Raw genomic sequence first — 249,399 nt, 5'->3', positions numbered from 1 at the left:
CTCCTTTATCATTGTACAGTACATCACAAAGATTTACTGTGCTCTGCCACCGGTATCCTGCTACTTTATTCTGTGTGTTTTGAAAAGTCTGAGTATAAGTCTGTATGCTGTCGGTGTGAGAACAACATATCAGGTGAACATGAGATTGTGTACATTTTGCCTTTTGTTCAAAGTTATCGATATAGATACTGCCTGTCAGAATCAGTTTAGATTATGTTTTTTTTTTTCAGATTTAAATGTTTTTCTCTTTCTCTCGCCGCTTTCTTTAAAAATCACTGTGTTTGACATTCTCTCATATTGTTAAGGATTGTTACCAGTGGAATATTTTAATTAGCCATACGTATAACCCCAACTAACAGCAGTTATCTAAGTTGTTCATCATTATTCTTTAAAAAATGGTGAGTTCCATTCCTTTAATCTGCTGTAAATCTTTTAGCAGTTCAGTGTTCAGTGCAATGCCTGCAGGAAAACCATAAAGATTTACGGTGTATATCTTTAGCCCTTTCAAATGTGAAAAAATAATCTGCATTTCTCCTGTCTATTTAGCAGTGATGGATGTGCAATGGACACTTTAACAGGTACAGTACTTGTGTAGTTTCCACAAGATAAAAGTTTGTTACACTATGGTTTATGTATGGTTCTGAGTGAGTGTTGCATTTTGCAGTGCTTTTAAATCATGACCTTTGTCCAAAAAAGTAACTTAGTCAACATATTAAGAACATGTTGCCTTTCTCCAAAATATATACTATATGAGTCGTGGGTTGGTTGAAGTCGGTGAATGAAATGTAAAACAGTGGCTAATGTGGTGAAATAGTCTAAATGAATTTTCTCACATTCCTCGTTTGCTTGTTATGGTGTTAATTGCATCAGCTCATTCTCATCATTATTTACTGTAAACACACCTGTCACAAAAGTTGTTCTCTGACAAATTGGTATTTGTGTTCAGGTTTGTCATGTTCTGTTCTATTAGCAATTTGAAGGCGGTTCCACTTGCGGCATTCCTTACCACATTCGTTCTGAAGTTTGCCTTCCTTTGAACCTGGTAGAATAATAATACAGTATGTGTCTACAGCTGTGTGTGGGATGTTGGACAGTGACAATTGTTAAGGGGAAGCGGCACTAGAATACACAGCTTGTTTCTAATGCTTGCTGAAACAAAATCTTGCAGTATTTCTCCTTACACCCCTTAAGACGAGCATCCTGTTATTTGTGATGCCCTCTCATTTTGGTTGTTTCCATAAATCCTGTTTCTGTCTGTCTTCGGTGTATATGCTGTCAGATGTTGGTTCTTCTTTATGACTTTTGTCCTGTGACATGTCTGATAAAGATTTAAAGTCTGCTGCAGAATCAGAATCATTCTTTCCTTAACTGAATTAACTGCATTTCTCTCTCATAAGATGTGTTCTGTCACTCTAAATTATATGCACCTTACAACTGATATTTATAGTTATTACCATAGATATTATAAAGCTTTATAATATCTGGTTATTACAAATGTGACATAAGGTCTTAAAGTGGTGAAATTGGTTCATTCTGTATGATGCTCATAATCCTGCTTTGCTAAATTAGCATTTTCAATCCTGTATGCTAATGGAGAGCTTAACAGCATGAATATTCTTTCATGTATGAAAAAATGAAACAGCAGAGATTCCAAGGAGGATTAACTGTAGGCCTACACAAAAACTCAATTTCCAAAGTACAGTACAAGTGTGATATCACTGTACAGTCAATGCAAGGATTTTTTTTTAAATTAAAATCCCCTTTTCCTGATCATCATCTAGTGTGCGCCACTCATGAAACAGGATGTTCTGTTGTATCAGATGCTTGGTATCGGTTTATAATTGAGCTCAGGGGAAAATTGTCTACATGTAATGAGGACTTGCCTTCTCACAAGAGCTTGCAGAGGGGAAAAGACGATGAGGGAAAAATTATTTCCAAAGACAACTGACCCATTTACACCACAACAAAGCAAGCTACACGCATCTACTTTAGAGTCTACGCTTACGAGTCCTCCCAGAGAAGAGATGCTTTAATTATGATTGAGGTATTTTGAGCCATATAATTGGAGTGTGTCCATACAGCAATGCATTTGTCACCATGTCCATTACAAAGCCATCAGAGAGGAGACACCATCTCTTCACTCACTGGCAGAGAAAAACAACAGAAGGACAGCTGTAGGCAAAAGAACAGAGTTAGAAACAAAATGCAAACCCACCCACTGCTAGTGAAATGGTTGTTCAGTGTCTTTACCTCATCTTTTCTTTTTACTGCTACATTGTTTTAGCCCAGAGAAAATCGTTGGGGTGTGCAGTTTTCTGCTTCTAAGGTGCCGATGAGTACTTTTAAGCAGATGGGTCTGTCCTTCTAGCCGGATGCTGTCACACGTTTGAATGTAACCCCCAAATACCCACGCAGCTAATCGAGCCATATGGTGGGGTAAATTGGTGCGGGGATCAAACCAAGGACAGTCCATCCTCATTTAGGCCTACTTGTTTAAATTCTATGACCCTTACATAACTTACCCAATTTCCTCTGAGTTGCGCTGAGACCATAATGAGACAACAGATGTTCTGTTTACAGCAGTTTGTGTGGGGATGAAAGGTGTTGACAATAAAGTTCTTCTTCCTGACCATGCCTCCTACACTACAAGGAACATCACACATGAACACAAGCAGCCTTCTAAGGCAACATAGCCACTGAAACACTGAAGACAGCATGTTCATGTCCCTTCCCTTAAAATATTTAGCTTTTGTAATATCCCTTTTGTTAGTGGGCGCAAATAAATAATTAATGCGCTCGTTTAAAGCAACCGAAGATTGATAAGACAGATCTTTGGATTTTCAATAGGAAAGAAGGCAATGTGGGCCTTGTATACGTGCTTTGCATACTGAGCCTCTGTCGCTGGAGTGATGGATCAACATAATCATTACAAACAATATTTACGAGTGATTACTCCAAATTGCTGTCAATAAAAGATGCCCCGGCATATTGAGATGTTAAACGTAATCAGAAGGGAATGACCCCATCAAAGCTTTTTAAATTACAAACACTCTAATTAAAATGCTGATGATGGAAATGCACAAGGACACATTGTGAAACAGAGGGCACCATTATGTTCTCACTGCCGAGACGGAACTTTGAAAAGCCCAAAATAACCAACCTGTTTGGTTAATTGAAGTGTTTAGCCTCCTTCTGTTCATTACTATAATGCTGACATTATGTGGAATCAAATGTGAACTTTCATGCACTTCTGTAAACAGATGTGTATTTAATGACTCTTTACAGATAGGCATTTAGCCAACTTCTATATAGTGTCTTGGAAAGGACCAATTATTATACCTTCTTGTCCTAATGTTGTATGGTATGCAAATAAGTTGATTAGATGTGTGATGGTATGCATTTTTAAATATTATGTATAGCATAGATAATCATAAAGTGCATTAATGCACTCATTAAGTGAAGGCACAGGATTATGAAAAGATAATTATACATCACATTAGGAATAGATAATAACAAATATGATTACAATACTGATATATTCAACATCCATCTCATTTTCAAATGCCAAGGCTGTTTTACATAAAGCCATCAACTTCTTAAATTTGGAGAAGTATCGTGCATATAACTACTCACTCACGTGCTTAGGATCTGGTGAGCAACTACAAATGAGTTGTTACAGTTACCTTAAATGTCTCCAGAGGGTGCTGTTTTAACATATTTCTTATTGTTTGGGCATCAACAAAAAAACTGACAAAATTGTGTTTTAAAACATCTTAATATTTATTGATTAAATAGTAATTGCGATTTGTCATTGTTTTTTTTTTTCAAATATTTCCAAATATCTTCTCTAATCTCATATGTCAGTACATGTGTATGTTTATAATAAATACCTGAATAGACACATCTGAGTTCACGCTGAAGTGCTACAAATCTACAGTGATCAGCCTCAGTATAGCGAATTGAAGGAATGGCTACATGATATGATTTGTCATCACATCATTTCTCATTCTTCTTTCTTTTTCTTTTTTTTTGGAGGAGGTTCATTTTTAGCTACCGCACCATTTGTCATGAAGTGGTCTGGTCAATCTGAACATCATTAGCAGGCTAATCCATAAGCTTACTCACATTCCAATTGCATAAGACTGTGTCTATCAGAGCCTTTGTGGGCAGCAGGGGTTCCTGTTTTCCATTGAGGGGAGAAAGGGGTCATTGTGCAAAGCTTCTGAGCTTTAACTGATGGCGGGCTATTTGATCACATCCCAGATTTCAAAGGTAAGAGAGGTCACCTGATCCCTCACAGTAAGAGGGCTGGTGTGTGTGTGTGTGTTTCTGTGTGTGTGTGTGTCTCTCTCTCTCTCTCTCTCTCTCGCTGTGTGTATGTGTGTGTATGTGTGTGTGTGTGTGTCATTGTCTGGGGTGGTCAGAGAGTCAAGGGGTCATCTTCTCTTCTGTTAGGCCTCCTAATGTCTATGTCGATAGTGGGGGGTATGCTATGAACTCAAAGCTTGGCTTAACCCGTTAGACCCTATAACAAGCCTCAATAACCCCTCGTCGACCCAACTGCCCTTATCCCACCCCCATAATCTACCATGTTAGCTTTACTTTCAAGGGAATAATTTCTCTTGATGGTAAGTGAGTAGATTTCTTTAAGTGGGGGTGGTGGCCAGTCTGGTAGTAGCACGTCTTAAGCCTCCCTTTTTTCTTTTTCTTCTTCTTGTTTTTCTCTTTCTTTCTCCCTTTCTTCAATCACAGAGGGTCCCTCCCGATATCTAGCAGTTTTATGACTTTATCACCAAAGAATGACAGATCGTTTTTGGAGTTGATGAGACATGCTGTAGTGTTCTGGGTGTGAAGCACAAGATGTGCATTTGCTGATAACATATTGGTCCTGTCGAGCCTATCTAGGAGATGGCCCATCTTGATAGCGGTAAGGGGCCATGTGTTTCAACTGGCCATAGGCATGGAGTGATTGTGTGTTTGACATGAGACACATGGCATTCTGTTATAGAACTGTTCTGTTACACAAGAATGCAAGGCTGTTAGATTGTATCTGATGGGAAATGTATGTTTCCACTGATGGAGTAAAATTTCAAATCCACTCTTTAAAAGAGCCTTTAAAGTATTTTGTTTCATAGAAAAGGTACCTCTGTGTCCATCTGGATGTTGTACATGGAAGTATTTAATAACTAAATATTTGCCTTGTTCGTACTTGATTTATAAACCAGACATTTTGATGAAGTTTTGATGAAGATTGTCCAAGTTGCATCGTTGGTGCTTTTGTTTGGTCTAATCAAAACTCCCATGTCTGAGTTCTTTGCCAACACAACATTATTAAAGGAGAATTCCGGTGTGATTTTGACCTAAAGTGTTTTGAAACATGATACCGAGTGTGAACGTATGTCTCATAGCCCATCTCGGCTTGTCCCCTGCACTCCGAAATCTGGCGCTAGTTAGCCGATGCTACCAACAAGGCGGTCAATGGTTGTGCCTCGGCATCGGCATAGCCATGCAAATAAATCACTGTTTTACACCATTTACGAGGCTCAATGTATCTCCACACTTCATTGGTAGACTTCCAAGGGCCCTGAGATTTAAAACGAGACATTGAGAACTTTGAAAAAGCACTGGTAGTTTACTTACAAGACGATTTATACAGACAGTATCTTCTCGAAGTTTAGCGTTTGCAGCCATCTTGAATTTAGTCACGATAAGTCGAGCGACGAGTAAGAATGAACAGGTATGATAAGGGATCAGATTCCAAAAATAATTCTGTGGAAATGCATGGATTACAGTTTCTTCCAGTAGCAGCAACTGGAATCCATGCATTTCCACGGAATTATTTTTGGAATCTGATCCCTTATCATACCTGTTCATTCTTACTCGTCGCTCGACTTATCGTGACTAAATTCAAGATGGCTGCAAACGCTAAACTTCGAGAAGATACTGTCTGTATATATCGTCTTGTAAGTAAACTACCAGTGCTTTTTCAAAGTTCTCAATGTCTCGTTTTAAATGTCAGGGCCCTTGGAAGTCTGCCAATGAAGTGTGGAGATACATTGAGCCTCGTAAATGGTGTAAAACAGTGATTTATTTGCATGGCTATGCCGATGCCGAGGCACAACCATTGACCGCCTTGTTGGTAGCATCGGCTAACTAGCGCCAGATTTCGGAGTGCAGGGGACAAGCCGAGATGGGCTATGAGACATACGTTCACACTCGGTATCATGTTTCAAAACACTTTAGGTCAAAATCACACCGGAATTCTCCTTTAACACAGATTACATTTCAAACAACAGTAGTTACAGACAATGATCCAAGTAATTGGCAGTGGAAACCCACCAAAGCCCTGTTTTGATATCTTTCATCACCATATCTTCGAAGAGACCTGGGGGGTATTCCAAGTACATGGTTTAGTGGCAAACCTGAGTAAGTTAACTCAGAGTAAAAGATAAACCTCCTAATAGAAGAGCTGTATGGCTTAATTCTCCTGACTAAACAACGCCATAGGGCTCTTGTTGTAGGAGGTTTACCACTTACTCTGAGTTAACTTACCCAGGTTTTCCACTAAACCATGTACTTGGAATATCCCCCAGATCACTGGTGGATTTGTTTTGGATTTCACCATTTCCTCATTTCACGTTTTTGTGGGAGTTTATTGGAAAAATCCTCATTCAAATCTTGGTTTGGGTGGTTTCATGTGTTGCCAGTGGGCAAGTGGGGATGATGAAGTCACCCTTTGCCTGTTCAAGCCTAATATCCTGAGAGTAATTGTGGCTGTACTCTATTTGCATAAGGGGATATTTAGTGCCAAACCATTGCTACTGGTAGACTATTAGACCTTGGTTGACTGGGTTTTGGTCATTATGGATTTGCTCTTTGTTTTGAACCTACTTGGTTCATTTCTGTCTAATGGAGCCAACCCTGTATTGTATGATCTGTGGGGTGGGGACAGCCTTGCTCTTTATGTGCGCTAGTGGGTATTACTGTGTTTTTTCTCTATTCTATCACTATCACTCACTACTACTGTCTAACACAATTTGCAAATAAATGTTTAAAAAATAACCTTGTATCAGCATGCACAGAAGACATTATCAGACATGACCAATTGTGAACTATTATCCTAAATGTAAGCCTAGGAGCAAGTCAGTTTTTCTGAATAATGTAATAATTTTGGGGAACTATTGGTGGATTATCCAGTCTCACTGAGGCGTGGAAGGAAGGCGGGTCACAGGTATAATTATAATATATAAAGATCTTTTATTCTCTTTTACACTTCCATCTCCCCTTTCTCCAGCTCCTGTTCCCCTTGATTAACTTCCCAATCTCATAACACAGTATGAGTAACATAGTAATATTTTTACCACAAATAACATATATATGTATATGCAATCCAACCGAGTATCGCAAGAATTTGTTGTACTGTCACGTTTGGTTAATCTTTGTTGGGTTAATATTTGTGCTGGGGTTAATCCATCAAAAAAGTGAGCACAAGGCCAGATTGATAACAAATAATCAAAACCTGGATTGCTGTTGAAAAGGTGCAGTCTAGAGACATGGAGAGGCTTGGTAGGTATTATAAGAACATTTTGAGAGCTGTGAATGCAAATAAAGATGTTTCCATTGATTATTTAAAGTATTTAAAAGGGGTATGAATAATTTTGGACATGGTATTTTTCATAAAATGTTAAAAAGGATGAAAACGCTTCTTTTTTTGATTCCATGTTTCTCCCACATTTTCTTACAAGCTTTTGGCATGTCATTTTCAGTCAGAACAAACATATTGAACAAGAGGAAATCAACATTAAATCAATATTTGCCAGGGGTTTGAATAATTTTGTTCTTAACTGTTCATAATTGGTAAGACTACGCCATTACATGACTTTGAGTTACGAAATGCTGTGCACCACCTCTGCATGCTGTCTGTAGTGTGGAATGGAAGCCTGTGTATCAAATACTGTGTCATGACAGTTCTAGCCACCACAAACACAATCCCTTTTCACCATCCAAAAGCGATTAGATAAGAACGCCTCTATCACCTGTTGTTCATCAGGTGGTGCTGACAGCCCTGTATGATGTGCATTAAAAACAGATGAAATGGAACAAGCTTTCATGCTTAATGTGCCAGCAAAAGTCTCTGACGTGAGAGAACAGATGCCCCGACTGGGCCACCCTCGGAGGGAAGCCCGGAAACATAGCACACTCATCTGGACTAGTCAGCTGTCTACTACTCACTCCTACCCAGCCATCTATCCATTCACCTATCTATCTATCCATCTATCAATCTAGTCAGCCATTTTTTATCTATCTAAAACTCACCTATTCATCAATCCATCCGTCCAATCGTCCATTTTTGTGCTTGTCTGGTAATCATAACGTTCAGAATGATATCCAAAAATAAGAATTGAATTAACAATTTGTCCATTAGCTGTCCAGAAGTGAAAATAGCCCCAATCAGCGTGCACGCTCCACAAATACAGTACAACACATCAAAGGTATTATTTTTTGGCTTTGTTATTACCACAAAGAAAAAATGAATGGCTACTTACTTGAATGTAAGCACAAACTGTTTACTTGTTCAAAGTGTCCATTGACTAGAAAAACCAACAATGAATGTTTCATTTTCAAATAAAAATAATTTACCAAAAAGCTCATCTTGTTGGCTTGCAATCAATCTGGAACCCCCTCTGTCAACTTCAATGTCATTGTGCAGAGTACAAGTACAGGGACAATGAAATGCAGTTCCACCTCTTGTATAAAGGTTTAGTCCATATCCAAATAAACATATTTGTATTGGTTTTACAACACTGTGTGTTCACTTGTTATTCAAACACTGTATCTGTCTTCCACAAAAGATACATTGAGACCCACGTAGTGACCAGAAAGCACTATGTAAAGAGACTAAGCAAAGTCTCTGACAGTGCTGCCAATGAGACAAAACGGATAACAAACCACGCAATTCACATGGCAAGAGGGGAGAGAGGGGAAGCCTTGGCCAAACCATACTCTCCACTCTCGAGACTTAATCACAATGACTAGTGAAATGCTGCATTTGATAATTGAAAGATTGTAAACATGTCAATGTTTCTTTGGAGACAAATAGCTTTCCAGAATGGTTGTAAAGCCAGAGGACATGGATTTAGCATTTTGTAGTGTGAATATATGAATGAAAATTGAATGAAAATAAAATAAATAAAGCTGTAAACACTCCCAGGTTGTGTGTGTTAATTGAAACCGTTTTATGTCATCCTGGCCTATAGTGGTCAAATATGTTTTGGCCACTATAGGCCTGGGTGAACTACATTATTAAAATTATAGATAGATAACTATATTATTACAGTAAGATGTACAAGAGTGAAAAGACCATCATACACCACACCACACCATATACAAGTACTTGCAACTTTTCAATAAAAACACAAGGTAGGTGACCAGTCCTCTTTATGTAACTGCAGATTAATGGAATAGTAAAATAATAGTATAATCATAGACACATATGGCATAGTAAAAGTATTGCAGATACAAACTAATAGTAATGGTGTTTCTATAAATACTAAGCGTGTACTGTAGCTGTTAGAGATGTTTGTAAAAGTCCCTCCCAGCATTAATCAGAGCACAGCACTCACTCTTCCACATTGCATCCTGCTGCTGTCATACGCCGGAGAGCAAAGTGAATGATTCTATTTAGTTTGCTGGCTTTGCGCCTAAATGCAAATTCATCCCTTGTTTATTTCTCGCAGGCATTCCCCCACAGATGAAGACTAATGTCAAATGGTTTCCGTCTTGCAGACGTAAACATTAAGCACGAGGGAACGTCTTTTGCACTGAGCGAGAAAGAGAAGAGAAAGTGAGTTTGTGTTTTAGTTGGTCAAGCACCATCGTTGTTTTAAATATGACATATTCAGTGCATTCAGTATCCAAATCAATTTCTGACAGTGCACTCTCATTGGTATTTCTTTCTAATTCACAATTATTATCAACTGCTTTTTGCAACTGCTGTAAAACAAAAGGGCAAAACGTTAATATTACCAAGGAGGCTGCCTACTGTACATATCCTTAGAGAAGTTACATTTTTGACATTCTCTCTGGCAGTTGTTTTTGGACTGTGAGGCGGTGGAAAAAAAGAGAGAAACACAATCCAGTGTGAAAAATGGGCCTTTTTGTCAGACACAACACAGACATTGTCCCCCGGGCTGGTTTTGTGAAAGGCTATCTCGCCTGTAGCTACAGACTGCTTAAGGTGAAGAGGTTCATGGCGGTTTTGAACCCAAAGGCTTTTCAGAACTTTTCCCTGTCTGTCTCCTTGGCTCGCGGCCAACTCATCTACTTGCAATCAGCCACAGTATTTTGTCACTTTCAAAACATGCACAGTTGGAGGAATTTTAAAGCTTTTCAGAGTCAATAATTATTCACTATCAGATTCTAGAGTGCATCGATATTTGGAATTGCAGTTATGCAATATAAAACACACAAAATAAATGAGTGGAGAAATCTCATCTCAGCTATTCTAATGAAAATGATACAAATCTGTGATATAATTTGGCCATATTGCCTATAATTCCCTGAACATCCTTGGACATGTAACATGTGTTCACACACATGTTGGACCTCTCTCTCCATCCCTGTTCCTCCCCGCGGTGCTGCTGGGTCTGTTTACATAAGATCAGGGACCTGGGGTTACGATCACTATGGTGCGCGTCAGCCACGCATTCTATCAACAGCCCAAGGCCCAAGAGCTGCTGTCAAACAGCTCAAGAGCCGCAGCTCCTCCCTAGCAGAGAGATGAAGGGTTTAAAGCACTATCCTCTGCTAGGCAGCTTTTCTGTTCAATGTCCTTGGGTAATTGAAGCCTAAGGTTTTTAGAGAGAAAAATGTGGAGTGCTATTCTTCTTTTGCATTCCAACTCATCTGCACTGCAAAGTTGTGTCAGTCGGAAGAGTTGCAGGCCAGAGTTCAATGGTCTGTGTCAGGTTGCATTGTCTTTACACTTGTCTTTATCACAACATGATTTCACAAACATTCTCAAACTATTTTATTCATCATCCATTGCAATCACCTCTATATAATCCATCAGAAAACGGGTATGCTATGCTAGGTTATGTTTAAGCCTCACATTAATAATCATGACAAATGCACATAACATGCAATAAAAAAAATAAAAAAACGAAGGCTGTCTAAGATTTGCCTTTGATTGGACTCCCTATGTTGGCTACAGTAATATCACTGGTCCAGATCTAGAATGTTTTCAATCTACGTTACGAACTAAATTTGAGTTACATTTTTTGTTGAAAGGTCAGCATCTGCTTGATGCGGATTCATTTCACCTCCTTGATAGCAGTTGGGTCTCAGGTAGTGGGGCAGATCTGGGCCAGATCTCCAGTCACATCTGAAGCAGATTTATTGGCGGAATCCTGAGTCCTCGCCCTGAGCCTGTGACTCCCTTACACGCACCTCTGCCTACTGTACACTTCTGTCCTCACTGTGTGATTGATCACCTCCACCACTTTCTGCTCTCTCTGCTACTGTAAGGCCTTTGAGGTCCCAAATGTACTGTATACCACTCTCCGTTGGCCACTTCTCGCTCTCGTTAAGTGCAAACAGGCTTGAGAAACAGTACAGATGACATGTCTACTCTGAAGTAAAACAACTGGAAAGAAGACATTTGAAAAATCTTTCAATGCCTATAGATAAAAGTTTGTCAGCATCTGCTGATAACAAGGTATCACATATCCGTGGAAAATTTGAGACCTTGGGAAAGTTTCCTTAGAAATGGACGTATATTTCCTAGATGAGAGCTAGCAGACCGTTTTCATTCTTGCAGTCTGGTTTCACTTACTCCAGCTAGTCTAATCAGGCTAGTCATCGGGAAAATAGCACACCGGCACTGGCTCAACAGTGCAAATCTGACATTCAACATTCACTCTCGAGCTTTTACTCCCTCTTATGAAACATAAACACAGCAGGGCTAAAACATCCCCGAAATTACCTTTAGCCTAGTGAGCCAGAACACCTAAGGGACTCTTTTTTCAGTGAGATAGAGGAGGCAACGGCCACGAACGATGTCGACAGACAGTGATGAAGAACCTTGTTGCCCTTAAAATGCTTTGGTGTGAGTTATTTTCCCTCTCTGGTTACTCTTGTCCCCAAATGCGCCAAAAGACTCCTGCGCGCCACATTACACAGATGGTCATGTGATTTAGCATGCGCTGAGCCAGTGGAGGCTGGACCGGCCGATGAGCCACTTGTGATTTACAGGCGCTCAGCGGGAAGTTTGCACTCAGATCTCCCCGGCCGCGCACGTGTTGAAATGGAACGAGTCGTCTCTCCTGGCGACCTGTCTGGAACGATGTGTCATACCGGTTGTCAGGGATCAGGGGGTTCTGGGGAGGCGACGTTGCGAACACCGATGAGATGCTCCTCTGATCTCCTGGAATGGGGTTTTTAAAACAGCGAGCCGACTTTGCTTTGATCAGTGGTGTTATCCAAACTCCCCTATAATCTTCAGGAGTTTCTCAACTCAAAGTATCATGAGGAAAGATGTCATTCGAGTATTTTGTTTGGAAAGTTTTACTAGAAACATAACTCCTGTAGTATGGAAGCCCTGTGGCCCAGCTTTGTGTGATTCATTTTACTTAGTTTTCTTTGAGATTTTGACATATTTATGTCATAATCTTGATAACGATACATTGTTCATCATACAAAAAAAACATTCTCATGCAGTGTCTTGTCCTGTAACATGGGCAGTTCAATTTAGTGTAGCAATGACTGAACATCACATTTTTCAGCACTGCTGAAATAGTTTGCCTTGCTGGAGAGAATATCCACATGAAAAATGTTGCATGAAATCTCATCATATGATCAATCTATCACAACTAATTTCTTCACAAGGCATTCATAGACTCCTGCAAGGAAGACCAAGTTGTAGTTGTGAAATTCCTTTGCAATTCCTGTCCTTGTATCTTGAATTCTAGCTCTTGAAACTCGCCCTGTTAATAAAATCTCTCAGTTAATATTGCGGAATGTGCAACATAAAATGGAATGTGCTAAACGTTTTTTGGATGCCTTTTAAAATGAACCCTTTTGAATATAAATGGCCGTAAATAATTCACCCAAATGATTTCATAAATGGCACCAAAAAAAAGATTGGGAGCTACATGTTAAAATGAATGCTGCATAAATGAAAAATGGCAATGTCGTTCATATAATAATTTCTCGGCAAAGTGCTCTTTGCTCCAAACCACATCTTCTGTTTTTTATTCCTCATGAAAGCACCCGCTGTGACTGCTGTTGTTGTTTGTTGTTGTTTACCACTGTTCTTTGTTATTGTGGTCTTACTGAAATATTCAGTGAATTATTTCCACACACAAACACACAGTGGTTACCCTGTACATCACAGACTTCCATCTGGCACAGAATGAAAGAAAGTAAAATCCAGTGAAAACCCCAAAGCCAGATTTAACCTAGAACAGAGGAAAAGCCACTGGATTTGATGGTCCACCATCACAGTAACATGTTGTATTAATTGAGAGAGGATACATGGTATGCTAATAGCGCGACAACTCCAAACATAAACACTTGAAAGCCAATGACTAAGTCACACAAAATGTACACCATATATATATATATATATATATATATATATATATACAAAATGTACACCATATATATATATATATACAAAATGTACACCATATATATATATATACATGATATACAATACATACAATACACACACACACAAACACGATCAGCCATAACATCATGACCACCTGCCCAATATTGTGTAGGTCCCCCTTTTTCCGCCAAAACAGCCGTGATCAGTCGGGGCATGGTCTCTACTAGACCTTTGAAGGTGTGCTGTGGTATCTGGCACCAAGATGTTGTCAGCAGATCCTTTAAAGGAGAATTCTGGTGTGAAATTGACCTTAGCTGCACTGAAAGATGTTGCCGAGTACTTACATGTGTCCAATAGGCACCTTTGGTCACCCCCTAGTATTCCGAATTGCGCCGATTTTCGCCGAACTTGCATAAGGTTTTCAGCTAGCTGTGGGGGCATAGCGTAACCTATGCAGCTAAATCGCTATTTTTACACCATTAAACATGTTGCAAGTAACTCCACACTGCATTGGTAGACTTCTGAGGGTCCTGACATTTAAAACGAGATACTGAGAACTTTGGAAGTGCACAGGAAGTTTATTTAAAAAGACTGTTTATACAAGCAGTACCTTCAGAGAATCTCTCCGCTGGCCGCCATCTTGTAATGAAGTCGCGATCAGTCGACTGCCAAGCACGAACGAACAGGAAGGACAGGGGAACAGATTGCAAAAGTAATTACAAAATTACTAATTACAAAAGTAAATAGGAAATATATAGTTACTGTCTACATGAGCATGATGAGTACAAAGTATCAACAATGCTCAAAAGGTTTTACATCAGTGATGGGAATCTTGCAATGTTGTTGACGGAAGACGTGCTGCACACGTGAAAGAAACAGCTGATCAGTTACGTGATAATTTACATTACTTGTGGACTGGACTTGGAAGTTTGCAAATCTTGAGAAGATGGCAGAATACGAAGAAGACACAGAGTTATACGAGGAATTTGAAATCATCGGATCTGCAAAATATAAATGACTATTACTGCACACGTGAGGAGGAGTGACCGGCCGGCATGTGTGCAGGCTACAGGTATACCAGTTTATATACTTAGACCCTAACTATTTCCTTGTCTAGTTAGAGCAGCTGATGGATCTTTAGGTGAAATCATGCTGTCTCTCCCTTGATGCGCATCATTGTAAATAAACTCTGTTCCTGATTTTTCATACTATTGGTCTGACTGGGCATCCTGATTTATTGATATTGAGGCAATTATTCCATGCAAAGGCTTGGGCTTCAGGGTCCCCTGACCCCTATAGGCCCCTGGGCCCGGTAGGCCCGTGCAGTAATCCATCCCTGTCTAGATCCTATAGCAATGAGGCATAGAAAAGTTGGAGAACCTGTGGCTTAAAGGAAAATTCAGTTTTTTTGCACTTTAAGGCCATTTTCTGGTTTTGGATGAACTAGAGTGGTGGACACCGAAATTTTGACGATTGGTCCTGTCTCGACTTTTCTGACTCGTTTTGAATCGCCTTTTCACTTCTCAGGGTGGCTGGCAATGGGCATACTGTAGTAGGCTACTCAAACATGTCCTAAAACAACCCTTAACGTTCGTTTTCAAAACTGTGCAACTCACCGAGTGGTTAGTGGAGTTCGTTGACTATTAAAAGCAAATATATCAGCGCAATGTATGATTCGTATTTGAACCTGAAGCATAGACGGTGGCCAGGGATGGATTACTGCACGGGCCTACCGGGCCCAGGCCCAGGGGCCCAAGGGGTCAGAGGGCCCTGAAGCCCAAGCCTTTGCATGGAATCATTGCCTCAATATCAACAAATCAGGATGCATAGGCTATGAATCTGATTGAATTTAGTATTGGCCATCCCCAAAATGCACCAGAATACAGGAAATCACACACATCAATACACATCAAACAAATTAAAAATGTTCCGGGGGAGGACCCCCTAACCCCCCCTCCCACATATACGACAATAAGTGGGTGGCCCTTAATACATCTGGGCCCAGGGGCCCGAAAGTTCATAATCCGCCCATGACGGTGGCGCAGTAGTAATATCAACGTGCAATGAGTCTTCCAACAGAAATCAATGGGATTTTACAAAATGCCAAATAAAAGACGACAGAAACTGTATTTCGCTACGCTACTTGTTTTGGAACATCAACGAACACCACTAACCACTCGGTGAGTTGCACAGTTTTGAAAACGAACGTTAAGGGTTGTTTTAGGACATGTTTGAGTAGCCTACTACAGTATGCCCATTGCCAGCCACCCTGAGAGGTGAAAAGGCGATTCAAAACAAGTCAGAAAAGTCGAGACAGGACCAATCGTCAAAATTTCGGTGTCCACCACTCTAGTTCATCCAAAACAAACCAGAAAAGGGTCTTAAAGTGCTAAAAATTGGTGGTTGCAGGGTAGATTTGAAGTGAAATGGGTTTGCTATGGTCTGTCATTTATAAAAAGTGGGTCCACAGAAAAAAAGTTTTGCTCTTGCTCCATCAACCTAACAAAATTACATGTTTTGCTATACTAATTACTCTGTTAGAGTTAAGCAATTCTTTACCCTCACTAAAACGGAGGTAATGGAGACAGGGTTTACAGGTTGTGGAAACCAGCTGGCTGTGCTAGTATATGTTTTTAGACGAAAAAGGAAAATGTTGTGGCCTCCAGGGATTGGATTTGTTTGTTCAGCACAGATGGATTCAGATCTGGGGAATTTGGAGGCCAAATCAACACCTTAAACTTGTTGTTGTGTCCCACCTTGAACTTATTGTTGTGTTCAAACCATTCCTGAACCATTTTGTGGCAGGACACGATATCCTGCTGAAAGAGACCACTGCCATCAGGGAATACCATTAGGTGGTATGTGTCAAATTAACATAAATGGCAGGATCAAGGATTCATCAGAGCAGGCCACCTTCTTCCATTGGATATCTTTCATATATATATATATATATATATATATATATATATATATATGGATATTTTCCATATACATATATTATTTTATAAAATAATGGGTTTAGATTGCATTGTGTACCTTTGTTGTGCCTATTGCAAAGTACTGAAGGAGTAGATTTTAGCAAAAACAGAATCTCTCAAACCCACATAACATCCCACACAACACAACAGAGGCTAAGCAACCAGTGAGAGCAGCCAAAATGTAAGCTATAGCAATTAACCCCATCCAGCCCCGCAGTTCACTCAGCCACACAGTGGATGTCAGTCACTGAAACCTAAACTGGCCATCACTGAGTGTGGTAGGCCACGGAACGGCCGTGGAGTGACTCAGAGGGAAACGATGACAGTGTCCACACAAGAGAGTCTGTCTGTGAGGGGAAGAGGCCTGTCTGTCATCTGCTCCTCATTACAGCTCTCGTGTCCATCGACAGACGGCAGCTGACTCCGGGTCAGTCCTGGTCCTGATCTGGCTCAGGTCCGGCACACATGAGGTAGGGGAGCACTTTTTGTTTTTGAGTTTTGAGCCTGGCTCGGTGTGATGTCAGTTTCTACGTGTGTGGTCACTGTAAAGAGGGCCTAAATGCACACAGTCCACTAATCACACATAGCTATTTGAACTAGCATGTTTTTGTTCTATGTTTTTAGTGTATGACTCAGTAATGACTCTCTCCTGCTTAGATAATGGGTGTGAACACAAACGCTGGCATCCCTCAAACACTTACAGTGTCAATGGCATGAAGGCTATGGGTTAAAGCCCAGCAAATGTAGTTTTATTGTCATACATCTAACTGATGCATTTGGTGAGATAGGATTTACTTTTGGATGAAATGTTGCCATGATATAACTTGGATGGTGTCTTATACATTGACTATGAGTGTACGCTTGATTAGATAGTAGATATAATAGTTTTACAAACACTAGGGTTTTCATTCTAAATATTATTTTTTTGGGGAGAGAACCTGATCGACTCCTTTGTAAAAATGGCAATTCTTTTGGTTACATTAAAGCAAAACCTGTATTATGACAATGAATCTACCTGTAATAAGTAAGTGAGACTTCCAGTTGTGTTTTAAGTGTATTTTTCCATAACCTACATTGAAATAACCTGCTATACCCTTAGCAAATGTTTATAGTCAAGGTCAGTAAGCAGTGGCTGTACAAGCTCATCAGATCATGCGTATACAACCCCCAGAGTTTTTCTACCAATATTTCTGCATGATGGATGATATACATTTTACTGTTTGCACCATATGTTTGTACTTATATACACCTAAAATATCCAGACATATACATTTTCATGTCAGAAGAAAAAAGGGAAGCCGTCACTGAGGCAAATGTGACATATTTTGGCTGGCTAGCAGAAAAACATAGTTAACCCTATACTATAGGTTGGGGGAAATGGAACTGATATGATAGCATTGTGTTACACAGTAGACATGTTTCCCTTCCAGATGTGTGTGTGTACAGATACTAGCATGAAATGCATGCACACACACACACACACACCAACTCTGATTAGGCCACTGAAGGACTCATCTGATGTGTGGCACTGCTGAAAGGCCCCCTGGTTGATTACAGAATTTCCTGGCAAGCCACAACATCCAGAGCTGCCAAGAAAGAGCCACCCAGAAGACTGAGAGAGAGAGAGAGAGTTCAGTAAGCGTGCCTCGTCTTCACAAACATTACGTGGCTTATCAGCAAAGTGCTGATGCTCGTCTCTGCTCATCCATGAATGAAATTTTAAAAAGGAAAAAAATCACCTCTTGCCTGCATTCTTACCGGGACATGAGATCGTTTTGAATACTGTGGTTAAATAAGTCTTCCAGATGACTTACAGGGAGCTATTTGTGGTTTGACCCCAGTTTCTCACATGTTCTAACTTTCATCTAGCAATGTTTTTGAGTTATATGGGAGTCATTTAAGACCTATGAAAGATATGAATCTAGTCTCAATACCAGAGTCAGCGAGCGGCAGCAGCACCTGTATCTATTTAAATATGCCCGTCTTATCCTGAACTCTCAAACCACATTTGACATCTATTAACTCTGTGTCTGGTCCATATGTGCTCAGCTCACCCTGAGCACATTGCTGTACTTCTTCCCACGGGTCCTCTGGGACAGGGTTACTGTGGGGTGTGGAAAAAGGAGTGTAGACAGAGAGAGAGAGTTATTACGTGGAAAAAAAACAGCACCTGTGGACTGTCCGAGACAATGTCCAGCCACATTTTCTATTTTGGGTCAAAGTCAACATATCCAGAACTGTACAGGACAGTTCAGGGGAATTTAATGAAAGAGGCTGAATAACTCAAATGACAGGTTAGTTGGTAGGTATTCTAAGATTCAACTGTTAGATATGTGGTGGTCAGAGGGTTCTATGGGATTGTGTTCCGTGTGGATTTAAAGGATAGCAAATGCCATCTCAAGTGTTCGTCTTGCTTTCCGTGTGTATAACAGGTGTGATATATGAACTGAAAGAGCATAATCCTAAAGAGTTAGAAGGGCAAGTTCATTTAGAACTTTCTGTACTGGGGTTACATTGACACACACAACGCACTTAGATATACAGTACATATCTCACAGAATCTAACCTTATGGAAAACAGACACTGAATAAACATGCACTGCATGGAAATAAGAACCAACAATCCACTTATATACCTTCTGTAGATTTATCTTTATAGTTATTTTGTCTCTTTTTCCCCTCCCACTGGTTATCTTTTGTGTGTTACTGCACTGTTGCCAATTTAAGCACTGTCAGTCAGGCATAATCTGTCCATAGCCCTAAACTATGAATTAATGTGCTGTTGAAGAGGACACATGATCCGCAAAGAACAGATTTCAAAGACAGATTGAAATTGCAGGGTGTGATTCCACATATTTGACTGTACTTAAGGGATTTGAGCTGGATTATTTGAGGGTGGCACAACTTGCCAGATGTTTTCCCAATAGCTTCCGAGAATGAGAGGTTTTCCTGCCTCCTCAGTTTTCTGCATCATTTAAATATCAATTTCTTTTTATTTTTCTTCTAAATTGTCTGAAAATATTTGCAGTGGTATTTTCTCATCATTATTTATTTTTGTAATCAGAGAACCATCTAATAAAATAAGATAGTGGCAATATTTCAGGCTAATTTACTGTACAGCCAGAACAACCAGTACCACATTAAGGATAATAAACTATTTTCCTTTGTATTTGAAACTCTTTTATCATTCCTATACATAAATGCTTTGCTACAGTATTTCAGGACACAAGTGGGTGGTTTACCTCATAGGGTTGGTATGGACCCTCTGCTCCAGTGCAGAGGGATTTGTGACTGCGAGAAGTCATGCGAGGAATGCCAATAATTGCTGTTGTCTCAACGTCTCTGCCATTCTGGCTCCGGACACTATTTTAAGAGGCTAACATCTGCACTCTTTATGACTCTGGCTTTGGTCGGTACACATCCACAACACAACAACCACTGACCAGAGCCCCTAGCCATCCTAGGCATCCCATGGGTGATTATATGTCACATACATTTACCTACACCAGGGATTCCCAAACTGGTACGCGTACCCCCGGTGGTACGCGAGCTGCTTCTAGGGGGTACGCGAGATGAAAAGGGCTATGGCGGACAGGTATAAAATGAAAATGTTAAATCTTTTGTAATTAATTCATGAATAAATACATAATTTCGAATCAGGTCATAATGATATGGAAACATGAAATTAAAGGATATCATTTATAAACTCTGTATGTGTTCATCAAAAAAAGGGCAGCTTATTAAACATGACGCCTGGAATAGCTAATAGAATGCGTTACTTTTGAATGCGTTGGATGGTCCGTGGGGGGAAAGTTTCGCAACAAAAACAACAAAAACAGAAAGGAGGGAAGGAGCAAAGCTAGGAGTTATTTCAGATGGGCAAGAAAGGTAACATTAAGCTAGGCTTTACATTTAACAAACTAAAGGTAGCCTAAGTTTAGCCTTTCTAGGCTGTATAGCCTAATGTTGTCCAAACGAATACATCCTTGTCATGCGTTGTTGTAGGCCTATTATAAGATATTGTATGTGGATGTAGTTAGGCTACTATGCAGGCTAATTTTCATAACTTTTTAACTGACCAAATGCACGCACCTAAAACCGGGAAACGGACAAATATTGTCAAGGGGGGGGGGGGGGGTTATAGGTTACGTTTTTATGTGTTTATGTGTCGGATGGTGGGGTACGCGAGTGGAGTCGGAATGTAGGCGGTGGTGCAGGGGAAAAGTTTGGGAACCGCTGACCTACACAATATAGATGCTACCTTAACTTTATTAGTTTGTGTCAGCAATTATAATGTGAAGATGTGGTGCAAAATATTTCACATTCATTGGTTACAATGATGTGGCCTGGATTTGAACTGATTCTTTGAAGTACAAGCAAACCATTAACAGGGATGCACAGGGTGGCCTGTGCATTGCAGAGGGTTGATTTGGCAGGCACTAGGACCTGCGGCTCCTCCTGCGCTTGAGAGGTGGTGGCTCAGAGGAGGGGGACTCCTCTGCCTAAACTTTCAGAACAATCAATTTCTCAACAAGTGCAGGAGTCAGGCTGAAGTGGATGTTGGGGGGAAAACTCTGCCCGCTCTCTACCTGGACTTTTTCTGGGCTTTGTTGTGTGAACCTTGAGGATTTATTGGAGTATATTTCACTCTTGGATCCAAAGCTGATAAGTGGAGGCAAAAAGATAATCAGAACTGAGGTGAGAGGGTTTATTTCTTTTCACTTCAAAGTGATTGAATGTCTGGTTTTGTTAGCCTCAGGAAAGTTCTGTTACTCTTTCAAGAGGAAGCCTATTGATTCCATAAACTGTCAGCCAATCAACACAGGGGCAGCTTACATACCCCTCATTAAATGACAATAAATGACAATCATGTTCTCCCTCAAAGAAAAACATCCGTTCAGGATATTTACCTTACTGAAGGTCAGGGACTCAAGTAGGTATCTTGGGCTGTGGGAAAAGATATGCGCTATGCTATCTTTCAATGAAAACATTAAAAAGTTAGTTCTACTGTATGCACCAGTTTGAATCATGGCCTCTTAGTTAATCATTATCAGTTTATTTACAAAGGAGGCAGAATTTCCTTTGTTATTAGAGTAATAGAGAGGGGATAGTGAGTGGAAGCTACAATGTTCTGGTTGATTTTCAATAAGGTCAGAAACCTAGCAGTTATAGCAGTTCTCTTTGGCTCCTTAGAGACAGTAGACTACTGGGTAAGATGCTCCATAAAATGGTTAATGAAATCCTTACAAAGTTAGTTTTATGTACCGGTCTTGGTTACGTCTTCTTAACCCATTGATGAGACTCATCTTTTTTCCTAAGCAAGTGAATGGCTGAAGTAATTCTCTGCCATGGGACATAATGAGGGTCGCAAAAGAGGTCGGTGGGACCACAAACCTCTGGTGATAACCCAGGCATCTCATTTGCTCCCCAAGGAGACAGACATAACCCCCCCACACACACACACACCCCACACACACACAACTATACTCATTCCCCTATGCTCCCACCCACCCCCCTACACACACTCAATAACCCCCTAATACTGCAGCTCGGCCTCATCAGATTTCACTAGCCCTCAGTCCTAGCCCCTCATTCTAACACAGCTATATGCTCGCGCCTCATGTTGCTGGCTCTGTGTGTGTGTGTGTGTGTGTGTATGTGTGTGTGTGTATGTATGTGTGTGTGTGTGCGTGCGTGCGTGCGTGCGTGTGTGTGTGTGTGTGTGTGTGCGTGTGTGTGTGTAACTGCGTACAAACGTACAGAGCTTATCATAGCTAAACTTCGTTGTCAGGTTGACACATTAGTGCCTTCTATCCCTAGGGAAAGCCTGATTAGAGTGGAATCAGAGAGTAAGCAAACCTGTGTCATTTTTTCAATTCATCATGGCATTCTTCAGAGAGTAGTGACTCCTCATTTAGCCAACATTTCAATCAACATTCAAAGGTGTACATATCTCTAAGATGAGATCAGTGCAAACAATTGCAGAGAACTTCATTAAAAAGAGATCAAATCTGGAAGGAATGGTACTTTTCCAACCATGTCCTACAAGACACAGACACATGTGATACACAGACATCAAACAAGGAATCTTCCACATGGAAACAGTCAACATTTAAAGAAAAACATTATTATCGGGACAGTAATTAAGTACTGACGCATATCAAACAGCGTTCACCAGTCACCAGTTTACCTGCCATTGCCATTCCACTCTGATGTTGATTCATTTCAACCATCCAAAGGAAATGTGCACACTAGTTCACTTTGTCACTTTAAACTCTCAGTCTCCACTCTGAGGAACAGCTTAACACGTCCAAGGGAGATTCAGGCACTTGTCTCCTTCTTGTTTCACATGCACACAACACAAGCAGGGCCAACTGCAGGAGTCAATAAAGCCTTGAGCTGTCAGTCATCCATTATTGCCTGAGTATTTTGGTTAGTTCACACTACCCTCTCTAGGATGTCCCCAGAGAGCGCTAATCTGGTTCCCCATGCCTGGGCCCTCTTATGGGGTGGCCAAAACCCCCAGGCCTTCCTCTCATTGATCCCCAGGATTATCGTCACAGAAGGAGGACCTTAGGTCCACCAAAAGAAAACTGTGGCCTGACAGCAGCCATACAAAAATAAATACCAGCCACAGAGACAGAGCAGAGTGTTTATTATTCCCAGACTAAATAAAAATGAGCAGCTAAATCTGTGGTTCGCTAATGGTTTCAAGAAATACTGGAATGGGAGTCTTTGAAGATAAGGGGACAAAAAGATTTGTGGTTGTACAAATTTGGCCAAATTTGGCACATGTGTTCCTTTTGAAGATATCTGTGTCTTCCTACTCCAAACACTGTCCAGAGAAAGATTTCAAAGAGAAAAAAGTGTTGCCTCGTATTTTTCTAGTTATATCAATATATTTTCTTGATTATATCACAACATGTTGATTCAATTTCAGCCAACTAATAGATTTTTTCATATTTTTACCTTATCATGCCTCAATTCTTAGCAAGACCAAAACTTGATGTGTCAACATTTTTTTCTACATCAGACACATTTCATGCAATGTACATCATGTGCCATGACTAAAAAATAGCTATAAAATTGCCTAAAGAGGGCATGTGATAACTGGAATGCAGACCAACATTCCTTACGTTCTTGTAATTCACCCTCTTATTGTATTTTAGTATTTTCAGTCAAGCGGGAAAATCTGACTTTTCTAAGACACTCTATACACCATTTGATGGTTATTATGTTGCAAGCAAAGCATAAATATTTCATAAATGATCTGAAGGAAGACCACAAGTGGTGGTAATTACTGAATGACATCACAGTGTTTTCTTCAGTCTTATGGATGTGGATATTGCCTCGTCTGACAGCTTTCTAATGTCACATTTAGCCAGATGGTGAAACTTTATACAAACACAACAAAGAGTTCTTGGAGAGCGCATGCTGAATAGACAGCCAGAGGATAAAAACGAGCAACTGACAGAATTGGACTGAAACTGATTCTCAAGGTCAAGGATCCCGCCAAAGTACTGGTCCAATGTCAAGCATCCATCAAACTCTACCAAATTTGACAAGACCGAAGTCCTTCGCTTTGCCGAATTTTCGAGGATGCATATGTGTATCCTCAACGTGCTCAGAACACCCACAATCCTGTGCGCACATTTATGGAGGATTTAAAATCTGTACTAAACAAGGCAGTTCACTATGTATTTAAATGTAAACATTGTCTTATTGCCACTATGCCAAATGAAGTATGGTATATATGGCATGAAGTATATGCTGCTGGTCTGAGAGTTTTCGGTTTCTGTCGTAGTGCCCCCCCACCTCCACAATGGCTGAATAGGATTGTTGTTCTGTGGTTTGTTTTAGCAAACAAATCAAACATGTATAATTTCATTTATTGACGTGATAGAATGACAGTGGTGCATTCATTGTTTTTCAAAAAGAAGCGGGCAGGAGGCATGTTTTTCAATAACGCACACCTGCAGCTTACTGCACACTCAAGGTGTGTTTGAAACGGGTAAAGTTGCTGCCTTTTAAGATATCTAACTGGGGAGCAAGGCAGCAAGTGCGGTTCGAAACCGAAAAAACTAATTCTGCTGCCTTTTAAGATATCTTAGAACTCCATTTTTGAAGGCAGCATCGATGCACACTTCATGCTCCCTCCTACCCATAATCCCTTGCGGCAACGACTGAAACAGCTTTGAAAGGTAAACAAACATGGCGGATGACATCGGTAATGGCTGCTGAATCTGTTTAAAATGTCATTTGTGTGACCTTATTTTGCTTAGATTTGTAGATTACAGATTAGAAATAAACAATTTACTATCTGATTATGCCATTGTTGTAACCATTAATAGCGTCTGGTCTGATATATCTGCCGGCCGTAAAACTAATTTATACTGTTAGCCTGCTAGCTTACGTAAGCTAATTTAGTTTAACGTCAGGCCAGAGAGGTGTCATTCCCCGATGTGAGTCGCAACCGGATGTGAGTCGCGCATGCGTCACTTTGCTACTTTGCGACTACCTGTGCTGTTAGCCACAGAATAATGACATTAGCCTACACAGCAGTAATGTATTATTTAGCGTAAGGCATCACATTTTCACGGCATGATCAATAATGTCAGTTCTAGATTAGAGGCTGAAGTAGCCTGCTAGCGAGAGACTTCTGTAATATCAATAAAAATTGACCTACATAACGAAGTTTGTTCACTGCTGGCAAGTAAGTAGGCCTAAGCAATCAAGCACAACAAAGGCTGTCACTTGAGTGGCGTTTGCTAACGTTAGCAATCAAACAATCTTAGATAGCTAAAACGTTTTTGAAACAGAAAAGTGAATTATTTTATGGATTTCAGATCCCTTGGCGTTATGCCGTAAAACCTATCAATCTGAGCATGCGTGACTCACATCAGGTAGCGACTCACATCGGGGAGTGACAGAGGGTTAAAGCGAGAGGCGCAAACGTTCGACAATTTCCGCGTTCGATTATTGCAAGGGGGAGGGGGGGAAATCCCCCTTTATGCAGACCAGAGTAAACCCTCGCTGCACTAATGTCAATGGAGACTTGTGGAATTTTACCAATAAATTGGTCATTATGTCTTTCTGGATTTGTTGAGGGTTTTTTGGAAAATGTTGTCATAATCTGTAAGTGTTTGGGATCATTTCAAGCTTAAAAGTGTAATCAAGGATCTTTGGTCAGGCCTTTGCTAACGTCATACCGTAGTGTCAACCAAAGATTCTAGAGTGCTACGCTCATTTTTAAAAGATGTATTTAATCCAAAGTCATGTCTAGTGAGACAGCTCTCTATGTAGGGAGGGAGGCAGTAGGCAGCTGTCTCCCGTTTCGAACACACCCTCAGTCTGTCCCATTGGGTGTTTTCCGAATGCTAAAAAGAAGCCTTGCCTCGTCTTTGAAGGACTTGACTCGGCAGGGCTCAATTCTACAACCCAAGAAAAAAGTTGGGACGTGGTGTAAAATGCAAATAAAAACAGAATGTGATAATATACAAGTCTTGTAAACCCATATTTTGCAGCAAAAAGGACAAAGACAGCATATATGTTAAATAAATATATGTATAATAAGTACTTGTTTTCCTGAAATATTCAAGGTTTTCCCTGGAAAATACATTGCCTGGATGACAGTACCTATATGTTGCTCAAACCCTGTATCATTCAGAATTCCCTGTGCCTTGCCAGAAGTGCAAGATACCCATGCTGTATGAACTAATGCACCTCCACATCGTCATAGATATTGGGTTTACAACTGAGCACTAAAACAAGTTGGATAGGTTGGATACTTAGATAGGCCCTCTCATCTTTAGCCTAGATGAGTCCATGATTTCCAAAGCAAATTGTACATTTTGATTGGTCTAACCACGTTACCTCAGTCCATTTTAAACAAGCTCAGGTCCATATAAGACAGTGGTATTTCTGTATCGTGTCTAAATACAATTTTTGCTGTTGCATGGTAAAGTTTACACTAGCATTTCTGAATTGAGTATCCAACCGTGCTCATACACAATGGTTATCAGAGGTTTTCCTGAGCCCATACAATTATTCTTTACATAAACAGGTCTAGTTTGAATGCAGTGCCATCTGAGGTCCAAAAGACCATGGGCATCCAATATTGTTTTTCAGCTCTATCCCTTGTTCGCACATATTTCTCTGGATTTTAATTATATTATGTACTGTAGATGATGAACTCCCCAAATGCTTCACAATTTAATGTTAAGAAGTATTAAAATTACATAATTTGTCCAGACATGCAATTTATAGAGTGATGAATACCCCTACATCTTTACTTCAAGACACCCTGCCTTGCTGATGATCTTTTTCATACCCAATCATGTTGCCAGCTACTCTAATTAGTTATGAAACATTCCTCCTTCTGTTTTCTTTATCATTACACAAGTTTCGCAACTAAACGAGTTTACAAGATTTGTAGATTATTACATTCTGTTTGTATTCACATTCTACACAACGTTCCAACTTTTTCTGATTTGGGGTTGTAGCAAGCAAGAATCTTCGACTTTGAGAAACAGCCACTGACTATAACCAAAGTCCTTTTAGGCAAGTCGCTCCACTCGTTGGCCTTATTGCAACGCACTTTAAGCACTTATCGGGCATCTATTTCGGGCAGAACTATGCGTGTGGAAGGCTTCATAACAGCAACCTAACTCAAAGATCAAAACATATGATTGGCACAATGTATTCACATGTCGACTAACAAACTAACCCCATGCATTTCTATGGAGTGCTGTGTCTCCTCATTAGAAAGTCTCTGCTATAACTTTAAAATCCTTTTCCTTTACCTTACCTGTTGTAATGTGAGATATAATGTTGCCTTACTGACCACTAGGAGAAGCTATTGGGGAGGAGAGCTCTGTTGCTCTCTAGAGCAACACTTTCCTTGGATCTTCACAAAACAAGTTTCTTTGATGGATGACGTGATATTCCTGGCCCGATGTGATATGTACTTGTTTCTTATTAATGACATAAATACAGTTACCCTTTCGGTATATTGTTGTTTTGCAGTCATTTCATACTAAAAGTTACCACAAAACTTTTAAACAGTGTGACATAGTAGTGAGTAAGGATTTATAACAATACTTTGATTATTTCCACTTGCATTTTCCAGGATTGGGTTAGAGTGCAACATGCAAGTTCCAAGTATTTATATATGCTGTTTTCATAATCATCTGTTACACTGCACTGAATAATATAATTGATAACGCCAGGTTTAGGTTTTTGGAGAAGAGTAAGGGTAGTTAGGTAAGGGTAAGGACTTGACTGAGATTCCAGATAGCTTTGAATAGTTTCATTATAGCAGTTGCCAAATTCCATCCTTGTCTTGGCCTCAGACGTGCGTTGTTCAGGTCATACTTCATGCAGAACTCATGTGTTGTTGCTTTAGGAGAGTGATTTCTGTTTTGTGTTTTTTGTCACCGATACTGGGAAATTTCATGTCCACGTTCTGTGGACAATGGTGTGTAATGGTTTGTTGATATACCTCCAGCCAATAAGACAAGCCTGTTCCAGTTCTGCAACTGATGAGGATATATCAAAATAAAGAATTAATTAAGACTCTCCTGGGTAACATCTATGTAAAAGCCCCTGGGCCTGTGTGATAGTCAAGTCTGTTTTCACATTCTGTTACTGCTATATAGTGACAGACAGAGAAAGTCTCTGATATAAAACAGACTTTAATTCAGTAAACAACCTGAATTTCAATAAAGTTGGGACGCTTTGTAAAATGTGATTAGAAAAAAGAATGCTATGATTTACAAATGGCAAAGGCTGTTTTCACCCCGGTACAAATATAAATGTATGCTATTTGTACCAGTGTATAATTATTAGTGCGTGCAATTCGTACCCTGGTGTATATACTGTAGCAATGTGTGCTATTTACACCCTGGTGTAAGTACTGATGGGCAAAGACTATTTTCATCCTGCTACAAATAATGTATGTTATTTGCACCTGTGTATAATTAGAAGTGGATGCTATTCGTACCATAGTGTATATGTTAATGTGTGTTATTTACACCCTGATTTGATATTTTTGCTTTCCTTCATTGTATATTTTTCAAATTGTGTGCCTTCTCTGCAGAACATTGGTACACATGCACACTTATATTTAGGTGTATCCAACCACTCTAGCCAAAACAAATACATGGGTATCAAACCCTGGACTCCCGTATGCCACCGTTGTGCTAAAAACGTATTTATCTGCTTGCATAAGCTTCTGAGAGTTTGCAAGGAGATTTAGAGTTCGTAGACCTGACCGTCATAAACATAAGATTGCTGTTATGCTGTTATGAAATTTGTATGTATTCAATAAATAAAACACAACTTTTCCACCAGAAAATTCATCAGAAAAGATATTAGTGCCAAAACCTTTGTGAATTCTTCACTTTCTGCTGACAAAAAACAAAAGTCTACCATGTTTTTTGTGCATGCACAACACATTTGTTGTCAGGTGCCATACAGGGTGCGAATAACCCGGCCGTGGGGTCAAGGCTAATTGTACCAGGGGTGCAAATAAATTGAAAAATTGAAGAAGAGAAGGATTGCGAAAGAGTTGCAAAGGATTTGAGGATTTCATCATCTACAGTACATAATATCATTAAAATATTTAGATAATCCAGAGCACCTTTACAAGGGACAGAGCTGAAAAAAAGGTTTGGATGGCCGTGGTCTTTTGGACCTCAGATGGCAGTCCTTTTTCTGTAAAGAAAATCATTGTATGGACTCAGGAAAACGTCTGATAACTACTGTCTATGACCACAGTTTAATGCTCTATTCCCACATGCTAGCGTAAAACTCTACCATGCAAAGAAGAAATGTTAACTAGACATGATACAGAAAGGATACCATCTCATTTGAGCCTGAGCTCATTTAAAATGGACTGAGGTTAAGTGGAAAAATTGTTTCAAAATATTTCAGGAAAACAGTGCCAAAATTAATTATGTCCATAATTAATCACCATAGTACTGGTTACGGGATACTGGTTAAATATGATTCTCAAAACTTTAGCAAGGGGTCTCCTCGGTTCCTAAACATTTATAGAATGTTGTTAAATAAAGAGGTGAAGCAACTCAGCGGGTAAAAATGCCCCTGTGCCAACTTTTTTGAGACATGTTGCTAAACTCAGTGGGTAAAAAATGCCCCTGTGCCAACGTTTTTGAGACATGTTGCTAAACTCAGTGGGTACAAATGCCTACATATTTTTTTCCAAAAGACAATACAATTTCTCTTCTTCAACAGTTGATATGTTGTCTTTGAAACTATTCTCAATTAAATGTAGGTTTGACATGATTTGTTCAAATTTTTTAAAGCGTCCCAACTTTTCTGGAATTCAGGTTGTACACAATCATCGCAACATTCATTAAAGACACACCACTAGATGCAAAAGATGTACAGTATAAAGTATAAAGAATAAATAATAATTTGTGTCTTAATACATAAATCCTGATCGTTTAATTATTTTAAGTTTGATTATAATGCTTTATTATTCACTGAACATTAACAGCTTGATTTTCATATAGATAAAACAGCCAGTTGTTCAATATTAGGACACAGATCAAGTTGCAACCCACACAGTTGTAGAAGGGTTTCGTAGCATACTTCTGTTTGTAATCATTAATCATACTCTTATAGTGTAATGACATCACTCCGTTCAAGGAAGTTGAGTGAAAACATTTAGGCCTACCAACTGCTGTGAACAGTGTTTATGGTTGTACCTTCATGCTTACCAATGCAACTTATAAACATTTGGAGTTTACACTGCTGTGTAACACATCTAACATTATTAAACAGTGATAAAACTGTAAACCAATGTGATTATCCGACACAAAACAGGCTAAGTTGGTTTCACTACACTGAGGTCTATGATTGGGCAGTCCACTGAGCTCCACTTGTGCTGTGACCCCTCTGCCTTGTAAACAAGAGCTAAAGTAAACATCACACTTCACCCTAGTCGAAACTAAAAAAAGAAATTGATGAGTGTAATAGACTTAGCAGGTTCTATTTGAGTGCCGGGCAGTCTTGACCGATGGAACAGATGTTGCATCAAGGCAGGGTGCAGTTTGTGTTTCTTGTTAAAGTGTTGTCTTTTACTGGTCTTGGGAAGCGCCAAGCCTTAGATATTCACAAGCATTTAAGTGCTGTGTGTTTTGCTTGTGTAAACACATCTCCTCAGCAAAAGAAGGGGCCTTTCTCAGTGTGTGTGAGAACATGTAGCACAAGAAAGACATTAGCACCATTGAATTAGCGCAACACATAGAACACACACTCACAATATATCTCCTCCCTCTAAAGAACCCGTTTATTTTACTTGCAGAAGAGCAATCATCTCAGATGTTCCACATGAACAGATTTATGCAAGCCATCTAAACTTTGGCTCTAATTTCAATATTTAGAGGAACCGAAGACAGTTGTATACAGTGCCGCAAGACATAATGTAAATCTGGACATCTGCTTAGGACGATGTGGTGAAAAAGACACACGACCGACTCCGACTCTCACTTCCACAGGGCTTATGAGACCAACCCTTTTGCCTTAATTGTTTGCTAGTAGCAGCAGGAGGAAGTTTGTTGATTGCACCTAAGCTATGTATATTTGTCCTTACCTACCTCTGTAACTCGAGTAGGGGTCATTATCACACACATTTTCATAAAGAAATCAGAAATCAGGCCGCTGCTAGTGTTCAGTGCCAAATGAGAAAGGCCCTTAACTATATAATTTGGTCATTTGCTGCCCAGGCTCACTTTCATATGATCCATCATCTCTGTATGGTAACACCAAAGTGCAGGCTCTGAGTCAACCAAAGAGTTATGGGAGCCTTTTTGTGGATGCACTGATTGTTCCTTATTATGGTTGTCGTCCATGCTGCATGGAATACCTGAATGGAACCATAAAATGAAATATACAGGAGTATTGTATTATAAATAGCACCTTTAGTTTGGTGTTCTAGGTGTCACATCAAGGTAGCAATGCTTGTGTGTTTGAAGTGAAGCCATGTGTAGATGTTGCTCCTTTGAACTTCCACAATAGCCTGTTAGCACACAGATCTTCTCAATTGTAATTGAGAGTGGGTCTGGAAAAGGTTCATTGACTTACAACTTCCGGCAGGGGTAACTAGCACTGAAATTAAACTTAAATCGGTGCATTAAACTCTTACCAAATCGTTTCAGAAGTGCAGAAATCTCGTAAATGAAGGTTTTCAATGCAGTTGTTTACTCAATTCCAAAGAAATACACGTCCATGCTGCCTTAGCTATTGTATTTGCTGTTCTTCCAGCAGTGGCATCCAGCAGTGAATACTGAAACTATTTAGCTCTAGTTTAAAAGCAGTTTACACTACTGTCCTCTGTTGAACTTGAGCTCGTTGACCTCTTGTCATCGTAAAATAATGATTTGGGGCTAATAGCTGGAGTGTTTATTCCAATGAAACAAGGCATTCAGTCTAGCTAGTTTTGCAGAACATTCCCTTCATTTTATAGATCTCCAAAGCTTCTCAATTGGCCTTGTAAAAAAGCAGCCACACCTGCCAGAAATGGCGGCATGCGGTATAAATACATGTTTATGTTTGAGAGTTGTATATTAAACTCTTGTAGAAAAAAATTTAGAATATTTTCAGTGCTTTAAAAACTGGTGTGGCCTTAGAGTCACGCGGCGCCTCAGCAATTTTAGCCGCTTGCCTCATTGCATTTTGCTAAGGCGTCAACCCTGTTAAGGAGACTGACTCCCAATCTCTGGAATCAGCAGATGCTCTGGAATTGTTCCCACTTCCACAACACAGTCACAGGGTCCTGGAACATATATGGGTGTGAGACTGTGTTTGATTTACCTCTCGACGCTAATGGGCAGGATTTGGCCAAGAACTCTACAATGCCTGCACAGACACAGGACAGGAAGCAATCAAGCAATTGGCCTATCATGTCATTTTACAAGAGAACAAAAACACACATCGGAAAGGAAATCCTAGATAATTATCAGCTATTGACCTCTACATGAGAAGAAACAGGCATACTGCTGGATGCAGCGATGAGCTCAAACAGCATTGCAGTAGGGTAATGGCTGTAGGGTAGGGTAAGAAAGCTGAAGATGTATATGGTGAGCTCTTGCAAGTTGGGGCAGGATCATGGGCAGACTTTACGAAGGAAGAATGTCACTGTATAAAATGCAAATCATGTCATGTCCAACTGGTTTCATGGTGTCTTCCAGGCAGCACTGCATCGAAGGCAGTCGGGTTAGGCATGGGTTAGGGTTAGGGTAAATGTTAGGATTAGGTGCCTTGATGTCGACAGTCACAACGCTGCCTTGAAGTCGACGGTGGGGGCTTAAAACACCATCAAGCATCCAACTGTGAACACGGAAATCAAGATTCAAGATTGATTCCTTAGTGAGAGTTAGGAATTTAATTTCCAACTCCCACTGAAAGATAATCGATTTGAAATGAAGTACATAGACCTTAAGCCCTGTGTGAGAATGAAATAGGTGTCCGTATGTAAAGTGACAGAGTTGCATGGATAAAAGAAGGGAAGAAATATTTCATTCTGTAAGTCTTTTATGCTCTTTAACTTTAAAGTTTTTTGGCTGTCAGTATACCTACTCGGTATGAATTCTAATGTGTTCTGTTTCCAAATGCCACTGAGGATCATTCCAGACCAACTTGTCTTGAAGTGTTGACAAGATCATTTGTTCCCATGTGGACCATATAACCCGTACATCTGCTTATTAGTGTGGAGTATTTTTCCTCAAGCTTGCTGTCGTCCTTGTCCATTCATTTTTATCAGCCATCAGAGACGGAACTGTGTTTTGAGCCATTGTGTTATAGCATTTAATGTTTTATGGTCTGATGTCAAACCATGAACTCTACAGCCTTGTAAGAAAGACACATCCATTGACACACCAAATTGTATATCAATTCTACACATCTTATAACACTGTACCAACCCCCATGCTTGACAAAATGACAGGAACGTCCGTGCTGCATGCTTATATCTGTCTACACTACAGGTGGTAGTGAGAACACTCATGTTGATAGATCCTAACGTTACCATCAGTTTAAAAAAAAATCCTGTTTATACATATGGTCTATTTCCCAATAGATGGGCTATGACAGTAATTCAGATCCTTAAAATATGTGTGACAGTTGCTGATAAGACAAACGTGATCAATCATTCACACACCCTCATTATGTCTCTACTCTTGCTGAGGTCTCCCCAGTGTGTGTGTGTGTGTGTGTGTGTGTGTGTGTGTGTGTGTGCGCTTTATCACATAGGCTGTGTTTACCTGTAGATATCCATCTGTCAAACATGGTTTAACAGGCATGCCTGGGGCATGGGAAGCCCAAGACATCTCTTATAATTTTAACAAAAGGTGATGATGAAAAGTAACTCCTTGCATCATGCTTATTAATTTATGGAGCGTGTGTTTTAATTTCACATGTGTTTTCAATTGTAGTTTCATTGCTTCTGAAATGGAATTCTGAGATAATTTACTTTAATTGAATCCATAACATTTTGATTTGATATGGCAGATCAGGCTTATTGGGGAGGTGTTATTATCAAAACACTTACCAGGTTAAATTATCCAGTGAAGCGAGAGTCCGAGAGTTTTGACAATTAAATGTTTCTATCCCATTCTTGGGATTTTCAGCTGCGCAACAGTCTGGGACTGGGATCTTCTTAATCATGTTTTTCATTCCATGGCGTACCCAATGTGACAGGTCTGACAGTTCCCCCCTAATTGTCTGATTGGCATTGATAATTGAGTGTCTGGATGAGAGCATATATTGCTCATACCTGTTTTTATATCATTTGGCATGGGCCAGTAGCCTACATGAGAGTTGTGCTGGCCCCATATTTACTGGCCCAGATAAATCTGTTCATTTATTACATAATGGGCTCCCTCTTTATCTTAGTCTAGCATGCCTACCTTCTACCAGTTAGTGTCAGAGACGAGCTGACCTGACACTGGCCAACCTTCTTGCCTGACATGCTCTTTCACTTCCCCGAGGTCAATGACCTCTGTGAAGCTGGCCCCCCATGTTACTCAAAAATGATTAAAAACACTGCTATTCGTTTGTGCTACGTTTGTGCCGGTTTGTGCCGTAAAAATTATCGTTTGTGCTGTTAAGGGTTTTAAGTAATTAAACTTTACATTTTTCTGGCCAGTGACGTCACTCAGCCCCCCATACTTGTCCAAATTTCCCCAAAATAGTCTCAATCGTTTGTGCTACGTTTGTGCTCATTTGTGCCGTTAAAAGTAACATTTGTGCTACTATGTTTTTTAAGATATTCCACGTTATTTGTTACACGTGTGACGTCACTCAGCCCCCCATCAATGTCCAAAACTCACCAAAATGGTCTCAATCGTTTGTGCTATGTTTGTGCTGATTTGTGTCGTTAAAAATAACATTTGTGCAGCTATGTTTTTTAAGTTAACACGCTTTGTTACATGTGTGACGTCATTCAGCCCATCATCAGTGTCCAAATCTCCTCAAAATCGCCGCTGATTTGTGCCATTTAAATAAACGTTTGTAGGGTAGGCTACTATGTAAATTGTCCAGCGGCCTTGTCCAGCAATTGTAGCCTAGCTCATCACCCAGCCCCTCCATCAATGTCCAAACCTAGGCCTATAGCCTACCCAATCGTTTGTGCTGATTGCGCCGACATTTCTCCTATGTTTATTACACGTGATGCCCAGCCCATCAATGTGTTTTCTGTAACTATATTTTTACATTAGCCTACCAAGTTCTATCTGCTATGCGCATGACATCAGTCTCACACACACTGGCCAAATCGTCCCAAACTGTAGCCTACCAAATGTTTCTCCTGATCTGAGCAGAAAACACAAGTGCAAGGAAGCTGTTTCTTAGGTTTATAGCTAAAGAGTAGCCTAATAATTTAGTCAACTTTATAAAGTGCTAAAAAGGCTACAAATGTACCTTTAGTTTTAGTATAGCCTACTGTCGTATGACTTTAATGTTTAAACATTATTTTGACAAACATACCAATTTAGCCTACCTTCTTGTCCATCTAAAATAACTCCTAGCTTTGCTGCCTCCTTCCTTTGCTGTTTGCAAAGTTTCATATATCCACGATGGCCTTGGAGACTTGGGTCAGCAACAAAGCCTAAGTGCTGCTTGTGTGCACAATCCACTGTAATTCTGATGCATACAGTTATTGAAGAATACATTTGTTTATCTTAGAGAATATAGGCTACAGTGCAGTGATGAGTTATGGTAGGCTAACTTGGAGTGAATATACACACACATGGGAAATTATCTCTCGTAAGTCTCTCGTAGCCTACTCCGTAGCTGCGTGATAGTAGGCCTACGCACACTGCTGTGCACACCTGCAGACGCTACTGGCCGGAGAATGAAGTGGTGTTTCTCCACAGCTGAGTAATGGCCTGCAGGTTTATTCTGGTAGTGGTTGCAGTAATTCTGACGTTATGCACAAGCAGCTGGTGTAGGCTACTATAGAACCTTTGGCAGCACAAACAGCCACGTAAATAGTAGCACGTCTTTTCTTTTCTCGGTTAAGGTCAGCACGATATAGCTTTGTAAACAACACAAATGTTTCTTTTTTCCTTTTGTTTCTTTTTTTAACAGCGCAATCAGCACAAACGATTAGGACTACGATTGGGCATTGATAAGGGGGGGGGGGGGGGGGGGTGCTGCTGGGTGATGTCTAGCATAGGCCTACGCTACAACTGCTGAGCAACTTCTGCATAGTACACACACGTTTCTTTAAATGGCACAAATCAACACGCACGTAGCCAAAGCCATCACAACTATTTTGAGGAGATTTGGACACTGATAAGGGGCTGGATGACGTCACACCTGTAACAAAGCGTGATAACTTTAAAAACATAGCTACACAAATGTTATTTTTAACGGCACAAATCAGCACAAACATAGCACAAACGATTGAGACAATTTTGGTGAGTTTTGGACATTGACGAGGGGCTGGTGACGTCACGCGAGTAATAAATAAACCATAATAACATAGTAGCACAAATGTTTATTTTAACGGCACAAATCAGCACAAACCTAGCACAAACGATTGAGACCATTTTGGAAAGATTTCGACATTGATGGGGGGCTGAGTGACGTCACACGTGTAACAAATAACGTGGAATATCTTAAAAAACATAGTAGCACAAATGTTACTTTTAACGGCACAAACGAGCACAAACGTAGCACAAACGATTGAGACTATTTTGGGGAAATTTGGACAAGTATGGGGGGCTGAGTGACGTCACTGGTCAGAAAAATGTAAAGTTTAATTACTTAAAACCCTTAACAGCACAAACGATAATTTTTACGGCACAAACCGGCACAAACGTAGCACAAACGAATAGCAGTGTTTTTAATCATTTTTGAGTAACATGGGGGGCCAGCTTCACGGAGGTGGGCCAATGAGCCATTGCTTATGTTAAATAAGTTTTGAAATTATATTCTCAGTCATGTCAGTGCTTTCTTTGGTTAATATCCATGAAATGAGTGGAGGACACTTAAACACACATTTAAAAAGGAAAACTTTCCAGTATACTGTAAAGGTGTCTAATATTAATATCCCTCCACTCTAGGCCCATGATCCCTCTGTTAGGGTATATTTCACAATGATAACCAGCTGGCTGTAGGCCTACATCATCCTTTACTTACAACTCTTCTAATCTGACCAAGAGGCATGAAGCCATGGTGTTATGGGTTTACCATAATGAAATAATCTAATGCTGTTGTTTGTTATGAGGTTCGAATATGATTTAGTGAAAGTCTTGTCAATTCTACTAGCAAACGTTTGTAAATCAGCAGAACAATCCCTCCATGCATTAGGATTTTCTGTGTACTTGTGTAATAAGAAGCATAACATTTGTAATATGAGAATGATTTACGTTCCTGTATATGTTTGTGTTATTTTTTTGGTACTATTTTCTCAATCATGCGCACAGAATGAATGTTTTTCTTCAAAATTAATTTATTATACATTTGTTCTCGTCAGAGGCAACATTACAGTTTTTTACAATTGTTTACACACGTTTTCAAAACTCTGTGTCTATTTTTCAAAACTCCACACACAAAACCCACAACTGCTCACACAAAATGCAAAATGCCTCAAATCTCCAGCAAAATGACACACAACATTCAAAATGTCAAAAACACATGTTTAAAGCAAACATTCGCCTCACATTACAAACACTTTTGTCATAATATGACATTTTGGATACATCATGTACACACTGTTGCTCAAAATCTAAAGCTCTTCTGTCTTAGGCTTTCTATATGTATTTCCATACAAGAGTGAAAGTTACGGTATCAACAAAGAGAAGTTGAAATACACAGTAAAAATGCAAGCAATATTAAAACCAAAAATAGTTATTTTTCCCAAATAATTTGCTGTTGTGAATACAGTATTTTACAGCAAACAAGAAAAAAAGCAAAGAAGAATAAAGTTACCACCAGATGTACATGGAGTTTTGAAAACACTGACTTAGTTTTTTTCTTCTAAAGACAAGTGTGTGTGTGTGTGTGTGTGTGTGTGTGTGTGTGTGTGTGTGTGTGTGTGTGTGTGTGTGTGTGTGTGTGTGGGGGAGGTGGGTGGGGGGGGGGGTCGTGTACAGTATGTATTCATAGGCCTTCAACTGCAGAAACAAACAATTCTACAGTAAGCTTTCCTAAGGCATTTCTGGAGGCACAGAAAAATGTATTGAGCTAATGGTACTGTAACATGGGGACAAACAAAAATAGAGTAAAAAGACACATTTTACATAAAGTCAACTTTTTGTAGAACATTACTGTAAGCTAAAGTCCGATTACTGTATTTTCTCTATTTTTAAAGTATCTGCATTGGTTCTGAATATTTCAACCGGAAATCCTCTAGGAGCAGATTGAAAGGGTCTATACCTACAGTATATACAGAGTATATCTATTCATAGACCTATACTAAGGCAATGATTGGATGGTGTTCAGTAAAGTAAAGAGTGTTTGCACATGTGAAGAGAAAGAGTGAAGCACTGGTGATTTAGTGTGGCATTTTGATGGGTTGTGTTTGAAGAACGAAATCAAGTTACTTCCTGTTAGATTTTTGTGTGTTAGGTAGAAAATTGTGTGTGGTGTTTTGCAAAATGTGTTCTAGTCAATTGAAAACTGAGTCAAACACTGAGAATTAGTGTATGGTTTTGCAGATTTGGTGTCGGGTTATGATGTTTAGAGGACATGTTTAGAAAATTGTGTGACAAGCAAAGATTTAGTGTGTAAGCATTTGAAAAAAACTGTAAGTATATCCCCACAGTATTATTGCGTAAGTTAAATAGCAAGCATTTTATGCATGTGTGTTTGAACACAGGCTATCAGGATAGACAGGATCTGAACTCACAACATGAGGGCCTTGTCATCCCTCTCCAGCTGTTTCTAAATAAATAAATCTTGTGTTCTGCTAGTGTCTTTTTTGAATGACCACATACCATGATGTGGAACTTGTATATGCCCTTGTGAATACTCTGAAGGGAAAACACTGTTATTCACTTGTCAGATTTCCTCAGATAATTTTTTTTCTCATAATGTAGCCATGTCTCTATTAGTAATGAAGATATTCTTCCTTCAGCATGCTCTATATTATCACTCCTTCTTTACAGTTTTTTACAATTGTTTACACATGTTTTCAAAACTCTGTGTCTATTTTTCAAAACTCCACACACAAAACCCACAATTGCTCACACAAAATGCAAAATGCCTCAAATCTCCAACAAAATGACACACTACATTCAAAATGTCAAAAACACATGTTTAAATCAAACATTCGCCTCACATTACAAACACTTTTGTCATAATATGACATTTTGGATACATCATATAGACACTGATGCTCAAAACCTAACGCTCTTCTGTCTTTCATAGGCTTTATGTATTTCCATACAAGAGTGAAAGTTACGGTACAGTGATTTTTCGCAAATAATTTGCTGTTGCAAATACAGTATTTTACAGCAACAAGAACAAAGCAAAATACAATGACCACCAGATGTACATGAAGTTCTGAAAAAGCTGATCTTGCCTAAGACGGAAATGACTGACTACTATCAAATTACTTTGCTTTTTCCAAAGAAAAGTGTGTGTGTGTGTGTTTATGTGTGTGGGAGGGGGGGGGTTGTGTATGTAATAGGTCTATAGAAAAAATTATTGAGCTAATGGTAACTTGGGGAGACACAAAAATATAGTAAAAAAGACAAGTTTTACTGTACATAAAGTCAACTTTTTGTAGAACATTCCTTTCAAAGTATCTGCATTGGTTCTGAACATTTCAACCGTATTGGATTTCAATCCATACCTACATAGAGAGTACAGTATGTCTACTCATAGGCCTATACTAAGGCAATGATTGGATGGTGTTCAGTAAAGTAATGAGTGTTTACACAGAGAGTGAAGCACTGGTTATTTAGTGTGGCATTTTGATGGGTTGTGTTTGAAAAATGAAATCAAGTTTACTTTTTGTGTGTTAAATAGAAAATTGTGTGTGGTGTTTTGCAAAATGTGTTTTAGTCAATTGAAAACTGAGTCAAACACTGAGAATTAGTGTATGGTTTTGCAGATTTGGTGTGGGGCTATGATGTTTGGAACACATGAAAATTGTGTGACAAGCAAAGATTTAGTGTGTAAGCATTTGAAAAAAACTGTAAGAAAAAGCAGATGAGATTAACACCAACTAGAGTCTGGCGTGCGTGACTATATTTCATGTAACTTCTGACTGCTTCTCATGCTGCGCCATATAAAATTAACATGTCAAACAAATAGTTAAATTAGTATCAGCAATCACTTTCTGTATAAATAGTCTGTGTGTGTGTGTGTGTGTGTCTGTGTGTGTGTGTGTGTGTGTCTGTGTGTGTGTGTGTGTGTGAGTGAGTGAGTGAGTGAGTGAGTGAGTGTGTGTGTGTGTGTGTGTGTGTGTGTGTGTGTGTGTGTGTGTGTGTGTGTGTGTTACATCTCCTTATCAAACCATTATAGCTTGAGGTCAAGATGTAAAGGCTGTAAATGTAATATTATTATGCCCGTAGCACCCATGATATATTATGTAAATGTTTAGGAGATATGCTGAAGCAAATCACGTATCAACCAAATTTGTGTACAAGGCAGAGGTGGTTTATCTAATGTTCATGACTCACACAGAAACTTCTGGAAATCGATCTTATGGGTGTACACAAATATGTTTTGCAAGTTAGTTAGTTAGCAACCCCACATACAGTAAACTGCATGCATTACAGACTTGGTTGCCGTTTACTCAGTGCTAAACAGCAGTCACACTACGTGAGAACTCTGAATTAATTCGATCGGCCGGATTTCCTGTGGCTTTTTGTGGCAGCAGCCGTGCTAATGATGTGTTTTTCTAGGCGCACATGCTTGTCTTGCCACTAAGTACACTAGCCTTTTCTGGAATGCTGTCAGGTAATGCTAACTCTGTAGTGGGAAAGGACAGACTGCCAGTCTCAGAGTACTAATGCCATGTCTAAATCGGTGAGCGGTAGGCATCATAAACACTCACAGCTATTTCCTCTGGGAAAAAAAACACAGTATATAGGCCTATGCATTACCACAGGCGTGCTTAAACTCAAAACACTTTATTGTGTGCTGTTTTGACATTACACATGTGTAACTACTTTAAATCATTATACCCCATCAAACACACACACACACACACACAGTTACTTCTTATGCATAGGCTACCCAATAATTACAAAACAAAAAAAAAGGTATAACAACAGCTAGACCTACAATTCAGCTGTAAATGAGGTTCCAAATGTTGCCCCCTCCTCTTACTTTCTCACTGTTCTCTTGCTGAAAAGCTTCCAGTCTGCGGCCAACACAAAGCCACGCTTCATGTGTGCAGCAGGCGGCCTCGCCTGACTGGCCTGAGACCTCCGCCAGGCTCCGTCCCCATTCAAAAGGCCCGCACTGGCCCCTGACAGAAGGCCACTGTTGGCCATGGCCACTGTCTAAATGAGCATATCCCATTACCCAGAGAGTCCTGGACCATTGTGCATGCACTGTCATATGAAAGACAGCAGCAAGAGAGTACCCCCTTGCACACTCACACACACACACACACACACACACACACACACACAAAGATCATACTAGATGCCAGAGAACTGTAGATCCCAGCTAGGTTCATCCGGCAACAGGATTTGTTAAATTGTTTCAATTAGGCGTAATGACTTGCTATTTGATTCATGGCTGACAAGTCGTGTTTCCTTGATGCTCAAAACACGTTCTTTGATCATTTGACGCACAACATGGTTACTGCACCCTGACACAAATATGTTTTTTATAGGACATCTGTGTTATTTGCTTGACTATTCTGGAACAAGAGAATGGGAATTAGGGTTCTATCTTGCACTTTAGCGCAATTGACTTTGCGCAAATCGCTTTGTGGGCGGATCTTGGGCACTGTTTCTATTTTAGGACTCTATTTTATTTAAGGACTGTTGCGCCCCACGCAAATCTAAAATGGGGTGGTCTGTAGTAGCTACATTACTCATGGGTGTGGTTTGGGCGTAACGTGCAATAAACCAATCAGAGCGTCATCTCACATTTCCTTTAACAACAGGCACGCTTGTTCCATAGGATTGCTATTATGATGGCGGATTTGCCAGGCGCAGCCAGGAATGGTTCACAGCGCTATAGTCAGTTGGGAACAGTTTGCTATTGATTTTTCCTCTTGACAAAATGTAATACTGTCACTTTCCGATGTTTTGGAATCACTCTCACTGAGTCACGAGGTTATGAATGCATGGTGATATTTTTGCAATGTAATCTAACATTACCTCACTATAGACAATGCAGACATGTCAGATAAGCTCTCCTCTCCCATGCTGCTGGGGCATTTGGGTTAAATGGCATCGGCATGCAGTTCAACATCACGTCTCATTAAGTCCTCTAATATTTCCTAATTTATGTCATCAACACATCCGTGATTCGTGGAAATGTGTTCGCTAGATTTATACCTGTTTTTTCACATCGGACACCACACTGATTTCCCTCGTGTAGCAATATTTGTCCTTGTAATTATGTATGGTTTGGAGAAATGGGAACTGCGTCGTATAGATGAGAGGAGCAAAGTGCATTGCGCAACACAGGTGCCCAAGCAAACGCTCCCGCAGGTGTAAGCTACGGCTGTACCTTACCAACAGGCAACTCAACAACAAGAAACAGTTTCCAAGTTGACCTAACTTTCCAACTCTGCACAGTATCCCATTAACTGCATGACAGTAGGCTATTTATAATATTTATTTTATGTAAAGTAGAGTTTGTAAACACGTTATCATCAACTTAATGCACGCACAACTTTTGTTTGAGCAGGAGAGAGAATAACAATGAATGGATGCAGCAACTACAGAAATTGTAGCCAAGGCTACTTGCTGCTTTCTTTTACTGTCTATGATTGCTGGTTAACAGCACATAATAAGCTTATTCAAGCGAATTCACAAACTCAAGACTTCAAGGCCATCATGGATATAAAATTTTTTTTGAAAACAACGAAAGGATGGAGGGAACATAGCAAAGTTTGGAGTTATTTCAGATGGGCTACAACAAGGTAGGCAAAATTGTGGTGCTTGTCAAAACCTTAGCGCAACTGGAATAATGCTTATATATGCTGATGTTAAAGCGCACACGATGTTTAAAGCCATACACAACGGTAAATTGGAACAAAACTAAAGGTTTTGGGCTATAGGGCTGTATAGTTGTCCAAATTAAAGGACAATTCCGGCGCAAAATGAATCTAGGGGTTAATAACACATGTGTACCGAGTTCGACCGTCCGCTGGGATTTGTTTTCATGCTAGTCGAATGTGACCAGTTTTATTGCAAACCGCTTATTAGCGTTTAACGCTAGCCTTCGGGGCACAGGTACAGTAGAAAAAAATCGCTATTTCTATACCACTAACAAGGCTCAAAATAGCACACACTTACACAATAGCATAATGAGGGTCTCTACATGTAAACCGAAGCATTGATAACTTTGTAAGTGTACAGGCAGTTTATTAAAAAGAAACACATTACCGTTCACGTCTGGTTCACATATACAGGCAGGCGATGTGAACTAAAATCAAACGTGATTTGCTTAATATAGGCCTATCAGAAATAATAGCTCCGATGTAACATAACTTGTATAGTGTTCTTACTTAGTGGATCCAGTCCCTCTGGTATGGATCGCCGCCGCCTTTGTGGTATTGACTACAGGTAGCTTCTAGCTCTCTCTCTCATAGCCCTTTCACGGAGCTCCCGCAGCTCTTCGTTGGTATTCCGACTGGAAAAGATAAGGACGTCCAATAAGGGTTCATCCTCGATGTCTTCAAATTCGTTCAAATAACCTGCCATCTCTTATGTCTCCTGTTGCTTTCAGTGCTTCTCTTTTGCACAGTCCTTCTGCAACAACGTTTCACCCGAGATTCACTTCACATCCCAGAGTTCTGTTTAACCAAGGTGCCTGCCTGTATGTGAACCAGACGTCAACGGTAATGTGTTTCTTTTTAATAAACTGCCTGTACACTTACAAAGTTCTCAATGCTTCGGTTTACACGTAGATACCCTCATTATGCTACTGTGTAAGTGTGGTGCTATTTTGAGCCTTGTTAGTGGTATAGAAATATCGATTTCTTTCTACTGTACGTGTGCCCCGAAGGCTAGCGTTAAACGCTAGTAAGCGGTTTGCAATAAAACTGGTCACATTCGACTAGCATGAAAACAAATCCCAGCGAACGGTCGAACTCGGTACACATGTGTTATTAACCCCTAGGTTCATTTTGCGCCGGAATTGTCCTTTAACCCCTAGGTTCATTTTGCGCCAAGATTGTCCTTTAATAGGTCGTAATTAGGCGTTGTTGTTGTAAAGATATTGCATGTAGATGTAGGCCTACTATATAGGCTAAATTTTACTAAATTACTAAATATTACTAAATTTTTAGTTGACCAATGCACAAACAAAACAGGGAAACGGACAAATATTATCAAGGCTTTGAATGTTTCCATCTGTGCACAGGGTGTCTAGATCGGTGTGCATAGCATTAATTTCTGCAGGCCTGTGGCCATGCATGCGCCCTTCAAATAGCATCAGAATTTGCGCCACTGACTTTAGACCAGGAGGTTCCTGGTCTGTGGTGGAATTGTTTTCTGAAACTGCAAAATATTAACAGGGACCGTTTGCACCGGATCACGCCCCCTCTTTTTGCTGAAACGCCCCCGTGGGCACACACATACCTGTGGAGGGAAAATTCCAATATGTGCTGACTGCAAAATAGGAAAGACAAAAGCGCGAGTATACAAAGTCAATTGCGCTGGTGTGCAAAATAGAGCCCATAATGTCAAATAGCCTCAGGCTTCAAAACAAGAGTTATTTATTGTGTTAACATAACATATCTATTGATGTTGCTTCCTGGAAATATCATCTGGAATGTTCTTTAAATATCCTACTTAGTTTTACAGAAAATTGTGTAGCTCTGGAAAAAATAATAATTTTGCTCGTAAAACTTTCATGTTATGGAAATGGTTTTAGCCCTGTATGGTGACTTTTTAAAATAGGGAGATGTCTGTTGCTTAAAACCAAGAGTACTGTTATGGTTACCACTTATTGTGATAAGTGACACTAGGAAAAGTATCTACCAGCTAATTGAGTGTCTCAATAGAAAAACATTGTACAGGCACAGCTCGGATCCACAAACCTTTTTACAAGAATTGTTATATTGTTTCTTTGTGTTGTTTTCTTTGACAGGGTTGGCACTCAAAGAAAGGCAGTGCTCATGACCTGAAAGACCTGGAGCTTTGGCAGCCCATCAGAGGAAGGCAGAGCCACATCTTCAGATCCTCATTGGCTCCTCTGCTTCGGTAAGGTTTGGGACAGAGAAACCATTCATGCAAAACGTGCGCCAAGTGCTGCAAACAAGAATCTCTCATGTATAGACCAATCCAGATGAATGTTCAGACCCGCTGAAGACGTAATTATGAGATATTCTCCTCGGTGAGTCCTGCCTCGGGTCAAGTTTGTCAGTCAAACTTAAGAAAGGTATTTAGTGAAACTCATACTTTGATGAGGAAATACATTACCAAAACTCTGTCTGGGCAGGTGACTGAGTAAGTTGTGGTGTGATGTTTGAGACAAGTGGAAGCCCAAAATCCATAAAACCTAGAGGTGCATTGCTTCTGAGCCAAAACAGAGTCAAAACACAGACATTATGTTTTTAACTGATTTCAAATAAATAATGAATATCAATATGAAACACATTTTTGGACATTAACTCACATTAATCAATTAATTATGAATCGCAAAGTAATTCAGACATGAGTCATGCAACATTTTCCTGAATCAGTGGTTCAGTACATCAGCATGAACTGACTCCTCCACTCACCTGTTTCCCTTTGGGAACATCTGTCAGAAGGTGACAACACTGTAATGAAAGTTCGTTTGCCTGAAGCTGCAGACAGTGCCTTGCTACTGCTGCAGACTCCTGGTGTGCTAGTAAAACGGAGATTGCTAACACAAGGCATAAACAACTTCCACGGAAAGTATTTCTCCAAGGCATTCCGAGACAATCAGACGGTCATATAGACGGAGGTCTCGAGAGCCGTTGTGGTCAGACAGCATATGGGGTTAGTTATTTGCGGTTAGAGGGCAGTTACATTTTTCAAGGGTTAAGTGTCATTTGGGTCGCAGGCGCCAGCATGAATGCATATTATGCCCATGTCGTAACAACCATCCGGGTTCCTTTGTAACCATTGACCCAGCATCATCAAATGCGAAAGGACATTTCTTTGTCCACGCAACATTCAAAGAAGCCATATACATAAATGTTGCATGCTGTGCTGATGTCTCTCATGTCTTTCAGAGGGTTGTAGTTGTTGTAATTGCACTCCACACTGTTGTCGGTTAGATGATTTTATAGCTGTGTGAATGACTTTATAGACCATTCTGTCTGGGTATCTGCCATTTTTTTTCAGTTCATGTCTGTGTGTCTTTCTGTGTGCGTGCGTGTGTGTGTGTGTTTGTGTGTGTGTGTGTGTGTGTGAGAGAGAGAGAGAGAGAGAGAGTATGTGCATATATGTGTGTGTGTGTGCGTCTGTGTGAGTATGCATGCACTTGCACATGCCTATGTGTGTCTGTGTGCAGAATAATAATCTGGCAAACTCCAATGGCAACACTCAGTGACAAAACAATTGAAGAGGAATGGACAACGTTATTTTCATATCTGTCTTTCTCTGTCTCTTTTCTGTCTTTCTCTGAACTCTCTCTCTCTCTCTCTGTCTCTCTGTGTTTACAGCTCAGTGAAGGCTGTTTTACAGACTGGTTAACAGACTCTTTGTCTGTCGTTTCACAGGGGTGAGCAGAGGGCCAAAGACGGGCCTCATGGCAGGTGTCTGGACTCGAGCGTTCTCGCAACACTCCCTCTAGACGCCCCAGACGAGGCCCACTCTTCACAAGGAGACATTCAACAGGTAGCCGCCTGGACACCACCTGGCACGGATTTATAACATGTGTTTATTACGAGTCAATTAGCGGGCGCTATTTAGTTAATAAACAAACCTTTGGCTAACGAACAAAGAAAGTAGTGTCAGTCAACACAAGTGTATTGTAAGGCATGGCTTAGGCTTTTCATCCTCTCGACACTTTGGCATGGTGCTCCTGAATTACTATGTGCCTGCAATTACAGGGTAGTAATCTATCTGGAGAGATAGCTTGTGTCTGAGTCTGTAACTGATGAGTGGCTGTCTTAATAATGATACCAGTTGACATTGGAATAAATGTTACTTTTATTCAAACTGTATTGCACGTGATTTTGATCACATTAAGGGAAATATTCTTCCTTTTAGACACTGCTTTCAAGCCTAAGGCGGGGATCACATTAGCCAGCGGCAAGCGGCAGCGGCAAACATAACGCAACGCTCAGACCATAATAAGTTTTATCTCGTTCCTAAGCAACACAAATGGTTTGTCAATTGAATACGCTCGCGTTGCGCTTTGAGTTTAACGCTAGCGTTACGCCAGCGTTGCCACCATTGCCACTGTTTCGCTGCCAAACCATAGAGAACAATAGGAAACCTGCCGCTTGCGCTGGCTAATGTGATCCCCGCCTAAAGGGTTGTACAGTTGCCAACCAATGTCTAAATAAACTTCAGGTTAGCACTGTGACACAACAGCATTACATATATGACATAAGATTATAAGCAATGTTTCCTGCCTTATGCCAGTCAAAATATTAAATTACTATGAGCTATATAAATGATATACAATAACAAAGACATCAAAACAGGGAGAAGTGAGTGACAGTTTATAGCAAGCGTTTGCTTAGATTGCTAATGATTTCTGTGGTAAAGATGTGGACCAGTTGTACTAGTTCTTGACCATATTCTGGTTACATGAGAGATGTAATCAGATTGAAATTGAATACAATTTGATTTCATAAAATTGGATTTCAACGATTTACAAATTACAATTTAATCAGAGTAAAGAGACTAATTAGACTGAAATCAGATTGTTTGTTTGCTCATAACCATACTGAGTGTGGCATTTATTCAAATATCAAGTTAGTATTGAGACGGTTCATCTGTTTTTAGAGTAAAACTCATGACCTCTGTTTCTTTGGATTGGATTCAGGCTTCAGTATCCCAGCTTTATCCAGATGTTTCAGTATTCTGGTCCTGTATTTCTCCTGTTAGTTTGCACCAACCCTACTCTGGTGACATTATTGTTTGTCTTCATCAGGACGAGAGTCCATGAGGTCGTCCATGCTGGTCCTCCTCCTCCTCCTCCTCCTCGTCAGTGTCCAGGCTGTGTTGACCACAGGGGTCCATCCAATCCCTCAGAGCCCCCTCCAGCACCCGGCCCCTGGCAGCACCCCTGCCGCCACCGTCCCCACGGTGGACCCCAAGCTCTTCAGCAAACACCGCCACCGCTCGCCTCGTGTGCTCTTCAGTGACCAGCCGCCCGACGCCGAGCCCCCCGCGCTCCGAGGCGGGGGCCAAGGGGGGAGGACAAGGCGCCGCGCGGCAGAAGTCCCCCAGCACCGCGGCGTCTACTCGGTCTGCGACAGCGTCAGTGTGTGGGTGGGCGACAAGACCAAGGCCACAGACATTAAGGGCAACGAGGTGACTGTGCTGCCCAACGTCAAGATCAACAATGCCAACAAGAAGCAGTACTTCTTTGAGACCACCTGCAGCAGTGGCCGCGCTACCGGGTCGGGCTGCCTGGGCATCGACGGACGCCACTGGAACTCCTACTGCACCAACTCACACACGTTTGTGCGGGCACTGACTTCTTTCGAAAACCTGGTAGCCTGGCGGCACATCCGCATTAATGTGGCGTGCGTGTGTGTGCTCAGTCGCAAGTCGTGGCGACAATAACACACACACACACACACATACACACACACACACACACACACACACACACACACACACACACACACACATACATAGAGAGAACTGGTCACACACCCCTCACTCTGAAACTGTGGACTCCTCACAGCGAACTGCGTTTGTGTTGAAATCCCACATCTCACTCCAGCTACAGTGAATCCTACATGATTGGACACTGTTAAATGATGTCAATGGTAGGTCTATATACTGTTGTATTTTGTGTTGTTGTTGTTTGATTGTTGAATGATTATTTGTGTTGTTATTTATTAAACACTGAACTGTATGGTAATCTGGCATAGTATCACACCATCTCTTCCTTTCCGCATCACTGTGTTCTATGCTCATAACGGTAACAACAGTATAGCAATGTATGGATCTAGCATAGACTGCAAACACCAAGCTAACAAGCTCAGACAACAAACTCATCACACTGATGTTTTAAAGGAAATCAATGTCTGCAGTACAGCTACAAAACAAGATGTCTTCCATCTGATAGCCTTTATCATATCAGTGTGGGGCCCAGTGTTTTAGCAATAAGGATTTAGTTACCAGAGGAAGCTTTAAATTAACTTCTGCTGTAGAGTGAAAGATTTTCCCACAATCACTTTGTAACACATGGCAGTACTTGTGGTTCGACGTTGGCCAAATGTCTAACCCTAGATTGCTCTTCAATGATGTCCTTTCTGCTTAGGAAAATGCTAATGGTTTCCACTAAACCATAATGGGGAACATACTCTATTCACAGTAAGGAAAAATACAAGTGTGCGCTGTCAGTAAATGCACAATTTAATACGTACAATCAACCTTTCTTAAACCCCTGCATTTGTCTACAGTATCTCAGTGGAGGTCCACACACAGTTGTGCGCGCACACGCATATACACACATTCCCAACCTGACTGAAACACTCAGGACCACACCGAAGAATCTCAAGCATTCTTGATAAGCCAACAGAACTCCTTAAGACAACCGACAAATCAGCTAATAAACAAACAACACACCCCTGAAGGGACCTGACTCATTACTCAATAAGCTAACAGGAGTCCTTCATAGGGCAGATGGATGGCTCTTGACCCCCTGTGAGTTCTCAGCAGATGCCTGGGCACAGGTAAACAAGCTCAAAAAGGGCAGGGTTGAGGGTCAGAGGTGAGCCACATTACACGCCACTGGGTTCACATCTGAGGAGCTGGAATTCTCAGGTCTGATTTGGCTGGGTCAAAGGTCAAGATGTGTCCTTTATTGGGGGGGGGGGGTGCAGCGTTAAATACACATTAATCACTGCGCACCTCATCAGCCGATGTTTGCTTTTGGTGATTGGAGGGCTTTGAGGAGGGAGAGCCTGGCCTAGCCTGGCCAGCATGATAGATAAATACACACTTGCACAGGCTCTCACTCTTGCAAACATACACTCACACACGACACATATGCACACATACACACACACACACACACACATGCTCACTCACTCAATAATTCATTCACAAATACACAAGTCACAAGTCAAGCCAAAGAACTTCCATCTACTTGAACCCTCTCTCTCGACATCAAATTGCCTGAGACCCCTCTGGGATTAGTCGATGCAGTCATGAGGAGGTGGCTATCGCAGTTTAAATGCCACTGACCCACCAACTTGATGATGATTCATTTCAATAACTTCCCTGTCTAAAGTGGCATGCTCGTGACTCAGTGTTTTTCCATCTGGACAAGTGGATCCAAACCCATCTCTCACAGGTTGGGATTATTTTGTTTTGTTTTGGTTTTCTGCTTGCGTTGGGAGCCTACACCACTAGAATCCTTTTACGGGGGTGATTACTCCAATAGAATCCTTTTACGAGGCTGATTACACCACTAGAATCCTTGGGGGATGACGCTTTCATCTTCAAATGACCAAAGCGCCACAAGCCTCTAAGGTTTCAGTTCCTGATCATTCAAAAGGTTTCAACATGCCACCAAATAAATAAATAAAGATATATTCAAAGAATACTCCAAAAGCATACAATATTTTGAAAGAGAGGGATTGGTAATTCTGGGTGAAAGGTCATAGCATCCTGGCTATATTTCCCTCTATTCGTGGTCTGAATATGTAATTGGAGCCTTTCTGTGGTGTGCTTAATGTTAAAGTTATTTTTTAATGTGGTTATTTTTGATCAAAGTTCCCTCGAGTGAAAACAGAGACCCTCTGTGTACTTACTGTCTCTTTTCTCCTTCAGAGGCTTTGACTGAGTTAACAAAATATAGTGAGAGAAACGGAGAATGCAGACTTAGACGTACAGTAGCTATCTAAAAAGACACAGTGGCACCATGCTTTGATGTGTTTCAAAACATCTGAAGAAAATTTGAATGGAAATAATTTAGAGGGTTCTCATAATTGTGTATTTCAATAGAGCTGGAAACTGATTCCAATACATTAGAAATGAGCACACACATGCACACACACACACACACACACACACAAACACACACACACACATAATCACACACATATGCATTTACAGCACACACACGCACACACTCACACACAGAGAGAGAGAGAGAGAGAGAGAGAGAGAGAGAGAGAAAGAGACATACACACACACACACACAATCTGATTACTGAACCAATCCTGCTTGATCAAAGTAATAGTTCACTTTCTCTGTTTTACTGTATTATATTGTCATTGCACCATCTAGTGGTCTGTAAGGAGTATCACCCACTGGACTACAGATGCCACTACCAGAGATAAATTCAGAAGAACTTTATAGAGATATCCTATGGGGAAACATAAGGTAGCGAAAGTAGAATGTGTTAAGAATATGAAAATATAACACTTTACAAATATTGCCTTCAGATACGTGCCATTTGACAAGAGTCTGACAAATCTCACATACAACACCAAAACAGAGTGCATTTTCAAACATTTAACTTTATTTACATATCACATTCTGGTTTAAATCATAGGTTTACTGACCATCTGTTAATATTCAACATATATTTACACCTGAGCTTGTAAATAATAGTTTATATAAAATAAAGGCATTGCAATCAGTTTCTATTCATTTCGATAATCCACTGATTGAGTATTTTACCAGATTGCTCTAGATTCACAGTGTTATGTGCTATTACAATGACAGCTGAGAACAGGAATTAAATGAGTGTTGGAAGATAGCAGACATCTCAGCATTGCAGATAACTGTGGGGAAAAAGATCTGCACCACACAGTATGTAAAAGATGTGTATATATGACGTCTCTGGTGTAAGTGAGTTGGCATAAAAATGCACAGCTTTATTTATCTGCCTATCCACCTATCTAAGTCTGACTAATCTCGATGCTATCTGACTAATCTTGATTCTATCTATCTATCTATCTATCTATCTATCTGGCTGTCTGTTTGTATTTATCAAATCTATATTTGGGAGTTGTGTGGCTTTCCTTCCCTCCACGGCTGCCCGGTCAGACGCAGTACTTCCAGAAACATTCTGTGTTGCTGCCCCGTTTCCTATACTGTCTTCTGCTGCCCAGGAAACGACTCAGTGGATTCAACACAGGCCTCTCCAGCAAGACCTGAGGTAGAGGGAGTTGGAAAGAGAGTTAGTAGCGATGAACAAACAGACAGAGAAAGAGAGAGTGAAAGAGAGAGACAGAGAGAGAGAATTCATTTCATACATCATTAAATCAAAACATACTAATAATACACAAGCCATTAATGACCAAACAAAACTGAACCCCCATTTGTACCAAATATCTGAGACAAAGGGAAAGATAGAAATAGAGAGGAAGACAGAGCGAGAGAGAAAGAGAAAGAGAGAAAAAAAAACAAGGAGAGGGTGCTATGGAGGGAGCTCACCTCTTTAACAGCCTGGCCTGGGGCGAACCCTGCTGTCTGAAGGGAGTCTGTGAGGGAGATAGCCGTTTACAAGTGTTACTTAGCCGCACAATAACTCTCAGTGCTCACCTAAGAACGGATCCAGCCCACATCTGGTGCTTATCTGGGCCAGAGCCAAAATCTACTCAAGGACCATCTGTTATCACCTCACAATATGTCTAGAGTTTACTTGCAATGCATAGCCCAGCAATGGAGTTGGAAACCGGAGTTGGAACATTCTTTCACAATGACATTACCAAAAATTAATGAAATAGTGACATGGTGCAGCATTATGAAGGTACAGTAGCAGTGTCTTTTCTCCATTCAGTGTTAAAAAAAAACATCTTAATAAAACATAAAACATCAAACATAGATTAACTGTAACCAAAAACGTAATGCCACCTAAACCATCAATTATTTAGACTTTCAAGTCTTTTAAAAGAGATACTGATTTTACACAAAGCAAAAATGTTTATTTTGTCCTATCTTCATAAAATGAAAAGTGCCATAAAAGCTCCTGTAGGAAAGAGTATCTGAGTATGTAAGGTGTTTACCATCTCTGTTGATCTCCCCAGTGAACAGTGAGGGAAAACCATAGCCAGGAGCGTCTAGGGAAAGATATGCACCGTCAGTAAGGTCCAGTTTGTCTCTGCCATCGTCTTCTGCTGCTGACTCTGCAATGAGATACACAAAAATGACAATTGTGTCAAGCAAGAATTTGAGGATCCTGTAACAAAAATTTGTAAATAAAAATCTCAGTCATTACAGAAAATACAAGCAAATTGTTTGTGTGTGTGTGTGTGTGTGTGTGTGTGTGTGTGTGTGTGTGTGTGTGTGTGTGTGTGTGTGTGTGTGTGTGTGAAAGACCCTGACCTGGTCCGGAGTAGGACATCTCTACCAGGTGTGTGGGATGTGCCCACAGAGACCCCGCGGTGGCCAGGATCAAGAGGCAGTAGACGAGTGCTCTCCACAGCATGGCTTCCTTCTTTGTGTCTTCCTTCCTCTCCACAGTCTCTTAGCTCAAGGTCCAGACGCTGTGTGTGAGCGTGTAAGTGTGTGTGTGTGTCCTGGCAAGAACACGGTCGCCTTTTTATCGGCCTGTCATTTGTGGTGTCAAAGCACCTCTCCACACCCCCCCACACCCCTCCGTTGGGTCTCATACACCACCCTCTGCCAACTCCACCAAACTTTAAAATATTCTCCTCACTGTAAATCCCGGCAGCAGTAAACAGGGGTTTTGAGTGAATTGATCAATAAAAGCGGGACGCGTGCGTAGCTCTGTGCGTCAGGGATAGGCCTGGGCCGGTTTTTACCGTCCGGTGGAGTAATTGAGCTTCGTGTGTAAATCCAGTGAGCGCAGGTGCAGCGAATGCACTCTGTATTAGTGGCTAGGGGAGGAGATGGGCAAGGCAAATTGCCCGTCTAATTCATTTGTTTAAGAGGTGTCTCAGATTAATGGACAACACCAGACGAGGGGGTGAATGCAATAGCATCATCCCACTCTACACACACACACACACTCAAACACACGTGCATGCACACACACACACACACACTCAAACACACGTGCATGCACACACACACACACACACGCACACACATGCGCGCACACACACACACATGCACACACACACACACACACACACACACACACACACACACACACTCAAACACATGTGCATGCACACACACACACACACACACACACACACACACACACACATGCGCGCACACACACAAACACACATGCGCGCACACACACACACATGCACACACACACACACACACACACACACACACACACACACACACACACACACACACACACACACACAACACACAAGCTGTCACACTTGCTATTTCAGGAGAATCAGAGACAGGGTGTGTGTGTGCATAGGGAAATGTTGTGATTGAAAATCTGAATTTATTCATTCATTCATTCATTCAGGAGCCACGTGTCCCTGTCTATTGCGTCAGATCGCCCTGAGGTTCGATTTCCAGTCTATGCTTTTGAGTGAGTTACAGTGACAGACAGTTTCGAGGTAATTTCACAACTACCGGTATCTCTGCCAGAATGCTACTTACTTACCTACAGTTTTTTTCAACTGCTTACACACTAAATCTTTTCTTGTCACACAATTTTCTAAACATGTCTTCCAAATATCATAACCCCACACCAAATCTGCAAAACCATACACTAATTCTCAATGTTTGACTCAGTTTTCAATTTACTAAAACACATTTTGCAAAACACCACACACAATTTTCTACTTAACACACAAAAATCTAACAGGAAGTAACTTGTTTTCGTTTTTCAAACACAACCCATCAAAATGCCACACTAAATCACCAGTGCTTCACTCTCTCTCTTCACATGTGTAAACACTCATTACTTTACGGAACACCATCCAATCATTGCCTTAGTATAGGCCTATGAATAGATATACTCTATATGTAGGTATGGACCCTTTCAATATGGCCCTAGAAGATTTCCGGTTGAAATGTTCAGAACCAATGCAGATACTTTGAAAGGAATGTTCTACAAAAAGTCGACTGAAAACGTGTGTAAAAGACAGTACAGTAAAACTTGTCTTTTTTACTATACTTTTGTTTGTTACCATTAGCTCAATAACTTTTTCTATAGACCTTTGAATACATACACAACCCCCCCCCACACACACACACACACACACACCAAACACACACACACATACAGACACACACACATACAGACACACACACAGACACACACACACACACACACACACACACACACACACACACACACACACACACACACACACACACACACACACACACACATTGTGTCATTTCCGTCTTTTTCAGAACTCCATGTATATCTGGTGGTCATTGTATTTTGCTTTGCTTTGTTCTTGTTGGCTGTAAAATACTGTATTCACAACAGCAAATTATTTGAGAAAAATCACTATTTTTGGTTTCAAAATGTCTGTGTATTTCAACTTCTCTCTGTAGATACCGTAACTTTCACTCTTGTATGGACATACATAAAGCCTATGAAAGACAGAAGAGCATTAGGTTTTGAGCAACAGTGTGTACATAATGTATCCAAAATGTCATATTATGACTAAAGTGTTTGTAATGTGAGGCGAATGTTTGATTTAAATATGTGTTTATGACATTTTGAATGTTGTGTGTCATTTTGCTGGAGATTTGAGGCATTTTGCATTTTGTGTGAGCAATTGTTGGTTTTGTGTGTGGAGTTTTGAAAAATAGACACAGAGTTTTGAAAACGTGTGTAAACAGTTGTAAAAAACTGTAATACTAACTTACTTTCCTAGTTAGGCCTACCTTAATTCTAACCAGCTCTTTTCAGTTCAGGATGCAATGAAAATTTGTTGTGTGACAGTGGGCTAATGTTCTCTTTCTCTAAAGTACACATAACCGCCATGTTTACAGTTTTTTTCAAATGCTTACACACTAAATCTTTGCTTGTCACACAATTTTCTAATCACGTCTTCCAAACATCATAACCCCACACCAAATCTGCAAAACCATACACCAATTCTTAGTGCTTGACTCAGTTTTCAATTGACTAAAACACATTTTGCAAAACACCACACACAATTTTCTACTTAACACACAAAAATCGAACAGGAAGTAACTTGATTTCATTTTTTACAGTTTTTTACAATTTTTTACACACGTTTTCAAAACTCTGTGTCTATATTTCAAAACTCCACACACAAAACCAACAATCGCTTACACAAAATGCAAAATGCCTCAAATCTCCAGCAAAATGACACACAACGTTCAAAATGTCATAAACACATCTTTAAACCAAACATTTGCCTCACATTACAAACACTTTTGTCATAATATGACATTTTGGATACATCATGTACACACTGTTGCTCAATAACTAACGCTCTTTCGTCTTTCATAGACTTGTATTTCCATACAGAAGTTGAAATACACAGTAAAAATGCAAGCAATATTGAAACCAAAAAATAGTGATTTTTCCCAAATAATTTGCTGTTGCGAATACAGTATTTTACAGCCAACAAAGAAGAACAAAGCAAAGCAAAATACAATGACCACCAGATGTACATGGAGTTCTGAAAAAACTGATTTTGTTTTTTTCTAAAGACAAGTGTGTGTGTGTGTGTGTGGGGGGGGGGGGGTCGTGTACAGTATGTATTCATAGGCCTTCAACTGCAGAAACAAACAATTCTACAGTAAGCGTTCCTAAGGCATTTCTGGAGGCACAGAAAAATGTATTGAGCTAATGGTACTGTAACATGGGGACAAACAAAAATAGAGTAAAAAGAAAAATTTTACATAAAGTCAACATTACTGTAAGCTAAAGTCCGATTACTGTAATTTTCAAAGTATCTGCATTGGTTCTGAATATTTCAACCGGAAATCCTCTAGGAGCAGATTGAAAGGGTCCATACCTATATAGAGAGTATATCTATTCATAGACCTACACTAAGGCAATGATTGGATGGTGTTCAGTAAAGTAAAGAGTGTTTACACATGTGAAGAGAAAGAGTGAAGCACTGGTGATTTAGTGTGGCATTTTGATGGGTTGTGTTTGAAGAACGAAATCAAGTTACTTCCTCATAGATTTTTGTGTGTTAGGTAGAAAATTGTGTGTGGTGTTTTGAAAAATGTGTTTTATCAATTGAAAACTGAGTCAAACACTGAGAATTAGTGTATGGTTTTGCAGATTTGGTGTCGGGTTATGATGTTTGGAGGACATGTTTAGAAAATTGTGTGACAAGCAAAGATTTAGTATGTAAGCAGTTGAAAAAAACTGTAAACACAACCCATCAAAATGCCACAATAAATCAACAGTTCTTCACTCTCTCTCTTCACATGTGTAAACACTCATTACTTTACGGAACACCATCCAGTCATTGCCTTAGTATAGGCCTATAAATAGATACTCTATATGTAGGTATGGACCCTTTCAATCTGGCCCTAGAGGATTTCAGAACCAATGCAGATACTTTGAAAGGAATGTTCTACAAAAAGTCGACTTTATGTACAGTAAAGCTTGTCTTTTTTACTATATTGTTGTGTCTTTTTTGTGTTTTTGTGTCATTTTTCTATAGACCTATGAATACATACACAACCCCCCCCCCACACACACACACACACACACACATACAGACAAACACACACACACACACACACACACACACACACACACACACATAAACACACACACACTTTTCTTTGGAAAAAGCCAAGTAATTTGACAGTAGTCATTCATTTCCATAGGCAAAATCAGCTTTTTACATCTGGTGGTCATTGCCTCATCTGATGGTCTATTTTGCTTTGCTTTGTTCTTGTTGGCTGTAAAATACTGTATTCACAACAGCAAATTATTTGGGAAAAATCACTATTTTTTGGTTTCAATATTGCTTGCATTTTTACTGTGTATTTCAACTTCTCTCTGTAGATACCGTAACTTTCATTCTTGTATGGAAATACATAAAGCCTTATGAAAGACAGAAGAGCGTTAGGTTTTGAGCAACAGTGTGTACATGATGTATTCAAAATGTCATATTATGAGTGTTTGTAATGTGAGGCGAATGTTTGATTTAAAGATGTGTTTATGACATTTTGAATGTTGTGTGTCATTTTGCTGGAGATTTGAGGCATTTTGCATTTTGTGTGAGCAATTGTTGGTTTTGTGTGTGGAGTTTTGAAAAATAGACACAGAGTTTTGAAAACGTGTGTAAACAGTTGTAAAAAACTGTAATCAGTGTAGTTATGCAGGAGACACTAGATGACACTAATACAGTTTTTCTGAATGCTTAAACACAACTGTAATTCTTATAGCACAATTTCTAAAACTATTAATACTTATAGCAAAACCACTCACTGAGTTCGCAAAACTAAAAGCACAAACACTGCTTTGCACTCAGTTTGCAATTTTGTAACATACACTTTGCACAACTGTAGGCATAATTCACTACACAGCACTCTTTTTGCAGAACTGTAAACACAACTCATGCTTTACACTCAATTTCCAAATGATCAACACACTCCTAGCAAATCTATACACATGTATGGCTATTACAGTTTTTTCTGATTGCTTAAGCACATTTTTTGTCACTATGGCTTTTTTTGCAAAACTCTACACACAAATGGCAAAACCTCTCACCCAATCAGCAAAACATTGTAGTTCTCTTGCAAAAGCTAACACACCTTGCTTAACTCTTCACACCTTCGTAAAAATGGTGTTTTCGTATCTAACAGTAAACACAAGCCATCACAATAGTAAGCACACAATGTGCCAACAACACACTGATGGTATGAATAAAAAACACATCTGGCTTTTGCTTTCTCTGTGCACAAGGTAGACTATGTCAGTTTGAGGTCATACTTTTGTCATAGTTCTGTAAACATACAGGGATCGATCCAAACTTCCAGTATTACAGTGTTTGTATTTACACACATCAAAACAAACACAAGTGTGTTTTTCCAAGTCAAAACACAAAATAGCATTTCACTGAGACAAAACAAATCAGTCTACATCGGGTCGTCTCTCTCAAAATTCTGTCTACATCACATGCAATGTCCTAGTCCAAGGCACCGGGAAAAATATATTCTGGAATGACGTATCCAGGCCTGACATGACAATATCCCCACATGTAGACTGTTTTTTTGTCTGTAAAAGGGCTATTTCTTTCTCTTCTCACTCTTCCTGCTCACTCCATTGTACCCATTGTACATTACCTGTGGCTTATTTATAGTGCTTAGGCTGATTGCAAAGTGAACTAAATATCTAAAACAGTTTTCACATGAGAAAGTGTGCCAGAGAGTTGGCAAAATAGTGTAAATAATAGCCATTGTGCCTACAGTTGTGCAAAGTGTGTGTTACAAAATTGCAAACTGAGTGCAAAGCAGTGTTTGTGCTTTTAGTTTTGCGAACTCAGTGAGTGGTTTTTCCATTTGTGTGTAGAGTTTTGCAAAAAAAGCCATAGTTACAAAAAATGTGTTTAAGCATTCAGAAAAAACTGTATTTTCACTATTTTGCCAACTCTCTGGCACACTTTCTCATGTGAAAACTGTTTTAGATAATTAGTTCACTTTGCAATCAGCCTAAGCACTAAGCCACAGGTAATGTACAATGGGTACAATAGAGGGAGCAGGAAGAGTGAGAAAGGTAAGAATTAGAGGAGGCTGAAGAATAGGACATGGAGGTGAAGAAGTAGGAGGAAGAAGAGGAGGAAGTGGATGCGGAGGTGAAGAAGTGAGAGGGAGAGAATGACAAGGACAAGGAGTTGAAGTTAGAGGAAGAGGACAAGGAGGAGCAAGAGGAGGATGGGGTGGGGGAAGAGGAAGGGTAAGAAGAGAAAGAAATAGCCCTTTTACAGGCAAAAAAATCAGTCTACATGTGGGGATATTTTCATGTCAGGCCTGGATACGGCATTCCAGAAGATATTTTCCCCAGTGCCTTGGACTAGAGAACATTGCATGTGATTTAGATAGATAGATAGATAGATACAGTAGATAGATAGATAGATAGATAGATAGATAGATAGATAAATAGATAGATAGATACTTTACAGGAAATTTAGATGAAATTTTGTGGCCGGACCCAGAGAGACGACACAATTTACAGTAGACTGATTTTTTTGTTTTTCTCTGTGAAATTACTATTTTGTGTTTTGACTTGGAAAAAAACACTTGTGTTTGTTTTGATGTGTCTAAATAAACACTAATACTTGATGTTTGGATCCCTGTATGTTTACAGAACTATGACAAAAGTATTACCTCAAACTGACATAGCCTTGTGCACAGAGAAAGCAAAAGCCAGGTATGTTTTTTTATTTATACGATTAGTGTGTAGTTGGCACATTGTGTGCTTATTATTGTGATGGCTTGTGTTTACTGTTTGATATGAAAACACCATTTTTACGAAGGTGTGAAGAGTTAAGCAAGGTGTGTTAGCTTTTGCAAGAGAACTACAATGTTTTGCTGATTGGGTGAGAGGTTTTGCCATTTGTGTGTAGAGTTTTGCAAAAAAAGCCATAGTTACAAAAAATGTGCTGTAATGAGTATCCACATTTTTGCTCTTATTGTTTAGTCTACATGTACAAATTCCCCTAGCTAAGGGTTTTTAGTTATAACAAAATATGTTACGTAATAACAATGTCTATTTTCACAAGTATTACTCATATTAGTAATAACAGCCTATTACTAGCTTTGTACTAGAGCTAGCAGTAGGCCTAGTTAGAGGTAAAACTTTATTGTTAGGCTATATTTGAGTTGCCTGTGAGAAAGTAGCCTACCGGTATTATAACAATTGTGTATGAATTCAGTCACCTTTTCACAGTGAATAGTGTGAAGGTTTATTCCTGCAGCCATCACTTAAATGGACAGATTAATGCTCCCATAATTCACTGCGTGTAGGCTACGCCCGTGGTTGTACACTTAAATTACCCTCAATGTAATACAAAAAAGTCTTATTTACGGATGTGACGAGCAGGAGGTGTGTCAGTGGTGTAATAGATTTGTGATAAATGGAGCTCTTTTTGAGAACTAGCACCCATGTGAGGATAAACGCTGTAACTCGCAAAGGTCCATATGGGGATATGAGCATGGGCTGGGTTTCAGTTTGACTTGTCTTTAGCCACAGGGTGATAAAGAGGCAGGGTGTATTTGTGACTTCACAAGTTTCCACATTTCATATAATAAAATATTATTTTCTATTAACTGTACTTACACATATGTTTGTTTTATTTTCCTATCTGATTACACTGCGAAAAATTACCCTTTGGTGCCTCCCTACTTTCTAGCTGCAGTGTATATCTGCCTTTGGTGCCTTCCTACTTTCTAGCTGCAGTGTATATCCTTTAGCAATAAGTAGATGCACCATATTGGGTATTGAAATATTCACAGGAATCCCTAGAAATTGAACATTCATGTTGTTTTATCCAATATTTGTGCAGATGTATAGTCTATTGTATACACACCCATTGAACCAACAAAGAAAATGCAAAAATAGAGACTTTTGTGTAATCATTCCATATTTTGTGTAGTCATTCTATATCAGAACCCCTGATATACATTCCAAATAAGAAACCAAACCAAATCAAAGTGTTACCTTTCATTTGAGACCAGGATTATGCTTCTAAACCAAGAGGTTGCCACATAGTAATCATTTTATTGTCAGTATGCATTTTGGGTAGCCAAAAGTCCTATGGGGAGTTTCCATAGGGCATTTTACAAAAACACTACCCTATCAGGGTCTGGATTTTCCAGGCTAACAAAACACATGAGCATATCTTGGCAAAATAATGGTCTAAGTACTTATATTTCATTCTCTATTGATCTACTTTGAAATACAGATTCACAAGACCTGGTAGTGGGCCTCAGTTGTGTTTCCAAGACAAAATAAATGACCAAGAGGGCAGAATGTGGTCATTTCCAGAGATGTACAAAACCGCCTAAAAAAACTATCATTCTACCCTTTGCCTCTGACAGTTCATCACACCGTCAATCTATTGGTAACAAAATGATCTACTAGGCCTCTGCTTTCAAAAGAGGTCAAGCACTTGAATATAAACCAAAGTATGTGGAAACAGGGCCATTGTTAGTAGGCGGTGTGCAAAAACTCAAAATGTGTGTGGGGGGGGGGGGTAAGTGTAAAGATTTATTGTGGCTATTTGCTAGTAGCAATGCAGGATGCTGTGCTGCAATTAGATAGCACATCTACCCGGAAGACCGGGTATGGTTGTAACATGGGGTGAGTTGTAACACCAACATTTCCACAAAACAGGAATAAGATATTAGACATATGATCACCTCAGCACTTGCACAATTCCACCACAATCCCATATGGTGATTTTTAAGCCTAGAATGTCACCCGTTCTCATTTTACAGAGGAAAAACTTTAACATGTTTCACCAAGGCTATATTTTGTTTACTAGGCTACTTTTACCATTCAAGATAAAACCACATGCCTCATATTATAATAACCTGTTTTTGGTTCAGTGGCCCTTAAAAAAAAGTTTGAGAAACACTGGTATAGCCTACCTTTAAAAGCCTTTTGGTGTGGTGGCACACTAAATGCTTTGAAGAAAAACAGCAACTTTCACTTCAAAGTGAAAGGACTTTTGTGACACTTTACTTTTTAAAAAAGTAGGCCTAACTGATTTATGATATTGTAGCCTATTGTATGATCTGAGTTGACACAAAAAGGTTTAGTTTAGCGTCAAGTCTAAAATGTCGATTTGTTGATGTATAGACAACCGCTTTTCGCCTAAGATAAAGGTCTGCGAGATCAGCTTGGCGCAATGAAGTGATACAGCAAGACCAGCAGAGTTCGCTGTAGTCTATTCCCTCTCGACTCCTCTTGTTCTGACTTCAGCATCCACTGAACTCTGCGCTCACCTCAAAGTCTCTCAGGCAATTACAAAGATGTCTGATATTTTGCTTTCTCAGCATCCTGTTTTATCGTGTGGCCATTTGTTGAGAAAAGATAACTTTACATGAATAAACGACATCAAAATAATTCAGTCTTTTAATGATTCGGCCTAATGTTAATTTGCTAACATTGAATTGTAGCCTAGGCTAATAACGTCTTTATAAGCATGCATAAACTCAAGTCTTGATTTTGGCCCATGTAGACTAGCCTATCCTTCTCTTGTCAACACTTAATTATATAAATATGCCTGTCACATCACACGCTCACGAAATACATGCCATGAAACAGTCTACCTTGTTCAGTGCGACATAAAGTTTGTCCTTAGAGGGCCCCCGTCCCTGCACCAGCTGGCTAGTTTTCAGTCATTCATGAACTCTTGGCATTTGCACACAGACGGTGGAAATCACGGCTACTGAGGAGTCGGATGAAACGCAAACTGGCCAGCTGAGAGATGTGATGAACAGAGGAAACAAAGAAAATAACTGATAACTGACAAGGGAAAAAACTGTAGAGGTTTGGCATCGCATGATATTTATTAAGGTAGGCATGGGTTCCAAAATACCTGCCACTGTTTTTGTGTTGTTAAACCCAAATCCTTGTTTTTGTTTTTGTTAAGTTGAAACAATTTGGACATAGGCTAAACTATTTTAGTAGCCTATAGCCCACTTTTGTATAGTAGTAGTTTGTATATTAGTAGACTAGCCGATTTTTATGCGAAGTGACGAAGTATGTTAAAAGAGAGCTGTGTCTGTCGACTTTTTGATAGGCTGTATAGATGGAAGGTGTCGTTTTAGCATTACATAGGCTACGCTTATGTTTGCTTCAAATTCGTAAAACACTTTGAAGGACACCAGAATGTTCAAGAACTTCTCAGCCTTATTTCATTGCCGAGATTAGAGACAATTGTATGATGTTTTTTTTTTTGTGGCACACTATAAATTAAGTTGGAAAAGAACAAAATAAAACCTATAACTGTATTCAGTCCATATTGGATGAGTCCATCTGTTATTCATCCATGAATTGGAACAGTGCCTATTTTTGTTGTTGCTGTTGATATATTTTTTTTAATGGTTTGCTCAGTAGTCAATTTATTAAATATCTATAAACATCTGACATTATGCATGTCCTGGTATAGGCTACCTACAATATGAAGACAAATTAAATTTTTTCTCTTGCCATTTATAGAAAGAACATCATATCTTATTGGTCTCAGAGAGTTAGAGAGGACAAGATGAACCTGTAACAATACACTTGCAAGAGGAGCCATGACTGAGCTGGAGATCGATAAGTCTCACCTTCCTCGCGTCGTTGACGGTAGGGCACATGAGATGAATTACATGCATAACACCTGTCAGTTCTGCCAACATAGACTTTGTGTTAGATAGATTATACTTACATTTAGCATTATGCTTGTGTTTAGGATTATGCTTGCATTTAGAAGATTCTTTGTCATTCTTTTTTTATATTGCTTCTCTCTTCTCTTCTACTAAAATCTGCAGAATATACAAATGTAACATATCCATGAATGATTCTTGTGTTATTCTGCAAATGGACAAGTGGGCATATATGATCAGTGTAGATGTATACAGTTGTTGGTAAATGTAGCTTTCTGTACTTTCCGGCTGATGAACTAGCACGCGCTTGTCTCTTTAACACCTGAAAGAAAACGTCTTTGCCACCTTTTTGTGACATACTGGAGCTGGAACTGCTTCAAGAGTGAAACATTCTCAGCGCTTGGGGACAAGGGTATAGATTCATTGCTTCGACAGAGATTGCAACGTGTATCAATGTAATCTCTCTACCATACCAAAACACCAGACATGAAAAGATGTTTTTTATTCCACTGCACCCAAACATAAGTGCTATCTGCAAAATGTCATCGTGAGTTGGCTGCAATTTCGTCGTGGACAAGGACAGGCTTGCAGGATGTGACTTAAGCTGATAAGACAGGAGGAATGCAACAGTGGGCTCACATGCCTCTCTTTTTCTTTCTTTCTTTCTCTCTCTTGTTCTCTCTCTCTTTCCCTGATTGCTTGTAGATGTTTGTGCACGTGTTCCCTAATAGATTCTTCAGAAAGTGGCCTTACCCCGGTTCATTTTGGGAAGTGACAGAGATAGCACTACTCCCTTGAGGCCAGTTGGGGTGGGCTGCAGGAAAGGGGAGTGTGTGAAGAGTTCTGAGTGCACTTCTTATCATAGTTTGGAGTTTAATATTTATTCCTTTTAAACTCTGGATTCATTACATTAAAATGTTGAGGTCACTCAGCAATGATCCACATCCTTGGATTGCTATCAGTATAGATATCATTGTTTGTATAATGTACTCTGTACAGGACATCCCAGATACATGACTTTGAATCAATTGAGTTAACTCCATAGGGCTGGTTTCACGTTCACGTAATTAGACTTAATGTTTAATGTTTGAGAAACCAGCCCTAAAAAGTAATACTGCTCACACATGTTTATGATATTTAGACTTCCTTCATTTCAACTTGGCCTTTATTGCATAACCTGGCACACCAATAGTCAATTGAAATCACTCTTGGAAAGCAGACTTGGACCGAGTGCCTCGTCCCTGTGGGATGTGCTGTGAAACATAACCCAGTGGCTGCACTGACCTCGTTCCTCATGTGCCACTGACACCCTCCCCAGCCCCTTCCTCAGCCCGGCCAGGCAAGATATTTATATCAGCTCCTACTGTATGAGAGAGCCGGCCAAATTTAGACAAAAGGCACTAACGAGAAGAGAGAGACAGAGAGAGGGAGGGAAGGAGAGAGAGAGGGAGGGAAGGAGAGAGGTAGGAAGAGAGAGAGTGGGAGGAAAGAGAATGAGAGTAGGAAAGAAAGATGGAGATAGAAGAGGAAGAATGAGAGAGGGAGAGAATGTGAAGTAGGAGAAAGAGAGCTAGAGAGAGAGAGAGGTGAAGAGATGGAGAAAGAGAGTGTGGAAGAGGCAGAAAGAAGGAAGGGGGAGGGAGAGTGGGAAAGAGGTAAAGAGAGAATGAAAGGGAAAAGCAGGCAAAAAATAGGCAAAAAAAAGTTGCTGTGACTGAGAACAAGATAAGAGGGAGAGAAAGAGAGAAAGAATAGAGAAGAAAAAAAGTAGCGGATAAGGTGAAATCTTTGCTTGTTCCACACACTGCCTCTCACTTATGTTCAGGCCACCCCCCACACCTCCACCCCCCACCCCCCACCTCTTACTGCCTCCAACTTTCCCTTTTTTACTGCCTGTACCTCGCAACCCCCCTGCCTCTCCCAGCATTTACACTGTCTTTTGTAGATCTGTTGCTGAACAGTGAACAACGCCATCTGTGTGCCCCAGGGCTATGCAGAGTTGGAGTCCGCTCACACACAGACACACAGACACACACACACACACACACACACACACACACACACACACACACACACACACACACACACTCACCAAAACAACAACCCCTCCCATCCCCACCCATAATTTCCTCTTGTATGGGGATAAAGCAGAGAGCTGAGAGGGCTCTCTCTCTCTCTCTCTCTCTCTCTCTCTCTCTCTCTCTCTCTCTCTCTCTCTCTCTCTCTCTCTCTCTCTCTCTCTCTCTCTCTCTCTCTCCCTCTCCATAGAAACATGACCCATTAGTGATGAAGTGATGAGCAATCTGTCATCTTTGTACAGAAGATTCTTATCAACCGAAAACTACTGAGACTAATTGAAACCAGTGACAACCAAGCTGTTTTGTGTTTTGTGAGTCTCTTTCCATCAGGTGTTTTTTCCTTTTAACTCAATGCCCTCACTGGCACTCAACAAGTTGTGTTTGCAGAAACACTCGTCCTGGAAAAGTTATTATTACTTCGACCACCTCACTCTAAATTTTAGCTCACAGCTGCGACCTTGCCAGCCGCTTACAAAGCAGCTTTCTGTCCACTGTGTTGCCTCGTAAATGTTTCCACTCACTGAAACACAGGCAAACACACACACACACACACACACACACACACACACACACACACACACACACACACACTTACCTAAAGTGTGTTTGATGGTAGGGAGGAGATGGGTGGAGGTGCAGCTTTGCTACCAAACACACCACTCCAACTTTGACAAAAAAGTAGAAAAAACTTGGTACAGTATCAAACTGCAGTGATACATGAATATTATGAAGATTACATTGTCCCAAAAGGTTATGAGAGGAGGTCAGGAGATGAGTAGAGGTGTTATCACCTTGAGAGGAGGAAGTGGGTGACCGAGTTCCACTTTTTGTATCAGACTTGTTGCAAATGAGGACACGTTTTGCTTTATGTGGCACTCCTGCCAAGGCCTTGAGTCTTTGAATGGGCATTTATGGCATGGGCTGTCACATGTGTCACACACACACACACACACACACACACACACACACACACACATACTCACATATAGGAGGGACAAACTGTGAAGCATTGCTGCTACACATACCAAGAGGATTTTACATAGACTGAATTGATTCTGATGTTGAATATTCTGATGAATTGATGTTTTGTTTCATCGTTCTGAATGACAGAACTGGAACAACATTACCCTCCACTCCTTCCACTCTTTCAGTAGAGAGAAAACATGCATGTCTTTACTGATGTTTTAATATCTGTCACTTTAGACAAAAACATCTACTAATAACTAAAAACACATACACATGGAGATTATTCCTTTCCAATGCAGTATACTATACACGGCATATGTGTGAGTTAGCACATCTGTCTCACACATGTTGGCGTAAGTTTACAGAGTGTCGAGGCTATGAGGGTCTGTGTTTGCTTAAGAACACTTCCACTCCTTGGGCCAGCAGTGCATGTAGATTACAGACCTTGAGTTCCAACTTCTTTCTCAAATGGATGACTGATCTGGATTGTGTTTACAAATAGGCTCATTGCATCAATGACAATTATAACCAAAATAGAGAATGCAGTAAATTATGATTTTTTATTATTTAATGATGGATCAAACTCTGCTAAGCTCCTGGGTAGGCCCATGCAGACCTGACCTATTTGACAGGCTGTCCATTTTTGTCTGGATTTCAGTGTCTCTCTCTCTCATACACTTTAGTTTCAGTTTACTCAGGCCTTCCTGGGCCAGAATTAGTTACATTACAGACAATTGGTGGAAAGGTTGAAGTTTTTTATTTAGCTTATCGGCAGGAAAATTGGATCAGGCCAGGACCATGTTGACTTAGACACACACATATTTAGTCCCCCATTTTACACGTTTCCTTAAATATTGTAAAGGCTGTGCTTTGCACATTGCTCTTATGTAGTATGAATGTAATTATCTAAAGATTCAGAATCTGAACTGGGAAAGTACCGGGGCTTCCTCCCTTACTTATAATTCTCCCTTTCTCTCTCTCTCTCTCACTCTCAGGCTTACATTCTCTCTCTCTCTCTCACACACACACACACACACACACACACACACACACACACACACACACACACACACACACCATTTATACAGAAACACACAGACTCCCAAAGATCCCCTTTCTCTCCAGTCCTGTCTGATTAGTATTGACCCCCCTCAGTGTTCCTCCTTGGCAGGGTTCTGGTCCTCCCTGTCTGACCCACTTTGTTTGGGAGTAAGACCCGGCTTCCTGTTTGGGTCCGGTGCTAGTGTGACATGATGTCCACAGGGCACAGGGCTGGCAGAGACAAGAGCAGGAGCCCAAAAATGCAGGAGGGTGGAGGGAGGGGTGTGTGTGTGTGTGGGGGGGGGGGGTTCTGGGTGCCCTTCCTCTGACCCAGTTATTATGAGGTGTGTGTGTGTGTGTGTGTGTGTGTGTGAGAGAGAAAGAGAGAGAGAGAGAGAGAGAGATGAAGACAGAGAGATTAACTTTTACTCATATCATTATTAAGCCTATTCGTTTTAGAAGCTATAGTCATTATTCATTTAAAAAAATATTTTGCCAAGATGCACCTGTCAAATCTCTTTCTTGTGTGTATATTCTAGTGTGCCAGTGTTTCGCTGTGCTGGAAGACGGGGCACTGGCTCATAACTTGCAGGAACAAGAGAGTAAGTACACTCCCATTCATCAGTGTCACTGAATATTTTTACACATTCACACTATTTTAAAGGGTTTGTGGTTTTGTTGTGGACATGCTTCTGGACGGAAACTGACTGACTGGACCGTTTCCCTTGAAACTTGAAAGAAGGTAGCATCTTTGCCAGCAAAGTATGTTATTGTAGGTTTCGTCGTTCCCTTCCACAGTTTTTTGATTGATATTCTGCTGTTCCCTGTTCAGTCGAGCACTTCTACAACTCCAACATTCAGAAGAACCAGCTGGTCCAGCACGACGTGCGCATCGCCAGGAGGCTGCAGGACGAAGAGGAGGACCGGGGGCACCTGGGTCACGACCGTCGGAGACTGTGAGGGACACCTCATCTCTCACCTTTTGACCTTTATCACTAAATTAGAGCCATTTTAAGGTAGTTAGACACACATGCCCATGGGGGAAGACTGACTTGATTGTTTTTGTTGCAGTGAGGAGCAGGACTTTGAGTATGCCCAGAGGATTCAGGAGGAGATGCAGAGACAAGCTGAAGAAGCCCGCAGGAGAGAGGAGGAGGATGAGGTGGGTTGCAGTACAATTGAGAGAGAGTATGTGTTTGTGTGACTTTGTGCAAGAGTACTATACATACTGTGTTTGCCTGTGTCTGTATGTAAGAATGTGTGTGTGTATGCTAGTTCTATGTGTCTGTGTGCTTTTGTAAGTCTAACTGTTGTATAAAATGTGCCATTGTGTAAAGGAAAGGAAGATGGAGGGAAAAGTGTGTTTGTGTTTGTGTGTGTGTGTTTGTGTGTGTGTGTGTGTGTGTGTGTGTGAGTGTGTGTGTGTGTGTGTGTGTGTGTGTGTGTGTGTGTGTGTGTGTGTTTGTGCGTGTGTGTTTGTGTGTGTGTGTGTGTGTGTGTGTGTGTGAGTGTGTGTGTGTGTGTGTGTGTGTGTGTGTGTGTGTGTGTGTGTGTTTGTGCGTGTGTGTGTCTGTATAAGTGTGTGTGGTCTCTGACACGCTGACATAAAGAACCTGTGTGTAGTGGTGTCCCCCACTGTGTCCATTCCCCTGATTGGCACTGCTGGAGCACCCCTAACAGAGTGGCCCTTGTGCTGAGGTACTCAGACAGAAAGAGGAAGAGGAAAAAGTAGCAATGGAGGAGGCGAAGAAGGAGAAGAAAGAGCCCTTGAGTTCAAGTGGAATCTTTTGATTGGTTTTCAACTCCAAGATAGCATGCCCTATTCCTCATATGCATAGCTCTTCATCGTCAGAGTCCACTCCTTGCTTTCTTTTCTTTTGCTTCGCTGTCAATCAGTGCCAATCAGGGGAATCTTTTGCTTCACTATCCACTTCTCAAAGATGACATCATTACATCATTGTAATCGGCAGCCAAAGAGCTAAGACAGTTGGCTTGCAGGCCGTGTCCATGACGATGCCTGGAACGTTTCCCGGGTGATGAGTGGACTGTTTCCATGGCGTCTGGGGATTCTGTAGCGAGTGTGTGTCCTCAGCCTTGCTTGTGTGTGTTCTGAGTCCGCCTTGCTCTTAGTCCAGTGGTTACATTTTGTTAAGTTCTTCCATGGGACATAATAGAGCAGTGTGTTTCAAGCAGTGGGCCATGAAGGCATTAAAGGAAGGTAATCCCTGACCATTAATCAATGTAGTGTCACTTGCTGTCTTAATCAAAATGGTGGTCCTTAGGTCAAAACCAGTTGAACACCACATAGAGGACTGGCACTCTAACAGCAACTTAAATGTGTTAAGGGTAAGATTTTGTTTTCATGAAAAACGTTTCTCTCAAAAACAAACACAGACTGCCATGTGTTGTTCTGCTGTTCTCGTTTCTGTCCCCGTCAATGGATGTGGTGTTCATCTTTTTATCCAGCTAGCAATACAGTTGACTGTAAGCCATCTGGTGCTGATTCGCAGCCACCTGGTCCTGAGAGCCTGACAATGAACTTCAGCTGCTGCTTCGCTTGAGGAGGCTGCCATGCCACTGGCACTCTACAGGGCCTCTCCTATTGAGGACGTCTGCTAGCCGTTAGCGCTCGCTCCAGCCACACTACTCTGAGAATGATGCCATGTGTTTTTTTGTTTTTCTGCCCTTTTTCCGTGGCCAAGGAAGAAAATATGAGGTCAGTACGGAGGGGCAAATGTAGGAAGAGAGCGTAATTAGCACCTTCATCAGTCAACAGAAAGAGCATGTGGTGTTGCCATATTACGTTGAATTTACCAAGTACTCACTTAGTAAACAGTGCTCATCCCCACCCTCTACCGTAACTTGTGATGCCCACAAATGAATGGTATTATTCAATCACAGCCACAGTTGACTAGCGTCACATTAAAAGGAATCAAATGTTTAGCGATCAAGAAATAATACAATACATGTCAACAAGATAATAAGATAAACTGCAAGACAGTGAAGTTGTCTAACACATTAAAAAGTAAACAAAAGGAAACATTTCTTTCAACATGGCGCTCTCAACACTGGTTCTTTTTTTTCTGAAAGGTTCTCCTATTGATGCATTCAACTGCAATCTGGATTTCACCTGCTTTTGATAGGCAGACATTTTTCACCACAAAACATGCATGCACTGTTTTCATAGATATGGCGGAATACCAAATCAGTTACTCTTAACACTTCTCTCCCATGTTTTTGCACGATACTCCCACTTTTCCTGTGACCTTCCCATAATGCATACTGTATGCGGAAGAAAAGCACAGCCTGCCCACCAGCCCCGGCAAAATGCGTTTTCATACATGCACAGCCTGTTTGTACACCTGCTGCCATGTCTTAGGTGTACTGTCAAAGATCCTTGATTGCTCCGTTTTAACCCTCTCTGGTACCGTCATACCGGTGATGGGAATGTTGGAAATTGAACGTTCTAAAGAATATCTGGGTTCATTGAATAGAATTTTAGAACCTTCAGTCGTTGCGCAACGGAATCTCATGTTAGAATGTTGAAAAACCCACATCTTTAAGATTTAAGGCGCAAATAAAGCATTAAACAGGGGCTAATGCCTTAGTACATCAGCTCCTGAGGGAGTGCTGTCTTGCCTCCCTGGATGCTTTATCTGTGTCAAGTTGAAAACTGTCCCTTGAACAATGACTGTGCTAAATTTACCCCTACTCGCCTGTCTGCACGGCTGAGCTTCTTGGCTGGCCTATCAGGCGCTGACTTTGAAGGACGAGTGCTTTGCTCTAGAATGAGGCCTTTATCTGTGGGTTGCTCCCAGCGACCTCTGTCACTATGTCAACTATTTTAACAAGTAGTCACTCTGCCTCAGCACCCAGACATTGTGCATGCACACAAAGAATGCCTTGTTCTGTGTATGTGTGTGTGTGTGTGTGATAGAGAGAGAGTTCTTTCTAGTGTGAGTGTGTGTCTGCATGTGCTGAGTGTTGAGTGTTTTCCTGTGAGTGTGTTTGTTGTGTTTAGTTCTGTTTACGTTCATTAATGCACATGTTCGTGCAGGTTTTTTACGCATATATGGTGTGGGAACAAATCCCATAGTGAACAAATTTAGAAGGCCTCTCACAACCACCACCACCCCACCCCCATAATTTAGACGACAAACCTGCTCTTTTTTCTAAGCAAAGCCCCTTTACAGCCACGTGACTCCCAGCCCTCCATAAAGATGTATGGATGTGTGAAAAACACAAACTGCCTGCCCCTCTTTCTTCAATTTGAAGAACTGCCGGGTGAGAATGTCCTTCAGGGAGCGGGCTGCACACTTACACCTAATGGCAAAGCTCTTGGTCAGATAACGTGAAATATCCCACCGCTGTGATAATTATGAGGAAATAACTTCTATGTCTATCTGGATTTAGCACACAGGAATAGCAGTGCTATCATAGCCGCATCAGATGAAGCCTGGATTTCACCCTCTAAAAGTATTTGTAGAGACTTTTTTCACATATTGTAAAAATAAAGCTCAACTCATTGATCTAATTTGGGGAGAATGTTGTATACTTTTGGTGGCCCTTAGATGTATCTCCCTTGTCCAGATTTTAACACCAATCTACCTCTGGGCTACCCTGCTCTCTTTATTTACACAGGAGGCTGTTCTGTGTCTCCAGAGTGTGTGCAGGTCTCTATTCTCCTCCAGTTTATGTTCAAGCAGCTTCCTGTGTGTGTGACATGCCAGTCACGATCACGGCCAAAATCCATCATGGAATCCCAGCGCTGAGCTCACTGACTGGATTAAGCCGTTCATTGAGCCATTGAGTCACTGAGCTAATAGTTTTATTGTGGGTGTTTGGTAAGGATAATTATATAAGATGATTTCCATGAGTGCATACTATTAGCAAGTGGCCAGACATTACATGTTTGGTTTTAATAAGGTGTGTGTGTGCGTGCATGCGTGCGTGTGAGCGTGCGTGCATGCGTGTGAGAGAGAGAGTTCAGAGCTTCTCTGCTGCCCCTCTGTGGCAAAAAGGTGCCATACTCCTGATTTAGCCTCTTTGCCCAGTACCTTATCTCAGTGTTTAGCATGGACTAAAGTACTGATTATGATAAAAAAATGTCTTGTGTTTTGACCTGTAATAAACATGCTCAATGCCCAGTTGATAGGACATCAAAGAGTGTTTACCTTCACAGGAAATGGCCAAGAGGTTGCAGGAAGAGGAGGAACTCCAGATCAGAAGACGGAGAGCTGAGGCCGGGTGTGAGGATACTCCACTCAGTGAAGGTACGGCCTCTCTCTGAGACGAGATGCCTCGTCTGCTGTTTCCACATGCCATATTTCAGTGAGTTTGGCATGGATGACACATTCTCCATAGGGAGTCCACAGGGTCCACATTTAAGGGCTAGCAAAGTCATCTAAAACTGATGAAAAGGGTCACACTCCTATCTGCGGCAATGTTATATAGTTCAATACTAGGCATTCTGGGTGCACATCAGCAATATCAGAGATTCCATTCTCCTTACTGTAAGTCAGTGTGGCATCAAAGTGGGTTTGGAACCGTTATTTTATGGTAAAAGAACTACATTGAGAATAGAAAGGGTTCATCAAAGAAACCTCTGAATGTTGAGAGTAGCTTGGCATTAGCTATGTTATTCTTCGACTGTTTTAGTGTGTTGCCTGAAAGAACTTAGCCACAGCTTGTATGTAACTGACCCATGATAGATTTAAAAGACATTATTAAACACTCCCCCTATCTCTCTCTCTCTCACCATCTTGCTCTCTCTCACCATCTTGATCTTGTATGTAACTGACCCATGATAGATTTAAAAGACATTATTAAACACTCCCCCTATCTCTCTCTCTCTCTCTCTCTCTCTCTCACACATTCCCTATCTTGCTCTCTCTCTTTCCCCATCTTGCTCTCTCTCTCTCTCAGGTCTGATCTCTCTGCAGCTCGAGGTTCTGCAGCAGGTGCAGCGTGATGCTGAGCTTGCCCGCAGATTGCAGGAGGAAGGTGAGGAGGATGAGGTGGACATACAGCCACAGAGGAGGGTGAGTGTAGCTGCTTTCAGACATAGGTGTAAGTCCGCATGTTCTGCGGATATCAAGCGGTTGGGCCGTTTTTTTTTTTTTTATGCCTTTAATGCGACAGGATAGTGGAAAGTGACAGGAAGTAAGTGGGAGAGAGAGTCGGGGTGGGATCCGGAAAGGAATCGAACCCGGGTCGCCGGCGTACGGTGCAGGTGCCCCAGCCAGTTGTGCCACAGCTGGGGCCTACTTTCGAACTTAGACGTCTCTTACACTACTCTCCTCCTAGTATTTTGGATGGACATTATGTAAATGAGCTCATGTCTGAACGAAACGAAGAACATGCAGAGATGCTGTTCATGTTTGTTCAAACTGTTCAACCACACAGAGATTCTGTTCATGTGCGTCGGTGTTGTTCACACATAACGTCCGCATAATGTCTGCATGTAAGCATCATATCTGAATCACCCAAAGGGTCGAACATCCATTTGACAAAGATCCACATATAGTGTGGAGGTCTGAAAACAGTTTGTGTGTGTATGTGATTGCTACAGCATGTCTCATCTAATGTGTATGAATGTGCTCGTGTGTGTATGTGTGTGTGTGTGTGTGTGTGTGTGTGTGTGTGTGTGTGTGTGTGTGTGTGTGTGTGATTCCACAGTATAAATGACATTGCATGTATGTGTGTGCATGCAGGTGTGTGTGTATGAGTGAGAGACAGGGGGAGGGAGGGAGACCCTATGACTGGCTGTGTTATAAAATGCCCTCTGTCCATAAAATCTATATAACCTCCATCTGTCTGAGTTCTGTTTGTTTGCTCCTCCTTTCCTCTCTGTGGGACAGCTGTCAGTAGAGTCGCCCCAGCCCCAGCCCCAACCCCAGCGCCAGCCCCAGGAGGGGCCAGATGTGGACTTCAGGGCGGCACAAGTGGCCCAAGACGAGGTGAGGATGTGGTAGTGGTGCGGTTGAGGGGTGTGTGTGTGTGTGTGTGGGGCCGGGGGTTGTCACTGCTGCTTTATCTCAAAGGCTCAGTGTTAGGGGAGCAGATTGTTTCACCCTTTGAGATTTGGCTCAACCGCTGCTCCTGGACTGGCTATGGGGCTGCATCATCTCTCGGGTTTTCTCCTATGGAGAAAATTAATGAACATCTTCATTACGCTGTTAACCACTTCACATTTGTCTGTTTGACTGGAAGTAAATGGATCAAATATAGCTTAAAACAGTGGTTCTCAAATGGGGGTACGCGTACCCCTGGGGGTACGTGAAGGCACTCCAGGGGGTACGTGAGATTTTAACCCTTAGAACCCGATTGACGCAAAGTCCGTCAAAAAACAAACCCTTTCTTCTCTGTTACACTGCTCCGCAACTGTTCATCGCAGTGAGATGAAACCATTATTGCGTGACAGAGCAGAAGTGGGGCTTTCCAACGAGACCACGCACTTGTCTGTACGTTAAAGTATGAAAATAAAAAAAAATCATGAAAATTAAATCAAATTGCATCATATTTACAGTCTATACTTCTCTGCGTTCACCTGCACACCCATTACTCTCGTTTGAATTACTCGCGAACCCGTGAACGCATAGATATGCCACGCATGTCAGATGAAAGAGGAGACACAGAGCTATAATTTGATACCAAGTACATCCTTCTGGGTTATAAAACAGACAAAGTGACAGCAAAATAATAACTTCATATAGCTCGACTTACCTCACGTTTTTGTCTGTTTTTGTGGCAAAGCATGTTTATAATCCAACGCTATTGTATGTTTCTCTATGGCAAAGAATGTTCATAATCCAGTTTTGAGATCCTAGCAAATTCCTGCATGGCATCCAATTCAAGGCTCACATTGCATCCCAATTTGTTCGACAAAGAAACACTTTTTTGCCTTTACTTTGTTCATGGCAATGCAGTAAAAAGTTGTAGAGAATCATAGGTGCAGACCCATAGGCACACATTGGCTAACACGCAAATTCACAGATATGGAGCGCAGAAAGGTAATTTTTAATCACTAAATTAAAAAAAAGGCATTTATTTCTGTAAGGCGCATATGTCTGTAAATTGCTCAGCCCCAGAGAATCCCTCCACCATGGCAATGATATTGCCAGATTCAGGACAGTCTGTCCTACACACACATGAAATGCATGTAGAGCTATGAGCTTGCTGTGGTGAGATACATGTCAAAATATAAGAATTTTTATAATACGCTTTTTATATTTTAATTCTTTAAAAATCTAAATAAAATCAATGCTAGTACTAATACATGAAAAAATTTAAATATACATATATTTAAGAAGTAGAATCCATGCAAAAATACTTTAAAAACAATTATTTAATAAATATTTAGGAAAATATAAGTTCATAAAGCATTAGGCTATTCAATTTCATTATCCTAAAAACCCAGAGTCACCCCCATACCAGGATGGTTCGACCCAACCTGTCACATGCCACCCGTCAATCACTGTCAAAACTCAAACGATGGAGTCGTGGTTGAAGCGTAGCGGTAATTCTTGTGCGCTGGTTAGTGGGTACTTGGCTGAAAAAATATTTCACAGGGGGTACTGAAAAAAGGTTGAGAATCACTGGCCTAAAACCTAAGCCATATATGCCATGTGCTCACCCCTGCTTAACTCCAACTATAACAGTTGTAAAGATTTAGTTGTTTAAATGTGATTTTCTTTTACAAGAAAGACTTATAACAATATGATAATAAGAATATGAGAAAAGTATTGAATATTACATTTCCTCAGGGGAAAACATACTGCTGATTTTGTGCTGAGCCTCTCTGTAACCATGTCCCTGACTGGGTCTCCTCACTGTGTCAGGAGATTGCCCACTACATGCAACGGCATGAGCGGAAGACCCACAGGCGGACGCACGGTGACCATCCTGAGCGACAGTCCATGAGTCTGGAGCAGAGCGATGTCCGAGCAGAGACTCCTGGCAGAAAGGCGCGTATGTTAGCACACATAAAGATCATTTAGTAACCCTGTCCACTTCCACTGCTTCTGTGTCCTTCTGGTACACTATGTGTGTGATATCTTAACATCTGGTACAAGTACATGGTGGTGAGGGAACAATTTTCACAACAGCGTTGCTCTCTTTATTATGACCGCCGCGCAGCGAAGCGGCGGTCATATAGGTTTAGTATTTATTTAGTATTTATTTATTTTTATTTTTCGCATGCCCAAATTTCCGTCAATGAGTCCCGGGACACTGAAAGACCGGGGTACACGAAACTTGGTGGGCATGTAACCCCACATGGGTAGCATGGAACCATCGTTTTTCGTTTTGATCTGTAGCCCCCCCGCTGGACTGGACCCCCCGAAAGGAGGGTAGGGCAGACACAGTTTTCTGTGAATATCTCGAGAACCGTAGGGTTTAGGAGGACCATTTTTTTTTGTATGTTGATCTCAAGGGGCCATGTCAACCCATTCCATAACCACTCATTTCATGTATAGCGCCACCTAGTTAAACACAAAAAAGTAAAAATGAGGTGTTGTAATTGAAGGTATCTGTGACCTAACATAGTCAAAACTGCACGAAATTGGAAGTGTATGATCATTATGACTGTATGCACGCCAAATTTTGTGGAATTCCGTTCATGGGGGGCCATACAATAAATTAATTTATGTTACTATACACCAACTGGCCTGTAGGTGGCCGGAGACAGTTTTCTGTGAATATTTCGAGAACCGTAGGGCCTAGGAGGTCCACCTTTTTTATGTATGTTGGTCTTAAGGGGGCATGTCAACCCATCCCATTACCACTTATTTCATGTATAGCGCCACCTAGTTAAAAATTAAAAAGCAAAAAATTAGGTGTTTTCATCACAATATCTCTGGCTGACAAGGTCAAAACTGCACGAAATTAAAAGTGTAGGATCATTATGACACCCTCCGAATGCATGCCAAGTTTTGTGTACTTTCGTTCATGGGGGGCCTTACAATAAAATAATTTATGTGTACATTTAGTGACGTACACCAACAATGATTCCCGGGACACTGAAAGACCGGGGTACACAAAACTTGGTGGGCATGTAACCCCACATGGATAGCATGGAACCGTCGTTTTTCGTTTTGATCTGTAGCCCCCCTGCTGGACTGGACCCCCGAAAGGAGGGTAGGGCAGACACAGTTCTCTGTGAATATCTTGAGAACTGTAGGGACTAGGATGACCAGGCCTTTCAGCGTGATTTATTTTTGTGGAAAAAATGTGCTGGACTGGGCGGCGGTCATATTTTGTACCGCTCTGCGGTACATCTAGTTTCTTCTGTTTTTATGATAGAAAAGAGAGAGCAACTAATAATTCATATCATAGCGTGATGAAGTCGTATAGTATTGTATAGTGTTACATTATATGTGATGCATGATGGTCGTGTTTTCTCCAGGTGGGGGCACTGCAGCTACCACGGGAGCGCCTGAACTCTGAGGGGTTGCACTCCCCAGGAGAAGAGAGGTCCCTTGAACGTTGGCCATCCCTCCCCAGTTATACTATGCTGTGAGCACGCACACACACACATACACACACACACATTTCAGATTTAGAGTGTATTTGAAGAAAAGAGTCTTCTTCAAATGATCCTAGACATATGAAATTGTCAAGGATGTATTGTCAACAAAGATTATTGATAGATTGCTGTTAATACTGTATGTAATGAAACTCTGGTACATGTTGGAGACATCTCTTTGGATTTATATATATTCAGTAGAATACATTTTCGCATGAAAGGATACCGTTAAACACAACATTTACCAGAAGTCCTGTAAAATGCACAGACTTCATGACAACAACAGAGTTGATGTTATTGTTGTTGTAGAGCCTCAACAGAATGCACTGACCTAAACAAAAGTGCTCATTACTAAACCATAATTGTAAAGACTTGGATACATCTGTTTCCCCAGAGGCTAAATGCCTTGAATGTCATGCATTGAATTCATCCATCCTGAGATGGCTTTGTCATGAATATCAGTGGTGTGACTCTGTTGTCACTCGTTCTTTTGTATTGTTTTTCATCCATATAGACAAGCACAGCCGATTCACAACATTGCCGAGGAACTGGACCCAACATTTAAAGCCAGGAAGAGAGACAGTTTACTGATGGGCAACAGCACCTCCTCAGGTCAGTGTCAGAACTGCAATCAAACAGGTCCTACATTACTGAGTCTAAAAACACAGCAGACAGTTCTTTAACTTTTCTTTCCATGCCCTCCTCAGGTATTTGTCTGGCCAATAGAACCCCTCATTCCGTGTTTTATGACTACCTGCCAGAGCCCGCCTTCATCCCCCCCACCAAACGGCAAAATGACAAATCAGGACGACCTAAAACCAAAGAGAAAAGGGAGAACTGCAAGCAGCAGTGATTGGTGGGGGGTGTGTGTGTGTGATACACTCAAGATTTGTTGTAAACAAGACATCAGAGATTATTCTGAACATTTCATTTCTGGAGAGCATGTCTAAGTTGCTCTCCTTTCAAAGGGACATACTGAATAAATTCCATACAGCTTGTGTAGATAATATTAACATGAACATTCTTGCTGCCTTTCAAAAGAATGTTTTCAGATACAGTGCAGGCCAAAAGTTTGGACACACCTTCTCATTTCAATGTGTTTTCTTTATTTTCATGACTATTGAATATATTTACATTGTAGATTATCACTGAAGGCATCTACTATGAATGAATGCAAAGCTATTTGGCCCACAGATGAATATTTGTCAAGTTATGGCTTGCTGAATATGGTATTAAATTTTTTTTTTTTAAATAGCAACTTCGAAGAAACTAGAATATAAGACATGTTTTCAGTTATTTCACACTTTTTTGTTAAGTACATAATTCCACATGTGTTCATTAATAGTTTTGATGAATCTACAATGTAAATAGTCAAGAAAATAAAGGAAGCGCATTGAATGAGAAGGTGTGTCCAAACTTTTGGCTTGTACTTTAGCTCATATGAACTTTTGGCTATAGTGCAAAAGACTTCTCTATACATGTTTAATTATTCTATACCATAATCACTGGAGTGTTGAACTATGCTGTAGCCTACTTTGTATTAAAGTATACTGTTAGTAGGCCAAGAATACACTTTGTACTGAATATATGTTTTTAAAAAATGTTTGTTTCAGTTGAAAAGTACATCCATTTACTGCATTTTTGGTTTGTTTTGCTCTTTGTTGAAATTGTACACAGAAACATAGTAAGCCAGGGGCCTATTGCACAAAACTAGGATAAGGGATTAAGCCGGGATATCTTGGTTATCCTGGCTCAATTTATCCTTGATCCAATTGCACAAAAGCGGGATAGGGGGCAGCAGGATATGTTATGGTATAAGTTACCATGGTGATTTATTCTGTGGAGCTAGCCTGCTCCAGACCAGGCTAAATTCCAGGATATATTTAATCTCATCCCTTATCTCAGTCAGCAGTCACCACAAACGGAAACCAATAGTTATACCACTGCCCACTACACATTGTTATCACGTATACCTAGACCCACTATCATTATTTAAACGTTTGTGATCATTAGTTAACTTTTACATACTCGCCATTCCCGACCTGTCATGCGACAATGTGACGTCACGGGAGTGCCTAACCATTTCGCGCGTGGTGGTCGCGGCACTAGTTGCAATATTCTCCTAAACAGAGGTGTTGCTGTTTGTTGCTGTTGTGAAAAGGCTATCACTACCTACTTCACACCGAAGAAGAAGCAATGAAGCCGCTCTAGTTGCCATGGTGAATCAGTGAATCTATGATCGGTGGCGGGGTCTATTTGAGGGAGCCGTGAGCGCGCAGTTATCCAGGATAGGTTTCACCTGGCTTGATGATTCCGTGTCTGCTCATTCTGGCTTGCTCGTGGTGCAACCAATTATGCCTGTATGCTCTTGTTTTGGATTCATTGAGCGCAGCTCAGTAACTTTTCCCGGATGTCTTAATTCTGCTTTTGTGCAATAGGCCCCAGGTTAGTTGATATTCATTACCTATCTATAATATTGTTGCTTATTTCACTGATACAATCAATACAGTAACTATCCCTCATCACTATATGACATAAAATAATATGTCTTTTGTGTTATATTTTAGTTAATTGTAATAGGCACTTAAATATTTTCATAAGCAGGATGAGTGATCAATACCTCATTGTGATAGATAATCCACTATTCTGAGAGAGCATGTTTGGTACGTCTGTTTGCTGTGTAAATGTTCAGGAATCACGAGTATTCTGAAATCATGTTCTGAAATGAGTGATGTCAGGAAGAGGCACATTTGTATTTTCTAATTTGAGAGAAAGAAGAGAGATGATGAGAATGAGATTTTTTCAGCACTTCCTATTGAAAAGATATTTTTTCGCCTAACTGCATATGTCTGTTTATTCTCACATACTGCTCAGTGCATTTTAAATAAATAGTCTCATGGAAACCTTTGTCTGCACTGTCAGTGAATTTCATTTCTATAAGCTTGATTGTGTTTTTGTATAACGTGCCATGTTCCCTTTTGTGATCTGAAATGCGGACTGCGGTATTGTTCTTACAACAACTGAATTCCTTTGAACTCCATTCGGTAAATGACTAGACAAATATTTGCTTTCTCTCTCTCTCTCTCACACACACACATTCACTCACTCACTAACTCAACACATGTACACACTTTCCCACTCATTTGTTTACTTACTAACCCTCTCTTGCTCTCATACACAGACACACACATTTATGAACAATACATTTATGCCTACTAACACCTGCACAGCTGGTCGTAATCTTTTGACTGCTCCACCTACTGTTCCTCTACTGAAACTACAACACCCTGCAGCAGGCATGTACTGTACATGGCGCATCTCAAAAAAATAGAATATCATGGAAAAGTTCATTTTTGGGTTAATTTATTTCTAGATTCATTAATCTAGATTCATTACACACAGTGAAATATGTCAAGCATTATTTTGTTTTAATCTTGATTATTCTAATCTTGATGATTGGTTTACAGCTCATGGAAATCAAAAATCAGAATCTCAAAATATTTATGATGCAGAAATGTCAACTCGAGATGAGCTCTAATCAGCTAATTAAGTCAAAACACTGGCAATTGTTTCCTGAGCCTTTAATCTCTCAACCTAAGCAGGGCAATGGACTTTTCCCCTGATATTCTAATTTTTTGATGCACCTGTAGTTACAACTAAAGAGGCTGAAAGTAGTCCTGCTCAGTCAGTCCTATGTGTTTCTAGTGTACGATGAAAGTAGTAATCCTTTAACTAACAAACTTAAAAGATTGAACAAGATTCTCCTCAAATCCCTTTAACTGTCTGTCCAGTGTGTAAACTAAAAAACAACATACTTCAGCTGTGCATGTTCAAGCACGACCCTGGCTTTGTAAGTGAGAAAACACAAGGTGGCTATAGGACCAAGCAATACACTGTTCTTGCCAGTCAACTACAAGGGGTACTGGCTATCCAATGTGGCTGGAGAAGCACTGATGGGAGGGGTGTTTGATTGATAGGGCTCAACAATATATCATCAAGGACTACACCTTTAACTGAAGAGTCCATCATCACTGATTGTCAATTGTCAGCAGCCCGCCCCACACCTTACACAAACACAGAATGCAATCTATCAACAGATCAGGTTATTTTTATGGACCAAGCAGGGGACATGCCTTACAGAGACACAAATGTGACTTCCTCTAAAGCTCTTTGAGGAGATGGCTAAAAAACACCTATAGGAAATGTATAATCATCTTCAATTCCTGGAGAGGAAGAGAGTACAAAGAAAGAAGCCAGACCTATGTGAAGGAATATTTCTTACAGCACCATTCATGATGTGACCTCATCGTGACAGCTAGACTAGCAGGAGTAGCCCTGCTTGAACACTGCACACACACACACACACACACACACACACACACACTTCAAAGCACACTCCCACTGGCTGTGACTGACGATGTTTCAAGACACTGTTTCAGCAGTGTTTTGTCTTTTCAACAACACCTACTCGTTAGACACACTGACAGGGTGTACATAGCTGCAAGCACTCTGCTGTATCCACAGAGACACACACACATACACAGAGCTGAGTCACAAGTGCAATAGATTAGAGATTGGTCGATTTTAGCTCTCCCCTTTAATTTAATTTAATTACTTAATTTAACATTTTGATTGAATACATTAGTGATATTAATTGTAGCAAATAAATAAAAGTTAAAAGCAAACATTTTATTTAGAAGTCAAAAACATAACTCTATATTACCATCTCAAACACTAAACATGTATAAGCCTACTGTGCTTTAAAAAAAAAATTCTCACGGCCTCAGGTTCACTCAGACCAACAATAATACCATAATGTTCACAAATTTGTCCAGAGAAGTTCTATAAAAGCTTTTACATTTTAATACAGTGTGTATGTAGTATAGTGTTTACAATTAACTTTTTACGATTGCAGATGAATAAAACAAAGAGTTCCCTGTTCTAAACTACGCTAAAAATTACCACTTGGTATAACAGGCTCATTTTTGCGTATCAAAAAAATCAGACATATTCTCCTGCTTCAATGCCGTACACTTTCTGCCTGCTCTGTCCTTACACCTTACACTACTAATTCAGGGATTCACAGCAGTAGAGTAGAGGTGAAAAGAGAGCCCCTCCGAAAGAGTTATTTTTAACTGCATTTAATCCTTAGAAGAGTGAGGGTTTTTTTTTTTTGTACAACATCTAGATCAGTGCAGATCTAAAATGTACTCTGACTGCTATTTAAAAATGAAATTCCTATCATCAAGCTCACCTTCAGTATAGTAGCATGTTAATAACATATTCCTCAAACTCCCAGCCTGAAATTGCATCACATCATCCAGCTGCTATGATAATTGAAGCCAAAAAAAGGATAAGGAAGGTTTTTTGGCCTACTTCCGCAGACAAAAAGTTGGTTGCTTAAGCTCAGGGCCGGAGTGGGGCCACTTTTCAGCCCAAGACCGGCCCACGTTTTCCACAGTGGTGGAAATTGGATAAATGAAGCAACATTTCCGCTCTTACTATCCTGTAGTTTTAGTACCATGGTTCAACAAATGTGTAAAGGTTATATAATAGTTCACTTCAACTGTGAAGTTAACAAAAAATATTTCACTATTCCACAAGTTAACAAAAACAGAAAGAAAGAAAGCCTTTGAAATGTAGCCTATCCCACGCTTCCACAAAGAGGCATATTGAACTAATGTTTAGGCTACATGTTTTTTGCATGGGTAGGCTATATTGTTATTAGAGTGCATGAAAATGCACTCTACTGTTCTTCCTAGGCTTCTTCTTCTTCTTCTTCTTATTCTTCTTCTTCTAACGCAGTTAATGCAGCTTCAACCGTTTAACGTAGAAACTTCATTCAAACTGCGTTGCGTAGGTCTTACTTATGACATGTGGGCTTTGTATTTTTCATCTTTGTAACTTTTATACTTTTTAAACTATTAATTAAAAACTACTCAAAATTTCCCCATAGACTTAACATGGGCTGATGACATCACAATGGACTAATTAACTTGATTTGCACCTGGTATCATCTTCCAGCTGCTCATCTAGGCCCCATCAAAGAATCAGTTCAACTGATTGCACCTGTATCAACTGCTTTCTACTGAACTAGACCAACTCTCTCTGTCTCTCCATTCTACAAGGATATAAGACACATTTCCTCCAACTTTCTATCCATTCATCCTCTTCAAACCATTCACTCATCCACCCATTAAACTATCCATCAACATCCATTAAACAATCTGCCTATCAACATCCATTCAACTTTCTGTCTATCAACATCCATTACACTATCTACATTTAACTTTTAAACTATATACTCTGTCTCAGGCTTTAAGCATACAATATGGCTCTATTAAGACTGCCGTTAAGCAATTAGAATCCTATGGCAGGTGTTCGGGCCAGCTGCATCAACTGCCAGTCTCAGGCTTTAAGCATACAAACTGGCCCTATTAAGACTACACATCCTGTCCAACTGCTTCCTCTGCCAAAAACTGTTTCAAAATAAAAGTCCTCACTACAATATTTCACTGTTAAACAATTTAACCCTTTAAACTACTGAACTTTTTAACTGTTCAGCCATTGTAACTGTTACTTGTCATCAACTATGACTCCTACCCACTGTAGCTAGTTAGCATGGTTAACATAGTTAGCATGCTAGCATGTTAGCATACTAGCATGTTAGCATGCTAGTTAGCATTTTTAGCAAAACTGCTAAAAATGATTAGCTAAGTTAGCTAAGTCACATGGTTAGCATAGTTAGCATGCTAGCATGTTAGCATGCTAGTTAGCATTTTTTGCAAAACTGCTAAAAATGATTAGCTAAGTTAGCTAAGTCACATGGTTAGCATAGTTAGCATGCTAGCATGTTAGCATGCTAGTTAGCATTTTTATCAAAACTGCTAAAAATGATTAGCTAAGTTAGCTAAGTCACATGGTTAGCATAGTTAGCATGCTAACATGTTAGCATGCTAGTTAGCATTTATTGTAAAACTGCTAAAAATGATTAGCTAAGTTAGCTAAGTCACATGGTTAGCATAGTTAACATGCTAGCATGTTAGCATGCTAGTTAGCATAGTTAGCATAACTGTTAAAAATGATTAGCGAAGTTAGCTAAGTCACATGGTTAACATAATTAACATGTTAGCATGCTAATTAGCATAGTTATCATAACTAATAAAAATGATTAGCTAGGTTAGCTAAGTCATATGGTTAGCATAGTTAACATTTTGACATTGTTAGCATGCTAGTTAGCATAGTTACTTGGTTAACATTATTATCTTTAATATAGTTAGCATAACTACTAGCAAACATTGGAGCCATTCCAACTGTTAGTTATCGTCAACTATCTGCCTAAATAATTTAACCATTTCAATTATCAACCTATTTAACTGTTCAGTCATTCCAACTATAGTAAACCTTATCTACAAGGCAAATAATTTAACCATATGAACTCATCATATTTTTGCATTTTCATGCACTATATTTCCTTCAGGAAATGCTTTTCTAGTTTGGTGATTTAGCCTACTCCTTTACTACACCCTCTTCTGAGCAAACAAATATAGGTTTATCATGTAGTATAATTGCTCTTTCTTACATTAAATAACTTTCATTTATCCTCTCTACTTGTCCCTGTAGTCATGGCCTAGAATGCGGAATAGAATGCGGAACCTGTATACTGTATAGCCTAGAAGATAGACGTGACAAATGTCAATATTTTTTTCCTCGACCGGCCCAAAAGTGAAGCGGCCCACCGGGAATTCTCCCGATTCTCCCGATTACCCACCCCGGGCCTGCTTAAGCTTCACCATTTTTAACAGGGCAAACATCACACACACACACACACACAGACCCCACACACCCTAATCATGGAGCACAATTGAGTTAATGTGTTCATGGTCTTACAGTTGGAAAAAAGAGGCCAAAGGGCTTTCATTTCCACAATAGCCAGTTCTTGGTTGTCCTTTGCACCAATGGAACAGTAGTCCCGTCCAAGCTCCCTCAGAACTGACGAGAGTACTGTCCTTAGCACCATGCTCGAGATGCTGCCTGGGTCACAGCAGTCTATGGAACTAGGACTTAAATAGGCGGTCATACGCAGCAGTTCTACAGTACATGGAATTACTTCTCCTCATCACTCCGCTGCCTTGTGGGCGACCTCCACTCCTTCTGGAAGCCAAAGGTGGAGCTGCGAGGCCGCATGGGAGACAGGAAGGACTTTGGAGGTCTTTGGATGTTGTTCTTGTCATCGGTTCGCTGCTTCATCAGGGCCTGAGCAGGGGTCTGGGGCAATCCGTCATAACACTGGACAAAAAAAGAGAGTCACTAGCACTGAAATTTACACGTAGCTAAGAAATTACTGGAACTGAATAACTATAATATACAGCCTTGGTTAGCATTATCATTGTGATATACTGACAGGAAACTAGCTACTGTACCACCACCACCACTAGGCTATCATTAGAACTGTCTCTAGCAGGAATCAAACATGTGACAAATGGGCAAATGTGTCTTCATGCTATATGACTGTAACAAGAAGGAGCAATGAGGCTAAAACCATGAGTGCTAGCATCTGTTGCTAGTATCTAGCAACTGAGGTGCCTGGCAGTGAGGTTTACTCACTGCACACAGCCATGAAGCTGCTGGCCATACCTTCCAAACCTCACTCCCATCCAGATCACATCAGCAAACAGTATTCAACCCTGAATTCTATACTGCAGCCCCAGATATGGAAGGCAGGAAAGCTAGCACTCATCTCACAGGTTTGTGTCACATGTTATCTGGCCCTGATTACCCATGAATCCACTGGAATCACCTGTAGATCTGGCTAAAAATCTATCCAACCAGAATCAATCTATAACTGACATGCCACTCTCCTTGCAGCATGTGTGTTATGGATGCCTATGAAGCTGTGCCTCCACAATTACAAGTGTCCAACTAGCTGCCCTGTGCCACACTCACACTTGCATATGGACGGTGGTTTGTGTCAGCGTAACCAGTGCTCAGGTCCATCATAGAGCGACTGATGTCAGACACGGTGGACTTTGGCCCTCGTTTTGGTGTGCTGATATTCTGCCGGCCTTGGAGTCTCTTCATGATGTCACTGAGCGAGCTGAAGTTTTCTACCTGTGGTACTCGCAGGATTAGAGGCCTCTGAAGAGAATAATAATACCGAAAAAAAAATGTTTAAACCAAGCTGTGCCAGTGGAAGTGAAAGCTAAAATACAGTAGCTTGGCCTATAAGAGAAATTAGCTCCCATTTAGATGGATCCATGGGTTAGGCTTGGGGTTAACATAGCAAATATCAGTTGCCTGTTTTGAACCTTGACAGTGGGAACTTGTGTTTGATAACAGACATTAGTGTTCTTAAAATTCACAAAATTTTACACAATTCACACAAAAAAAAAAACACCAGAATGTGTGTCACCTTTGCTTTTGTTGGTTTAGGCTTGGCTTGGTTTTGCTCAATTTTGGCCTCATCAGGGTTGGAACCCCTTCTGACTGCTAACTCCTTTCTACTGCTGGGAGACAGTGGTGTTGGCTCGCCCCTAGGACTTCTCATGTTCTCCTGTTTATTGAGCTTGTCTGTGCAGGACAATCTCCTCAGAGGCCTGTGTAAGAAATAAGGTTCACCAGTAATTTCTGTTAACTTGAAGACCTGAGTGAGATGAGCTAGCGACAGATACGAGTACCCATTGAATTTAGCTTCTTGCTAACATGCCCATCTCCCATGTCTAAAGTTGAAAATTTGAGTTTGGTGCGGTACTAAGGTTATCTTTATCTACACAAATCAGATACATGTACACATAAAGCGTTTAAAATATTTATTTTTGAGGAAGTGTTTCTGAACATGTTTCGTCTGTACTGCAAAGAGCTTGCTTGACTGCTTTTTTGTTTGTGGCCTCTTCCAGGTAGTGTTGATGGAGTTTGATTACTGGGTGCCAACATTTTTGTTAAGCAAATTCCTCACTCACCATGCCATTACTGTGAAATGTATTGTAAAACACACATTGACATGCATGCACACACGCAAGGCATCACTAGCTCATCACTATACAGTGGTTCAACAAGTTCTGTCAAAATACTAATTAGAAATGCAGAAAAGTTCTTCATTTGGTGTCTTTTCACCAAAGGTATCTTATTCACAAACAATCTCCTTGTTATGAGGTTGAAAGCATTACGTAACATTTCAAATTGATGTAATCAACAATGTCTTTTTGGTTCTTTGTGTACTCACCTGAAACTGATGTGATTATCCAGCCTATCCTTTTCTGAAGCTAAATTGATGCCTGTCCTAAAAAGAGTGAGAAAAATAATTATTTAGTAGAATTTAGATAATAATGATAAGGGGTAGCCTAGATAACTTAATTCACTCTCCAATGTGTCTGGTTGCCAGCCTAGACACGGAGCACAGACACAACAGAGCATAACATAATCAACTAGATGTACCACATAGCAGTACAAAATATGACCGCCGCTCAGTCCTGTACATCCTCTCCACGTGCATGCGTGTGTGTGAGTATGTGCGTGCCTGTGTGTGTGTTTGCGTGTGGATGTGTGTTTGTGTGTCCATCCCCTACTCTTGCAACTTTTGTGTATGCTTATGTGTGTGTGCTTGTGTGTGTGTGTGGGGGGGGGGGGGGGGGGGCAACTTGGGACAAAACATATTTTTTTCTGTAAAATTCTAGTGGGGCTACTAATGGGGCTACATTTTAGCGGCGGTCATAATTATTAAGGTATCAATATCTGCTCTATAGACATGGTTGCATTAACACATTTGCCCATGTTGTGGATTTAGAGTAACCTCTGACCACAAAAGATACACTGACAGGTTTGAATTATAATTCACATAACATTATTATTCCTACCCGTTTTCCTGGAGCTGGGCTAGTTTAGAATGTAGGACATACTGCTGTGGGATTGGCTTCTCCTCAATAACCAATGGCTCCTCAAATATAGGCCCACTGTACTGCACTGGCCCATCTATGAAGCCAGGTGGGGGGCTGGTGAGCAGGCCCATGGAGTCAGGGCACCTCTGAATCACCCCCAAGACCTCCCAGTCGATGGGATGGTCAGTGAAGGACGGCGGAGGGCTAAGGTTGTTCTCCACCAGAAAAGACTTGTTAGACTTCAGGTCCAGCCTTTCGGGACGGTTCATGGCGACCAGACCCTCGTCCATGAGCCCCACTACAGGCCGCCCTCCCTTCCAGGTGTCAGGGATTGGGAGCGAGTTGGCAAAGAGGATACGAAACTCCCGGTCAAAGGATTCCACCACGGGGCCGCTCATGACCATCACCAGCTGTCGGTGTAGGTGGGCGTCTGACCACGTGAGGCTGAAGAGAGGTAGTGGATACAGGATGAGTGTGTGGGCACAGCTATAGTGCCTTAGACCAGTTACATATAGCGAGCCTATAGCTAAAAGTGAGCTATAGGCTAACTGGTCTAACCCACTTCCAGTGAATTATGCTAAGCTAGGCTAATGGTATCAGACTGGGTAATAACACACTCAAAGAAAAGAAGGGTATGTATCCTCTACAACCTATGAAGACCCTCATTTTATTCTAAGTTAAACTGTGCCATCTTACCTGTAACTCCCCACCATTACCTTCTCCAGGTCAACCAGGATAAAATTCTCTTTCAGTTCCCCAACAACCATCTTCCCTTCTCTAGAGCAGAAGGTCTTGCCTCCCAAGACACGCACCCTCATGTTCTAAGATGGAGATGACATAGGCACAGTTATGCTTTGATGCAGATAGAATGAAATTCCAGCCAATGATTCTTGTTCTGTGTTATCTCAATTAAGGAAATAAGGGGTTTTCTTCTTTCTTCTAAAGAATCACTGTGGCATTTAGTTGAGGTGAATTCTGTCACTCTGATTTCAAATTTCTTATTCAAAAGTCAAGTCGTGTGTAGGTTGGAGGGGGGGGGGGGGGGGTAGGGTAGGGGGTAATTGCTTATTCAGAAGTCTGAAGAATTCTCAGAAACACAATGGCATGTTTTTTAGGTCCCTTAAGGGACAAAGGAAACTGCTCCTTAAATGGGCAAAGAAAGGTTGCTTTTTTGTAGGCAAACTTCAGAGGTCTATTGTCTTTGTTGGTTCAAGTTCAAGTTCAATAATTTATTTCCATGTCAACAAAGTTGATTTGAATTTGTCTTGGTGCCATTCCAGTTAAAAAAAATACAAGACAATACATAGGACAAACACAGGAGCATACAGAACATGAAAGAAACATACAGAACATGAAAGACAATCACATAGACAAGACATAGACAGGGAGTGAGCTACTGTATTTTTCCTAAAATCTATAATCAGTTCTTTTGTCTTTTTTGAAAACAGGTTGTTCCCCTTACACCATACCTCTAAAGCTGCCACTTCAGATCTGTAATCTGACTCACAGTTCTTACTGATAAGACCCACCACAGTTGTATCATCGGCATACTTGAAGATTTTCACATTCTCAGAATGGGACACAGTCATTGGTGTATAGAGAATAGAACAGAGGAGAGAGGACACATCCCTGTGGGGCCCCAGTGTTGAGAATACTGGGTTTGGAGAACAGGTTGTCTATTTTCACCACCTGCCGCCTGTCTGATAAAAAGTTTAAAATCCAGTGACAGAGGGATTGATTGATTCCCATCAACTGGAGTTTACCAAATAATGTAGTGGGTATAATAGTGTTAAAAGCAGAACTGTAATCTATGAATAAAACTCTTGCATATGTAGCTGGGGCCTCCAGGTGCTGCAGGATGCTGTGGAGGCACAGGGAAACAGCATCCTCTACAGACCTGTTAGCACGGTAAGCAAACTGATAGCTGTCCATCCCAACACTGGCTAACTGTCTACAGACGAGCCGTTCAAAAACCTTCATTGCAATAGAGGTCAGAACAACAGGCCTGTAGTCATTCAAACAGCTGATATTTGATTTTTTATGTACAGGGATGATTACAGCAGATTTAAAACATTCAGGGACTTTGCATTCACAAAGTGACCAGTTAAAAATGTCTGTGAAGACAGAGGCAAGTTGATGGGCACAGTTCTTAAGAGTGAAAGCAGACACACCGTCAGGCCCTGCTGCCTTCCTCACATTCTGTTTGCAGAGCAGGGCCTTGACTTCATGTTCTTTGACCACAAATGGTGGCCATACAGGGTCAGTTCTAGGTGCAGGGGCTTTGTCGGGTCGGGGGCAGTCAAATCTGCAGTAAAATTCATTAAGCCTATCTGGTAGCTGGGGGTCTACATTTTGTGCTGCCTGTTTAGTCTTGTATCCAGTTATCCTCTGTAGTCCCTGCCATACCCCTCTATCTTTAGCCTTTAATTTATCTTCTAGATTATCTCTGTATCTAGCCTTTGCTTATACAATGGGTGTGTATAAGATGGACTATACATGTGCACAACTACTATTGAATAAAACAACATGCATATTCAATTTCTATGGATTCCTGTGAATATTTCAATACCCAATATTCTGCATCCATGTATTGCTAAGGATACACACTGCAGCTAGATGATAGGGAAGCACCAAAGGTGGAGGAGGGGGAGAAGGGCATTTTTGATTAAATTTAATTGAGACATAGTAAGATAGATCTGACAATGTAAAACACTATACATATTGCACATGAACAAGATTGTCATGTATGGATTCCCAAGAGTCCAAGCTTTCAAATGGTGTATAACATTATTATTCTTCATAGCAATATGGTGCATACAATTGATTTAGAATGTTAGGGGAGGTGGGAGAGGGGGGTAGGTGTGCCGTGGAAGGCATATTTTCATGATAGGTTTAAGGCATATTGCTGTGAAAAATGAGGCCAATTACAAAGCATGATTATCACTCACAGGCACACCTGTAATTTGACTGAGGGGCCCTATTCAGATATCAGTGGTGAATATCATACATAACCCATGATATACAATTGAGGGGCCCAATTAAGACATATCACACATAATAAGTGAGGGATAATGTATAGAACGCCGGTCATTATTGGGAAAATAAGTCCCGACAGGGCGAACCGGACCCCGACGTGCAGCGGAGGGGTCTTGTTCCGCCCTAAAGGGACTTATTTCCCAATAATGACCGGCGTTCGGTCGGTGGAGAACACAGTAATGACTTAGGGTAAATAAGTCATAATATACAGTATACTTGTGTTGCCATCCTCTATTTAATAATTAAATCACTAGCTATATCACCAGTGACGCTTTTCGAACTGGGAATATTAAATATAGGCTAAACCCATTTAATTCTTCGCACCAGGTGAAACAACGTTGCTGTCACAAACCTCAACATAAGGAGCAGACGCCAACCTCAAATTAACTAATTTAATCACAGTATTAACTATGATAACTACACCTGGATAAACACACATAATTAATTCTAACTCCCAGTACAGAGTTCACATCTGCCCTCTGAGTACTATGACTGCTTATCTCTGCTAATCTCAGCGCAACCTTTTCGTCATCTCATATCCTCTGAATGCAGAGGAACCTGTTTAGCCAAGCATGGTGCACAGCTATCACATTCATTACATTCCTCAATAACGCAGATTGTAAAAAAGGTTCAGGCCTTGTAGAAAATATCACCCAGTCATTCCACAATTTTCATTTAAATTTTTACTGTGTTGTGGGAACCTGCACTCTAAAAAATGTTGGGTTAAAAATAACCCAAATATAACCCAGCCACTGGTTAGCTATTGGAACAAGACCACATTGAGTTATCCTAACCCAATGGTCTGGGTACATTATTAAACCCAGCAGATTGGGCATGATTCTAACCCAAAACGCTGGGTTATACCAACACGTTAGTTGAATTGGCACAATAGACATAGCAAATTAAATGGAACTGGCTCTGGAATGGAAGTGGTCTAGACTCAGCTGCCATCAGAGACTTGGAGGAAGAAATACTTTGGTCAGTAGAAAAAAAATCCATGGTGTAATGTAGTGCTGATGTAAAAGACAGGTAAATGACAATAAGTTATGTAAAGAGATTTTAAGAGGCAGACAGGGATTGCTTGAAGGGACAAGTGAATCATTGTGAATGTAAATGTGATTGCCCCAAAGCATTGTGTCACATTTCAGTCATATGAGACACCATTAACCCACACTTACTATTACGTTTCAATTAAGTATGTGCTGTCAGTGCACAGTATATGCTATGTCTGATGCCTTTGTATTACTGTTGTATTCTCTAATCACTAGCCCTTATTGTCATGACAAACACTGTATCAAGGCAATGCAGAGAATTTCTGTGGATCACGGCACTGACTTTCATCCTATCATCCTTTTGTTTGTCTGGGTGTTAGGTTTTTTAATCTAGAATTACCATAACAAAAAATAAATAAATAAACTGACTCAACAAGGAGAGGCCCAGTAACCCAAGTGTGAGATATAAGTAATATATTAAGTCTAGCATAAATACCGAATTATTCTCTAGTGTGGATTGATGGCAGTGTTTCAGTGTATCATAGTGTCTTGTTCAGGAGGAGAGCAATATCTGACTCACGGGATGTCGTAGCCTTTGAGGGGTGAAGTTTTCCTGGACAGACCTCTGGTTGAGGATGATGTAGACAGGGATGCCAAGCGAAGCAACTGAATGAAGGTCGCCAATCACAGCGCTGTCTGAGAGTCTGTCTGTCACTATGGCGATGAGCTGGTACCACAAACAAGACCCATTAAAAGTGGCAGTGGTCCATCTAGGTGTATATTCTGCACAGCATGATATTACACATGTATACAGTATGTGATAGATAATTGTGAGATTGTGTGTGTTAAATTGACAAGCATATGTTATATGTTATATGTGATATGTGTGCGGCTGTGTATATCCTGCATGGAATGTAATGATGTGTGTGAAAAAGAATATCCTTATAGGACAATAAAGACTATACTATACTATAAAGGTCTCCAAACACCAGAGAGTTAAACAGACACTGTCGAAATATTGCATGCAGAGTGCAAAGTAATTGCAAGTATTGGTGATTGGTATCTTAGGCAAACATATCTAACCTGCTTGTGATAGAAACGTTAGACAACTCATCACATGACAAAACATTGACAAACAGCTGATAAAACATTGGCAAATAACACAATGAGCTGTATTGACTGTAAATGAGTCAGTTCAGTATGCACATCATAATCACCATACCCAGTGATGGGAAAGCTCATGAACATGCCCCCAGAGTGTGAACTGGTAGCTGCCCGAAAGCTCTAACTGTTGGCTGCAGCCACTTGAGCTAGGTAAAACCGATTGTTTTCAGGGTTTTTTTCCATACCGACAGTACTCATGACCAGATTTCTCCTTTACAAGTAGCTTATAGAGTAGTTTGTAGCAAGGCCGTAGTCATGATGTCAACATTGGCGGGGGGACCAAATCTGTGGTGGTGTCTGAGAGACCCCCAAACAGAATTTCAATACATTTCCTACCATGCAAAAAATATTATTAAAAATCACAACAGTCAATTATTAAGGTATTCCAAACTTTTGACAGACATAGGCATGGCATGAATGGATGGATTATGAACCCCTGGGCACAGATGCCCCCCCCTCCTCCAGATAGACGGGTCCTGAGGCATTCTCCCACGGAAGATTTTTTTATTTTTTTAAAAATGACCCTTTAAATGATGACTTCTGGTGAGTTTTGTGAAAAGAGAAGGGTGGAGAAGGCCCAGTAAGCCCATTCAGTAATCCACCCCTGGACCTGTATTATGACTCCATTTGTCTTCAAAATGTATACTTTAAAAGGAATTACAAACTAGAGTATCTTTGTTAAACTATATATTACACAGAATATGGTTCTTTGACTTATTACTTACACTTTTTTTAAACTAAGGCTTAGACTCATAGGTTTGGACCTATAGCCTAATAAGATTTTGTCTTTTAATTTAGATTTTATTATGCTGGCGGCTAATCACACAATTTTAACGTAGTTTGAAAGGGACAGGATTTAGGAATAGGCTACTAAGACAGGCCCCTCTTCTGTCTGACTCACCTCATGTTACCCCCTGCATTATAGACTGGCTTCTGACAGAAATTATGTTTTGTGCCAACATGTAGAAACACTAAGCCTACTACAGCCTTTAATTGATGAATGGAGGTGCAAATTCCTTTCTTTGGCGATTCACATTAACTGTAGGCTATCACCACCAGTGCATTGTAAAAGTTTTTTCCAACTTGTGTGCCGTCGCCACATTTAATTCCTACGTTTTGCCTGCATGGATGCGCGACTGAGTGTGCATCTAAATAATATGCAAGATGCAACAACCATTTCTAAGAGGCCTATAAATGGCAATTTCTGGCATTACTACTAGCATATGAATGCATTATTTATGTTGAAAGACATGTGAAAGAAATGAATGACTCAGGCTTGCACAAATTCATCATTTAAAATAAAATGTTTCACTTTCACTATTATTCCGAGAATAGGCTACAATATGGAAAATGTTTCAAAGTTCCCTTTGAGTCTGATCGGCCCCAAAAATATATGGGATTTCCTTAGCCTGTGCTACACCTTTCCAACAAGTTTTGTGAAAATTGTACCGGTAGCTGCGATATTGTTGACAGCCCTACCTCACCGCAGTAGGGAGCAGTAAAATAGCTTTTGATAGCGCACGTGACTAACGAAAAACGGAAAACCACCAGGACAAACTACTCAGGGGTGTAGGCTACTCTGGAACCATCACTAGGTCACACATTTTTGCATTATTTACGTTTGATTACATTTCAGATGGTGGTGCGTGTTGGTTTCCTGTAGGCCTACTGTAGTATAACGCTTTTTTCTGTCTTTATTTTTCTATGTCCGTATATTGGGGGGGGTCATTTTGGTCATATTTGAATATTGGGGGGGGGGACACGTCCCCCTCAATGTCTATGGTGACGACGGCCCTGGTTTGTAGCTTAGCTCACTAAATTTTGCCCATTACTAATCATGCTCCATCACAACATGGGTGTGTCTCACATTGTCTTACCTTTTTGGCCCCTTGCAGTAGTTTCCGCACCACCTCTCGCACAGGTGGTGCATCCTCCACTGGTGGGCTGGTGTACACACTGGCTTGGCCCATGCAGTCCCAGCATCCCTTCTCCGGCCAGCCCAGCTCCAGAGGAGGGGCCGGGGTGTCCGAGTGCGTGGGGAAGTAGCATGCCGAATAGTTCTTCATGCTCTGGCCCTCTCCGTCCCCCTGGTTGCAGTAGGCGGCCGCCTCCACCTCCTCCTCCACCACCACCTGGCTGCTGTGGTAGTCTTGGGCCCAGCCGCTGAGCTGGTTGACCTCCTCGGGCGAGAGGAAGGGGCAGAGGCGTTCGGCGTTGAGCTGCATGTAGAAGGCTCCGGGCCCGTTACTCAGTAGGCACTCCACGGCACTGCGCTCCCCCTCACTGTGCAGGAAGTGCGGGCAGGCCTCGGTCACCGGCTCGAACACCACGTCCTCACCCAGGTTCAGCTCTCGCGAGTTTGCCATGGTGACCGGTGAACTCTTGTGTCTACAGTTGGAAGACTGTTTGACTAAATGTCAAAAGGCTGCTGATTGTGCAGACAGTGAGCTGATTGGTGGTAATTTTACATAACTGGTGGGACTTACATACAATTTTACATAACTGGTGGGACACAGCAGCCACCAATATGATTATTTCTGTTAAAGAATGTCACAACTAAAGGAAGGGGAAACCTAGGCTGGTAAAAAAAACAAGCTTATTTTCCCGGAGAGACCTTATCAGAAAAAACCCTGGTAATTCCAATAGTGACGCTTCCATGAGTGGTCTACAGACTCCCTCCCACCTGTGAAAACATTTCAACAAAAAAGACAACGCTTAAAGAATGTTCCCTGCCCTCCTCAAACAAGTTACACATAACTTGTTAACACAGCAAATGAGAGTGCAGATACAATGTTTGGTTAAAATCTCATATTAAGCAATGATGTGCAGACAGAGAAGCAGTTGGAGAGAATTTCTTACCCATTTCAGTGCTGAACATATCACAGCTTTCTTCTGGTGGGTTGCTTTCTCCTCCTTCCTCTCTCCTCCCACCTTCAATGTGTGCCTTTCCTTAGACTGACATACAGCCTTGCCGAAACTTGGAAAACACTATCACTCACAATCAGTCAGTGAAACACCTTTTTTTCTCCTTTTTCAGGCGATAACTGTGCCATTGTTAAACTTCTGAAAAGCCCAAACTATACAGCTGTTTCCAGGTTACCCCCATAATGGACATATCTGACTTCCACAGAGACAAATGTCAGCCGACTCTCAGGATCAGCTCCCTGCACGTATTTGTATCCTGTGTGTTGATGTCAAGTGGCAGTCTTTCATTCCACGATCATTTTACAGGGAGGGGTTCTCTGCCGCCGGTCCTACCAGATGAACTGGTCTGTACTGAAGACATCCTCCTGGCATCCCTTGGCCTCAGCCAATGAGACGTGGAGGCCCAGAGGCCAGCTCTGCCTCTGAAACCTCTGAGCTTTCCCCAAGGGATGAATCTAATCCCCTTACGTAGCAGAGATAGCACAGAGGAGCTTGACTAAAAAGGGGGAACGTACAATAATTAATTAGCTGGTTTTTAGAGTGAAAATTTAAGACACTAATTACATTGTGGATGTCAAATCAGATGTCTGAATGTGTGTGTTTGCGATGTTTGTTTTTGTGGGGGATGTATTTGTTTGAGAGACAGAGAGAGAATGTGTGTATGTGTGTGTGCCTGTGATTGTGTGTGTGTGTTTGTGTTTTGGCGTGCCTGCCCCCTCAGGTATTTATATACACATGCCATTCTAAGAATGAATTTTACATACTTGCATACTTGTGTGGATAGTGTCTGACCTTTGTAATGCGCGTTTGAGTGTGAGTGCATGTGCCAATGCGTGCATGTGTGTGTGTGTAGGTGTGTGTGCGTGTAGGTGTGTGTGTGTGATATGGAGATGGGCAGCCACACCTGTAGTGTCAATACAGTTTTGTTCAGCCTGGCATAAATGAAGATCAGTAGGCTCTTCCATGGGATTAACTATATAAACACAGCTTTCATGAGTATATTCATGTCTGCAGGCACCTTTTGACTTTTATCAAGCCATTTTAGCAATTTGTAGGTTAATCAGTAATCAGGGGGTCACAAAATTGCAGTCTAGACATTTTATTTACTTTGTGTTTATTAGAAAATATATAAGATATAAGTGCTGTCATTAGTAGTATACAATACAAATGTTGCCCTCTCCTCCTTGCATACAGAAGGAGCAGAGTGATACACAAACTTTGGTCTCAACTAGAAGGTCTTTTGAAATCTTTTCATCTCGTATTATCACAAAATATGTTTTCCATAATTTGTACAGTTTCTTTATGGTCCTCAAAAATTGTTTGCCAATATCTAAGAGATACTTGCTTTACTTCTACACTAATCACAAGGAAGAAAAACAATTCTGTGAATTCTTTTCTAGACAGCAAAATGTGCACTTAGGTAGGTTTCTGATACTTCTTGGTCTACCATAGCAATAATTTAGTAGGACCACCATGAACCTTTGGCCCCAAGATATTCCTGTGCAATCTGCAAACAAGAGATCTACATGGGGGTCCATAGTAGATAAAGGTGCTAAAAATGTCAATACTGCACTGAATTAACCAGAAACCAGAATTCCAATTTTAGGATTTATGGTTCAGATCAAATGGCAGCAGCAACTACATAAATCTTCACCTTTGGTTGTCCATGATTTAGTAGCACATATTTTGTTTACATTTCACATTTTGAAAATACAAAAATGTTCACCAATCCATCAAAAGGTCTGAGCAGACTAACATAATTACATTATATTTGTGAGTCTTTTCTTTTTTTATTCAAATAAAACACTGCTTAGTGCACCTTTACTTCATACCGGAGCTCACTGACCCTAAAATGACCCCATCCCAACAAATCAAATACCAGTTAGGGGGTCAAGCCCGTTTCCTCAGATGGACATACAGCACCCCGCTCAACATCAGCAGGGGCACACACGCCCAGGCCATAATGAAACAGAAGCCAAATTTGCCTAGTGTGAGTTCGCGGGTGTCCTGGAGGATGTCCTGATGCTGAAACGTGTAGATAAGAGCTGCAGCGAACACCGACATACCTTGAAAATGAAGACCCGGGAGAAGGGAACGGTTCAGTTACACACTATATATACAACTATGATGCATACGGGAAAGAGATTTTATGAAGACAGGGTGTTGTATGACTTACAAACAAAGTTATAGTAACACTACAACTAAAGAAATGTTTTCTGAAAATGTGTACAGTAGGGTGAATATGAAGGCCTAGTACTCATACAGAATAAAAACAAAATGGCAGATGATAAGATTTGCATGTACAGAGATGGCAAATGGCAAATTCTGTCATTAGCCTACCTGCTACAATCTGGCAGAGGCCCGTCAGGTAGAAAAGGCCTCCTTTGGACATAGTGAAGAGCTGACCCAGGAACACCAGGAACGAGATGGACGAGAAGACCACACCGAGGATCATCAGAGCCTGGACCGCTTGAAGCCAGTCTGGAGGAAGAGGTGGACAGGGACAAGACATGTTGGAAAGCTACGCAAACCTAAGACATTTATTCAACAAGGGGGTTTTATCAAGTGGTACCAGCATTCAGTAAAACACATTTACCAATGTTCATTAGTGCGTTCTTTTTGTTGATGTTAGATATGATCTAGGGTAGGTATGTGACACAAACATTGGTTATTGTGGGGTTTTTTTTTATATCCGCAGACCACAATTGCAAAAAAAAATGACTTATGCCATTATTTTAGAAAGGTGACGAAATGGAACCGAGCTCAGTCATGAGCAGAATGAGTGTAAATCATCCCTATCCTCACCAGTCTCCTCAGTGCGCGAGGAGCAGAGCCATGTTTGGGTGGCATTGTCAAACATGCAGTTGTGCCACAGGTCTGATGTCTCTATCTCTCCCCACGTCCACCAAGACTGAAACAGAAACAAGAGACACAACCTGTTTATTCCTACCGACGAATGCTGTGGAGGTGTCCTGGCACCATTTAGGATTAGGAATATTTTCACTTGACCATGTATCTATGAGTGCCAAATAAGTTTCCACAACAAGTAAATGGGACTTTTACAAATACCTGGAAGAAATTTAAAGCACTTCAGCTAGGCATTTAGGGACAAACAAAACAGACAGCTGCTCTTAAAGTGCATGTAAATGTAAAAAAATGTAAATGTAAATCAGGTTTCTCTGCCAAGTATACTTGTGTATACAAGGAATTTGGTGTCTGCATTAATCCTATCCGTGAATTAGTGAACACACAGAGCACACAGCGAGGTGAAGCACACACTAACCCGGAGCCGCTCAGGGAGCAGTGAAGTGGTTAGGTGCCTTACTCAAGGGCACTTCAGCCGTTCCTACTGGTCAGGGATCGAACTGGCAACCCTCCGGTTGCAAGCCCGAAGCCCTAACCAGTAGGCCACAACTGGCCCCTAATGATAACAGTATATAGGCTATGTCTTCATTTATGGCCAGTGCTTCTGAGGCTCTGATGCATTGAGCCTTACCTTCTCCATGGTGGCGATGAACAGCATGGCCAAGGTGACCAGGTGTAGCACAATCACAAACAGCAACAGGAGAGCCATCCTGACAAAACAGTGAATGAATGAAATCTAGACCACCAGCAGCTCTGGCTAGACAAAAAACTCTCTCGCGCTATTTCTCTCTCTGTCTCTCTCTCTTTCTGTCTCGGGAGGGAGAGAAAACATGTCGTGGCTTTCATCAAGTTCCCCTACATGTGCAGTTAGGAGGTTATCTGTGTCTCTCCATGACCCACATCAACCAGGGGAATTAGCTCAGGCTACAGGCCTGCGGAGGCCTCTGGAGAATGACTCACATCAGTTGTCTTTTACAGGATTGTGTAAACAAGCTCCTGGTCTGTTTATGGCAGTTCAAGACTTCAAGACTTGGTTCTGCATTTTTGTTCGAGTGAGCATCAGTGCAGTTCAGTGAGGAGGACTGAAGACACTGTGAACAAAGCTGTGTTAAGTCAAACAAATAGGATCCAGTATGCCATACACTTTAAATATTTGTGTGGAAAGCCAGCTGAAGGTAAATAAAGTTATTCTCACAAAGTGAACACCTCACTTACACCCCCATTTGAAATTATATTTCATTAATTCATTATTTCATAAATGTTCAGTGGCCACTGATCATCTGGACTAAATATTTCATGTCATTAGTGTTTCACTATTTTTCTTGGAATACATTCCTACAGTATCCTACCCTGCTACATAGACCTGTTCTGTTATGATAGACCTCAATAAAAAAAAAAAAAAGTTTTGGAACACAGACCAGCTTAGGAACTGATGTCATTCATTAGTGGTGTGTATGCGCAACAGAGAAGTCATTCATGGTCTGGTCTACATGTTTTGATCACGCCTTTTTCACACAGAGATGTGAACGAGGGCCAAAAGTCACAACACTAGATTTAGAGGTCCTAAATTGGGAAGCACACGAGAGAACCCAACCCAAAAAGATTCCACAAACCCTCATCCTTAGCTACCGTTAGAAGGGTAAACACGTCTGAATATAAAATCAGTGCTGTGCTATTTCCAAACACTTCAGCCCAACCAGAGCAGGGCGTGTCTTTTTAGTAATGACCATTTAGAATGAACGCTCGCATGTGTACCCACGTTTTCTCAGTCTGTTTCCAATTAAATAGCTTTCTAAAGGGTTAGTGTAGCCTCAACTTGTGTAACAAAAACGGTAGGCTACCTACAGTAGTGTAGACAATTACTAGTAATTGAGTAAAAGCAAGCATTTGATGAAAAGAGGCTCTTAACTACATCATATTATAAAGAAATGAGTAATTAACTCAAGCAAGTAGAGAATGAAGACAATTTTACAAAACATGACCCATTCTACCATCACTCAACATTTTAGTGCATTTTTCACTATTTAATGACTTCTGAAAACAAGTCAAATGTTGTTTAAGAGCTGCAAGCAAATTGTAAATTTAAAACCTGCTAACAAAGTACCATTGACATTGCAGGCTATGGCTATATTTGCCTCCATCTGCCATAAACTATGACCATACATGCTAAACATTCATGAGTCTATCTGTATATCTGTATGTAAACATCCTGACATTGATCAGACTATCACAGGATCCAAGTTTTGAGATAGAGCTGACAGCTAAAGCACTCTAATACTTTATATAAATAACAGAGCAGAGAGAGCTGAGACAGCTTACCTTCCCAGACAACTTCACTTCTCAGGCACAACAAATGACAGCTAAGAGGCAAACACATTCACTTCTCTCTCTCTCTATTTCCCTCTCTCCTTCTCCCTGCTGGTCCTCTTTTCCTGGCAGCACTCCCCTCCCCCTTCTCTCTTCCTCCTCCTCCTCCTTGTTCCCTTACTCTGAGGTTTGGGGAAAGACGGCAAAAGGAATGCAGGCTTGGTTGTAATGGGAGTTTCTCAACGCCCATTTCCGCCAGGCGCCCCTCTGCCCTCCCCTAAAAAATCTGAAACTGTAACCTCCAAACCCAATGAGAGCCCCACTCCTGTCTGCCAGTATATGAGAAGATGTAGTTGCCAATGGACCAAAGAAAGTTTGTAAACACACGGTTGGAAATGTGTGGACTTACATTGAATTACAGAACTTTGCTGTAGCACATCTGTCATAAACTCTCTTTTTCTGCTTATTTAAATCAGTAATGACCTACAGAGTATTAACATAAAGTTACAGAGTTCATCAACTCTGTGCTTGTTTAAACTCTGAAGGGGATTTTTTATGTAAATGGCACATCTGCAACCTCTGGGGTCGGCCATCTAACGGTATTGTTATACAGTAAGATAGGCCTACATTGTTCTGGAGGCAGCAGAAACGGAGGGAAATTGCTCTCCTCTGGAGACCATTTTTTTGCAGTTTATGGTAATAAGACCACCCCCAAAATGTCAATGAGCTGCTGTACTTCTCCTTCCATTGCAGCAGCCTCTATCAAGATGCTTGGAAGCCTACAGTATCAATGTACAGACTTAAGTGTATTGAAACGAAAAGGCGAAAACTCTGTCACAAGTTAGGCCTAGGCTACTTTCAAAAGTGTTGCTTATAGTTAACTGTGTTTGCACAGTAGATTTATTTTAAGGTTTCCTGGGAATCCGAATGCAAGTTGGTTTAAATTTAGTCTGTAGTAGCCATGCTACTCTGGTCTGTTTTTATTCTGTGTGAGAGAGCAGTCTCCACCACATGTCGCTGCATCTTACAACATGATGTCATCGAAAAACAATGTATTGGACACATATTATTTTGATGACAACTTCTGAATTATATCGTCTAGGACAACAGATTTGAGAATGCGTAATCTTGTATTGTGCCGTAATTTGGCGCATGTTATTACGTAGTGGCTACATTGTTAGCCAGCAACGTTCTGAATGACTGAAGTTCTAATGTACTTGAACAAAAATGGAATACTGGCATATTTCAACTAGTTTTCTTTACGACCGGTGACGGAAAGTCAACGTTTAAACGTATGCTCTGAAATAAGAATTTGTTGATTTTGGATCCGCTCATGATGGAGTGGAGTATGGAGGGGGCGACAACGTTCGAGGTAAGTTGGAAAGGATGTAAAAGTTGACCGCCTAGTTCACCAGTTATCGTAAACTTTATCCAAAAATCTTATTTAATTTCTTCTCGTTGTTAATGGTAGGTTAGTGTGTAGCCTACATCTCTATTTTTCTCTTCGTTTCTCGCATAACCCCGATTCATGTTGGCTTTGACATCATTAGTTAAATTACCGTTACTTTCGTAGCCTTCATTCTCCCAAATAATGCACATGAACGAGGTCTTGATTAGATCTCTATCCTTTTATATTTTGCTCGAGTTTGTGCAACTCGATCAAATCAACACATAGACTACAACGCCAGCAAACCAGGGGAACAGTTGCAAACAGCTGCACATAGCAAACATGTCTCAGTTCCATTTGTCACCCTCATGAGAAGCTGTTTGAAAAAATGTGTGGGTATGCCTATGCCAGGTGTTAGGAAAAACTAGTTAAAAAAAGTTATGGGATTTGGCAGACGCTTTTGTCCAAAGCGACATAGCCTACAAATAACAACAATACAATAGTTACTAAGAGTAACATTAAGGAGAATAGCATTAATAAACAACAGTGTCAATTTAATCAATTGCCTAGTGAAAATAAACAAATACTATAATATACAAACAATAACACGAAACCCTTAATAAACTAAGTGCATGTTGAACAAATATGCCTTTAGACCCCTCTTGAAAGACCACATCACCTATCCCCTATCACAGGAACGGAGACTGGGCAACTCATTCCACCAACATGGAACCACTGAGGAAAAGGGTCTTGAATAATTAACCTAGCGTTTATGGCTGGTCGACACAACAGACGCTCATCATAAGACCGCAGTGGGCGGTTAGGGATATATATCTTGATTATTGAATTAAGATAGCAGGGAGCAGATCCAGTCAGTGTCCTATAGGCCAAAGTGAGAGATTTAAATTAAATTCTGGCTACTATAGGGACATCACAATAAAACATAATAGCTAGGTTATATGGTATATTATATCTGTCTTCATGTGTCAGTGTTTGCATTGTGTGTGTAATATAGCCAACCTCGTTTGGCTAATAAGACCAGGTTGAATATAGCCTATAAAATATACTGCAGGGCCAACATTTTATAGTAGGCATTTTATATGTGTGTGTGTGTGTATGTATGTAGGTACGAAACACATGCATTTCACACACACACACGCATCCCCACACACTCACACTCATCTGAACTCCCCCTCCCTAACCTCTCTCCTAAGGAGCTGGCCGATTTGGAGATGCGGCTGCTCCAGGACGGCTTGCGCCCCAACGCTGAGCCTGTGGAGCGGCTGCTCCACCTGTGGAGGCTCTGCCTGCGTACCGAGGGCAGCATGAATGCCGCCAGGCTGGAGGTGAAGGCGCTGCAGGAGGCCCACGACAGGGAAAATATGGAGGTGAATATATAACCACTCTGTTATGGAGAGGAATGGGATATGACCCTATCTATGACCCTGTTATTGTAGGAAATCAGATACAGTTAATTTAAGGTAGTGTGTATGATGACAGGTGTGTGTATACTGTACATGTTACATGAGAATGTGAACATCTAGGTGTAACCGTCACAGAAAGATGATGATGTCCTTTTGATTAGGGCTCACTTGTGTGTGTGTGTGTGTGTTTGTGTGTGTGTGCATGTGTGGCTGCATGTGTCTGTGTGTGTGTGTTGTAATTACAGGTGCAAAAGAAGCTAGACCAAGTCCGGGTTCTGATCGCCAAGCAAAACTCATTTAATGTCAAGCTTGAGGAAGAAAACCAGCAACTGCATGCTCAGCTGAAGCAACTGCACCTCGATAAAGGTCAGGCTGCAGCCACACTGAGACCCACTGCCAGGACCCTTGCAATGTGCACTGTATAACCATATCTGAGTGCTAGCATAAATCATATTTGTTTCTTACAGAGGCTGAGAAGATGGAGGTGGCCGAGCTGCTTGACCAGGGGGGCCTGTGCGAGATCATCTTGTCCAGCCCCAGCGAGCAGGTGGCTTACCTGCTGGTCGAGAGGGCCTCTCTCCTGGAGAGATTGCAGGCTCTGGATGTGGAGAAATCACCATCACTCATGGCCGCTGATCCTGCAGCTGTCTTCAAAGATGGCATGGATAAGGTACCCACAGTGATTTGTGTGTTGTTACTGAAATGATCCAAGTTGTGTCTGTGCCTCAGCTGGACTATCATAGCATAAGAAATTCAAAATTAAAGGGATCAATGCACTGTAGTTTTATTTTAAGGACTGATCAGAGAAAATGTTCTAAATATTAGAGCAGTGCGTGTTAGTGTAAAATGAATAGTTTTATAGCAAGGCATGGTGATGGTTTTATTGAGTAGTCCATGTGATGCAAATAATAGCTGATATTGCTCAAGGATTTAGCTTTGCTGAGTTCTATGGTCCTCTTTTGGTCCTTTGGTAATCTTAATTAGGGATTAAGTCCGGTAATCCGCATTTTTGTTAACTATGTGCTCTTCCATTACACGGTCGCCTAAGCATCAGCTAAAGGACTAAATGTACAGTACTTCAAATGTAAATGTAAATATATGTCTAATGTAACATCCACACATCGTTGTTGTATAGCTGTCCTTCCACAAGGCGGTGCCGTCTCGGGGCCAAAGCTCCTGGAAGAAGCTCTTAGGACTCCGTAAGGCTGCTCAGAGCAAACAGAAACTAGCAGTTGTATGTTCATCTCAGCAACATCACTGTAGTCATTATGCATGGGGGCTTAAAGGGGAGAGGAGGCAGGATGTTGAGCCTTCTAGTGAAATGTCTGTGATCCTAACACAGCTGAACTAACTGGCTCTTTTTCAGCACGGACCTCGTCTCATTTTAATAACATCTCCATTGCTCTCTCCTGTCACCTTGTATTGTAATGAACTAACATCACTCAGACTTAGTCTTTACTTACTGCTCATCTGAAATGTGACTTCAGACTAGCCTTCTATATTGCCTTTTGCTTATACTGTAGTTCTCTTTCTCTGTAAAGCTGCCCCTGGATGATAAATTGCAGTGTCTTCCAGTGAAATAAATAAATCCATTAACAACGCATGGTTTGTCTTTTGGCCATTTTTGGTCATCACCTCAAGATCTACCCAGCCCCCCCCCCCCCCAAAACAGTCCAAATCATTATCTGCCCCCTCTTGTGAGGCAGTCCTCTGGTGTTGAGCCCTCGGAGGATAGTGGTGCTGAGCGGCTGAACCTGGAGAGAGACCTGGATGAGGCCTCCCGCCGCCTGTCCATGGCTCACAAGGAGATCCGTCGGCTGACGGATGAGCTGCAGTCTGCGCACATGACCCAGAAAGCCTATGGTGAGGGGAAAGCCAAGATTATCTTGTTCTAAAATGAGATGTCCTTTCCTGAAGGAAATAGCAGCACTAAAATATAGTTTTGTGGCTAATTAACACACCCCGGTCTCACTAACCCTTTATCTACTGCGTTTGGAAAAATAACACTGATTACTGATCACAGACACTGATGAAGTACCATGAAAGGGAACCAGACCTGAGGTGTGTTCAAATTTGCAAACGTTTGCAAACAGAAACACTCCCAAACAGTTTGAGGAGGTAGATCTCCACAGTGTTACCGTTACAATGGAATGTTCACACCAAATTTAACTGTTCAGAGAAAACATGTTCGCCACATGTTCACGCCAAATTTGAACGCACCTCTAAGAGAGAGAGAATTCTCTAAAGAGAATTCAGCTGTGTGATGTCATGTCAGTTATAGAATGTTATGATTTGATCAAATTTCTGAACATGTTCAGTTTATGTGTAGCTTACTTGACAGAATTAGGCTGATATGGAAAGTTTTTATGCATAAGGGGGTATTTACGATGTGACGGATGCCTTTTCCACAGAGACAAAGCTACAAGAAGTTGAATTTCTCAAGCAGGAAGTGGAAAAGCTGAGACTCTGTGGTAAGCCTGGGATAATATTTGTCTTCAACATTACATTCAGTTAACCAACAATGACCTCCCACCACAAAGGAAGGGTCACATCACATACAGCATCTCAGGAATTAATAATTTAAGTGGAGTGTTTACCATGGTCCAACATGACAAATCTCCCGCAGATGTTTCCGAGCTCCAGAAAGCCAGAGAGCTAAATGAGCGCCTGGACAAGGAGATCAGGATTCTGAGAGAACAAGTGCGCTCTGTGGACAATGAGCGTATGCTTCTCCTTGCCTTGGTAGGCACGCAATGCAGAACGTTTAGGATCTATGAGTGTCTATTCCTTCATGCTAGAATATATTTATCACTCACCATTCATAAAATACATAGGGTTTATGGTGGCACACAGCTAAATATTTCAATATGCTGTTTGGATTTTGTTTTAGCTTGATAAAAAAATGATGGAAGGAGCTGAAGCTGAGGATGAGGAGCATCCTCTGATATCACTGCCTAAAGTAGAAAAGGTAACATGAATGCGTATAAAAGCAGTGGTGCTAATCCAGAAGTCATTTAGTAGATAGTCTAATGTGACTTGCTAACAGCAAGCATCCCTGTGCTTGAGAGTCTTTAATCGTAGGATCTGTGTCGTTTCAGGTGGAGATTAGCGTACAGGCCGTAGATGATGATATGGAGAGTGCGCATGAGAGGTACTGTGCCAAACAACCAATTTCATCTCAGCACATCCTGCATTTTTATGAACTGCAGCTATTTAAATAGTGTTACAGAATGACTAAATACTGTATGTGAAAAGGTGGAATGCTCTTTTGAAGGCTTGTGGGAAAACTGACTTTACTTAAAAGGAATATTCCAGCATAGCTTTAAAATGTGAATAATAGATTTTAAGTTATAAAATATTAAAAAAAAAACTGAAAAGAATTAACTTAAATTTCTCATTATAATTTAGCCAAATATGTTACCCATAGTGAATGACAACATCTTTGACAAATGGACACATGTGTCGAAAAAGTGTCATTTACTGACCCGCACAGGTGCCTTAAGGACCTGAAGGAGAAGGATGTTGAGCTGCGCAGGCTGCAGACATGCACCCAGCAGCTGCAGAAGGAGCTCAGTCAGCTGCAGCTCCAGAGAGACCAGGCACAGCAGCTTCTGGGAGAGCAGGAGCAAAACCATAGGAGTACTGTGGAGGACCTCAAGAAGGAGGTGAGTCTGGGGCAATACTTGCACTTACAATTATTTGCCACTAGAGGTCGATTAAAGACAGTTTTGTGCAGAGCCATATATGGCTCTGGTATTGTGCAAATGTAGACAAGAACAATGTGTGTGGTCTTCTAGTGGAAGGGGAAGTTATTCTTGTCTATGCATAGAGCTTAGCTGTCTATAAATTGATATGCTTTTATTTGACTCTGTCTTTTCAATGTATTTTCTTCCTAGTTAAAGAGTATGTTGTATATGTATAACAGCCTATGTTCACCTCACTGCAAATGTACCTGATTTAATGACTTGTCATGAACATGTCAATTGTAATGATGAAGTAAATTAAAGTTCACTACAGAATCCAACTCCATACATATTTCCTCCATATGGTGTCCTAGCTGGAGTTTCTGGAGTCAATGGTGAAACACGCACAGGTTGAAAACCAGAACCCCCTTATTGATGACTACAAGGTCCTAACCAAGGTAAACTAGACTAAACCTTATTAATGGGTCAAAATCAAGATTTCTCAAAATGGCAGCAAAAGTGTACTAATCTAGAAGATAAATGGTAATAAGAAGGGAATTTAAATAGGCATACACTGTGAACATATGCCGTATAGTAAGAGGTCATTCAGTGAACTACTGAGGAGTAGTCCTCATAGTCGGAGAGATCAAGAATGTCCCTGAAGTACACAATACTCAGTGAACTGTCAGCAATACTGTTTGCTTGTGTCATAAGGCGGAGAGTGTGCTCCAGCAAAAAGATGAGCAGTGCGCAGAGATGTTGGAGATCCTCCACCACAACATGGCCTTATTGAACACTGCAGAGGCGGACGTGCTATCAGGGAAAGAGAAGATCACTGAGCTAGAGAAACTTAATGCTGAGCTGGACCACAAGAACCAGCAGGTAAGAGGAGGAGCGAAGCACCTGCACAGCACCAGCTCATAGATTGGCCTAGAATTTAGGTCTAAACCCCTGACACAAAGAATGTGTTTTTATTCTCCTCTGAAATTACATTGTGTATGCACATTTTAATCAGTTTGATTCATTGACTTTAATTATTGTATACAGTATATACATGAAAAATATGCATGCCATGAGACAATGTATGTATGTATAAAATGTATGTGTGCTCGAAGGTGCTTGCTGAGCTGCAGGAGGCCTTGGCCAGAGTGTCCGAGCTGGAAAGGAACTGTGAGTCTAAGTCTGCCGAGCTTCAGAAGCTTCTGGAGAAGAGCAGGGAGCTTCAGCTCCACCTGGATACAGAGCAGAACATGCACCACCAGAGCCAGCAGGTAAACAGGGCCTGTCTTCAACCAATTGCCTACATTTTAAATGCACAGTATTTTTCAAAACCTTCTAAATTAGACATATTGAATAGCAGTCTGTAATCGCCACATAATGGATGAAGTAGGCAGTTGAAGCTTTGTGCAGTGCGAATAGAGACTAGTGCCATTGAGTGTCACTAATAGTATACTTTATGTGCTATTGCAGGCTTGTCGTGGTGCACATAGCGAACCTAAGTTTGTGTGAATTGTTGTAGTGTATGACAGTATAGGATCAGTAGTCCTTGCTACTGCCAGTCTCCAGCTTTAGCAGAGGTCAGGTCTGGGGAGATCAAGATTAACCTGTCCTTGAAGTGTAAATCATGTCAATTTCCCAACCCAATTTCCTGATTGATAAATACTATAGTCAGTCAACTCTATCACTTATACTGTTTGTGTCATGAGGACCAGGAGAGTCTGCTCCAGCAGAAAGCTGAGGAGTGTGCAGAGATGAGAGGGACTCTGGAGAACATCAGTGGCCTCTTGCGCACTGCAGAGACAGAAGTGCTCTCAGAGAAAGAGAAGATCACTGAGCTGGAGAAACTCAATGCTGAGCTGGACCACAAGAACCAGCAGGTAAGAGGAGGAGCGAAGCACCTGCACAGCACCAGAGTGAGAGTCAAGTATGCAATAAGTCTCCTCAACAGTGAGCTGCAATTAGCAGCAAGTAGCCTATGCCCAAATTAATGCAAATACCTTCACTGATTGATGTGCACAAGGCTTAGAATTTAATGCTACACCCCTAGTATATAAATTATGTTGTTACTCTCATTACTTTGTACTTAAGCATATATGTTGCTTAATTTAACTAATTATTATACATGAAAAAGATATGTTTGTCGTGTGCTCGAAGGTGTTTGCTGAACTGCAGGAGGCTTTAGCCAGAGTGTACAAGCTGGAAAATAATCGTGAGTCTCAGTCTGCAGAGCTTCAGAAGATTCAGGAGAAGAGCAGAGAGCTTCAGCTCCACCTAGATACAAAGCAGAACATGCACCACCAGGGCCAGCAGGTAAACAGGGCCTTTGTTTCATGACTAGAAGTGTTTGCTGTATGTAATAGGGAGTGCATAAGTTAACTCTTCATCCGCTAATACTTTATTTTTGTGTAAAGGAGCTTGATGAGCTGCACATGGAGTTGAAGTTGGAGAAGGATCGTGTCTTTGCCAAGGAGAAAGAGGTGAGGGCCAAAGTCTGGGCTAACATTCAGCAAGTTGAATTTATGTCCCAATTTCTCTCCTCTAGGTGTTCAATGTCCAACAACTCAATTCACTTCAATCATAACATCAACATTATCTTTTTGCGCAATGTTATTAGCGTAAGTGTAATACTTTGTGTCATTGGAAAGGGAAATTACAGTAAGATAACATACATACTACTCTCATATGTCTTCTATGTTTTCATTTTTATGTAGGTCATTTTTATATAGGCTATACCAATGTTGTGAGACATTTCACGATAATTGATCACTATTTTGTATGTCATGGATGTAGGCCATCATCGCTACTTAAAAGCATTGTTAGTTGTGGAGTACTTGTATCATCGCTATGGGTCAGATGTCTTTGAAATGTAATCCATTACTGAGTACAGACTACACACAAATTTTTGAAATCAGTAATAATCCATTGGATTACAAAAGCAATGTAACATAATCTGAATACTTTTGGATTACTTTTGGATTACTAATAAAAAACTCAAAATTAAATACACTGAATAAAAAAGACACTCAATGAAGATCATTTTGATGCTACACTGACTTAAAATATGTACGGAGAATAGCATGTCTGACATTGTATACAGATTTCAAATACAAAATACTTTGTAATTTTGTAATTTGTATTTTATTGGGTTGAGGAAAATTACTGTATTTGCATTAAAATACTTTATTGTATTTTTATATTAATTATATAAAAATACTGCAAAATAATCTCTGTGAGACATCTATGTGATTACGTCATAAAAGCGCAGAATGATGCATGGATGCTAAATGGTGCTGACTTATGCCAAACAGACACTGTGATGCTGATTTTAGCCCAGAATCAGTTGGATCTGACAAACGTTTGAATCAGGTCTGTCCGATTTGTTGTGTTGTTTCAGCGGGCTCACGACTAGAGCCCTACCAATGAATCGGGTGTGCTGATATTATCTGCCGATATTAGCTATTTTCCAATCTATCAGTATCTGCGTTTATATAGTCAGCTGATTATTTTAAAATTAAGGAAAATAAAAAGGCAAATATTGATCCTTCATATAAATATCCAGTATTGTCTTCCCAGCTTAACATTACGTCCAACAGTAATATAATGTTAGCTACTAACAGTAGCTAAGGTGGTTAGTCACAATGATAGCATTGGCTAATGCCATGGTCTTTTGGGCTCCTGCCGTTGACTTCAAGGCAGCGCTGCCACCGTTGACTTCAAGCCAGCGCTGCCATAACCCTAACCGTAATCCTAAACCTAATCCTAACTCTAGTGCCTTTCAGTCAGCGCTGCCTTGAAGTCGACAGTGGGGGCCCAAAAGACCATATATCAATTATAAGCCCTCTGTGCGGCCTTTGTTGGTTCCACAAGTGCTCCACAGCAAATGAGGTTTATAAGTAGCGATCGATTATAAAAAAAAACACATTCTCTGTGGTCGGTCGCACATAAGGGGCTTACAGATAGGAAGCGGCATGCGCTGCACTCACTGCAAGGTTGTGCTGGGTTGAGCGAATGGCCCAAAGATTTGTGTAACGCTATTTCTGCTACTTTATTGTACACATGTAGCCCCCACTTTCCCTTTTAAACACAAACTGCATGTTTATGTGTAAACCTCACTCCTGATCTGGGTCATGGCACCAATGCCTTGTGTTGATTTGCACAGCTCAGCCCTGCACTCGCCTGGACTCAAACTTGCAAACAGCTTGGGAGTCGAGCATGCTAACAATCAAGCTAAAAGCCCAGGCTGCTGGCTCTCTTACTAGCACAACTCTTAAGGCGTTGGGAAGGAAGTTTACACAACATCCATACTGCACAGATATGTACCAGCTAGCAACAGTTACACAACATCTGACTGCAGAGAATGACAACGAAATGTAAACATGTAGGCCTAAGGTGCTTTGATTAGTCTAGGTCTAGCCTAATAGCACAATTATTATGACCGCCGCAGATTTTTTTTTTTTTTTTTTTTTTTTTTTTTCGCATGCCCAAATTTCCTGAAAGACCGGGGTACACGAAACTTGGTGGGCATGTAACCCCACATGGATAGCATGGAACCATCGTTTTTCGTTTGGATCTGTAGCCCCCCCGCTGGACTGGACCCCCCGAAAGGAGGGTAGGGCAGACACAGTTTTCTGTGAATATCTCGAAAACCGTAGGGTTTAGGAGGACCATTTTTTTTTTGTATGTTGATCTCAAGGGGCCATGTCAACCTATTCCATAACCACTCATTTCATGTATAGCACCACCTAGTTAAACACAAAAAAGTAAAAATGAGGTGTTGTAATTGAAGGTATCTGTGACCTAACATAGTCAAAACTGCACGAAATTGGAAGTGTGGGATCATTATGACACCCTCTGTATGCACGCCAAGTTTTGTGGAATTCCGTTCATGGGGGGCCACACAATAAATTAATTTATGTTACTATACACCAACTGGCCTGTAGGTGGCCGGAGACAGTTTTCTGTGAATATCTCGAGAACCGTAGGGCCTAGGAGGTCCACCTTTTTTATGTATGTTGGTCTTAAGGGGGCATGTCAACCCATCCCATTACCACTTATTTCATGTATAGCGCCACCTAGTTAAAAATTAAAAAGCAAAAAATTAGGTGTTTTCATCACAATATCTCTGGCTGACAAGGTCAAAACTGCACGAAATTAAAAGTGTAGGATCATTATGACACCCTCTGAATGCATGCCAAATTTTGTGTACTTTCGTTCATGGGGGGCCTTACAATAAAATAATTTATTTGTACATTTAGTGACGTACACCAACAAGGATTCCCAGGACACTGAAAGACCGGGGTACACAAAACTTGGTGGGCATGTACCCCCACATGGATAGCATGGAACCGTCATTTTTCGTTTTGATCTGTAGCCCCCCCGCTGGACTGGACCCCCCGAAAGGAGGGTAGGGCAGACACAGTTCTCTGTGAATATCTTGAGAACTGTAGGGCCTAGGATGACCATTTTTTTCCGTATGTTTGCCTCCAGGGGTCATGTTAACCCATTTCATGTGCACACATGTGCACAAACAGATACACACACACACACACACACACATACATTCACAGTAATCATACGTATGACACATACTCACACAGTAGACATATGTACGCTTGCATGCACAGGCACATACGCAGGCACACACACAAGCACGCACACACACACACACACACACTCACACACACACACACCCACACACATAACATAAACATAACACAAACAATCAAGAATTTCTCAGAATTATGAACAGGCAAGATGGAGGTGGGGTTGTATAAAATGAATTTTACATGTGAAATCTATGAACTAATCATGTTTTGGTACTTGTTGTCTAGCAGATACCAGTGAGAATTGAGTGTGGATAATGCAATTTAGTGAGACAGTTAGAATCATATAGGCCTTTCAGCGTGATTTCTTTTTGTGGAAAAAATGTGCTGGACTGGGCGGCAGTCATATTTTGTACCGCTCTGCGGTACATCTAGTTAAAACAACAAACAACGCCTTTTAGTCCTAAAACTGGTTTAATTCAGTTAAACTGGCATCCAGGCCGTGCAGATGGGAGCGATATGTAGGATCCTGATTTCTTCTTCTTTTTTTAAGCTGCTTGTTTTTATTGGAATTTTGCCAGCATATTATGTTCACGTCATCGCATTTTATGAAAATGGTTGCACTGCTGTTTGTCAGGAAATTGGACTATCATACCCGTTCAGATTTTAGGTGCACCCCCGTTTGTGGTAGGCTTACCGTCCTTTATTACAGTTTTTTTCAACTGCTTACACACAAAATCTTTGCTTGTCACACAATTTTCTAAACATGTCCTCCAAACATCATAACCCGACACCAAATCTGCAAAACCATATACTAATTCTCAGTGTTTGACTCAGTTTTCAATTGACTAAAACACATTTTGCAAAACACCACACACAATTTTCTACCTAACACACAAAAATCTAACAGGAAGTAACTTGATTTCGTTCTTCAAACACAACCCATCAAAATGCCACACTAAATCACCAGTGCTTCACTCTTTCTCTTCACATGTGCAAACACTCTTTACTTTACTGAACACCATCCAATCATTGCCTTAGTACTGTATTAGGTCTATGAATAGATATACTCTCTATATAGGTATAGACCCTTTCAATCTGCTCCTAGAGGATTTCCGGTTGAAATATTCAGAACCAATGCTTTAGCTTACAGTAATGTTCTACAAAAAGTTGACTTTATGTAAAATTTGTCTTTTTACTCTATTTTTGTTTGTCCCCATGTTACAGTACCATTAGCTCAATACATTTTTCTGTGCCTCCAGAAATGCCTTAGGAACGCTTACTGTAGGATTGTTTGTTTCTGCAGTTGAAAGGGTCTATAGGCCTATGAATACATACTAGACACGACCCCCCCCCCACACACACACACACACACACTTGTCTTTAGAAAAAAACTAAATCAGTGTTTTCAAAACTCCATGTACATCTGGTGGTCACTGTATTCTTCTTTGCTTTTTTCTTGTTTGCTGTAAAATACTGTATTCACAACAGCAAATTATTTGGGAAAAATCACTATTTTTGGTTTCAATATTGCTTGCATTTTTACTGTGTATTTCAACTTCTCTTTGTTGATACCGTAACTTTCACTCTTGTATGGAAATACATATAGAAAGCCTAAGACAGAAGAGCTTTAGGTTTTGAGCAACAGTATGATGGATCCAAAATGTCATATTATGACAAAAGTGTTTGTAATGTGAGGCGAATGTTTGCTTTAAACATGTGTTTTTGACATTTTGAATGTTGTGTGTCATTTTGCTGGAGATTTGAGGCATTTTGCATTTTGTGTGAGCAATTGTGGGTTTTGTGTGTGGAGTTTTGAAAAATAGACACAGAGTTTTGAAAACGTGTGTAAACAATTGTAAAAAACTGTAATTAATGCCACTTATTTGTGTCTGCTTCAGTGGCATTTAGAAAAAACGATTTAATCCTCAACATCCCGCCCTTACTTTTTTAACATTTCGGAACTGTTCCGAGACCGATAACGTTGCGTCCACAAGAATAAGACATTATGCTAATTATCATCTAAATGCAACTTCTATCTAGTTTGAGGACTAGAAATATGCGCTCATCTATAAATAACTTCCAAAACATTGCCCTCTTGTCAAAAATGTCACATGGCAGAAAATAACGTAGGCCTATCTGATCATTTCACTGTCTCACAGCCTACTTAAAACCGTGGTGTAACTTTTCCACTGCATAGGCCTATGTCATAGATAGGCTGACTGGACTAGCCCAAGTCATTCAATCAATAACTAATAATTAATTGCATTTATTTACTCAAGTTGCAGGAGCTGCAGAAGCAGCTACAACAGACTACCATTGACTTTGAGAAACGAAAGGATGCCAAGGCCTGGTCTGATGCCCTCCACAATCTACAGGGCGAGGTGGATGATTTCATGGAGCAGAGGTAGGTCAGGCTTCCAGATAGCCTGATTACTCTGGTAGGCTACAGAGCTTGGGGCATATAACCATGGTTGGATTTGTAAAGGCATGTGTTTTTACAGGTGCTCTAGTATGCCTAACCATGTTTAGGAGTTAAGACACTGTACCTTGTCGTCCCATATGTTTTCAAATATGTTTAAATGTATATGTGGGAAACTTGTGTGTATGTGTGTGGCACACAGGAGACTGTGGCTGCAGAGGGAGGGAGAGCTTCAGCAGGTGGTGGAGACCCTGCGCAAGCTGGAGGACACCCATAACAAATCTGCTGCGCAGGTGTGTTTGTGGTAGACTACTGTTCTATATTCATTATGTGCCTGCTTTTGTGGCATGTGGAAGAACAATTGTAATACTCAAAATACCAAACTCAACATTATTTTCATTTATTCCACTGCTTGGTTGAATTTCCCATTGTCATACGTAATTTAGAACGACCATTAACCGTATGTTATTTGCACACCTATGAAGTAGATCCATTTTGTTGGCCGTATCACACTTGTATATTAATTCGCCGAACTCGTTGTGAAGTTTAAATTAACTGTCACGTTGCATCCGAGCTGTAAAATGCAGACGTTCAGAACATAGTAATATTGTAGCATATGACGGAGGTGGCTTTTAGCTAGATGGATAACAGCAGGCTAAGTAAAATAGCGATGTTTCAAAGCTAAAGTTCATCAGAATCTTGGGATACGGCCGCTTGACAACGGGATAGATAGAACTAACGACTGGCCTTTGACCGTAGCAACCATCCATTTAGAACTAGTAACGGCAGTTTGTCCTGCAAGTTGAGAAATTAGTTGATATGTGTCGGAAGGAATTAGTTCTACAAACAAGACAGTTTTAGCGATTAAAACGTTTAAATTGTAACAGGAAATGAACACAACGCAAGTGGCAACAGTGGAATAAGCGGGATAATGGACTCCACGGTGGTCTGTTCGCGTCGGGGCCGTTTTACAACCTCGACAGGGCATTAACTTCTGTGAACAGACCACCGTTGTCGTCTATCCCTTACTTAAGTGTGTGTGTGTGTGTGTGTGTGTGTGTGTGTGCATTTAGTGTTCCATTTGCGTGTGTGTGTGTTCAGTCTAATCCCATTAAATTGTGGTTTTAATTATAGCTTTCATAATTTCATAAGTGTTTTTATCTGGTCTGATACATGACTGTATACTCTTGTTATGTATATTATACAGAGCGATAATCTTTTAGTCTAGTAGATAGTATAGCCTGCAATCCTTGTTAGTGTGACAGTGAGCCATACGTAGATCAGTATGATTGTGAATGGTGTGATAACTGCATGGTTAGGTACTGGAACTCCAGGGAGAGGTGAGGAACCTGGCACTTGAGCTGGTGAGAGCTGAGAACGAACAACTGAAAAATGAGGCCAAGGACATGGATGTTGATCTGGCAACGCTCAGGGCCCAAGCACAGGAGGCTGAGAAGCAGAGGTATTCTCCCACATTTCAATACTTTTAACTGATTTTTTTACTGGCCGACTTAACTTTTGGGGCTCTATCTTGCACTCCAGCGCAATTGACTTTGTATACTCACGCTTTTGTCTTTCCTATTTTGCAGTCAGTGAATATTGGAATTTTCCTTCCACAGGTACATGTCTGTAAATTAGGGAATTCGATTGCGCCCACGTTGGAAAGTTAGGTCAACTCTTTCTCGTTGTTGAGTTGCCTGATGGTAAGGTACGGCCGTAGCTTACACCTGCAGGAGCCCTTGGCTGCCTGTGCTGCGCAACGCACACTTCGCTCTTCTCATCTATACAATGCAGTTCCCATTTCTGCAAACCATAATGTACATAATTACAAGGAAAAATATTACCATACGAGAGAAATCAGTGTTGTGTCCATTAAGATGTGAAAAAATAGGCATACATCTAGCGTACACATTTCCATGAATCATGGATGTGTTGATAACATAAATTAGGAAATATTAGAGGACTTAAGGAGACGTGATGTTGAACTGCATGCCGATGCCATTTAACCCAAATGCCCCAGCAGCAGCACGGGAGAGAAGAGCTTATCTGACAGAAGATATATGTGCATTGTCTATAGAGAGATAATGTTAGATTACATTGCAAAAATATCACCATGCATTCATAACCTTGTGATTAAGTGAGAGTGATCCCAAAACATCAGAAAGTATGTCTTTGTGACAATTCTGTATTACATTTTGTCAAGAGGAAAAATCAATTGCTAACTGTTCCCAACTGAACAGTGCTTATAGCGCTGTGAACGTTCCTGGCTGCGCCTGGCAAATCCGCCATCATAATAGCAATCAGCTATGGAACAAGCGTGCCTGTTGTTAAAGGGAATGTGAGATGACGCTCTGATTGGTTTCTTGCACGTTACACTCAAACCACACCCATGAGTAATGTAGCTACTTCAGACCACCCCATTTTAGATTTGCGTCTGGCGCAACAGTCATTTATCCCGCCGGTAAAATAGCAACAGCGCCCAAGATCCGCCCACAAAGCCACTTTGCGTTTTGCGCAAAGATACTTCTGTTATAGATCATTAAAATAGAGCCCTAAATGTGGGTATGGTAATGGCATGGTGAAAATGGCAACCATTAAGTTATACATCAATTTATAATATATATTGGTCCCACATGTATACACATAACATATCGATAAAAAAAAATCAACTTTTGAGATTGTTCTTAATAGCAAAAAGCAAACCAATTGTAGAGTACATGTAATGAAGAATGTGCAAGGCATCACTATTTTGTGGCATAGCTATTTCAAAACTACAATGTGTTAGTTTTTCTCGATAGCTTTAACTTTTTCGTCAACTCTGCAGCGCTTTGTCAAAACAGTTAACACACAGGTCTAAACTTAATCACTCTGGCCAACATGACACATTTTGCCTGCAAAAGACTATAACACTCTCAAAACATTTAAAACACATAGCAAAAGCAAATTTTGCCTTCAAACAACACAAATTGTACAGTAGTCAAATCAATGTTCACTTTCAATCAATCATTACACACTGCACAACAAAATGCAAAACATTTGTCTCAAAATAAGGAGTTTCAGCCTTCATTTTTGCTATGTCTGTGCACCACTGTACTTTCTATACATCCTGCCCATCCTGTCACTCAGGTCAAATATGTACATGCTTGACAGACTATAACAACTAGTGATGGTAATTTTGATACCACAGATTTAATAAGGACCCAGTCAAACCAATAGTATGAAAAATCAGGAACAGAGTTTATTTACAATGATGCGCATCAAGGGAGAGACAGCATGACTTCACCTAAAGATCCATCAGCTGCTCTAACTAGACAAGGAAATAGTTAGAGTTTAAGTATCCTTCCAGGCTGACGGGAGATGGCGTTGGTCATCCCATCTCACGTGGACTACACTGAATCAGACCCTGATTAGTGGCAGCCTGGCAATCCGGAGCAGATAGCTACTGACGCAGCCATGCAGAACAGTAAAACACTGCAAAGTCATAATGTTCCTGCTTATCTCTAAACACAGTCACACAGAGATATACACAGGGACAGTACAGATATCATACAGTCATTACATAGAATCATACTTTTAGTATCAAAGTGACCTACTAATGAGAAATGCAGAACATTAAACCACATATTGGAATATTGGACATAATGCAGAACATTAAACCATATATTGGAATATTGGACATAATGTTCTATTTCACTAGTTATGACAGCTAGTTCAACACATTAGCAAATAATGACTCAATAGATGGAATTTGTTTTATGGGGTAGGACTTTTCAACATAGAACCAGTATAGTGTATTTTGACCAACATGACATTAGCAACTGAAAATTAAAAACAGCAGACAAGCATACTACAAGCATGGATGTACTAAAGCATTGCTGTTTGTTCAAGGTGGGAAGAAACTGCTTTCATGTGCACAAGTGATACGATGATATGGACTTTGACAAACAAACAGTTCAAGCGCCAAAGTAACTAAGAAAAACTGTACTATTAATCACTTGCCTGAAATGATGCTATCCAGAGGTGACACCATTCTAATCTTTTGAAAAATTGTGGTCTCCCACACCTACCAAATGTGTTAGTTTTTCTTGATAGCTTTAACACTTGCGTCAACTCTGACAACGCTTTGTCAAAACAGTTAACAAACAGGTCTAAACTTAATCACTCTGGCCAACATGACACATTTTGCCTGCAAAATGCAAAAGCAAATTTTGCCTTCAAACAACGCAACTTGTAGTCAAATCACTGTTCACTTTTAATCAATCATTACACACTGCACAACAAAATGCAAAACACTGTTCTCAAAATAAGAGTTTCAGCCTTCATTTTTGCTATGTCTGTGCACCACTGTACTTTCTATACATCTTGCCATTCCTGTCTCTCAGGTCAAATGTAAATGCAGCTAGTTATGACAGCTAGTTCAACACATTAGCAAGTAATAACTCAAGAGATGGAGTTTGTTTTATGGGGTAGGACTTTTCAACATGGAACCAGTATAGTGTATTTTGACCAACATGACATTAGAAAATTAAAAGCACAGCATTTGTACATAATCGTTGCATGGATGTACTAAAGCATTGCTGTTTGTTCAAGATGGGAAGAAACTGCTTTCATGATGTGCACGAGTGATACGATGATATAGAGTTTGAACAAATAGTTCAATTCTGATCTGAGAATGGACTATATGCCACACAAGTCTGTTTCAGCCAGCATGTTTAATTCCAGTGGAGCGTTAGCAACGGCATCTTCTGTTATATTCTGCTCCTTTCATGTTCACTCCGCGTCTTCAAATATCGTGTTTATGCCGCCTAACAGTGCAACTCATTAATAAACTTCGACATAAACTTCGGCATAAATCTTTCCGCCTTTAAATGTGCTCATTCACTAGGTTTAACACTAAACCAGGTCTGTGTAAACAGGTAAATTAAAACAACACAGGAGATGGTTAATTGGAAAAGTTTGTACTGGTTGAAAAGCCTTCCAGGAAGTGCGTGGCATATAGGCAATTGCTCCAGAGTGACTGCACTATTACTTACTAACTGTACTATTAATTACTTGCCTGAAATGATGCTACCCAGAGGTGACACCATTCTAATCTTTTGTGAAATCGTGGTCACAGTCACATGACATGGCATGACGCATAACAATGACAGATAAACATGCAGCAACTGTAAACAACTTTTGCTCAAATTTGTGCCCAAGCTCAATTGCTCCTTTTTCATGTTTTGACATCTTAGGTATTGTTTTCATTATGACAGAGTGGTCAATGAGCAAGTGATGATAGTTGCTAATAGATAGTAACCAGAGACAAACTAAAAATGACAGTAACAAAGTAACCTACAAAAAACTGCTGTTTTAACATGAACAAATAATTTGACATCCTTTCCTGTCCTAACACGCAGGCAATTGTGGCTGTGCTGCGAGAAGAAGATGGAGCAGCAGATGAAGGCCCTTCAGGACAAACAGGCCTCCATGACCCTCTCAGAAAAGGACTTCCAGTGCCAAGTGCTGGACCTCAAGGCCAAGCTGGCAGCCACGCAGATGAATGAGCAAACAACCAAATTGGAAGTAGGTTTTTGACCCATAATACGAGGTCCATAGGTCAAAGTAGGTGCTATTATGTGCTGTGCCCAACTTCAGTGCCAGTTTAGGGAACCATACGTCCAGACTTTGAATGGACAGTCCGTTTTCAAGTTCTCTGTCCGCCCTGCCTGCCTGTGTCCTCCTTTTTTGACAAAGCAAGCAGCACAAGCGTGAGTGACTGGCACATTTATGCAGCCACAATGATGCATTATACTTTCCACGTGGGAATGGGCTCTTAGCTACAACATCTACCAACTAGAGGGCCTCTCGGAGACCTGCAGACCTCCATCAAGGCCAATGGTGTGTCTAGGCCAGCACATGATTGGCCTCGTGCTTCAGACCTGCTATAGCCTGACGTTGTCATAAACAAATTCTAGTTAGAATATGAGTCTGATACTGCTCCATTGGGACGTAATTATGGGGCGTGTTTCAACCAATACAGGGGGGGAATGCCTCTGCACTCAATTGGATAGACCTAACCAATCAGAGCAATGACAGCTTACCGTGAGATGTTGGAAGAACACACGAACCATCCTTCTTGGGTTTTTAAAAATAATTCCGTTGAACACCGATACTACAAACATGTTATATGTGTGTGCATGCGTGTGCCCGTGTTTAAATGTGGGTGTAAGTGTGCTTTTATATGTGTGTGCGCCCGGCTGTGTGTTTATGGGTGTGTGTTAATTAGGGCTGGTAGATGCGATTAAGGACCAATAATATATTTTTCAATGGCATTAATAACATGCAGCCAAAGATTGTTTTATTTTACACCGTCACTTGTTCTGTTATCAATGATTCTCTTTGGCTGCCATTATTTTGACCCTTTGATGCATGACCTTAAGACCCTATGCTAGCTAGACTAGTGGCAGTCATAATTATAACTATGGCCATGGCGTTTTATGATGACTTATGTCATCTTAACTTAGGATACTACATAGGAATTTAGGCATTATTTAGGCCTTTATTTGGATATAGTGTGTCTCTAAACATCCATAACATTCATAGTAATGTATGTAATGTAACATCCATGACAATATCTGATGACTGTCTCTGATGACTGTCTCTGTCTCTCCTCCTCACAGCTGCAGAGCTACCTTGGGGTACACGACCAGTTGCTCGCTAGTCAAGATGAGGTGTTGGTCCTGAAGGAGGAACTTAAAAAACTCTTGGATGAAAAGGCTAAAGTACTGAAGTGAGTGAGACTGTGCTCCTGATTTCAGGGTTAGGTTTAGTGTGATGGATAAAAATGCATTGGTATCCTACACCAATAGCCTACCTCATAGGTTTTGTTACGTGAACAGTTGTTTTTAATATGTTGATGTGTAGAGCCCGACTGATATGGAATTTTAAAGGCCGATACCAATTTCGATATTTGAGGATTTCCAAAACCAATAAACGATAAATCGTCTGATATTCCTTAAACAGAATGTAAATATGTACTCTAATATTTAGCATATTGAAAAGTTCTGATCAAGGTGGGACATTGCGTTTAAATAGGCCTAACTAACTGTATCCTAATGAAAGGTTAAATTAATATGGATAATAGTGACAGGTCTTTGTTCTTATCCGTCATAAACACCAATGCCACGATAACTTTCAAGGTATTTACTTAATGCTTTTTAAAGTTTTTTTCTACCGTTGACAGCATTAAACAATGTGATACTTGGTGTGATTGGAAAGGAAAATTGCAAAATGTAAGATAATGTCCATACTCCCATGACTAGCGGCTTGAACACATTGCCTGTGTCGCGTCTGTGGAAACGTTTGTTGCATGTGGATTTTCATTTCGGTGCCCATGTCAACAGGTTACAGCACCAACACTGCCTCCACCGTAACCACGTCTCAGACACGGCTTAAACCGTGCTGCAACCACAACCCAGCTAGAGAACAGAATGGATGCCTGTTTTTTTTCTGTATCATGCAAGCAGTTCTGTGTAGAAGTATATTGAAAAGAGCAGTAATAATTTGTGTTTAAAATGGGAAGTAGGCTACATGTAGTGTGCCATAAAGGAGCAAAATAGGACGACCACTAACAAACTCTGAAAAGGAGTTGTAAAAGTTGTATCTAAAAGTGAGGACAAATTGGCCAACATCAGGACACCTAGCTCATGCTTGTGGGTTTCGTATCAACATTACAGAGAAACAGAGATCTATTTGACAAAAGTATTGCTTTAAGATAAGGAAGTAGTTACCACTGCTCCGGCACGCCCACAATATTTACAGCTTGTTAGCTATCCTATGAGTATTAAAATCCATTATTGAAACTTGTTTCTAACATTTTCTTATAGCAAGTACAATGAGAAAAAAGAACACTTCATGGACAAGTTTTGCGCCGCCAAATTATTTTACACAAAAGAGATGCTTTGGCGTGATGATAAGATCCAAGAGCTTCAGAGGAATTGTGATTTCCTTACAAAACAAGTGGGCAAGGTTAGTGGACAAGGACAAGTATGTCAGTCATCCTAATCTACTAGTATATTTGCAGAAGTGTGTGTCTGCTTTTGTTTTGATTTTGGAAACGTTTTTGGAAAAATGCAAGGTGCATGGAGGACTCTCAGAAAAATGATAGTTTGTTTGTTTGTGGTATTAGTATTTTATTGTTCCTTATTAATCCTTATGTCCATCCCAGGTAAAAGAGACGACAATGAAAATGGACGAGGTAAACAGCAAGCTGTTGAAGGAGAACCATGAGTTTCAGTGTGAACTTCTCAAGGAGAAGGAAGACCAAAATGAGACCCTTAACATCCTCAAGAAATACAAACTCAGGTACTGTCACCTCTATCTGATTCTGCAGGCATAAAGAACCCATTTAGATTTAATTGCCATGTCTAATGTCTGCTCTTCTTAACTCTACTGTGAAGTCTTATCACAACACTACCTCCTATTCTGGTTTGTTTTAACTAGGATTGAGCATCTGGAGAAGATGAATAAGAAGATGGAAAATGAGCAATTATGGAACCATAGTCAGGTAATTACTCTTCACCTCATAATTTACAGTAATGATTTTGGATTATCAAACAGCTTGTCCTCTCATATGTATGGTCATTGCCCTCTCGCTCTAATCATAACATTGATCAATGTTCTCTGATGAACTGCGTACATCACTTCCAGTCCAAAAAATGTCTAGCCATACAATAAGTAGTCTAAATCGTAGCACAGGTCAAATAGTAGCCTAGTTTGGTTTTGCTCATGCTATGTGACCCATTGTTCTATTCAAAGATAACCAGATATCCTTTTCCACACGCTGCTCTGGGGAAGTCACCGTCTGCTACCAACCAAAGGCAAGATTTGTTTGGACAAACAATTATATGAACGACTCAGTCAAATCACTTATTAATTTTTTCTGTTTTATTTTAAATGCTTTTCTGTGCTTTACATATTTTTACACATTTTTAAGATAGTCCAACAATTTTATGCTGACTTTACACTAGTAGTAATGATCCCACAATAGAATGGTAATAACATGTAATCCTCATCCTTATGCATCTTGCCACCCCTGTCCATTTGGCCCACAGTGCTTTGCCTGGGGGTGACACCAAGCGTGACCTGCTCGACATGATCCAGAACACACAAACAACCATTCAGTCGGAGTACCAGGATGTGAGTCCAGCACAGTCCCTGACGCACAGACACACCTATGAGATTGGCTACTTGAACCTCACTCCTCCCTTCAGTCCGCCCAGGAGGCAGATGCAGGCTGAGTCGAGCGGAGTAGGCAGTGAGGAGGTCCCACAGGCAGACAGAAGGTCCTGCCTCACTGAGCGCTTCCTGTAACGCGCCGCTGCTATGCGCCGCTGCTATCCGCAATAGGAAGTATTACCATTTGTACCCTTGGTATCATCGGGACTAAAGACTGCTACTATTTTTTATTTATTTTTAAAAAAGCAGATTCTGTTTTCAATAAAGTGTGTCATTGCATTCAGTCATTGTGTTTGGTGCTACTTTATGTCTGGTTCCATCAGTTTAGGAATTTGCCAAACTTTACATAATTAATTCATACTTATTACACGGCTCTCTTCATAATGATGTGGATGGATTTCATGTGCATCATTGAAACGTCCTGCCACCATGAGTAATGTTTCATGGGCATGAATTTCAGCTCCCACCCTGGTGCCAGGTTTAGGGCTGGCACCTTCTCTGGGATGTCTGTAAAGACGAAGGTCACTGGAAAACCCACCATTAGAGTCCAGGTAGATATCAAGGTACCTGGTACAATGGTATTTATCAAATAGATATCAAAGATTTTAGAGTGGGGCACAATAGGATTCTTTGAGTAGTAAGCTTCTGTGATGACACTTAAGCTTACCAAAACGGCTGCCACAAGGCCAGAGAGCGAGCCTCTTTTCCAACTACGTAGGCCTAGATTCATTCAGCAAGGCACGTTCATATAATGGCGCCACATAACTTGCTGTAGCCTAAACTATCAGTTTATTGATAATCACTCTAATTTATACCCCCAGAAAACAAGCAGCACATAGCAGGGCAGACATGTAAATATTTTTTAAAGCAAAATACATTAGATGGATTTCTGGATACAACACACACACTCTCTGTATGGATGGTTAGTGGAGTTTTTCCTCTGCTCTGGCAAGGTCATCCAGCGTAAACTTCAAGTTTAAAATTACTCTTCCTACCTCAGGTTTTGTTACGTGAACAGTTTTTTCTTAATATGTTGATGTGTGACTGATATGGAATTTTAAAGGGCGATACTGATTACGATATTTGAGGATTTCCAAAACCAATAAACGATAAATCGTCTGATATTCATTCAACACAATGTAAATATGTACTCTAATATTTAGCATATTGAAAAGTTCTGATCTAGCCTAGAAATCTAGACGCGCCCCATTTGCTGCCAGGGCTAGTCTAGCAACTCTCCGTTGGCTTGTGAGCTCCAGAAATCGAAACTTAATCAGGACATTGAAATCGTGTATAGTCGTTTGGTGGGCTTAACATAATTATTGATGGCAGAGTTGCAATGGTTTGGCTTGAATTCCCTGCTACTTGAACACAAATATCCTATTGCGTCCTATTGCGTGCAGCGGGAATTTGAAAGACAACTGATTATACCGCCCCTCGGACTGAGCACTGCGAACTGTGAGTGCCCAGACCCTACATTTTAATGTTGGTCTGGCTCGTCAGGCTAGTTCTGATCAGGAATATCTCACGAACTCTTGACTGAACCTACGACAAACCATATGTCAAAGTAAACAGCAGACCTTACCGAACACTGGGATGTAAAGCAGTCCATTGTACAACTAGATGTACCGCATAGCGGTACAAAATATGACCGCCGCTCAGTCCTGTACATCCATTCCGCGAAAATAAATCATATTAATGAATTTGTCTCCATCTTCTACTCCATCCCCCACTCTTGAAACTTTTGTGTATGCTTGTTTGGAATGTGTGTTTGCACACATTCCGCACACAAAGTTGCCTACTAGCGCTGCTAAGGTGAATAGATTTGTAGCACTTGCCAAAAAAATTGTAGCATTGTTATAAAACCTTTAAAATCTCTAAACAATCACAAGTAGGGCAGTTCATCACAGTCCATCCATTGCAACTGATGAAAGGTACACCTGTAGGCTACATTGTATTTGGGAAAAGCAGAAGGTAGCAGCATAATGTATTTATTTATTTATTATTAAACAAAACAATCCCTGTCATTTCCATGCAGTTTTCAACAGCTATCAAGAAGAGAGGTCATGTCATGGATTTTTGTGAATGTTTCTTCTTCTACATATTCATAAGTTTAGTTATCTAGTTCATATGACATTCAGCTTTATTGTCAATGCACAAATTAAATACCAGTAGTCTAAAACAAAATGCCGTTTTACCCAGTGGTGCAAATAACTGACATGTCCAAAAGGGCCTTCATGAAATGCGTTGCGAGACTGTTCATACACATTTTAACGGGCCAAGTTGAAGAGCTACTGTCCGTTATTGTTTGTGCAAATAATATGCTGATTTATGTTCCCTTGCATTTTGCAACTATGAGGTCCATTAGTCTGGCTTTCGCCAGACCAAGCTCAATCTTTTGACGCAATCTTTTGATTTTCACCCAGCCTAGTCCATGGTAGGCGCCCGATAGAAATACTGTATATATATATATATATATATATACAGTATTTCTGTACTGTACTGTGTAATTTTGCGATTGAGATATCCACGCACTGGTGCCCCCCCCCCCCCCCCCCCCCCCCCCCCCCTGCGACGTGTTCGCCCCCCGGTTTCAGAGCTATTCTAAATGCAAAAATGCATAGAGGGACAAAACCGTGGCTGTTAACAAACTATAAGCTATATTAGGTAGGCCCTATGCTAGGCCTATTACACAACTCAAATTGTCACTAGGCTATGCTGGCGACCCAAAGAAAATCTCCTTTGGGAACCAATGGCATACATCAAGCGGACTTAAGCTGCCACCTCTTGGCGAAAAGTTAATAGTTTTGCATATCAGTAGTAGGCTAATACATTCACGTAGCTGTGTGAATCACGGAAAGGGTGAATGAAGTGGACACTTCTAAATGGAACTCAACCCACTGTACAGTAGCAAGGTCTGTGGCTAAAGCAGCCATAATTAAAGCGTTATCATTGTTTAGATACTTCACACACACGTGTTTTTAATCGCATAGACTACAACTACCAAGCTGGAATCAAAGCACATTGACTCCCCTCTCACACCCTAAACACGCACTTCGAACAAACAAAAAGCGCCTCAGTGTCACGGTATAGCCATAGGCTAAACTGAGCAGCGTGAACCTAGCGAAAATAGAATGTTCGTGCCGGATGTATCTATTGCTAGCAAAGGCGGCTAAGAGTTAGCCATTTTTTCAAAATAAAAGTTTTCGTACCTACAAAGACAAAATCGGCTAGAAAACAGGTCTAGAACACGTTGTGTATTACGCGACTTTTATTTAAAAAATTCGGCTCGACCGGAAGTCTTATTTTCGCTGAGCACTCGCCAATTTCGCTAGAATTACGGAACTGCAAAACTGTATCTGACCGGTGTAACGTTGGTACTAAATCATCCATCGAAAAGAATGATTTTTGTAGCACGTGCAACAAATATGTGTAGGTACAGCCCTGCCCTGAATACATCTCAACGTGCGCTCTAAAACATCTGGTTTAAATGTACATTACATTAGGCTGACGCATTTTGGAGATGTAGATCACGGGTGCGTTAATAAATCTACATTGGGGCGAGTTGACACAAATTATTCACTTTGTTTCAGTTACTTTACTTTGAGCCATGCTCTTCCTTACTTGAATCACCTTTGAAAATAGAGGATTGAAGTAGCCTATATGGGTGTTTGGGAATGAACGTTGACTCAGATGCTTTTTGAGACTTTGAGCAGAAATGTGCCATGTGTTTAGGATGCATCATAGACAGGTTATCTTTCAGGTAGCCTATATATTTTCCATTAGAAAACCATCACGTAGCAGCTAACTCACTTAGCTCCTATTAGTAGCCTAGGTTATGGTCATAAGCAAATGAGATGACAGTCGAAAGATACAATTAGTGCTGTTATCAATTTGCTTGGTAGCCTATAAACGCATATATGGTTTTCTACAAATATATCAATAATCAAATCGGCCTCCATCACTCAACCATGCTAAAAACATTAACATTATTTTACCTGCTATTGATAGGATTAACGTAGCCTACCTGCAGTAAAAAACAAGCATGTCTGATAAACATTCTCAGATTTATTTTGGCTTCAAGAGGAAATGGGAATTACATGTCATGCAGAAAGCATCCTACCCTTATTAGACGTTCTCTGCGGTAAACTACCGTACAGTCTTGTCCTTGTAGGAAGCTAGTGTCTTTCCAACCCACTTTAGATTAACTTCCAACAAAATTACGTCTCACTGCAACGATGCGCCATCTAGTGGACAAACGACTACGTGACGCCAATACTGGAAATGCAGCCAAATTATTATTATGATGAATATTTCGTTTTCCTTTAATCATACTGAATTTTGAAATTATGTATCGGCCGTTCTATTTGCCGATACTGATGGTATACGTGTCTGTGTGTGTGTGTACGTGTGTATATGTGTGCACCACCATCTTCAGGCCAATGAGTGTACAGTCACTAAATGTACACATAATTAAATTTTTTTAGACCCTCCCCATGGATGAAATTCTACGAAACTTGGCATACCCCCAGAGAATGTCAGGTTAATCATACACATACAATTTGGTGCAGTTCTGATCATCTTAACTGAAGAGAGGGGCGATTAAAGCAGAATGATATTGCATTTTCATTTTTTACCGGGGGGGTGCAAATCACAAATGAGTGTGAGTGCCCTTGAGACCAACATACCATAAAAATTTATTCATACTCTGTGCCACGGTTCAGGTAGTTATTTAGGAAAAACTGAATTTTTTGGGTTTCGGGGGGCCCAGCGCGGAGGGGGAGTGGCCCTCGGGGACCAAACAAAATTTTTCCGTAAAAGTCTAGTGGGGCTACATACCCACCAAATTTCATGTGCCCCGGTGGTTCGGTGTCCCGGGTATTGTTGACCAAAAATTCAGGAAATAGAAAAAAACTTTGACAATCCCTATATGACCGCTCCGCTAGCGGCGGTCATAATAAGCTGTTCCCAAGTAATCCGGTTTTGAAATCAGCACATTTCTACACGGTCTTTGGTCTGCAATTCTAATGTAATAGCAACCCAAAATAATGAGCTTGCCGTCCTTATGTAACCTGCGTTATGTTTAGCCAGCGCGATTCAGCCCTGCACACGCCCGGACTCGAATCCGCAAACAGCAGCACCTCGGATCGGGAGGCGAGCACGCTGACAGTTGAGCCAATAGCCCAGGCTACTGGCTCGCATGCCAGCAGCACTCTTGAGGCGTCGGGGAGTGAGGTTTACCAACGTTCCACAAGCACAGCTAAGCTAGCTGGCATCTGTTACACTTATCATAGAATCAACAGTTGGTCTTGCCATGCACAGATCACCTGTGCGTTTGGCTACATGGCATCCACACATATGCAAGAACAGGTTATTTCAGGTCACAAATGCAGAGGAGCATTAGGCACATTCTTCATCCAATGGTTCAGCAATACTCAAGTGAATAAAGCAATTCATAGTCTAATGAATAAAACATTTATGTCACTCAGTACATTTATTCTTTATTCCACATAATCCCACCTAAATATGAATAGTTATTTATACTGGCATGCTTCCTGTGATACTAATGCAAATACACAAATATTTTTTTCATATAGCCTAGGTAACAATCCCTGACTGTCCTGAAAAATACAACAGAAACAAGATATATGATGTAGATGGCCCTTATGACAAATTACACTGCCTAGGTCTCTTTCCACAAAACTCACCAGAAGTCACTCTCCTCTACTCCCTCTTCACCTGACTGCACACCTGTACATGGCTCTAACATCATTGTCAAGTTTGCAGATGACACTACGGTGATTGGTCTCATCAGCAACAACGATGAGACGGTCTACAGGGAGGAGGTCCAACATCGTGGTGCACTGATAACAACCTGGCTCTCAACACCATGAGACCAAAGAGCTCATTGTGGACTTCAGGAAGTCTAAAGCTGGCACACACACACACCATTCTCATCAGCGGGACTGAGGTGGAGAGTGTCACCAGCTTCAAGTTTCTGGGTGTCCACATCTCTGAGGACCTCTCTTGGACCCTCCTCTACCCTGATCAGAAAGGCTCACCAGCCTTCTTTCTGAGGAGATCCTGGTGAACTTCTACCGCTGCCCCATCGAGAGCATCCTCACCAACTGAGTCACAATTTGGTATGGCAACTGCTCTGCCCATGACCAGAAAGCACTGCAGAGGGTGGTGAAAACGCATCACCGGTTCCTCACTCCCCTCCATCGAGGCCATCCAGGGCAAGCGATGCTTGCGTATCAAAGACTGTTTTCACCCCACTCCCCTCAGGAAGGCGTTACAGGTCTCTCCGCACCCGAACCAGCAGGTTCAGAGGAAGCTTCTTTCCTGTGGCTGTCACCCTACTAAACTCTAGCTCTGCATCCCGCTGACATCCAACAAACTAAGCCCCCCCATCACCGCCCACCCCGTCCCTGCCTGATGCCTCCTTGCCTGTGCCTGTTGAGGTGTCCACGACCATGGCAGCCTTGACAGGGACAACAAGGAGGCGGACATCCCCCAGCCCCCCGCACAACTGCACTACCCTATCCCATCCATAGTGTCTATTTATTTACAAATGTACATACTGTAATTACACTTATACATAGCCATATTCTATTGCTCTTCATCCTGCACATACACTTATTCTTAATACCATTATAATGTTACTGTTTCTGCACTACAATGGTACTGTTACCACACTGTACTTGGCTGTACATATATGTTTATATGGTTCATACTAAATAAATCCATATTTATTCAGTTTTTCTGTAATATATTCTGTTAATACACTGCATATATCTATATTGTTCTTACTACTATAATGGTACTACCACTTGCACATATCTGTACATGTTGTTCATACATTGTTCATATTACATAGCCGTATTTATTCTGCTATTATAAGGTTACTGCTAATACACTGCACATACTTACAGTATATTTAATTTATACTACTCTAAACAACCTTCTGAAAACAACTGCACACTTTTGTCTACACTGCACTATAACTTTTGTCTGTCTATGCACCAACTACTTTGTATATCACATAGCACTTTTCTGCTTTTTTACACTTCTGGTTAGACACAAACTGCATTTCGTTGTCTCTTTACTTGTACTCTTCACAATTTTTGTTATTTTCAACCACGGGTTTTGTTGTCTTCACACTACACTGGTTGGTGTTGAAGAAAGCAGTGCTATTTTTAAAAACATTTTATTTGAACACCAACACCAGTGTAGTGTGAATACAACACCTTTAATTATTGTATAGTGTTGATTTTTGACAATGTAGTGTGTTAAATCAACTCAAATTGGGTGTTAACTTAACACTTTTAGAAATGTTAATTGAACATGGTAGAGTGTGGATGCATGACACTTTGCATGTGTTAAAATTAACACTGTGGGTACAGTGTTAGCCTACTGTCCTGCCTAGGATGGCAGAATGTCCCATTCTTACAATAAAGGGATGTTGCCATTTATTTACCAATAGAATAGATCAGAATTTAAAGCAGGATGCATGCCAAGTAATGGCAATCCGGGTTTTAAGGCAGGAACGATTCTTTGCCATCACTTTGGCCTTGTGCTCACTTTTTTTATGGATTGAGATCTGCACTCTGGCTGGGCTACTCCAACATGTAAGATCAGGCAATCTGCCAAGAGACCTGCCCCAATAGACGGCATTGGACCATTAAACCACACAATTAGATTAGATTAGATTAGATTAGATTCAACTTCATTGTGCACAGTACAAGAACAAAGACAACGAAATGCAATGATGAGACAGTGGCAATGATCCTAAACATACAGCCAAACAAACAAGTGTTTAGTATCGCCACAATCTCATATTTTAATGTTATTTATCAAGTAAATTTTATATTGTGCCTAGTCCTACAAACAAAATGGCGTTTTACAAACGGAACAGGAGGAGTGTGACGGAATTTGCCACGCCTCCTTCTTCAATCAGTCAGGTTATTTATTCGCAGTCTACCTGCCGAAGTTGCAGCATCGGTGTTACTCCGCTCGCAACCCACCACCTCCCCTTACGCCTCCCGTCTTCCATAGTTAAAGAATAATGGGGTGTATGGCGGAATCCTGCCCGACTCCTGCCTGTGCAGTCGACTCCGGCATGATTCCGCAAAGCGCTTCAGGACCATGGCCAGAGACCTCGCCAAACATGCTTTTCTATTATGCTTTTATGTATTATGCTTTTATGTCTTTATGGAAATTCAGGAATGTAAACTAGTGAACATACAATTGAAATGTCACCCATTTATTTTCCATCACAAACTCAAACACTTTCCACATTATAATTAAAAAAAAAAAAAAACCAAGGTTTATATGTAATGTAAAAAGAAAAATATATATTGTGCTACCTTTAAACCAAAACATCCAAGCGTGCGCGCAACGAGCACACATTCATAAATGGCCTCCCATTTTCAGAGACGGGGCAGATGAGCTGTGATCCAAGAGAGACTCCGAGAAGCACACCATTCAGTGGAAGAGCAGGACAGAGATGAGAGACCCCAGCAGGAGCAGGACACTCTGCCCCACACTCTTGGCACTATTGCACAGGTTCCCCTTACAGCAGTTCAGCCCAACAGCCACAAAGCCTAGCTGAGCCGACAAGTCTCCTGCACAGACATTGCGGGAGGCACATCCTTTCACAGTGAGTGTCTGCTCGCTCACTGTAGCTGCAACGTATGATTGGTACAGTTAAGAACAAAATTATTCATACCCTTTGCAAATATTGATTGAATGTTAATTTTCCCTTGACCAATATGTTTGTTCTGACTGAAAATGACACTGCCACATGCCAAAAGGTTGTAAGACAATGTGGTAAAACATGGTATCAAAAAAAGAAACATTTTAATCTTTAACATTTTTATCAAAAATGGCGTGTCCAAAATTATGCATACCCTTTTTAAACAATCACTGGTAACATCTTTATTTACCATCACAGCTCTCAAAATGGTTCATATTATACATACCAAGCCAATTCATGACTCCACAATGATTCCAGACCACACCTTTTTAGCAGCAATCCTGGTTTTGAGGCAGGAACGGTTATTTGCCATCACTCTGGCCTCGTGCTCACTTTTTTGGTGGTCTGGACTATGGCTGGGCCACTCTAAAAATGTTGATATTGTTCTCTGTTAACCATTTCTTGCCTTGTTTGGCTGTATGTTTTGGATCATTGTGTGGTTTAATGGTCAAATGCCGTCTATTGGGGCAGGTCTCTCGGCACACTGCCTGATCTTTTCCTCCAGAATCTTAATGTAGCCTCTTGTTTTAGTGTTACCGTTTACTTTGAGAAGGTCGCAGGTCCCCTTAGTTGAAAAACATCACAAAAGAATCATTTTCTCACCCCCACAATTGAAATGGACATGGCGTCATTTGGGTTTAATGCTTCCTTTTTTCATGTCAATCTCAGGCCATGTCCCTGGGTCAGAAAAAAATCCAGCAAAATCTAAATTCTTTGTCCAGATGTGCCCTTATAAAGGTTATGCTGAGTTGTGCATGTTTGGAGAAGAGTGATCAATGATCAGCATCCATGATGACCAAGTGATCTATTTTGGGATGGGGTAACAATTTCAACCACCAAAACACCATCCCCAAAGTGGAGAATAGCTATAGAAATGTAATAGTTTTAGGTGTTTTTCAGAGAATGGGACCTGGTGAACTTCTCAAAGTAAATGGTAACACTAAAACAAGAGGCTACATTAAGATTCTGGAGGAAAAGATAAGGCAGTGTGTCGAGAGACCTGCCCCAATAGGTGGCATTTGACCATTAAACCACACAATGATCAAAAACATACAGCCAAACAAGGCAAGAAATTGTTAACTGAGACCAATAATGTATAGAACGCCGGTCATTACTGTGAAAATAAGTCCCGACAGGGCGAACCGGACCCCGATGCGCAGCGGAGGGGTCTTGTTCCACCCTGAAGGGACTTATTTTCACAGTAATGACCGGCGTTCTATACATTATCCCGCTTATTATACGGCTACTTGCCAAAACGAAATAATAAACTCCCCACGATATCACTTTAGCCTACATAACCTAGCCTATTTGTTACCGTTTATCGTGGCATTTGCTGAGAAACAAATAGTTCGCAACAACACACGCTGCTGAACTTGAATCAAACATTCTTTAGAACACAGCTGATCAACTATCTGCTTTCACGTTTGAATGAAGTTCCAGTCCTTGCGTAGTGATATGAAAGACGTATCAGAAGCACAAAACCCGTTGCCATTGACAGCGGTAATTATATGTTTGCAGCGGTAATTACATGAATATATCTTACCGCTAGAACTTTGGGAAATCCCATTCAAGTCAATGGAGCGTTCTACTAGCATTGTGAAGAGCCGTATAACAACATTTTAGAGTGGCCCAGCCAGACCGTAATCCGTCAAAATAGTGAACAAGAGGCTAGAGTGATGGCAAATAATAATTTCTGACTCAAAACCTGGATTGCTGATAAAAAGGTGCATTCTAGAATCATTGTGGAGACATGAAGACTTGGTAGGTATTATTTGAACCATTTTGAGAGCTGTGAATGCAAATAAAGATGTTTCTATTGACTATTATTAAAAATGGGTATAATTTTGGACATGCCATTTTTCATACAAATGTTTAAAAAAAAAGATAGAAACGCTTTTTTTATTCTCCCACATTGTCTTGCAAACTCTTGGCATGTGAGTGTCATTTTCAGTCAGAACAAACATATCGGAACGTCACATATTACCAACCATCCCGTATTTCCAACCTCTTACGTGTATGTGTCACTTAATAATTTCTATACAAACCAAGACGGCGGATTCCTAAAGAAACGCAAGCACCCACACCATAAGTGTATCTAAATTAGCTATGTACCAAAAATTACATTTTACTGTGACTCGAAGAGCTGTAAACAGTCTTGTAGGCTGCGTGTAGCCTACAAATCCGCTTGGAGCTCCAGTGGAATTTTGAATTGCGACGAGAATTCTCGGGCTAACCGTGGATGTGCCGTGAGAAAGGTTGGGAATAGGCATATGGGGCGCCAAATGTAACATGACTTACTTCGTGGACAGAATGACTTTTGTGTGACGAAATACATGTACATATATTTATCACGAAACCATGTTACATCGTAACGCCTTTTGTTCACGGAATGCACAAACTGGTTTGCATTGTGTCCACGAAACACTGAAGAGACCACTCATTTCGTGGACGAAATTGACTGGTGGCCTTTTCCTTTCGTGGACATAATGCTGAATGCACTATTCACTGTCGTAGGCGAAATAAACTTTTTTTTTTTGGTCAAAAGTAATTCTGTCTACGTAAATACGGAATGCACCTACAAGCATCATTCTGTGAATCCCATTTCAATTTCGTCCACAAAAGTATTGTGTTACAGAAGGCATTCCGTCCACGCAATAGTAACTTAATAACTTTCAGTGACATATTCAGTGACATAGCCTATGCTTTCATTCTGTGGACCGAATGCATAATAGAATCACGTAGGCTACAAATACATTTCGTGAGTCAGCAGTTTACGAAATGAATTATGTGTCACAATAATTTCATTACGTGGACGAAATGCATAACAGAATCACGAAATCAGTTTTGTGTTATGTGTCACGATAATTTCATTACTTGGACGAAATGCATAACAGAATCACGAAATCAGTTTTGTGACCTGCTACAATACATTTCGTGAGTCAGCAGTTTACGTAATGAATTATGTGTCACGATAATTTCATTACGTGGACGAAATGCATAAGAGAATCACGAAATCAGCTTTGTGACCTGCTAAAATACATTTTGTGAGTCAGCAGTTTGCGGAATGAATTAGCCAGTGGGTCCAATAAATGGCACTCGTGCCTCCCATTATTCACAGAGCTGCGTGAAATGTATTGCAACTTTTCGCCACGAGGTGGCAGCTTAAGTCCGCTGTGTAGCATTGCCGGTAAACGGGGCAGCTGGCTGCATTCAGAGGCTTTGCAACGGCAGTGAGATTGGCAATCCGCGGACCGGTGCCAGGCCGTGAAAAGCAACTGCATAGGCTTTCTCTGAATTATCTATGGTCTATGATCTTCAAACTATGAGCTCTTCAACGAGTAGATTACTGGACCACGAATTTAGGCTAGATTAGGCCTATACCCGGTGCTTCTGTCTGTTAATTTTGCGGCACAACTGCTGGAACCGCGGACCGAAAGAAAAAGAAACTAAATGTTTCCCTGATCAATACAGGCCTAGTTCTTAAATAGAGGCATAACATTAGCCTAGGTGGTAGTGGTAGGCTGTGAGTGCTCATTCAAAGTCTATGCGCGTCTGTGCAAGTGAAACTGACAAACTCGTGGGTAGGCTAAGCAACGATATTTAAAACAATGAATGAAGTAGATTCCTGCAGCCTAATGTTCTTGAAAACAGTATAACGATTGGATAGCCTAATAAATCGCGACTTCTTGTAGGCCTAACAGTAGGGCTAGTTTATATCGTCTCGCTGGAGTCCGCGCATAATAGGCCTAATCGCTATGCCTACTTGCCCGTCCAAATAGAGGGCTTTCCTTTGTTTCACGGAACTCTGAATAACGGGAGGCGCGAATGAAGTGGCCACTTCTAAATGGTAGCCTAGGCCAGTGTTTCCCAAACTTTTTTTCTGGCGACCCACTTTTTAAAAATGACAGACCATCGCGACCAATTTCACTTCAAATCTACCCTGCAACCACCAATATTGTTTTAGGCCACAGGTTCTCCAACATTTCTATGCCTCCCCCAACCATACATTGCTATAGGATCTAGATAGATAGATCCTGCTTTGAACACGGTAGTGTTGCATTTTGAGCACCATCAGCATGAAAAGTTGGAAATGACTACTAAGATACGTTTTAATGCGCATCCGAGTGAGTACTGAGTACAGTTGAGACACTTTTTGCCCACACAAAAATCAAACAAAAAATAGATACTGAAAAGAAGTGATTTTCCACACAATATTCCACATGCCATTTCCTTAGCTTGTAGACTAAAATATTATAAATCAATAATACCCATAAGTAGTTTATATTTTCCACAATTAGCTCATAAACATAAGGTGCATTTTTTGTCTTGACTGTCTTAACTGTACCCTACAGAGTACAGTTGAGACACCTACCTGGTACAGTTGAGACACCCAATTTTAATGATGTATAGTTAACTAACCGTTAGTTGGAAAGTTGAATAAAAAAACAAGCAATTGCAAAGTGTTTGTAGTTCAAATTCATTCATTTCATTTAAATTAGCGTTGGTTAAAAGGAATACATCATGAACAAAATGTGACACAGGAACAGATAGCGAACAGTAGCCTACAAATGGAATGTTCAAGTAGCCTAACACAATCCAATGTGTGTCTCAATTGTCCCCCGCTGACCACCTCACACATTTCTCTAGATTTTACAACGACCTTACATGGCACAATGCCATAAAATATGCCAGTTTTTAGGACACAGAATAATGTTTGTAATGATACAGTTACGTTTAACAGTAACATACGTGTAATGAGCTATTCATTGTCGAAGGTGCATGGTGAAGTGAAATTCTTATTTTGGAAAAAAAACACTTGCCGATATCCTTGGATGGGAGATACTTGTGTCGTTCAAATTGTCCATGATCAAAGAGGGCATTAATATGCATGTGCATTGCAAAAATCACAACTTGGGCTTGCTGTGCTAGCAAGATATTTAAGGTGTCTCAACTGTACACATGTCTCAACTGTACTCAGTCTACCGGTCACTGAATCCATTTCGTAAGTTATTAAGTTACTATTGCGTAGACGGAATGCCTTCTGTAACACAACACAATACTTTTGTGGACGAAATTGAAATGGGATACACAGAATGATGCGTGTAGGTGCATTCTGTATTTACGTAGACAGAATTACTTGACTATCTTCAGTGTTTCGTGGACACAATGCAAACCAATTTGTGCATTCCGTGGAAAAAAGGCGTTACGATGTAACATGGTTTCGTAATGAATATATGTATTTCGTCACACAAAAGTCATTCTGTCCACGAAATAAGGCATGTTACATTTGGCGCCCCATATAGGCACCCACCAGCCCAGCACTAAACTTTTGAGTGATAAACAAAATCGGATATTTCAGGCAGTAAAAGCCCCGGTAAGAACCAAACTAGATTTTGTTCGAATCTACACACCTATGGCTACTGAAAAATGTAAGATTAATTTATCAAATGTTATTTTGAAGTATTAAAAAACATCATTGTTTTACAATTTTCGAACAAAATGGTTGGTAATTAGCACATTTACGATATTGGTCAAGAGAAAATCAACATTAAATCAATATTTGCCAGGGGTATGAATAATTTTGTTCTTATCTGTACATGTTAAAATTATTTAAAAAAAAGAGGACCGAGATGGAAGAAAGAAAAAAAACGTACCTGTTGCTTTAATACAACGGTCCTCATTTCCAACACAGGACAGCTGTTTTGTGCAGTCATCTCCTTCACAGGTGAAACACTTCTTCCCGTTGGGAGTCATATTTGTATTTAACTCTTAAGATAACACCATAACACATTATTTAGATATATAGTTCCGTTTCATTCATTTAAATATACACTTCAGTTTATTTATATCAGACAAGATATATATATATATATATATATATATATATATATATATATATGTATATAGTGTGTGTGTGTGTGTGTGTGTGTGCGCGCGCGCATGCAGGTGCATGCATGCATACAGGTGGATCTAAAAAATTTTTTAAAAAAATTCCCCCGTAATTTAGTTCAGAAAGTGAATCTTTATATTCTAGATTAATTATGTATAAAAGGAAATATTTCAAGGAAGTTATTGACATATATAAGCACTGGTAACCCTTGTGAACAAAAGAGTCTGCTGATCCAAGAGATATTAAATATTGTACTGAGTTAATGTACCTGGAGTCTTCGGAGAATTGCAGAGGTCAGTTTTACAGCATTCAGTGCTTGACCTTGCAATTCCGAAGTTCATTGACCTAGAGATGCACTGATCTGCTGGTAAGCAGCTCCTCAAATTGATTTCTTCAACTTTTGTACCACCTGTCAAGAAAAAGGAATACTGTGAGGTGGAAATGGAATACTGTGACCGCAGTGCCAGTGTATCAGACAATTAAGCAATATTATGACACGAGTAGGGGTGGGGATGTGCAAGGATATATCACCACGGCTGTATGAGGCCAAAGGCCGAGTAGCCTACCGAAGGCAATTACAGCAGTGGTGATACCCTTGCACATCCCCACAACCATGAGTGTCATATTGCTTTTATACAACAATTTCATTACCAACTAATATAGTTTAGAGACAACAGAGTATGTTTTTAGAGAGTTTATTAGAGTGCATGAAAATGCACTCTACTGTTATCCGATTTCTTCTTATTATTTTTCTTCTAACGCTTTTTCCGCGTTTAATGCGGCTTCAACCGTTTAACGTAGAAACTTCATACAAACTATTCCAACTGTCAGTTGTCATCAAGTATGACTCCCGCCAACTGTTTCCTCTGCCCACAACTGTTTCAAAATAAAAGTCCTCGCTACAATAATTCCCTATTAAAATATAGCTGCAAGCAGCAATGCGGGGGCCTAGCAGAGTGCTATAGCAGGAATGGCATGAGCAAGCACTCACAGCAAGTTTGATTGCAATTGGATAAAGAATGGCTGAGAAATAAGCTCATTTACTTTGTTACAGTGTCCCTAGAGGCCAAATTACACCAATGTCCTTGTGCGCTCTCACAATCAGCTACCATGTCCCTCTACCAAGTTTGGACTTCATACACCAAAGAGTTGCTGAGATGTGAGCTCACTTTCTTTATTACAGCACCCCTAGAGGCCAAATGAGACCACTTACCTTGCATGTCCTCACAATCAGCTACTAAGTATCAAGTTTGGATATCATACATCAAAGCGTTGCTGAGATAAGAGCTCATTTCCTGTATTGCAGCGCCCCCTATAGAGGCCAAATGATGCCAATTTCCTAGTGCGTCCTCACAATAAGATACCAAGTCCCTGTACCAAGTTTGGACTTCATACATTAAAGCGTAGCCGAGATGTTAGCCCACTCCTGTTAGGCGGCATCGTCGCCATGTGTGATTGGCTGTCACGGGCAAATAAACTTGAAATTAAAAATTCTTACAAGTATCGTTTGTGCTAGTCGGTCAGAAGATCATCTCTGCCAAGTTCTGTGAAAATCGGATGAAATTTGTAACCGCTGAAACTTTTCGAAGAGTTTGGACTAAAACCAATATGGCGGAAAGTGACAGCATAGGGGTCGATGAAATTGGTATGGTCCAAGGTTTCAGACGCTACCTCAATTGTGAAAATCAGACAAAAGAGTCAAGGATCACGCACCTGAATGCATGTCCAACATTGGGCTGGTGGTGGCGCTAGAGCGTTCAATGCATATGCATAAAAATTGCTGAGAGTGATTGGGACAGAGTCCTGACTAATGCTATCGAGTTTTGTTATGTTAACTCAAAGCGTCACCTAGATGTTTGTCCACTTCCTGTTTGGCGGATTCGTTACCATATTTGATTGGCTGTCATGGTTAAACAAACTTGAAATTGAAAAATCTGGCAAGTATCTTTTGTGCGGCTCAGTCTGATGATCATCTCTACCAAGTTCCGTGAAAATCGGATGAAATTTGTGACCGCTGAAACTTTTCGTAGAGTTTGGACTAAATCCAATATGGCGGAAAGTGACGTAATAGGGGTCATAGAACTCAGGTCGGTCCAGGGATTCCAACAGTACCTGATATGTTAAAATCGGACACACGCTCAATGGTCACATACGTGAATGCGAGTCCAGTTTTGACCCATTGGTGGCGCTAGAGTGTTGGGCATAGAGTTTTGTAAATTGGTGAGAGTGATCATGGGACGGTCCTGAATCAGTGCGCCGAATTTCATAACTTTAGACCCAGCGGTTCAATTTTCGGCCAAATTTTGACCTGTTGGTGGCGCTAGACGGCTGGGTTTAGAGATCCGTAAATTAGCGTGAGTGGTCAGTGCAGTGTCCCGAAACTTTCTGCCAAATTTCAGCACTTTTTAGCCAGGCGTTCTATGGGCTGCCATAGACTCCAATGGCAGAGGAATAATAATAGGAAAAGCTAGTAACTCAATGGGTGCCTTCGCAGCTTCGCTGCTAGGCCCCCAATAATTTAACCATTTTAACTATCTAACTATTTAACTGTTCAGCCTTTCAAACTGTCAGTTGTCATCAACTATGACTCCCTCTAACTGTTTCCTCTGCCCACAACTATTTCAAAATATAAGTCCTCACTACAAGAATTCTATATTAAATAATTTAACCATTTTAACTATCTAACTATTTAACTGTTCAGCCATTCCAACTCTCACTTGTAATCAACTATGACTCCTGCCAACTGTTTCCTCTGCCACAACTGTTTTAAAATAAAAGTCCTCAGTACAATAATTCCCTATTAAATAATGTAACCATTTAAACTACTCAACTATTAAACTGTTCAGCCATTCAAACTGTCAGTCGTCATCAACTATGACTCCTGCCAACTGTTTCCACTGCCCACAACTGTTTCAAAATAAAAGTCCTCATTACAATAATTCACTATTAAATGGTTGAACTTTTTAAACTATCCAACTTTTTAACTGTTCAACTATTCCAACTGTGAGTGGTCATCAACTAAAACTCCCGCCAACTGTTTCCTCTGTCCTCAACTGTTTCAAAATAAAAGTCCTCACTAATTCTACATTAAATAAATCAACCATTTTAACTATCCAACTATGTAACTGTTCCGTCATTCCAACAGTCAGTTGACATCAACTATGACTCCCGCCAACTGTTTCCTCTTTCCACAGCGGTTTCAAAATAAACGTCCCCACTACAATAGTTCCCTATTAAATAATGTAACCATTTAAACTACTCAACTATTAAACTGTTCAGCCATTCAAACTGTCAGTTGTCATCAACTATGACTCCTGCCAACTGTTTCCACTGCCCACAAATGTTTTTAAAATAAGTCCTCATTACAATAATTCACTATTAAATGGTTGAACTTTTTAAACTATCCAACTATTTAAAAAGTTCAGTCATTCCAACTGTCAGTTAACATCAACTATAACTCCTGCCGACTTTTTTCTCTATCTGACCTCCATCTTTGGATTATATTTTAAACAATATTGAAAAATATTTTATTCAGCAGGCGTTTTTGCATTTTCATGCACTCGTAATTCCCTGGAATTACATTTTCTAGTTTTGATTGTTTTTCAGACTGTCTCCACCACAAAAAACAGTTCCAACTAGAGCGGATAATGTTGCATTGCCAGTAGGGATGTCCGATATTGGCTTTTTTGCCGATATCCGATATGCCGATATTGTCCAACTCTCAAATTTCGATTCCGATATCAGCCGATACCGATGTCGATATGTGGGTTATTTTTCCTCAAAACTAATTTAGGTAACATCACATATCTCCTGTTGTTATTGTGATGCCCCACTAGATGCATTCTTGAATGCAACAAGGCTTTCCAAATGTTAACATTGTCTGTGCAAAATAAGAAAAATACTTCAACTTAATTTAGGGAAAAAGTGCCATGTTTATTTTATTTTTTAAATTGTCTCAAACAACAGTTTGGATTACACTCCCTGAGATAATCTTGACAATGCCCACAACAAATAGGGCAAATTTGACTTCTTCACAAATGATAAAACATTGTACCTGAACAACTATGTGCAACATAGCAGAATGTAAAGCCAACTAAAATAACAGGCATAGTGTATGACAGGCTACCCTTTTTCTGTGTTAAATGAGCCTGCATTTGTAGGATGCTTCATGAACTGTTTCTTTAACTAAAACTCAATCACCTTAATTGAATGAATGCACAAATATGAGTCAATTACAATGTGGCAACTATACTGCACAATTTTGAAAACATTTGTTTGAGCTACAAAAAATACTTCAGGCTTGAGGTGAAGTACAAAAAATGAAACATTTAAGGTGTACAAATCTTAGCAGCCTGTGTACCTAGCCCATTACTTGGGCTAATGCAATCATTTAAATTATAAACTGGGCTCAATCAGCACTGCTCTACATGAGCAACAACAAAGAGATGCAACATTAAGGTAGTGTGCAATAAGAACAAGGAAGGCACAGTTTCAATCCAGACCTTCCAGAGTAGTAAACAAAGTCCTCCTTTAGTATTAGTCCAATGAACGGGGCTAAAACACTGACTGGCCTTCATAACGGGCCATACCCACAATCAGGCTTAGAATTTCACCATTTTAGGGGCAAGGCCACTTGGCCTTCAGTTGGGCATATTTGGTGGGGGGCACAAAGGCCACATGTCAGGGCACCAAGGCCAAAGTTAACTATACAGTAGTAGGCTATAAACATGATCAAAGTTGTATTCACTGCAGTAGACCTGCATCACTGTATGAAACATTACAAAAACATAAAACATGACATATTACATATAACTGTAAATCATCTGATCATCTAATATTTTCAGATATCTAGGCTATATTTAACATTTATTTTATATTTGGCCTGTTATGAAATCATGTATTGAACAATTTAAGCACAGCTCAGCTTTAAGAAACTCAAATAGCCTAGATGCATGCTTAGCATTTTGTGATCATGAAGGCTACTTTCACTCTTATAGTCAGCTGTCCTCTGATTTACCGATATCTAGGCGACATTTGTAATATTTGTTTTGTATTTGGCCCGTTTGGCCCAAATTTGGAGACATCCATGTATGTTGAAATTTACTGCAAATTCAAAACGGGATTAGTCTGGAACGACTAACTGTACAGGGGACTGCTTTACACCTTTCTGTTCGGTAAGGTCTGCTGTTTATTCTGATTATATATTTTATATTATTGATTGAATTGACATTATTGTTTTATTATTGCCTTTCCCCTTTTTTACATTGCTTTTTTATTAGGCTATTGATTGAATTGATATTATTGTGTACTACAACTATTCTCCTTACTATATTTGACCTAGATTTTAATCTGTTCCCTGTTCATTTTTAAATATTATGTTGTTTTGTATTTATATGTCGCTTTGGACAAAGGCGTCTGCTAAATCCATAACCATAACCATATGGTTTGTCATATGTTAAACGAAGGGTTCTGAAGTATTCGACCGAGATGAATGGGTAGGGAGATGGACGCAAAACCTTCGGTAGAATTTATGATTAAATTAAATGATATTATTTGCTTTTCTCGCGAACCGTTCACCACAGCAATTAGCAGCTAACATCGTTTAAAAGCTGAGAAAAAGCTCTTTCATATGATACTTGTGATGTCTGTGTGATGAGTAGGATGGGTTAATTTGGACGCACTTTCTTTCTTGCGCTGTCACTTTCTCCACTACGTAATTTGGCCATAGGCCATAGGCTAAATATATATCGCTATTAGTAGGACGCAAAGCAGAATATTTAGAGAAGGGGGCACCAAGGCCACCGTGGCCTGTAAACCTCTGATTTTCAAAGGGGCGTCACGGCCAACGCAAGGGGCTACTACGGCCACGAGCAAGTTTGTTACTGCAACCATCCCATGAGCCATCCACGCTTGTTTGTATCAGAGCCCGTCTAAGGAGAGCCTCCCCACTCTCTATTAATCCCATACAAACCGAATTTGGCTGCAGTTCACCAGAGTTCACCTAGATGGCGATCGCGGGCGAGTCCAAAATACATGGGGTCCTATGGAGCTACATGGCTACATTTGTTGTTTTCACCTATTTAACAACTGAAACCCTCAGATTTTATTTTATTTTTTGCAAAATGGATATGGATTTTCAATCAAAAGTGAAATAATCCGGGAGTCATGTCCTTTCGTTTTCTTACAGGTTGGGTCGTTGTTGCCCATAACACGCTAGCATTGATGCTATGCTATGCTATGATCATGCTAATGAATGACATCATTGGCACGTTTGAAAGGCTTTTTAGAACAATTAAGTGACTTTAAAAAATATAATACTCAACCAAGTGTATTGTCTTTGCCTCCCCTTTCGAATACAATATTCAAATTACTTGAAAAAAAATTATATCCCGAGAAAAGTGGATTTTGAGGGGTAAAGCTCCATAGACCTCCATTCATTCTGGACTCACCCATGAGCGCCCCTAGATGCAGTACCACACCGGAAGAGTTCCGAGAGTGAAGGTTCTCTCCTTATTAGACATTCTCTGTTTGTATGCTTCAAGACGCAGATTGATGAGGTCATCATCTGTGCGCCGGCGGTAAACGCTTCAGGAGCGCATAGGCACTATTTGGGTGTAACGCAAGCATTATTTTATCGGTTTTAAGGCAAAAAAAATCCATATATTAACAGATATTACATTTTTATGCTAACCGATATTATCGGACATCTCTAATTGCCAGGCAATTAACATTCCACATTGTAGGCTACTTGTTATGGTTATGGTTACGCTTTTGTCCCAATTGTGACATACAAATACAAAACAATATTTAAAGGGACACCAGGGGGGTATTCCATCAACCTCGCTAAAGGCCAAACCTGGCTTATTTCGATAAGTCTCGCTAATTTTAGTGAGAATTCCGTTCCATTAATGAGGTTAACGTGAATCCCAGCTTGGTAACCATGGGAATTTATGCCACAGAACTAACCTGCTCCGTAGCAGGTTAACTTTCAAGCTAAATTAAGCTGTGTTGCAAAAAAAACCAATCAGTCGGAAAACGAGTCCAAAAAGATGGTTCCGTCAACCTGTGCTCTCGTCACCTGTAGCATATACTACTTCAAAAATAGAAGTAGGCCTATAGAAATGTTTTTTTCCGACAGTGCACCAAGCATGGATTTACACATTCACTAGCTCCAAAGAATGTATGAAGATTATATGATTAAAAATGTTTTAACTTCACATGCGTGTGGTTCTAGGAATCGTGCTACTCTGCGTCATTTACTTTCGGTGGTGGTGTAAGGTGCAGCGAGACGGCATAGGATAGGATTTACATTCTTGCGTGTTCGCAGGTTCGCTTCCCATACGAAGTATTAAGGCTACATTGTTTATCACCTTGATAATGGCATTTTTAGTTATAATCTTTGTTGAAAAACATATGTCTACTGCTGATAAAGGGTCATGAACATTTGGTAGGCTGTTCAGTGACAGCTTTGCCAGTGGGCTATAGCCTATTATATCTGATGCAAGCCAAAGGATAATTATTCTGTAGCCTAGGCAGCTAATAATTAAAACTGCTTCATGTGTCGACGATTGTTCATGAATGTCAAATCAACTGTGTGCTACACAGATTAAATATTAGGCATACATTGAATTGAAAGCCATTGCATTTCAGATAATTTTATTTCAAAACACTTTGGGACTTATGGGAGACAATAGCCTATTATGTTGATACTAATTTATTTTATGACCACCTACACCTAGACAATAATTTGGAGTGAATGAACTCTTTTAATCTAAGAACGTAAGCTAGGCTATAGATAGTTTTGAATATCTATATGCATATCCATAAGTTGTTTTTTGAGTTTATACTATTTATTCATGCACTCGTTTTGTTCAAGTATAGACTGTAGACCCATGTGTTCAAGAGTGAAGCCAATCAAACTTGCAATTGATTTCAAAACCATTAGTATTGTTGTTTTAAATGTATGCTTTCATTATTCTCCCATTTCTGTAGGCAATCTATTTTTTTCTCGCGATGTTAAATTTGATGACTTTCGATGAAAATCCTGTAGATGGCGCTTGCCAAATCGAACAGAAATCGTCTAGTATTGTCTTAATTTTACGACATATATTAGGCCTGTCAAACTCGATTCCTTTTAAGGATCCGGGTTATTCTGAGTCACTCACTAAACTGGTTGAACGAGTCACTTGAGTCACTTGAGTCAGTATTGCTAAATCGCAAAGAAATTCAGTCCTACGTTCAAGCAGTGCAGTGGGGTGCTTAATTTCGTTAAGTGCCTTCTCATGTTGGATGTGGATCCTCCATGATTTGAAACCAGGTTTTTGCAGTACTTGCATTTAGCCTAAGAGTTTTGCTCTCCTGGTCAAAGTGCACCCACACATTGTTCATCTTTTTGGTGCTCATGTTCTATTGTTTTGTTAACAATAGAAAATTTGCCTAGGTCTAATGCTACTCTGCTACAATGTTTATTACCACTACTATACGGTGACTTCAGGTATATTGGGACATCAGGTAATTTGGGACAGCATAAGGAAAAAGCATTTTAATTCTGCCTTGAAAGGGCTATAGTAAAGTTAGGGGTGGTAATACATTGTTTAGGAAGCATATAATTAAAGTCACATGACATAATGTAGGTGACATCTGACAGCGGGGTGTGGTCAGCATCAAACAGGAAGTTGACCCCCAAAATCAAGAGGTAAGAAAAATGTGCTTTAGGTGGATTTTAATATAAGGCTATAAAGTGTGTATGATTAATTAAATGTTGACATCAATGTTGAGCAAATATGTTTGATGTAATATTGCACTAAAATAAACAATCATTGTTTTGAAATTATGGTTATATTAATTTAATTTGAGCATTTTCTTGTTGTCCCAAATTACCAAACATGGTGTGGTAAATTGGGACAGCATGTTTCAGGTAATTTGGGACAACCTTTTTTGGGTATACAATGAAATGTGTCAATAGTTTAGTCATAAATAACCTGATTAAAAGTGAAAAAGTCACATTTATAACAACACAAAACCTCAGTGATGTATCCTAGACAACTTTTAGCAGATGAAATTAGAGGCTAAGGTTGTTAACAGTCAGAGCTGCATGTAGTGGGCCTTGTAATTTGGGTCAGATCATTTTATGTCAATAATATCCTGACAAATTAGTAATAATAAAGGCTATGTTGTTAAAACAATGAAGTAAAAGCATATTTAGACCTTGTGTGGTAGTGATGAGATGTATTAATTGATCTTTGAAGCAACCTAGCCTAGTAAACTAGCCTAGTAGCCTAGTAAACCTAGCCTAGCGTTAATGTATTTGGTGTGGACTCTTCTGCACTTATCTGCCTAATCTATGAGTTTGTTCTCATCTATGAAACTAATTCATTTTACAGAATAGAATGGCACCCAGGAAAAAGACAGACAGACCAAGGGAGAGTGAGGTGCAAGGGAGAGTGAACAAACAGGGAAAATTAAAGGGAAAGTACAACATGTGGAAGGAGAGCAGAATGAAGGGAGCATTGCAGGAGTAGGCTACAGGGAACTGGAAAGGGCAGGCAACAGACCTCAGCTCCGTTATCTTGCCAGGGCCTGGAATGTCCCAAAATCCTCCCTCCAAAGACGGGTAAAGGTGTGCTCAAAGGACATAAGCATGTAGCAGGACGAAAGCCAGTTCTGTCAGAGCAGGATGAGGCTAAATTAGCAGAGATAATCGAAAACCTACAGTAGCAAGATGAGGTTTTCCAATGAGGAAGCCAGAAATCCAGAAGCTTGCTTTTCAGTTTGCACAGGCAAATGGATTGAAAGGTTTTTCTGAGGGCAAAGGTCAGGCAGGCCACTATTGGTTTAAGGCCTTCATGAAGAGACATTGCCGTCTTGGTCTGAGGAAGCCAGAGGCCCTTTCTGCGGCTCGGGCTGCTTGTTTCAACCCCGTAGTCGTCAGCCAATGGTTTAAGACCTATGAGGACATGGCCTTCAAGCTTTCAAGATGTTCCGTCTCATGTGTGGAACTGCGATGAAACTAGTTTACAGGATCATTTTGTGTCCTCGCGGGTGGTGTCTCCAGTAGCCTATTGATGCATTTGTGTGCTTTTGATTGTGTATTATTGTTACATGACTTGTTGAATATATGAAAACATTTAATTCTACAAAATATAAATAAAATGTTATTGTTTTTTCAAAAAACTTGTTGGGTTCCTGCTGAAGGCCTAATTTCTCTTAGTCAATAGTCTAAATCTGATGTTTCTGGACGTAATAATATGTATAATCTAACCAAATCAGAAGATTACACATAATGCATAACCTGAATATATATTTATGGATAACAAATCCATTAAAACATTATTTAACATGTTTAATTATAGTTCAATACATTCATTTACACCCACAAGTCGGTGTCCCAAATTACCAAACATACTGTCCCAAATTACCAAACATGTCGCTTAAAAATAGTTTTGTGACAACTGAACTAAAATAGTGAGCCATGCATTAATAAAATATCATGAAGACTTATTTTTTTCAGTAAGATGATGTAGACACCTTGAGGAATTCAGAAATGTGTCATTTATTGGGTTATGTTTGTAACTTGATGACAATATTAAGCTCAGAAGATAAAAATACAAAAAATGTCCCAATATACCTTAATCCACCCCTATTAATAGTAGGCTACTACTGTAGGAATCTATTCTAATAGGTATTAGGCTGCTAATACTAGGCAACTAATATTATTAGCCTATTAATCATAGCTATATATATATATATATATATATATATATATATATATATATTATTATTATTATTACTACTACTACTACTACTATTCTCATTAGGCCTATTATTATTATCACCTTGACACGAGTAGAAACTAGGCTACTTGCTCGTCTACAGATCCACTCATGACAATGTAGCCAGCTGATTCGACTGACTCGCACTCATAACAACATAATGTAACCGGTCCGCCCGGTTGATCCAAATGACCCAGGTAGGCTACTCAAGCAACTCCATACAGAGCTTGCAATGTTTCGGACTGTCTTCGCGACCTAATTGCATTTTAAAGTAGGCTATGCGTGCAGAATGTATGTTATTTCAGAAGTGAAAGCATGGCTTTTGTTGTGGATTTTCTTTTAACCTTGACGAGGAGTTACTCGCTCCTCTAAAGATCTACTCATGACAACGTAGCCGGCTGATTCGGCTGACTCGCACTCATAACAACAACGTAACCGGCCCGCTTGGCTGATCCGACTGGCTAGCCTACTCTCCATGCATACAGAGCTTGCAATGTTTCGGACTGTCTTCGCGACCTAATTGCATTTTAAAGTAGGCTATGCGTGCAGAATATATGTTATTTCAGAAGTGAAAGCATGGCTTTTGTTGTGGATTTTCTTTTAACCCTGACGAGGAGTTACTCGCTCCTCTAAAGATCCACTCATGACAACGTAGCCGGCTGATTCGGCTGACTCGCACTCATAACAACAACGTAACCGGCCCGCTTGGCTGATCCGACTGGCTAGCCTACTCTCCATACAGAGCTTGCAATGTTTCGGACTGTCTTCGCGACCTAATTGCATTTTAAAGTAGGCTATGCGTGCAGAACATATGTTATTTCAGAAGTGAAAGCATGGCTTTTGTTGTGGATTTGTTTTTCACCTTGACGAGGAGTTACTCTAAAGATCCACTCATGACAACGTAGCCGGCTGATTCGGCTGACTCGCACTCATAACCTAACCGGCCCGCCCGGCTGATTGACCCGGGTAGATAGGCTACTCAAGCAGCTCCATGAGCGTGCAGTTCGGACTGTCTGCACGACCTAATTGCATTTTAATATGCTACATCTATACACCAAATCTAATTATGTATAGGCTACATGCAGAACATTGAATGTTATTTCAGAAGTGAAAGAATGGCTTTTGTTGTGGAATTGCTTTTCACCTCGAGGAGGAGCTACTGGCTCTCGCAGATCCACTCATGACAACGTAGCCGGCTGATTCGACTGACTCGTACTCAACGTAGCCTAACCGGCCGGCTGATCCGACTAACCCGGATTGCTACTCAGCCGCTCCAATCTTGAGTCCCATGGTCTGTGAGTCTGCAATGTTTCCGGCTCTGCGGGAAGTTAACCAGTTATCTTGGACTGCCTGCTCACTCAGTCGCTTGAGTTGATTTGTGGAGTTGTGGTTGCCTACGAAATTGTTACATTTTTGGCAGCTACGATGGCTAGGACTAGGAGGCTAGCTAATGTTGCAAGAGGTTTGTGTGTGGCGCTGTTTATCGTTTTAGATTGAATTGTAGTAGGACTCAACTGATCCGAGTTAATGATACTAGAGACTCGCGACTCATGGGTTAATTTAAAGATACGGGTGAAAGATCCGAGTGAATCACAACTCAAACAGGCTTAACATATATCCTCTTTTCGTCAATCTACTGTTTTGGTCTACTGTTCTACCTCGTGCACGAGCAGAGATGAAGCTGACTTTAACCTCGCTTGAATAAACGAGACCAAGATGCCGCTAACTTGAGTTAATGGAACGGCTTCAGCCCCAAGTGGAAGTCTACGCTAGTTCAAGCCAGGCTATTTCTGTTAAGCGCCGCCTTCATTAGCGAGGTTGATGGAATATCCCCCAGGCAAGCCTGATGTTTTTTCTCTACGAAACTCCCCCTCACTCAGTCTGAAGCTCTTTTCCTTTTATTTGCATCTTCCGTCAAGGGTTTTCGCTGCTTCTTCGCCGGCTCTGCCATTATACACACGTTTGCAACAATCGCTAGCGTTTCGTTAGCCTGCCTCTGTGCTGTTGATGCAGCATGTAAACTGAAACTGCTTCGGTCGCCGGGTACGATACACTGAACTTGCAAGCGGGATATTCTTCCTACAGGCAGTAGGGGCGGGCGAGAGTCTTCATTCGCCCTGTAATGAGTCATTTAACCATATACCAACTTACGAAGATGAGTAATTTACATTGGGACATTGGGACATACAAAACACGAAAACGTTGCCTGGTGTCCCTTTAAGCAATATAGCACGAGTGAGAGTGGGGTTGGTCATGGATATTCCCACGGGTGTTCGGCCGTAGCCACGAGGCCGGAGGCCGAGTGGCGCAGGCATCAACAGGCATGGGAATATCCATGACCAATCCCACGATCACGAGTGCTATATTGCTTTTATACAACAATTCTACCACAAACTAAATAATCTGAAAACACCCCATTATTGTTTAAAAATGTTAATTTCGACATCATTCTTACGCATGGTACTGCAAAAAAACGGAAACATAGTCTACATTGCAGAACCACTCAACTTTATTAATGTATAGTGAATAAATGTTACACTACTGTGCACAGCCTGACGTGACGATGCTAGCACGTTAGCAGCGGTTAGCTAATTATGCTAATGTTAGTTATCTACAAGTCTCCTCCAAGTGACAATCATATTATACACAATGCTGGCAATGCTGAGAACAATTAGCATCCTCGTTTATCTTACTTACATTGTGTGGCTTAAGCCACAGATGTGGTGAAGCACTGTTTGCTAAGGAGTAACCCATTGCTTGAAATAGTGGAGAGCTGGGTGTCAAATCTTCGCATTGTATCGCGGAGTGATTTATTATTAGCTGTGCTGAGTCTGAGTTGAAATGTCCAGGGATATTCCAACTCATGGAACGTCTCTCGGCCAATCAGAAACAAATATATAGTTCCATAGAACCCAATTGTTGTATAAAAAACAATACAATACTTAACATTTAACAGGGAACAAATTAAGATGTTGGTCAGACTATAATAGCAATAACTAGATGTACCGCATAGCGGTACAAAATATGACCGCCGCTCAGTCCTGTACAGCCGTTCCGCGAAAATAAATCACACTTCAATTTGTCTCCATATTTTACTCCATCCCCCACTCTTGAAACTTTTGTGTATGCTTGTTTGGCATGCCTGAGTGTGTGTGTGCGGCTGCACAGAAAGTAGCCTACTGGTGCTGAAAAGTTGAATAGATTGTGGAATAGCCAAAGAAGATGTAGCATTGTTATAAAACCTTTAAAATCTCTAAACAATCACAAGTAGGGCAGTTCATCACAGTTCATCCATTGCAACTGATTGATGAAAGGTACACCTGTAGGCTACATTGTATTTGGGAATATGAAGGTATATTGGGTGCAAAAGTGGCGAGCACATTTAACTGCAGATTTTGCATGTGCACACTAAAGTCGTAAATGTGTAACAGTAAAGTTGAAGTTGTACATATTTTTTTATATCTTGTTAAACACAAAATAGGGGCTACGGGTTCACAAATCCTTTTTACAGGTACACAAATCCTATCCTGTGAGTCACAAATTTCAAGAGTCATGCACTCCACACTTTTGCTCCAAACGTTGCAGCGCAGTTGGTGCGAAACACATTTGCACATCCGTGTTTCATAATCTGAGAACATGCACAACATTCGTGCATTTGTAAACCCAAATGTGAACTAATGCATCCGAAGTTGTGCATCTGTGAAATAATTTCTCATTAATAAAATTCTACAGATCGCTTTGATTTTCTTGCACGACTACAAGTCAATTGATACAAGTGCTCGAATCTGCTTCTACGAGTGACGAGTGACTTGCTCCTGGCTAGGTGATATAATAGGAGCAAAAAGATTTGTATGTGTGCACGTCGAGCAGTCGGTCGAGAAAACAAGGCGGCCGGATCTGGATCCTGGATCGCGCTCAGATTACCATTGCCTGCTCATAAAGTAAGTAACCTCAGCATGTTTCCTTATCAATGAAGGACACACGATTTATAGTTTTTCTTTGCACAAAGCGAGGAAAAAATATTTGTTGCAGTGTGTTCGAAAAGTGAACGATTGTGTCAGATTATGCACTCGGCAAAAGTGTCGAGTGCATGACTCTTGAAATTTGTGACTCACAGGATAGGATTTGTGTACCTGTAAAAAGGATTTGTGAACCCGTAGCCCCTATTTTGTGTTAACAAGATATAAAAAAATATGTACAACTACAACTTTACTGTTACACATTCACGACTTTAGTGTGCACATGCAAAATCTGCAGTTAAATGTGCTCGCCACTTTTGCACCCAATATACCTTCATATGGGAAAAGCAGAAGGTAGCAGCATAATGTATTTATTTATTATTAAACAAAACAATCCCTGTCAGTTCCATGCAGTTTTCAACAGCTATCAAGAAGAGAGGTCATGTCATGGATTTTTGTGAATGTTTCTTCTTCTACATATGCATAAGTTTAGTCATCTAGTTCAAATTATATTCAGCTTTATTGTCAATGCACAAATGAAATACCAGTAGTCTAAAACAAAATGCCGTTTTACCCAGTGGTGCAAATAACTGACATGTCCAAAAGCGCCTTCATTAAATGCGTTGCGAGACTACGAAGCTGAAGTTGGCCGCACATTCAGAATGCGGTGTAGTTAAGTTTCGATTCCACCTTAAATATTGCAATTTTCTACCGACAGGGGGCAGCGCTGACTGCAAATACGCGATGACACTGGCATTTGCCTAGTAGCAGACGAACATAGGCTACTCCTCACAGACGAATAAAAGCCTTTTTTCTGGTGACTCCATTGTCGACCAATCTTTAAGTAGGCTAAATGATACAACATGCTTTCTGTCAAATAAATCGGTTCATATTGCACTTGTTTTGGGGGGGCTTTTCTGTTCTTTCTTTACATGAGCTATATTTCATATTTTACAATTTATGCACTAGATTTGATACCCATTGCTCACACATGATTTGCCGTGAGATATTACACCACATCCCGATACTACCGTCTCACAGCGTTCATATGACACCCAGCATGCCAAATTTCGTCGTGGAAAATGCCCATTTTTTTACATTTAAATGTCTATATTTCATATTCCACAGTATATGCACTAGATATGATACCTATGGTCCATACATCATTTGCCGTGAAATATTACACCACATCCCGAAACTACAGTCTCTGTGCTTTCATTTGACACCATGCATGGCCAATTTCGTCGTGGAAAATGGCCATATTTCATAGATTTAATTTACATGAGCTATATTTCATATTCCACAATTTATGCACTAGATTTGATACCTATAGCCCATACATCATTTGCCGTGAAATATTACACCACATCTCGATACTGCAGTCTCTGAGCTTTCATATGACACCCTGCATGCCAAATTTCGTTGTGGAAAATGGCCATATTTTATAGATTTACTTTACATGAGCTATATTTCATATATTACCATTTGTGCACTTGATTTGATGCCTATTGCCCACACATCATTTGCCGTGAAATATTACACCACATCCCGAAACTACAGTCTCTGAGCTTTCATTTGACACAATGCATGGCCAATTTCGTCGTGGAAATTCACCCTTTTATTACAATTGAAATTACATGAGCTGTTTTTCATATTCCACAATGTATGCACTGGACTTGATACCTATTGCCCACACAACATTTGCCGTAAAATATTACACCACATCCCGATACTACCGTCTCACAGCGTTCATATGCCACCCTGCATGCCAAACTTCGTCGTGGAAAATGGCCATTTTTCTTATATTTTAATTACATGAACTATATTTCATATTCCACAGTATATGCACTAGATTTGATACCTATGGCCCATACATCATTTGCCGTGAAATATTACACCACATCCCGAAACTACAGTCTCTGAGCTTTCATATGACACCTTGCATGCCAAATTCCATCGTGGAAAATGGCCATTTTCCTTACATTTAAGTTAAATGAGCTATATTTCATATTTTACAATTTATGCACTAGATTTGATGCCTATTGCCCACACATCATTTGCCGTGAAATATTACACCACATCCCGAAACTACAGTCTCTGAGCTTTCATTTGACACCATGCGTGGCCAATTTCGTCGTGGAAATTCACCCTTTTATTACAATTGAAATTACATGAGCTGTTTTTCATATTCCACAAATGTATGCACTAGATTTGATGCCTATTGCCCAAACATCATTTGCCGTAAAATATTACACCACATCCCGATACTACCATCTCACATCGTTCCTATGACACCCTGCATTCCAAATTTCGTCGTGGAAAATGGCCATTTTCCTTACATTTAAGTTACATGAGCTATATTTCATATTTGACAAATTATGCACTAGATTTGATGCCTATTGCCCACACATCATTTGCCGTGAAATATTACACCCCATCCCGATACTACCGTCTCACAGCGTTCCTATGACACCCTGCATGCCAAATTCCATCGTGGAAAATGACCCTTTTTCATAGATTTAATTTACATGAGCTATATTTCATATTTGACAAATTATGCACTAGATTTGATGCCTATTGCCCACACATCATTTGCCGTGAAATATTACACCACATCCCGATACTGCAGTCTCTGAGCTTTTATATGACACCATGCATGGCCAATTTCGTTGTGGAAAATGGACATATTTCATAGATTTAATTTACATGAGCTATATTTCATATTTTACCATACTTAATACCTATTGCCCACACATCATTTGCCCTGAAATATTACACCTCATCCCGATTCAGTCTTTGAGCTTTCATATGACACCCTGCATGCCAAATTCTATCGTGGAAAATGGCCATTTTTCATACATGTAATTTATATGAGCTATATTTCATATTTTACAATTTATTCACTAGATTTGATACCTATTGCCCATACATCAATTACACCATATCCCGATACTACAGTCTCTCAGCTTTCATTTGCCACCATGCATGGCCAATTTTGTCATGGAAAATCCCCATTTCATTACAATTGAAATTCTATGAGCTATATTTCATGTTTTACGATTTATGCAGATTTGATCCCTATTTGGCGTGACATACAGCACATCCAGATTTAACAGACTTTGCACTACTTAAAAAATCTCACAAATTCTATGTGTGCTCATGTATAGCATAAATGAGAATTGCTCTCTTATTTCACACTTCTACTGTCAGTCATAACTGTTGAAATCTGACAATGATCGATCACGAGGAGCGTGTAATTACATCCATTGTGCAGTTATTCTTTTTTTCTGAAATATAGCTCATGTAACTTAAATGTAAGGAAAATGGCCATTTTCCACGATGGAATTTGGCATGCAAGGTGTCATATGAAAGCTAAGAGACTGTAGTTTCGGGATGTGGCGTAATATTTTACGGCAAATGATGTTTGGGCAATAGGCATCAAATCAAGTGCACAAATGGTAAAATATGAAATAAGTAAATCTATAAAATATGGCCATTTTCCACGACGAAAGTTGGCATGCAGGGTGTCATATGAAAGCTCAGAGACTGTAGTTTCGGGATGTGGTGTAATATTTTACGGCAAATGATGTTTGGGTAATAGGCATCAAATCAAGTGCACAAATGGTAAAATATGAAATAAGTAAATCTATAAAATATGGCCATTTTCCACGACGAAAGTTGGCATGCAGGGTGTCATATGAAAGCTCAGAGACTGTAGTTTCGGGATGTGGTGTAATATTTTACGGCAAATGATGTTTGGGCAATAGGCATCAAATCAAGTGCACAAATGGTAAAATATGAAATAAGTAAATCTATAAAATATGGCCATTTTCCACAACGAAAGTTGGCATGCAGGGTGTCATATGAAAGCTCAGAGACTGTAGTATCGGGATGTGGTGTAATATTTCACGGCAAATGATGTGTGGGCAATAGGTATCAAATCTAGTGCATAAACTGTGGAATATGAAATATAGCTCATGTAAATTAAATCTATGAAATATGCCCATTTTCCACGACGAAATTGGCCATGCATGGTGTCAAATGAAAGCTCAGAGACTGTAGTATCGGGATGTGGTGTAATATTTCACGGCAAATGATGTGTGGGCAATGGGTATTAAATCTAGTGCATAAATTGTAAAATATGAAATATAGCTCATGTAACTTAAATGTAAGGAAAATGGCCATTTTCCACGATGGAATTTGGCATGCAAGGTGTCATATGAAAGCTCAGAGACTGTAGTTTCGGGATGTGGTGTAATATTTCACGGCAAATGATGTATGGGCCATAGGTATCAAATCTAGTGCATATACTGTGGAATATGAAATATAGTTCATGTAATTAAAATGTAAGAAAAATGGCCATTTTCCACGACGAAGTTTGGCATGCAGGGTGTCATATGAACGCTGTGAGACGGTAGTATCGGGATGTGGTGTAATATTTTACGGCAAATGTTGTGTGGGCAATAGGTATCAAGTCCAGTGCATACATTGTGGAATATGAAAAACAGCTCATGTAATTTCAATTGTAATAAAAGGGTAAATTTCCACGACAAAATTGGCCATGCATGGTGTCAAATGAAAGCTCAGAGACTGTAGTATCGGGATGTGGTGTAATATTTCACGGCAAATGATGTGTGGGCAATGGGTATTAAATCTAGTGCATAAATTGTAAAATATGAAATATAGCTCATGTAAAGAAGAAACAGAAAAGCCCCCCCAAAACAAGTGCAATATGAACCGATTTATTTGACAGAAAGCATGTATCATTTACTTAAAGATTGGTCGACAATGGAGTCACCAGAAAAAAAGGCTTTTATTCGTCTGTGAGGAGTAGCCTATGTTCGTCTGCTACTAGGCAAATGCCAGTGTCATCGCGTATTTGCAGTCAGCACTGCCCCCTGTCGGTAGAAAATTGCAATATTTAAGGTGGAACGGAAACTTGACTACACCGCATTCTGAATGTGCGGCCAACTTCAGCTTCGTTGCGAGACTGTTCATACACATTTTAACGGGCAAAGTTGACGAAGCTGAAGTTGGCCGCACATTCAGAATGCGGTGTAGTCAAGTTTCCGTTCCACCTTAAATATTGCAATTTTCTACCGACAGGGGGCAGTGCTGACTGCAAATACGCGATGACACTGGCATTTGCCTAGTAGCAGACGAACATAGGCTACTCCTCACAGACGAATAAAAGCCTTTTTTTCTGGTGACTCCATTGTCGACCAATCTTTAAGTAAATGATACATGCTTTCTGTCAAATAAATCGGTTCATATTGCACTTGTTTTGGGGGGGCTTTTCTGTTTCTTCTTTACATGAGCTATATTTCATATTTTACCATTTATGCACTAGATTTGATACCCATTGCTCACACATGATTTGCCGTGAGATATTACACCACATCCCGATACAACAGTCTCTGAGCTTTCATTTGACACCATGTATGGCCAATTTCGTCGTGAAAATTCACCCTTTTATTACAATTGAAATTCCATGAGCTGTTTTTCATATTCCACAATGTATGCACTAGACTTGATACCTATTGCCCACACAACATTTGCCGTGAAATATTACACCACATCCCGATACTACCGTCTCACAGCGTTCATATGACACCCAGCATGCCAAACTTCGTCGTGGAAAATTGCCATTTTTGTTACATTTAAATTACATGAACTATATTTTATATTCCACAGTATATGCACTAGATTTGATACCTATGGTCCATACATCATTTGCCGTGAAATATTACACCACATCCCGAGACTACAGTCTCTGAGCTTTCATATGACACCTTGCATGCCAAATTCCATCGTGGAAAATGGCCATTTTCCTTACATTTAAGTTACATGAGCTATATTTCATATTTTACAATTTATGCACTAGATTTGATACCCATTGCCCACACATCATTTGCCGTGAAAAATTACACCACATCCCGATACTACAGTCTCTGAGCTTTCATTTGACACCATGCATGGCCAATTTCGTAGTGGAAAATGGGCCTATTTCATAGATTTAATTTACATGAGCTATATTTCATATTCCACAATTTATGCACTAGATTTGATACCTATTGCTCACACATCATTTGCCGTGAGATATTACACCACATCCCGATACTACAGTCTCTGAGCTTTCATTTGACACCATGCATGGCCAATTTTGTCGTGGAAATTTACCCTTTTATTACAATTGAAATTACATGAGCTGTTTTTCATATTCCACAATGTATGCACTGGACTTGATACCTATTGCCCACACAACATTTGCCGTAAAATATTACACCACATCCCGATACTACCGTCTCACAGCGTTCATATGACACCCTGCATGCCAAACTTCGTCGTGGAAAATGGCCATTTTTCTTACATTTTAATTACATGAACTATATTTCATATTCCACAGTATATGCACTAGATTTGATACCTATGGCCCATACATCATTTGCCGTGAAATATTACACCACATCCCGAAACTACAGTCTCTGAGCTTTCATATGACACCTTGCATGCCAAATTCCATCGTGGAAAATGGCCATTTTCCTTACATTTAAGTTACATGAGCTATATTTCATATTTTACAATTTATGCACTAGATTTGATACCCATTGCCCACACATCATTTGCCGTGAACAATTACACCACATCCCGATACTACAGTCTCTGAGCTTTCATTTGACACCATGCATGGCCAATTTCGTAGTGGAAAATGGGCCTATTTCATAGATTTAATTTACATGAGCTATATTTCATATTCCACAATTTATGCACTAGATTTGATACCTATTGCTCACACATCATTTGCCGTGAGATATTACACCACATCCCGATACTACAGTCTCTGAGCTTTCATTTGACACCATGCATGGCCAATTTTGTCGTGGAAATTTACCCTTTTATTACAATGGAAATTACATGAGCTGTTTTTCATATTCCACAATGTATGCACTGGACTTGATACCTATTGCCCACACAACATTTGCCGTAAAATATTACACCACATCCCGATACTACCGTCTCACAGCGTTCATATGACACCCTGCATGCCAAACTTCGTCGTGGAAAATGGCCATTTTTCTTACATTTTAATTACATGAACTATATTTCATATTCCACAGTATATGCACTAGATTTGATACCTATGGCCCATACATCATTTGCCGTGAAATATTACACCACATCCCGAAACTACAGTCTCTGAGCTTTCATATGACACCTTGCATGCCAAATTCCATCGTGGAAAATGGCCATTTTCCTTACATTTAAGTTACATGAGCTATATTTCATATTCCACAATTTATGCACTAGATTTGATACCTATTGCCCACACATCATTTGCCGTGAAATATTACACCACATCCCGATACTACAGTCTCTGAGCTTTCATTTGACACCATGCATGGCCAATTTTGTCGTGGAAATTTACCCTTTTATTACAATTGAAACTACATGAGCTGTTTTTCATATTCCACAAATGTATGCACTAGATTTGATGCCTATTGCCCAAATATCATTTGCCGTAAAATATTACACCACATCCCGATACTACCGTCTCACAGCGTTCATATGACACCAAGCATGCCAAACTTCGTCGTGGAAAATGGCCATTTTTCTTACATTTAAATTACATGAACTATATTTCATATTCCACAGTTTATGCACTAGATTTGATACCTATTGCCCACACATCATTTGCCGTGAAATATTACACCACATCCCGATACTACAGTCTCTGAGCTTTCATATGACACCCTGCATGCCAACTTTCGTTGTGGAAAATGGCCATATTTTATAGATTTACTTATTTCATATTTTACCATTTGTGCACTTGATTTGATGCCTATTGCCCAAACATCATTTGCCGTAAAATATTACACCACATCCCGAAACTACAGTCTCTGAGCTTTCATATGACACCCTGCATGCCAACTTTCGTCGTGGAAAATGGCCATATTTTATAGATTTACTTATTTCATATTTTACCATTTGTGCACTTGATTTGATGCCTATTACCCAAACATCATTTGCCGTAAAATATTACACCACATCCCGAAACTACAGTCTCTGAGCTTTCATATGACACCCTGCATGCCAACTTTCGTCGTGGAAAATGGCCATATTTTATAGATTTACTTATTTCATATTTTACCATTTGTGCACTTGATTTGATGCCTATTGCCCAAACATCATTTGCCGTAAAATATTACGCCACATCCCGAAACTACAGTCTCTGAGCTTTCATATGACACCTTGCATGCCAAATTCCATCGTGGAAAATGGCCATTTTCCTTACATTTAAGTTACATGAGCTATATTTCAGAAAAAAAGAATAACTGCACAATGGATGTAATTACACGCTCCTCGTGATCGATCATTGTCAGATTTCAACAGTTATGACTGACAGTAGAAGTGTGAAATAAGAGAGCAATTCTCATTTATGCTATACATGAGCACACATAGAATTTGTGAGATTTTTTAAGTAGTGCAAAGTCTGTTGTATCTGGATGTGCTGTATGTCACGCCAAATAGGGATCAAATCTGCATAAATCGTAAAACATGAAATATAGCTCATAGAATTTCAATTGTAATGAAATGGGGATTTTCCATGACAAAATTGGCCATGCATGGTGGCAAATGAAAGCTGAGAGACTGTAGTATCGGGATATGGTGTATTTGATGTATGGGCAATAGGTATCAAATCTAGTGAATAAATTGTAAAATATGAAATATAGCTCATATAAATTACATGTATGAAAAATGGCCATTTTCCACGATAGAATTTGGCATGCAGGGTGTCATATGAAAGCTCAAAGACTGTATCGGGATGAGGTGTAATATTTCAGGGCAAATGATGTGTGGGCAATAGGTATTAAGTATGGTAAAATATGAAATATAGCTCATGTAAATTAAATCTATGAAATATGTCCATTTTCCACAACGAAATTGGCCATGCATGGTGTCATATAAAAGCTCAGAGACTGCAGTATCGGGATGTGGTGTAATATTTCACGGCAAATTATGTTTGGGCCATAGGTATCAAATCTAGTGCATAATTTGTCAAATATGAAATATAGCTCATGTAAATTAAATCTATGAAAAAGGGTCATTTTCCACGATGGAATTTGGCATGCAGGGTGTCATAGGAACGCTGTGAGACGGTAGTATCGGGATAGGGTGTAATATTTCACGGCAAATGATGTGTGGGCAATAGGCATCAAATCTAGTGCATAATTTGTCAAATATGAAATATAGCTCATGTAACTTAAATGTAAGGAAAATGGCCATTTTCCACGACGAAATTTGGCATGCAGGGTGTCATAGGAACGCTGTGAGATGGTAGTATCGGGATGTGGTGTAATATTTTACGGCAAATGATGTTTGGGCAATAGGCATTATATCTAGTGCATACATTTGTGGAATATGAAAAACAGCTCATGTAATTTCAATTGTAATAAAAGGGTGAATTTCCACGACGAAATTGGCCATGCATGGTGTCAAATGAAAGCTCAGAGACTGTAGTTTCGGGATAGGGTGTAATATTTCACGGCAAATGATGTGTGGGCAATAGGCATCAAATCTAGTGCATAATTTGTCAAATATGAAATATAGCTCATGTAAATTAAATCTATGAAAAAGGGTCATTTTCCACGATGGAATTTGGCATGCAGGGTGTCATAGGAACGCTGTGAGACGGTAGTATCGGGATAGGGTGTAATATTTCACGGCAAATGATGTGTGGGCAATAGGCATCAAATCTAGTGCATAATTTGTCAAATATGAAATATAGCTCATGTAACTTAAATGTAAGGAAAATGGCCATTTTCCACGACGAAATTTGGCATGCAGGGTGTCATAGGAACGATGTGAGATGGTAGTATCGGGATGTGGTGTAATATTTTACGGCAAATGATGTTTGGGCAATAGGCATCAAATCTAGTGCATACATTTGTGGAATATGAAAAACAGCTCATGTAATTTCAATTGTAATAAAAGGGTGAATTTCCACGACGAAATTGGCCACGCATGGTGTCAAATGAAAGCTCAGAGACTGTAGTTTCGGGATGTGGTGTAATATTTCACGGCAAATGATGTGTGGGCAATAGGTATCAAATCTAGTGCATAAATTGTAAAATATGAAATATAGCTCATTTAACTTAAATGTAAGGAAAATGGCCATTTTCCACGATGGAATTTGGCATGCAAGGTGTCATATGAAAGCTCAGAGACTGTAGTTTCGGGATGTGGTGTAATATTTCACGGCAAATGATGTATGGGCCATAGGTATCAAATCTAGTGCATATACTGTGGAATATGAAATATAGTTCATGTAATTAAAATGTAAGAAAAATGGCCATTTTCCACGACGAAGTTTGGCATGCAGGGTGGCATATGAACGCTGTGAGACGGTAGTATCGGGATGTGGTGTAATATTTTACGGCAAATGTTGTGTGGGCAATAGGTATCAAGTCCAGTGCATACATTGTGGAATATGAAAAACAGCTCATGTAATTTCAATTGTAATAAAAGGGTGAATTTCCACGACGAAATTGGCCATGCATTGTGTCAAATGAAAGCTCAGAGACTGTAGTTTCGGGATGTGGTGTAATATTTCACGGCAAATGATGTGTGGGCAATAGGCATCAAATCAAGTGCACAAATGGTAATATATGAAATATAGCTCATGTAAAGTAAATCTATAAAATATGGCCATTTTCCACAACGAAATTTGGCATGCAGGGTGTCATATGAAAGCTCAGAGACTGCAGTATCGAGATGTGGTGTAATATTTCACGGCAAATGATGTATGGGCTATAGGTATCAAATCTAGTGCATCAATTGTGGAATATGAAATATAGCTCATGTAAATTAAATCTATGAAATATGGCCATTTTCCACGACGAAATTGGCCATGCATGGTGTCAAATGAAAGCACAGAGACTGTAGTTTCGGGATGTGGTGTAATATTTCACGGCAAATGATGTATGGACCATAGGTATCATATCTAGTGCATATACTGTGGAATATGAAATATAGTCATTTAAATGTAAAAAAATGGGCATTTTCCACGACGAAATTTGGCATGCTGGGTGTCATATGAACGCTGTGAGACGGTAGTATCGGGATGTGGTGTAATATCTCACGGCAAATCATGTGTGAGCAATGGGTATCAAATCTAGTGCATAAATTGTAAAATATGAAATATAGCTCATGTAAAGAAAGAACAGAAAAGCCCCCCCAAAACAAGTGCAATAAGAACCGATTTATTTGACAGAAAGCATGTTGTATCATTTACTTAAAGATTGGTCGACAATGGAGTCACCAGAAAAAAGGCTTTTATTCGTCTGTGAGGAGTAGCCTATGTTCGTCTGCTACTAGGCAAATGCCAGTGTCATCGCGTATTTGCAGTCAGCGCTGCCCCCTGTCGGTAGAAAATTTTAATATTTAAGGTGGAATCGAAACTTAACTACACCGCATTCTGAATGTGCGGCCAACTTCAGCTTCGTCAAAGACGAAGAGCTACTGTCCGTTATTGTTTGTGCAAATAATATGCTGATTCATGTTCCCTTGCATTTTGCAACCATGAGGTCCATGGTTAAGCTCAATCTTTTGACGCAATCTTTTGATTTTCACACAGCCTAGTCCATGGTAGGCGCCCGATAGAAATATTGTTTAATTTTGCGATTGAGATATCCACGCACTGGCGCCCCCCCCTGCGACGTGTTCGCCCCCCGGTTTTAGAGCTATTCTAAATGCAAAAATGCATAGAGGGAGTTATGACAAAACCGTGACTGTTAACAAACTATAAGCTATAAGGTAGGCCCTATGCTAGGCCTATTACACAACACAAATTGTCACTAGGCTATGCTGGCGACCCAAATAAAATCTCCTTTGGAACCAATGGCTTACACCTTACAGTATCAAGCTGCCACCTCTTGGCGAAAAGTTAATAGTTTTGCATATCAGTAGTAATACATTTCACGTAGCTGTGAATCACGGAAAGGGCGAATGAAGTGGACACTTCTAAATGGAACCCAACCCACTGTACAGTAGCTCAAGGTCTGTGGCTAAAGCAGCCATAATGAAAGCGTTATCATTGTTTGGATACTTCACACACACACATGTTTTTTAATCGCATAGACTACAACTACCAAGCTGGAATCAAAGCACATCGACTCCCCTCTCACACCCTAAACACGCACTTCGAACCAACAAAAAGCGCCTCAGTCTCACGGAATAGCCATAGGCAAAACTGTATCTGACCGGTGTAACGTTGGTACTAAATCATCCATCGCAAAGAATGATTTTTGTAGCACGTGCAACAAATATGTGTAGGTACAGCCCTGCCCTGAATACATCTCAACGTGCGCTCTAAAACATCTGGTTTAAATGGAGATGTAGATCATCACAGGTGCGTTAATAAATCTACATTGCGGCGAGTTGACACAAATTATTCACTTTGACGAATTTATGTAGTTTCAGTTACTTTACTTTGAGCCATGCTCTTCCTTACTTGAATCACCTTTGAAAATAGAGGATTGAAGTAGCCTATATGGGCGTTTGGGAATGAACGTTGACTCAGATGCTTTTTGAGACCTTGAGCAGAAATGTCCCAGCCCGGTTTTTAGGGTGCATCATAGACAGGTTATCTTTCAGGTAGCCTATATATTTTCCATTAAAAAACCATCACGTAGCGAACGTGTTGTGGCTAACTCACTTAGCTCCTGTTAGTAGCCCAGGTTATGGTCATAAGCAAATGAGATGACAGTCGAAAGATACAATTAGTGCTGTTATCGATTTGCTTGGTAGCCTATAAACGCATTTATGGTTTTCTACAAATACATCAATAATCAAATTGGCCTCCATCACTCAACCATGCTAACGGTAACATTATTTTACCTACGTTCTGCTATTGATAGGATTAACGTAGCCTACCTGCAGTAAAAAACAAGCATGTCCAATAAACATTCTCAGATGTATTTCGGCTTCAAGAGGAAATGGGAATTACATGTCATGCAGAAATCATCCTACCCTTAGACGTTCTCTGCATAAACTACTGTAGCCTACAGTCTTGTCCTTGTAGGAAGCGTAACAACAAAATTACGGGCCCAACAAAATTACGTCTCACTGCAACGATGCGCCATCTAGTGGACAAACGACTACTTATCGCCAATACTGGAAATGCAGCCATGATGATGATGATGAATATTTATTTTGGCTTTCTTTTAATCCTACTGAATTTGTAATTATGTATCGGCCGTTCTAATACCGATAGCATGTGGGTGCCTGTGTGTGTGTGTGCATGTGTATATGTGTGCGCCACCATCTACAGGCCAATGAGTGTACAGTCACTAAATGTACACATAACTTAATTTTTTAGACCCCCCCCCCATGGATGAAATTCTACGAAACTTGGCATACCCCCAGAGAATGTCAGGTTAATCATACACATAAAATTTGGTGCAGTTCTGAACGTCTTTACTGAAGAGAGGGGCGATTAAAGCAGAATGATATTGCATTTTCATTTTTTACCGGGGGGGTGCAAATCACAAATGAGTGATTATGGGCTAGGTTGATGTGGGCCCTTGAGACCAACATACCATAAAAATTTCTTCATCCTCGGTGCCACGGTTCAGGTAGTTATTTAGGAAAAACTGCATTTTTTGGGTTTCGGGGGGCCCAGCGCGGAGGGGGAGTGGCCCCCGGGGACCAAACAAAAATTTTCCGTAAAAGTCTAGTGGGGCTACATACCCACCAAATTTCATGTGCCCCGGTGTTTCGGTGCCCCGGGTATCGTTGACCAAAATTTCAGGAAGTAGATGACAGGGAAAAAAGTCAAAAGCAGGGACGGATTAATGAACAGGCCTACCAGGCCCAGGGTCCCAGAGCTCTGGTGCTCTACACAAAGATGCTATACGTAATATAGGCTTGTACTGGGTTTGTTCAGCTCATGTCTGAATGGTGTCCATTTATATCCACAAAAGTCACCAGAATCTATCATCTAAGGGACTATGTTTCAAAATTTCTCCCAGGGGAGAACACCTCTGGATCCCGCTTCCGTGATTCGTTTGTGTATGTTAGATTTTTGCCTATTTTTTCACATCTTAATGGACACCACACTGATTTCCCTCGTGTGGTAATATTCGTGTAGCTACGGCCGTACCTTACCATCAGGCAACTCAACAACGAGAAACAGTTTCCAAGTTGACCTAACTTTCCAACTCTGCACAGCATCCCATCAACTGCATGACAGTAGACTATTTACAATATTTTCTGTAGAGTTTGTAAACACGTTATCAACTTAATGCACGCACAAAATTTGTTGGAGCAGGAGAGAGAATAACAATGAATGGATGCAGCAAATACAGAAATTGTAGCCATACTTGCTGCTTTCTTATACTATCTATGGTTGCTGGCTAGCAGCACATAATAAGCTGATTTAAGCTAATTCAATAATTCACTTTAAGGCCATCATGGATATAAAACGTTTTTTGAAAACAACGAGGGAACATAGCAAAGCTTGGAGTTATTTCAGATGGACTACAACAAGGTAGGCAAAATTGTGGTGCTTGTCAAAACCTTAGCGCAGCTGGAATAATGTTTAGGCCGATGTTAAAGCGCACGCGACGTTTAAAGCCATACATAACAGTAAATTGGAACAAAACTAAAGGTAACTTTAGACTTTATAGGGCTGTATAAAGTTGTCCAAATTAATAGATTGTAATTAGGCGTTGTTGTTGTAAAGATATTGCATGTAGATGTTGTACTATATAGGCTACTAAATTTTTAGGTGACCAATGCACAAACAAAACCGGGAAATGAACAAATATTATCAAGGCTTTGAATGTTTCCATCTGTGCACGGATTGGTGTGCAACGCATTCATTCCTGCAGGCCTGTGGCGGAATTGTTTTCTGAAAATGCAAAATATCAACAGGGAACGTTTGCGCTGGAACACACCCAGTCTTTTCGCTGAACCGCCTCCAAGGGTGCAATCGAATTCCCTAATTTACAGACATGTACCTGTGGAGGGAAAATTCCAATATGCGCTGACTGGACTTCCGGTTATGGCACTGTGCTAGATGGACGCATGACAGAGCTCCTCCATGTAAAGTTTGGAAAATAGCAGCCAGGTAGTCTTTTGAAACTAGTTAACTCCGGTGTCTACAACGAAATACAAGCTAAAATGCCAGGAAAGCAAGTCAAACCTCCTTAGACAACGAAAGACGCCCCATCAAGCCCCGCACAGTTAGCAAACCCAGATGCTAGTAACTTGAACATAGCTAGCCAAAATGAGATTCTCGCCGCCATTCAGACAATGAAGGAAGATTTTGTATTGAGATTTGATAATCTGCTTGGTGCTATTCAAGGGTTACACGGCGAATTGTAGGCAGTGTCAGCACGGGTGACAGAAGCTGAAGAGAGAATTGGCACTAATCAAGATGACATTAACTCCCTCAGAGCACAGTCCACTAGTATGAAAACTACCCTGGAGGAGCTGGTGCTCAAAGTTGACGATTTAGAGAACCGCTCGTCGTTCCAATCTCAGATTGGTTGGTCTTCCTGAGCAGAAAGAGGGGGCTCATATGGGTGCCTTTCTTGAACAATGGATTCCTGAGGTGCTGAGTGAACACATTCGACCTGGGCCCATATCCATTGAGAGGGCGCATCGAATTTGCAGAACGAACGAGACCGACCGATCCTCTGTGCGTCCCAGGGTGGTGGTAATGAAATTTCTGAACTTCACTGACAAAGAGCGGGTTATGAAAGTTGCCAGGAGTGCAGGCAACATATTCTGCGACAACCAGAGGATTATGTTCTTCCCTGATCTCTCATCTGATTTGGTTAAGCGACGGAAAATGTTTGACTCAGTGAAGAAACAACTGGCCGCCCTTTCTTGCCCAAATGTGCGCTATGGAATAGTTCACCCAGCTAAACTACTAATCACCGTCAAGGGAAGGCGACACACATTCGACTCGGCGTCGAGTGCGGAAGAGTTCGTGCGAGGGCTGAAGGCTGACGACGTTAACGTTACTCTGGAGGCCGGGACAACGGAGACGACAGACTGATCTGAACTTTGACTGAATGGGCTACTTCAGGTAACAAATGATTCCCGGACTGTTTGAATATCGCGAAATCAATAATTGAGACTATTTGACTGCATATAATTTTAAGTATTCTTTTCTGATACTTTTGGGGCTCTAGTTCAGTTGGTATGCTGTTCCTCACCGTGATATGGGCATGGGTGGACCAGCGAAGCTCCATAATGTTCCCTGTAAAGTTTGAACTGTGGGTGGGTTTGTGTATCTCGTTTGGGGAAATACACGTAGTGTTGTACATGTTTATAGGCACGTATTTTGCTTTTTTGTTTATTACATTTTACTTTGGCTCAACAACTAATTTAACATTAATGCCTCCAGATTATTCAATATTGCAGCATGTTACATGATCTTCAGTTTACATCCTGGAATGTTAGGGGTCTAAATAAGCTTGTCAAGTTAAAACAAGTCATGAGCAGAATCAAGCAACTTCAGACACCTGTTCTTAACTTTAGCTGAATGACCGGGTAGTTACATTATAGGCGGGGATTTCAATTGTACCCTAAAACCCGAATTGGATAGATCCACAGGGACGGATGCCTCTCACAACCAGACCAGAAGGGAGTTGCTGCAAATTATTACTGATTTCAATTTGATTGATTTGTGGAGACGGAACAATCCTGGTCAGTTAACATTTTCTTGTTACTCAAGCACTTGTCAGACGTTCTCTAGAATTGATTACTTCTTAGTCTCAGCCACTTTATTGTCCACAATTTCACATGGCTGGTATGATAGTATAGTGATCTCTGATCATGCCTCAGTTTCATTCGTACTGAGTTTTCCCAAATCTTTTGTCAGTTCCGCTAGATGGCGTCTTCAGTCCTTTTGGCTGAAAGACCCAGAATTTATTATGACCGCCGCTATTATGACCGCCCCCCCCCGTCATCTACTTCCAGAATTTTTGGTCAACGATACCCGGGACACCGAACCACCGGGGCACATGAAATGTGGTGGGTATGTAGCCCCACTAGACTTTTACGGAAAAATTTAGTTTCGTCCCCGGGGGCCACTCCACCCCCGTGCTGGGCCCCCCGAACCGCAAAAAAAGCAGTTTTTCCTAAATAACTACCTGAACCGTGGCACTGAGGATGAAGAATCTTTTATGGTATGTTGGTCTCAAGGGCCCACATCAACCTGGCCCATAATCACTCATTTGTGATTTGCACCCCCCCCGGTAAAAAATGAAAATGCAATATTATTCTGCTTTAATCGCCCCTATCTTCAGTTAAGATGTTCAGAACTGCACCAAATGTTATGTGTATGATTGACCTGGCATTCTCTGGGGGTATGCCAAGTTTCGTAGAATTTCATCCATGGGGGGGTGGGGGGTCTAAAAAAAATTAGGAGTGACTGTACACTCATTGGCCTGTAGATGGCGGTGCACACATATACACATGCACACACACAGGCACCCACATACTATCGGTATTAGAACGGCCGATACATAATTACAAATTCAGTAGGATTAAAAGAAAGCCAAAATAAATATTCATCACCATCATCATGGCTGCATTTCCAGTATTGGTGATAAGTAGTCGTTTGTCCACTAGATGGCGCATCGTTGCAGTGAGACGTAATTTTGTTGGAAGTTAAGTGGGTTGGAAAAACAATGGACGCTTCTTACAAGGACTGTAATTTACCGCAGAGAACGTCTAATAAGGATAGGACGATGTTCACATGAAATGAAATTCCCATTTCTTCTTGAAGCCGAAATAAATCTGAGGATGTTTATCGGACATGCTTGGTTTTTACTGCAGGTACGTTAATCTTATAATATCAATAAGGACCTAGGTAATGTTACCGTTAGCGTTGGTTGAGTGATGGAGGCCAATTTGATTGATTGCATTTGTAGAAAACTATAAATGCGGATATACCAAGCAAATTGATGGCAGCACTGTAATTGTATCTTTCGACTGTCATTTGTTGCACGTGCTACAAAAATCATTCTGTGCAATGGAAGATTTACCAACGTTACACCGGTCTGATACAGTTTTGCCTATACATGCGTGAGACTGAGACGCCTGTTTATTTTGTTTTAAGTGTGTGCAGGGTGTGAGAGGGGAATCGATGTGCTTTGATTCCAGCATGGTAGTTGTAGTCTGTGAAATTAAAAAGCACGTGTGTGTGAAGTATCCAAACAATGACACCTTCATTTCATTATGGTTGCTTTAGCAACACACCTTAAGCTACTGTGTAGTGGGTCCCATTTAGAAGTGGCTACTTCATTCGCGCTTTCCTTGACTCATGGAGCTGCGTGAATTGTATTACAACTTTGCCACGATATGGCAGTTTAAGTCCGCTTGATACTGTAAGGCGTAAGCCATTGGTTTCCAAAGTAGATTTTATTTGTGTCGCCAGCATAGCCTATTGACAGTTTATGTTGTAATAAGGCCTACCTTATAAGCCTACGTGTAGCTTAGGCAAGCTAACAGCTTTCTATTAGGATCTAGTTTGTTAGTTACAGTTTTGTCATAACTCCCTGATGCATTTTTGCATTTAGAATAGCCAGAGCGTGGATATCTCAATCGGAAAATTAAACAATATCGGGTGCCTATGGACTTCTAGGCTGGGTGAACCCAGCCTGATCTGCCCGCTATTTATTTTTTGATTTCTTAAAAGATTGAGCTTGGTACTAGCCATGGACCTCAGTTACACAATGCAAGGGAACATGAATCAGCCTATATTTGCACGAACAATAACGGACAACAGCTGTTCAACTTTGGCCCGTTAAAATGTGTATGAACAGTCTAGCGACGCATTTCATCAAGGCCCATTTGGACATGTCAGTTATTTGCACCACTGGTTAGATGTAAAACAGCATTTCATTTCAGACTACTGTTACTTAATTTGTGCATTAACAATAACGTTTCAGACTACTGTTACTTAATTTGTGCATTGACAATAAAGTATTACATGAACTAAATATGACTAAAATCTTATGTAGAAGAAGAAACATTCACAAAAAATCCATCTATCCAAAAATTACCTTTGTTTTTGATAGCTGTTGAAAACAGCATGGAACTGACAGAGATGTTTTTGTTTATAAATAAATAAATAACATTATGCTGATACCTTTTGCTTTTCCCAAATACAATGTAGCCTACAGGTGTAAGTGACCTTTCATCAATCCAGTTGCAATGGATGAACTGTGATGAACTGCCCTACTTGTGATTGTTTAGAGATTTTAAAGGTTTTATAACAATGCTACATCTTCTTTGGCTATTCTACAATCTATTCACCTTTTCAGCACCAGTAGGCTACTTTCTGTGCAGCCGCACACACACACACTCAGGCATGCCAAACAAGCATACACAAAAGTTTCAAGAGTGGGGGATGGAGTAAAATATGGAGAAAAATTGAAGTGTGATTGATTTTCGCGGAACGTATGTACAGGACTGAGCGGCGGTCATATTTTGGACCGCTATGCGGTACATCTAGTTTAATATATTGGACTACAACTTGATTACTACTTTGTGAATAATACCAACGAGACATCTGCTGCTATACGATGGGATGCCTTTAAAGCTTTTTTGAGAGGTCAGATGATTAGCTTTATTAGCTTTAAACATAAATCTTGGAGACTGGAGGTGGAACAATTAGAAAATAAAATAAAGATTATTGAAACAGACTACTTTAAATCCCCTTTCCAAGAATTATTTAAAGAGCTTAATGAGCAAAGAGCTAAATATAATGTTTTTTATCAACAAACAAAGCAACCAAAAGTTTGATGAGGCTGAGGCAATCTTACTACGAACAAGGTGAAAAAGCCGGTAGGCTCTTAGCCTGGCGTCTTAAGCAAGCAGGAGCCGACAGAGCAATAAATGAAAATCAGGAAGGTCTGCAGACCAGTGTCCCGCAGGACATCAATAAGACCTTTTTACATTTTTACCAAAAATTGTACTCCACAGATTATTCAGCTACAGCTATACAAAAACAGACAATGTTTTTGGACTCTCTACACTTTGCCACCCTGGGGGGAGACACAGTGGAGGCTTTAGAATCTGACCTGGATGCTGAGGAATTGTGTGAAGCTATAGCCGGCATGAATGGGGGGAAAGCCCCTGGACCGGATGGGATCCCCATCGAAATGTATAAAGTCTTTAAAGATAAATTAATACCTCCACTACTTGAGATGTATCATGAATCATTGGACAGTGGTTCCCTCCCCCCTTCTCTTAATATGGCAATGATATCACTTTTGTTAAAACCAGGGAAACCACCTACTCGATGTGGGTCCTACAGACCGATTTCTCTCCTTAACAGTGATCTTAAAGGAGAATTCCGGTGTGATTTTGACCTAAAGTGTTTTGAAACATGATACCGAGTGTGAACATATGTCTCATAGCCCATCTCGGCTTGTCCCCTGCACTCCGAAATCTGGCGCTAGTTAGCCGATGCTACCAACAAGGCGGTCAATGGTGGTGCCTCGGCATCGGCATAGCCATGCAAATAAATCACTGTTTTACTCCAAAAATAATTCCGTGGAAATGCATGGATTACAGTTTCTTCCAGTAGCAGCAACTGGAATCCATGCATTTCCACGGAATTATTTTTGGAATCTGATCCCTTATCATACCTGTTCATTCTTACTCGTCGCTCGACTTATCGTGACTAAATTCAAGATGGCTGCAAACGCTAAACTTCGAGAAGATACTGTCTGTATAAATCGTCTTGTAAGTAAACTACCAGTGCTTTTTCAAAGTTCTCAATGTCTCGTTTTAAATGTCAGGGCCCTTGGAAGTCTACCAATGAAGTGTGGAGATACATTGAGCCTCGTAAATGGTGTAAAACAGTGATTTATTTGCATGGCTATGCCGATGCCGAGGCACCACCATTGACCGCCTTGTTGGTAGCATCGGCTAACTAGCGCCAGATTTCGGAGTGCAGGGGACAAGCCGAGATGGGCTATGAGACATACGTTCACACTCGGTATCATGTTTCAAAACACTTTAGGTCAAAATCACACCGGAATTCTCCTTTAAGATTCTGTGTAAGGCGTTAGCGAGACGATTAGAAATACTTCTGCTTAGGATGGTGCACTCTGACCAGAACGGCTTTGTCCAGGGAAGACAGGGCTTTCACAATGTTCGAAGAGTGCTTAATGTCATCTTTGAGAAATCTGGTTGTAAGGATAATGCCATTCTGTCATTAGATGCCGAAAAGGCTTTTGACAGAGTGGAGTGGCAATATTTATTTGATGTTCTGCAAAGATTTGGTTTAAATACGAAATTTCTGGGCTGGGTTAGACTTCTCTATACTGATCCACAGGCTGTAGTTGTAACTAATGGAATGACTTCTCAGCCTTTTCAGTTGCAGCGAGGAACGAGACAAGGTTGCCCCTTGTCTCCATTATTGTTTGTCCTGGCTATTGAGCCATTGGCTATGGCAATTCGAAAGAGTACCAATTTAGAGGGAATAAGGATTGGTGACTTCGATCATCGTATAGCTCTATATGCTGATGATATCATTTTGTTCTGTTCTAATCTGAAACATACTCTGCCCACATTACTTGATCTGATTAGGTCTTTTGTCGTTTTTACAGGTTACAGGATTAATGACTCCAAATCAGTGATAATGTTTATGAATCAAAGCGAGACAAAAATCCTCCAGTCTGTACTCCCTTTCAGGTCTCAACACAGGGTTTTACATACCTAGGTATTGCGATTTCTCCTACAATTGATAAAATTGTCCCTAATAATTATAACCCCATGCTGGATAAGGTTACTCAGCTTGTGAACAGGTGGACAAAACTTCCCATATCTATGATTGGTCGTGTGAATGTTCTTAAGATGTCCATATTACCTAAGTTTTTGTATCTTTTCCAGTCCATTCCCCTTTCTCCTCCACCTTCTTTTTTTCCTTTTGTCAAAAAGCTTTTCTCAAACTTTATATGGAACAACAGGCATCCTAGGCTCAGGCTGTCTCTGTTATATCTACCATACGATAGAGGTGGATTACAGTTGCCAAACCTGGAGTGGTATTACTGGGCAGCTCAAAGCAGAGCAGCAATGTTTTACTTTGAAAAGGTTAATCCGCCATCCTGGGTTCCAATCGAATCTCACCGAACTGGTATGTCCCCTAATTTATACTCTGCAAATAAAAAAGAGCTAATTAAACAGACAAAAAATCCCTTTTTAAAACACTAATAACCTGGTTCACAGTTAGTTCATATTTGGGAGAGGATTTCAGGTTGTCTCAGTTTTCCCCTATATTTGGTAACAAGGACTTCCAACCTGGTAGAGCAGACCCAGGATTTAAAATATGGGCATTACAGGCTATAGCTAAAATTTCTGACCTGTATAATGATAGCTATGTTCTAATGTCATTTGCAGAACTTAAATCCAAACACGCAATTCCTGCAAAAAACTTTAAGTATTTGCAAATAAGAAGCTTTATACTGAGCAGGCAATGTAATAGTTTGACAATGCCTCCTCTCTCTACTTTAGAAAGATTTACACAGAACTTTTTGTACGCCAGGAGTCAGGTTTCTTTATTGTATAACCTCTTTGTAAGTAACTCCACAGAATCCTCACAGAACATCTTACAAGCTTGGAGGGCCGACTTACAGGAGAACATAACTGAAGTAGAGTGGTCAGAAGCATGTAGTTTAGCTCAAATACAAACCATAAACACAAACTCTAAACTGCTACAATACAAATGGTTGACTAGACTTTACATCACTCCAGCCAAGTTGCACCGCTTCTATTCTAACATTCCCGACACCTGCTTTAAATGTAAGCACCAAAAAGGCTCCTTGTTTCACTGCATGTGGGAATGCCCGCAAATATTAGCTGTTTGGAAGGTGTTAGAGACTATCAGCGAAATAATTGGTGAGGAAGTACCCCTTAACCCAAATATATGTTTATTGCAAATCTATCCAGAAGAATTGGCTTCCTAGCAGTGTAAGATCTTTATTGAATATCTGTCTTTTGGAGGCTAAACGCTGTATAGCCTGTGTGTGGAAGACGGAGACAGCTTGTGCCATAGCACAATGGCTGAAGGGAATGTGTTTTTACTTTGCTCTGGAGAAGATAAGTTACACTATAAAAAACAAACTAGACAAATTTTGGAAGGTCTGGAATATCTTTTGCTATTTTCTTGAAAACAATAATATTGAAATGGATGGCTGGAAAGATTAAGAAATGTATATTGAGCCCCCCCTCCCTTTTTTTTAATTTTATTATTATTTTATATATTTAATTGTTTATTTATTTATTTTTATTTTTTTATTTCATGTGCTTCTTAGTGATGTGCTGTAGTGCTAGGGCTATGTGATATAACGCAGTATTAGTGTACTGTGATCTGTTTTGTTTGTGCCTTGGGGTTGTATTGTTGTACAGTATGTTTGTAACGTGAACAAAAAGCTTTAATAAATAAATGTTTAAAAAAAAAAAAAAAATATGCGCTGACTGCAAAATAGGAAAGACAAAAGCGTGAGTATACAAAGTCAATTACGCTGGAGTGCAAGATAGAGCCCTATGTCTTTAGATCCATCTTAAAAGACCCAAAACTATCACAGGAACGGAGAGCACTGGGCAACTAATTCCACCAACATGGAACCACTTAGGGGAAAAAAAATTGTAAACGTTGATTTGCACACTCCTTTGGATCGTGCAACCATTGATTGATGTCTGCAGTTCAGTCAGTGGAGGTTGCAGGATTAATGCACACTTATTGTTCAGTTGTTCTGGCTGGCTATGGGCATGCACAACAAACATGTCCTTAAAACAACCCTTAACGTTCATTTTTAAAACTGTGCAACTCACCGAGTGGTTAGTGATGTTCGTTGATGTTCCAAAACAAGTAGCGTGGGCGAAATACAGTTTCTGTCGTGTTTTATTTGCCATTTTGTAAAATCCCATTGATTTCTGTTGGAAGACTCATTGCGCCTTGATATCACTGCGCTACCGGAAACGGAAAGGGGGTCTGTTTACAGTTGTAGTCTTTCCCCTGCGAAACCTTCTTTTACTGTCTATGCTTCAGACTCAAATATTGAGCGGAAGTTTATACACGGTTGTGAGGTATCTGAAAAAATAGTTCCACAATAGCAAATAACACTGATTGAAATCATACATTGCGCTGATATATTTATTTTAATAATCAACGAACACCAACACTAACCACTCGGTGAGTTGCAGTTTTGAAAACAAATGTTAAGGGTTGTTTTAAGGACATATTTGTGCATGCCCATAGCCAGCCAGTCAAAGGCGATTCAAATCGAGTCAGAAAGTCGAGACAGGACCCATCGTCAAAATTTCGGTGTCCACCACTCTAGTTTATCCAAAACAAACCAGAAAAGGGACTCAAAGTGCTGAATACCGGAATTATCCTTTAATTCACTAGTTTGTTGACATTTCAGCGGAAGGACGTCACAATAGCCATTGGCATAAAGCGAATTACTCTCGCTGACGCTTTTTGTGAATGAATGCAATGTGCTGGGACATTGCTACGCGTGACAGCTCATAGAATGCCTCTCTTCTAATCAAAAATGAAGAAATAGCTTGACCATACCTAAGTATGTATAAGTATAGTAAGTATATATACTCTTTTGATCCCGTGAGGGAAATTTGGTCTCTGCATTTATCCCAATCTGTGAATTAGTGAAACACACTCGGCACACAGTGAGGTGAAGCACACACTAATCCCGGCGCAGTGAGCTGCCTGCAACAACAGCGGTGCTCGGGGAGCAGTGATAGGTTAGGTGCCTTGCTCAAGGGCACTTCAGCCGTGCCTACTGGTCGGGGTTCGAACCGGCAACCCTCCGGTTACAAGTCCGAAGCACTAACCAGTAGGCCACGGCTGCCCCTAAAACGTGAGAAGGCGTGACATCGGCCGCAACGGCAATAGTGCCACGGAGGCGCTACCTAACTGTTGTAGTCTAAGGAAATTCATAACAACATTAAAAGGGCTTTGTCTTACCTGCGTTCACACTCACAGTCATGCTGGCACATGATCCTGCACTACAGGTTTCAGTATTTGTGCAGGTCTGAGAGGTATCAGCAACACACTGATAACAACTGAGTGCAGCCACTGGAGACATACAGAGCAAAAGAGAATTAAAATTCTGTTCTCGAGATGTTAAACTAATACTTTAGGTGATGATGCTAGAGCAGGTGTTCTCAATGTGGGATCTGGGGACCTCTTGTGCGTCATCCTAACAACGCCCCTTAGCTGTTCTAAAATCAGTGTAACCTACGGCCTTTCGGGGCTTATTTCTTAATTAAGTTGTGATTTATCATTTAAAAACTTTTTCACTGACAAAACAAGCAAATTGTGTCTATTTGCTCCCACCCACATCAACATTGAACTTGAATCACTTCACTCAGGTCTCAAAGAACCAATGTTATTTAGCTTGGCTTATTTGCTATTTGAGCAGTCTTGGCTAAGTCCAAAGTTGACCAAAGACAAAGTTACACACGGGATATAAAGGAGTGTAAAGAAAACACAGGACATTGGCCAGAACTTCAGAGAATACAAATGGCATATGCTTAACTTTACAATTATAATAAGTGTGCTAGAGAACTAGAAGCTACAGAAACATTCTGCATAAAATAAAAGGCAAATTCAGTCACCACTGAGATAATTACCTTCAGAGAAGAGCGCACACAAAACACCAAGGGTGATGCTGGGTTTCATGTTGATTGCAGTAATGCAGAGGGTGATGCACTGTGTGGAACCTCTTTATTCAAGGGTTTCATCAGGTCCCTTTACACAGGTGTATTAATCAAGCACCATACAGTCTGCATTCATAATCTAGGTGCTTGACTTCACACACCTGTGGAAAGGGACCTGATGAAACTCATAAATAGCATGATGGGGCGTGGTGTGTAAAGATTGTGCTCTGTGAGACAGAAACTAGGTGCGTTTACGAGCAATTGAATTTGGAAACTGAATGTTAACCACTCTTTAATTTCTAGTAAATGGTGAGTGGGTGTGGGTTAGGTTATTCATGGGTTTCATCAGGTCCCTTTCCACAGGTGTATAAAATCAAGCACCTAGATCGCATCTACACGGAGAATGGATAAAATAAAAAATAAAATAAACCATGGATGGGTCCATTGATGGCCTACTTGAGTAATTAAATGGTCTTGATTAACTCTGTTTTATCTCCCCTTTCAATATTGGTAATAGACAGGTCATCTGCTGGAAAAATTAGGCCTATTTTTTGGTTTTCTTCATGGATTGCTGGTCAGAACCCCTATTGGAACAGATTAAAACTTGGGGCATGTTGAATTTTGTCCAAAAACCCCTAACCCCATTTTTACACACTTTTTGCTATGCTATGGGGACATTTCCAGTAAAAACAGTGTCATTTTAGCAAAAAAACTGTCCTTTTCTATCAAATACCAATTTACAGAGGTTAACTGATGATTTTAAAAAAGTATTTTTTCTTAACAATTTTACATTGTATAACAAATTATAATTTTGTCAGATATTGTCAAATATCATAAATCATCAAATTTCCTTCAAACATAAACCTCTTACAGGTTAAATACAGTTTAACTGGGTACTGGGTACCTTAACTTAAACAGATTAAAACATATGGCATTTATACATTTTCCCAAAAACTCAATATAAATTCAATAATATCCCCAACATGGTGAATTTTTGGGCCTAAACTATCACAGGAACGGAGAGCACTGGGCTACTCAATCCACCAACGAGGAACCACTGAGGAAAATAGTCTCGAATTTGATCTAGTGTTTATGGCTGGTCGACACAACAGATGCTCATCAGATGACCGCAGTGAGTGGTTGGATGTACAGCTGGATCATAGAATTGAGATAGCCGTAAGCAGATCCAGTAAGTGTCCTATAGGCCAAGGTCTATTATAGGGAGCCAATGTGGAGTAACTAGGAGAGGAGTTACATGTGTCCTCTTTGGCTGACTGAAGGCCAGGCGTGCTGCAGCATTCTGAATCATTTGCAACGATCTTACTACACAATCAGGCAGGCCAGCTAACAGTGAAATAGCCTACAATAGTCCAGTTTGGAGATAACCATGGCCTGCACAAGAAGTTGTGTAGAAACCAACATGATTTTGCAATTCAGGCTACATGCTCAAAGAAATTAAGTCGGTCATCAATTATGTGCCAATCTAGTTGGGGTCAGTGAAGAGGAGTCAAGCTGGATGTTAATCTGTTGGGGAATAGCTGTTTTAGCTGGAAACACCAAAAGCTCAGTTTTTGAGAGATTAAGTTGAAGGTGTCCTAGATAACAATTTCCTTTGGGCCGGATCCGCATTAAAGCCATAGATCCGCCTGTAGCGGACATACGGTAGGCCCTATCTGACTGTGGGCCAGATCTGCACCTGATAGAGGTTTCAGCTCTGCGAGCAATGCTGTTTTTTGCTTTTTTTCACCGGTTTACAGATTTGTCCCAGGTCCGATTTCCGCAACTCAACTGTAAGTCAGGAGATCATGCGTTTAAAATAGGCTACAAAACACTGATTTGGCCCAAACCTGTGATACGGATATGAGCCGAAGGACCATTTTTTCAGAGCAGACCCAGGGGGTAATTATGACATTAATTAAGGTGCTGATTCTGCTAAATTGACTGTCCTTTCCCTACTTCATTGTCAACTGGCTGCTGAAGAAAAAAAGGTATTTTGGAATGGCACAAATTTCGAAAGCATGGGGGTGCACTATGTTTCCATGGCCACTTCATTTCTAGAGTAAGGCTGGAAATGAAGATATAGTTGGCTCAGTATTGATCAAATGCTCGTTTCATTATTTTTATTATTACTTAGCAGTGGTAAAAGTAGTCAATTGTTGTTTGTGTCAGATCTACCAGTGCTATGAGAACCCCATATTCTTGCCACGCATGCAGAAGTCCGAGCAGTAACGTTAATCAAGGTTCTTTGCTTTGCTCACTATCAATCTTTTGACACGATTAGCCAGACTGCGGTTGGACTAGGATACGGCCCAACTTTTCAAGGTAGGCTATCTGCTTTTTATCTTTTTGTTGGTTTATTCAGCGACAACAACAAGCAGCCGAGCGATTGATAACTTTACTGTAAGGTTAAAGGGACACCAGGCAAGCCTGATGCTTTTTCTCTACGAAACTCCCCCTCGCTCGGTCTGAAGCTCTTTTCATTTTCTTTGCGTCTTCCGTCAAGGGTTTTCGCTGCTTCTTCGCCGGCTCTGCCATTATACACACGTTTGCAACAATCTCTAGCGTTTCGTTAGCCTTCCTCTATGCTGTAAACTGATCCTGCTTCGGTCGGCGGGTAGGATACACCAAACTTGCAAGTGGGATATTCTTCCTACAGGCAGTAGGGGCGGGCAAGAGAGCCTTCATTCGCCCCATAATGAGTCATTTAACCATATACCGACTTACGAAGATGATTAATTAACACGAAAACGTTGCCTGGTGTCCCTTTAAAGGATAATTCCGGTATTTAGCACTTTGAGTCCCTTTTCTGGTTTGTTTTGGATTAATTAGAGTGGTGGACATCGAAATTTTGACGATGGGTCCTGTCTCCACTTTTCTGACTCGTTTTGAATCGCCTTTGACTACTTCAGTTGCTGCCTATGGGCAGGCACAAACATGTCCTTAAAACAACCCTTAACGTTCGTTTTTAAAACTGTGCAACTCACCGAGTGGTTAGTGGTGTCCGTTGATGTTCCAAAACAAGTAGCATAGCGAAATACAGTTTCTGTCGTGTTTTATTTGCCATTTTGTAAAATCCCATTGATTTCTGTTGGAGGAGCCTGGTGGAGGACTTTGTGCAGTTCAAAGAGCAAAGAGATGGTGGTGGATTTCCGCAGGTCTAAGCCCACTCTGCTACCAGTCTCCATTGATGGGGTCAATGTGGAGGTGGTAAGCACCTACAAGTATCTGGGTCTCCATCTGGACAATAAACTGGACTGGTCAGCCAACACTGATGCACTCTACAAGAAAGGACAGAGCAGGCTGTACTTCCTGAGGAGGCTGCGGTCCTTCAATGTGTGCAGCAAGCTCCTCAGGATGTTCTATCAGTCTGTTGTGGCCAGCGCCCTCTTCTATGCAGTGGTATGCTGGGGAGGAAGCACAAAGAAGAAGGATGCTGGGCGACTTGACAGGCTGGTAAGGAAGGCTGGCTCTGTAGTGGGAGCTGAACTGGAGTGCATCACTTCAATATCTGACAAAAGGACCCATAACCAACTGATCAACATCTTGGACAATGAATGTCATCCGGTCTACAGCACTGTCAAAAACCAAAAGAGCTTGATCAGCTGGAGACTTCGCTCACTGCCATGCACAACTGAAAGGCTGAGGAAGTCATTTGTTCCTAGGGCCATTGAACTGTTCAATGCCTCACTAAAGGGAAGAGGAGAGATAGACGTCTCTGCTTAGTCTGTCTGCCTCTCCACCCTCTCAATTTTTGAGGACTGCCCACTACTGCTTTACTACGGTTTTACTACTGTTTTACTAATGTACACAGCCTAATGTTTTCACTACTGGTTTACTGCTACATTGCTTTTCATGCTATATTAGCACACATGATCAATAGCTGCGGTCAGGCTTCTGCTACAATACTGAATGAATGAATGGCTATAACTCTATTACCTCAACCTGTTCTTGCACTGAAATAGTTTTTTATTTTACCTTGTCTACATTATACTTTACTCTCCTATTTGTCCATATTATTATGACCGCAGTGCAGCGAAGGTTTAGTCAGATTTTTTTTTTCTTTTTTTTTTTCTTTTTTTTTTCTTTTTTCTTTTACACGAAACTTGGTGGGCATGTAACCCCACATGGATAGCATGGAACCTCCTTTTTTCGTTTTGATCTGTAGCCCCTCCCGCTGGACTGGACCCCCCGAAAGGAGGGTAGGGCAGACACAGTTTTCTATGAATATCTCGAGAACCGTAGGGTTTAGGAGGACCATTGTTTTTTTGTATGTTGATCTCAAAGGGCCATGTCAACCCATTCCATAACCACTCATTTCATGTATAGCGCCACCTAGTTAAACACAAAAAAGTAAAAATGAGGTGTTGTAATCGCAGGTATCTGTGACCTAACATAGTCAAAACTGCACGAAATTTGAAGTGTAGGATCATTATGAGACCCTCTGAATGCACGCCAAGTTTCGTGGAATTCCGTTCATGGGGGGCCACACAATAAATTAATTTATGTAACTATACACCAACTGGCCTGTAGGTGGCCGGAGACAGTTTTCTGTGAATATCTCGAGAACCGTAGGGCCTAGGAGGTCCACCTTTTTTTGTATGTTGGTCTTAAGGGGGCATGTCAACCTATCCCATTACCACTTATTTCATGTATAGCGCCACCTAGTTAAAAATTAAAAAGCAAAACATTAGGTGTTTTCATCACAATATCTCTGGCTGACATGGTCAAAACTGCACGAAATTGAAAATGTAGGATCATTATGACACCCTCCGAATGCATGCCAAGTTTCGTGGACTTTCGTTCATGGGGGGCCTTACAATAAAATAATTTATGTGTACATTTAATGACCGTACACCAACAAGGATTCCCGGGACACTGAAAGACCGGGGTACACGAAACTTGGTGGGCATGTAACCCCACATGGATAGCATGGAACCATCGCTTTTCGTTTTGATCTGTAGCCCCCCCGCTGGACTGGACCCCCGGAAGGAGGGTAGGGCAGAAACAGTTTTCTGTGAATATCTTGAGAACCGTAGGGCCTAGGATGACCAATTTTTTGCGTATGTTTGCCTCCAGGGGTCATGTAAACCCATTCCATATGCACACATGTGCATAAACAGATACACACGCACACACATACATTCACAGTAATCCTACGTATGACACATACTCACACAGTAGACATACAGTATATACGCATGCATGCACATGCACACACACAGGCACATAAACAGGCAAACACACAAGCACATGCACATGCACGCACACACACCCACCCACACACACATAAACATAAACATGTACAGTACACGCACACATGCACACAATTCAAGAATTTCTCAGAATTATGAACAGGCAAGATGGGGGTGGGGTTGTATAAAATGTATATTACATGTGAAATCTATGAACTAATCATGTTTTGGTACTTGTTGTCTAGCAGATACCAGTGAGAATTGAGTGTGCATAATGCAATTCAGTGAGACAGTTAGAATCATATATGCCTTTCAGCGTGACTTATTTTTGTGGAAAACATGTGCTGGACTGGGCGGCGGTCATATTTTGTACCGCTCTGCGGTACATCTAGTTTATGCTGGTCTCTAGACCTTACTCTTGCACTGTTGCACTGTTGGACTAATGTTGGACTACTTTTTGCACCTTCACCATGACACTCACTCTCTTAAGGACCTTGCCATGCACACATAATTAAGGACTATGGTTGGACTACTTTTTGCACCTTCACCATGACACTCACTCCCTTTAGCACCTTACCAGTCCCGGCCCTGTCACTACAAGCGTCTTATGCTTGATCACCCTCAAGCACATTGGACTTTCTTAATTTAATTTATATAGTGTATTTAGTATTTAGTTTTGTTAGTTTTCTTATCTTTCTTATCTTCTACTGTCTTTATTGTACAGTGGAGTTTAGTTATATGTTTATACTTATACTTATGTTTACCAATTCTGCTGTAAGTGCATGTTGTGTGTGATGTCTGTATGCTACGGAGACCCTTGAATTTCCCCTTGGGGATCAATAAAGTATCTATCTATCTATCTATCTAAGACTCATTGCACGTTGATTTTACTGTGCCACCGGAAACAGTGTTGCCAACTATTTCAAATGGAAAGTAGCTAAAGCCAGCTCTAAAAGTCGCTAAATGTTGCTTGATGACGTCACACACTAATTTGCTTATCAATGACGCCAGCACGTCGTGAGCCCTTTAATTCCCCTTTACTCCTGTTTTCTTTTCTCCTACTCATATAGGCAACTTTAAGAGCCTAATTTAAATATATTTGATTTAATATACTTGTAGCCTATATTAATTGATACACTTTACTTTCTGTATCTTGTCATAGCCTACACCAGAATGAGCATCAGGTGGCTGAAAAGCAGTCATTGCAACCTATTCCAACTGTGCCATCTGCTTTGCACTGCTTGAAGTCTGAGTATACAGTAACTTCATCATAGCCTATACACAATGTAACCTTATGGCAATGGTTATATTTTGGATATATTTAGGCTACATAATATAGGCTTAAATGTCACTCGGACAGACCGACAGATTTTTTTTACTCAGCCGACAGTCCTGCATTGACAACATTGAAGCTATAGCCTAAACGAATGCTATAGGATTTTCTAACATAGTCAAAATCGAGCATAGGCCCTATCTGCTTTGCTTGTGAATGAAGTTGTAGCCTACTTTCCTTTGTTCAATGTTCTTGTTGAACGATGCTGGCAAGCGTGTCCCTGTTAGATCTATAGAACATCTACTTCCTTGTAATAAAATGGGCTGATGCTACATAGGCCAGTCATTACTTTTATAATCATGGGGCAACGCTTTGGACGAATTTGCGATGTAATTCACTAACAAAACAGGCATGAGAGGGGAGATTTTCTGATGTTTCAACAATTAAACAGAGTTTGCCATCGTTGCAAGTTTTTTCTCACGCTTTGTGCTGCTGCAGTCAGCCTGGGCAAACCAAGGGATAACACGAAGAGGAAAAAAAGTCGCCAGACACACGAAAAAGTCGCCAGATTTGTTGTCAGTCGCTAGATAAGCTTTTCAGTCACCAGAGACGGCCAAAAGTCGCTAAATCTAGCATCAAAAGTCGCTAAATTGGCAACACTGACCGGAAACGGGGGCTGTTTACATTTGGTTGTAATCTTTCCACGAGACCTTCTTTTACTGTCTATAATGATTCAGGCTCAAATATTGAGCGGAAGTTTATACGCGGTTGTGAGGTATCTGAAAAAATAGTTCTACAATAGCAAATAACACGGCTGGAAATCATACATTGCGCTGATATATTTGTTTTTAATAATCAACGAACACCACCAACCACTCGGTGAGTTGCACAGTTTTGAAAACGAACGTTAAGGGTTGTTTTAAGGACATTTTTGTGCATGCCCATAGGCAGCCACTCCGAAGCATTAAAGGTGATTCAAAACGAGTCAGAAAAGTCGAGACAGGAACAAATTGTCAAAATTTCAGTGTCCACCACTGTAGTTCCTCCAAAACAAACCAGAAAAGGGGCTCAAAGTGCTAAATACCGGAATTATCCTTTAACTATGCTATTATTTTTCAGCAATATACCATACTAGCTTATTAGCTTACCGTGAGCAAAACAGCCATCACAATAACTATTTTGGAAAAACAGTGATAACGCTAACAGGATCACTGATGATAAAAGACGAGTGTAATTGTGAGTTAGCCTATTTTCAAAAAGGAATAAATGGCTGATGTTTATTTTGTGTTGTTTCAGATTGACCATGGAGTTGACTGAGGCATTAAGACAGCCTGATCAGTTATCAATGGGAACAGTGGAATCAACACCTTAAACTTTGTCTGGGATTGCACTTCTACAGCCAGGTTGTTGATATGAATAAAAAATAATAAGACACTTATGTATAACTATTGTGTTCAGCCTTTATGCTGTTTATTACTTGAGCTCTTGGGAAAACATTACAAACTTGTAGCCTGGGTGAACCTAAACGAACCTGTTAGCAAATATGTAGCCTATTGCAAACAGATTTTTCTGGATAATTACCAATCACATTTCACATGTCAATAAAGTCGGCTGATCTGATAAACGGGTCCGTACCACACACAATAAGCGGACCCGTATTGCATATGATAAGCAGATCTGGAACACGTCATAGTAACACAGAGTATCATACGGAACTGGGCCAGCCTTTATTGGCACCAGATCAGTCAAATGGATCCAGACCAATTTTGGACCGATGTGCGTTTGGACGTCGGATCAGGTCCATTGTGCAGATCTGTGCCAGATGTTGTGGTAGGTGTGGCCCAGTTCCGTCCCAGTGTATTTTGCTATCCGTCACTGTATTTTTGCAGTCCTCAGGTGGGAAAGACAGGTAAAGTCGTCCGCATAGCAGTGATGGTCAAATCCATGGGAGCAAATGGTCTCACCCAAGGAAGTGGTGTAAATAGTGCCCTAATACTGATCCTTAAGGCACACCTGTGATGATGTCATGATACTTTGATACAAGACACACTGAAAGAACGCCCTTTAAGGTAGGATTCAAACCAGTCAAGATCTTTCCCAGAAATTCCCAGTTCCCAGTTCAGAGAGTGTAGAAAGGAGAATGTCATGGTTTACAGTATCAAAGGCTGCAGTTAAGTCTAGTAAAATAAAATTAATACTGATGACTGAGCAGACTCCTGATTTGAGGTGCTGCTGTTTACGGGTTTGAGTCCGGGCTTGTGCAGGGCTGAACCATGCGGGTTAAACACAACATAGGTTACATTAGCTACTCTCAATGCTTCAGTCACAGACAGAGCAATTTCAGTAGAATGACCACTCTTGAAACCAGACTGCTTATGGTCTAGCACAGTGTTTCCCAAACTTTTTTTCTGGCGACCCACTTTTTAAAAATGACAGACCATCGCGACCTATTTCACTTCAAATCTACCCTGCAACAACCAATATTGTTTTAGGCCACAGGTTCTCCAACTTTTCTATGCCTCCCCCAACCATACATTGCTATAGGATCCCTGCTTTGAACACGGTTGTGTTGCATTTTGAGCACCATCAGCGTGAAAAGTTGGAAATGACTACTGAAAAGATACGTTTTAATGTGCATCCGAGAGTAGGGGCAATTTTCGCATGTTGTGCAGTCGTCATTCGTCAGCATAGTAAGCTGTTCCTGTATTTCTAAAAAAAAATGTTGTAGGCTACGTTGCGTTGCAGACAAATGGGTCCATAACACTGTGGACGTCAATTCCAATGTAAACAGCAAATAACTCAAGTCGTTATATTGTATTGTTGTATTATATTATATTGTATAGTCGTTATATCAGAACAAGAGGCGTTTGCGCAATAGCCGGAAGAATGCGTCTTTACTTTGGAGTTAGCGAGGTAGAAAACGAGAGGAATAGTGTTTAAAATGCCCATTTAAATTGTAGACTATAATGCACTGTTGTGCATTTTAAATCAGAAATAAGAATGTGAGGAGGTTGCTATTAACTTTAAAGATTGCATCTGCAATCGAAACTGTATGCAAATTGAATGGCCTTATGTCCGGTCTATGGATGTCTGCTTTAGTTGACAGCGCGGTCACTAGATTTGAATCGGTAAAGTTGAGGAGCTGGTATCTATTAATGTTCGTGCAAATAGGCGGATTCATGTCCCTTGCAGTTTGCAACTGCGAGGTACATGGCAGGCGCCCCACATAACGGTTTCATTTTGAGAGGTAGATATCCATGCTGGCACCCCCTCTGCGAGGCGTTCGTCCCCCAGTTTCATGCGCCAATTTCATGAGCTTTTATGACAAAACCGTGACTGTGGTAGTTAACAATCTACATCCTAATAGAAAACTGTAAGCTTTCCTGGTATCAAATGGTATCAGTTAGGCCTATAACACAACATAAATTGTGCTGGCGACCCAAATAAAATCTCCTGCGACCCACCCGTGGGTCGCGACCCAGACTTTGGGAAACACTGGTCTAGCAGGTTGTTCTGATACAGGAAGTCATAATTGCTTGAAGAACACATCCTCCAAAGCCAACAAGAAAGGAAGAAGGGAAACAGGTCTGTAGTTCTTTATCAATTGTATGAAGTGTACTTTTTTTTTAGCAAAGACACAACCCTTGCCTGTTTAAAAGAAGAAGGAACTATTCCAGAACTGAGTGAAGTATTAATTAAACACATGCATGACTGCTGGCAGATCAGCAGGTGTGATAGACTGCAGAAGAATAGACGGGACTTCGCTGAAGCAGTAGAGAAACCTCTTCTTCATCAAGAGGAGAGAAAGAGTCCAACAATTCACAGGGCAAAGCTCTCCTAATGGGCTCATCAAACTTTCAATGAAAATGTTGCAAAGTCATCTGCTGACAGTGAAGTAGCTGATGGCAGTGGTGGAGGATTGAGAAGAGACTTGAAAGTCTAAAAAAGTTTTCTACTGTCAGTTGCGCTCTCAATCTTGCTCTGATAGAATGTCTTTTTTGTCTTTTTCGGGGCAGCCGTGGCCTACTGGTTAGCACTTAGGACCTGTAACTGGAGGGTTGCCGGTTCGAACCCCGACCAGTAGGCACGGCTGAAGTGCCCTTGAGCAAGGCACCTAACCCCTCACTGCTCCCCGAGCGCCGCTGTTGTTGCAGGCAGCTCACTGTGCCGGGATTATTGTGTGCTTCACCTCACTTTGTTCACTGTGTGCTGAGTGTGTTTCACTAATTCACGGATTGGGATAAATGCAGAGACCAAATTTCCCTCACGGGATCAAAAGAGTATATATACATACATACAAGTGTAACAGTGAATGAAAAAGATGATAGCAAAGACTGGTAGTTACTAAGATCATTTCCATCTCTGGATTTACATCATTTTCTCTCAGCAGCTCTAAGTATTACTATTATTAAAGGATAACCATACCCTATTCCATTGCCCAAAGACTTATTATTGATGTTGTCTTTGTTTGTGTCTATGTGAAGCACTTTGAGCCCTTTTCTGGTTTGTTTTGGATGAACTAGAGTGGTGGACACCGAAATTTTGACGATGGGTCCTGTCTCGACTTTCTGACTTGTTTTGAATCGCCTTTGACTGCTTCAGAGTGGCTGGCTATGCACTATGGCTGTCCACTAGGTGAGTTGCACAGTTTTGAAAATGAACGGTGTTGTTTTAAGGACATGTTTGTGCATGCCCATAGCCAGCCACTCTGAAGCAGTCAAAGGCGATTCAAAACGAGTCAAAAAGTCAAGAGGAAGAATGCATAACTATAAAAGCATATCCTTCTTGAACTACTGCAATGTTGATCATGTCCCTTCCCGGCACAGTCTGTTTACCAACGATCTTACAACGCAGCGCATCTCTGGGAACCTGTTGGTAGCCTGCTGTTTAACCTACCATTGGCGTTTAATTACATCCAGTCTGCATAAACATAGCAACGTTATCTTATCAATGCACTTTATGTCTAGCCTACCGGTATTTTCTTAATCGAATAGTTTAGTAGCCTAACTGTAGTGCGAGTCTTAAAGGGAAACTGCAACAATGAACTTTTTTTTAGTATCCCTTTTTGCACCTACAATATATGGTCAACAACCATAGGAAATGTTATTAATCAAGAATTCCTCATACATCGAATTACTCTCTTGCACTGCATGCACTCAATTAGACCATCACCAAAACAATGTAATGACATTAAATAATGTTAATATTTACTGAAGCTAAGCAGGCTTAGTTAGTACTTGGATAAGAGACCTCCTTGGAAGAGTACTTTCCTGCTGGAAGTGGTGTTGGTGACTGGCCAGTAGGTGGCACTCTTCTCTGTGGCCAAAAGCCACCAAACAAATATAAATTTCAATGCCCTATTGCAGTGACAGGGACACTGTACTGCAGGAGATGTTTTCCTCTGCATGAATGTTAAATTGAGGTCCTGACTCACCATGGTTGTTAAAGATCCCATGGCACTTATCGCAAAGAGTAGGTGGTTCCCTGATTTGCTTTATTTACGTACACATACATAAAGACACACACACATGCACACACACACACACACACATATACACACACATAAAAACACACACACACAAAGACACATAAACACACACACTACACATGCACACACACATACATGCACAAACACATTAACACATATACACACACACACATAAAAACATACACACACAAAGACACATAAACACACACACACACTACACATGCACAAACACATAAACACAAATATACACACACACACCCTCACACACATGCACCCACACATACAAACAAACACACAAAAAACAATACACACAAAGAAAAACTAACTTACAGTGTACATGCAGGCACACACACTCAATGAACACACAGAGAAGCACACATATACACAAAAACAACCACACACTCTGCACACACTCAATTACAAACACAAAAGTAGGAAATTAACACAATTTGACAAGCATGACTTATTTTTGTGGAAAAAATGTGCTGGACTGGCGGCGGTCATATTTTGTACCACTTTGCGGTACATCTAGTTTCCCAACTATTAGCCGCGGTTTAAACATTGATAGTGAGAGTGGTAGTTAGTAGAGGGTAAGTAAGTAGGCTATAGCCAGTTGTGCCACAGTGTCCCCCTGTAAGAATGTTTTAATAGCCATTGTCCTAAGTTGAATGACAAGTGATTTGTGCCTCTGTGTTTTTTTGTTTTTTTCCATATGTGTGTATGAGGACTACTGTAAACAAAATGTACCTATGGGTATTAATAAAGTAACTTGAACTTGAACTTCAGTTCTATTGAGAACAATGGAACTTCTAAATGAAATGTCAAGAATCAAGTGTGCCACACTCATGTCGGCACCGGTGTGCTTAGCCCTAAGCACTCCTGTTACATCTAGTGCCACTCTGAAGAAGAGCTCCACTAAGCGTTGGCATTGAGGCCCACCTTGCAGCCATGCAGAAGACAGAGCAAGCAACCAGGCTGAAAGTAAGTTTCTCACCCATAATAGAGTGTCTGTAGATTAAAATGGCCCCTTCACTGTACCCAACCTCAATGCGTATTAGGGTGACCATACCCTATTCCATTGCCCAAAGACTTATTATTGATGTTTTGTTTGTGTCTATGTGAAGCGCTTTGAGTACCCACTGCGCTGTTCCTCCGCCTTCATCTGACCTCCTTTTTGACAGGTGTTGCATGCAACAGCAACCAGGGCCTGTAAGCAAAGTCCTTTTAGGCAAGTCCCTCCACTCGGCGGCCATATACCAACGTTTTATGGGCACTCATCGGGCACAGTCTTTGGGTCGAACTGCGCGTGCGCAAGGCTTCACGACACCAATCTTGCTCCAATGGCGAGATAACAACACATGATTGGCACGATGTCTTCACAACACACCATATGATTGGCTCAATGTATTCACATCACACCACATGATTGGCTCAATGTATTCACATGTCGACGTTTTGCCGAGGAAGGGGTGGGATATGTGTCGACAATGGCCATATTGGCGTGACAAACTAGCCCCATGCATTTCTATGGAGTATTTTTTGAGTGCTGTGTCTCCACATTAGAAAGTCTCTGCTGTAAGCCACAACATTGAATGCCTTGTGGCTCTTACCTTGTGGTCTAGCACCCTCCAACACACAAATCCCCCTGACCAGATATTTTTCCGTTTTGACGTGACAGGGTTTTTTGTTGATGTATGTCCTACTTTTTCTCCTTTCACCCTCAATTTTTACAAAAAAAATGCTGAGGTGTTACAGATGGTGCCAAAGCCAACGTGAGAAAAAAAATGAAATTGACATGAAAGTGGATCGATCTACCCCTGTAAATCTGCTTCAAGTATGTTTATTCTTGGACCTTGCTACACAACTTGAGCAAATTTAATGAAAATCAACCAGGCTGAAAGTAAGTTTCTCACCCATAATAGAGTGTCTGTAGATTAAAATGGCCCCTTCTCTGTACCCAACCTCAATGCGTATTAGGGTGACCATACCCTATTCCATTGCCCAAAGACTTATTATTGATGTTTTGTTTGTGTCTATGTGAAGCGCTTTGAGTACCCACTGCGCTGTTCCTCCGCCTTCATCTGACCTCCTTTTTGACAGGTGTTGCATGCAACAGCAACCAGGGCCTGTAAGCAAAGTCCTTTTAAGCAAGTCCCTCCACTCGGCGGCCATATACCAACATTTTATGGGCACTCATCGGGCACAGTCTTTGGGTCGAACTGCGCGTGCGCAAGGCTTCACGACACCAATCTTGCTCCAATGGCGAGATAACAACACATGATTGGCACGATGTCTACACAACACACCATATGATTGGCTCAATGTATTCACATCACACCACATGATTGGCTCAATGTATTCACATGTCGACGTTTTGCCGAGGAAGAGGTGGGATATGTGTCGACAATGGCCATATTGGCGTGACAAACTAGCCCCATGCATTTCTATGGAGTATTTTTTGAGTGCTGTGTCTCCACATTAGAAAGTCTCTGCTGTAAGCCACAACATTGAATGCCTTGTGGCTCTTACCTTGTGGTCTAGCACCCTCCAACACACAAATCCCCCTGACCAGATATTTTTCCGTTTTGACGTGACAGGGTTTTTTGTTGATGTATGTCCTACTTTTTCTCCTTTCACCCTCAATTTTTACAAAAAAAATGCTGAGGTGTTGCAGATGGTGCCAAAGCCAACGTGAGAAAAAAAATGAAATTGACATGAAAGTGGATCTACCCCTGTGAATTGAATCTACAGTATTTCAAATGTTTGTTGAATCTGTTGTTGATCTACCCCTGTAAATCTGCTTCAAGTATGTTTATTCTTGGACCTTGCTACACAACTTGAGCAAATTTAATGAAAATCAACCAGGCTGAAAGTAAGTTTCTCACCCATAATAGAGTGTCTGTAGATTAAAATGGCCCCTTCACTGTACCCAACCTCAATGCGTATTAGGGTGACCATACCCTATTCCATTGCCCAAAGACTTATTATTGATGTTTTGTTTGTGTCTATGTGAAGCGCTTTGAGTACCCACTGCGCTGTTCCTCCGCCTTCATCTGACCTCCTTTTTGACAGGTGTTGCATGCAACAGCAACCAGGGCCTGTAAGCAAAGTCCTTTTAGGCAAGTCCCTCCACTCGGCGGCCATATACCAACGTTTTATGGGCACTCATCGGGCACAGTCTTTGGGTCGAACTGCGCGTGCGCAAGGCTTCACGACACCAATCTTGCTCCAATGGCGAGATAACAACACATGATTGGCACGATGTCTTCACAACACACCATATGATTGGCTCAATGTATTCACATCACACCACATGATTGGCTCAATGTATTCACATGTCGACGTTTTGCCGAGGAAGGGGTGGGATATGTGTCGACAATGGCCATATTGGCGTGACAAACTAGCCCCATGCATTTCTATGGAGTATTTTTTGAGTGCTGTGTCTCCACATTAGAAAGTCTCTGCTGTAAGCCACAACATTGAATGCCTTGTGGCTCTTACCTTGTGGTCTAGCACCCTCCAACACACAAATCCCCCTGACCAGATATTTTTCCGTTTTGACGTGACAGGGTTTTTTGTTGATGTATGTCCTACTTTTTCTCCTTTCACCCTCAATTTTTACAAAAAAAATGCTGAGGTGTTGCAGATGGTGCCAAAGCCAACGTGAGAAAAAAAATGAAATTGACATGAAAGTGGATCTACCCCTGTGAATTGAATCTACAGTATTTCAAATGTTTGTTGAATCTGTTGTTGATCTACCCCTGTAAATCTGCTTCAAGTATGTTTATTCTTGGACCTTGCTACACAACTTGAGCAAATTTAATGAAAATCAACCAGGCTGAAAGTAAGTTTCTCACCCATAATAGAGTGTCTGTAGATTAAAATGGCCCCTTCTCTGTACCCAACCTCAATGCGTATTAGGGTGACCATACCCTATTCCATTGCCCAAAGACTTATTATTGATGTTTTGTTTGTGTCTATGTGAAGCGCTTTGAGTACCCACTGCGCTGTTCCTCCGCCTTCATCTGACCTCCTTTTTGACAGGTGTTGCATGCAACAGCAACCAGGGCCTGTAAGCAAAGTCCTTTTAAGCAAGTCTCTCCACTCGGCGGCCATATACCAACGTTTTATGGGCACTCATCGGGCACAGTCTTTGGGTCGAACTGCGCGTGCGCAAGGCTTCACGACACCAATCTTGCTCCAATGGCGAGATAACAACACATGATTGGCACGATGTCTACACAACACACCATATGATTGGCTCAATGTATTCACATCACACCACATGATTGGCTCAATGTATTCACATGTCGACGTTTTGCCGAGGAAGAGGTGGGATATGTGTCGACAATGGCCATATTGGCGTGACAAACTAGCCCCATGCATTTCTATGGAGTATTTTTTGAGTGCTGTGTCTCCACATTAGAAAGTCTCTGCTGTAAGCCACAACATTGAATGCCTTGTGGCTCTTACCTTGTGGTCTAGCACCCTCCAACACACAAATCCCCCTGACCAGATATTTTTCCGTTTTGACGTGACAGGGTTTTTTGTTGATGTATGTCCTACTTTTTCTCCTTTCACCCTCAATTTTTACAAAAAAAATGCTGAGGTGTTGCAGATGGTGCCAAAGCCAACGTGAGAAAAAAAATGAAATTGACATGAAAGTGGATCTACCCCTGTGAATTGAATCTACAGTATTTCAAATGTTTGTTGAATCTGTTGTTGATCTACCCCTGTAAATCTGCTTCAAGTATGTTTATTCTTGGACCTTGCTACACAACTTGAGCAAATTTAATGAAAATCAACCAGGCTGAAAGTAAGTTTCTCACCCATAATAGAGTGTCTGTAGATTAAAATGGCCCCTTCACTGTACCCAACCTCAATGCGTATTAGGGTGACCATACCCTATTCCATTGCCCAAAGACTTATTATTGATGTTTTGTTTGTGTCTATGTGAAGCGCTTTGAGTACCCACTGCGCTGTTCCTCCGCCTTCATCTGACCTCCTTTTTGACAGGTGTTGCATGCAACAGCAACCAGGGCCTGTAAGCAAAGTCCTTTTAGGCAAGTCCCTCCACTCGGCGGCCATATACCAACGTTTTATGGGCACTCATCGGGCACAGTCTTTGGGTCGAACTGCGCGTGCGCAAGGCTTCACGACACCAATCTTGCTCCAATGGCGAGATAACAACACATGATTGGCACGATGTCTTCACAACACACCATATGATTGGCTCAATGTATTCACATCACACCACATGATTGGCTCAATGTATTCACATGTCGACGTTTTGCCGAGGAAGGGGTGGGATATGTGTCGACAATGGCCATATTGGCGTGACAAACTAGCCCCATGCATTTCTATGGAGTATTTTTTGAGTGCTGTGTCTCCACATTAGAAAGTCTCTGCTGTAAGCCACAACATTGAATGCCTTGTGGCTCTTACCTTGTGGTCTAGCACCCTCCAACACACAAATCCCCCTGACCAGATATTTTTCCGTTTTGACGTGACAGGGTTTTTTGTTGATGTATGTCCTACTTTTTCTCCTTTCACCCTCAATTTTTACAAAAAAAATGCTGAGGTGTTGCAGATGGTGCCAAAGCCAACGTGAGAAAAAAAATGAAATTGACATGAAAGTGGATCTACCCCTGTGAATTGAATCTACAGTATTTCAAATGTTTGTTGAATCTGTTGTTGATCTACCCCTGTAAATCTGCTTCAAGTATGTTTATTCTTGGACCTTGCTACACAACTTGAGCAAATTTAATGAAAATCAACCAGGCTGAAAGTAAGTTTCTCACCCATAATAGAGTGTCTGTAGATTAAAATGGCCCCTTCTCTGTACCCAACCTCAATGCGTATTAGGGTGACCATACCCTATTCCATTGCCCAAAGACTTATTATTGATGTTTTGTTTGTGTCTATGTGAAGCGCTTTGAGTACCCACTGCGCTGTTCCTCCGCCTTCATCTGACCTCCTTTTTGACAGGTGTTGCATGCAACAGCAACCAGGGCCTGTAAGCAAAGTCCTTTTAAGCAAGTCTCTCCACTCGGCGGCCATATACCAACGTTTTATGGGCACTCATCGGGCACAGTCTTTGGGTCGAACTGCGCGTGCGCAAGGCTTCACGACACCAATCTTGCTCCAATGGCGAGATAACAACACATGATTGGCACGATGTCTACACAACACACCATATGATTGGCTCAATGTATTCACATCACACCACATGATTGGCTCAATGTATTCACATGTCGACGTTTTGCCGAGGAAGAGGTGGGATATGTGTCGACAATGGCCATATTGGCGTGACAAACTAGCCCCATGCATTTCTATGGAGTATTTTTTGAGTGCTGTGTCTCCACATTAGAAAGTCTCTGCTGTAAGCCACAACATTGAATGCCTTGTGGCTCTTACCTTGTGGTCTAGCACCCTCCAACACACAAATCCCCCTGACCAGATATTTTTCCGTTTTGACGTGACAGGGTTTTTTGTTGATGTATGTCCTACTTTTTCTCCTTTCACCCTCAATTTTTACAAAAAAAATGCTGAGGTGTTGCAGATGGTGCCAAAGCCAACGTGAGAAAAAAAATGAAATTGACATGAAAGTGGATCTACCCCTGTGAATTGAATCTACAGTATTTCAAATGTTTGTTGAATCTGTTGTTGATCTACCCCTGTAAATCTGCTTCAAGTATGTTTATTCTTGGACCTTGCTACACAACTTGAGCAAATTTAATGAAAATCAACCAGGCTGAAAGTAAGTTTCTCACCCATAATAGAGTGTCTGTAGATTAAAATGGCCCCTTCACTGTACCCAACCTCAATGCGTATTAGGGTGACCATACCCTATTCCATTGCCCAAAGACTTATTATTGATGTTTTGTTTGTGTCTATGTGAAGCGCTTTGAGTACCCACTGCGCTGTTCCTCCGCCTTCATCTGACCTCCTTTTTGACAGGTGTTGCATGCAACAGCAACCAGGGCCTGTAAGCAAAGTCCTTTTAGGCAAGTCCCTCCACTCGGCGGCCATATACCAACGTTTTATGGGCACTCATCGGGCACAGTCTTTGGGTCGAACTGCGCGTGCGCAAGGCTTCACGACACCAATCTTGCTCCAATGGCGAGATAACAACACATGATTGGCACGATGTCTTCACAACACACCATATGATTGGCTCAATGTATTCACATCACACCACATGATTGGCTCAATGTATTCACATGTCGACGTTTTGCCGAGGAAGGGGTGGGATATGTGTCGACAATGGCCATATTGGCGTGACAAACTAGCCCCATGCATTTCTATGGAGTATTTTTTGAGTGCTGTGTCTCCACATTAGAAAGTCTCTGCTGTAAGCCACAACATTGAATGCCTTGTGGCTCTTACCTTGTGGTCTAGCACCCTCCAACACACAAATCCCCCTGACCAGATATTTTTCCGTTTTGACGTGACAGGGTTTTTTGTTGATGTATGTCCTACTTTTTCTCCTTTCACCCTCAATTTTTACAAAAAAAATGCTGAGGTGTTACAGATGGTGCCAAAGCCAACGTGAGAAAAAAAATGAAATTGACATGAAAGTGGATCTACCCCTGTGAATTGAATCTACAGTATTTCAAATGTTTGTTGAATCTGTTGTTGATCTACCCCTGTAAATCTGCTTCAAGTATGTTTATTCTTGGACCTTGCTACACAACTTGAGCAAATTTAATGAAAATCAACCAGGCTGAAAGTAAGTTTCTCACCCATAATAGAGTGTCTTTGAAAGAGCTCTTACCAGATATAAGCCAATGTGCATCAACAGGTTTTAAACCATGACATGAATGAAAATAAAAGTTTCATGTGCCCACATGAAAAGGTTTTGTGTGAGCACCTGAAACTAAACTTTATTTGTTTCTACTTATGTCCCCTTCAGGGCTTATTACCACTCCCAAGACATTATATCCATACAATTTGACTGTGGGCAGAAAATTGGACCACACTAGGATATTCTGCAATATGTTGTAAAATGTAATGGAAATGGCTGTTAAAAATAATAATTAAAAATATTGTCCCATTTTATGTCAAACATAACTTAACATAAAGAAATAGAGCTGGAATGCACCACAACACTACATTTCCTTCTATCCGATGTCGGTTGGGCTATTGGTACATCTTCATTAGCATACAGAAATATAAGTGACAGCATGAAACTAACTTTATTTGAAAAGGTAACAAGTCATGCAAAAAGAAAGAGAAGTGGGCTAAGAAACTATATTTAAGGGAATGCCACATAGGCTATTTTTACTAAAGGCATACTGTACATTAGCCAATCACTGAAAGGTAGGGCGGGAGTTTGGACAGTTGGTGAGTTTGCTCTCTGGAGTTTTGTTGATGTTTGGTTTAAATACTGTATCAATCGATGTGACGACATCAAGTAGGCCTATCATTGTACAGTATTGCATAGTTGGTATATATGGTACATTTAATTTTCCTTAATCAATTACTGATTTTGCTGGTAGTTTTATGATGACACTGAGATACTGTTTATGAAACTTTTTTCTATGCAGATTTTATTTTTAATGAAGTATTCCAGTTAGTCATGGTTTTTATCAGTTCAGCAACTTGTTCAATATAATAGGCTACACACAGACGCCTGAGTCATACAGTACATATGAGAGGACAAAGAAACATTGCCCTTGTGGGAGGACATCATTAAGACAATACAGTTGTTACTAAAGTAAAATCACATGGCAAAAATTAAATGAAAGGATGGCTGAATGATCGCTAAAACGGTCTTGTTTGTAGAACTACTTTCTTCCGACACATATCAACTAATTTCTCAACTAGGACAAACTGCCGTCACTAGTTCTAAATGGATGGTTACGGCCAAAAGCCAGTCGTTAGTTCTATCTCTCCCATTGTCAAGCGAGCGTATCCCAAGATTCTGATGAACTTTAGCTTTGAAACATCACTATTTTACTCATCCATCTAGCTAAAAGCCACCTCCGTCATATGCTACAATCTTACGATGTTCTGAACGTCTGCATTTTACAGCTCGGATGCAACGTGACGGTTCATTTAAACTTCACAACGAGTTCGGCGAATTTATATACAAGTGTGATACGGCCAAAAAAATGGATCTACTTCATAGGTGTGCAAATAAGTAAGGGATAATGTATAGAACGCCGGTCATTATTGGGAAAATAAGTCCCGACAGGGCGAACCGGACCCCAACACGCAGCGGAGGGGTCTTGTTCCGCCCTGAAGGGACTTATTTTCCCAATAAAGGCCGGCGTTCTATACATTATCCCGCTTATTACACAGCCACTTGCCAAAACGAAACAAACTCCCCACGATGTGACTCTTTAGCCTACATAGCCTAGACTATAGCCCATTTGTTACCGTTTCATCGTGGCTTTTGGTGAGAAACAAATAGTTCGACAACAGCACACGCTGAACTTGAATCAAACATTCTTTAGAACACAGCTGATCAACCGTCTGCTTTCACTTTTGAATGAAGTTCCAGTCCTTGCGTAGTGATATGAAAGACGTGAAATAGAAGCACAAAGCCCATTTTCCTTGACAGCGCTCTGTTATACTTAGCAACGGTCTGTTATTGAGAATTAGCAGACCACTTGGGAAGGCCCATTCAAGTGAATGGAGCATTCTGCAGCATTATGAAGAGCCGTGTAATAATATGGTTAATGGTCGTTCTAAATTACGTAGGACAATGGGAAATTCAACCAAGCAGTGGAATAAATTATAATAGAGTGCCATTTAATCATTCTATGTTTTTTATGTCTCTTAATTATTACTTATTACTTAACCCTGAGTTGCTTTAGGGAGACTGGCCCTTGTAGTCAGGGGGCCTATGTGGTTTCTGTAGGTTTGAAATGTTAATTTTTGGAGAGTGGTTGGGCTGTCTTTAGAGGTCATTGGACATGGAAAATAAATGATGTCTCCATTTTTTTTTACCTGTTTCAACCCTATTTTTTTAAATTGTATATTTCATTGTAATTAACACCATACATTTCGCCTAAATCACTGGCTATGTTGAATAAAGTTCACAAAACAGTTATTTTTAACAGTATTATTGTATGTCAGTATTATGATTGTATGTCAAACAATTAGAGATAAGATCAATAACCAATCAGTTTCACCAAATGCACATACTCCATTGCTGAAAGATAGCAAAAAAATAACAGAATCACAGATGAGACCTCGAACAACATTTAATTCATTTACATATACACAACATATTAAATCTCACCTCCACAATTTTCTCATCAAAATCTACAACTAGTCTACTAGACCCTATTCCTACTCACCTTCTTAAGACTGCTCTCCCCTTCTGGATTATGTTTTGCTCTAGATTATAAATAATTCAATGCTATCAGGGCATGTACCGCATTCAATGCTATCAGGGCATGTACCGTTATTAAGCCCTCCCTGTTCTCCTGGACCTCAGCGCTGCCTTTGACACCATAGACCATGACATATTACTTAGCCATGAAAATTTGATAGGCATCAAAGACTCAGCACTCTTTTGGTTTAGATCAGTGTTTTTCAACCACTGTGCCGGGGCACACTAGTACGCCGTGAGAGATCATCAGGTGTGCCGCAGAAAATTACCCAAATGTCACTCACTGGTCCAGAAAAGCAACTGTTGCATCAAAGAATTTATAACCACATGCTCTCATTGATTGTATGATTGCACTATTTGTGGTATGCAGGCATTGTACAACAGGGGCCCCATATCCAGTATTCACAGAATCATCACATATCCAGTTCATAACAACAATTAAATTAGATATAGTCACCTACAAATGAAACAGAGGGCGCTTCATTTATTGAGCAGGTCTTGCATAGAAGACATAATAAGGCCATATCTGTGTATTATTTGAAATTTTAGGCTATGGTATGTTTATTTTTTCTTCACACAGGATGTTAGTATGGATGTTAATGTGAACAAGTGTACAAAGTCCCTCTAGATGGACTTGATGCAGTTGCAGGTGTTGCTGCAGGTTCAGAAGATGGTCTACCACGTCTTTTCTGAAGAGACTGAGTCCTGCCTGCTTCACATGATTTCTAGTAGCGAATCTTAGCATGCTGCAGATGCACATTGTTACAGGTGGATTTCCTGTGCCAAACTGCTTTGTTCTGTTAACTGCACTGTAATGTTGTAATCGCTGGCTGATCTGTGATCACCATCTCCATACTCTCTCATGGACAAAAACAAGAAATTTGGCATATGTCTCTAGTGATGGGTCATTCACCAGTCCACACATATCTGCCACTGGATACATAGCCCAAAATCTGTTTCTTTTAGAATATGTGTGCCATCACCTGACTAACAGAAAGGCACACCTCAGAATATGACCTAACTAGACTGTGCCACCATGAACTATGAAAATGTGCTTGCTCAAATGTAGAAGGCTAGAAGGTCACTAATATCACCAACCATTAAGAACAGCGCGTGTGCTTCAGGTGCTTTAAGGTTATTCGATATTCTAAATTCTATAACTGCCAACTATCAACAGCCACATCAACATCTGATCCTTTTACCCTTTCTTTTCTTCACACTTATCGTAACACCCCCAATTATCACCACTTTTGTTCAGAAATTCTAAAACAATGATGTTTTTTAACACTTCAAAATAACATTTACTAAATGAACCTTACATTTTTCAGTAGCTATAGGTGTGTAGATTTGAACAAAATCTGGTTTGGTTCTTAACGGGAGCATTTACTGCCTGAAATATCCGATTTTGTTTACCACGCTCTGAGTTATAGTGCTGGCCTGATGGGAATTCTCGTTGTGAAATTAAAATTCCACTGGAGCTCCAAGCGGTTGTGTACACGCAGCCTTACAACACTGTTTACAGCTCTTCGAGTCACGGTAAAATGTGACTCGAAGAGCTGTAAATAAAAAAATAGCTAATTTAGATACACCTATGGTGTGGGTGGTTGCGTTTCTATAGGAGTCCGCTGTCCTGGTTTGTATAGAAATGGATATTAAGTGACACATACACGCAAGACGGTGGAAATACGGGACCGGTGGAAATAGGGGGAGTTCAGATACATAGGCTACGGAAGGCCTTACAGACTTCAGCTGGTACTAGCTATGTAAAAGTCTATTAAATTTGATTTAACAGAGATCTCTGCACTTTGTACTCTGAATGGGTGTAGACAAGAACTGGCAGAGCAGGCTAGGCCTACACTAAAGCAATAGGCATGAATTGATAGTATTGATATTAAAGTATTATTTTTTTAAGCGGACAATTTCGAGAATTTTAGGCACAATTTCTTGTTAAAGAGATCAATCATCAGCCTAAACATGTTTTATAATGTTGTATTGTTTATGTGGTCCACTACCTTGTAAAATATCTTTGTTTTTTGGCACCAAACCCTATACTATAATACCAGCAATGTGAGGTTTATGGACAAAACACCAAATTTGACCTTTTCTGAATCTGACCTTTGATTTGGGTCCTTCAAAACCTTCAAAATGTTTTTTTCATGTTTATTTTACTCTTAAGAACCCCTAGAACAAAGATATAATACTCTCCAACAAGAACATGCGAATCCCACAAGCCCCCAAATTAGACACATAGGTCCACCTACTATTGTAATAAGGGACATATGTAAGTTGCTTTGGATAAAGCATCAGGCAAATAAATTAAGCATCAGCATACTGCTGCTTGCATAGGCATCCATAGCTCCACCATCAGCTTCCTGTGCCCCTAAGCCGGTCATATTGCTTCTCTTGCCAGAGGAGTCGTGCAATATGGATATCACTGCGATACCCAATGGAGGTATCCCAGCAGTACTCGGGAGACAGCACCTTGCTGGGCTTGTGCTTCCAGAAGTACTTGTTCAGGTGGCTCTCATCGTGCCACAGAGCCTCCACCCGATTCTTTTTGTCCTCCATGATGGTGCGGTAGCAAGTGTCCGTAATCTGCTTCACGCTCTGCCAGGACCCACCGAACACTGCTGCGTGGTAGTAGAAGTCGCCCTGAGAGTCCGCCATGTAGGCCTGGGACTTGGGGTTTCGGTCGTAGGTCCACATTCTCCTGAAGCGATGGTAGTAGTGCGCGTGGAGGAGGGCCACAGAGTCCCCCAAAGCCTCGGTGCCAAAGCGGCCCCTGAAGACCTGGTCCACGTCCATGCAGAAGACATACTGATGATTATGCTGGATATAGCTGTCGATGGCGTCCCTGATGGATTTCATGCGCATCATTGAGACGTCCTGCCACCGAGAGTGGCGTTTCACAGGCATCAATTTCAGCTCTCGCCCTGATGTCAGTTTTATGGCCGGAATCTTCTCTGGGACATCTGTAAAGACATAGTAAGTCACAGGAAAACCCACCATAAAGTGGAGCTCCGCCGAGATCAAGAAGTCCTTCAAATACACATCAAGGTACCTGCCATTTGTCAAAAAGAAAATGATGCAGTTAGAAATCAGGATTAAATTAGTATATGAGTAGCCTTCACTCTCACAACTTGTGTCGTTTTTAACACATCTGTTTGTCCAGATAGGGACAACAGTCGTGGGTTACGGGTGGGTCGGGTCAAATTCGCTATAGCAACGTTCTGGGTTAACATTCATGTGCATGCGCGGTAGGCTAAAGTGAGATTTATCCATTCGGTTCCTCTCTCCTTCACCGTCTCTGTCTAAAATGCACATGAACACCAGAGTTGATTGGATAAAAAAAAAGGTGTGTGTGCATTTATTTATTTTTTACCCTACATGCATGTCTTGTAGAAAAAACTAACATTATCACATGATATTGATGCAACCACATTACTTATCGTTAAAATTATGAATATGCGGGTTGGGTCAGATTCGGGTAGATGTTAAACGCATATATTGTCGGGTTGGGTCTGGCGGGCCAGATTGGACCTCCAAAATGGGTCGAGCAGGCGCGGATTATAAAAAAAACCTAACCCGCGCATCATTACTATGTACACTCTTAATATAAGTGTGATGAAAATAACACAACTTGTTTTCTTGTTTGTTGTTTTTTAACATATCTCTATGTCCAGATTTTTAACACATTAATTTAAATAGTGTACTAAATTCAACTACACCCTGTTTACACATAGGCTGTCTCCTGTGAACTCTGCGCATGTTATAGTGTGTGCAGGATGCATTGCACATTTGTTTTGTTAGCATATTATTTACCAACATTCTCATGTCAAACAAACAGGGTGAATTTATAAGAACAACCCACCCCATATGATAAAAACAAAAAACAAATGAAGAAGTAGCAAAAACACACACGCACAGCTTAATTTGTATCATTTACCTGCCCACAGCAAATACAGTCAAGGCCACCGAGGTATGGTCTTTTGTATGGGTCCGATCATAAACTTCTGGGTTGAACATCCCATCCCAGATGATGGGTGCACCCCAGTAAGTGCAGGTCTGAATGTCAGTTCTAGACCTAGGAAAAGACAGAGATGTCTTTTGAGGCAGGGTTTTCTAGAAGAGTTTGTCTTACACACATTGTGTTTTTCAAAGAATTAGAAAGATTAGAATGACTTATTTGGCTTATTTGATTTACACACAGAGAAATGTCACCCTGTCTCTGAGCAGTAGCACTAGGCTATGACCAGTGAGCAAGGAGAACACACACACACACACACACACACACTATGAACATTGAGCACGCACACACACAGACACACACTACGAACAGTGAGCAGGCGCACACACACAGACAGAAAACCACCACAAACAGTGCCAGGTTAGTGGTTGAGTTGCAAGGTTGAGTGCAAAATTTTGCAGGGCATTTTTGCATTTTTTGGTGTGGTGAATTTTGTGTGTGCATGACTGTGAACTGTGTTTTGAGTTGTAAAAAATTGAGACCTACTTTCAGATAGTGTGTTCTTGTAAAAAAAATTAATGTTAACAATGTACAATAAAATGTTTAAGAGTTAATCTGTAATCTGCTGTGCAAAGGCACTTCCACAAAATTATGTTTAAAGAGGCCTTTTGAATTCTGCTCATTTTCACTATTCATATTCTACTGAAATACATTTATGTGCTTAAAAGTTCCAAACACACAAGAACAGTAAGAGCGGCAGCAGTAGCATCAAACAATTTGAGTGTTGAACTTGGTTTAACTTTGAAAGCGTAATGTGAATGTAGACCGTTCGGTCTACTTGGGAGTGAGATATAACTTCTTTTGAATTATTATGAGCGTTGTGTTACGCTGTACCATTGCTGCTTCATTATTTCCAATGTGATCCCCATCTCACTCGCTCAGGCTTATCCCTGTGAGCTTTGTAACTCTGCAGACCATTTACATAAATAAACAGGAGTAAGATAATATAAGATAGACTTTGACCCGGGGAAATTATCTTGGAATGGGAAAACTAAAAAATGATATGGCCTGAAAAATGTAACTTTCCATGGCCCAGCTTCAGAGAGTAAGACTACGTTTACACGAAGCAGGGTATTTTCCTAAACGAATATCTGGCCATCTACGTTTGCAAATAAAACTGCATGTACACGGACCGTTTTTAAAAAAAATGTGTTTACACAAACCCGTGTACACATGCTGTCATGAGCACGCCAAACCACAGTGGCAGTCTAACGATAGCCTCAAGCTCACATTAACCAATCAGGACCCTGAAAAGTCGCACGTGAGAACATGTAAATGTAAACATTGGTCGCACATTTGGTGTACTTCTGTTGCATACTGTGACGTTGGCTGCCCAAAACTCCGTTTACCACAGTTTAGAACCAAACGCATAAACGGAGTTTTCCCAAAAAAACACTTTGGCCGGAGTTTTTTTGGATAACCGTTTTACGGGGCGAATTCTCCGTTTGCGTCTAAATGAAAGGCTCAAACGTAGGGAAATGTCTTCGTTTATAAAAATACACATGCTCGTGTAAACGGGGTCTAAAAGTCATACCACATATTTGTTCCAACCATTCAGTTAAGCGGCTGATTCTACTCCTAAGCCAGATAAGTAATTAGTGAAATCACCTGTGTTAAGTGCACAGGTAGAAGAACCAATGCATGGTAGAACTTTTATTTCTGTCAGACTTTTACACCTCTGCTTCATTGCACATGTAATCCTAATAAGTGCTTTAGTGTTTCTCTGTTTAACATGTACAGTGTCTGATTCACGTAAAATGTACATTTTCACATACACAGAAACAGTGTTAACTGCCTTGTGCTGTAGTTAAAGGATTTTACTCTGGCCAATCAACAACCAAACCTATTTAACATTACACAACATGATGTAGGACACAACATGTTTATGATCTCTCATGTAATGGCTGAACCATCATCCACCTACCCAAAGTTAAGACCTTTGTCCCCAGCATTGTCCAGCTTCATGTCTGCATGGGATAACTCACATTTACCCATAGGAATCAAGCCCTCAAGGAACCTAAATCCAAACACAGATTATCATAAAAAGCAAATTAAACATGTTGGAAAAATATGGCATATCAAAGTGAGACACAAGATCCAGTCATGGAGAAGTACAATCAAGATGCAGAGTTTAATTTGGCTGTAGGAGAGAGGCACACACACACAATGCACTCCAGAATATGTGTATCTGACTTGACACAGAATTATCCAGGGTTTAAGTAACAGCTAAGGATATATAATCATAATAGTAGTAACAGTGGCAGAGTCTGTATACATTCAGGTTACCCTAATCATTGATGCCAAAGACATTTGACGCAAACCAAATAACAAGAAGTGATGTCAACCCTTGCGTCTTACATAATGGTTGGGACAGACAGGGTCATGAAGTAGGAGTTTAGTGTCAAAGTGACTTACTAATGAGAAATGCAGAACATTAAACCACATATTGGAATATTGGACCTAATGAATATGGAAGTTTTTGTCTGAACTCACAAAGGAAACACATTTCATTGTTTTATCACTAAATATTTTCAATAAGTAATTTTATTTGTATAGCAGGTGTAAACTTAGAAACATGTCATTCCCTGTAGCTTAGAAACATGCCATTTCCTGTAGACCCACCAAAAGAAAGCCAACCCTTTGCATGTGCAATAAGTTAATAATATAATATAAATAATATAAGATAATAAGTGAAATAATATTTTTGCTGTTTATAACATGTTGTTTTCATTTAAGGCTATGGACTGTATTATCTTGTTTGTGACTGATTCGGTCTATATCTCTATTGCTCCCTGTAATGTACATCTAAAAACACATGTAATGGAACAGTCATTATGAAACTGAGAGTGAGACATAGAGTGTTTCAGCTGATAGAAAATTGACAGCTTACCTTATAGAGTATGGTATGTGGTAGACAAAGAAAAGTGTAGGTAGGCTTAGCGCCAAGACTGTTTTATGAGAGCAGATGTTCCTGAGGGGTATAAAAAGGAGTGATGAACAAATGCATCTTACTGTATTGCCTACACAAAATGTAAAAAATAATGAATCAAAATCCTTTTACTGTATGTGAGAGAATAAAGTATTGTACACAGAGTTTCTCAGTCCCTTCTTTGGTCAATTTTGTAAATCATCCTTATTAATTTCTAAAAAAGGATGCAAAAAAAAAGAGCTAGTTATTAGACCAGCCAAAATGATACACTTGCTTTAGAGTCTGACTGGGTCTACTGTAAGTTTGACAATCCAAAAAATCTTGGAGCGGTCAATGAAAAAACTAAAGAATTGAGACACTTCTGAATGAAAAATGAATAGCCTTTATAAAATACTGGATACAACTAAGTTGAAACACGTAGGCACCTAATCAGTATTTAATAAAGGCTCTTCATTTTTTTTATAACGGAGTGCCTCAGTTCTTAAGTGTTTTCATTGATGACCTAGATGGCCATTTTGATAAGCACCCTGTAGTTCTCATAGCCTTGAGACCATCCTGATCTCGCAAGCTCCATTTTTCCACTCGCAGATCAGTGTGGCTTCTTGCGATGGAGAAAATTTGGGAACGGCCAGTCAGCATTGGTTTTTAGACGGGCTTGAGGTTGTATTTTCGTCAACGCTCTGTTAGTACGTCATAAGCAGAACTGTGCTTTGTGCACCTTATATTAATATTAATGTGTTATTATTAATTAATTAATATAACGATTTCATGTTGTTTAAGTAATTTATAAATGGTCCACTGCCACTTTAAGAGCATTGTCTACACGGTATTCATAATATTTTGCCAGCTTCATTCAAACTATGGCTATAGTCCACAACTCTGTTTGCATTGTTTGTGCCACATTTATAGCACAATATTAACAATGATAAGCATACTACTAAGTTGGTATAAACAACCTTCGTTCCTTTGGAAATAGAATGTTAGATATTTTCTGTTTGCAATTAAAAGTGAACAATGAACCTGGTAGCCACCTAGCTATCTGAGTGGATATTGAAGACTTCTATTAATCAAATGGTAATCTAATTCTATTACCAGTACACAAAGGCAAAGACCACTCTTCATATTCTGTCCAAATCACAGTACGTGCAGCCTATGTCAAAGTGCCCTCTCATAGTTTATAAATGGTCAGTAGTTGGAACCTGATAACTCTGCAATCTCCTCTAGCGTTGTCTTTGTTGTTATCATGATTTCCTTTTAAAAGTTTCTTATATTAAAAAGGAGAAATCAATTATCAACAATGACAAGTCAGCTGGAACCTGCCACTCTCTCTCCCTCTCATGCGCGCTCAGACGCGTTCCCGATTAAATGGAGTAGCATAACCTTCAAGTTAGATCTGCTGCATAGTGGAGACTCAAAGAGGACCCAAAAAGTGTCATCCTTATGTAAGATGTTGGTGCATTTTGACATTGTAAATGTTCTCTAAGAAGAGTGAAAGCAGTAAAGCTACTATTAAATTGTGGTGCCCCCTGTCCCTTGGTGCCCTACGCACAGTATGTGATGCGCGTGGTGGTAGCGGCGGCATTGTCTGTTCACATCGAATATAATATTGACATGATTTGATTTAAAAGCATTAGGCCTGCTTATGAGATTTTCTGTTGGCCAATTGATGCACATCATGAGTTGCAGTGTTGTAATGTAACGGAGTACAAATACTTTGTTACTGTACTTAAGTAGAAATTTCACGTATCTGTACTTTACTTCGCTATTTATGACCGCCGCTAGCGAAGCTAGCGAAGCGGTCATATAATGATTGTCAAAGTTTTTCGTCCCCATTAACGTTGAAATGGTAGGAGCAACAAAGTAGCCTACTTTATTCACGCCTAACAGCCTATATCCATTTGGTCAATTTGATCCAGCCCTAAAAAAGAAGCTAAATTTAACATTGGTTTACTTGTAGTTTACCGTGTAGCCTAACTTTAAACAGTGTGCATGCTTAACATAAAGCATACTTGTGCTTCATTCATCCACACATCCAGCTCCTAACGTTTTGACAAGCATTTCTACCAATTCCTGCCCATCTCTAGCTTTGCTGTCTCCATCCTTTCTGTTTTTGTTGTTTGCAAAAAATATATAGTAGGCCCTATTTATTGGTAACCAGCAACAAGTGCAATTTGGTAATCGCTGTCATTCTCTCTCCTGCCAACAAAAATGTGTTGCGTTCCAAGTAGCAGTACGTAATTCTGCTTCATAAAGTTGAACAAATACATTGGTCATATAAATAGCCAGTTTATGGTCTACAGTGTAGAGTTGGTAAGTTATGGTAGGCCAACTTGGAGTGAATATACAGAGGGAATTCTTTGTCTACTCGTAGCTGAGTAGCCTGGAAGGTGCGCACGTAGACATAGCCTACGGCCGAACACTGCAAGCGCCAATGAATCGTGCTCTCACGACAACCACGTCGTTAACTTAAATAGGCCTAGGTTAACATCACTCTGAGTTCGCATTCAAGCAAGCAAAACGATGATTTGAATACATCTGTTTCACTGGAAGGGCAAGGGGTAACAACAGGACAACACAGAGACAGGCCAGAATGCAGGACTAATGTAATGAGATTATTAAAGTAATATGGGATATTCTACGGGAAAATATTAAAATGGCAAGACAGCGGGGAAAAGTTAAAATGATAAACCCGGAAAAAGTTGCCATTTTCGGTCCCTGTAATTATTTGTGAAATTGTGCAAACGGCCTTTTCAAGTCATTTGAGAAGGAAGGAGTGTAGCAAGCTCCCAAATTGACGCTCGTCTGAGAAATTGAGTTTTGGATAATGTTCAGCTTCGGCACCTTTACATTGACTGAGGAAGGCTAGAGACGAGTTCATAGCAACAAGTTCATGTGTTGAATTTGTTATTACCCAGTGTGCTTTGTTGAATGGTCTCAATGTTTTATTGTTTTATTTCATGTGAATACTTACTAGAGTAGTAACTTATTTCAAGTAGGCTAATGCAGTTGCAGGAAGTGTGCATTTAGTTTCCATGCTTATTGTGTTTCCACAACAATGTTAGTGAGTAAATCTACTCAAATGGCCACCATCTTGGTGAAGTGTGATGTGTAAGATCAGAAAGCAGTGGTTGATTTTAGAACGGTAGCCTATTCAATGTGTTTTCTTAGCGCTTAAAAGCGTGGGCGGAAGGTATCGACAATTGGCCATGTCTATTTTGAAAATGCTGTTGGAGGGTCGTTGAAAATTTTCTTGCAGGCAGGGGAGGGTCATGCAACTTTTGATTGAAGCACTCAAAATCCCTCCGGTGGCCCCGTTTATAAACTAGACAAAATATGACCGCCGCCCAGTCCAGCACATGTTTTCCACAAAAATAAGTCCCAAAACATGATTAGTTCATAGATTTCACATGTAATATACATTTTATACAACCCCACCCCCATCTTGCCTGTACATAATTCTGAGAAATTCTTGAATTGTGTGCATGTACAGGTTTATGTTTATGTGTGTGTGGGTGGGTGTGTGTGCGTGCATGTGCTTGTGTGTTTGCCTGTTTATGTGCCCGTGTGTGTGCATGTGCATGCATGCGTATACATGTCTACTGTGTGAGTATGTGTCATACGTAGGATTACTGTGAATGTTTGTGTGTGCGTGTGAATCTGTTTATGCACATGTGTGCATATGGAATGGGTTTACATGACCCCTGGAGGCAAACATACGCAAAAAATTGGTCATCCTAGGCCCTACGGTTCTCAAGATATTCACAGAAAACTGTGTCTGCCCTACCCTACCCTCCTTTCGGGGGGTCCAGTCCAGCGGGGGGCGCTACAGATCAAAATGAAAAGCGATGGTTCCATGCTATCCATGTGGGGTTACATGCCCACCAAGTTTTGTGTACCCCGGTCTTTCAGTGTCCCGGGAATCCTTGTTGGTGTACGGTCACTAAATGTACACATAAATTATTTTATTGTAAGGCCCCTCATGAACGAAAGTCCACGAAACTTGGCATGCATTCGGAGGGTGTCATAATGATCCTACATTTTCAATTTCGTGCAATTTTGACCATGTCAGCCAGAGATATTGTGATGAAAACACCTAATGTTTTGCTTTTTAATTTTTAACTAGGTGGCGCTATACATGAAATAAATTTTAAACTTGCGCCAAACGGATGAACCCAGCATCGGTGCGTTGCATAAATTAAAACACAAATTGAAGCAACAACTTGATCATTGGACAACCCTACCACTAAACCTTTCCATAGGCCTGCAACGTTTATGACATAAAACGTGGAATATGAACGCATTTCACACCTGACAATTAAACGGAGCTGTGGCTGTTCGCGATTTGACTGATTCTTGAGAACAAGGAGCAAGATATTTGCACCGCTCAGCTCCGCTCACTAGCTCTGATTCAGACGCACAGGCCTATCACATGTGTAAAGATGATAAAATAAAATTTTTCGATTCATGACACGTTTCTTCTTATTTTTTAATGCGTTCTGCGGAGAAGGGAGATTGGCGTTGGTCACGTTTTTTTTTGACGACGTAGTTAAGGCGGCAGGCTGGTTTTGCCAAGGCGGCCGCCTTGACTGCAAAGTGCTGCGGGAAACCCTGCTTGTTTGCTCAGAAGAGGGTGTAGTAAAGGAGTAGGCTAAATCACCAAATAACAATATAGCCTACCCATGCAAAAAACATGTAGCCTAAACATTAGTTCAATATGCCTCTTTGTGGAAGCGTGGGATAGGCTAGATATATATAGGCCTATCCTAGGTATAGGATAGGGATAGGGATAGGATAGACATTTCAAAGGCTTTCTTTCTTTCTTTCTTTCTTTCTGTTTTTGTTAACTTGTGGAATAGTGGAATATTTTTTGTTAACTTCTCAGTTGAAGTGAATTATTATATAACCTTTACACATTTGTTGAACCATGTTACTAATAAAAACGACAGGATAGTAAGAGCTGAAATGTTGCCTCATTTATCCATTTCCACCACTATGTAAAACGTGGGCTGGTATTGGGCCTGAAACTCCCGGGCACTGAATTCTGGCAACTTTGAAAACCAGCTTCTTTTGAAGATGAACAGAAACCTTTTCAGTTTCAACTAATGACTGGCATATTAGTAGCTGCTGGACATAGGTGCCCTGTGTGTGTGTGTGTGTGTGTGTGTGAGAGAGTGAGATGGTGACCTGGGGAGTAAGCCCTAGAAATGCTCATACCACATGACCAAAATATTCTCCCTACCAGCAGGTCATTTTTTTTTAAATAAATAAGTTATTTATCTTTCATTTTTACCTGAAGTTCATACAAAAGTGAAATTTCTGTTTCTGTTTTTTTCTTTGATGTCAGCTCTAAAAATATGCTGTTTGTTCTTTGAACTTAAGATAATTGTGCCTGAAAAGTCCTAGAAAAGAATGTGATTTTGATTTGATGAGTGAGATTAAGAAGATATCCCCTGAATATGCTTTATTATAAGAAAGCCAAAATAAAGTTCACAATAAAAGTTCCAAATAAAACCGCTTGCTTTTTACTTTTACTTCAAATACTTAAGTACATTAAATATCAGAAAATTACTTTTGATATAAGTACAGTATATATCAGATACTTTAAGACTTTTACGTAAGTAATATTCTAAAAGGTAACTTTCACTTCTACCAAAGTCTTTTTCTAGTACGATACTTGTACTTTTACTCAAGTATTGCTTTCTAGTACTTTATACAACACTGATGAGTTGTAAGCTATGTTCATTGTGTGCGCCTCTATTTAAATCCAGAAACGTTATCGTTACCAGGTGCCAGACTTCAAAGGGCTGCCCTGTTTTTTTTCCTCCCTGACATTCATTATTGCCGCAGATATGATGGCGATGTAATCTGTTACATTGCTGCTTACACCCAACACTTCCTCTTTATAGAATCCTTTGTGTTGGACTCCCACCTGTCACACATGCATCATAGATTACTGTGGTACGTTACCCATTTCATAATGATCTAGGGAAACTTTCAGTATGTCATTTTGCATATAGCCTTGTAAACAGAAGTTTGGGGGTTTTAGGAATTCACGCCAGTCACGCTACCTGGGCTTCGTAAAATAAGACCTCACCTGAATTGTATTTTCCCTTCACTGGCACTGATTTTATTTCTTCTGTATATTATGGGTTTTTAATCAAGTAATTTATGTGTAGTAGGGATGGCCAGCGCTGTTGATACCCAGTGGTTAATTGATTGTGTTACTGTGTTATTTCTTTTCTTTACATCTGATTTCATTGTACCACTGACAGAGGCCCTCCATATTGCTGCTGATCCTCAGTGTCTGCAGCCTCATTTTGAGAGTTGGTATACATGCATTTTGTGTTTGTCCTGTGTTCATATGACCCATCACTAGCCGGAGGCCTTTTATAGCTGTGGATCTCTAGTGCCAGAGCCATCAAGGTCCCTGGCCAGTACTGTATTTTGTGTTAACCTGTTTAGTTGTGTGTGTGTGTGTGTGTGTGTGTGGTCCCCTTAACCCTGTGTAACTTTATACACATTAAAAGGCAAACAAAAGTTAAGGTTGCTTTTGACATAGGCCTGGTACAACGGAACGAAACTGGTGCCCTACTGATTCTGTTGTCTCTGAAAGTTTGCCTAATTGACAGATAACCGCGATTCCGATTAGGCTTCACCTGTTTTTAACCCTCCTGTTGTGTTCGGGGTCAAACGATTGACAATTATTTTCTCTAAAAAATATTGTTAACTTATTTTGACTACAACGAAGCTCCATGACTTTGTTAACACAGGGCATCTGAGGGCAAAACTGGTTATAGGCTATTTAATAGAACACAAGTTGATACAAAGGTCTATCACAACATTAAAGGATAATGTGTTACTATGGATGTCTAACAAGTTACAATGCAGAAGGAACACAAAACTAGTATAGGCTAAACATAAAAGGGCCGGATTATCCATAAGGGCCAGTGCCCAGGGGCACCAACCATTCACAGCCAGTGGGGTGGCACCACATGACACAAGCTTTACAAATATTTTTCGTAAATTGTTATATTATTCACTTGAAGTTGTTGAAAGACCATACATTACTCGTTTATGAACACTAATTTCACAGTAATATTAATAATCATAAATTATAAACAAATCAAATTATGTGACCATCACTCCCCCTCCTCAATCTGTCAGAGTTGAGTTGGTCCACAAGTAGGCTACGCACAAATGTATCTTTAAATGTATCTTTTTTTTACGATACAAAATGAATCCAAAATGGACAGTGTCTGGACAGCGACAGAAAAATGTCATCTCGCGACTAGCGACAAATTTGGCAACTTCTTGCAACGATGGCAAACTCTGTCTCGTTGTTGAAACCTCTGAAATCTCCCCTCTCATGCCTGTTTCGTTAGTGAATTACATCGCGAAGCGTTGACCCATGACCATGAAAGTAGCCTAATGACTGGCCTATGTAATTAGCCATGTCACTTCAAGGAAGTAGATGTTTTAACAGCTTTAACAACGTCATTGGAAGGTGCAGCAGCAACATCGGGTGAGATTACAACTAGAGAGTCAACGAGAGAGCAATGACATGGTGACAGGGACACGCATGCCAGCATCGTTCAACAAGCATTGAACAAAGGAAACTAGGCTACAACTTCATTCACAAGCAAAGCAGATAGTTCAAAATCGAGCACTACAAGTTAGAAAAACCTATACCATTTGTTTAGGCTATGTAGTTTTGTAGCAATGTAAATAAACAGATGTCGTCGGTCTGTCCAAGTCTAGCTTTTTTTTTGGGGGGGGGCGCACTTTGAGGTAGGCTTTAATGCCCAGGGCCACCACATTATTGTCTTAATATGGGAACAGAAGGGTTAAAAGGCGGAACAGTTTCACCATAAACTCCAAAAAAAATCCACTCTGCGTCTTTTGATGTGCGTGTCCACATTAAATCCATCCCACTCATAGGCCTACCGTATAGGATCCAAATAACAGAAATACCAAACACCAATTCATGGTAGGGTAAGTTAAGCTATAATAAGGTCATAGCCAATTCAATATTGAACATGACCAAGGACAAAGTGGACGGGACAGCCGCCCCCCCCCCCCCCTATACAGTAGCCAACTATCAGGTTAGCCTACTTTTATAACGTTTATAATAGGGTGACCAGATTTGGGTTTGTGAAAAAGAGGACACTTCAGTGGGGGGGGGGGGGGGGGGGGGGTCAACAGACATGGTGACTATGATAATGAGCTTGATTGGCCAGCCCAACGCTAACAGAAAAACACTGCCTCAAAAGACTATTTTGAACACTTGAAAGTTTTCAATGTGCAAAAACAATAATTACAATAAAAGCGAGCTCTATACGCGCAAGATATATTTGGATGGCAACCCATCTTTAATGTTGCATATCTCTAAATTTGATCCAAGGTGTTTCTGAAAATACAAACCGAATCTTTTACAGTAGCCTAGCTCTATAATTTTGAACAATCTGTTTTAGAGCTTAATAATCCTGTCCTGTGAAAACAGTTGTGTTGATGGGGACTGATGTGGATATGTTGTCCATTTTCTTATATGTATTCAATCATGTCTGGTCTATTATTAGGCCTACCTCTTTTCAATCCATTATTATTAGATATTTTTTTTGTAAAGAAATAGGCCTACATCTATCCCTTATGTTATGCCAACATATTTAATTCACCTGCATATAGGCTACAGTAGCCTAGATAGAGAATTATTGACATCTGCTGTTGTCAGTGTGCAGGCTATCCGTTAAAGGCAGTTTAAAGGGATAACCAAAGTGCAGTTTCCTACCCAAAGCTAGAAAGTTGCTAGGTCGGCAATCGTCCAGAGAAGGCCGCTCAGACAATGGCAGAAGTGTTCGTCTTGTTATATTTTTTACAGTCTATGGTTATGAGTTGATGTGCCATCAAAATGTTTTTGGAGACGTAATGTTAAGGTCGAAAAACTGTCACTTTAGCTGACTTTAGCTCTCACTCCTCGCTGCCGTTCGATGCTTTGCTGAATATTGTGTAGCCTACCTGTAGGTCGGTCGTTGGCACCTTTATTTGCGACCGACATGTAAGTGCCTGCTTTATAGGTCAGGCACTCAGCTTCATGTTGATATCGACCGAGACAAAAACATGGAAATTTACGTTTTAATTCGTCAGTGAACTTACACTAAACAAGGAAGTTTGCGCTATTGAGGTGACTGACTGACCAATTAAATGTTTGAGATTACTATCGACCAATGACGGTAGCTAAGGTCAGGCTCAACACCCTACACTTTCCACTCAATGCAAAGCGAACTGTAGGGGGAGGGCGTGACTAGTATGTGAATGAAAGACATAGATATATAGGCTATCCATGAATGAAACATGAATGAAAGAGAGAGCAATGCAAATTCGCTGTAAACACGTTTGAGGCTAGAATAAACAAAATCCCGGACGACTTTGAAATTCCGCCCGGACACATTTTTAGGTTTCTAAAAGAGGACATGTCCGGGCAAAAGAGGACGTCTGGTCACCCTAGTTTATAACGTTGAGAGCGTCTTCTGCCCAGAGCTGCTCAACTAGGTTTGTTGTTGGTAAACGGGAAATCCGTCCATATAGGCTTACCAACAACTTTATTTGGAACAATTATTTTTTTACTAATAATAACTCTACAACTCTCATGAACATAATCATAGGCTATAGCTGGTGGAACGCGCCAAAGACTTTCCTATTGATTTCATGGGTGACAACATTTTTGGTTTGGGCTAAGCCCCCGATGTTGAGTCTTTCTAACGAAGCCCCTGGTCGCTACAATCCAATTGCATTGGCCCGACCTTAATTTCTACAAAGCACTCAACAATGTTCGCGCTCAGGAAAAATGACACCCCGTCTTCTATTTTCGACAAAGCAGCACACCACTCTTAAAGCTCTCACTGTCCAGGTGTCTCTCATTCAATCAACCACTCAATCAATACCTCACCACACAAACAGGTAGGCACTTACGTAGAATCAGTTGTCCAAATCATCACATTATGTTGACAAAATCGTGTTCGACCTGCCCCTCCGAATGATGATATGAATTGTTAATAACTTGCGTTTTTGATTCACAAATGGGTGGCTAGAATAAATCTCGTTAACGTTGATCCCATTTTGTAGACTTAATAAAATCTAGGCTACCTTCAATAGGCTAAACACACGGCATTGCGGGAACTTTCGTTGCAAATCACTCTAATTTGACTGGCAAAATAGAAGACACCGACTTTTTTTTCTCAAACGCGTCGTTCGTTTGTTGTTTTTTTTTCATCATGTAGGCTAAGTAATGTTCACATGGTTTTACATATCCAATTTACATTCAATCTTCAATGGTTCGGGATATCATATGACCTCTTCATTTTTTGCGCTTCGTTTTCAGTATATTTATGGTAGGCTATTTGGTAGACGCTTTTGTCCAAAAAGACTTCCAGTAGCCTATAGGCTATATTATACCTATAGGCTATAGTAGCCTACAAACGCAACCAAAGTTTGTTCTCAGATGATCCAAGGCATAGGCTAACCTACCTACCTCATTATGAAGGAAGGTCTAAAGGTGTTTTTCCCCCAGGACTGCGTTGAAAATGCGTGGATGATGCCTATAATCACTATTGGGAGACACAATTAAGGAGACCTTTAAGCAAACACATTTCTGAAAATGCATTAAAATTCATTAGAATTTCTGAAAATTCATTAAATTAAGTTTGGATAGCAGCTTAAAGATTATTTGATCAGGATAATAAGAAATAACCTACCTTATACTACATTTCGCCGGCCTTACATTGTACTACGATATTGGTGTGATTTCACAGTCGATGACTATTTCCAAAATGCGACAGAAATCATGTGAGTTAACAGGGCAGGTTCTCCCTATACGCACACTACGCAAGTAAATAGCCTAAAGGCCCCCTCCCCCGTCTCCCCTTGAGTCAAGCAGACAGGTGTACAGTTATAGCAAGTGTCTCATACATTAAGAAGAGGAACATGAAACCAATTTACCATTCAGTTCAAGAAAAAAGGAAGAAACTTCACGAGAATAAACAGCGGTTGGGTAAACTTGTTAGTTCCATGGTTTGAGGTCAACATGCATCTCTTAAATGTGTTGCTGCATATAGCCTAGTCCTAACAGGGAAGTGATCGCTCTGCGGCTTGCTTGCCAGCCTTTACCAGTCACGGTAGGGGAGACCGGGGCTGGTTGGAACAGGGGCAGGTTTGAAATACTGTTAATATCCAGGCTACTAGAGGGAGCTGCAACAAAACTCCAACATTAAACTGACGGCCTTATTGAGTAGCGTAAACTCACGTATGTAACTGGTCTCCAGGTCATTAACCCTTTAGGTGAGAACAACTTTTTAATTTTGTAGTGTCAAAACTTAGAATATGCACCTCCCACTAAATACATCCTAGAAGGGTAATGGTTAGGGATATATAAAAAAATATTGATTATAATTGATTGTTAGGGGACTCATCTATAATTTAAAATGAAGTTTGAAAACCTGAGGTGACTGATATTAGCTGGCTAACAGCATTTGTGCAAAAAAGTTTGACCTAATGTGGGTGGGGCAGGTTGGCACACTGATTTTGGGGTTGGTTGGCACATACATTCCCTATGGCTATTTTGTGAAAAATCTATAAATTTTGTATTTTATGCATAAAAACATCATCAATCTTTATTTTAACATTGTTATTGTAATTACTGAACATAGTTTTACATTTGGAAGCATTTCAGACATTTTTAAACATTTGAAGTTAAAAAAAATCAGTAGGGACCAAATTGGTCTTGACGGTGGGCCCTACTGAAGAAAAACACACAGGAAAGACATCAGCAAAGCCCTACAGGCAGTGATATAGATGAGCACTTCAAACAAAACCAAAAGGAGTACTGCAAAGGACTATAACATAGGTGTTCCAACCAACCCCGACTACATGTGCCAACCAACCCCGTGCATGGGGCAGGTTGGCACACATGCCATTGAATGTATACATTTTGTAGCTGAGATCCCAAACTTTCAGTTAATCACAATTTGACCATTTCAACGCATTGTAAGACAGAGAAATATAACCGAGAGTGAAAAGTGTTCCAACCAGCCCCGGTCTCCCCTACTTCGTAAAGTTGTGAAATATATTCCGTTTTTTAATATGGGCAACTGGCTACATTTTTGAAAGAAAAAAAAAACTGCATCTTTAAATGCGTTCAAATCACTCCACATATCTAGGGCCTCCCTATTAACATACACCTGCTAATTTTGAATTTAATTCAATTCAATTTAAAATTGAACATTTTCTCAAATAAAAATATAGCCTATTATAAATAGGCTGAGCCACCTTTTCCAAAATTAGCAGGTGTATTATGTTGATATAGGGAGGCCCTAGATATGAGGAGTGATTTTGGAAGCATTTAAACAGTGATTAAATAACAGTAAAGCTATTTAAATGTATCTTTGTATCAACTTTCGGGTTTCCACATTGTAGACGGTCCCTATTGTCGCTCGACTGAATGCGGAATGCTCACAGGAATGCATTTCATTTATCCACATAAGCCTATGTACACGGGTTGTGGCTTGTTGTCTACCTTAGATAGAGCTCCCTATTGAGTAATGAAGACGTTTCGCCTATGATTTATTGAACCGCAAAACGCGAATCTTGCGAATCTGCCAATTTCTGTCTAACTTAAGTGGTTTACCAACAACTGAACGTACGAAAAATGGACCGAGGTGAAGTTAGTTTGTTATTTGATATTCGGGTATTCGACAGATATTCAAAAACATTTTTTAATGCAACCGGTTTCACCTCATGTTTGCAGACAATGTACAAACTGATGACCTGTCTACTTCCTCCCAGCCGACCTACTTAGGGACCGTCTATAAAGTACCTTCTGAATTACCTTCATAGTCTTTTTTGTCAATAGCTTTGACATCATGTGACCTAGTGACTCCAAACCAATGCAGAATAGTTATCCTATATGGGACTCATCAGACACACCTCTCTTCATAGCGAATGTATGCACGCTGTATTTTATATGATTTTTTTTAAAGAAAATACATTATTTCATATAAGAAACAGACTCCTTTTTTTCAATACCTCCCAAGCCATATGACCTAGGGACTCCAAACCAATGCAGAATAGTTATCCTTTATGAGACTCATCAGGCACACCTCTTTTTATAGTCACTGTATGCCCACTATATTTTATATGAATATTTTAAAGAAAATGCATTATTTCATAGAAAGAAACAGACTCCTTTTTTCAATACCTCCCAAGCCATATGACATAGTGACTCCAAACCAATGCAGAATAGTTATCCTATATGGGACTCATCAAACACACCTCTTTTTATAGCGACTGTATGCACGCTGTATTTTATATGATTTTTTTAAAGAAAATACATTATTTCATATAAGAAACAGACTCCTTTTTTTCAATACCTCCCAAGCCATATGACCTAGTGACTCCAAACCAATGCAGAATAGTTATCCTATATGGGACTCATCCGACACACCTCTTTTTATAGCGACTGTATGCACGCTGTATTTTATATGAATTTGTTAAAGAAAATACATTATTTCATATAAGAAACAGATTCCTTTTTTTCAATACCTCCCAAGCCATATGTCATAGTGACTCCAAACCAATGCAGAATAGTTATCCTATATGAGACTAATAAGACACACCTCTTCTTATAGTCACTGTATGCACACTGTATTTTATACTAATATTTTTAAAGAAAATACATTATTTCCTATAAGAAACGGTCTCCTTTTTTTCAATACCTCCCAAGCCATGTGACCTAGGGACTCCAAACTAATGCAGAATAGTTATCCTATATGGGACTCATCAGACACACCTCCTTTTATAGTCACTCTATGCACACTGTATTTTCTATGAATGTTTTAAAGGAAATACATTATTTCCCATAAGGAATGGTGTTTTTTTTCAATACCTCCCAAGCCATGTGACCTAGTGACTCCAAACCAATGCAGAATAGTTATTAGACTAGTTATAATAGTTATAGACTGTTTCTTCTATTTCCATATAAGATAACTATTCTGCATTGGTTTGGAGTCACTAGGTCATATGGCTTGGGAGGTATTGAAAAAAAGGAGTCTGTTTCTTATATGAAATAATGTATTTTCTTTAAAAAATTCATATAAAATTAAGCGTGCATACAGTGGCTATAAAAAGAGGTGTGTCTGATGAGTCCCATATAGGATAACTATTCTGCATTGGTTTGGAGTCACTAGGTCATATGGCTTGGGAGGTATTGAAAAAAAGAAGTCTGTTTCTTATATGAAATAATGTATTTTCTTTAAAAAATTCATATAAAATACAGCGTGCACATAGTCGCTATAAAAAGAGGTGTGTCTGATGAGTCCCATATAGGATAACTATTCTGCATTGGTTTGGAGTCACTAGGTCACATGATGTCAAAGCTATTGACAAAAAAGACTATGAAGGTAATTCAGAAGGTACTTTAAAGACGGTCCCTAAGTAGGTCGACTGGGAGCAAGTAGACAGGTCATCTGTTTGTACATTGTCTGCAAGCACGGGGTGAAACCGGCCGCATTAAAAAAAAAGAATATCTGTCCAATATCCGAATATCAAATATCAAACTAACTTCACCTCGGTGAAAAATGGAAAGTAGCCAAATGTATTGACTTTGATTCGCTATGCTGCATGAGCAATAAATGCACATCGTAAATTAGGCCTATATGAAGTATTAAAATGATTGTTTAAAATAGTCTACGTTTGAAAAAATATTTAAGGGAATCAAGGGAGCCAGTTCAGTAGCCTATTACATAGGCCTACGTGACACACAGGTGAAGAACAGTCAGCCATACTAGCACAACCAGACCCTCACAAAAAATAACTGCATTATACTTCAAGTGGCAAACTGCAGATTTCTGAGGAAATATTTGCAGTTCTTGTGCAGGGAATTCCATATTTTGACACAAAAAACTGCATTGTACTTTATAGTAGGCCTACTGTAGCCTTACTACAGAAATGCAGTATTTTGGCCATGAAAATACTGGGCTACTGTAGCCTACTGTATATGTAGGCTACAGCAAGCATCAAAAGCAAACAGCTCAGACTCTAAAACTGGGCATTTATAGCTGTGAAGGTGATTCACACATAATTATTTTTCTTTCTCCTAGTCCTTTATGGGGGAAAGCACTATATTTGGTAACGTCCGTAGACATCCAAAATGGGGTGGGATGATTGTATTGGGAGCACTGAGGTGTCAGATGAACACTGTAAAAATGGTTACATTCTGGCGCTCAGAGTTCAGGTAGAAGGGCCCCTTAGCAGGATTTTGCTTAGGGCCTAATGGAGGTCTGAACCGGTGGTTCAACTGGCACCCATGTTAACTGGCTGCATTGGTGACGTTTCACGAGTGATGACGTTTCTTTGACAGATGTGGCTGCTTGCAGATTTGTCACTTTCTGATGGAAACTGGAGACGAACAAATACAAATATGCATGACATATTTAAATGTCAACATTGTCTGTAGGCCTACGCTACATGCACTGGACCATGAATATGCCACCAAAACAATAAATACCTAAATAGCCTTATAATAACTCCACATGGGTATTGAACCTGCATCGTAAATGAAAGCTCTTACATGATAACCATTCATCTACGTACTTGCGCCACGAACCAGCTGACAAGTCATAGTGAAATTTACTTGACTTAGTCTATACAATTAGAAGAAGTCAGCTGATGATTGTAGCAAGTTAACACGGCTGATGGTGTTGTCTTGCTACAGCAGTTGCCCAAGCCAGTAGGTCTTCAAAGTATCATGGTTAAGTTTTCAAACATTTCACTGACTGCTGGTCAGGCTCTCTGTGGCCACCTAGTCTATCTGTAGCCTAAATTGAGGAAGCGTTGCTGGTCTAAAAATGAAAAAAACAAACGTGTGATAGGGAGGATTGAACCCATGTCGATTGCGTGATAAAGCAATTTATAGGCATTAACCTGTTGCGCCACAGGAGAAGCACCAACATAAGAATTGGGAAGTAAAGTATCAAAAAAAAATCAAACCCATGTTTACGTGTCAGCAACATCAACGTCAATAGCCTATAAGTTTTGACTCTCCCTGTGCGCAATTTTTGTGTAAAATATGGACACGTTATAGACTTCTCCTGCCCATTGCTGTGTGCGTTTCAATGTCTGTGTTTCATGAACTGAATTCTTAAAAGAATAGGCTGGAAAAAGGATACACATTTAGGCAACACATTTTTATTTGATTTATTTGCTGACGTTCATGTTCATGTGCCTCTACAGACACTTCAGGTAGGGGCGACCCAGGGCTGCCAACTTTTCAAAAAACCTTGGAGTGAGATTTGGTGGGGCCAACCAAAAGTTTGCTGCGGAAATTTTTGTTTGGCTCATTCAGCATTATACCGTACAGTAAAAAAAACGTACATCAGTGGTTCTCAGGTGTAGGGACCAGGTATGGACGGATTATGAACTTTCAGGCCCCTGGGCCCACATGTATTAAGGGCTCCCCACTAATTGTCGCATATGTGGAAGGGGGGTTTGGGGGTCCTCCCCCAGAATTTTTTTCATTTGTTTGATGTGATTTCCTGTATTCTGGTGCATTTTGGTAGCTTAGAAATCTAGACACACCCTAGCGGCAGCAAATTACATTTGCTTCCAGGGCTAGTCTAGCAACTCTCCGTTGGCTTGTGAGCTCGAAAAATTAAACCTCTATCAGGCCAATCAAAAATTGTCTATAGAGTCGTTAGGGCGGCATAACATAATGATTGATGGCAGAGTTGCAACGGTTTGGCTTAAATTCCCTGCTACTTGAAAACAAAGAAGATGGATATTGCTTTTGGCCAACAGTGTGACACGAGTTAAGCTTGTTTTGAGATGGCAAAAGTTTGAACTCAGTGCTGTCCTATTGCGTCCAGAGGGAATTTGAAACACAACCGATTATTCTGCCCCTCGGACTGAGCACTGCGAACGGTGAGTGCCCAGACCCTACATTTTAATGTGGGTCTGGCTCGTCAGGCTAGCATTTTGGGAATGGCCAATATAGTCGGGTCATAATGTGAGGTTCTGTGACCATCCTCTGGCAACAATGTTTTGATGATTGATTTGACCTCTATGGACCCTTTAGAAAAGATTTAGCCCCCATGTCCCTCCCAAAAATTCCGGCATTGTTTGCTAGAGAGCCAAATTCAAAATGGCGCCCGGCGCCATCTCTAAAAAATAACTTTTGATCTGGATGACCTAGAATCATGTATGAAGGCACTTTTTCATACAAGTCAACCATGAGGATTTCAAATCTGACATAATTTTAATCATCAAACCATTGACATTGAAATTCAAGAAGACCGGCATTCAGTAGAGTGAAAATAGCCAGATAGCTAGCTGGGGGGACTGCCCCCTTAGGGCCTGCCGTCCTGCCCTGAACCATTCTTCGTCAGGCCCCTCACCAGAGACCAGTTTGTCATGGGAGGCCCTACCAGGAGCACAAGGATCCAGACAACATAGCTCTCGGGTCATAGGGACACACAAACCCCTCCAGCACGGTAAGGTGACGGTTCCCGGAGAGTTTTTTTTGGTTGTTTTTGTTTTTAATGCACATCGGAGGTACCACCTGCTGCATTATGTGGAGAGGTAGTTATCGTCACCAATAACGGCAACACCCGAAACAACACAAAACACGTATCAGTCTGAATCAGAGCAGTCTGAGTCACTGCTTTCTGAATCATCGGATTCAGATGACTCCACTCTCCTCTGTACAACATCATCCTCCTCCTCATCCTCCTCTCTCTCAACTTCCTCGTCCTCTTCAACCGGCCCTGGTGCAGGTAGGTGTGTGGGGAGAGCAGGCCGAGTGTGGCGGACAGGAAGACAGCGACCACCCACCAACTCCCAACCATGTCCGAGTGGCGACGGGTGGTCCTTCAGTGTGGGGTGGCGCACTAGATAAGCCAAGTAGTTGGCACGGAGGCAGTGTTGGCGTAAGCTGTCTGCATCTGGAGGGAGATGGATAAAAGACTTTCTCTTCATGGTCTTCCACTTGGAAGCACGGGCTTCAGCCATGGTGCTACTCTTCTTGTCTCCATAGATCACCTGTCTCGTGAACGCAAACAGCTCTTGTACTACCTCCTCTTCAAGGTGAAGGCTGTCTCCACACCGGGAGAGTTGCTGCCGTGCCACAGAGCTCTTTGCCACCTTCTCATACACTGATGATTTTCCTTTTCCATAGAACCCTGAGTTGGCATTTACAGCCTGTAAAACAGTGTAGCTGCACAATGCAGTCTGCCATCTCTTCTGTCAACAGGTCACGACAGAGGACTGTCTCTTTGTTTCTCTTTATGCATAGCATGCCAGGAAGCTGCCGTGAGATGACTGATGCTGCGACGTAGACATCGGTATCAGCTGCATCAATAACAACAGGGCCACTATAACCTGACTGCCGTAGACCATCATAAACAGTGAAAAGGATGGTGTCAGCTTCAGACTGCTCAATGGTGTAGTCTTCCATCAGTTGTTGGGTTGACAGGTTCATGCATATGGGGCCAACAGAGTAGACAATCTCTACCTTCACTCTCTGTGCCAGGTCAGTCAGGTGGCTGCATATTAATTTTTGCAACCGTTTCTTGTTGCTGACACTACACAGTAGCGTTTTGAAAGCCTTGGCAGATGGGTAGGTGTCATCCAATTTTATGTATATGTTTGGTACATGTGCATTACCCTGTGCATGCGCAGGTCTCGCTCGTCATCTTTTGTTGAGTATGTTGTATCGTAGGGATCATTGACACAGATGATGCGGTGAGCATGAGAATGGCGAGCAAGGATGATGGATGACACCTTTTGGACATAGCCCAACCACTTGTATGGGGTGCCGTCCTGTGTCTGCTGATGTTGCCATCCTCCAGATCATGCCCATGTCAATTAGAGCAACATAGGGTTCTTTAATCGCAATAGATTGGAGGGAGAGCTTCTGGATGAGCTTGCTCTTCTGCGTCTTCCTGTATGTGCCATTGGGGTTGAATAAGGCCACACATTCCTCAACAACACTGTGTTATAGCAGCTCGGGGAGCTTCACAAGTTGACTGTCTTCAACCAGGTTGATCACTGCTTTGAGAGCACTTCTTACCATTTCAGCAGCTCTTGCCTTGAGTTCGTCGCCGGGCTTCTCTATGCAAGAATGCTTGGAAAATGTCAAGCGTTTGCTCAAATTGACAGGTGCATGGAGGAATTTATTCTTCTATCCTTCGGTCCTGCAAGAACATATTTAACTTTTCCTCTCCAGCAGAATGGGAGGATTTAAAGTCCGCAACAAGCTCATCAGAGGCAGGCATGGCTGACTGTAGGGTGCGAAGTGTGGGTGAGGCCGGATTAAATGGGAATGAGTCAAACTCAAAAGAATGACTGAGGCAACAAGCAGCAGCACTAAACAAGCATAATGTGCTAATCTTGTGGGCATGTCAAGGCATGCAAGGGAAACAGTCCTGCTGACATGAATCAAGAAAACTGGGTATGATGTGCACAACATAAAATGAACAAATGTAGTTTGTATTCATGTAGTTATATTCACTGGCCTTTTGTTATTATTATTTTATTTTATTTTTGCTTTTTAACAAAAGTTAAGTTTTCTATGTACTAGATCAGTGGTTCTCAACCTGTGGGTCGAGGGGGGTGATAATGTAAGGACTCTCAAAGTATAAGACCATCACTGCATCCAAAGTAATCATCAAACAATGCTAAAACATTGGCCAAATTGTCAAATAATATAAGAAAAGCCAAACATTATGAAAATAGCCCATCTACAAGCCCACTACGCCTCACAATGGGGAGGTCTAATCGATAACGTTGGTATCAAAGCTCCGCTTCAACCTGTTGAATGCTATTTAATTGTTTAACGACACTTAATAGAACAATGTTGATTTTTGGAACTTCCATAGAAACAGAGCAGAGACTGTATAATACACTGTATAGCACTGAGTATTGTATAGTCAAATTTGAATATAATGTGGCCAAAAGCTATTGTAGCCTTCTTTCTATCTGTTAAAGATCAACAGATCAGTGATTTACGCCTATCTGCTCGCCAAAAAAGCTGGTATTGTGTTTCCTGAATCCTTACATTCAGGCATTCAAATTAAACTTAATTAAAAAACATGTATTTTTTTTCTCCATTTCCTACCAATGTATGATGCTTGTCAACAATGTCGGCATTGCAAGGCATTGTGGGCTTGTAGATCAGCTATTTCCTTAATATCTGTATATGTGGAACGGAGTCACACAAATTGGGGGTCCCCAGTCCAAATATGATTGTTTTGGGGGGTCACGGCCTAAAAAGGTTGGGAACCACTGTACTAGATGGCAGCCATCTTGAATTTCGCGGTCAAATCAATCCTCATGGTTGACTTGTATGAAAAAGTGCCTTCATACATGATTCTAGGTCATCCAGATCAAAAGTTATTTTTTAGAGATGGCGCCGGGTGCCATTTTGAATTTGGCTCTCTAGCAAAAAATGCCGGGATTTTTGGGAGGGACATGGGGGCTAAATCTTTTCTAAAGGGTCCATAGAGGTCAAATCAATCATCAAAACATTGTTGCCAGAGGATGGTCACAGAACCTCACATTATGACCCGACTAATACTAAATTCAATCAGATTCATAGCCTACATCCTGATGTGTTGATATTGAGGCAATGATTCCATGCAAAGGCTTGGGCTTCAGGGCCCCCTGACACCTTGGGCCCCTGGGTCTGGGCCCGGAAGGCCCGTGCAGTAATCCATCCCTGACACCTTGGGCTCCAGAGTTAAATGAACATTGGTATCAAAGGGATCTAGCCTACTACTAGGACCATGGGTGTCGGAGATTGTGAAAGTGGGTGGTATGGGAGTCCTCCCCCAGAAAAAATGTTTTGGACTAGATGCAATTTCCTGAATTCTGGTACATTTTAACAGGTTATTTAGATACTTCTATATAACAAAATAAAGCCAGCCTACAAAATTAATAAAAAGTAAATCATGCATAATTTAAAAATAACTCAATAGGCTACTTGGCTACGCAATTAGGTTTCAATTACAGCACCGCAGACGTTCAATGAACGCATGAAAGCGGATGGTTTGTTTGAAATCCCGTCCAAAAGTAAATTAAATATCAAACTAAACCGAAAAATGTCATGCTTTTGAAGGCCTACCAGTATGCCGCTCCAAGAAACGCATGTCTCAAAATAAAACTCGCATAAGAAATAAAGGGCTGTCTCGAATACAATCCTGCCCCTAAAGGCCTGTACTTTGTCTTAAGACCCCGGCCATAATTTAAGGATTTACAGTATCTAAGTAGACAAACTGGCTTCAGATATCCAACAGAGTGAATAGAGATTGTGCAGTCTTAGCTGTGGTTAGTGACATGATGCTGTTAATGGGGAGTTTTACATAGCCTAGCGTAAACCTGTAGGTTATTATTTATTTGGCGTACCTATAAGGCTTTTTACCTTATCAAAAGTGAGGGGGATGACTGATCTCTTCAACACTGCGGGGAATTTGCCGCTTGTCACTGTGTGTATGACAGAAGAGGAATGGGAGAATGCGTGTAACAAAAAAAAAAAGTTTATGAGCGATTTACGCGCAAATGGGAGAATCTAATAAAAATGACAATGAAGCACTAAACAGATGCTGAAAATAGCACTGGTATTTCGCATGGCAAAAGTGGGGGGGTCCAAACTAACAATTTTAAAAAGTGGGTGGGTGTTTTGTAAGAATTTAAGAAATGTTTGTATATTTTAACTTTTAAATGCATCAATCAGGTGCACTTTCAAAATAAATTCAGAGGTCTGACTTGCTTATTTTTTTGGAAATATTTGTGCTGTAGCCTAAGCTATTTTGCACTTCAGAATTATAACCATGCACACACAGGTGGAATAGTTATGGTGATATTGCAATAAGTTCACAACCACAAAAACATATGCTACATTTCACAGTTCAGAAATGTTCAAAAATGTGTGTACATTTTAGCACTCTATGAAATTATGCAGAAGTGGTCACCTGTGTTATTCAGCTAGTTTATTTAAGATAATATATTGGTCATTGTAATGGCCATAGCCTATAGCCTACATGCTATTCCTTTTTCAGGATGTACCTATATCTGCATGATGTGAATCAATATTTGTGTCTCGTTATTTGATTTTCTTCATATTTTTGCATTAATGTCACTAGGAAGCATGCCAATATAAATATATTCATTTATCTGTAATGGGATTGGCTGGAACCTGACAATATAAGAACCATGATAGTGGGATAATCTATGGCTGAGCAATTTACAAAAATGTATGTAGGCCTACTGACAAATAGTTAACATTAGAATAGGCCTACATTATAATTTCGCCCCAATGAGGCTATGTAGAAATGTGTTGCAATTTTTAAAAAAAAGGATTACTCAGGAACCACTTATTGCACAGAGGCATGCTTTATATCCTCGTATTCGGTACGGTTTGCTGTTTATTGCGATATTGGGTTTGCCACGTGTTGTGTGAAGTGTTAGTGAAATATTAAACCAGACCTCTCAAGTCTCACGCATTGAGCGTGAGACACACGCATTTCAATGACTTCACACGATCACACGCCACACATTGCATTTCTCACTCCGAGAAATTATTAACTTGCCCGCACAGAAATTTCTAAGGGCTATATTTTATAAACGTGTCACAACGTTGCTGTCTGTGCGCTCATTCAGCTTAGAGAGCTGCTGTTCAGTTACTAACCTATGGGCCAATCAGAAAATACGATTTCTCAACCAATCAGGAAATAGTTTTGTTTTGGGTCCGCAACTTGGAGACTGCTGGTCCGCGGAGTCGTGGAGTGAAATTAGGTCCGGTGCTTCGTCTGATAATTTGCTGCGCAGTTGATCAAGATACCGCGGACCGACAAAAAAAGAAAACAAACGTTTCTGCTATCGATGTCATTAAACATGGAGCCATATAATAAAGTGGTGGTATGAGCATTCATTCATTGCAGGCGTCTGCGAGAGAAACTGAAACTAATCGATAACGTTGGTATCAAAGCTCCGCTTCAACCTGTTGAATGCTATTTAATTGTTTAACGACACTTAATAGAACAATGTTGATTTTTGGAACTTCCATAGAAACAGAGCAGAGACTGTATAATACACTGTATAGCACTGAGTATTGTATAGTCAAATTTGAATATAACGTGGCCAAAAGCTATTGTAGCCTTCTTTCTATCTGTTAAAGATCAACAGATCAGTGATTTACGCCTATCTGCTCGCCAAAAAAGCTGGTATTGTGTTTCCTGAATCCTTACATTCAGGCATTCAAATTAAACTTCATTAAAAAACATGTATTTTTTTTCTCCATTTCCTACCAATGTATGATGGTTGCATGAGGGAAACATCCCAAAACAATAGCACCCATATAATTGTTGCTGTTTTGAGAAGTTTTTCCTTTGTTATGCAAACATCATGCAAAAGCAATGAAACTAATTATATCTTACATTAGTAAAGCAGTCCTCTGATGTGCATGTCACAAAACATTTAAGTGAAAGTGCATGTATAACAATATGGGCATAATAATGATTGTGATAATGATAATGACAATTTGATTTGGAGGGAGTGGGGTTGGGTACGTGTAGATGAGCCCTATGACCCCAAAGTCTGCCATGACTGGGCCTCAGGTCAAAGAAGTTTGAGAAAGGACCTGCATCAGATTGAGGTTTGCAGTGATGCGCCTGAAGGCACGGGTTGAGGACCCAGTCAGTTACGTCACAATATGCACATTTGTTTAAATTCATACCATGACCAAAATTTTACTTTTTTTTTTACTTTGAATCTTGAAAAAAAATATATTGACCTACCTACCATTTTTTTTATTTTTTTTGGCTGTTACTGCAAACAAGAATATTTTTAAGGATGGCCTCATGACTGTGAAAATGGCTGACATTGAACCACAGTGCTTTAAATGGGAGCCCCCAGTATCAGTCTTCAAGGCATCAAAATCTGCCACAAACACTTACAACACACAACATCACTCATAAACACACACACACACTCAGACAGAACCACCACTGTTCAAGAGACCATTTTAGGGCTAAATGTGCTTTTTCTCATTTGGTTGTTTTCTGTTTGTTTAGAGCAGAATGAGCCACTGCTGTTCAAAGGGCCCATTTGGGTGAAATTATTATTATAATTTATGTTATTATTATTTATTATTATTTACTATATCGTAACACCCCCAATTATCACCACTTTTGTTCAGAAATTCTAAAACAACGATGTTTTTTAACACTTCAAAATAACATTTACTAAATGAACCTTATATTTTTCAGTAGCCATAGGTGTGTAGATTTGAACAAAATCTGGTTTGGTTCTAAACGGGAGCATTTACTGCCTGAAATATCCGATTTTGTTTACCACGCTCGGAGTTATAGTGCTGGCCTGATGGGTCGCCTATTTACACAGTTTCAACAGCACATGGACGGTTTGACCGAGAAATCTCGTCGTGAAATTAAAATTCCATTGGAGGTCCAAGCGATTGTGTACACGCAGCCTTACAACACTGAGTCAGGGGACAGACATTTTTAAAATTAGGTTTAGGGAAAAATTTAACGCATACGCACTATGACTTCACAAAATCTCACTCCAGCCAAACACCCAAAGTTGGCAACCCTGATTATGGTGTGGGTGGTTGCGTTTCTATAGGAGTCCGCTGTCTTGGTTTTGTATAGAAATTGATATTAAGTGACACATACACGCAAGACGGTGGAAATACGGAACCGGTGGAAATAGGGGGAGTTCCGATAGGGTTCTAGAATAAATAAAATAGTGTGTTTGAAATAATGGAATTTGTGCTCTCTCATGAAGCTGGGTCGATGGGACATGGGGAGGGTGGGTCTGTTGATCGGGGGGGAGGGGGCGTGGCACTGTGCCAATGCCACGCCCCCTCCCCCCTGAGAAACAAAGTCTCACTCCTTGCAAACTTTAAAACTTGAGAGCCCTGATTAAACCGAGAGTAATGGGTGTGCACTGTGTGCAAAATGTAAATATGATTAGCCTAAATTGCACGTCGGTTCAATGTTAATTTTCTCGCGAACCATTTATCACAGCAACTTGGCGCTAATATCATTGGAAAGCTTAGATTCTGCACGTCCACCTGATGTGTGATATCATATTTATAGGTTTAGTTTAGTTGAACCTCATCTGCCAGGTATTTAACCAACCAGGTTGCGCTGGTGTGCGTTCATGAATGATAGATGGATGGTGCGTGCACCTGCCAATATGACTGTTGACATGCGCTCTTAAAATAGCATATGAACAACTCGCCATTGACTTCTGACCAGGTTTAGGTGGTGTATGATAGCGATTTTTAGACAACGCGCCAGGCCCCTCCCTAGGTTGATAATTGCCACACCCCTGGGCGCAATGCTTAAAAAATAAACGTGCAAAATAGCAAATTCAACTTTTCGCGGGTGAATAACGAGTATTACGCCATGCGCTGGTGACCCAAAATACAGCCCTTAGACTACCAAGATCCAAGACCCTACCTTTTCGAACCTGAGTTCCCTAAAGAGGAGTTGCGAGCTTTGGATCTGGGAAGAGAGGACGTTGCGTCTAGTCAAGGCGAGTCGGATGAGAGAATGAGAGCAAACACAAACTGGTGGTGTGAGTGTGGAGTGTGCCAACCCATGCCGACTGAAATGGAGTGTTTGTGCTGTGCAGAGTGGGATAGAATACTGTCATCGATGGTGGGCTGCGTGATGTCTTTGCGCCTGGCAGCGGTGCTTTGCCGGTGCTAAACCCGAAAATAGTTCCAAATCTAAATTGGTCTAGTAGATCCCTTCGTGTTAATTTGCATTGATATTTGTACTCGATGTGAATGTACAGGTTACGAGAAATAATTATAAAAAATCTTGAGTTATTTGATTCACTTTTGCAACGACATGCTAGCTGGAATCGCCGGATTACAGCGACTACGCTAAGATAAAGCTAACCGGGCCGTTTCTAGATTAGGACAATGGCTGGGTCGGCTATAAAACACTTTGGCTCACTCATCCAACTCTAGGGACTGCGGGGAGTGACCCAATTTCACCTAGGGGTGGCGTATTCCTTTAAGCTACGATGGTTTCGGGAAACAGTCGGCAAATCTTAAGACGTTCGTAATAGGGACTTTACGACGCTTTTAGGCTTAAGATGCTTTTGGGGAACTGGGCCCTGGTTTTTGCACCCCGCTACTCTGTTTCGTCACTGGCAAGTGAATGTGTGTGTGTCTGTGTGTGTGTGTGTGTGTGTGTGTGTGTCTGTCTGTCTCTATACATGTGATGTATGACTGCTGCAGTACTTTTTGTCTATTAATTAATCTTAAGATTGCATACATTTTATACATTGTATGCTAATGCGCTTTTTAACTTTTAACCCTTAATGGATGGATTGGCTGTAAACCGAATTGCCGCTCGGGGACTAATAAAGTTGAACTGAACTAAATAGTGACCCTGCAAGTCGTTGCAAAATCAGTCTGTGACTTAAAACTCTATGAGTTATCTTTAGATGTGAGAGGGTCTGAGACTGTAGTCTTTCAAAAATCTTTTCCAAATCTTTCCGTCTTTCAGTGTAAGTAGGGCTTTGGGCTACGATGTCACACCTGTGAATGACCGTCTTCATGTCGCCTTCATGCCACATCAGATATTCGGAAATTCGGACCTCCGATAGAGGAAAAATGACTTGAACGTAAGTCGGGTCGTTTTTTTTTCTCTGAGACTCGCGTGGAAGTCTTGTGCCCTGAGGTATCTGACTTGACGTCACTATCATATGCCTACTCTCCAACACAACGGCCTCCCTTGCAACAACACAAGAGACGAATCTCACTCTCATTACAAATAGGTAAAGTAATTTATCACTAAATTAATACTACAGATGGCCCCAGCAGTGGCGCGACTGGCTGGGGCACCTGCACCGTACGCCGGCGACCCGGGTTCGATTCCCGTCCCGTGGTCCTTTCCGGATCCCACCCTGACTCTCTCTCCCACTCACTTCCTGTCAATCTCCACTATCCTATCTGATTAAAGGCATAAAAAAAATAATAATACTACAGATAAACACTCGCTCGAGACATTTTCCTTCTTGCTCAACCACAGTAAGCAGTTCTAATAAGTTATAAATGCATTTCCTGTATTTGTTTTCCGAGCTGATCTCATGAACACACTTTATTCGGAAGTCGGAATTTTCAAAGTTGGGTCCTCCGAGTTTACGGCCGGTAACTGGCTGTGTTGATGACTTTTCACGATTGATGACGAGTCTTCGACAGATGTGGCCGCTTGCAGATTTGTCACTTTCTGATATAAGCTAGAGACGAACAAATACAAATATGCATGACATGTTTAAATATCGAAATTGTCTGTAGTACGCTACATGCACTGGACCATGAATATGCCACCCAAAAAAACAAACACCTAAATAGCGTAAATTAACTCCATGTGGGTATTGAACCACTAACAAATTGAACTGCTTGCATGATAACCTACCTGTTTGCGCCACATACCAGCTGACATCATGTAGAGAAATTTACGTTTTTTTTTTTTTTAATTTGACGATTAAAAGAAGTCAGCTAATCTTATTATGATTGTATCAAGTTAACACGGCTGATCATGTTATCTGGCTACCACGTTATCTTGCTACAGTTGCCCAAGCCATTTAGTAGGCAAGGCAAGTTTTATTTATATAGCCCATTTTGTACACAGAACGGTAACCCAATGTGCTAGATAACAAGAGTTTGTCATTGGTAATGAGGGATGCGAAACGTGACGGAAGAAGAGCACTGGAGATTCTTCGTGAGCACTATGCCGGAAAGGACAAACCCCGCGTTGTGAGTTTGTATTGTGAACTTTCCTCACTCCAAATGAAACGGTCACTGACTATATTATTCGAGCAGAGACTATTCACGTCATTGAGAATAGCAGACAAGCATATTAGTGATGGGCTTCAGATAGCCATGGTAGTAAAGGGGCTACCTGATTCATACAAGCCATTCGTCGTGCACATTACCCAGACAAATGACATTGTAACGTTCAGCGAGTTTAAAACGAAACTGCGAAGTTATGAGAGTACTGAAAAATATGGGAAGAGTGACGTGAATGTAGAGGAAGACAATGTGATGAAGACTAGCGGAGCAACGAGGTCACGTGGAAGAGGGAGAGGAAAGAAAATGGATTTGGCTGATATCGAGTGTTACGTTTGGTAAAAAGGGACACATGTCCAGGACATGCCCTGATGAATCCCAGGCGAGAAGAGATGATCGAAAGTGGGACACACCACAGCGAGGAAGGGGACGTGGTCGAGGACGAGGCCGTGACCATGTGAAGAAAGCCTATGGAGAGACAGAGGTAGAACCTACATCTTTCTGTTTCTTCAAGATGAGTGACTGTCCTACTCAAATAGGAAACAAGAAGGGCCTCATGGTCGACTGTGGCGCCACATCACCCATGATCAACGACGCTACAAAGTTCAAAACAGTTGACAAGAGCTTCAGGCCTGAGGATCACATGATCGAGCTTGCCGACGAAACCAAGGTGAGCGGGATGGCGAAGATGAGGGGAGATGCCGAAATCTACTTGCTGGACAGCGAGGGACGACAATTGAAAACAAGGCTCAAGCAAGCACTGTACATCCCATCGTTTCCACAAAACTTCTTTTCAGTCAAATCAGCTACAGCAAACGGAGCCGAGATGCACTTCAAGGACGGTGATAACTGTATGGTAGACTGTATTACCTTAGCACTGTAGAAGATGAAAATGTTGATGAAGTGTATGGTTGTCATGACATTCAAACGTGGCATAGGATACTTGGTCATTGTAATTTTGAGGATGTTGCAAGATTAGAAAAGGTGGTTAAAGGGATGACTATAAAAGGGAAACATGACAAGTCCAATCAAAACTGTGAAATGTGCACACAGGGAAAGTTTACACAAAGCAGAAATAGACAGGCAGACACTAAAGCTACAACCGTACTAGAGCTAGTACACACAGATCTATGCGGCCCTATAGAACCAGCAGATAAAGATGGATACAGGTATGCAATAGCATTTACTGATGATTACAGTGGGATGATTTTTCCATACTTTATCAAAGCAAAGAGTGACACGACAAAAGCTACAGAAAAATTAATTGCAGACGTAGCTCCATATGGAAAGATAAAGTGCATAAGATCTGATAACGGAACAGAATTTACCGGGCAGGAGTTCCAGTCTCTACTTAGGAGTAACGGGATAAGGCACGAGACTAGTGCACCCTACTCACCTCATCAGAACGGAACTGCCGAAAGAGGTTGGATAACCTTATTTGAGATGTCACGATGCATGCTATTGGAGAGTAACCTCCCAAAGCAATTATGGACATATGCTGTACAGACAGCAGCTCAAATCCGGAACAGGTGTTACAGTAAGCGGCTAGAGCAGACACCTTACCGTGTTTTCACAGGAAAAACACCTAACCTATCTAACATGAAGATATTTGGCTCTGAATGCTATGTATATAAGCATGGAGAAGCTGGATTCTAGATGTGAAAAGGGGATCTTCGTAGGCTATGATAAATATAGTCCAGCATATAATGTGTATTATCCTGAGACAGGAAAAGTCCTAAAACATAGGCTGGTAAAATTCATCACCAAAGGTAGCGCAGATAGCCAGACTCAGACAGATTGTGACATAGGGGATGACATTGAGAGTTATGGAGATGCACCACCAAAGATAGTCAACCAGAGTCAGGGACAGCCTAAGGAAAGTAAAGAGTCCAATGTTGAGGAGACTGTTGAGGAATACCCGACCCAGACAGATAGTACTGAGAGTGAACAGGGAGAAAGAAGGTATCCTACAAGACAGAGAAAGACTCCAGAATACTTTAAACTTGTAAAGCTGAGTGTAATAATGATGAAAGTGAAAATATAGATTATTTCTACAGAGTGGCTTATGGTGTACCTAAAACATTTAAAGAGGCTATGGACTCTAAGAAGTCAAAAATGTGGACTGAAGCGATGAAAGAGGAGATGAACTCTTTGACAGAGAATGAGACTTTCACTCTGACACCACTGCCAAGAGGCAAACAAGCAGTGGGAGGTCGCTGGGTATATGCAGTGAAAGAAAGCCCAGATGGATCTGAGACTTGTAAAGCCAGATATGTTGCAAAGGGGTATGGTCAAGTGGAAGGAATTGACTATAAAGAGACCTTTTCACCGACAGCCAACATGACCTCTGTCCGAGCATTGATGCAGGTGTCTGTACAGGAGGATCTTACCCTACACCAAATGGATGTAAAAACGGCTTACCTCCATGCTCCAATGGACTGTGAGGTATATATGGAGCAACCGGAAGGTTTTGAGATCAAGTCTAAAACAGGATAACACTTAGTGTGTAAACTCAATAAGTCATTGTATGGTTTAAAACAGTCCGGGCGTAACTGGAACATGTTACTGCATGATCACCTTACAGAGAATGGTTTTGTTCAAAATGATGCTGATCATTGTGTCTACAGTAGAGAATCTGAGAATGAGAAAGTGATTTTGTTAGTATGGGTAGATGACTTAATCATAGCGGCGAGTAACAACACCCTACTCAGTGATGTAAAAGAAATGTTGAAGAAAAGGTTTAAGATGAAAGATATGGGTCCACTTAAAGGTGCCATGTGTAAGAATTGAGGTAAAAATATCCCCAAAAAAATGAGCTACACGCATCAAAATAATGAGAAGAAATAAGGGCAATGATGGCATTAAAAAAAAATGACAAGGTATAGTGCTGCAGAGATATCAACCTGAATTAGCATGCTAAATTACTAGCCACAGGTGTCATAATACCAGTTTCGGCCAGGGGAGGCGGTATGCGGGCAACATAACTGCCAGCCAAACTGCAATACACGTTTCTTGGTTGTTACTCTAGGGCAGCGGTTACCAAACTTTTTTCCCCGCGGACCACCTTCTACATCCTGACTCGGCTCGCGTACCCCCACCATCCAACACATAAAAAAGTAACACATTCTATTGACGCATTCCAGGCATCGTGTTTAATTAGCCGCCCTACATAATAACAAAATCAAAATGTCCAACTGGTCTATGAGCTCTCACGCTAAAAAAAAAAACAGTGTGGAGAACCACATTAGAATGGTTAGATAGCATCTCACTGCAGACCACGCACTGTGGCTTTGGGCAGTCTGTCTCCCAATCCACGTGAAGCCTAGGGCTATATGCCTCATCATACTTTCGTTTTCTTCGCAGAGTCTTTTCTGTCTCGTTCTTTCTTTTGTCCCCCTGCGCTCCATCTCCACCTTCATTAGTCTGCCCCCCATCCCATTCCATCGTTACCTGTGTCCTGCTCTGTTTCTCTCGCTTCTCCTCTTCGATCGCTTTAATTAGGCCTTTTGGACAGTGTCCTTGTTTTTAGCCATGTTTACGCAGCCTTCTACCTAGCATATACTTCAACGAAACTAACGCACCAGATATTCTGGCTGCCCACAGGAAATCATGTGTATTGTGTGTAGCTGATTTTTTAATGAAAACATAGCCTATTATAGAGTTTACAAATTATTTCCTTTAATTTCACGTTTCCATATCATTATAACCCGATTTGAAATTATGTATCATTTATGAATGAATTAGATTATTAATTAATTAATCATTTTTAACTCCTTTCCGCCATTGCCCTTTTCATCTCACGTACCCCCTAGTGGCATCTCGCGTACCACCGGGGGTACGCGTACCACAGTTTGGGAATCCCTGCTCTAGGGTAAACCAACTCACTTTCTGGAGGTATACTGCCCCCATCTTTTATGGAATGTGGAGTATGAAATGATTTTTTGCCGGACATTACACATGGCAACTTTAAACACTTCCTGGGTATTGACTTTAGACAGAGTGAGGGAGAGATCAAAAAGACTCAAAAGAGACACATACAGAAGATGTTAGCGAAATTTGGAATGTCTGAATGCAAACCGAGATCCACCCCATGTGAGCAAAAGTTAAACGTTGACAATGAGAGTGAAGTTATTGACTCAACATATAGAGAGATAGTAGGTAGCTTGATATACATTATGACATGTACTCGACCTGACCTGAGCTGGGTTGTTAGTAAATTATCACAACACCTAGCAGAACCAAAGCAACAGCATTGGGCTACAGCAAAACACCTACTGAGGTACTTAAAGGGTACTATAGATCAAGAGCTACACTACCGGAAATGTGAGGAAGGCCTACAGCTTGAGGGATACAGTGATGCTGATTGCAGCCGATAAAAATGATAGGAGGAGCACAACTGGATACTGTTTCAGCTTAACTGAGAATGGTCCAGTTATATCGTGGAAGAGTAGGAAACAGCCAACGGTGGCATTATCCACCTGTGAAGCTGAGTATATGGCACTAGCAGCCACTACTCAAGAGAGTATGTACCTTGTACAACTACTTAAAGGAATAGATAGTTGTAACAAGCAAGATATATGAGGACAACCAGGGGGCGATAGCTTTGTCTAAGAACCCAGTATGCAGAGAAAGGAGTAAACACGTAGATATAAAATATCACTTTGTACGGTCTGCACACACAGAGGGGAAAATATCTATAGAATATTGCCCTACTGCAGACATGGTAGCTGATGTCCTTACCAAGCCTGTGACAAAGGTGAACTTCAAGGGATATTTGTTTGGAGAATAATGTGAACTGGCAGATGTAAATGTTTTTGAAGGTTTTTAGAGTACTGTCAGTATGCCAAATTTTTTATTTTGGAGTTATGATGTATTGTTGTTTTTTGTTTACCACTGTAGAATGCTATAAACATGTCTTTAAGTGGGAGTATTAAGCATATTTGATAATATAAGTGGCAAAGCCATGTTAAAGTAGCCTACGCAGTGACGTGCGTGCCTGCGTGCACTTGGATGTTATTGTAAACATGCGCAGAATAAACGGTCTGCGTTTATGAGTTCCTAGACCAAAGAGAGGATGGTGGTCTTTTTCTCCCGTGAATATTAGCCACTAAGTGCTAGCTAGTTAACCACTTTGGTGACTGTGACACCGCGATAGACTGCTGCAGAAAAGTCCAGCGCTACAAGATGGCTTCTAAGACCCCATAGGAAAATGCATATTATTTCAATGAGGTTTTTGTCACTGAAAACTTTGGCCAAAGTTGAGATGTGGGAAAACTCATGGTTTCACTTTCATCAAGGGAAAACAGCATGTTGCATTGTGACATGTTGTTCCCTCGTTTGTTTGAAATCTCTGATTGACAACCTGTTCGAGGGATTTGCGACAGCCTTTCCCAGCTGTTTATAACATGTTTGTAGCATATCAGTGTTCAACAGAATTATTTTTAAAAATGGAGGGGATATAGGCTATCAGTTTTTTCCTAATAGCCTACCCTACTTCGTATCTCTTAGATTTCACTAATGAGTGTTGTAGGAGATATTGACGGCACAATAACTTTTACAAAAGACCAGAAAACAATGTTAAGGCATTTGTGGAGAAGAAGGATGGTTTGTGTGTTCTTCCTACATCTCACGGTAAGTTATTTTGTTGCTCTGATTGGTTAGGTCTATCCAATTGAGTGCAGAGGTATTTTTCCCCTGTATCGGTTGAAACACGTCCCATAATTACGTCCCAATGGAGCAGTATCAGACTCATATTCTGACTAGAATTGAGTATGGCTACCGCTACGTCAGGCTAGACTGCAGCTAGAAAATAATCTGATTTGCGCTGACGTAGGCTACTCAGCCAACCATACATGTATGAAACATTGTTTGTATCTCCTCACGCATCCACATTTGTCCATGTTTCACGTTATAGGACCAATTGCGCATGCCATTTATTTAGGAAGTAAATAGGAAATTAAATGTACCTAATTTTACTAATGATCCAGTGATCTTAACTCCCATAATTCATTACAATTAGACCATTGGACATTTTTGTTTCAGGTTTGCTTTCTCACCAACAGGACAGCACCAGAGTTTGTTAAATAGTGCGGACCGAGAGCACCTCTTTTTGGAGATCTCGGACCGATCAATTTAGTGCGCACCTGAGTGCGATTGTTGCATTCCGATCAACACAAACGAACCGAAACAAGGGCTCAAACGCACTCAAGTTCGATTTAAAACGAACTAAAGGCTGTCAGTGTCAAAACGCCCTTAGAGAAGACACATTGTGTGAGGCTTCTATAAAATGGACAGCCACTGAGCTTTTTCAATCCTGATTACAAATAGCACATCTACAGTATGTTCCGTTATTCTAGTCTTAAGTGCTTTTGTGGTTTTACCCACATATGCACAGGGGAATTTCAGTAGATATATTAAATTTTGGTATGACAGGAGATGACCCCCCTAACCTTGTATTTCCTTCCTGAATGTGGGTGATTAAATGTGTGTCTTATAGGTAAAGTTGCATTGTTGGCAACTTTCACATTTGTAGTTGCCCGGGATATTACTGAGGAAATGTGTGGGGGGGCTGTCCTAAGGTTCGGCTGTCTCTAGACAACACGAGGTGGTTTTTAGAAAACCTTTTTCAGTGTCATGTCTGTGTCAATAATATACCAATGTCTTTTCAAAATCAGTTTTCAGGATATTTCCTTCCCTGATCACTAAAATGTCTAGGAAGTTCATTTTCGAGACGTCCACCGACAGTGACTTTTAGATGTTGATTGCTTTCAATTGGGTCTCATTTCCACTCCATATGGAAAAAATATCATACAAATACCAAATCACCAAATGACCTCTGATCTGGATGTCCAGGAAACATTTTGTGGCCTGTAATACCCCCACTCACCAATGCACTCACCTATTGCAAAGGAAATTGAAAAGATTATAAAAAGACATTGGTATATCATTGACACTGAAAAAGGTTTTCCAAAAATCACTTTGTGTTGTCTACAAGAGACAGCCAAACCTTAGGAATATGCTGGTCAAGGCAGATTTACCTCCGCCCCCCCCTACACATTTCCTCCGTAATATCCCATCGGGCAACTATAAATGTGGAAGTTGCCAACAATGCAACTTGACCTGTAAGACACACACATTTAATCACCGACATTCAGGAAGGAAATAAAAGGTTAAGGGTGTCATCTCCTGTCATACCAAAAATGTAATATATCTACTGAAATGCCCCTGTGGTCTAGCATATGTGGGTAAAACCACAAGAGAATTTAAGACTAGAATAACATAACATAGATGTGCTATTCGTAATCATACTGGAATGTGTTAGCCTAGAAATCTAGACGCACCCTAGCGGCGGCAAATTAATTTGCTCAGCTTGTACGTCTAGTATCGAACCATAGGAATTTCTATTGGCTTAACACCGTGGATGACGGCCAATCACTGCGCTCTATTTCGTTAGAGAGTCTTAAGGCGGGCTTAACAGGATAACGACATCCTGCGACGGTGAACAACAAGGAAGGTGCCTATGGCAAACGAAGAGCGGTTGTTTGAATCGGCGTTGGCGTCAACTTTGGAGGAGTTGGACTTGTGCTTTTCTTTGAAAGTAGATCAACACAATGCACTTAAGTCATTCCTTTCGAAGAAGGATGTATTTGCCGTTTTGCCGACCGGATACGGATATGGTCGTAGCGCTGGCCTATTGCATGCCTAGGCAGTTTGAAAGACAATTCTCTGCCCGCCCCTTGGATTAAGCGAGGTGAATGATTCGATGCCAGACTATACATGTCAATGATATAGGATGGCCCCGCCAGGCTAGGAATGTGTCTTTTTACACTAAAATGTGTCTCAATACTGAATGTATCTTGCATTGTCTTGTAAGGTGCAGATATGGCCTACTGGTTTGGGCTTCGGCCTTGGAACCCAAGGGTTGTCGGTTTGATCCCCGACCAGGGGGATCGGCTGAAGTGCCCTTGATCAAGGTAGCTAACCCCTCACTGCTCCCCGAGCGCCGCTGTAGCAAGGCAGCTCACTGCTCCGGGTTAGTGTGTGCTTCACCTCACTGTGTGTTCACTGTGTGCTCTGTGTGTTCACTAATTCACGGATGGGATAAATGCAGAGACCAAATTCCTTGTATACGCAAGTACACTTGGCCTAGAAACCTAATTTACATTTACATTGTAGTTTCCATGAAGAAGTAAACACCATTTGACTGTAAAAACGCCTTGATTGTATAGTTTGCTTGCAAATGACGGCTATTTGAGGCCTGAGGCACAGTAAAGTAACCTATACTTGATGGGTCACTGAATATACAAATATCGAGATATTTGTTCACAATACATGTATATATTTTCTCTATCTTGTAAATATATTTTTGTACATTGTACTTATTAGAATGGTTTGTACCTTTATAGGGTGTATGTGCATGAGTATACATTTTTAGTATCTAGATATTTTTCATACTGTCTTACTCTGAATGATATGTTATGTGACTTCATGAACTATTTAAATATGACAATGGTCTGGAAATTCACAAGTCTGATGAAGAGCTTAAGGCTCGAAACGTTAGTTTTGGTGTAACTTTAATAAACAAAAAGAAGGGGAGCTTGTGTGCGGATATTCCTTCCTATTTTTTACTGAAACTTAGGCCACTGTCACTGATGTCTGTCTGCTGAAGATTTTTCACTGTGTCTGCTGCTGTCTTAAAACCTCTTGTGCCCAGAGCAGTCTTAAGTTGTTGCAACTTTTTTCCAAAAATATAATTTCATTATAACTTCGGTGTTCAATTTAAGGAGGTTCTGTGACATCCAGTTTTTAACTTGACTAAGACATTGATAGAGAGATTCTGGGGGGGGGGGGGACATCATTTGGGGACAGAGCTAGGTATATCTGTGTGTCGTCGGCATAGCTATAGCAGATGGAGTGATTCTTAATGATTTGGCCAAGTGGGAGCATACAGATTAAACAAGAGCGGCCCGAAGATCGATCCCTGAGGGACACCGCAGGTTAATGACGTTGGTGTTGAGAGAAAATTTTCAATCGACACAAAAACTTCTATGCTCTAAGTAGGACCTCAGCCAGCTGATGACAGTGCCAGAGAGACCCAACCAATGTTCAAGTCTATGTAATAATATGCTGTGGTCAACAGTGTCGAAGGCTGCACTGAGATCCAAAAGCATCAGGACTGTAGTTTTGCCAGAATCATTGTTTAGCCGAATATCATTTACTACTTTTTTAGTTCTACTACTAGTAGTACTACTACTAATAGTTTCAGTGCTATGATATTCTCTAGAACCTGATTGATAGAAATCAAAGCAGCAAGTTGATGTCAAGAAAGCAGACACTTAATTAAAGACAATTCTTTCAATAGGTTTACAATAAAAGGTAAATTTGATATCGGCCTGTAGTTGTTGAGGACAGATGCATCCAGATTGTTCTTTTTAAGTAAGTGCTTTACAACAGCCACTTTTAGGGACTTGGAAATATGTCTGTAATGAGTACTGATTATCATAAGCACATCAGTTGCTATAGGAGAACGGATTTGGAAAAGTTGGTGGTAGAATGTCCAGCTCGGACGTAGAAGAACTGAGGTTTCGAATATTTTTTTTTAAGTCAATAGGGCTGAATATGGACATAGTGCTGAGCTTATTACTCCGAGTAATTGGCGGTTCAATGTGTGTAGTCCTATGCGATATGGATGATATCTGATGTCTAATGCAGGCGCGTAGCAAGCGTGGGGGATGTGGGTGTTATAACGTACACACTTTTGCTGGAACATGATTCTATCCCCCACACTTTTTGTCAGATTAAAATGAAAGTAAAATATGGAAATAAACGCTCCCGTAAAGAGTTGGAACCGTATCTACCATAACACACACACAAAGAGACACAAATAGGTCTGTTGATTTGATTGAATGGTCATCCAGCCAATCACATCAAGTTAGCCAGTGAAGAACCAGAGCCGATCTGATCAAATTTAAAGTGTGCATCTTTCGAGGTGCTGCTGCTTGGGTCTGCATTATAAAGTCTGCAGTGAGCAGATTTCAGGTAGAATTGAAATGATAATTGTTACCGCATTATGCTAATTTAGTAAACCAAAATTCACTGTCTGACTGACAGTTTTCGTCACAATGTATAAATGCAGAGAGTCAAAG

At 40.6% G+C, this 249,399-nt stretch overlaps 9 protein-coding genes across 13 annotated transcripts; 4 read left to right on the top strand and 5 right to left on the bottom strand.

Moving 5' to 3' along the window:
• The first annotated feature begins 21,167 nt into the window (after positions 1-21,167).
• On the top strand, positions 21,168-49,138 carry ngfb (nerve growth factor b (beta polypeptide)). Its single transcript, XM_076268376.1, has 4 exons — positions 21,168-21,287; positions 45,351-45,463; positions 46,951-47,068; positions 48,336-49,138. The coding sequence occupies exon 4, from the start codon at positions 48,347-48,349 to the stop codon at positions 48,971-48,973; it is 627 nt and encodes a 208-aa protein (XP_076124491.1). The 5' UTR covers positions 21,168-21,287; positions 45,351-45,463; positions 46,951-47,068; positions 48,336-48,346; the 3' UTR covers positions 48,974-49,138.
• A 3,279-nt stretch (positions 49,139-52,417) lies between these two features.
• Positions 52,418-53,805, bottom strand: uts2b (urotensin 2, beta). Its single transcript, XM_076269189.1, has 4 exons — positions 53,703-53,805; positions 53,384-53,503; positions 52,812-52,858; positions 52,418-52,528 (listed from the first exon to the last, which is right to left on the bottom strand). Exons 1-4 carry the CDS (start codon positions 53,803-53,805, stop codon positions 52,418-52,420), a joined length of 381 nt encoding a protein of 126 aa, XP_076125304.1.
• A 9,841-nt stretch (positions 53,806-63,646) lies between these two features.
• ccdc50b (coiled-coil domain containing 50b) lies at positions 63,647-82,105 on the top strand. Its single transcript, XM_076268267.1, has 12 exons — positions 63,647-63,798; positions 64,444-64,572; positions 69,217-69,279; positions 69,510-69,633; positions 69,749-69,839; positions 73,860-73,950; positions 74,603-74,718; positions 75,538-75,636; positions 77,518-77,643; positions 79,083-79,192; positions 79,717-79,814; positions 79,910-82,105. The coding sequence occupies exons 2-12, from the start codon at positions 64,524-64,526 to the stop codon at positions 80,053-80,055; spliced, it is 1,113 nt and encodes a 370-aa protein (XP_076124382.1). The 5' UTR covers positions 63,647-63,798; positions 64,444-64,523; the 3' UTR covers positions 80,056-82,105.
• Positions 82,106-86,049: 3,944 nt separating this feature from the next.
• fam83e (family with sequence similarity 83 member E) lies at positions 86,050-98,466 on the bottom strand. 2 transcript variants are annotated; one of them, XM_076267834.1, is made up of 9 exons: positions 98,128-98,466; positions 97,146-97,951; positions 94,685-94,831; positions 90,773-90,897; positions 90,056-90,520; positions 89,425-89,481; positions 88,615-88,798; positions 88,149-88,340; positions 86,050-87,491 (listed from the first exon to the last, which is right to left on the bottom strand). In XM_076267834.1, exons 2-9 carry the CDS (start codon positions 97,632-97,634, stop codon positions 87,309-87,311), a joined length of 1,842 nt encoding a protein of 613 aa, XP_076123949.1. In that variant the 5' UTR covers positions 97,635-97,951; positions 98,128-98,466; the 3' UTR covers positions 86,050-87,308. The 2 variants fall into 2 exon arrangements, with proteins under 2 accessions (XP_076123949.1, XP_076123950.1); XM_076267835.1 differs by having other exon boundaries at positions 98,268-98,466.
• Positions 98,467-99,290: 824 nt separating this feature from the next.
• emp3a (epithelial membrane protein 3a (MAM blood group)) lies at positions 99,291-103,525 on the bottom strand. 2 transcript variants are annotated; one of them, XM_076268264.1, is made up of 6 exons: positions 103,378-103,523; positions 102,019-102,149; positions 101,690-101,768; positions 100,999-101,104; positions 100,534-100,674; positions 99,291-100,259 (listed from the first exon to the last, which is right to left on the bottom strand). In XM_076268264.1, coding segments are annotated over exons 2-6 (504 nt in total). In that variant the 5' UTR covers positions 102,021-102,149; positions 103,378-103,523; the 3' UTR covers positions 99,291-100,083. The 2 variants fall into 2 exon arrangements, with proteins under 2 accessions (XP_076124379.1, XP_076124380.1); XM_076268265.1 differs by lacking the exon at positions 102,019-102,149 and having other exon boundaries at positions 103,378-103,525.
• Positions 103,526-104,142: 617 nt separating this feature from the next.
• LOC143104469 (uncharacterized) lies at positions 104,143-107,837 on the top strand. The gene is made up of 5 exons (XM_076268559.1): positions 104,143-104,737; positions 105,967-106,140; positions 106,422-106,542; positions 106,644-106,846; positions 107,312-107,837. The coding sequence occupies exons 1-5, from the start codon at positions 104,699-104,701 to the stop codon at positions 107,525-107,527; spliced, it is 753 nt and encodes a 250-aa protein (XP_076124674.1). The 5' UTR covers positions 104,143-104,698; the 3' UTR covers positions 107,528-107,837.
• Positions 107,838-107,885: 48 nt separating this feature from the next.
• On the top strand, positions 107,886-127,320 carry LOC143104468 (uncharacterized). 3 transcript variants are annotated; one of them, XM_076268558.1, is made up of 22 exons: positions 107,886-108,039; positions 108,588-108,647; positions 108,803-108,918; positions 109,067-109,144; positions 109,275-109,327; positions 109,670-109,841; positions 110,234-110,317; positions 110,574-110,741; positions 110,975-111,130; positions 111,566-111,736; positions 112,080-112,169; positions 112,271-112,336; positions 117,685-117,809; positions 118,027-118,117; positions 119,144-119,286; positions 123,224-123,389; positions 124,487-124,596; positions 125,693-125,834; positions 126,034-126,170; positions 126,309-126,372; positions 126,624-126,685; positions 126,920-127,320. In XM_076268558.1, the coding sequence occupies exons 1-22, from the start codon at positions 107,970-107,972 to the stop codon at positions 127,176-127,178; spliced, it is 2,583 nt and encodes an 860-aa protein (XP_076124673.1). In that variant the 5' UTR covers positions 107,886-107,969; the 3' UTR covers positions 127,179-127,320. The 3 variants fall into 3 exon arrangements, with proteins under 3 accessions (XP_076124673.1, XP_076124672.1, XP_076124671.1); XM_076268557.1 differs by having other exon boundaries at positions 112,014-112,169; positions 117,691-117,809; XM_076268556.1 differs by having other exon boundaries at positions 112,014-112,169.
• An 8,210-nt stretch (positions 127,321-135,530) lies between these two features.
• On the bottom strand, positions 135,531-181,503 carry LOC143104854 (urokinase plasminogen activator surface receptor-like). Its single transcript, XM_076269188.1, has 4 exons — positions 181,438-181,503; positions 141,960-142,100; positions 141,456-141,569; positions 135,531-135,730 (listed from the first exon to the last, which is right to left on the bottom strand). The coding sequence occupies exons 1-4, from the start codon at positions 181,457-181,459 to the stop codon at positions 135,531-135,533; spliced, it is 477 nt and encodes a 158-aa protein (XP_076125303.1). The 5' UTR covers positions 181,460-181,503.
• A 22,778-nt stretch (positions 181,504-204,281) lies between these two features.
• Positions 204,282-222,513, bottom strand: LOC143103745 (alpha-1,3-galactosyltransferase 2-like). The gene is made up of 7 exons (XM_076267552.1): positions 222,379-222,513; positions 222,135-222,198; positions 221,912-221,987; positions 211,348-211,428; positions 210,382-210,474; positions 208,377-208,514; positions 204,282-207,491 (listed from the first exon to the last, which is right to left on the bottom strand). The coding sequence occupies exons 3-7, from the start codon at positions 221,914-221,916 to the stop codon at positions 206,795-206,797; spliced, it is 1,014 nt and encodes a 337-aa protein (XP_076123667.1). The 5' UTR covers positions 221,917-221,987; positions 222,135-222,198; positions 222,379-222,513; the 3' UTR covers positions 204,282-206,794.
• Positions 222,514-249,399: the final 26,886 nt, after the last annotated feature.

This window comes from Alosa pseudoharengus, unplaced genomic scaffold, assembly GCF_046254945.1.
Source record: "Alosa pseudoharengus isolate Yale_2024_CS ecotype anadromous, Long Island Sound unplaced genomic scaffold, YU_APseudo_1.1 YU_APseudo_1.1_scf_5, whole genome shotgun sequence".
NCBI lineage: Eukaryota > Metazoa > Chordata > Actinopteri > Clupeiformes > Clupeidae > Alosa > Alosa pseudoharengus.
Note: the sequence above shows the minus strand (reverse complement) of the source record. Positions and strands in the feature narration are given on the sequence as shown.

Excerpts from the sequence above, each read along its gene's own strand:
- uts2b (XM_076269189.1), bottom strand. The coding sequence starts at position 53,805 with ATGCTGTGGAGAGCACTCGTCTACTGCCTCTTGATCCTGGCCACCGCG. Across the intron at positions 53,504-53,702 it reads GATGTCCTACTCCGGACCAG|AGTCAGCAGCAGAAGACGAT; the intron begins GTCAGGGTCTTT and ends ATCTCATTGCAG. Across the intron at positions 52,529-52,811 it reads CAGGCCAGGCTGTTAAAGAG|GTCTTGCTGGAGAGGCCTGT; the intron begins GTGAGCTCCCTC and ends CCTCTACCTCAG.
- LOC143103745 (XM_076267552.1), bottom strand. Across the intron at positions 210,475-211,347 it reads CACATACCATACTCTATAAG|GTTCCTTGAGGGCTTGATTC; the intron begins GTAAGCTGTCAA and ends GTTTGGATTTAG. Across the intron at positions 207,492-208,376 it reads ACTGTATTTGCTGTGGGCAG|GTACCTTGATGTGTATTTGA; the intron begins GTAAATGATACA and ends GACAAATGGCAG.
- ngfb (XM_076268376.1), top strand. The coding sequence starts at position 48,347 with ATGAGGTCGTCCATGCTGGTCCTCCTCCTCCTCCTCCTCCTCGTCAGT.
- LOC143104468 (XM_076268556.1), top strand. The coding sequence starts at position 107,970 with ATGGCTCACAAGGAGATCCGTCGGCTGACGGATGAGCTGCAGTCTGCG. Across the intron at positions 109,145-109,274 it reads CACTGCCTAAAGTAGAAAAG|GTGGAGATTAGCGTACAGGC; the intron begins GTAACATGAATG and ends GTGTCGTTTCAG. Across the intron at positions 111,737-112,013 it reads TGGACCACAAGAACCAGCAG|GTGTTTGCTGAACTGCAGGA; the intron begins GTAAGAGGAGGA and ends GTGTGCTCGAAG.
- ccdc50b (XM_076268267.1), top strand. The coding sequence starts at position 64,524 with ATGACTGAGCTGGAGATCGATAAGTCTCACCTTCCTCGCGTCGTTGAC. Across the intron at positions 64,573-69,216 it reads CCTTCCTCGCGTCGTTGACG|TGTGCCAGTGTTTCGCTGTG; the intron begins GTAGGGCACATG and ends TGTATATTCTAG. Across the intron at positions 77,644-79,082 it reads CAGAGACTCCTGGCAGAAAG|GTGGGGGCACTGCAGCTACC; the intron begins GCGCGTATGTTA and ends TGTTTTCTCCAG.
- LOC143104854 (XM_076269188.1), bottom strand. The coding sequence starts at position 181,459 with ATGACTGTGAGTGTGAACGCAG. Across the intron at positions 142,101-181,437 it reads GACTGTGAGTGTGAACGCAG|GTGGTACAAAAGTTGAAGAA; the intron begins GTAAGACAAAGC and ends TTTTCTTGACAG. Across the intron at positions 135,731-141,455 it reads CCGTTGTATTAAAGCAACAG|CTACAGTGAGCGAGCAGACA; the intron begins GTACGTTTTTTT and ends CATACGTTGCAG.
- emp3a (XM_076268264.1), bottom strand. Across the intron at positions 101,105-101,689 it reads TCATCGCCACCATGGAGAAG|TCTTGGTGGACGTGGGGAGA; the intron begins GTAAGGCTCAAT and ends TTTCTGTTTCAG. Across the intron at positions 100,675-100,998 it reads CTCGCGCACTGAGGAGACTG|ACTGGCTTCAAGCGGTCCAG; the intron begins GTGAGGATAGGG and ends CTCTTCCTCCAG.
- fam83e (XM_076267834.1), bottom strand. The coding sequence starts at position 97,634 with ATGGCAAACTCGCGAGAGCTGAACCTGGGTGAGGACGTGGTGTTCGAG. Across the intron at positions 94,832-97,145 it reads TACTGCAAGGGGCCAAAAAG|CTCATCGCCATAGTGACAGA; the intron begins GTAAGACAATGT and ends TTGTGGTACCAG. Across the intron at positions 88,799-89,424 it reads GATAATCACATCAGTTTCAG|GCCTCTGAGGAGATTGTCCT; the intron begins GTGAGTACACAA and ends TTTCTTACACAG.
- LOC143104469 (XM_076268559.1), top strand. The coding sequence starts at position 104,699 with ATGATGGAGTGGAGTATGGAGGGGGCGACAACGTTCGAG. Across the intron at positions 104,738-105,966 it reads AGGGGGCGACAACGTTCGAG|GAGCTGGCCGATTTGGAGAT; the intron begins GTAAGTTGGAAA and ends CTCTCTCCTAAG. Across the intron at positions 106,543-106,643 it reads GCAACTGCACCTCGATAAAG|AGGCTGAGAAGATGGAGGTG; the intron begins GTCAGGCTGCAG and ends TGTTTCTTACAG.